Raw genomic sequence first — 223959 nt, 5'->3', positions numbered from 1 at the left:
GCCCTCGTGTATGAAATGTGCTATACAAATAAAGTTGCCTTGCATTGACTTTTCTTCCTTTTTGTTTGTACTTTTAATTATTACTATTTCTTTATTATTATTATTATTATTATTATTATTATTATTATTATTGTTGTTGTTGTTGTTGTATTTTTTTGTATTTATTTATTTTTTCTTCTCTTTGTTGGTTTTGTATTACTAATAGATAATTTGAACAAAGACATACTGAAAACCTGTACCTGTAAATCTGCAGAGAATGCACAGTGGTCCTCACTGAAAATAGATGACAGTTGAATACACATGTTTGTATCTGATGGGTCCATGAAAAGATGTGGTTAAATAAATGAATAGAAGGAAATTGTATGCTTGTAATACAAGGTACACTGTCACTAGGTGGCAGTGTAGTGATGGATATTTGATGCAGTGTCTTTTATTTTGTGAAAACCATCTCATCCAATGACCCTTCAAATATTTCCCCAGGTCTGGATAGTCTCTTCTTTTTATTGCATCTAAGATTTAAGTACCATTATTTTCTAAATGTCAACATTACATAATTGGATTCCTAATAAAGTGCTGTGTTTTTAAACATACCAATTTTGTAAAACCGTGATTGCTTTGTTATGACAGATAACAGAAACAAACAAAGAGAAGATGTGGAAAGCTGCATGACTCTCAATTGTTCAGATGGTCCTCTCTCTCAGTCCACACCCATTTATTTACTTTTGTTCATATTTACAGCCACTGAGGGGAAATTCTTAATCTGTCAGAGTGATAGAGAGGGTACACAGTGTTTATCAGCACTAACATCAGATTACTCTCTAATGATAATTGTTTAACTTCTATGACTCAGACTCAATACTGAAGAAAACACAGTTTTCAGGGCAATACAACGAGGCTTGTTTTTGTTGTGCAATGGAAAGTACTTTTACTCAAGTACTTAAGAAAGTACAATGTTGAGGCACTTGTAGTATTTCGGTTTTATGTCAATTTATGATTCTACTCAAACATAATTCAGTAAGAAGTGTTGTACTTTTTATTCCAGTTACATATTTGGCAACTACAGTTTGATTGCAGATTTTGCATATCAATTGTTACAAGCTTCAAATGTATTGTTCAAAATACAACTAACAGGATATAGAATACTACCAACATATTAAAAGCAAAACATGTGGGGCTATTTTATTGTATTGAGTAATTAATTGTAATTTACTTTGATAATACTGATGTCGTTTACTGAGAGGAGGACTTTTATTTATAATGGTGTATTTTTTAATACTACTGAAGTGAAAAATCTTAATTCTACCTTTCATTAATTCCCCCCAGTATTCAGGTTGAAGAAAACAAGTTGTTATTCAGACAAAATGTCCCTTTCCAGTCTAATGACTCACTTAAAACTGGCACAAAATTAATACAGAGAAAATAAGTAGGTCAACAAATTTGAGTTTTCGCTATAAACTTAGTCACACCTCTCTGTGCATTTACATCCAATCCATCCACATGTTTCTTATTATCCACAGCTGGGAAAGACAGACTGCAGCCCAAATCCAATCAGTATAAACATCAGGATATGATATAAAAAAGAAACATAATCTTGAATTCCTTTACGGCAAGGTTCTTTAAAGAGAATTTACCATAAAAAACACATATATAAATCTAAATTCACACATTGACAGCAGCAGATAACTGTTCCCACATTGCGCCTGCTTTGCATATTTTTTTATGGGGAAAATGATTTTAAGATTTAAATTTCAAACAAAGTCTTAATAAATTCCAGGTTGTGGATTCGACATAACTTGACCAGACATTATCTGTGTTGGCAAGCTGTAGGAAATCCAGCCCAGATGTTAGAGACACTTGGTTGCTTTATTTTCATAAATCACTATCAATCAATAGACAGATAAAAATCAATCTCACACATGGCAAAGGAATGTATCAGTTACAGAGGATTTAAGGAATTGGCTATGGATAATTCCCTTGATTATGAATGTGAGCATGTGTATGTGCATTTGTGTATGAGTGGAAAAAAGACAAGGAATGATACTAAAATACTACTACTACTAAAAAATACACAGTGTATGTTTATTGCTCTCAGAATAAAAACAGAGTGTAAGTGGAATAATATTGTTCAGGTAGGATTGTACCTTCAGGCAGGCAAACTGAGTGTGGTGTTATAACAGGCTGGTTGGTGCTGGAGCAATGAAGTTGCTGGGTTCACTCCAGTTCGGTTGGAAAGGGGAGACTTATGCAAATAACAGACATGACCGACGACATTGGCTCCTCTGCCCAAAGTGGAGGGAGATGAAGTGATCTGCCAGGAAGCCCAGGCAGCAGAGTTGGACTGATGGTCAGATGTTTGTTCTAGCTTGTATGGAAAAAAGCACAGTGTTTACATGATCTGAGACAGAGAGTGGGCTGAGCCAACTCACCGGGGGAATTCAAAACACTGAATCCCAAAAGGGCACCCTGAGGTGAAAAAAAACTGCTGTCCATAAATGGGTAAAGCAAGGAGTGAGGGTACTGTTGAGAACACAAGAGTAGCTCGCTGTGCACTGCTGATGTGAACATATTCTATTCATCTGGCCGGGGGCAGATCAACCCTGTTAACTTATATGAACTGCAGTTATCAGTTTTGTTCATCCTGCAGCCCCTGCATCAGGATAGCTTGTTGTGGCTAAGCAGTGAATCTCTGAGGTCTAAGTTCGGCTGTGCTGCAAAGATTCGGCAGTGATAATAAATCGATATGGCCTGGTGTGCAGACAGGAGTCTCTCGAGAGTGTAAACATTTCTCTAATACTATTTGTAGGCTGATTAAGTGCTGAATGGATTGTGAAAGGATCCTTATTCCTGTTTTTTATCCTGCCAACAGCTGCCAAATGTCAAATGAGCTCACTGCTGCATTAGCACAGAGAGAGAAGGAGGGGACAAACTGGCTTGGTAGAGTCATACAAAGCATGTTTGGATAGATAGACGAACAGATATACCATCTTTATATGCAAGATTAACAGACCTCTATACTGTCCAGCTGAAACATAGTGCAGCCTCTTTCCAGAGTTACAGAGAAGTTGAACATTCTGCAAACAGAAGCACTTAAAGATGTTCTGCTTTTATGATGTATTGTTTTTACAGACTTAACAATGTGCTTGCAAGCCAGTGCTGTTTGAAAGAGGGCTGTTTTCCTCTACCTTTACTCTTTTTTTCCCCCTAACCTGATGCTTCCCACAGTCCCCACGCCAAACAAATGGTTTCCTTTGTCAAAATAAAAAGCCAGCTGAGAAATTTCTCAAGTTTCCTGCAGTCAAAGTCGCAGACCGGTGACAGAGACAAAAAAAAGCACAAGGGTCATGTTTCTTTGCGGTCGAAAAACAAGACAACATCAATTGTCTAACAAGGGTTTAAAGTGGATAAATATCTGAACAAGCTGGCATTGTGTGCTATCAGTCATATCTCATATCCTGTGGCGGGACTGACATTTACACCCCCAGTCTGAAAAACTGAAGCCTCATTATCTAAACTCCCTGCCTAGCGGATGCCTCATTTGGCTCATGTGACTGTGTTTTCTCTTTTTTTCTGACTATATGTACGCATGATGAATTAGACCAGAAGCAAAACCCTGGATAAACAGACAGTCTGCACACAGTGAGATTGCCTCACCAGTCCCAGCACTTGTTAAGGATTAGGACTGTCTGCATTAAAGTCAAAAACACAGGAGAAATGCCTCTCCCCCGGCATTGCATTTGAATGAAGCAGCCTTGGACAAATCGGACATTCCTGACTTTCATTACTTCGAGGCTGCAGTAAACCATGCAGCTTACAGCAAAATGAAATACAGTATGTCTTCAAAAATCTGCGCAACAAACTTTTGGCCCCGACGCAGCAGCTGATATTTGGCCTCAAATGCATATTGTGACGGGTCTCATCTGTCACTCACATGTTTGTTGACCCATGCACAGGAAGCTTTGGGAGTGCCTGCCAAAGCAACTGTGACACACATGAGAATTCACGGGCGTGATGCTGCAGTATTGAGTGATGATGCATCCCAAATGGTCTTCATCAAGGGATGTGATTACAGTGACGATACTCTGGAATGTAATAAGAGGAAAACACAAAGACACAAAGCTTTCACATTGTTTATGCCGATTAGCAACTGTCACGAGTAATTCAATATGAGTTTTGAAGTAGAAATATTATGACATTTCCTCACGCCTCATTCTTATCTATGTCCACCTCCCATTCAGCCAACAAATAAATCCAGACAATCCCCCTTTCCCCCTCTTTGTTTTTTAATACACCTGCTTCTCTCTCTAAGCTTCTCGCTCCTCATTTCTTTCACAGACTCTCTTTCCACAAAACAGCTCCATCAGTCCCTGCTCCCTCCTCTTCTCCCTCCTCCTTTACCTCTCCTCCTCTCACTGTCACTGCGCTTCTCAAACTGAGGTGGGTCTTTTTTACACTCTCCCGCACCTCTCTTGTACTCTTTTACTGTCAGGACGTGATGAGGTTAACAGCACTGTGCGTATGTGGGACTCTGTTGGCCTTCTTCAGCCTCTTTTGGACCACAGCAGACTCTGAGGAAGGAGACCTCCTGGGGGATCATGCATTTGGGCCCTGTGCTGCAACTCTGAGACCTGAGGGGCCGTGCAGAGAAGGGCAGGATGGGAGCACATGCCCATATCAATTCAGTCTGCCCCCACTGACTTTTCACTTGCCAAAGGAGCTCAGAGAGCTGGAGAAGATAGTGGAGGATCTGCAGACGCTGAAGGACAATGTGGATCAGCTGAGGAAGATGTGCGCAGATTGTACAGTAAGCCAAACTGAGAGAGAGTGTGGGAGGCAGAGAGAAAGCGACTCTTATGATGTTAATGAAGAAACAGATAGATATAAGGATGAAAGAGACTGGCTGAATGAGAGAAACCCTGAGAGACTGAAAAATGTCAGTCAGGGGTGTGGGGCAGACAGGGTTAAAGCAGAAAAGACTACAGAGAGAGATGCTGACATTGACTCTGAAAAAAGAAAAGAGTTGGAAGAGAAAGAGAGAAAGAAATGGGGCACAGAAAGAGGGAGTGATAAAAAAGTCATAAAAGATAATGAGAAAGAAGTGGCAGAAAAAGATGGAAAAACTCAAACTGATGGGGCAAAAGGAAAGGACAAACCAGGACAGCCAAAGGTGCAAACGTCCAGTGAAAATGAAAGAGTAGTGGATATGGGCAGGAAAAAAGTTGTTGACAAATTTAACAGAGAGACAGTGACAGACATAAGTGAAGAAAAAGATGGACAGGGGAATTCAAAAGCTAGTCGGGAAGGTATGTTGGAGAAAGGTAAAGAGAAGACAATAACAAGTAATGTAAAAAACAAAGAGAAAATAGAAGACAGTGACCATTACGTGTGGCGAGATGAGACAAAGGAAACAGGCGAAAGGACCCAAAGTGAAGAGGACAGGGGCAGTGATGGAATAAAGATGTCTGAGGGCCACAATGAGCATACAAATAAGGAGCGAGAGCAGGACAGGGAGGAGAGGAGAAAGGAAATGGAAAAGGGAATAAAAGTGGAGCAAAATAATGAGAAACCAAAACAGACTGAAAGCATTGGGCGTGCAGAAAAAGAGAGGACTATAAAAGAGGGGGCAGTGGAGGGGGACAGAGAAATAGGAAAGGAGATCAAAACAGAAGGAGAAAAAACAGTCCAAAATTTACAGAGAGATGGTGATGGAGAATTAGAGTCAAGCAAGTCAACCGAGGGGACAGACTTTGTTTCCATCAGTCCGACTGACTCTATCATTAGTGCAGCTCCGAGGCATGACTCCATGGACTTGAATGAAGCTATAACCATTGCGTCATCTCTTCCACCTCCTCCTCTGTCAAGCTCCCCTCCACATCTGATCACAGATGTCGATCAAGGCAAGAAAATAACTGCGGATGGACCAGACCAAAGCACAAGCTTTAGAGCAGGTGATATTTCTGAACAGCCAAGTGGTGCAGAAGCAGGCTCAAGGAGCAGAAGCAGGCCAACAACAGCAGCTAAAATAAGCATAGTGGGTGGCCCTGGACAGCCAAGACTCAGTACCTCTACAACCAGTACAACGCTTGAATCAGACTACCGGGGCTGGGTTAGATCAACTACAACAACTACATCTACCCCAACTCCTCATCACAATTTATACACAACTACATTACCAGGAGTCTCAGACCGCAGCCGTTGGGCAGCTAAAAGAAACATCAGCTCAAGCGCTAAGACTGGTGTTAAGCCTTTACCAGGCCCAACACCAAAACCTGGTGGAAGACTTAAACCTGAAACAGAGCAAAGGCTAAAAAATCCAAAGAATGATCGTAAACCTGACCAAACCCATTTGCAAGATAAATCAACTAAATCTGACCAAAAGAAGAAGCCCGCTAACCGAAAACTAACAACTGATCCGAAATCTAAAACTGGCAAAGACCCTGTGCAGGTTCAAAGTCAGAAACCTCACCATACACCTCCATCTGATAACTTACCCACTGATGAAAATCTGAAAAACATTCAAATACCAAAATATGACCATGAACATACAGCTGATAGAAGCCCAATACCTCCTAAAAAATCAAAATCTCCTCCAAAGTCTTTGCCTCCTGTCCACAGACCCACATCTGAGAGACCTGAGACTGACAATATAACTGGTTCTCTCAAACACCCTTTGACTGATCAAGATTCTCCAAATGTAGTTCAGATGGTTGACCATAACTTAAAACCAGACAAGAAACTGGGTCATCCAATAATAAATGACAAACCTGACCAAAAAAAGAAACCTCACAAAGAGCCAGTAAGTGAACAAAACCCCAAACCAGATCAAGGGTCTACATCAAACCAATATTTCTCACCTGTTCAAGATCCTGAAAGAAGAGACACAACAAGCCTCACACCAAATCCTAACCAAAAGCCTTTGTCAAAATCAGCAGGGGGTTCAGATGAAGATCATTTGCCTTTGCCTGGAACTACAACTATCAAAGACTCAACACCTGGAAAAACACCTGATCGTACTCCAATCAAACCCTTCAATCAGAGGCCTAAACCCATCCAGAAAGTCCCCAAAATTAACCAAAAGCCTAAACCTGACCAATCTAAACCAAAACCAAACCAAAAAAATCCCAAACTTACAACTGGCCAAAGAATCAATACAAACTTAAAGCCAAAACCTGATCAAACACAAACCAATCATGGGCTTAAAAGATCTCAGCCTGACCAAATGCCCAACCTTGATGCCAAAACCTTGCCTAAAGAAAACAAAAGTTCCAAACAGAAGCCCCCTCCAAGACAAAGGACACCAACCAGACCTACAGTCAAGCCAGGAGAAACACCTGCTGAAAGGTTAAAACCAGCAGCGCAACCAAAGCCAAGTCCACAGACCAAAACTGATTCAGATTCTCCAAAAGTCAGTGGGGCTTTTACAGACGGCTTCCAAAACCCTCAAACTGACCTTCCACCGGCATCAGGCCGTAAAGTGACTCACTCAGACACAGAATTAAAACCCGAGAACCAAGATCTCAAGATTAAAACTATCACCATAGGTCCACAGACCTCCAACAGCCTGAAGACTGGAACCTTCCCTCGCCTTCAGACTCACACTGAAGGATTCACGATGAGTTCAAACAGCAGGATCACGTCTGATCTGAGGCCAAAAACAGCCAGTCAACCACTATCCATCCAAATGACAACAAGACAAAACAAAATCATGCATGGGATCTTTCCAAGTGTTGTCACTAGCACCAGTCCAGGATCTACAAAGCCAAATCAAGCTTCAAAACCTGATACACGCCATAAAGCTCACAAGGTGCAGGAATCAGCACCTAGACCAACTCCAGATCCAGACAAAACGATGATTCCAGTCCCTACCCCCACACCTCAAACTACTTCCACAATCACCTCTGATCTCAGGTCAACAACCACGACCACCTCCGCCCTGAAGCCCCCAGCTGCTGAGTCCACCACCCCCAGTGCACGAGAGCTTCGTGTGAAGATCAACCAGGTGGCTGCTTTCTTCAATAACAGCCTGAATCCAAATAAAAGACCACCAGACAGGCGTCCAACAGGCGTCCCAGAGGACAGCAGCAGATCTGATAGGACAGACGGCAAACGACCAACACTGATACAGTCCAAAGGCAAGAGAGACAATTTCTTACTCAATCGATCATTCTTTTACTTTGCACTCAGAACTTTGTGCAGGGGCTGTATTTTATAGACAGAGTTTGCATGCAATTAAACAAGCACGTGTAGCTGGGTTAATATTTGTTTTGTATCAACCTGTCAGTTCAAAGAATGTTTTTAACATTTATCATCACTACAAACTTCTTTTCAATTTACAACCAAGCTCATAAAAATCTTTGATCTGTTGCTGAGATTACATCACAATAATAAGGCACAGAGAAAACTGTAGAACTGTTGTGCATTAGTATTTTAGTGATTATAACTGCATTTTTTTTAAAAGCATGCACTAAAAGGATTTGAAGCAAGAGGACCACACTGTGAGCACTGATAGTCCTCCTAGTCTATAAATTGTAATATAATTGTGTGGTCTGACAACATCTTTGTCCCATATATCATAGCTCAAAGGGGGATTTGGGACTTCTGCAAAAAGCATGTGGCTGTATGGGTGTTGTCATTAACAATGAAACCACAACTATGTGTTGTCTACAGCTACAAAGCATCTTTCAGTGGAGAGCTGCTTATTCTTAAAGACTTATTTGGCCTTTGATTATTCGTATAAATGTTTAATTTGATCACCGGGTTTTATATGATTCATAGAAATGCAACACCTTTAAGGTACTGATCATGTTGCACGTGGCAGAGGTAATAAGGTAGTGAGAGGTAATAATTTGTTCACCTCTTATCTTACAACTAAAATAGCCTCTACATTTTTGTTTTAAAAACAAAATAAATTACCAGAAATGCAAAGTTATTTTGTTTATTTAATCATATAGATAATGTGCAATGTTTTTTCTCTCAAACTGATTTTCATTGAAATGCTATGTAGCCTATATCACCTCTCTGGAGGTCCCCCATTAAAGGCTGCCAACACACTAAATCTTTTATGGTGGAAAAGTAGTTTGGTCCTGGCATGTTGCACTAATGACCTCATTTCACAGCTTCACACAGCTGCAAGATGATAATTTCACCTGCCAGTTCAAGTCTTTACCTTAACTGCACTCTAAATGATGGAGGACAAATTTGAAATAAATGTGCACAATATTACTAATCATAGGCATTTCTAGCCCATTTTTGGGGGTGCTAAAGCCCCTCTAAATTGAATCCCAGCACCCCTAAAATTTTCTTAATTATTTTTCATTTGTTCTTCCCTGTAGTTACCATGGTCAGGAGAGACTGCTCCGACCACCAGCTCAGAGGGGCGACAAAAAGTGGAGTATACCTGGTGACCCCTGACCTCCGCGGCAGAAGCTTCCCAGTCTTCTGCGACATGGAGCAGCATGGTGGAGGGTGGACGCTCCTGCAGCGCCGTCAAGACGGCAGCGTGAGCTTCAATCGTTCATGGGCGGAGTACCGATCAGGCTTTGGGGAGCAAAACGGAGGAGAGTTTTGGCTGGGGAACAATATGATCCACCTGCTAACCCGGGACAGGGACATGATGCTGCGGGTGGAACTGGAGGACTTTGATGGGGTAGTGGAGTTTGCAGAGTACGAGGTCTTCCGGGTGGCGAATGAACGGATGCGCTACAGACTGACAGTAGGGGGGTACTCAGGTACCGCAGGTGATGCTCTGCGCTTCAGCAAAACTTACGACCACAACAACAGGAGCTTCACCACCCCGGACAGGGACCATGACAGATATCCATCTGGCAACTGTGGGGCCTACTACAGCTCTGGTTGGTGGTTCGATGCCTGCATGGCTGCAAATCTGAACGGGAGATACTATGTTGGAAAGTACAAAGGAGTCCGGGATGGGATTTTCTGGGGAACATGGCATAACATATCCACAGAGTATTACCCTACCAATGACAGGCAGTCTTTTAAAGCTGTCAGAATGATGATCAGACCAAAAGGCTTTACCACATGAGCTGGGACTCTGACAGGGCATGATGGAATTTAAAACACATGGGTCAAACTACTACATTCAGAAATAAGCTACTAAAATGCTCCTAAACTCCAGTATACCATCCACACACAACTATTGTAAACTATTATCACATAGCTGATGGCCTGTGGTGTTTGATTCTGCAATACTATTTTGTTTATAAAACAACCTGAGGATGTACATAGTTATTCAGTTAATGTCCTGATTGCACACTATCATTTTTCAATAACCCTTTTAAAGTGATATTTCTGAAGGTTTTCCAGTAGAATTTGCCTCGGGACAAAAGAGGGAAATTTCTTGGAAAAGTCTCATTGAAGACAGTTTAAATATGATTGGTATGTAACGACAAAGACAGAGACTATTTTATTAGCTAAAGGACTGGAAAGCCAGGTGATGGTTGACTAAGACTGTTTGGGATGTTTCATAATTGTGGTTATTTTTATCAAGATAAATAAAACTGATGGATATATGTGTTTTGGACTTGTTTCTCTTTCTCTTCTCTCTGTTTTACAATATTATATTATTTTATATCATATCATATTATATCATATCATATCATATCATATCATATCATATCATATCATAACACATTATATCATATCCTATCATATTATATTTTGGGGGGTTGAAATTATCTACAGAGTAAAGCGCAGGTCAGGCTCAAATTACAGATTTCTGTTTATCTCTGCTTACTATGAATCAAAATGAAATAGGTCCCATGAAATGAAGGAAACAAAATCACAGACATTAAAACTCTTCACCTCCTGGTGAAACTTTAAGACTATTAACAACTCGGATTCCCAGTAGCCTTTTCGGAAACAATGACATCAGCTGCAGCAATCTCCCGATTGGTCGCCCTGCTTAGTTTACACAACATTGTATATCCGGTCTGTCAAGTTACGCAGACTCAGACGGAAGTTTAGGGCTTAGCCTAAAAATAAGAAACAACTTTAGCTGCATTATCTGAGGTACACATTTACACATTTAAACTTTGCACAACGAGGATAATATATGGAAAGATAAAAAGAAGTCGGTGAGCTTCTTGTTGCTTTGTGGTTTCCTAACAGGTACATCATGGTGATCATGGTGGCAACTGCTTAACTAAACATAGACCAGAACTACAGATAATTAAAATTAAAAGTTGTAAAGCTTATCAGGACAACAGTATATTTACTGTAGGACAACATCATCGTGGTGCAAAATGTTGAAAAATAATAAATTAGAGGACCAAAACTATTTCAATTTCCATTTAAATCTACCTTACATTTACACATGATGTGATTTTATAAGAAAACAGAATAAATGCAACATAAGTGATAAATAAATAACTACATGAAATTAATGAACATCTAAATAAAAAAGATTAATACAATTAATAAAATGAAAGAATGATAGGACGATGAATAAATAAGGAACTATAGTAGTGTAGGAGTAGTAATAGTTTGGTAAATAATATTAAGAAATAAATATTAAAATCAAATGTGTACCACATTTTATAAGCTGGTTATTCCTTAAGTTATTTCATTAAAAGTTTTGCAACACTCAAGGGAAATGTGCATGTAGTAAGTCGTTTAATAATTTGTTTTACATGTTGTTCCTTAAGTCTTACAGTTTGTTTAGTGTTGTTTATTTTTGAATGACCTTTTATTACCTTTTATCTTTATCGTAATATGAAATATAAAATTAAACTAGTCTTACCTTATTTTTTATTTTGAGTTTGTGTAGAAAACATCAAGTTGTTGTTATAGCTTTCGCTTTTAATGTGAAAAGTCATCCTGGATGCAGTGGCCTAACTCTGCTGCTTTACAGCGTTTTGACAGTGCATGCTGACTGAACGAAAGCTTGTGTAGTTCAGTCATTAGTATGTTACATTATTGTAACAACAGTAGTTTGTATCGTGGATAAGCTGGGTTACCGAATAGAGATGTTTTGGGTCTCAGCAAGTCGGCGGGGATGTGTCCAGCTTCTCCGCCATATGACACTCACAGCACCCTGCTGCCCTTTGCATTCTTCAAGGTTCTTCTCCATCTCTGCTCACTCCAAGTCTCAAACACATGAAGAGGTTAACCCGCCTCTAAAGAAATGGACTCTTAAGGTGAGCCCCTTCAGCACAGTACGCGCACTGCTCGGCTGCAGCATTTCCGTCCGCCCACTGGACCCACATACCTTCCCTGAAGCTGACCGAGCCTTCGTCACTGTGCACGGGACAGTCACCCCAGAGGAGGAGGAAGGTGGCCTGAATCGTCTACATGTGCGTTACGATGAGCAGAGCAAAGAGCTGCTCATCTCAGCCGAAAAAGTTCACAGCAGTTTGTCGATTGATGTGACTGCACCTATCAAAAGCAGTGAGTGTCTCCTTAGCTATGAGGATTTCAGGGTGTTTTGTGTTTTTCCTTTGGTGACCCATGCAGTGGCGTGTCCAGAGGGGTGGCTAAGGGTGGCACTAGCACCCTTGAAATCCAATTAGCCACCCCAAATCCTAAACTATGATTGGCTGTTTGCCCTGTCAGAGGTAGGGTTTCTGTTAAAATCTATAATTTGTGATGAGTTAAACTGCTGACAGTAGATTTATTTAGTGCCCTCAAATGTGACTTTGAAAAAAACATCTTTTGTAAGTCCTTAAAGAATTAATCTTACAAGATTTGTGCCACTTTTTTTTTTTTTAAGTTATATATTTGGGCTTTTTGCCTTTATTTGATAGGACAGCTGAAGAGAGACAGGAAATGAGGGGAGAGAGTGGAGGAAGACATGCAGGAAATAGTCACGGCCGGGAATCGAATTGGCGATCCCTGCGACCAGGACTGCAGCCTCTGTATGTGGGGCGCTTGGACCGCTAGGCCACCAGCACCAGATTTATGCCACTTTGTCATGTTTTTTTTTTTTTTTTTAAGTCAAAAGGAATATAAAAACTGTTAAATACTTTAATGAAAGTAGGTTGTGAAGACAGAAGGGTAAATGTGATTTATTTGTAAATGCACTGGCCAACCCTGCCTATGTGAGAGCCTCAGTTGGGCCATTTCTGGACACGCCCCTGGCCCCATGATATATTTTTTTGTCATTGTTAGATGTCTCAATCACTGCTCAAGGAAAAGGCAACGTGCAAGTGAGGAACATGGAGTGTGATATCTGCAAGGTCCAAACAGAGAAGGGTACCTGTCTGCTGCACTCAATCAGGGTGAGTGGTGGCATAACAACGCAAACAATTCCTTATTGCACAAAAAAGTAATATTATATATGCATATAAGAACCTGAACTGATTCCTATGGGTAATTAAAGCACTATTGCACAAGTAGGAGTGTTGTACTGAATATCAGCATGCTCCCATTTGTCATTCAACCAGTGAAATAAGAGTAAGTTGATAGTTGTTTTTTTGACCTGTGTGATTTCTTAATACAAGCTCGATGTAGAAATAAAACTTGTGCTGTAATCTTGTCAGCATTTTTCAGAACACCTATGATGGTGTAGCACATAGTGTACTTTACATCAGCACTAATTGAATGCATCCTGTCCAATTAGATCACGTGGCTGAAACTGACTGCTGCAAATATGTCAGTGTTTCTTTTGAAGTTTAACTTGTTACTCAGCATCATCAACACATCCTTGCATTCAAATATGTTACACTTTTAAAGTCACCATCAGTCGAAAACTATAACTTAAAGTGTTTGTGGTTGTAAAATTACACGTCACTAGACCACTGTGTTTAAAATGTGCTCATCTAAGCAGCAGTATTAATGGAAAGAGCTTTGTTCCGCACTGATGTTTCTCACCTGTGTTTTTTTGTTGAATCACAGAGTCACCATGTTGAGATCAGGTCACAGGGAGGACAAGTTACAGGTACAGGGACCATCCATGGCAATGTGGACATCAGCACTTCAGGAGACAGTGTAAGCACAGACAACGTCACACTTACACTAATCTGTCACTAGAGGGCAGCAGCAGCCTGAATAAAAACTTCACTAAACATGTTTACAGCATTTAGGTTTATAACAAACCTTTATTAGGGAGACAGAGATGAAGAACTGTAAATAGTGATCGCCTGGTGGCAGTCTTGCACATTAATAAGTTGCATGTTTACAGGCTGTAGATGTCAAGAAGCTCCAGGGCACCAGAATGAATGTTTCAACAGAGCGTGGTGCTCTGAAGGTGAAGAACATCTATGCAGAGTCCAGCTGTGTGTCCTCCTACTCTGGTAGAGTAGAACTGGGTCATGTACACGGTGAGCAGTCAGCTCCATCTATTCTTCATTTACTGAACCCTCTCGTGTCCTAATTTAATTTGTTTGTGTGATTGTGCACTTCTACATGCTAACAGAGGAGGCAGGGATTGCATAACGAACCTTACAGTTAAAATAGATTTTAGTATCAAACCTGAAGTACTGCAACCTGCATTTAAAACTCATTTAACTTATCAAACTGCATCTTACACCATCTAATTTTATTTATTTAAGCATCTAAATATCTTTACTTTAAATGTTTGTGTGGGTTTTATTGCTACAGAGAACCTGAAATATTAAATAGAAGCTAGTGGTGTTACATATTTTTATAACACTTAGTCCAGAATGACATGATGTTTGTAGAATTTAGGATTAAATGGCTTATTCAAGAATACTTCAGTAAGAAGACAAATTGATTGGTTAACAACTAAAGAACCTGAGCCACATCGATCTGCATATAAAAATAACTTCACTTCTTATCAATCTAGACGATGCAGCCAATACGTCATATCCCAAAAGGTCCCAAACGTACAACTTATTCTTACACCACATTATGTAAACTTGTTAAAATGTGGCTTCGGTATGTGAAGAATCTGAGGCGCTGATCCAAAAAGAGCCCATTAAACTATGATGTGGCTTCAATTATGATGTCGTCTGTTTTTGTTTGATTTGGGGGTTTCTACAAAATGAGTCTGTTGTAGTCTGTCTAATTCTTGGAATCAAGATAAGATCACAAAAACAACTAGAACTGTTATGTTGGGTGTGAAAACGCGTCATCCAAGTAGAATTTTAATTCAATCTGGACCCGGGGGAGCCTCCTAGCACAGGTACCTGGAAACCGTTACCTTGTTGACTTCAGCAGTTTAATGAAAAACACCCTGTGACAGAGACTTCTCTGCCACAGTTTACACAGATTTAAACTTTTGAAAATATTGTATTTATTAACTTGTGACAAAATCTATCTGGTATCTGGTTGTTGTGAATAACACTGGAATGTTGTTGTTCTCACTGTTTAAGGTTACGCCACTGTGAAGAATGTGTCTGGAGATACAGTTGTAGGTAAGATAGCTGACCCTGATTGCACAATGCACCACTATACGTATGGTTTCAGTCAGTGTCTGGTCACAGCTAAACACCTGAGGCTTTCTTTGCTTTTGCAGATGGTTCAAATTCTGCCCTGAAGGTTTCCTCACACAGCGGGGGCATTGATGTCTATGTAGGAGAAGGTGGCAGTGCCGAACTCCACAGTCAGGAAGGTATAAACACTGTGTATATAGGAACAATATTCACCTTATCAATCACAGTTTGTTTTCTAAAGCTGTCAATATTGACTCATGTTTTGTCTCATTTTCCTCTTGTTGATTCAAACAGGAGCCGTGCGTGTGCGTGTGCCCTCCTCATTGAAAGCTGGGCTGGAGCTCTGCGGGGCGTCAGTGGATATGAGCCCAGAGGTTGTTTTGCACAGAGTACAAAACAACACAACTGACGGCCAAACCACAGTCACTGGTGAGCCCTTATATTTTATTGCATCACACTCCTTGGCACAGTTCATTTACTGAATCCACAAGCAAGTACATCAACAAGGAACATACTGTTTCCTGACATTAGTCACGGGTTTCTCTCATTTGACCTGCTCTGTGTCTCCCAGGCTACATAAATACTGAGTCCCCAGTGGAGCAGAGGGTTAGAGCGCAGGCAGACAGAGGCACCATCACACTGAAGACACAAAGCTGGTTTGAGTCCCTGAAGCTGGGGAACTGAGATATGCTGCATCACTTACAGGGACTTATGTTTACTGCTCCTCAGAACTGGATGAACTTGAATATTATACTTCTGATTGGGGCATTGTGTTAAATTATATTTAAAAAGTATTTAATGTGTTATAAAAGCCTGTGTATACAATGAGTTGGGAAAAACAAAGTGTCTAACTACACGCTAGTGTTGATTTGTTCAGAACTGTCTTTGGTTTCGAATGTAAATGATAAACTTCCTGTTCAATTTTTCGAGTATAAATAAAGAAAATGATTGTGAGGTGATACATATTTATATTTATGATTCTGTCTATTTTGTAAATACTATAAAAGTTGATGAAAATGTCATACAAATGCCTTTACCTCTGTGCTGTCTGTGCTGACTCAGTTGCAGTTACAATTAATCTGTCTGAATGTGTTGAGTCTGACCTGGTTCTAATTAATGTAAGATACAAATATTATCTTTGACTCAAAGAACCAGTTATTGATTAAGTTTGATAAAATTGTCTCCTATGTACCCATAGCATTAGCAAGCTAGACAACAACATAAAACAAATCCACACACTTGAGAACTTAAAACCAGGTGAAACACTTTCACTAAGTATTTCTAAACAATTATTGCTACACAAATTGCACTTGAAGTATGCTGTATTAAGAAAACACATGTATCCACATTTAATGAGCAGACAGATATATACTCCTATATATACTCCTAATGAAAGAAATGAACGCTTAGCACTTTCACATTACATACACAAACTAGTGTTATTCATATGGTGTGGACACTTTAAAATAATCACAAGTTTCAAACCTCCAAAATACGAATGTTGAAATGATGAGTGATACCTTAAACTTCTGATGTATCAACTGAACTTTATACCCCCATGAATATTCAATATTAAATCATAATATAAACAGGCACAAAAGACAATTATGCTTTAGAGCTGTAGATGTCCAAGCAGTGTTATTGCTAATCAACTTTAACCATAAATAGCTTGACACCATCCTCTTAGAGTACAAATTTTTAATCCTACAGTCTGGATTTGAAGACAGAGACAGAATCTCTGTTTGAGCACCATCCAATGAAACAGTCTCAAGCACGAGGGGCACCAGTCAAGCTTGGTTTGTACATCAGGTGCCCCATGTAGGAGGCTATAGTCCTCCTGGATGCACTAGTCGTAGGCTCAAGGACCATAGCCTCGATCCCTTAGTGGATGTCTGCCTCACTCTCTCCTACCAACATGTCCTGTCTCTCTCTCTTCAGCTGTCTCACCTAATGAGGGGAGAAAAAAACAAATGAAACAAACTCAAACACTTAGCTTTTTATAAACAGCCACTTAGTTGTTTCATCAGACTTGAAATTACTGACTGTATAAAATATGTTGAGCATCACAAAATGCAACCACAGATCTAAAAGAGTTGGGATGCTGTTTAAAATGTTAATAAAAACAGATAATAATAGTTAGTTTGTTAATTATTTAAAAACCTATATTCAATTGGAAATATGTCAAGACAACTTATTGAATTTTTAAGCTAAATTTAATTTTGCTGTTTAATGAAAAATAGATGCACATGTTTAAAAAAAAAGTTGGAAAACTGTCCTGTGGTCTGCTGAGTCAAATCTTTTTTCGGAAACTACATCCTCCACTGTAAAGAGGAGAGGGTCTACCTGGCTTGGTCAGCACACAGTTCAAAAGCCAGCCCCCATGATGGTTCCGGGATACATAAGTTCCTATTGCATGGGGAGCTTCCACATCTGCATTATTGCTGAACAATATTTACAGGTACTGGAGCAGTTACTTTGCATACATCTTTGAACGTGCTGATCTTGTCATTGCTGAGTGCTACTCCACCTTTTCCCAGGTGTCTTGATACTGGATGAACCATTTTGCCCATGTGGTACTAAAACCAGTATGAAGGATCGTCACTGCTGTGCTCCCAGTACTCCACACGTGTCTTGAGCTTCATGGCAGCCACCCTAAAGGACCAAACAAACCCTGATCATAACAAAAATAACAGTGCAGAGCTCAAACTTTAGAGTGTTTTCTGAGCTTGAGTCTTACTTAGAGATGCTGCTGCAGCATGCCATGGTGATGGAGCAAAGTGGGGGACAGATCCTCTCCAAGTGTCGAGGTGAGCGATCCGTGAGAAGGACACAGGAACTCATATCAAGCTCTCGCAGGTATTGAGATCCACTCGTCAGATACTGAACTGCCATGTCTGTCATCTGGGGCAGAGCAAAGGGAAACAGAAAACCGGACCATAAATGGATGGGGGAAACACAATTAGCTTTAGCCAGGGAGAATTTGAGGGCTGAAGGCGAGTGTGTTTGTGTGTGCTTGTGTTTACCTTTGGGCAACCTGACATCCTCAGTGTGATGAGGCCTCTGCAGTAAAATGAAATTGCTCTGATGGCTGAGTCTGATAGAGCTACACAGTGAGACACATCCACGTACTCCAGATCTCTTATGTTCTTACACAACTTCTGCTCTCAAAAAGTAGAAGAAATGACAACTGCTCAGAGAATGAAAAACAGAAAGAGGAAAACTGGGGACCATATCTACAAAATGACAGGGGTAATATATTTTGGTTAGTTGTTACAACAAATGAGTCAGCAACTGCAAAATGTTGGTCTTTTGGTCTTTGCTTTACTAGCAAGCAGCTTGAGCAAGAGACCACCCAAAAGGTTTTGTGTAAAAGTGTCACATCTGGCCATGTGTGGTACCTCAATGCCAGCGTCTGTGATGCAGACACACTCGGCAAGAACTAATTTCTTTAAGCAAACTTCTTGGAGAGATGCCAGCCCCTAAAAGCACAAATACCTGGTTACAGAATTCACCACCAGAGATGAGTTATCTTCTCAGAAATCTGGGAGCAGTACCTGATCCTGGATGTTGCAACCGCTGACGTCAAGAGAGCAGATAGAACTGCCACTCAGCCACTCCAGACTCCTGTTCGTCAGTCTGTCACAGTAACTCAGGTTAAGATGGTACAGTTTACACAACCTGAAAACACAAGACAAATAGCTGCTCATGACAAAATTTAAGAAACCTTCACCTCAAATGAGGCGTAATATTGTGGAATGAAACGCTTATTTTATTCATTCTTGTGTAAACAAAGACACATTTAATTCCCCTTGTATGAAAAATATTTCCTTTGGACCAATAATCAGCACCACAAGAGTTGTTTTTTGTTCCACAGCAGATGTGTGTCCAAGGGGGCTGGCATAAGCCCCCACTAAAATCTGATTGGACTCCCCCGGTGCCGCGCTTTGATTGGCTATTTGCTTTCTCAGAGGCGGGACAAATGCAATATCTGGCAACAGGGAGCAAGTGGCTTTTTTGAATTTAAATGTAGCACATTACCTTTTCTTTCAGCACTATAAGTCATTACTTTGGACATAAGTCTTCTTCTTGAGATCTTAAAGAATTCAGCTAAGAAGATTTATACATAACCTCTGTGCTGTGTCACAATTTCAAGTTAAAAACTACACACATAGTTAAACAGTCTGCATCATAATTGGATGTAGTAGTAAATGTGGATGAATTAGTGGAGACAAAAAGGGTACAACATTGCTTTTCAGTTTGTGTGTGTGAACACATACTTCATGCCACTTTTGGATAAAATGATGCCCCAGTTGGGCTAACCCAGCCAAAGAGGTCTGGACCTGCCCCTGTCCATAGGTACAGCAAAAGCCTGATATTTACTTCTTTACTTTTAAACCAGAAGTCTGTGTTTTCCATGGGATTTTTGAGAGGGAGGTAATTTTGTTGATTTTGTGCATGGTTTCATATTTTGTCGTGTTTATTGTATATTTGTATTTTTGTGCAAAAGCAAAAAGCAGGTCAGAAACTATACTAAACATGTTTATGTGGGTGAGTGTATCGTTTAAACCTTTGTGCAATCCTCCTGACAGATATATCAGAGATGTTTCTGCAGTGGCTGACGTTCAGCTCTCTTAGTTTATTGGTTGAGCAACCGTCCACCAAGCATTTGATCCCACCATCACTCACTCTGAAACACAGTTAACTTGTTATGCAGTTAAAAAGCATATTCTTAATCTAAAGCAGAAACAAACACACACACACACACACACACACACACACACACACACACACACACACACACACACACACACACACACACACACACCTGTTACACAGTGAGATGTTCAGGTGCTGCAGATTTTTGAGATCAGCCACAGATCTGAGGCTGGCATCAGTCAATATGGGACAATTTGCAGCGTGCATCCTACGGAGGCCCGGTGAGCTGCTGCACAGAACCTTAAGACCGACGTCTGTTATTTGATTGTTACCTGTAGCACACAAAAACTGACGTAGAAATACTTATCTTTTTTGTATATGTGGCAATGTATTCAGCAGCATACTAAATGATCTCACCCTCTGTGCAAAAGGTTTTCAATTTGGCTACTTCAGCGATGGCTTTGAAGGTAATGTCGGAAAGATGTGGAGCATCCAGCAGGGAAATGGCAGACAGACAGCGACATCTGGCAATCAAAGCCTGTTGAAGAGGAGCAAGAATTAAAAATGTCCGAGGAGCAAAGGCATGTGGCTATTTGGACCTAATATGAAGTGACGAGCTCTTTTATAATTGATAACATATTTTCTATGTGGTTGTTAAACATTCCAGAACAATGGATGTTGTTCCTGAATGAAACCTGTGATGTGTTAGAAATGATCAAACTTACCAAGAAACAGCTATCTGACAGAGTGATCATGTCATCGATCACAATCTCCCTGAGCGAAGGACATCCATCTGAAATGTATTTGAACCCGCTAAACGTCATCTGAGGGATCAAAAGGAAAATGTGTGTGGACAGTGGAATCTGAATCATCTTTCCTGGATGCATTTTTCCTTGGCGCCTCACATTTTCAGGGCCCGGTTAAGTGAAACCATACATCTGGAACCAAACAGAGACCCATTCCCAGAAGAGAGAGCGTTTTATGTTGGGGTGCATGTGTGTCATGTTATGGAGTGTGCACATGGTGAGTGGGAGGGAGCTGACAGTATAAACCCAGCCCTCAACTTGGCCACAGCTGCATTTTTCTCCCCCCTCTGTTTCAGATCATCATTCACTCGCTCTGACTGAGGGCAAACGGTCACAAGAAGAAGAGGAGACACGTGTGAGCAGAGAGGAGGGACCGGATTTATCCAAGGCACACTGAGAACTTAACTTCCAAAGGCTAAAACCAAGTACTCTCTACATGTAAAGCTGGGCAGAGTGACTTGAAATCCAACTGAAAGGAGCATACGAACTGACCTGAGTGCAGCCGGAGAGGTTGAGGTGGATGAGATTGTGACAGCCCTTTCCTGTGCTCAGGTGTGTAAAGCCATTATCTGTGAATCTGTAGCAGTAAGCCAGACTCAGGTACTGAAGGTTGAGACAGTTCCTGTTTGAAACCAATGGTTAGATTTGTTTGCAGAAGAGACACAGTAGTACTTGTGTATGAGTTCTGCTGGTGATAGTTGTTTTGTTGTTGTCAATATGAAAAAAGTTTTACTTTGATTAAATTTCAAATATTTTTAAAACTATTTGAAATACTTCCCCTTTGAGAAAAGAAGATATAGTGACTTTAAACTGGTTAACCTGCAAATCTATCATCAATGCAATTATTCAACCAAGATGTTTTACTATGAGAGCAACATCTGTTTCCTTTCAATCATTAAGTTGGCACTGACCTCGCTCAGAGATATTACATAAAAACAAGCTGTGGTAGATAAATCCAATAACTAAATGTCAGGATGCTGGTACATGCATTATACAGGAATCTCTTTGTTTGATTCTGGGATGTAAGTGAGCTGGACCAAAGTTTTGAGCAATACAGCTACATGTTTACCTGGACAGTGCTTTCAGAGTTTTGTTTGTTATAAGTGTGCAGGAAATGTTCAGGTAGAGCAGGCAGGGACAGCCCTCCACAAGTGTCTGAACCATCTTGTCCTGTTAAAGGGCAGAGGTATAAATGTTAACTTAGGTTCTTCCGGTAAAGCAGCAATGACCAGGATGTTTGGCATATTGTAACCAACTAAAATGACCCAGTCTCCTTAAAATGGAATCAATTCATGTGAAAAAGAAACAAAATGAAGCAGCCTTAAAAAATTTGACAAGATGCTGATCAAATAAAATGTTGCTTACATACTATGAAACCACAATAAATATGATGTCATAATCTGAGCACTGAGAGACACTTTCACAGACAAAGTGTAATCACATCTTAAGGATGCTTTACGATATAATTTTCATTGATTTGATTTAGGACAGAGCTTTTTAAATACGTACCATTTATTCTGCATACTTAAGAAAATGAGTGAGATGAGAAAGATGCCTTTGAAGATAATAAAAATATATTTTTTGAAAGTTCACTTACTGTAGCATTTACACACTCTGACACATTAAGCTCCTGGAGGTTTCTGCATTCACCTACAAACAGTAATCAGAGTACAAGAGTAAAGAGCAGAGAAAATGCTAGCTGTTGATCATTTGGGTAATTCTTTTCTACAGTCTTATTGTATTTATTCTGTGGTATGATCAAATATTATTTAGGATTATGTAAGTACCAGTATGAGAGTCATGGTATTCTGTCCTCTATCAAAGCTGTGTATACATTCCCAGACGGCTCCTGACTCTTACATAACGTGCTTCCTCTCACTTTCTCCAGAGGGTGAGCAGCAGCTGTGTTCCATCAACAATAACATTGTTGCACTTTGACCCAGCGCTGCTGTCTTTGTGAGGCTTTCATCACAAACTGCTGCTTTACCTCCAGCCCTTCTTACTGAAAGGACAATAACTGCAGGGCTCAGGATGCGTTTGACCTCCACTCTCCTCTTGACCTGCCTGCTCCTCCTGCTCACATTAAGTGAGACGAAGAAACCCGGGAAGGGCCGGGGCCTCCGAGGAGCAAGACACAAACTCACACGGGACAGGTATGCAGTAACTCTAGTGGTGTGATATGTCCAAAACACTTTTCACCAACTTTCAATATCACTTATAAACATGAATTATTTTGTTGTGTTTGAATACAGGGTGAGAAGTACTGGGATTCAGAGCAGATCTCGTTCCTCCAGACTTGTAGCACCTGACTGCTCAGAGCTCACAGAGTTGGGAGAAGTCTTTGTGGACTGCCAGAACCGCCGCCTAAACTTCATCCCTCCCGCTCAGACCTGGTCCCAACAGCCAAAACACCTGCTTTTTGCCCGCAACCGGATCAAAGTCCTGCGTGACGGGGCCTTTTCAGGATATGAGGGTCTAACAAGTCTGGACCTGCAGCAGAACCACATCACTTTGATAGAAGAAGGGGCCTTCCAGGGCCTGACAGAACTTACAACCCTGCTGCTGCAGAACAACCGCCTGGGGACCCTCAGCGAGGAGGCCCTCATACCCATGTCCAACCTGGGCTACCTACGTCTGCATGGTAATCCCTGGAGCTGTCTCTGTCCGATGGACAGTCTCATTCGCACCCTGCAGGTCCCAAGCAACCGGAATTTTGGGCCACATGCTAGGTGAGTCATTGCTCAGATTCCTCAGTAGTACAAGTCATTACACTTATCTGATCACACCATGACTTAATTGTATTTCCTCCTCCAGGTGTGCAGAGCCCCTCAGACTCAAAGGCATAAAATTGAAGCAGGTTGACCCTGAAATGCTCTGTAAGGAGGCAGACCCAGCTGGAGACCCTCAGGGCGATGAAACAGAGCCCTTATTTTCTTTAGACCCCATTCCCATTCGCATCAAACCAGACGCCACCATAGCCTGTCACACCTACCTTTTCCCCCAAGTACGGATGGACTGCAGTAACCGAGGCAAGCTCTCTATCAGATTTTAATATGATGAACCAGTTTGAGTAATTGGACCCTGATTTTTGTTGCTTTTGTAAACTCAGCACACATTTCTTATGTAACAGAGAGGTTAGGGAGAACACGTCTGAAACTTTTTGTTGGAGCACTCATATGTTCATGATTAAACGTTACTGTTGCATGACTGGGATGATTGAACTCCCACTCCTGAAAGGATTTTCAGGGCCAGACGCAGAACTGGCAAAGACACACATCTGGCTTGGCAGGTGTTTTCTATTTAATGCAATGTTGTTCACTCCCTTCACCTTTGACTGATTCTAGCTTATAGTCATTTGTCTTTTTAGGAACAACTTTGAAAGAGTTAGACCATTAAATCAGAGGTACACTGCAAAAATGCAAAAGAGTTTGAATATGCCTAAAATAGACAGAGCTAAGTAATGAGTCATTCCCTTCTGTAGCTTGGATTTAGAATCAAATTCATGTTATGAATCAAGGCAAAGCATAAACTGTCTCTAGGCCAACGTTTCAGCTATAAGTAGACTTTCAGGACTTAGAAAGCAAACAGCCTTTTCCATGGTATAGTGTGGATAAAGCCCCCATAAGTCTTATGAACTGAACACGTAGATCATGCACAATGATGATTGTTGTCATCCTTTAAAAACTTCTCTTCTCTTCTGTTTGAAGGTCTGACCGAGGTGCCAACAGGTATTCCAGACAATGTCGTTCACATCGATCTCTCCCATAATTCAATCAGCCATCTCAAGGCCAAAAATTTTCATGGAGCAAAAAGCCTCAGGACCCTCAACATGAGTCATAACTCTATGGAGAACATTGACAAAGGTAGTGTACTTTAAATGCTGTATGTACTTTATGTTTCCTGTAATATCCAGGCTGAGAGCCCATAGAAACACTTATTCTAGCTTTGTGTACAGCCAAAAGGTCCAGAATATGTTACTAAACTGATGCTGGCTTCTATTTCCCATTTATTTAGTTTTGACATTGGGAGTTCTGCCATCTTTGTGTTTACATAGCTTTATTTATTGTGAGGAAAGCTGAGAGGGTTACAATGTGCTCAAGTGATTCACACAGACTTTTGTAGCTTGCAGATTCCTACCATTATTTGTTTACACTGCAGTCTTTTTATAGTCATACTGAGAGAACACTTTTTTCCCCATCTCACAGCGTCCTTATCAGGGCTCCTGCACCTTCGGGAGCTGGACCTATCCAACAACAGCATGCATTTTATCCAATACGGGGTTCTTGAGGACCTTTACTTCCTGTCACAGCTTAAACTTGAGGGGAACCCCTGGGTGTGTGACTATAGGTGGGTTCCTCTGCTCACATGTTTATAATCATTTGTTAAAACAACTGCAAGTGCTTGTTAAAAACTGAGATCTTTGATTTTTTTCCCCAGCATTCACTACATGGTGTACTGGATGCGTCTGCACCCTGCGGTGAGGCACTCTGGCCTGCTGTGTCGCTCCCCTCCTCAGCACACCGGGATGCCTGTGCAGGAATATGTGGACTGGTACAACACAGATTGTCCCAAAGACAGACAGCGCAGCAGAGCAGACGAAACTGACCCCGAGCTGTGGAACACACCAATGGAGGTGCAGGGAGAGCTGGAGGAGGAGCTGGAGCCGAACCACCTCAGAGCTCCAAAGAAATATGAGATCTACAGGCTGGCATAACTCAAATGGACTCAAGTTTGACTTTCTCTTTTTCTCCCGTTCTTTATTTCTTTTTAATGTCATAAAACAGTCTGTATCAGACGTAGTAACCATGCTTTGTCATTGTCCGTTTTTTTACTAAAACATCAATAACTTAAACAGTTTTGACTAGTTCAAGTAAACAAACAGCCAGGAAAAGAATCAATGAAATGTGCAATACTCACTGATACATTTCAAGCTGTTCCACTTTAGAGACGTGCAGCCACGCAAGTTGAGATGGATCACAAACAGACGATATTTCTGCAAGGTCTGCTGCACTGTGCTGTCTGTTATCCAGTGTTTCTCTACAGAGAAGTTGATCTAACAGAGACACACAAGAGATAACATTTATATTCATGCTTCAAGTATGACTTTAAACACCACTGTGAATTGTATAAAAGGGGCACAGACCTGACTCCACAATGTGCCTGACTGTATCAGAGATTTCCATGTGCAGCAGACCTCAGCACAGGTGAGCCAGTCTCGAAATTGGAGGTATTGAAAGATCTGCAGAAGAACAATCATGTGACATATTTGACCATTTGGGACAGTGGACAATGTCTGCCTGACAAAAATCAAAGTACTTGTAGTCATTTGGGCAGTGATGGACAAAGTACACGTCTTCATTACTTAAGTCAAAGTATAGATACTCCTGGTCAAATATTACTCCAATACAAGTGAAAGTGGCTCTTTCAGATTATTACTTGAGTTAAAGTCCTGGAGTACTTGCTTTTAAAAACATTTAAGTATTCAAAGTACTTCTTAAAAAATCTCAAAACACTGTATTTTCACAATACATAAATGCAGTCAAGAATTCATAGGAGTACATTCTGTTACATCATGTTTATTTAGAGAACATTACTTGAAATCTCTAAAAACTATACCATGGAATAAAAACAAACACTAAGTTACTCCAAGCACAGACAACTTAGTTTGAAATGTTCCTCTGGAATGAAACAAATGTTACATAGCAACACTCTTTCTCAGGTTGGACAGTGAATGTTTGTATGTTTGGGCAGAGTGGGAAACAGGGAGAACATTTCAAACGATACGTATCATTCTTCATTTCAAAAACCTCTAACACGGGTTGAAGATATGGACATGGGTGCTCATTTTACTGTCTTGGGGATCAGATTTCAGAAAAGAGAAGGAAATTCATGAGCTGACTTCAAAGCAAAAGTAGCGAGTAACTAGAGCACTGATAGAAATGTAGAGGAGTAAAAAGTAAAATAATAGTCTTCTGAATGTAGCTGAGTAAAAGTAATAAGTTTCCCCAAAAAATAATACTCAAGTAAAGTACAGATAATCAAAAAAATGTACTTAAGTACTGTACTCAAGTAGATTTACTCTGTTACTGTCCACCACTGCATTTAGGGTTTATTAAAGCTCAGAGTTTTTAGATTGTAATGAAACAGACTGAAAAGAATTCTGACGTCTTTATCTGAGCTAACTATCAGCAACAACACTGATGTTTTCTATACACATACTTTTATTGCTCAAAACTGCTACTGTGAAAATAATAAAATCATGTAAGTACAACCCTCTTTTCTCAAATGTAAACTAACCCCAGATCTAAACAATTAATCAACTGTGGTCACACAAGCAGCCAATTTGGAAATGTTTGGGAACAGACAGGCCCCAGAATCAGAATGGATGGTTTTCATTGGCATCCCACCCGATGCCACTCTGCAAGGCAGTGTGATGTCGGTGTACAAGAAGCCTCTTTTTTTCACCAAACATAGTCATGCCGTAGCTCTATTTATCTGGAGAGGTGTCAGACTAAAACACAAGACCAAACAAATCCAAAAGGGCGCTCACTTTGCCAACAAGTTTGAGTCCAAAACAATAAGAGGCAACGAATAATAAGTTCAAGCAGAGTCAAACAAATCCCATGTTTACTGAAGTTTTAAGAACCTTTGTAACATACACAGCCACTGGTGTTAATGTACTCGTATACTTTTATAGGACCTGCAAAAGTTTAATTATTTTCTTGGAAAATCCCAACACTTCAGTATATCTTGAATGACAGTTTTCCCATACACATTCCCCCCTCTGCAATAATGGTCAAGAGGTAGACCACAATGAGCAGCCCCTGAGATCCATCAACAGACCTCAGAGAGGCTGAAGGCATGTTTACACTTAAAGTTATGTAACCTGCATGAGCTCATCACTGATTGCTTACAGAACAGAGAATAATATCTGTCTCTGTCTGTGAACTAATGAGGCTCATAGAGTTCACAGGAAATCATGAAGAGAGTGGCTGAGTGATAAAAGAGCGCTGTGTAGCTTAAGGACGATACCTTTAGTAAGAGGCTGCTGGAGAGCATGAACAGTCCATCATATCCTCCGTTAGACTTCAGGTCAAGTCCTGTTTCCATCCTCTGAAAGATCCATACAAATGCAAGTGTGGAAAATTGTAAAAAAAAATGTATATAAGAGTTAACCTGTTCTACTTTTCAAAATAAAACTATACCTTAAGGTTCTCTTTTGTCCACTTTGAGTCCTTTGCAAAGTTATGCCATGCAGCCACAATGCGCAGAAGGCGGCCAGCATTTACAACGCTCTCAAGTTTGGTGATGGAAGCTAAATTTAAAAGAACTTATAAACTTATTTCAAAGGTCCAGCACTGTTGAACTGATCACGTTTTTACATTTCTGCATTGAACTATCGTGGCAAAATCTATGATAACAAAGACATACTGTGCTGAATCTTAACACAAATCCAGATCATTAAAATAGGGTTAATTCCCAGAGTGAGTGGAAGATGAAGGGGAAAGAATGAGTCACGTGTGGGTGAACACAGAGGGGAAAAAATGAATTTCAGGAGAAACTTGCTGTTTGGATGCATTTCATAACCACACTGCATGTTTTCTCTGGCTCTACTGCAGACACACAGCTCACATAGCTTCCCATGAGTTGAGCCAAACTCTTCATTATTTATGTTTCAGTCAAACTAACAGAAATAATCACTTACCAGCCTGTGTCTTCTTGTGCAGTTTTACCCAATTTGACCATTTAGTGAGCACTGCCTGTTGACGTTTCCTTTCATAATGCTTCTTTCTAAGGTCCATCTTCTGATCCAGCTCTACAGTGCCTCTCTTACTCTGCTGGTGAACCTCTTCCAGCTCATTATTAATTCAGGGAATGGTTTGTTGGCATGCAGTGAGACACTTGCATTAACTCAGCAGAAAAGGAGACACTAACATTGAAATATTGCATTTTTATCTCAAAGTTCTACGAGGGATGATCTAAATGAAGCAGGATTCCTGACAGGATAGAGTGAGACAGAAAGGACATGATACTGAAGTCTGCAGTGAAACTGCACAGATGAAAGGTAATCTGTGAAACAGGATATCCTTTGAACTCAGCAGCATGTGAACATCCAGAACTTTCATTCACATGGGTCAAATTTCAGCTTAGAGTTACAGCTCAGTCACTTTCTTTTTGCATCATAAAAGTTTAAACATTTCAACTAGTGAGGCTGTAAATGATGGTTAATGTGTGACATTTTTATCTTTCAGTTTATACGGGTTATATCTTGAAATGATCAAGAGAAGTGTATCTACAAAGACACATGCAAAGAATGTCTGCCAGAATCTGTATTTCTGGATACTTCTTATTAAGTTTCAAGCCATTTAAATAAATAAATGCTCCACCTGTGTTCATCTAATCAATTGAGCTTTCTCACAGCACCACCTGTCCACAATCACCTCATTCTGATCAGTGTCGTGTCCTTCCTTACCTACCCTCCCCTTGTCCTTCCTTGCCTTCAAACTGTGTGGACAATGAAAAGACAGAGCATGACTGATTGATATCTGGAAGAGTAGTTTTGATCAACAGACTGTTGCTGTCACAGGCGGACGCCTCACTACCATGGCTCTTCTATCTAGGTAAATGAAATACAAGTTTTTGGCTACATTTGGGTGTTGCTGCTGTGTATTTTTGATTTGATGTGATTTGAAAGTGTTTATTTTGAACATGTCAAAAAATAAATACAAATAAACAAAAAGACATACCCCAAAAAAGAAAAATGCAAATGTCAGAAACAATGCAAAAAAAAAATCAAAACAAAGCTGTTTCATCACTAATATGAATTCTGTATGTCTGACTTGCTTGTTTTTCAGGGTTTCATGGATTTGCACTGTACTGTTATTGAGCTACATTTGTTTTCCTCCACAAAAAGGTAAGACTTTTACTTTTGTTTCAGACACTGTTTGAAAACTGAGAATAAAATTAATCTTTTACTTCTTGATACAGGCTACAGTTTTGCACATGGTTACTCTCCCCATAATGATGCATACAGAAGCCATGTAGACATGTATGATCCCCTAAACTCATACCACGACTCTGGTCACACGTATGGGAGCGATCCAGTCTACTATGAAGACAGTGAGGATGCTAGTTTTGTTGCTAGCTCTGTTACTAGCCTAAGTGAAGAAATGGTGCACAGTAGGCCAGACTCAGACCACGAGGCAGAGCTGTTGAAGGCAGACCCCTCTGCTCCCTCTGTGCTGAAGTCTGACCATGAAGCTTCAGGTTCTCAGCACCCGTTTGGTCTTTTGCTGAAAGAGCACACTCAAAGGAAAACTGCGGAAGGCGTCAGTTTCCCAACAATGATGGATTTAAAAAAGTTTATAGACCGGATGAAAAGCTCCTTCTTAAAACCAGGCAGTGACGTTGGTAGACACTTCCAAACAGCTCGGGATGTTATGAAAAACAAGATATCTTCTGATGCTCAGATTACTGAAGAAGTGCCTGACTCCTTGAATACACCTGATTCTGCAGAAGACGTCAAAGAGCAGGATGAGGCAGATGGAGATGAAGTTTGGAGTGACTCTAATAACATGCAGTTTGAAGAAAGTGAAGAAGGTCCAGACTACCAAATGCAAGGTGAAAGCCTCTCTCTTCATGATCCTGTTGACCCCGCTGCAAGTTTCATTACTAACGGAGCTTATTATAACCAGGGACAAGACATGGACTCTGCTTTCTATCAGCACTACCTGTTAGCAGAGCATGCTTCAAATGAAAATGAACAGCCTGACCATGTTGGGGATACTTTTATAGATGCTCCTCAGTCACAAAATTATGAAGTTTGGACAACACACTCTGAGTTCCCTGAACAAATCCCCTCTGACTCATTCTTTGGAGAGGATTTTTCTTTCCCTCACTCACCAGATTATAGCTACCATTCAAGCAAAACAACAAATATGCAATCTATTACTGCTGAGAATAATATCCAACCACCAAAATACACACCATATGATACAGGCAATGTAGAAGAGCATTATTATCCATCAGCTGGTAGGGAATTTAGTCAAGATTTCCAAAAGGATGAAGCAGCCAGTGTGACTGATACCACCGTCATGCCTGCACCAAAGCCTGAATCTTTAAATTCATATGGCAAGAGTGTATATGTTAATGCACCAAGAGGTCAACTACCCATCCCAGAGTATGAACCAAAACAAAGGGAAATACCAGCCCCAACATTTCCATCATATCAACCAGCTGTTGGCCAGGAGTCTGTTGCTTTTGTTTCATTGAGTTCTGAAAACCCCTCTTCAGAGAGTATAAGTGGTCGTGTGGGTGCTCTAACAAGCAGCCCACATTATATTGCTGTGAAACCTCCCAGCCATTATCTTGATGGTAATCACAGAGAGCACCCAGTCCAAACATTCATCTCACCTGCAAAGGTTGAAAAGGAGGAGAAATTAAACCCCACCGTTCAGAATTTAATCTCTGCCACCCAGAATCAAAAAACAATCACGGACAATTTCCTGCCTTCAAATTCTGTTGGCTCCGACTCCAAGGTCAGGATCTCATCTCAGGTTGGAACTGGTTATTCAAGTTTCAACTCGTTTATAAACTTGGCTCCAGCATCAGAGACAACCTTTTCAAGACCAGCTGGCCACAAAGTCATGTCCAGAAACTTGGGTCTCCAAAATGAATTGTCTGGTGGACACTTTAGGTTCCTATCTGGGGATGTATTTGGTGCTAAAAGACACCTGGGTTCATTCCCAACCCCAGAAAAACAAGGCTTTTCTGTGAATGGAGGCTATACGAGTGCAGTCAGAGCTGGCCACTTTCAGACCTTCATTCAACCAAATGAAGTTTGGAAGCATCCATCTTTTGTAAGAAAGGAGCGCAAAACAAACAAGGCCTTCCAGTATCTGAGACCCCTGTCTGCCTCCAGTGTTTCTGATTCTACTGTAAGGGGTCTCTTTTGGAGGACAGGTGTCAACACCCAGAGGCTTCCTCCACAGACGGGTGCTGTTATGTCACCCCTTTCTTCACACTCATACACTGTGAAATCAGAAAATAACTATTCAAGAGGCAAATTATCTCAGTCAAAGACTTATTATGACCCAAATCAGCTGAATGAAAGCCGGTATTCACAACAAGGGAATCCATGGCAACAAAAACACAAGGGAGCTGCAGTCTTTGGGGTGTAAGGATTTGAAGACCTGTGATGGATAGTCAACATTATTCAAGAGAAAGGAAAGGGTATGTGACAATTTTTCAATATTTTACTCATGAATGTAACTATTGTGCTTGTGATACATTTTAATGATTACCACACTTCTCAGATTGTAATCTTTCAATAAATTCCTAATCTATTGTTAATTTATGTTGTTGGTATTCTGATATGACTGCTGAAAATATAATTTGTAGTGATTCCTTCTTTCCTCTTAGTGGTTAAGCATTTTATTTTTATTTTAACAGAGATGAAAAATTAATTTGAAAACCTCTGTCTTGTTTTGTTCCCAGTGGGATCGCTTGTCGTCACCTGGAAGGAAAATTAAGTTGCTAAAATTCAACCCACATCTGTCTAATCAGTAAAGGCACTGAATGTTTTACAGCTTTCTGTCTCTTGTCATATTTGTGCCACATATTAGCATCTTACCATCAGTAATGTGTTACAGCTAGCATTCTTTATGTGGTTCCAAATGTCGTGTTCAGTGAAGGCAAACATTGCAGGCAGTAAAAAGCTATTGGCTCATCAGTTTCTCAGAACTGTTTGTAGTATAACTGTCAGGAGAAGTGTTTTAAACCTTTTAAATAAATTATTGATCTATTAGTCACACCCTCATGTGTTGACTGTGATTGCTGCAGAGCTGCCTGAAGAAAGAGCTTGATAAACATTTTGGGTAACAGTAGTAAGCATTCTGGAAAAGACACAAAGGACAAATTAAAAAGAGACATTAGAAAGATTTCAATTGTGAGATTAATGGTGTGTATAGCCTGCTATTGAACCAACCTCAACTATGATGATGTATGTACAGCGTCCTTTCGTTACAGAGACCAGAGACCCAGGCCACGGTCACGGATGTCTGTGGTTGTTGCAGTGCACAAATATGGCCTGAGAATAGAATAATTTATTAACTCAGTCTTAGTTTCTATTGGAAGAAATAATAGGCTAGATGTAAACCATATTTAGAAATGACTGAATTATTCTATTTTAAATCTGCATGACTTGAATTTAAACTACTCATGTTCTTTCAGTTAACAATGACCATACAGTATACTTTTCCCAATCAAGATGTTTAGCTAAAATGAATAAAGATTGTAGCTGATAGTGGTACTAAGGAAGAAGGAAGACAGTGCCCTAGGGATAGTTTGGGTGCTTGTTTTGAAAGTAAAATATAATAGACTGTGGCTAAAAATAAATATTACTATGGAACAAACTACACTGCAAAAACTCAACATCACAAGTAAAATTGTCTAATTTTGTCAAAATGTCTTATCCCACTGGATTTAAGATAAATTTACTTTACAATAACATTTGAGCAAGATAGAGGGACTTGTTTTAAGACGATGCATATTAAATATCTTAAGTCCAACAATCTGAAATGATCTTGTTTTGAGTTGTAATTGAGAAGAAACAAGGTTTATTTTACATTTCATACATTTTTCAAGCTGAGATCTTATTTGTAGAAGACGGATGATCTTGATTTAAGACAAACCCTTTAATTGATTTAAGTAAATGCATTTTATTGGAAAATCTATCAGAAAAAAGCTCCATTGATGAAAGAAAGAAAGAAAAGTTGTTTTTTTAAGGGTGGGTTACAGTTTGCAGGCACTGTTTCTTCTAAATCAGATAAAAAATATACATCCTCAAACTACATGCACACAATGAAACGCCTCCTTTTGAGCATAGCTGGCTTATCCTAAAAAACAACATGACTGAATATTAGTATATACAGCTCACTATGAGAAGACATATCTCAAAATGCTCAAATTAAACGTTGTAACCTTATTTCAAGTACAAGATTGTCTTAAACCTAGAGAAGTGTCATTATAATACAACTCAAATTAAGGTGAATATATCTCAAATGAAGAAGTTGACATGAAATGTATTAGTGCAAAAATCTTTTTTGAGTTAAAAAATACTAATTGTAGCATTCCTGGCTTATTCTGGGACACTAAGCTTTAAAATACTGGTAAAATATTGATTAAAACAAGTTATCCCTGCTAATTCTAAGATCACAGTTTTCTAAATATTACGTCTTATTTAAGAAATCTTACCAAGCAAATTTTCACTTGTTCTATTGGCAGATTTTTTTTGCTTATTTCAAGGTAAAAGTACCTTGAAATTAGTTTTTTTTTCTTGTTTTTGGAGGGGCATTTTTTCCAGTGTACATGATGTTCTAGTTTGGGTGAAAAATAGTGGTTACTCTGACAGCAGGAGATCATAAAGCAATTCTAAACCCCATGTGTAAGAAATAGTATGCACAATTCCCATTGAGACTGTTTAACTCCATTTGACTGACTCAGTTATTCATCAGCTGTGGGGTGTGTGGATGACTAATACTGCTTTTTTAAATTTGTTTTACAATGACTTGTAATCTTCACAAGATGGTCACTGTCTTTAGAAGTTGAAAACCTGAGAAAGGGAGCCATCATGTGTTGGACTCGGGGTAAGACAAAAACAGGTGGCCTGTCACTAATTATTAAGTTGCTTAACTAATCTACCTCAATGCGTTTGCTAGTCTCACAGTCTATGGTTAGTCTACCTGAGGTAACAAAGCGAGTACAAAGGTACAAAGGAAGTGTAATGTTGGACAACTAATGTGCTGCAGCGACATGTAAAGGTTTGTTCAGTGTAAAGAATCAACAGTATGGCGCATGTGGCTCATCATGGGTAAATGGAGCCTCACTATTTTCTGATTGTTTTAAATGTCAAAACAATAATTTATTGGGATGTGGTTTATTTTGTAGATAACAAGAAACTAATAACTCAGCGGAAGTTTTGATCGCCCACCCCGTCTGCCACGTTGCCAGGTAGGGCAGCTTTCTGTATTGAAACTAATTCAGTTATAAGTAGGGTTGCAAAATTCCAGGAATTTTCAAAGTTGGGAACTTTCCATGGGAATTAATGGGAATAAATGGGAATAAACCAAGAATGTACTAAATTGAAGGTTGGCTCTTAATATGGAACTTAAATATAGTTTGGAAAATATATTTTAGCACAATCCTGACTGAAACAACCAGATTTCATGCAAGTACAGTTGAATATCTATGCTATTCCTCAATCACATGCACATAGCACACTGCTTCCTGCAGGGCTATTGAGACCACACCCCCTACATGCACTGTGCATTCCTCATCACATGCACAGATGATTTCTAGAATCCTGAAGAGGCTAGGCTTGAGAAGCTTGGGGGAAGATGCTTTTTTATTTCACATGTTGAATGGGACTTTGACTTTTTGAATGGGTTGGGTCGGGGGCATGAGTAATATTTAACTCAACATTCATGTTTTTGTTCTTCAATGAAATAATTGATTGTTCGATAAAATATTTAACACTTGATAAAGTTCTACTCACAAATAAATCTGTTTTAATTGTGTTATTTTGGATGGATGTCTGCTTATAACAAAACAAATATTTATGCTTGGATATGACACCTTGCCATTAAATTACCCTTAATTCCCAGTTAATTCCTATAAATTCCCATGGAAAGTTTCCAATTTGGAATATTTCCAAAATTCCCCAGCATAATTTACCATGGAAATTTAACGGAAACTTTCCACCCCTTTGCAACCCTAGTTATAGGTCAGTAATAGGATTATGATCAAGCTTTTTTTAACCTTAAATTTATACAAACCAGAGATGGTTTTATCTCATGTTGTGACACAATGAGGACATTTTATTAAATAATTCTAACAACTATGTTTACCGACGACTGGAGGCAATACGACTGCATATACCTCGTCTAGATTATGTTCTTCATAGATCTAAAGATCAACACTTGAGCTACATTTTGGGATACCCAGGAGGGTTTAAGCTCTTATTTGGGTTACTTGTTCCGGTCCAACCTGGCAACACGAGCTTCCCGGAACAAGGGAACTAGATCATTGTTGACAACTGTGGCTTGTCTGCAAACTTCTTCAGTTTACAGAACAATGCGTTCACTGAAATTGCTGTGGATGTGTTTAGTGGTGATGTCGATTGGTTATCCTCAGTACTAGCTGACTCAGCCGCCAGGTTAGCTAGCTGCAGAGTTAACAGATTTGAGTCGTAACATTTCAGAGCATCTGGTGGTGCGCGTTAGCTAGCTAGCAGGGCTTAGCTAAAGAGATTGCACCAGCATGGGTGATGGAAGTATTACTCCCAGGATCGGCAACATGAGGGCTTTGCTTGGAATAGTTGCCGGAGCTGGAGCCTCCTATGGGATATACAAACTCATCAGCATGGGAGGCATGAAAAGAAACAAGAAAAGTGTCCCCAACGAAAGTCCTGGTATCAGGAGCAGCTCGCCCAGTGAAGTGACCCTGCAGCCGGGCAGCCTGCTGGCCAAAGTGTCTGGACTGGACGTGGTCTGTCCCCGACCTGCGGATGTAACATCTGGTAAAATCCACTCAGCTCGTATAGCTTACAATACTCATTTTAACGACATATTTACCTTTGGGATTGTTCATGCAAACTGGATGTCTGCAGGCATTTCCTTAGAATCTATTTCTTTCCAGAGGATCCACAGTCCTCCCTTAATGTGCTCACAATTCTCAATAACTTGAAATAAGACAGAGTTTTAAACTATAAACAGTGACTGAAGCAGGGCAAAGTGTGTTTTAGGTGCAAGCACACCTTGAATGCTGTGTAGTGTTGTGAGATTTGTAATCTGCTACACAGGTGACATCATCCATCAGTCCCCTGACAACCTGGACCCACAACACCTGAAGATGCTGCTGTCATGTCTGCAGTCCAGCACTAATCCATCTGACAGATCCAAGATCCTTGTTACATTAGGAAATGCTGCTGCCTTCACTGTGAATCAGGTACAGTAAGGCAGTGTTTTTCAACCTTTTTTTGAGCCAAGGCACATTTCTGACATTAAAAAAAACTGGAGTCACACCACCAACCAAAATTGTCACAAAATTACACATTTAGTCTCTCAGTTTATTAATCTAATTATCTGAGAGAGGGACTTTGGCTACTTCTTTAACTGTGTCAGGGCGAAGCATCTTATTTACAATAGCTTTTGCAGGTAATATTAATGTCTCTGCCACAATGTATCGCTTTTTTGATTTGGCTACGAGTTCAGCTACTAAGTAGCTAGCTTTGAGAGCTCTCACAGACACCGTTTCCTCATAAAAGTTGCCTCTTCCACCACCCATATTACACTCTTCATCCAGGTAAGAATTCTGTCCAGGGCCCAGTTTGGACTTTTAATTTTTCCTTTTTGAATATTTATCCATCACTGTTGTACGCCTACGTCTTGTCACATACCCCTCTTGCGCGCATCATTAATTCTATTGTCTTAAATTAACAAGGTCATTAGTGTGCTTTATTGCCACCCAGTTGGTGGGTAGCACAGGTCAGTATATGGACGAGAACTGAATTACTCTGCCAGTCACTACACTGCAGGCACAGACACACTACATGGCAAATTATCTGGAGTATATGAATAATATATTTTTTGGACTAATTAAGTGAAATTGGAAAATGTCCCACGGCACACCTGACGATCTGTCACGGCACACTAGTGTTCCACAGCACAGTGGTTGAAAATCACTGCAGTAAGGTGTACTCTCTTTAAAAAAAATCTGCAAAGGATGTTATAACTGGTTGTTTTGGTGTAGATTGTTTGTTTTTAGTCATATGCTTTTATGTTTTCTTGTGAAATAGAATGCATTTAGCAGTGCATTATAAATATGTATATGTTTTGTTTTACAGAATCTAATCCGGGAATATGAAGGGATTCACATTATTGCTGGTTGCCTCTCTGACTCTGAGCCAGAGGTCAGAGTTCAGACTCTAAATGCTTTAAATAATCTGTGTATGAACATCCAAAACCAAGAACAAATAAAGGTATGTTTTCAAAAGATATACTGCTAATACCATGAACTACTTTCCGGAGTATTATCCTTTATGTTTTACATTTTTCACTCAGGTATAATATAAAAAAATAACCTTGTCTTGCAGGTGTATGTGCCACAGGTGGTGGAGCTGATTGAGGTGTCACCAGTGAATTCTGACCTTCAGCTTGGTGCTCTCAGGCTGCTGACAAACCTCTCAGTCACAGATAAACACCAGCACTTACTGAAGGATTCAGTTACACTTTTACTCTCTCTGCTTGTTGTTAGCAATGAAGCTTTGCAGGTTGGTATCTTCCAAGGTTCCATCTGGTTAATCCTCTTTAAATATTTCCAAATCAGTTGTAATTAGCCCTGAGTGCTGTTTTTGTTTAACTTTTAAATATTGATGATGTGTGCCATGATTCTCAAAACCCAAAGCTCTCTGTTAGTTTTTATTTTGAGGTCACATTTCAATTTGATGGTGATGTCAGTGATATATTACATTTCATACTAATTTACCACTATAATCACATATAAGCCTAGTATGCTTTCCATCAATTCATTTCACAGTGTCAAGACCTATTATAAACTTTAAGAGGGGGTATATTGTTGTCACACAGGTGACTTCTCTGAGGCTGCACTTATTTTCTCAGCCATATCTAACTCCAGCTTTAACCATGATATCGTCAAAAAAAGTTAAATGTGATCATTTTCCTCTTAGAATCAAAAACCACTCACCTTGAGTATGAAGTGTTCGGCCATTGTGAAACGTTTAAAAAGTTGTAGGTCATGCTTGAAGCTGAGTAATAAAGCTGTGAATGAGTGTGAATGGCTAAAGCACTTCTGATATCTGTGTTTTAGGTCCAGGCTCTGAAAGTTCTGGTGAATTTGTCATCTAATCCAGATATGATGGATGACATTGTTCAAGCTCAGGTAAGAAACAGAGTTGATGGTATCTGTTATCCCATCATCATTGTGTGAGGTCACATTACTAATGCTGTTTACATCCTATGATACAATAAATAGCAAGTCAGTGATGTCTTAAGTGGCTATTAGTGACACTCTTTTGGCCAGGGTCCAAGTTTCATTACCACTCCTTATGTTGTGTTTTTTCTGCTTTTCACTCAAGGCCCCAGCCTCTGTTGTGCTGCTGTTTGATGCTCGGACAGCCTCTGCAGTGCTTCTGCGACTGCTGACCTTTGCAGGGAACTTAAAGGCCTGGAGGCCGTCTGCCCAGGTGGCTGATGAACTGAGGCGGAAGCAGGATTGCCTCTTCAGGGTCATGTTAGACGAGTCCTCCCAGCTTCACAGCAGACTGGTTCAACTCCTTTCTCACCCTGATGGGGAGATTCAAGCCCAGGTGGCTCGTATCTTGACGTAGACCTCACATTCTGCACTCTTGAACCATGCACAGCTTTAGCTTTTACACACCTCACCAAAGCCACACATATTTTCACTTTGATTCTAAATCTGTTGACATTAATATCATAAAAGAGCAGGCTGCTTTGCCTCCCGTGGATTGTACAGTGTTTTCTCCTGCACTCTCTTTAAGTGTTCCGCCGATCAAATCTGTTGCCACTCACAGCTAAGTTATTTATTTTGCCTCACAAACCGCCCTTCCCTGATGTCTAATTTCTTTCACTACATTTAATTTATTAGCAATGAATTACAAGAAGCAGGAAGAAACCATTTGTGTCCATGTTTTCTTCCTGCCAACAAGAGCTTTCTTCTCATTGCCAGAGACTATTTTCCTTCAAAGCTCCAGAGTGCCCTTCCTTCTGAGAACTTGACCTGCTTTTCTGAAGGTGTATTCCAGGTGAAATTTCTTAATCCAAACCCACTGCCAAACGTTTTCTAAGAGAATGTGTCTGAATGACCTTTGCAGCATGAGATGAACCGCTCTGGGATTCATAGCGACGCTAAGACGGAGAGCTGAAGAGATTTTGTGCTGCATACCTGAGCATGCCTTGGAGACATAGATGAATGGATTTATTGCTGCTCCAGTCCTCACTAAATGATCATTTGGCTTGTTGGATTTTAAAGATCTTAATTGAATGACAGAGGGATGAATTGTCAAATTTTTCCCTCATAAGAGTCCACATCATGACTTAAGAGCCAAAGTAAGGTTAAGATGCAGGATGTTTGACCCGTGATGTTTCTAAGTAGAAGGAAGAGCTTGGAGTTAAACACTGCTTCATCTACTATGGTGGGAACCTGCGAAGGATACAGCCTGGGTTAACTTTAGAAAGATGAACTACCCGCAGATGTGAAAGCCCAGTGTTTATGTATTGTTGCATTGCATCTCTCAGCTGCAAATCCTGCAGGAAGGAGAAGGAGGAAGTCGCAGGGGAGAGGATGTCTGGACTGCTGTATCCATGTGAACAACCATGCATTGTGCAGATATTTAACTTGAAAAGAATTGGAAGATGTGTTTCTTTCGACTGTATTGAAATATTTTCATTTGTAAAGTGGCTATTCCAACACTGATTGAATGTTATATGAAAGGCGTCTGTTTATTTGGGCCCTTAATGTAGCAGTACAGATGTTGGAGGACTGGAGCTGTGAACCTGACTGCTGACATTTTAACAAAATATTTAAAGAGAGATGGTTGTAAAGGGGAATATATCGCATGAAAAATGATGAAAATCTCAGATTATGATTTTTATGCAAGGATTTTATAGCATGAGCCAGACCAGGTGTGAAAAAATGCTGCACATTTTTACGTTTTGACTTTGTTAAACCCAAATCCTACAGATTTCTCAGGCTACATGGTTTACCAGATCAGAAACAGCAGGAGGCTGATTTACTTGTGACCTAGATTATTGTATTTATTCAATGACGTTAGTCAGCGTTTTGCCTACAAATGAAGAATATGTTTGTTCTGTGTGGTTCAATAAACACACAAAATGACTCATTTTGGATATTTATGTTTTATTTCTTCTGTTGCACTCAAAAGACTGAAACAAATCCTTTAGCTGCTGTTAGATGGTAGGCTCTGTCTGCCTTTAGGTTGTCTGTGAATACATTTGATTTTTCCTGTCAATGTAATGTATGACAGGACTCCCATACACATGATATGAATTCAAGCAAGCAACTGGATGTGTTTTCTCAGATGTAACTAATTCTCAGGTTTTAAATCCTTCCTTTAACTATAAATTAGAGGCCAAAATACATCTCCATTCATCAATGATGTCATGAATTTTCACCGCATCACAAGTCATTTGTTAAACCTGCAAGCTGAACATGAGGGCACAAACAGTTCATTGGGTTCATGAGCCACAGAGTTTATTTACTTATTCCCATGAGATGTGAGACTTGGGATTTTTCCAGGTGAAAAAAAAAACTTGAATTATCGTCAAACTTGTGTAAATGAGAGAACCCATTAAATTTGTAAAGGTTTTCTATAACATCTGATCATTTAAGAAAAATTGAAGGAGCACAATCTGAGATATGTGATATATCATTCCTCTGCGTGGGTCCATTTCTCATAATAACTGGTTCCTACTGTCGTGTCTTAACAGCTCGTGGTGTGCAGATGCAGAATGAACTCCCTGACACTGGCTTGCTCGTATTGCAATATGTTTAATTACAACAAATAGCATCAGTATCAGTAACAAGCATCGCGACTGCTGGGAAGACGACTAGGCCAAATGAAAGTCGCCTATCCTCTGTCTCCACAGTCTGTCTTATAAAGGGTGAAGGCGTCGTCACAACACACACATACTTTATATGGACATCTCAATACCAGTATAACATTGTTGTTTTGGACTCCATCTCTGAAGACCTTGAAATGACCATGTCAGATGACCATTGGTCAAAGATGCCAACTGTCACAGTCAATCACATTCATTGGCAAGGTGAAGGTAATCTTCTTATAGACCTTCCTGAAGCCTCCTGGAGCCATTCTACACATTCCTGAAACTTCCTGAAGTTATTTTAAACTGCATAGACCAACAACATATACTTAATCTCATGTGGTTAAATATCAGATACTTCACTACATTTCCCACACTACAACGCGTTACATGACAGGTAAAAACTCAATTATTTCAAACGTAACATCTCAAGCTTTTTATTCATTAATTTTTTTTAATCACACACTTCTCCTAAAAATGAAAATAGATATTTTTATTGGTCGTTGCCAACTCTACTAACTTTGAAAACCAGCTTCTGCTCAAACTAAACAAGAAGTGTAGTGAGTAATGTTCAAAGGAAGAAACCACAACATAGGAACTTGAATTAAAACATACAGTGGGGCAGGACAATTTTCTTTGTAGCAGCTGCCATGTGGTTCATTTGACACAATTTTTTTTGGAGAGGAAGAGAGTATTCTGATGTGTTGAAATGTTTTATGTTGTTAATAAACTTTAATTGTAAAGAGTTCCCTTAATTAAACAACAACAACTTTGAAATTAAAATCTTTGTGTCCTTATTGTACTCCACAGGAGAGATGTTAAAATAAAAGTAACTAAGTAACTTTTACTTAAAGTACATTTTAAACCAGCTACTTTTTACTTTTACTTTGAGTACATTTTAAACAGGTACTTTTACTTGTACTTAAGTAAAATTTCAACAAAGTAACAGTACTTGTACTTGAGTAAAATATTTCAGTACTCTTTACACCTCTGGTCGTTGGAGCTCAGCCTCAGCAACAAAATATTAATGTGTGTCCCTCCACATCATGCTGCCTGACTGACCTTCATGAGTACAATTGATGGAGTGCTCCTTTAGGTATTTCTGATCCATCTTGCTCTTACATAACCTCTATTCAATATCATATTTCTGCATTTGTTCTTCTATAAGGAGAAATGATGAAGCATTCTAAGACTATCTAGTTAGACTGATATGTATTACTACATGTCTCATTTCTGTAATGAGGGCGTAAATGATGACTATTAACGACATCATGCTGTAAAACGAGGCTGATTTCGCACTGATGATGCGTTCAGGTCTTTTGTCTCCTCCCTCACTCTCTCACAGGCCCACACACTGCCTCATCTCCTCCTCCCCCTCCCCCTTCTGAACAGGCTGGATGACCATCGCTGGATCCTCCGAAGCAGCAGCAGAGTCACACCGAGGATCAGTGCGTGCAGGCGGGCAGCCGAGCAGCAGCCAGTGGACGGATCAGGATCAGCATTTCGGATTAGTCGCTTCACAGCTATGCACATCCATAACGTACAGTAAGAAGTCAGCGGAGCTTTTCACACACTTTAAAGGCGTCGAGGATGAACGGGACTGCAGGATCGAGCACTGGGTCGGCTTCTTGCCGTTTCGCCCACTATTTTGTTGTGTGTGGGGTGGACACGGAAACGGGCCTGGAGCCAGACGAGGGAGCAGGTACATATCCTTTAATTTGACAGAAAAAAAAAAAAATCAACATTATAAAATACAGACACCTCCATGATGTGTCAATGTCATGCTCCATGTAAAATCATGTTCCGTTGAATGAAGGCCTGTTTGTGTGTGGTCTTGCGGAGTGACATCCATTGTCATATGTTTTGATTGGACGTCACATTTATTTTCCTCTCCTTTGTTGACAACATAATATCACAATGATGCGTCAAAAACCCAAGTGTTAGCAAATAGAGGGATTTTTTTTAAATGAGCCTTGTCTGAATTTGTAAGTGCGTTTTTTTCCTTGTATGTTTTTTTTAACATACATTTACATATTGCTATATTGCTTTAGTAAGGTAGCCTTATAACAAAAAAATTAAATACAAACGAATGATCATTTATCTCCTCATGTGACTGAATTTAAATGAATAATAATACTATATGACCCCATCGTCTTGTTCCTTTGTGTAGGCCCTGCTTGAAGAAAACACATTGCACTTCCTTTCATTGTAGTTTGACAGCACTGAGAGTATGGCTTTGTTGTTGTTGGGGGTTTTTTTTCCCACAAGTCATCCAGTCATGCACCAATATGAGGAAACACAGCAGAGAAAGGGTTTAACAGAGGGAGGACAACAATATTCTGTCCTCCCCAAAAGAACTGGAGCACAGATGGAGCATCCAGGCAGGCGGTGGTGGTGGTTCATGGATAACACAGGAGCTCCCAGATTAGGCTATTCTGTGAATCTGACAGCAGTGATAATCTTTGAGATTGATGGTGCAGCTCTCGTGTCATTTTACTGCTCTGAAACACAGATCGACCCTTTGCCCAGAGTTTTAAACATCCCTGATCCATTTTCTCATACAAAAGCCAGAAGAAAAGGAGTGCTGGGATGTTGGCGGTTGCCACGGCGATAACAGCTGCAGTGATGCTGCTCATGATGGTTTATGTGTGGAGGTTAGAAAAAGAGGTATCAGGTGGTGCAAGCTTCCTCCGCACCGTTGTGTTGACATGCTGCTGGGTGAGGTGAGGACAGATTTCGCCCAGGGGTGCTTTGTGACGTGTGCACGTGTTTTTGCTCTGCGTAACTTGCCTCAGTCTTTGTGAGAAACGGGCGCAGAAGCAGATGTGCCGAATACTGATAACTTCAATATAAATGTTTAAGTTGTGAAGTCCCACCCTGTATTCCTCTAATGTTCTTTGTAGAAATGGCACATGTAGAGCAGATCCTAAGGGAGCTGAAATTGGACCCTGCCTCGTGTTTTTTTTCTCTGTGATCTGATTGTCTTTCAGTAAATAGCTAACCAGACTGTATCATGTTGGAAGGCGAAGCTGGGCTGCAGATTATTTGGTGCTCTCTCTAACCCAAGGGGACTCTGATAGCTGGCTCCCTGCAGCGATGATAGCGCTGCCACTGGCTAGTATATCCAAGCTCCAGCAATCTGCTTATGTAACAGCAGGTTGTCTCTGCAGCAGGGGGCTGTGCTCCTTTCAAGGGATTTTATCCTCTACATTCATATTCCTTAAACTGCAGTATAGAGCCTGAGATGTGTATTCTTCCTTATGCACATACAGCTCTATAAGTGTTTGGATGTGTGAGCTGATGCAGAGTCTCTGTGTGTGCGTGTAATTAGTGAATGCCTACAGAGAAACAATCTGCTCTTGTTGGCTTCTCAATAGATGCTACTGTGTTTTCTGCAGCCTAATCAAATTTCACATGACGTTGCCTGTTGGCACGCTGGCAGGCTGGGGCTTCACCACCCGTTCAGGCCCGGTGGCTGTCACAGGGAGATGACATCAGCGGAGGGCAAGAACTCCCTGACTGAACATTTGAGTGCTGCTTTGTAATGCTGAACAGACTGCACTGAGATGTGTTGCACGTGTCCTAATAACAAAAGAAATTCCAGACTGTCTTATGTTATTTTTAGGCTCGCCACACTTACTTTTATCCTTTATTTTAGGCCCAGTACCTTGTCTGTGTTTCAGGCTGAGGTAAAGAGAAAATGTGTCTTTTTTTTAATTTGTCTGGAGTAGACAGGAAAAGACAAAGTGGTTTGAATTGTCTGAACCTAAAAGGAAGAACTCCTCAGGCAGTGCTGGCAGACATTTGGTGCCATTTTAATCTATCTCCACTCTTTGTATCTGCCCTTAAAAAATCACGTACTGCTGTGATGAATGTGACAGAGGGGCACTTCAGTGGGGAGAATTTGACAGATGCCTTCATTGAGGAGTACTTAATCATCCCCGATAAAGTGTCCCTGTTTTAGAGGGAGCCATTCAGGGCTGTAAATCTTTTGTGATTAATGTTTTGACCAGGGAATTAACATGGAATTCAAAATGCCCTCAAAAACCTCTGACAAAATTGACATTATAGTGGCTTGGAAAATTACTTTTGGGAACAAAAATGTTTTTTTTTTACCCTCGGACGTCTTATTAGTCACACAAACTGAATCCATTTTGGGGTTTTATCTGCTGGTTGGACACACCATTTAGTTTCAAAAGTGTCACCTTTGGTTTTGAGACATTGTGATGGACAGTTGTCTCTATTTTTGACATGGTACGGACCAAATCATTTTTTTTTGGTGTGAATTTAATTTATTTTGAAATAATCTGTACGAAAAAAATTAACTAATGTGTTTGTTAATGTGATTGGAGTAGGATACATGCTGATTACAGCCGATCTGAAACAGGCATTTAAGCCCTCATCCTCTCACTGAAACAAACCTCCCTCTTCTTCTGTTCTCACAACAAAGACACTGTGCACACTCTGTGGTGAGAACTCGTGTCAGGAGGAGTGCAGCTTCTAATTGGGTTAGCTGATGAAACATAAAGTGACGTAGCTTTGACAAGCCCTGCCATGATGGTGATCTTCAAGGCCACGGCGGAAGTTGCTTCCATGGCAACTAGGTGTCTTTTAGCGAGGCCGTTTTCTGCCTTTCAGTGCTGACACCAATTTGTATCTGCAGCAAAGAACATTGACTACCCCTCTTTCCTCTATTAGCTTGTGTCTCTCACTTAGCAGCATGACTCGGTTTAACTTGAAGTGGTGCTCTTTCCTCGCTGTGCCTGCAGCGCAGCGTCCTCTCGGTGCGTCATCTTGTAGGCAGGTGAGGTGGATGCTCTTGAATGCTGAATGAGAATACCAGAAAGAATTTATCTAGGCTATGTTCCCAGGGCTTTATGTTCCCTGGCTCTAACTGGTGGTAATATGACTCATTACAGAGACCTTTTGAAGGGTTGTTATGTTCTCAGCAGTGTGTGCTTCTTGGCCTAATATGTTAGAAGTACTCTGATACAGACTGTAGCCTCATGACGTTATAATCCTAAAAAACTACGCTAGCAGTTTTGATGTTAATATAGCCTACTTGAAAAAATGTGTAATTTATGGCATTTTTACAGTTCAAACTCCATATGACACACCTGTAAATTTGCATATCTTGGCATTTATGCTGCTAAAAATAGCACTAACCCATCTTTGAAACTATAGGTGGACATAGGACCCTGGGAACACGGGATGTCAAAGTTTGCTGAGTTGATTTTGTACTCGCCATGATGATGTCAGCTCAATCTGGGCATCAAGTCTGACTCTTTTCAAGGGCATCCCTCACAATGGGAGTGAATAATGAAAGTCCCTCATTGACTGCCGACAGTCGACAGCCAACTAAACACACACACACACACGCACGCACGCACGCACGCACGCACGCACGCACGCACGCACGCACACACGCACGCACACACACACACACACACACTGAATCATGCAAATACACTTTATTTATATGTATCTATCTCAGCAGCTTCCCACCCTCCACTCACACATGCAGCATTCAGTATGTAACAGGAGCTGGAAGCTGACACAGGCTGCAGAGACTCAGAGGACAAACCTGAGCCTGACAGAGCCATGCATCAAATCCCTGCATTGTGAAATCAGGAATGTAAAGTATAAAGACTTTCTTGCATCCACTGCAAATTCAGTCCTTTCATATACAGGTAACTGCTGTAAAGGAATCATTCATCCTTTATCCTCTTGATGGATGAAGAAGCAGCAGCGTATTTTCATCCTGTGCACTCTCCACATGTGTAAAAAGAGTTTCCTGCTGCAGTGTGTCAGGGATGAGGCGTGCTATGCTGCGTTTCCAGTCTATCTGTATGGTAATGAGTTTAGTTGCATAACCCTTGGAAGGGTTTTTCCTTCTGTCTCTGCAGAATGGCTCTCACTGCCAACAGCAGATGAACAAGGTTGTTCTGTCTGAGCTTTCTCATAAATCAAAGCTGCTGTCATTACAAAGCATCTTATGTTCAGTCCTTTTTGCTTTGTTATGAATTCTGACTTAGCAGTGATGAAGGGCAAAGATCACTCTGTACTAATACAGTAAACCATGTCTTTATTTCTTTGCTGTGTGTTTGTCTGTCTTTCAGGGGAAGGCTTTGAGCAGAGCCCCATTCGACGATCCTTCAAGTCAAAGGTTCTGGTGCACTACCCTGAAAACACAGACAGAAACCCCTTAAATAAAGATGCTGTCAACATGGTGAGACTTTGAATAACATACCCAACAGAACTGCTCCTGTATGATGTTTTTATTTTCTCACAGTGATGGAAATGATAATGAAGGACAGGATGTGCCTTATTTACACTGTAGCTGTTCACAAATCACAAAGGAGCACAATAACAAAATCAGCCTGAGAAAAACACACGTTTGACTAATTTGTTGTTGCTTGTTGACAGAATATAGTCCTTTCTCTCTTTGTCTGGTATAAATGCAGAACATTTTATTATTCTCTGCTGGAAATGCAGGTCATGATGATGGAAGCATCAGCCTCAAGATTTGTATTAGAAGTGCAAAACAGATTTCAAGATCATTCCTGCCTTTCACATTTTTTAAAAAGACTCCCAGAAGTCTTTATAATAATCATTTATTTACGATATCACTAATAAGCTTCAGTCATTAAACTTGTTTTAGATATCACACAACAACTTTCCAATCCAATCCAATCCATTCCATTTTATTTATATAGCACATTTTAAAAACAAAAAGGTTACCAAAGTGCTACACAACAAATACCAACAGTAGAAATAAATAATAGTAAAATTTAGAGTACAGTACATTAAAATACAAACAGAGACCAACATAAACTCTTATGCTGTATTAAAAGCCAAGGAGTAAAAATTAGTTTTAAGACATGATTTAAAAGTATCCAGGGTGGGGGCCATTTTGACTTTGGTTGGTAGCTCATTCCACAGTTTAGGAGCTACCACTGAAAAAGCTCGGTCACCCCTTGTCTTTTGTCGGCTTTTTGGAACGACGAGACGCATCTGATCAGCAGACCTCAGTGCTCTGGAGGGGGCGTAGATGTTTATGAGATCAGAGATGTACTGAGGTGCTAGACCATGTAGTGACTTAAAAACAAACATTAAAATCTCAAAATTAATTCTAAAATGGACAGGGAGCCAGTGGAGGGAGGCGAGAACGGGGCTGATATGCTCATGTTTGCAGGTTCCTGTTAAAAGGCAAGCAGCCGCGTTTTGGACTACGTGAGCGAGGGCGGCCTGGTTAATGCCAGTGTAAAGTGCATTACAGTACAGTAGTCCAAACGGGTCGAGATAAAAGAATGGATCAAGCACTCAAAATCATTAAAAGATACAACAGATTTAATTTTGGATAAAAGCCTCAGATGATAAAAACTGGTTTTAACTACTGAGTTTATTTGTTTATCAAAGTTTTTCCAGTAGCCACTAAACACTGAATGCCCACTTTTCATCAGGGACTCTGTATATACCTACCCAGTTATTCCTTCTTTCTTCTTACAGATGTTAAATTTGTGCACATTACTGTCAAAAATAGGTCATTTTGGAATGGATAGATTTGAAAGAACAATGAACAGCAAGAATACATTTCATCATTCATTTGAATAAAGTACTGCAAAGTCATTTGGAGTTTTATAAATTTAATACTGGCTTTTATGGCTGCTTTTACAGTGCTTCCTATGGTTAGTACAAACTCAAATTTTGGAAAACATGACTGTAGGTTAAACATTCCAAGTTTTTTGTGCCACTTGGCACTCATTAAAGTCATCACTAAGAGATACATTTTAATTGGCTTTTTGTTTTATCCCTCTGTTTTGATTGCTCTTGCTTTCTTCCTCCCTCACTGTTCCTCCCCAGCTCTGCATGCCGAAGGGTCTCTCCTTCCGCACGCAGGCCGACCGACTCGATACTCAGTTTCACTCCTTCAGCATGTCCTTCGACGACGGCACACGTTCCTACGGCTTTGTCCACACCTTCTACGAGGAGGTTACCAGTGCTCCGATCATCACGGCGATGCAGACTCTCTACCAGATGCACCACGTGGAGCACCATTCTGCTTCATCAGCCTCCTCTCCCTCCACTTCTTCGTCCTCCTCCTCACCTTCCACCTCCAGCATGGACTCGCTTATGAGCAGCTCGGATGAGTCAGACGCAGAGTCTCTGGCTGGGGTGTCTTCCTGCCTCGGATGTGCGGGCTCTTTCGATCCAGCCCGAGACACTCTGTACGTGTCTAAAGCTCTCTGCCTCCTCACGCCACTCCCCTTCCTTCAAGCTGCTCGGCAGTTTCTGTCTCAGCTGCACCAGGCAGTGACCTCCCACACAGCCCCACCACTTCCACTGGAGAGCTACATCCATAATATCTTGTACGAGGTGCCCCTACCTCCCCCGGGCAGGTCACTTAGGTTCCATGGGGTGCAGGGACCCATATTGTGCCAGCGGCCTGGGCCTGGTGAGCTTCCTCTGGGGGAGTATCCTCTGGGAGAGGCCTTCTCTCTGCTGGGTGTGGAAAATATGGTGCAACTACTCACCTGTGCACTTCTGGAGACACAAGTGTTGCTTTACTCTCAAGGTAAGCCCATGATAAAGCTGTATTTAACCAAACTCTCAGCTTTTTTTTGACAGAGTTATGCAGCTCCAGGGGCGATTCTAGGATCGGATGTTTAGGGGTGCTGAGCCGGGCAAGATACATTTCACTGTTTTGTACATTTTAATTCAATTTCATTCCCACATTTGTGAAAGAAAAGTAAAACACTTTTTGGGAAAGTCTGTGACTAAACCATCAAATCTGATAAAGATTATTTAAATGCTGAGCCACAGCAAAAGAGAAATAGATTGGAATCATGAAAGAAGCATATGATAACCCTAATTTCTGGGGAAAGACAACTTATTTTGATACAGCAGCTCCTCCACATATACATAAACAGTATGTATGTTTCTGGAGTAAACTAGCCCCCTATAGTGTGACCAAAAATACCAAACATTGACATTGGAGTTATTTTTTGGACTTTCATTTGAAATGCAATGCACAACATGTACAACGCAGTGGAGCTGCTGTATTTTTGTTGTAAAATATTACATTTCAACCAAGCACTGCATGGATTTGAAACTTTTGTAGCTTGTTAAAAAGGACATACAGTAAAAAAAAAAAAAAATCTCTCAAATTTTAGGGGTGCTGGGATTTAATTTAGAGGGGCTTCAGCACCCCTAAAAATGGGCTAGAAACGCCTATGTGCAGCTCCCATGGCAAAGCAGTGGCTTTAAATGAGATATGGTCCATTGTATAAACTGTCATAGAAAAGTATTAAACATCCTTAGTTGTCAATGTGTGCTGTTCCCTGAGGCATGAAAACAAGAGCATGAATTACATAGATCTGTAAGAAATGATGCAACAGCTTCATGAACACCATTAAAGGTAATGTAATGTGCCTGTGGCAACAATTTCTACCCATGGTAATTACAGGTGATTCATTCATGCTGATGTCTCCTTCTCTCTCTCTCTCTCTCTCTCTCTCTCTCTCTCTCTCTCTCTCTCTCTCTCTCTCTCTCTATCTGTCTCTCTCTCTCTCTTTTTCTCTCTCTCTCGCTCTCTCTTCAGATTACCAGCGTTTGATGACAGTGGCAGAAGGCGTTACCACACTGCTGTTCCCGTTCCAGTGGCAACACATCTACCTGCCCATTGTTTCTGCACCTCTTCATCACCTCTTGGACGCTCCCGTGCCGTTCCTGATGGGAATCCAGCGCAGAGTCGGAGCTCAGCGTTCCTCTCTCCACCTACCACACGAGGTACAGCAGTACACAAACATCTCACGTGTATTTGTGTCTGTTGTCTCTTCAGAAAACATGCCAGTTCTAATATCTGGATGCAGATATAAACATACACATTAAAGGATATAAAAATGGATTAAATAAAATGAACTCTGTTAAAAGCTCTCCCAGCTATTTGCTGATCCGCTCTGTGCTGCATGCGTGACAGTTCGCCCTCTGCCTGCGGCCTGCCGAGACGATATTTCCTCAAACCGCTGCTCACCCCCTCCCCCTTCCTTTACGAATCTAGTCCTGAACCCGAGATCACTTTATTCTGCATGAATATCTCTTTGAAGCCTCTTTGAAGTTGCATTGCCCCAGAAAGGATGCAGTTGAAAGAGACCTTGGGGAATGAAAGCAAAAATGCAGAATGTGAAGGACGCAGAAAATGGGACTTGCTGAATAATTAAATCAAATTAAGGATTGGCGCTTGTTTCTTGAGTCTTGCAGTGTAGTGCGGGTAATTTGCGAGGAATACTTTAAACACATTAGAAATTAAGTTGGAGTGTTTTTTTGAATCTGAAAGGAGGACAGATAAGTTCAGATGTATCAAAAACACTACTTTTAATTATGCAGGGAAGACTTTTAAAGTATATGATGTCCTATGTGATTGAAAGAGATGCTTTAACTACTCAGAAGTGGATGCATTAACTAGGAAGATGAAGGTGCACAGAGTGAGAGGATGTCTGCAATTGTCCGTTCTCCAACTCGTCTCCCAGCTTCCCTCGAGGCTGCAAACTGACAGCCTGAGGTCACTGTTGAAGGTCTCGCTGCTGCTGACAGAGCTGTGCTGCACTGCTGCTTACAGTAGCGCTATTTTTAAATAGTTCTTACAGTTCTGGTTCCTAAGCTGCTTCATGGGCACAGGTCTCAGATTCTGTGTGAAAGCCTGATATGCAGCTTTCCACAGTGTCTCCTGTTGCGGAGATAATAGTAATCGTGTAATCCCTCACATGCAGATATCCTCAGAGGGCATATCATGATGAAACACCAAGAATCTATTAATGAAATGAGAGTCTTCATCTGTAATCTTAATTGGATGTTAAAGCTCAGACACTCTGTCTTCACGTGATGAATGAGTCTGTGCATTAAGATGGGTTAAAGCTGTTATGATTATCTGATGGAGAAAGCAGCTGAAAAGTGTTTCTTGTTCTTACACAGGCCAACCTCTGCTTTGTGGACATTGACAACCACTGTGTCGAGGCCCCTGAGGACCTCCCCGTGTTTCCAGATCAGGCAGAGCTCATCCAGGAGCTGAGTGAGGTGCTGCTGCGCTTTGGACTGCCTCCGCAGGGTGGTGCAGTCACTAAGCCCACAGCCACAACCGCCTCCCCCCGCCTGAGCAGCCTAGTGCTAGAGGATCTGATGGAGGACAGGAGGAACGGGAACTTGGGAGGCGAGGAGCTGGCCGTGCTGGAGAGGCTGCAGGCTCTGGCGCGGAGGTGTGGAGGAGACAAGACGTCAGATGGAGGAAAGACTCTAGGTCATGTGTTTGAGGAGGAGGAGGAAGAGTTGAAGGATGCAAAACTGAACATTCAGCTGAGGGAAGTGTTCGCTGGACGTTTTGCTGCCACGTTTGGCAGGTATGAAGAGTTTGTCATCCACAGCGCTCTTGATTTGGACTCCTGGTTGAGTAACAGAGAGGGAACCTTCAGCTTCGACAAGGTAATTCAGTAAAGGTCAATACACAGATTGATCAAACCATAGGTCATGAAATGTAAGGATTTTTTGTTGTTGTTTCTCCGGATATTTTTGAAAGGAGCATAAAATCCCGGTCCATGTATAACATGTTTGTGGTTTTCACTCCTTCAGGGTTCCTTCCTCTCAGTCCAGCCTGCGGCCCATCTGCACTTCCTGTCCCATTTCCTGGAGACGTCCATGTTTTCCTCTTTTGTGGATGGGAAGGTGATTTCACGCTGGGCAGACAGAGAGCCGATGCAGCAGCTGTTTGATAACCGTTTGGAGAGAGAACGACTGTACGACACAGATGAAGAAGACCCCCGTAACTGGTGCTACAGGAAGTGCACCTCGCTCTTTGAGTCAGGTACAGTGGATCATTATGTGGCCATTGATCAAAGAGGATGTTGTGCTACATACAGAATATGTTGCTTACACATAAAGGACTTGGAACACAAGGAAAAAAATGTGTTAGAAGAACAGAAATGTGCTTTAAGTTGAGCTTTCTCCACACAATTCTTGATACAATTTTGCTTATTTCCTTAGATGTAAATTTAAACATAAGAATTTGCTAAGCCTTAGTGAACAGCTTCTAAGAGCATAAGTAAATTCAACTGATCATTTTAATGAAAACCTGATACAAACCAAGAGTAGCATTAGGATGCTTAATCTGTTTCTTTTTAGGATTTAGATTTAGACAGAAAAGAGATTCATCCCTCTGTTGGCAGATTGAGCAGCACAATATGATTGAAGTGGTTGCCAGATTTTCATGAGGGAATCCTCAAATCTGTCACCATCTGTTCTTCTGTTTGGGTTTATTTAGCATGTTGCTCATGTTGCTCATGTTGCTCGGCTTTCCTGCAAACATTATCTTTCTCTCTCTTTTGTGAAAAGCCCCAAAGATGCTGCTTAAGCTCTGCTCGGGATCTTGTCCACCAGCACAATTATTATTCAAAAAGTAACTTGTGCATATATTTTTAAAGTAGAAATTAAAGTCAAATACTCTGATTTATAATTGAAATATATAAGGAAGGGAATGTTATACGATAAAGAGAAAGGGGGGGAAAGGAGGGTAGAGTTGGGGAATTAAAGAGGGATGGACTGAATATTGTGGTAGGGAATGAGTAAGATAGAAATAAGCTGAAAACAGGCTTTTGTGTCCTGTGAAAATGGTTTCAAGTCCACTAAGCTTGCAGCAGCGAGTGCACTGATTGCATCTCATTCTACTCTTCCATTGTACACATTTAGCCTCAGATACAAAGAGGTTGCTGTAGCAGTCTGTGGATGGTCATATTGCTGCTTTCCTGGAAAAGAAACTTACGATAACCAGCAGCTCTCCAAAACATAACAAGATGGTCACGCAAGAGGCAACAGTGTCAAGCAACAAGTCCTACCTGCATATTTCTTTATCATCGTGACTCACCTGGGATAATCTAAGCTACAGTTAATCTGAACCAGTGCTGTGTTTGTCTCTGCAGCTCAGGCCATTGAGCGAAGGATGCTGAAGGCGGACCACACAGCCATACACCCCCACCTGCTGGACATGAAGATCGGTCAGGGTCGTCACCAGCCAGGCTATTTCCCCAAGCTGCAGGCTGATGTGCTGGCGCAGGGACAAAACTCCAACAAGTGAGTCTTTGTTTCCTGCTGGTTATCAGTAACAATGCATTACAGTTGTGATGCCCAATCATGGGTACTTAGACATACAAGGAGTAGTTAGGACAAATGGTTGAAACTGTCTGTAAACTTTACAAACAGTATGACTTTTAAGCCAGAAGGATTGGTTAAACTCAGTTAAAACTGTTACCTGAGTTGGTTAATTGTGCACCCTTTAAACAGAGGAGAAGACCTTGCCACATCAGCCCAATGTCTGCCTCAGCTGTCCTGTCAATTTACAGTTGGATTAAATACACAAATGGTTCAACTGATTACTTCATAGTAGTGTTGTACTACTCGAGACCGGTCTTGGTCTCAAGGCTGCTTATTTCAGGTCTCAGTCTCGTCTCGTCTCGTAATCGAAAGCATTTTTACTCAATCTTGTCTCAGTCTCGGACTGGGCAGACTTCATATTTCATATCAAGACCGGTCGAGACCACCACTGATGCACTGTGTCCCTCTCATTACTGTGATAAGAGAAAAAAATTAACTTAAGGAGTCAAAAGAAAGGCTACAAAGACAAAACCAAACCTTGTTTGTTGCTGTCAATAGTATTCAAAGCAAACTTAAATAAAATAAACAGAAGTCTTTTATTTTGTTAACTCTCACAATGATTTTTCATTGATATATATGGTCTTGGTCTTGTCTTGGTCTTGGTCTTGTTTTGGTCTTGTCTTGGTCTTGTCTTGGTCTTGTCTTGGTCTTGACTAGGTCTCGATCCCTAAATGTCTTGCTCTTGTCTTGGTCTCGATGCACTCAGGTCTTGGACATGTCTCGGTCTCGGTTAATGTGGTCTTGACTACAGCACTACTTCATAGTAATAGATATGTCATTGAAATAGTAAACTTTGAGTGATTGATATATTATTGGAAGTATTGGCATAAATACATTTTAAAAATATGTGAATATTTATCCAAAAACAATAGGAAAGCTGAAAAAGATCGTTTGCTAAGAAATCAATTAATGATCTAAATTGGAATAATTTGGTATAACCAGAAAAAGAGGATGATTAATGGCTTTGGGTTAAAAGTTCCTAAAAGCCCCTGCCACATAAAAATGAAACAGTATTAAGGTCTTTTGGGTCAGATAAGTAGTCCACTGTTTCATTTTTAACCATCCACTTTTTTAAGTACAAAATAATAACACTTTATTAGAATAATCATAATACATTTTGTTTATAGGAACCTTTCATAACACTGAACGTCAACTTACAAGGCAGAGTTAACAATGTTAAAAAAATAGATCCATAAAATTAACAAACAGGAAACAGTGCATTAAAACATTGTGTTCTGAGATGGAGTTTGGATGATGCAGTGAGCTGAATGGAAGAAGAAGACCTGAGGGTGTGGGTGGGTGTGCTGATGTGCAGGAGTTCAGAGAGGCTCAGAAGAGCAAGGTTGGCCTTAAAGGTGAGGGATGGCATCTCGAAGTCAATGCGGTTATTGACCGGGAGCCGGTGAAGCTGCTGAAGGACAGGAGTACGATATAATCAATGCAGGATGTAACCAGGGTGTGATAAAGAATAATGGTACTGCTGGGTGTGAGGGCTCAAGAAGGTGATGAATGTTATGTGGATGGAAATGTGAGGACAGAGGGACAGTATTGATGTGAGCTTGAAATGATTGCATGCTGTTAAGGATGACATCAAGACTGTCAGGTTTTATGGTGGATTTGGTGCCAATGAGGAGAGCTTTGGTTTGGTTTTGTAACAGATTTTGCAACATGAAGTGCTGTGGATAAAATGAGAATAGCTACAAATGTATATCCCTGTATATCACTCTCTACTTCAATAACTGCCAAAATATATGAAGACATGTTTGAAATATAGAGACACATGTCAAGTTTTCCATGTTATCTGTGTGAACAGGTGGTCAAGTCGAGTTACAGCTTCACGCAGGAGCAACCCCAAGAGATCAACAACGACTGAACACTCAGGAGCGGACAATGAACAGAGACAGGTACTCTCTCTCACTTTCTCTCGCTCTCTTCTCTTATTCACACATACACACCCACAACTGGATTTAGAAAGCCTGAGTCTGATTTATTCCCTCAAACCTATTTCGCAGAAGCACACATTTGCAAGAAAAAACCTCCGCCAGTCTAAGCTGCTTGACATGTCGCCACAAGCTGTCACTCAGACTCACCGAGAGTTCGTCGACGGGCTTCTGAGCGAGTGTCGTCTCAAGGTAAGAGCTCTGTCTGTGCCATGATGGAGGCACTGCTTTCATTGATTTCTTGAAATAACTTCAGTGTCACAACATGTTCCCTGGCCTTTCAGACTAAACGGATGCTGATGGAAAGGATGGGAAAGGAGAGTGTGGAACTGGGTCAGGGAGAAGCAAACATCACAGGCCTACAGGAGAACACACTCATCCACGGCCTATGTGACCTGCTAGAGAGAACCTGGGGCCATGGGCTGCAGCTGAAACAGGTCAGGCGCACACTCACACATAACGCAACATGCCTTATCTGCTAAAATGACCTAAAAAAACATCTGAATCTGTGTTTCCTCATGCAAAAACAATCACATCATGTTTATAAGACAGCAACATGACTAATATTGACAAGTATGTTTATTTCAAACAGGGGAAGTCCGCTCTTTGGTCTCATTTGCTTCATTATCAGGCGGCCCAGGGGAAAACAGAGACACCAACTGAGTCTCCAGGTCAGAGCACAACCAGGATGTTTTGTGTTTTTTGCATAAATATCCTACAAAAGGGTTGAATAATCATCTGTGTTAAACTCACTGTCTGTCCAGGGTGTAACGGTTCAGACCAGAGAACGTTTGATGATGGCACTCTGATCCTGAGAGGAACGCTAACACAGGATATGAGGTAAAGACAACATTTAAATACAGTTTCACAGCACATCAATTTTGTGCAGTTTTCATGTGTTCATAAAAGGGGAGGAGAGGAAATTTTAAGTTATATCTTGTTTTTCACTTCTTGCTTCATCAATGACGTATTGCTCTTCCAGGTTCATCCAAACCATGAGTGAGGGTCTGTCTGAGGTGGGTCAGGCTCGGGCTTGGATCCACCTGGCTCTGGAGAAGAAAATGCTTTCTCAACATCTTAAAGAGTTGCTGACAAACCAGGAGCTGCTCAGGTCAGAATTGACTGACAATTTACATAAACACAAATAGAAACATATCTAGTCTTTATGGATTTCACCCAAAAAGGTCCCATGATTTTGACTAACTTCATTTATTTTCCTCTGGTCCCCTGACAGACAGTTGTATAAACCTCATTCATTCCTGCTCTGTGAAGAAGAAAGGGAGCAGTTTCTGTTCCATCTGCTCTCTCTCAACACTGTGGACTACCTCTGCTTCACACGCGTCTTCACCTCCATCAGTGAGTCCCATAAACTTTAACAAGAGAACAGTGGAATTTACTGGAGAGTCTATAACTTTCAAGGACAATGAAAGTTTGCTGCGGGTTGTGTTTTACCTAAATGCACCCTGTATCCCATGGATTCACAAGAAACCTCAAACAAAAGGCACAATTTACCCAATTCAGCTGCCGAGTTTTGTGAGAGGACCACAATTCTACTCTTTGTTTCTTGTGTCTCTCCAGGTGTTCCATACCGTGTTGTCATAATACCCATGAAGAAGCTGAGTATTGCAATGGCAACAGTAAACCCTTGGGTGTGTGTGTCAGGAGAAATGGGTGATTCAGGAGTTAGACAGATCCCGAAGAATACACAAGAGATTTTTTTCCAGGTTTGTATGTGATCCTCAGTAGAAAGGTCATCATCACGTCTGACAGAGTCAAATACACGGCTGTACTTACTTACTTTGTTCCTACTTTTAATTTCAGTGTAAGAATCTGGGCAGGCTGAGCACTCTGCAGCTGGGACAGGAGAACTCCGGCCTGCTGGCCAAGTGTCTGATAGACTGTGTGATGGTGTACAATGAGATCACAGGACACACCTACAAGTAAGATTCCTACTTCAATTAGCCTCTCATCTCTTAAAGGTGACATATCATGCAAAATCGACTTTTTAATGGTTCTCTACCTGAAATATGTTTCCCTGGCATGTCTACAAACCCCCCGAGAATGAAAAAAATCCATTCTGCCCCTGTTCTGATTTCTACACCTTTTTGTAAATGTTTGTGAAATGAGCCGTTTCAGACTTCCGTGTTTTTGTTACGTCACAACAATATCCGGTCTGTCACGGAGTCAGAGCTCGGAGCTTGTTCAGCCCATAGACTGTATAAAATACAACTCAACCCCCCCTCCGTTTTTCATTACCTGCACAAATGTGTGCTAACAAGGAGCTTAGGAGGGAGGCATGCTAGTTGTAGGCTGTCTTAATAAACAGAAAGGTCGGTTTTACTCCCCATATCTGCAGATTTGAAGATATAGTGGATGATTTTTATTTATCATGGATAAGTGCTAGCGCTAGTTAGCATAGCTACATAGCTACATGTTGTAGCTGTAGCTGTAGCTGTAGCTGTGTACCAAGACACACGTCTACATACTGACAAATAAAACAAGTAACACAGAATCTGTGACCAATCCTTCAGAAAGGTCCTGCTGCCTTTCTGGCAGAGGTCGGTTTTACTCCCCACATCTGCAGATTTGAAGATCTAGGAGATGATTTTTATTTGTCATGGAAAAGTGCTAGCGCTAGTTAGCATAGCCACATAGCTACATGTTAGTAGCTGTGTACCAAGACACACGTCGAAGTACTGATAAATAAAACAACAAGAAACACTAAATCTGGGACCAATGGTTCAGAAAGATCCTGCTGCAGGCGCCTCTCCATCAGGATCAGATTCTGGATCAAATTCAGAGGGTTGAAGTAACGCGATCTGTGAGCAGCCGTGTATATTCAGCCAACATGTAAACATTAGATCAACATGCTGGAGAGCCGAGGCCACATCCACTTCCTGAGGGGGCGTGGTCAGAGAGAAAACAGAGTGATCTGAGGAGGGCTGAAGAAGAGGGCTTTTCAGGCATGCCAAAATCTGATTTCAAAGTGTTTTTTTTGAGCATAAACTTTAAAGACATGTTTTGGGGACCTCTTAGACCAATTTATATTGATGAAAAAAGCGTGATATGTCACCTTTAACACTCATTACTGCAGCTCCACACAATAAAGTGGCTAAAAATGCAAGGTGATAGAGATACAATATAATAGCAGAGAGTGCGATACAATACGGCAGAATACAATGAAATACAGAGAAACATGATACCATATGATTTGATAGAATAGGTCATAAATAGGCCATACTCCGTCTGACTCCAATTGCACTGTCACTTTTTATTGTTTATATTTTCTTACCACTTTGTCAGTTTATATCGTTTTGATTTTGATTTTGATTTTGTTTCCTTTAATGTAAATTTGTGTATGTATATAAATATATTTGTGTAGTGTCCTTGAATGCCGAGAAAGGCGCCTTTAAATAAAATGTATTATTATTATCATTATTATTATTATTATTATTATTATTATTATTATTATTATTATTATTATTATTATTATTATTATTATTATTTTTAAATGATGTGGTTAAGTACAATGCAGTGCAATATGATTATTGAGATGGATATGATGCGATACGATGCAATGTGATGCAATGGAATGCATTCTACACGCTACACTTTACTAATCCAGTAGTTTACTTTGTCTGAAATACTGCACCCATTTAGCCGTCTGTATTTTCTACACGTTAGAACAAATTCATAGAAACAAGTAAAAGAGTCAACAATTATAATGTACACAAATGATGATGATACAATGACATATAAAATAAATGATTGCATTCACACTGTGATGGATTATCTATCTAGAGCAGGGGTTCCCAAACTTTTCAGCCTGCGTCCTCCAAAATATTCGCTCGAAGTGATTTAATGTGGCTTCATTTAGCTGGTCTGCAGAAAATCAGCCTACCTACGTATATGAGCATGTGTTTCCTGTGCTGTTATGAATTAACCTACTGCTACTGATGCTTTTGATTATTAACTGTTCACTAAACCTAAACTTAGGAGTCATCTGGCAACAAAGAAAGATAGACAACTCATTACATTTAAATTTTTCAAGGTTTTATTTCAAATTTAGCTATTTTGGCTACTATTTTTGTGGCTATTTTTTACTAAAATGGGTTAAATGTACTATTTTTAGATAACTTAAAAAAATTCTGAAGGACATGTCAAAACCCACCAATTGTGTCTCGCGACCCACCAGGGGGTCCCGACCCACACTTTGGGAACCCCTGATCTAGAGCATAATTCCGCTCTTTGCAGTTTTATTACATATTAGAATGTCATGTCAAAAATCTTCCGCATAGCACTGAGAACAGATCAGAAGATCCATATATTGCTGCCTTCTTTTGTTTTCTGTTCTCTTGACTAAATTTAATCTCACATTTTTTTAAGTGGACATACTGAAAAACTGTCTTCTTTCCCCTCAGGTTCCCATGCGGCCGGTGGTTGGGGAAAGGCGTGGGTGATGGCAGCCTGGAGAGAGTTCTCATTGGTCAGCTGGTGTCACCTGGTGCTGAGGAGGATTCTGGACGATGGACAGGGACGCCTCCAGAGCTGGCCTCTCCTTCACAGAGTATGCGGACAGTGTTGGGATCACTTGGCAGCAGAAGCAGTACGTCCTGACAAAGCACACATTCTTTAGTACAATGGATGACCTACTTGTTAGTGTTCTCACTACAATAACAGATTCAGCTCCTGTATCACCTTTTCCTCTCAGCCAGAGTCCACTTCCCGTTGTGTTTGGTATTATCTTATCCTCATGTTTCTCTTTGTGACTGTTTTTGTCATTCATCCTTTTAGGAATGCTGTCTGTTGAGGTACACGAGGACATGAGAGAGGCGGCAAATAACCTTGTTAAACACTTCCACAAACCTGAACAAGAGGTATGTCATATAATTGTGTCCCACTAATTTAGCTCCTGCATTCATTGAACCTGTGGGCTCACTAAGCTGAAGCAGTTCATGCAAAAAGAGAGCGTCTCTGCAGCGACGTGTCGGACTGTCAACCTCTTGCCTCTGTTATTTATATCCCCAACACGGCTCATTACCCCTGCTTTGTCTCATTTTTGTATCAGACCAGCCTCTCTCATCCCAGCAGCAAGTTAAAAGCGCTGAAGAGACTTGATGGATCACTTTAGTTTATCTATAATAGCCCTTCATGCTTTGTAATAACATCCTCAGTACACAGGCTTTAATGTACAAGCATTTGGTTTGTACTGTTTGCTTCCTCCCATTAGATGAAAGAACAGCCCTTTAGATCGTGAAGTAAACATTTCACTCTCTGCTTGGAGGGATTTTGAAAATTGCAGTGCCTTGTATCACTTATATCTGCGGTTTTACAGAGGTTTAAAGATGAGCCTCATGCTAACAGAGACTGTGATAACTGTTCTCATTTCTTTGACTCAGAGAGGAAACCTGACGGTCCTGTTGTGTGGTGAAGGAGGTCTGGTGCTCTCTTTGGAGAAGTTTCTTCTACACGGGTTCAAATCTAACCGTCTCTTCCAGAGGAACGTGTTTGTTTGGGACTTTGTGGGTAAGTACTGTGAATTTTAACGCATTAAAAGGGAGTTTTTCCTTCTCTCAAATGTTTTTGCTCCATCTAGTGGCCATGAAGTTATAATTTATATTACATGATTGAAAATGCATGGTTGTGTATTACTCTCTCCATCCCGAGTCTTTCATGCCCTAGTTTCTCTTCTTGGCTGTTTATATGAAAAAGTGTTAGTATGAAGTTACAGACAGTTATGTGATCTACTCTTGCCTTAGAAAAAGCAGTGGTTTCCATAGAGACAGCTGATCAGATGGGTGACCTGCATGGATCAACACTGACAAAGGGTCCACCTGTTGACTCACTGTGCCACTACGTCAATGCAATCAATGCCTCGCCACGAAACATTGGAAAAGAGGGAAAGTTCCAGCTGTTTGTCTGCCTGGGAATCAGGTGAGCAGTCAGAATTTTAAACCCATTACGCGTACATTAATGAACAGAAAGATGTGTCAGGGGTTTTAATTCATCAATAGCTTTATTAGTGGCCTGATATGCTGTAATAAATGATTATGTTGAGCAAAACTAGGACAGATGTTTTAAAATATTGGAATTTGAGATCTTTAAACATCTACGTCATCATATTATTTCCTTTAGAGGTCATACAGTTTCCTTCCTAAGGCTCTGATGAATAATCCAACACCATGACAAGACTGCTGCTTTTCACACTGAACCATTTACACAACATACAGCACAGGGAGGAAGAGTAGCCCAAAAACAAACTCGTCATTTTTGTTCAATAAGTCATAATTTTACTGCTGTCCTTCACTTAAAGCCCTGCTTAATGGTGACTGTGACATATCTTTGTGTATTCAAAGGAAATAGTTTTACATCAGTGAAAACAGAGAACAACACATTTGTTTAAAGATAACAGCACGCTGCTTGTTGGTATTAAGTCCATGAATCTTAGTTTCTTGATCAAAGCTGTCACAAGTGTAAACAATTATGTCTTTTGAGGATGAAACCACCTTCAGTTCAATGCTTAACCTTATCATGCATTTTTTACACATTAACAACCACCAACCTGTGTCTCCTGATAGGGACCGGCTTCTCTCTCAGTGGCTCCCCCTGCTGGCGGCGTTCCCTCTGACAGCGCGGACATACGAGGAAGGGGCTCTGATGAGGGACCGTGCTGCTGTTCACTCGCTCTCTCGCATCCTGCACACACTCAATGAGTTCACCATCACCTTGGAGACTGCACTAGTAAAAGGAGTTGACCTCTGACCCTGAAAGATACTCATGGAGCTGTATCACCTGCTGGATCCCCTGCTGCAGGATTTCTGATGGGTTCAAACGTTCATCATTTCATTGGCGGGGAAAGGACATATACTCAGACTCTTAAAAATGTTGACTTTATTTAAAAAAGGAGAGTGGACTAGTCGAAGCCACTGGCAACTGGAGCTCCAAACATTTTGCCTTGTTCATTGATGTACATGTCTGATATTCTGTATTTGCTTCAGGAAATAGTCTGATTTTTCCTATGCTTGTTTACACTGTGAAATTCTGTTTCCCTGAGGAGAAATAGAGAGTCATTCATAACCTCACATCTACAGTAGAAATTTTCACAGCTCACACCATTTACTGTACCCAACCTTACAACCACTGTAACTCTCCTTCAACTGCTGTATTGCTTGCACTTGAAATTTGAACTAAGCACATGCATGGCCAAAATCTGTTTGTTTTATGTCTTAATGTGATGTGATTTATCAGGACTCAGGCCTTATTATATAGAAGCATTTTTCTGGACATAGTTCATTTAATATCTTAGTAAATATACCCTGGAAAGTTACCCCACCCCCTCTCTTACTATGTTAAAATGGTATATTATTATGCTCTTGCCTGTTTCTCTTTGTTTATTTCAGTTTGAGGTCACACACTGCAGAGTTGTGCTCATGAAATCATCACACTGAAACCAAACTATTGTCCTAATTGTGTCAGCTCAAATAGTCTCTGCCACTTTGATAGGAAGCTTTTCTCCCTCTTTATCATTGTAAATAAGTTTCTTCATTATATATTTGATAGAAGGGTGCCCATTTGTTATTATGGTGTGATGAATTCGTGGCATATTTTTCGTCTGTGTAAAACAAAAGATTTCATTAATCATGCTCCATTGAATATACGTACAGTAGTCATGCTTTCCGTTTATGACTGTTCGGTTGTCTTCTGACATAGAGCACAGGTTGTTCAAACCCCTAGGTATTACGTTGATGTTGCATTTAATTTAACAGTTAAAGAAGTATAAATATGCTGTCTCCTGCACTGCCCTGCAAGCACTATGTAACCAACAAAGACCAAGCCTCTATTATCATTTAAGTACAAATTAGAGGAAGCAATAATGAATTGTTATTTATGAAATATGTGATAAAAGAATAAAGTTAATACAAGATGGACATTTTTGGTATTTTTCATGTTGCTGTGCTGATCATTTAAAACTGTGATGAAACCTGAGATAATGATGAGGACTGGATTGTAATCAATCAATCAATCAAGCTTTATTTATATAGCACCTTTCATACAAATCAAACCCAAAGTGCTTTACAGCAATTGAAAGACAAGAAAGAAGCAGAAATAAAACAGTTGCAAGACATATAGGGGTAAAATAATGATAATATTAATATTAATAATAATATTAATAATAATAATAATAATAATAATAATAATAATAATAATAATAATAACAATAACAATGATAATAATATAAATAATTATTTAATTAAATTAATTAAATTACCTGAAATAAACTAGAGACTAATGCGCACCAAAAATAAATGTGTATAAGCATCAAAATTAAGATTACAAATAGTTAAAGTAAATAGATTATAAAAGGGTAAGGATAAGAGTTGAAAATAAAACTAAGGCTGAAGATATCAATAAAACTGAGTAGATAAATAAAATAAATAAATAAAAGAATGAATGCATAAAAATAGAATAAGATAGCCTAAGTTGAAATTACTAAAATAATAAAGCAACATTTAAATCAATATTACAGTAAAAGCTAAGTAATAAAATTGTTAAACCCTACATAAAAGCCAGACTGAATAATTACGTTTTTTGTTTACATTTAAAAGTCTCAATATCTCTGGCAGGCTGTTCCACAGTTTACAATATTGTTAGACTTATTTTATTTTGATCTGTATTCCTCTAGCCAATGGGTTTATTCCCACTATCAATTTGCATGTACTTTTAACTGACATTAGAGCACACACAAAATGTAAACTCTGCTACAAGTTAACAAAAATAGTGTTCTATTATGTGTCAGCAGCATTTGTTAGCTACAGTATAAAAAACAAGAACCAAATGGGTGCTCGCCCTGAGCCAGCCACTGGATGGAGTCCCTGTCTCACCCACCTTTTATTTACCCCTAATCTGGTCAGTAGTTGTCACGCAATTCAAATCAACAAAGCGTATATCCCTGCGAGACGCCGAGCCTCCTAAAAACCGTAGGCCTCCAGACGGGCCATCTGGCGTCCTGTAGTAAAACGACAGGCCCCGCCCCTTTGCTTACACTCTCCAATGTGCCATAGCAACCGGGGCCGAGCCCCCTGTTCCCGCGCAATGTTCCCATCCTTATAAGGCCAGTAGAATGCAGACGCACGGATACGTCATACGTCGTTTATGTAAATGGTTTGATTGAAGAAAAAGAAAAAAGCCTTCTGCCCTACTCTGAAATGGAGGTGTGGATACAACGCATGCGCACTCTGTCCACAACTATCCAGTCCCGTCCACAAGCGCAGACATCAACAAGGGAACGGGTTACTGATGCGGGTTGATTTTCATAATAGTCACATCGTAACGACGCGCTCACAGGACTATTACTTTGTTTCAAGCTCGCGCAATTTGCAACAAGGTAATGTATGCAGTCGGTATTTATTTGTTTGGTTCAGTCTTTGTAGCTTTAAAGGTAGTAAAGTCTTAGTTTGGCGTTTCAGACGTGTAAATCAAAACAAGCTTCGAGTTATCTCAGAACAATTGCTCTTTTAAGGCCTGCAGCAGGAGAGACCGGGTGGTCAAGCTGATGTGTAGTTTAACTCATAAACTGTAAAAAGAACATGGTCGAAGTGTGCAGAAAGCGAAATAAGCACGTATTTGTTAAATACTATCAATGTGGGATTCATGCGCCAGCGTGATGAGCAAAAGATGGGTGTTGATATTGTTTGTTCAAGGCTGTCGGTGGAAGTCACACCGCTTTCGGTCTCAAAATGCAATAAAAGCCTGTCGTAATATAAGCTAGGGTCGAAAACACTGTCAAGTAAGCAGCTTTAATGGCCACAGATTGTGTTTGTGATGCGCCCCTGCAGTCTACTACACGTTTACTCCTGCTAAATAAGCCAAGTTGAATCTCTCACGCCCACCCGGAGCAGAGATGCGTCTCAGCACGCGGCCGCTGATGTCAACAAAACAGCTGCCACAAACACAAAGTATATCTTAACGTGTAAAGAAGCTCACGCTGTTATAAAAATACAGTTTAATCTACAGAAAGGTTATAAACACCGACTCTTAAAGCAGCGTATCTTTGAACTTCGTGCACATGTAGTTGGAGGAGGACTGTTGCAGTGACGCGGCTGTGGAATAACAAAGAGTAAAGATCAAATTACACGATTGTCTGAGTACGGTCTTCTCTTAACATTCATGACGCGAAATTGTGCTTTCCATACACGTTTTTATTAACTTATTTCAATGCGTAAAGTTAAGAAAAGAGGAGAAAGTCTGGTTTCGTCGAGCAGAGGACAGTCATCATAAAATGGGTGCGCATGAAGCAGGTCGTGTGGCATGCCATGCTTCCTCGCTGGAGTGGGCGGTGAAATTGGCGACTTGCACTTTTCTCTCGATAAAAACAAGTGCATTTCTCGATGTCGGCTTTAATTTTGAAAACGATCATGTTGTTTTGGCATGTTTGGACTGGTTTTTGGATATTTGATACAGTTTACTTCTAATATTACAATTTTTGCGGAAAATCGCATCACACCCCCTTCTCCACACTGCCTCCGCCTTTGAAGTGTGTTGCCATGTTGAGTTGCGTCACGTACTGTATTCTGCTGCAGAGATCGTCTGTGCTTTACAGATGAGACACTCGATGCTGAGAATGAACTCGACCTTGTAAACGCACTCCAGAATACTTGCACCTTGCTGATACAAGTTTTTATGTAGCATCAGTAAAGTGACATATTTAATTGTGGGTATTGATGATTTATCAGATCAGTTTGACCCCTCATTGGTCAAATCTGTATAGTTTTAATATACATTATTACCCTATTTCATATTTTCACACATTTTCAACACAATTTGAGGAATTTTAATACGTAATATACTGCTGGGATCAAGACCCACATTGATTAACAGCACTACTAAATCCCTATATGAATATGTTTTTGGCTAAAAAAAAAAGGGGTGTGGGGTTCAGTTACACTTTAAATGTCTGTTATTAATGTGTGACCTCTAAGTGGGCAGTGGAATAGTGGCTGCTGTCGTTGAGTTTTAATCACAACAAAGCAATTTGGTTAAACTGAGTTTTAACTTAAAGTGGCTTTGTTTGTGAGTTTCCTCATCTGTGCTCATTGTAACAATGTTGGTACATCAAATCTGACTATTGTTATGCTTATTGTATTCATTACTAATCTATATGGAATAGTAGACCTATACCAATCCAACATGTGCACATGTATGACAATTTTGATTAAGATAAGATAAGATATTACTTTATTGATCCCCGGGGGGGTTCAGTTGTTACAGCATTTGTATTTATAATGTGCAGTTATTATGTCAAGTTGTTTTAGTTCTAAAAATGAGGTAGGCTTGATTCAAAATTATTTTTACAATCTGCTGTCATCTATATACCTATACAAATTTTACAGCCTGGAGAAAGTCACCTGGCTCCAATAGTATAGTCCACACAACCACGGTGACTGACCTGGTACCTGGTACTACTAGCAGAGTGAGAGCTCTTTCATTTTCCCCTGCTCTGTCTGAGCTCTCTGTGGCACTGCACTGTCAGAAGACCCCCAGGACTGATGGCAGGAAAAAAAAAATCCAGTCTGGGGGGCGCGGCTCGCAGTTTTGCCGCAGTTCAGATCCACATGTGCTGTGCAGATTAAATTTTGCCTAGCAACATAAATCATAATTCCTTGGCTCAATCGGGGCTCGTATTTCATTTCGGGTTACAACTCCCCGATATGTTTATATTCCTGCATTTCTCCGGCGACGAATTCTCCAATTTTGGGAGTTTGTTTGATATAATCCATCCTATAGCCCACTGCCTGGAGGATCAGGCTGTGAGTGCTTATATTTTGAGTTTCCAAAATGAAGCGTGCATCCTGTGAGCGCAGCATGGTGACATGATCTGTCTGACACGCTGTCTGACTGTTGACCTACTTCCCTCATGTGGGTCAAAGCGGAGGGATGCTCCGACAAAATCGCTTTTCCTGCATGCTTTTAGTGCTCCCCATGCGTGACAAAACACCAGTTTTATTTTCTGATTACACATTTGGCCAGACAGAAATGGTATAATAAGATATCAAATGTGCACATGAGCTGGAATGTACGGCTGCAGGGAGGTACTGCAGTAAGCGCATCACGCACACTGATGAGAGGCTGAGATGATAATATTTGACCCATGTTAACATTTGACACATGTTTTGCACGCAGATGTTTGGCTTTCATAAGCCAAAAATGTACAGGAGTTTGGATGGCTGCTGCATCTGCCGCGCAAAGTCGTCAAGCTCTCGTTTCACGGACAGCAAGCGCTATGAGAAAGACTTCAGGAGCTGTTTCGGGTAAGATGCACAGATGAACACGTGGGTTTTGATGGAGACATTTTTCCCCGTGTCAATTCCTCACAAAGTGTGATTGTCTTACAGGATGAGTGAAACACGATCAGGAGAAATCTGTAACGCCTGTGTACTCCTGGTGAAACGATGGAAAAAGCTTCCTGTGGGAACCAAGAAGAACTGGAACCATGTGAGTTTGGACAGTATTGCTATTATTGATGACTTAACATTCACAAATTCTGTTAGTTTTGCTGACTCATTGTGGTCTTCTCTCTTCTCCTTCCCTTAGGTTGTTGATGCTCGGGGAGGTCCTAGCCTTAAGATAACCTCCAGGCCCAAGAAGATCAAGTCCATCTCTAAGAAAGCACGGCCGAGCCAGATCAGCAGGCTGCAGAAAGAGTTGAAAAGAAACAGTGAGTTCTGTTTTTGGCATTCACACACACAAATTACATCACTCATTGGCTGCTAAGGCCTAACCATCTCTTGTTCTGCTCATCAGACTCAGACGCCCACAGCACCACCTCCAGTGCCTCTCCGGCTCAGTCTCCTAGTTACAGCAACCTGTCAGACGATGGCTCAGACACCGAGCTCAGCCGGGGATCAAGCCGCTCCCCTGTCTTCTCATTTCTCGACCTAACTTACTGGAAGAGGTAAGCCTGACTCTGGAGCACTCCGTTGATTCAACAGCTCATTAGCTCAGATTTAATGCCACACGTGTCTTGGTTTTGGGGTCACACATATACAGTATACAGTAATACTGCACTATATGGACATCAGAAAGCATGTTCTGTCCAAGTGGCACGTGTTTGGCTCTGAAACGTAAAGGCAAGAGATCATTTTTTTATTACTCAGACCTTTATCATTTTCACTATAGCTTACAGTTTGGTGACATCCTCCACCATCCTACAATCAGGCTGGGTTATCAAAAACATTCCCGTGACTGTGCAGGGTTTTCAGTGTTGGGTAATACAATTTCGGAGCTGAGACTAATATCCCATCAGTAGGCCTGAATGAATAAGCCTTGAAATTACTTGAAAAAGACCCATGGCTTCTCAATTACAAAATAAACATAAAAGCTGCTAATTATAATCAGAGAAAAAAGCCAAATGTTTGACTTTTTAAAAAAGAAAAACACTAAAATAATCAGTTATCACATATTTGTGCAACAGTCTCCTTTAATGGATGAATCAGTTAAGTGTTGCAGCTCTGATATGCGTCACACCAGCTGAATGAATAGGTGGTAGTGTTAACCCTCCTGTTATGTTGCAGGTCAAATTTACCCTTTTAAAAGTCTATTTTAGACAATATATGCCTTCCAAATCAGCTAAATGCAGAATACAAATCTGGGCAGCATGCGACAGAAGAGGTGTCATGTTAATTTATCAACATCACTTCATAAAGATAAAGAATTCTAAATGTGAAGTAAAATAAATGTAATGCAAAACTATTATAGTTATATGTAGGGCTTTCCAATGTACATTAAAAAAAAGTTTTAACATTAATTTTAATGAAAAACGAGTGAGTTATCCTCATTGAACCATGATCTGTGAGAATTAAAGAACACCATTGCACAAAATATTCATGTAAATGGTTAGTAATGGAGTTAAAAATTAGATTTAAAAAATGTTTATTGAGATTTTTTGGGGGTTCAGACACTTTTGGATAATTGAATATGCCCCAGGTCAAATTGACCCAGGAACATTATTGCTGATCTAGGGAAACAGAAATAACAGGAGGCTTAAGATAGATGATTTTTTACAGTACTTGTTGAAATACATGACTCACATCGTGCCATTATTTGTTAATGCTAAAAAGCTACTAAAAGTAATATAAATCACTCACCTGATTTATAGTGCCACTTCAAGGTTTTTTTGCACATTTTAGCTCTCAATTAAAAATCCTGCTTATATGTCATCACTGCCTCAAAGAGAGCCAACACTTGTATTTGTGTAAAAAGGTTTTAGACTAAACTTGATAAGGGCAGAAAAACAATCAAAGCAAAAATCATCGAAAAGGTTTTCAGGATTTAAAAATACTGGAATTAAATTTCATTTACTGTACTGTCTGACAGGATTGGTGGTTCACCTTTTATTTTTAATTAACCTCGGCAGCATTCAGTCTCCTCTTTCAACACTTTATTCTCATACTCACCTGTAAGTGTAGTTGAGATGAGAAGACAGATTTAGATAAAGTTGCACTGTCATAGCTTGGTAATGTTTTGGACGAATGACTTAAACTTGTAGGAAAAAAGTCGTCTAACTTTCTTGACTTGTCCTGTCACTTTAACCAAAATAAATACTTTATTTTTCAGGCAAAAAGTGTGCTGTGGAATCATTTACAAAGGTCGCTTTGGAGAAGTGCTAATCGACCCTCATTTGTTCAAACCATGCTGCCGCAAAAAACAACGGCAGCAGCAGCAACGAGAAGAGGAGGAGGAAGAGGATGATGAGGAGGACGAGGAGGAGGAAGAGGTGGAGGTAGAGGAGGGCCCGGGGGGCGTGGATGTGAGCGGGCAGAAAGCCCAGACGGAAGAGGAAGTGAAGGAGACTCTGATGTGTGAGCAAGAGCCTGCTCAGCTATGCGTTTCCGTGACAACACCTCCAACCAGGAGTGGGGCGTTGGTGGAAGGATGGTGAAGGAGAAACCCTCCTCTGTTGCACACATCTCTGAAGAAATCTTGGGGTGCTGTTTTCTTGTTTTTTCTAAAGCACTTACAGAAAGAAGTGGCCTCAGATTGCCTTCAGTCACAAAGCAGCTGGAAATCCTTTGGTCTTCTCCATAAAATGTCAAAGGTTTGTTTTTTAATTTCATTAATAACTTATGGACTGTTTTGTTCCTTTTGTCTTTCTTTTATATTTAATATTCTCAACCATCCTGTCAAAAAGCCCATCATCAAACGTGGTGTTATAGATTTGCTTTAGATCAAATGCTGGAGCTCTAGTTTGCTGGTACATTTAAGAGATTTTATTCCAAAACGCAATAGATCCACTCAGCGACAGAAAAAAAAGGTGCTACTTGAAATTCATCACTCAACGTTTCAAACATACAGCTAAATCATCAATGATGCGGATATTTATAAGCGTACAGTATATGATGAAATGACTAATATACAGAGATGAGATTAGTTTTGCTTTCTTTGTAAAGAGTAGATATCTGCTTTTTGAAATGGTGGACATGTCGTTTTGGAATGAATGATGCTTTACATTGACTGAGCGCAGACCTGTACAGTAGCCCCTGTGTTTGAGTTTTTTCACACTGACATCAACTCCTATCAAAGACTTTGTGTTTGTAGACTGGATTAGTGTCTCTGTATCCAATACGTGTGTGGGTCCCGGTTAAATAAGGCCTATTCACAGCTTCAACAGCAAATACACCAGCCTTAATTATGTGTTACAGACAGTGCTAGTGTTATTTCTGGATTGGTATTAAGGAACAAAAGGGACAGTAGCGATATTTATTGTGGCCTCAGCAACACATAGTGCATTTTGCATGAATGGTAAGCCCACTCATCCAAAAGACCTGATGATCTGATGCATGAGTCTACTAAATTTGCATGGCCTTATATAAACTGTAAATTTTACTCTTATTTTTTTTGTTGATCCATTTCTCTAAAGTTTTAACTTATTTTTATATGTAAAAAAAAAAGAAAAAGCAAAAGTGAAAAAGTGTCTTTGCATAACAATACTACACAATACAACAGCAAAACACAAAATCGGTCTATTGTCATTCAGCAATACAAATATCAGTGATTTCATCATTCCTCGGTCAGTATATGGTTAAAAAAACTTTATACAAGCTAAAATTCTATGCCATTGCCTCTTGTATACCACAAATGTGTTGTGATATATAGCCTAATATTACTTTATTTATCAGATTAAAGCCAAAGCACATTGAAATTCACCCAATGTCAAATCAATGCAGGTTTTCTATGGACGTTTGTGCTCGTCCGAGGTCATTTGTATATATGTTTACTGTATTCTAAATGAACACTAATATGAACTTTCATACATGTGATGTTGTAGCTGGGAGCAGAGGGTGTGTTGTGTACATAAGGGGGAGGGTGGGCCATTTGGCTCTTATATGGGTTCCATTATTTATTTCATATTTATTTGTATCACTGCATCTCCACTTAGAAGTGTAATGCTCTGAATTATTTTCATCTCTAGCCTATATGTAGTATGTTTTTTTTGTACATCAGAAATCGAATGTAATTCTCACGCAGGCTTTGTTTAACATTGCGTTGAATTACTGGTTGTCAATATTTGTGAAATGTTATTAAGTATTTATTTGCTCATCAGTTGAGTTGCGTGCAACCTAACTTATTCTGTACCATCACTTTGGCTTTGTATCATGTAGACTGAAACGAATGATAGATTGCAACCAAACTGTACTTTTCCCTTTTAGCCTGTAGCTCAATGCGTTACCTAACTCTAGACTTGCATGTACTGTTGCTATGCATTTACTTAGCTTACAAGTTAGACAAAGCGGTTTTGTATTTTTTATACATCATGTACTTTTTTACTTGTCCCTTAATAAAGTAATTTTGTGAGTTTTCTTGAAATATGGAGGTACTGTTTTTTTATATATATATAACTACAGTGAATGAAATAAACTAGAGTGAATGATTCCTGGAGAAACTTTGAGGTTTGAGAGATGGTTCTGTGTTGCTGCTCCCATCACTGCAGCTACTGCTACCACTGCAACCCCTGTCACTTGTAATTTGCTGCTACAATTTTTTTTAAATCTCTAGAGCCCCACTTAAAGGTGAAACTGTAGACTTGGTAAGCATCTAAGTCTATATAACTTAACTGAAATTGGCCACCATGGAATCTTTTCAGGGGTTAAATAAAAGGTGAGGCTGTTGATGCCATGCTTGAATATGTCACACACATACTCATGGAGAACTTGTTCACCAAATTTTATATTACTATAATATTATGTTGCAAGAAAAACAAATATTAATAGATCGGAATAAAGTAATGGATAGTGGCAAAGGCTGTAATCACACTCAGGTCTGAGAGTGGGCTATGACAAACAAGGTGTATGCAGTACAGAGTGAGCAAAATGGGTGCTGCCCTAAGATGATGCTTTGTGGATTTAAAACTATAGTTTTATGTTATCATAAAACTGATGCTGGTTACCTTTGAAAAGTTTATCTAATTACAATATATCAAAATAAGATTTCTTTGTTAGCTAACTTAATACATTTGATATATATTTGCATAATTTCCCTGTCTTAGTATCTGGCTAAATAAGACACCAGGGCATGGGCATGTGATGAAGACTTCAGTTTACTTCATTTCATAAGTCTTTTTTTTAATCTTGTACAAGCGGTGAATGCAAGGACATGTTATTTGAAATCAACCTCAAAACAGGAGCGACCCCAGAAAGGATTTAAAACCATATCAGCTTGTGAAACAGCAGTGCTAATCCCACATTAACAAGCTGCCTCAGAGTGTTAATTTTTTTAGTACAATATGATAGTTTTGAAAGCCTGGTTCACACTCCTGAGGTAGAGCCCAGAGCAAGGCTAAGAGAGGCCCCAGGCGTGATTTTGACCACTGATGTTCAGCTGTGAGGAAGCAGTGCACACGATCACACCACTGTGCTGACTTGAAGTGTTCACTTGCTCAAATTGAACAATTTTCCACTATTAATGGTAATGATATCTTCGTTTCAAACCCAGAAAAACAACTCAGTGACAATTTCTAGTTACACCCAACAATTTATGAGTTAGTTTGAACACTAATATATAATTATTGGGATATCAATTTCTAAACCTTCTCCCTTTGACATCCCATCCGAAATTTTCACATTTAAAAAATACTCAAGTAAGAAAAGTGATCTCATACGTCTCATAAATGAGCTGTAACATTTGAAGTTAGAAACAAGTTTGTAGTAGAAATGGTACAGAAGAAGATCAGAAACAAAAACGACAAAATCATAATAACACTAGAATGAACCATTTCCGGAGAAATTGCAGCGTGAGGTCTGGTTCTGTGAGTTTCTGCCACTGTAGCCCCATGTGCAGCGTTATGTGCCCCCTGAAAGCTCATGCTGCTGTTTTCACAATCCTTGAGCGCCACCTACAGGATGAAAGTGTATCCGCTGCTAAAAACGTTCCCTAATTTCTTTGTTTGTTTCATACGCCGTTATAAATGACTCGATATCGTTGTAAGAAGGCTGCCCCTCATTGATCTCTCGAGAATAAATACAAACTTGCCACTCGACACAGAGAGCCAGTGTGTGGGGCTGTGTCATGCTGTGATCTGTCATGCACACGCTCAATTAGATAATGTTTACCAAGTTTCTTTTCAGAAAATTGTAACTGTAATATGGAAATAATCTGATGTTTTTTGGCAGCACAAAAGTAATCATTAATATTATTAAATCCTCTCTTAAGACACATCTTTTCTCCCTGGCTTTTAATCAAGGTTGAGTGGACATCTGGCATAATCTTAATTAAATTGGAATTTATTTGATTCTATCTTATTTTATTATATATTTGCACTGTGTTTACCTATTTTAGTATTGTATTTTAGTATTGTATTGTATGTTATGTTTGTCATTTGTGCTGCTTTTGATCTGTGCAGCACTTTGGTCAACCCCAGTTATTTTAAATGTGCTCTATAAATAAAGTTTGAGTTGAGTTGGGTTGAGTTAATTATATTATTATTATTGTTATTATTGTTATTATTGTTATTATTATTATTATTATTATTATTATTATTATTATTATTGTTATTATTATTATTGTTGTTGTTGTTGTTGTTGTTATTATTTTTATAAGTTGATCAAAGAAGCAGGTCTAGACTAGTAAAATAAGTCTACATTCATAGGATTTTTCAAATTCATAAATCAAATACTAAGGATTACAGTATTTCTCAATTGATAAAACACTAAAGCCTATTGTCTGAACCAAATTCTTTAGTGTCTGAACCCATGTATTGAATCAGTCACTCTTTTGGCTAAACCATAAGCACTTTTCACTTGTTAGACACAACTTGCAAACTCCCTCTCACTCACAAAAACACATGTTGCACTGTGATGCACTTGTGTTGCATAATAGTAAGCACAGGTAGCAAAAGTTCAACACATTTAAAACACAGGTGTCACAACTTAAACACAAGGACTCAAAATGTATCACACTTGTGGCTAATGATGTGAGGAAACCAATATAAGCCTGTTCAGAGAGCACTGGTTGTTGAGGATTGTTCAATGGACAGAAATAATCTGAGGCAGAGGAGGCGTGTGTGTAAGAGGTGGGCGAGGAGGAAAAGGAGGGGAGAGAAGACAAAGAACAGTAACTTCTGATGAAATCCGAGCTACTGTGATAGACCATATTCTTCTCATTTATATTTGTTTTTACTTTACTTTTACTGGATAGAGGTGCTCAATTCACAGAGGATTTAATTTATTTTTTTGCAAAATTAATTTTGCCTACTGTGAACAATAAACATTATTTCTACAGCTTCATGCCCAGAGCATTGTGTTTTAAAAATGTTATGTATATGTAATGACTGCTCAGTATTGTTTTTAATTTTGATTGACTTGGGGTATGATCTGACAACATTGTTTGGTTTTGCAGGAAGAGTCAGAGGTTTGGTGAATGTAGTTTGAAAATTGGGTTTTGTGCTTATAGTGTTGAGAAAAGCGTGGATGTCAAGAAGTGTGTTTTAGCAATTGAGAAATACTGTAATAGCCTATAGGAGTTTTCAGTGGTTCACAGCCTAAACCGATCTAAACGCACGTGTGCTTTACTTGTGTTTTTTAAATTCTCGTCATAACTATTTAAATATATCTTTGAAAATTGCTTCATGAAATTCATTTTTGATCCACTTTTGATCAAAAACAACCCCCAAAAATGCAGAGGCGGCTTAGAAATACCGGAAACTGTGGTCCCATGACCGGAAGTAAAAAAAATACACGGAAGTACTTTGTTTTTATTTCCCTGACAGCTGTGCTGTCAGTTGAATCTCTATTCTGCAAATGTCTTTCACTGACTTATGAAAGGCCGATGCATAAACCAGACTTGAGGGAGCTCATGTGAGTTTAGTTTCTTCGATTGTCGCCTTAGCCAGTGTGCTAACGGTACCATCTGTGGCTGCTCGAGCCCTCTGCAGTCGAGCCTGCTAATTGATAACTGAGGTGAGCTCATTATAAACATACTGTTATTTATACTATAAAGAAACATGATAGTTAGAATTGACTGACTTTTCAGGATGGTAAATCCATTTGTATGTTATAATATTTTAGCTTTTAATCCGTTAGATAATTGACTGTATCCATCAATGTCAAGCTCGAGCCTTCCTTTGGTTCCTTGTTTTGCTTGCGTATGTTGAGGATTCATTTTAAGTTCTTCGTTAGACTGATTTTAATGTTTTTATTTTACAGCTTCACTCTATTGATCTCAATCATGGGGGAGCCCACAGCATCTGGGGTGTTCTGTAACAGGATGCTGAGCATGGTCAACTCTGAGGATGTGAACGCCATCATTCAGGCTCAGAGACACATGTAAGTGTCATGTGCCTTTTTAAAGCTTGATGTCTATTTTGCTTATACTTTTTTTCTGTTAAATTGGCACCTAAATATATTAAACTGTAACTAATTGTGAAAACAGGCTCGACCGTTTTGAGAAAACCAATGAAATGCTGATCAACTTCAACGGGCTGTCTAATGTGAGGCTGCAGCAGATGAATGAGCGTTTCCTGCTCCACACACGCACCCTTGTGGAGATGAAGAAAGACCTGGACAGTGTTTTTAGAAGGATAAGGTGGGTCACTAATCTTAAAGTTCATACATGCATGCAGACACACAATCTCTGATATTTGATCTCCTCTGTGTCTTCAGGACGCTTAAGGGGAAGATTGCTAAGCAGTACCCGGAAGCTTTCAGCAGTGAGTTAGCATTTTCTTACTGCTCATCATCATTGTACATCAGCCTACTTCTCCATGATGAAAATAAATCAAATTATTTCTGTTTCCTAGCAGTTATCCATGAGTCACCCGTCCTGGAGGACGATGAGGATGAGTTCGACCCTGTTCCCCCGAGTATTGCCACAACAGTTACAACAGCCAATTCAGAGCAGAGCACAGAGTCCTGTGACACAAGTCCAGATGTGATTTCACCCACTGTGAGCAGATGCTCCGAAGATCTCTCTCAAGAGCCACCTGACACACCCACCTATGATGTCCTCGAGACAGCTGTCCTGCAGGATGAGGGTCCAGACTCTGTCCCTGCGGAATAGAGAGTGCAGGTCTTAGTTTTATATTTGAGTTTGCATTGATGTCTACCACTCTTCACTTACACATACAGTTATACAATTTTCAGTTGGGAAGACCATCAAAAGCTTGGAACTATCTATGAGGGACTTTTGTTGGTACGCTTATTTGTCATGCACAGCACTAAAATAATGCAGATAATACTTGAACTTGTATGATATCGCACTGTAGATGTATATGTATGATTCTGTTGGTGACAGCTATCAGCCTTTATGTGACTTCACTCATACTTATGTGCTTGTTTGCCATCCGATCTAATCTCATGATTTATTTCATGTAAGACACAAAAGGTCAAGCTTTACACCTGAATGATATCATGAAGGATTTTTAAAAGTCACTGCTATCAGCATTCTTTCCTATGGAGAATCCATAGTAATGAATTCATGTTATCATCAGTATTTAATTTAATGTTTCATTGGTCACTTTCAAGAAATGATTTCTTTGTTTGCCTCACAAGGAAACCAGGGATTATGTTAATTATGTCGGTGATTAGCATTACTGGAGTTGTCAGGGATTTATCAGACTAATTAAGGACATATTAGCAGGTCAGAGGCTCTTTGATACAAAACCTGGAAAGCTACAGCATGTGAGAAGGAGATGCCCTTTCAAAATGTAATTTTGGTGCAAAAGGGAAAATTCAGCCTAAATTGGTTTAATTTGGAATCTCAGTTTTGTATGGATTGGAACCATGTTCTTAAAAAGATTATAATCAGGTGATCAAATAAATGTGGAAGCTGATCCATAGTGGGAAACTTTTAATTGCTGCTGTCCACAATTACTGTAATAAAAAACATACACACGATTTTCCCAATGAAGATTTCAGAAGTGAGGTTGTGTCTTGTAATATGTTTTTGGCTCAATATATGAAGAATAGCATAAATGTACTATGTCCTTTGATTTCAAAAAGCACATGAGTCACTACTACATCCAAACAATTTTAACATTTGCTATTAAAGCAAACGTACTTAGTGCATGTGGCAGATAGCCCTACTGCTTTACCCAGTTGGTTATCTAGTCTTTTATTGAAGAAAACAAAAAGGTTGCACATTCGTTTACACAGAGCTACAACACTGCTTTAGGGCCTAATCATCACTCTGGAACATTAAAGCTCCTATGAGGAACTTTTTGTTTGTGGATTTGGGAAATTCTGCCTCATACATTTTTTGTTGTAATGTTTTCTGATAAAAGAAATCGCATCATGCTTTCAGCTAACAGGGAGATCCGTCACCCACTGTGAGTATTTACAATGTTTGTTCAATATGTTGTAAATCAGTCATCTGATAACTATCCTGCCAGAGTGCTTACAATAGCCTATTACAATATATAAATAGAATTTTAAAATGTGTCATTGATGGTATTTTCTGCTTTTGTAGGTGAGAAAGAGGCATTACTATAATTTTAATTATGTTTCATAACCAGTTAAATCTGCTGTTGGTACTCAGAGTAAACATCTGTTCAGAGAGAGGGACTTCGGATGTCAACACTATCCCTCCCAACCAGATTTCCTCTTAGCCCCCCAACACAGATGGCGTGCGCAATCATGATAGTGCCGGACTCATAACCAATTGGAGGACGTAGTAGGGGCTGCCCATTAACCAATCAGGACAGAGGAGTGGAGATGAGCTATGATTGGTCCATCATAAAGGGAACAAGGGGAATAATAACATTGCTTGATACAAAAGCATTGGAAAACGCAGAGATTTCGCAATAGTCTCTAATTTCTCCACTTACCGATGAGTACCGATGAGTATTATGACCTTTTCTCCAAACCCAGCAGAAAAAAAGTTAAAATTTTTACACCATTCCTACTAACAGCAGCTTTAAGTCAGACCGTCAGTCAGTCACATCACTGGGGCTTTACAATCAAGGATCAAGTATATCTGTGTTATCCCGGAGGGGCAAATAGTTTTGCAGCCAGTGGTAGGCCAGCCACACAACCATCCCACATAATGGGATCATAAGAAAATTAATGGGAAGTAAGAAAACATACTAAATTACAGGACAAAAGCAACAAAAAGAGCAAAACTGTTAACTGTCCGCCCTATCTAAAAGAGTTCCTGGTTCAATATTCAGCTTCATATTCCCTCAGACATACGCAACATCCCTTCTTCATTGTCCCTAGAATTCATAAAGAAATTGGTTGCAGGTCATTCAAATTCAAAGCCCCATCCAACTGGAATAATCTACCCCCTTCTCTTAAATCCATCACCTCCATCCACTGCTTTAAATTAAATTTGTTTTATCATTTAAAAACAAGCTGTTCCTGTTTCTGATGTGTGTTAATGTGCTTTTTGATGCCTTTGTCTTTTGTTGATGCTGTCTATTTTCAAGGTTTTGTTTAATGATAGGGTGCTGGGTGGGTCCAGGAGTGAGTAAGGGTGAGGGAGAGCTATCTGTGTTTGTGTATTTGTGTTTGTTGTGATTTACTGTTTTGTGTGTATTAATCAGTAGTGGACAAAGTACATGGCTTCATTACTTAAGTCAAAGTATAGATATTCCAGGTAAAATATTACTCCAATAGAAGTGAAAGTTGTTCAGTCAGATTATTACTTGAGTTAAAGTCCTGGAGTACTTCCCTTTAAAAATAATTAAGTATTCAAAGTACTTTTTAAAATATCTCAAAACTTTGTATATTTACAACACATAAGTGCAGTCAAGAATACATAGGAGTACATACTGTTACATAATGTTTTTTTAGGAACCATTACTTGAAATGTTGAAAAACTATACCATGGAATAAAAACAGCAACTAAGTTACTCCAAGCACAGACAACTTAGTTTGAAATGTTCATCTGGAATGAAACAAATGTTACGTGGCTCAACATGCTTTGCTCCACATTCATGTCCGTGGAGACGCACGATATACAGGTACGACTAAACCACTGAGACAAACAGAACTACACAAACATATTTTACTGTCTTAGGGATCAGATTTCAGAAAAGAGAAAAAAATTCATGAGCTGACTTCAAAGCAAAAGCAGTGAGTTATAAGAGCATTGGTAGAAATGTAGTGGAGTCAAAAGTACAATAATTGTCTACTGAATGTAGTGGAGTAAAAGTAATACTCAAATAAAGTACAGATACTCAAAAAAAGTACTTAAAGCTGCTGTGAGGAACTTTTGATTCATATCAATTTTGGCGCCCCATTGTTGACAAAGTGATACCTCTTATCTCTTGTTCTGTACATGCAAAAGAAGTGTTTTCAACAAAAACCTCACCCTGCTGTCTTTTAACAGCCAGATGTATCACTCAATGTGATTATTTGCCATGAAAACAGCCTAAAAAGGGTGTTTCTAAAGCCAAATGTCAATCATGTGGTCTGACACCTACCCCCCTGAGTGGTTTAAGGCATTAAAAATGACAACAGAGAAGGTATCAGCGTTGTTGTTTATGGTTTTGTTTGCTTTTGAAGATCATATAGAGGCATCAGTGTTGGTTTCAGTCTGTTTCTCAGCTGGTGAAAAAACTCCTCATAGTGCCTTTAAGTACAGTACTCAAGTAAATTTACTCTGTTACTGTCCACCACTGGTATCAATTTGTGTTTTGTTGGGACCCCTTTGAAAACGAGATGCTGCATCTCAAGGGGCTATCCTATAATAAATAAATTACAAATAAATTACAAATTACAAAAAAACAATATGCTGTTTAAACAACATGTTTCAGTCTGGTGAAGGCACTTGGTTATGTACTGTATTTAGTGTCAGCCACCACCAGAGAGCGCTAAGTCAAAATCAGGCAGGTTTTCAGAGACAATAAGATTGAATGACGCGGAAGATAGTCCACAGCACACCTACAACATATCGCTAATTTCTCGACTTGTACCTGTGACAACCTATGGTGTAAACAAGCAGTTTTACTGTCGATTGAGCTTTCAGTGTTTTATCTTCCAGTCCGCTCAGTCCCGTCGCCTGTATTCATGTTTTAACGGAACGGAGGTTAGTTCGACGTCAGCACACGACTAAACCGTGATGCACAGGACTCAGTGTTACATGTAGCTCCACGGAGGGCAACGAAGCGGCTGCTTTTAAACATTAACTCTATGAAGAAATCACCAGCTAACACAACGCTGCTCCTACAATGAGGAGGCTGTCGAAGAAAAGGGCTCTGACTCTCGTGAAGGAGCTGGACGCTTTCGCCAAAGTCCCTGAGAGCTATGTGGAGTCATCAGCCAGCGGAGGGACAGGTACGCAGACTTCGAATCACCCTCCACTTCTGCCAAAGGGAGTACATTTAATGTTACAGTGACTCATTTTGATACTCTCTTTATCAGTGTCTTTACTGGCATTCACCGTCATGGCTGTCCTTGCCTTCCTGGAGTTCTTTGTGTACAGAGACACATGGATGAAGTATGAGTATGAGGTGGATAAAGACTTCATCAGGTAGGAGTAACTCAAATAAATGAGTGATTACAGTGCTTTAAATACAGTGGTGGTCAATGACAAAGTAAATTTACTTGAGTACTGTACTTAAGTAAATTTTTTGAGTATCTGTACTTTGCTTGAGTATTATTTTTGGGTAAACTTATTACTTTTACTTCACTACATTTAGAGGACAATTATCATACTTTTTACTCCACTACATTTCTATCAGTACTCTAGTTACTCACTACTTTGATCAAATAATGAGAAAATACAGCAACAATGATGATGGGTGAATTTCATGTTTTATTGTTAACCCTCCTCTTACCCTCAAATTAACTTACATCTTTTATTCAGCAATTTAAACCTCCAGAAACTGATTGTTACCCAGGTTTATATGTCAGGTACTTAATGTTTCTTTGTTGACTATCTAAATATCCCTTTAAATAAAACATATTTGAAGCATAAACACAATTTAAAGCATTTAGAAGGACTTTATTAGTAAAACAGAACATTAAACTGCTGTGAAATTGTCAGGCTCTCATCGGCTCTGCCTTGTTTCAATATTATCAAAACATATGCAGTGGTGGATAGTAACAAAGTAAATTTACTTGAGTACTGTACTTAAGTACATTTTTGGAGTATCTGTACTTTACTTGAGTATTATTTTTTGGGGAAACTTAGGTCTTTCACTCCACTACATTCAGAAGACAATTACTGTGCTTTTTTTACTCCACTACATTTCCATCAATGCTCTTATAACTCACTACTTTTGCTTTGAAGTCAGATCATTAATTTCCTTCTCTTTTCTGATATCTGATCCCTAAGACAGTAAACTGTGTTTGTGTAGTTCTGTTTGTCTCAGTGGTTTAGTTATACATATCCTGCATCTCCTTGGTGGAGCAAACACAGAGCAACTTTCACTCAGATCAGGCAGTTCATTTAGAGGTGGTAATGATGGCTATAATTCTCCACCTGAGCACCCATGTCGATATATCTTCAGCCTGTGTTAGAAGTTTTTGAAATGAAGAATGACATGTATCGTTTGAAATGTTCTCCCTGTTTCCCACTCTAACCAAACAAACAAACATTCACTGTCCAACCTGAGAAAGCGTGTTGAGCTACGTAACATTTGTTTCATTCCAGATAAAAAAATCTAACTAAGTTGTCTGTGCTTGGAGTAACTTAGTGTCTGTTTTTATTCCATGGTATAGTTTTTAGAGATTTCAAGTAATGTTCTCTAAATAAACATAATATAACAGAATGTACTGCTATGTATTCTTGACTGCACAACGTTTTGAGATTTTTTAAGAAGTACTTTGAATACTTAAGTATTTTTAAAAGCAAGTACTACAGTACTTTAACTCAAGTAATAATCTGACAGAAACTTTCACTTGTGTTGGAGTAATATTTGACCTGGAGGATCTATACTTTGACTTAAGTAATGAAGCTGTGTACTTTGTCCACCACTGTTTAAATATGTATCTGTGTGTCCTCAGTGCATCTGTTCTTTCCTCACAGCAAACTGAAGATAAATGTGGACATCACAGTGGCGATGAGATGCAAGTGTAAGTACAGAAATGCCCGTGTCATTGGACTTAGTTTGAGAAAGGCGTTATGGATGTTTTCAACTTTTCCGTATGGTCAATGCAGACATAGGTGCAGATGTTCTGGATGTAGCAGAAACTATGGTAGTCTCTGAGGGCTTGACATATGAACCAGTGAGTATGAGAACCTTCAACTATTTGCTTCTGCATACTATACAGAGAAAACAAATATGAATTAATTTCTATTTTCTATTTTCAATGCTGCTCAACTTACATTTTTGTGTCACATTTTCAGGTCAATTTTGAGCTCACACCACAGCAAAGATTATGGCAGATGTAAGATTTTAACTTGTATTACATTTACCCCTCATAACATATTTTCATGAACACTCCCTCTGTGCATTTATCGGGCATTCAACGTTATTTGCCATGTTTGGTTTAATGTAAGTGACATCTATTTGAAGACACTACAGCCTTTGGTTTTGATGTAATGCAAACAATTCGAGTATTATTTGTCTTTTGGTGCTTGTCTTCTTACAAGCACCAAAATCTATTTCCAAAGCCTTAACAGTAAAAAAAAACAAAAACGTAGGAATACTGGAGCCTGAGTACATGTTAATGATTTTAACATATTATAATTGTCTAAATTTAAAGTTGTTGTTAGAGCTTATGAAGTGTTTTTCTCGCACTCAAACTGAGTTTATTACTTTAACTTTTCACTCTTCACTCTCAGGACACTGCTGCACATCCAGGATCGTCTGAGGGTGGAGCACGCTCTCCAGGATGTACTATTCAAAGCTGCAATAAAAGGATCTCCTCCTGAACCCCCTCCAAAGTACAGTATCCTCCAGAGGCAGTTAAACGTGATCACAAAGATAAATAGGGAGATGTTCTAGCCCACTTATATGCAGATAAAATATTTCCCTCCGTGTTGCTCTGCAGTGAGGACGACCCATCTTCCCATAGTGCCTGCAGAATACATGGACATCTTTATGTGAACAAGGTGGCTGGAAATTTCCACATTACTGTTGGCAAGTATGTTTAACAAAAGATCCAGAACACCTGAACATTTTAGAACATCATTATACAATACCATTGCAGCGAGACACACAGAAAACAACCTTTTATATCCCTACACAGATCCATCCCACACCCAAGAGGCCATGCTCATCTATCTGCACTTGTCAGCGATGATTGTAAGTGCATTTTCTTGTTCTTCTACTTTATTTCTTCATGATACTTGGCAAACATGGCGATTATCTTTGCACTTTTCATAAAAAATGTATCATGATGATGATAAGTAATGATTGTATGCTCATGCCTCTGTGTTAGCATATAACTTCTCGCACCGAATTGACCACCTCTCCTTCGGAGAAGCGATTCCTGGAATCATCAACCCTCTGGACGGGATTGAGAAAGTCACTCCTGTTTGTATGTCTCTATTGTTCAACATGAATAATTTTTTCAAAATTTATTTTTTGTCTTTTTGTTTTCAATGCCCTGATATTTTTGTAGCATTTAAATATTGTATCAGATCAAATAGACAACTGATCATCCTGTGTTGTTCATATCTTCAGCCAGCCACATGTTTCAGTACTTTGTCACCATCGTGCCCACCAAACTGAACACCTACAAGCTCTCTGCAGACACACACCAGTTCTCTGTCACTGAGCAGGTATGTTAAGTGTTTGCTGAAGTGTGTGTTTGTGTAGTGAGTCATGCATCAGTGTGGTGAGTTTGTTTGTGTTCCTCTTGTTTGTTTTGCAGGAGCGAGTGATAAACCATGCTATAGGCAGCCATGGAATCGCAGGAATCTTCATGAAATACGACATCAGCTCACTGGTGATCAAAGTCACCGAGCAGCACATGCCTCTCTGGAAGTTTCTTGTCAGACTCTGTGGGATCATCGGGGGCATTTTCTCTACCACAGGTAAAAGAAAACGTGTCTCATGAAAACACAATATAGCTAACATGCTTGAGTTCGTAATTTATGAATGTAATAATAATAATAATACATTTTATTTATAACGCACTTTTCATTTCAAGAAATCTCAAAGTGCTACAGGCACACAGTAAAAAGGAGGGAACAAACTTGAACATTTAAACTTTAAAAAGAGCACTTAAAATAAGTTAAAAGCCTCTTTAAAGAGGAAGGACTGTAACTACGGTGGTAAAACATAGTGACAATATTCATCACAGAAATAATCTGTTTAGCCTTACTTACTGTTGGGCACATTTTTATTATTGAACATTAAAGTAGTTGTGGGCCAAAACACACAAAAAAAAAACCACTTCCTTGTATTTCTTCAGCCAGCTTTTGTTAGAAAGAACAACCAACTTTCCAAGGAAAAAAGGATAAGAAATAATGCCGTTTCATATCAAAAGCTTGTTTTGATCAGTTTGTAGAGCAAGATCGCTCAAAATTGAAGTCAGAACAGTTTTGGTGCTACAGTTAGTTTTGAAGCTTGATTGATTTTCCTCCAGGATATAATTTTCTTCAACAAAGGAGTATAACTGCCCTGAAAATAACTTTGTAAATGAAGTGGGTTGTTGTCTTTAGCTGGTAAGTACATTAACCACCCAGGCTGGCTTTCTGTGGTTTTACCGCTGCTGTAAGAAAAATGTATTTATAACAATCAGGACAAAACTTTGAACGCAGGGGAACATCTGCCGGAAAAATGATATAGGTACAAAGTTATCACAGGTAGGAGTCTTTGAAAGCTGTTGTTGACAGACATCTCCTGAGCGCCCCGAGTGATGCGGTGCAAAGAGGGTGAGGGTGACAGATACAAGTGATTAGTCTGAGTGCACTGACACTCGCCCTTAGCCAAACATTCTTATATGTGTTTTTGTGTTGAGCAGTCCAGAGGCATTACAGAGATTTACACCAAACTGTCTGAGGTGAACCAGCCACCCAGTCCATCTGTAAAGTCTTGTATGCATTAAGAGGGAAATGTAAATAAGTAAACTAACATACAACATGAACAACATCAACCCCTGACTATTCTTGATTTAACATCTGCTGTTCAAAAAAATCATAGATACTCCTCACAGATTTATTTTACTTCCATAAATTTGAGGAGTGATGAGGTCGTACCTTAAACCCCTAGTCAGAGCTTGCAGGTGGATACTTGGAAGGTGGTGGTGCTGAAAGTATGACCACAGTAGGATAGTTATGGCATTAGACAGAGCAGAGGGAGAGACCAAGAATACTGCAGATTAAAAAGATCCCCCAAATTATGAGGACACGTTTGTTAGGAGATTGTTAGAATGGTGCTTGTTAATTATAGCAGTGCAGCTCGAGACAGACAGACAGACAGACAGACAGACAGACAGACAGACAGACAGACAGACGGTGCTGTATTTATTTTGCTGGGCCAATATCAATAATCAGATTATTCAACCCTTTTTTTTTTATTTCAACTGAAGCCTCCTGAGCTTCAGCAACCAGTCAAACTTCTTTCCTGTCTCGTAGGCATGCTTCACGGTGCGTTGGGGTTTTTGGTTGATGTCATTTGCTGTCGTTTCCAGATGGGATCCTACAAACCTCTTAAGGTAAACCAGTAAAAAAAAGTTAAACTCAAAGATGCTTTGCAGTTTGGATAAAAACGTTTGTCATTAATTTGTTTTTGTGTTCTCAGGAAGCTCCTGAGAATCAGCAGACAGAGAGTGAACCATGTGTTCCTACAGTAAACTACCCTGAACAATGAACTCATCTGTTTACCATCCTGGCCTGACACACCACACAGCGGTGATATACTGAAGAAATGTTTACAAGTTGTTTTTATCAGATTATAAACAATCTTTACTGTAAATATGAGTACAATTTTTTAAACTGTCAGAAGATGAGTGTATGATTCATGACTGTGAAGGAATCAATTCAGCAACCTGTGACTTGCAAAGTTACACCAGGACCACCATTAGAACTTTTCTCAGGGTTTTGCATTAGATTGACATCTCTGACTTATTTCTTTTATTTTTATGATTCTTTCATGTTGTTTTATCTCAAAACTATCAGCTTTACAACATTCAACAAGATTCAAGACTCCCGATCACAGAAAACAAAAATCCCTGTGTGAGTGAGCTGGGCTTTAAGGGGTTTAAATTGTTCCACAAGTGTTCTTATGTGTAAACAACTGTCTCATAAATGAGGCTGGTTTGTTAAATATCTGGGTTTGGGTTTTGGGCTCATCTTTATGAATTCATGTCTGTGGTAAAGCTTTGATAAAAACTGTTTTCATAATTGATTGGTATCTATTGTTCATTTTTTGATTGATTTACAGTTATGTCTGCAGATTTCTTTCTTTGTCCAACCATCAAATTTAAATCCTCCAGAATAACCAGTTCAAGTGATATGAAACAGAAAACACTACCTTTTTAAGTAAAAGAATCTCTAAAAATATTTTACACCATGTCAAGAGTTTATTTGACAGTATTTCAGAATATCTTTCAGTAAACAAGTTTTTTATTTTTTAGCAAAATGTTATATATCAGTACTGTCGCATTTCATAAAAATAGTTGTTCACGTCTTTGAAACTACAGTATCAATGATACAGTAAACCATATTTGTAGGAATACAGCTGTACAAGGTGAATAGTACACAATTAACACTACACAGTTATACTTGATCTCAATGGGGATTCATGAACGTGCCATCCTTCACAGGTTCAAATAAAGCCGTTTTTTTGTTCTTGTATACAAAATCACTCACAGCAGGCAGGGGGACAGCCTGGACGGAGACAGGGAGCTGGATAACAAACTCTTTCACTTTCTCTGAACTTTGACATTTGTACAAACAGGTTACACGTTTCTACAGCCTACTGTCATGTTCTGCTGCTCCTCACTAACATGATTGATAACATGAGCCACAGCTGAGAAACATCCAGAGCACCTTTTACTGAAAACCTTCAAAATTAGTCTTAAAGGTTTGAGTACAGTCCTAGTCTAGAGGCTTTTTTTTTTTTACAAGCAGGCCTTCACAACTTCAGCTCGAGCTGTATCCAGTGACGCTGTATTTTCAATCACTCATCTGGTCCTCCTGAACTCAAAAGCACTGGTGATTTATTTTATTAAGAGCATCTTGTTTAGAGAGATGGGTGATATCAAAATGTAGCAATGCAGGATAATTGTGAATTCTTCATAACGGATGTGTCTCTCAGTTCACTAACAGCGCACTCTGACTCTGCCAAGTATCAAAATTTGTGATCAAACAAACATTTTACTGCATTTGTGTTTCACAGATCATCTAAACTCCAGGGTTTAGATTGAATGAGCAATGGTACTGCCTTCAACAACTTAAACTGAACTTTTCTTTACACAACAGACAAATAAAGCTGAAATGAGACTCTTCTGAAATAAGGGTTCACTGCTCCACACTCCCAAAGGAGGATGTAATGCTACAGGCTACATCTGATCCCCTTCAACACAAGGGGACGAAGGGCAATCATTGACATTGATAAGCTGAGAGTGCATCGAGATAACTGTAAATACTGCTTGGTGTTAAGTCAGGAAAAAAACAGTTGCTGATATGTGTGCATGGTCTCTAACATCTACGTTGCATTCAGTTCCCAAAACAAATCAAACAGCTCTGCATTAGTTTGAGTAAGGCACTCCGCCCCACCTCATAACCATCGGCCTCCTCACCCTCACACCGATGCCCCTCTCCCACAGTGATGTGGTACACGTAGCACAGTAAAAGGCATAGAAATGGGGAATATAGACCAGACAAAAGTCTTCAGTTAAGCAGTAAATGAATACAACACATCTTATAATTCTGCACAATGTCTGCATGGTTGTGATCGAGTGGTGTACATAACTCAGAGAAGTACAATGAGTTCTTACTAAGCCGACTGTTTTCAGTCACTTAAAAGTTCAATTTGATGAAAAAAAAGATTTTCTTTGTCTCACACGAGTACCAAGCTCCACAGAGGAAGTCCTCTCTATGTTCTACCTCTGAAAGACGTGAGTCCCTGTGTAATAACATGGTGGTTTATATCCATGCACTCAACCACTACCTCCGGTAGTGGCCTGGGTTTGGTGACTTGCACAGTCTCTGATATGTAGTTATAGACGAGGCCATTGAAATAGTCATCCTAAAATACTGTCCTGTGTTTACTCTTCTCTTTACAATGTTTCTAACTACAACACGGCCTCAAAAACACAAACAGGTCTGTTTTTGAGATAACCAAATGTACATATTTGTCACATCTTTACATTTACAGTATATGACATATAGGTAAGCATGTGAGCGCTAACGTATGTTGGGTTAACCAGGCTGTCACTTGGGTCAGTGCCATGTCCTCCAGGAGTTTCAGACTCTGCCTCCCCTCAGACAGATTTATTGTCTCACTCTTTCTGCTGCACGGAGAAAATGGAGCAAAAGTAAATCTCTTGGATGAACATATGTCTCTCTCCTGCGAGAAACCTTGTTCCATCTGAGGTTATGCTGCGCTAACCAATCTGAGCCAGTCACGGTTGAGCAGTTAAAGGTACATGATGAAAGCACAGCTCTACTCAGTCACAGACATCACTGCTCCATCTGTGATCACGACACCGTCACATGAGGGTCCAACATGCCAACATTGAGTTTATGATACAATAGCTGTGAAAGTTCCTCTGTTTTTTAAGGTGGTGGGTGTAATAATTATCTCATCAGCACAAATGAAACATAAAATATGATCTTTGAAGGAGACGGGGAGAAAAGTGGAGAGAATGAAAGGGTGGAGGAGATTTTAGGAGCCTGACAGTGTATTCCGGTCCAGACCAGCAAGATCCATTCTACCTGCTCACTGTGGAGGTCCAGGACCTCAGGGTGCCGGGCAGTTTGTCGGACCCAGGGACATTCCAGGGTCCAGGGGAGGCTGCAGCACTCCTTGCATGAGGATCTTCCACGGTTTTGGGGGGGCAGCAGAGCCCACTGTGGACAATGGATCTCTCTTCCTCTCTGGGGTACAGACCTCTGGACACCAGCCTCTCCTGGAGGCCGACCTGTCCGTCTCCACTGCCCGGAGGGGCTCCATTAACACTCACATACTGGTCCCAGGGCCAGACTGTGGTCATGGTCTGACTGTGCAGACCCTTCCTCTCACAGCAGGGGGAGCAAGTGTCCCTCTGCCTCTCTCTTCTTTCCACAGACCTCCCCAGGATGGCTTTGGGAGGCAAAGCCCGAGCCTGTCTATCTCCTGGTCCACAGTCCACCTCTCCAGACCCTTGAGGGGCTCCCTGCCCCCTAATGATGCTCTTCTGCTGGGTGGACCTGCCACCTGTAGCCCCTCTGATGGAGTCGGGGTCTGTCTGCTGTGGAGCTTGGTCTGCCATGCACACTGTGGCCTCTAGAGGGAGCTGATGAGGGGAGTCTGGGGCTGAGGCTGGATGGGATGAGAGCGATGAAATCGGGTGGGGTTCTAGGGTCACTTCCTGCAGGGCAGAGTGGGCTGTAGAAAGGGAATCCCAGGGGCCGTTACAGCCTGTAAGGGAAGAAGAAAACACGCTCAGGGGGGCTGAAGAGAAGGCAGGGTGGCACAAATCAGCATGCCCATGCATACGAAATGAAAGTAGGATGTAGTCCAACCCTTATATAGTATCAGGCAAACCTGCAATCCAACCATGTCGGCCTTTGTGCCTAAAAGTTACTCGTAAAGATACATTCAAGTGCTTGAAAAAATGAACATATTGGATATTGTGTGACAGACTGATCCTGAGCAGATTGATTTCACACAGTCTACTTCACAGGCCTCTTCAGGATGATTGTTTCATCTGGAGGGTCACTTCTAACCATATTGCTCTCTTCCAACAACACACACACAAGCAAACACACATCAATACACATGGCTGCTATTTTCTCATGCGTAAAGTCATGATCGTGCTTACACACATGCTTGCCAAAAGCACAGCTACACTGCACGGACATTAATCATTAGCATGAAGAGAGAGACATGCAGCTCTTTCACAAACCGTGTCTTTTGAGTGGCCCATTAGGAAGAAATAGGGGGAGCTTAGTGTGTCACCTTTCATGCACATGGAGAGGTTGGAAGGAACCATTCCTGAGGGAAGGCAAGTAAAAAGCCTATACCAATCATTAGAATTAAAGCAGAAAGGTTAAAACACACACACACACAGAAGTTAGACAAAGCTGTTACTCTTTTTGTTAGACCAAAGCTGTACTTCACAGAAAGACAAGATTAAACTAGATGACAGATACAAGACTGAAGTTCAAGGAGTAAAAAAGCAGAAGATATTAATGCATGTTAATATGTTCCTAAGTTAAATATTGAAGTACTTGCAGTAAAAAGCAAGTTATTCTGGTTGAAAACAATGAAGCTGATCATACATTTGTGGATCTCTAGTGTTACAGACATAAAGTGTTCAGGTCAGAAACTAAAAAAAGACAGAGTGGAAAGGGTGAGACATTTAGAGACTGTATTGCAAACCCACCATATTCGGGCACCTGTCCTGTGCCTCGCTTCAGCAGCAGCCTGACCCGCCGGCCTCCTGCTTTGATGAGTTCAATGGCCCGGGCGTGAGTCATGTCCCGAGTGCTGTCTCCATTAATCTCTATGATTTGATCCCCTACCTGGTAGAGACATACACACACACACATACACAGGAAAGGGTTGATGTCTGTCAGCATCTGTTTATCCACACAAAGTTGACACAACCATATACTCTCTGAAGTGAGAAGGCCTGTTTGGGTAACAGGGGAATAAGTGCCATTAAAAGCCTTGTACAAGTGCACCTCAGAAGAAGCTGAGGCTGAGCAGGGGGGTTACTAAGTCACTGCTTCACATGCACTTATACCTACTCACTGCACTGCTTTCCTAACTGAACCATCATATCGGCCACAGAAAAGAGGGGGTGGAGACTAAAATAAATAAAGGTATGAATAACATAAAAGGAGTAATAGATGATAGGCAGAACAGAGAGGTCCATGCTATCAGATGATATCTGGCATGTTGCTGAAATATCTTTCTCCTAACAGCAGCTCTTCTGGTAAAGACACTTTTACAGGTTTGTCATAATGTTCATCATCTCATCTGTGTCATCTCACCCTCATTCTTCCGTTACGGATGGCGGGACCATCCTCGGCAAGCCTCAACACAAACAGGTCCATCTTGTACTCTCTACCACCGCGGATACTGAAGCCAAAACCCTTCGCACTTTTCTCCAGCTCCACCGTGAAATAATCATAGTCCTGCAAGAGAAATATAGAACTCTTAGAAAAATCCAACATACCCATTTATGTATCAGGAAGAAAAGGCTCCAAACTCCATCTACACAGTGTGAAGTTGAGCCAACAGTTCTTGATAAAGCTGTACCTGTAGTCTGAAGTCTGCAGGGATCCCCAGAGGGAACTGTGCAGCTGCAGTGTGCTGCCTGAAGTCCAGCAGGCCAGGTGGGTGTCTGTAGTCCAGCGTCGGGGGCTGTCTGTAATCTGAGACCGGTGGGTGACGGTAGTCTACTGGAGGTTGCCTGTAATCAGTGAATGGAGGATGGCGGTAGTCAGGTTTGACGTCCTGTCTGGCTTTGACCTCTGACCTGTAAGGAATGGTTAAAGAGGTTTATCTCATGAGGAATATAAAGCGTATGTCCACGTCTTCTCTAGTCAGCTCCGACAGTGTCTCTAAAGTAATGGATGAGTTTCCTGCCGTATGTTGGAGGAGCAGTTGTGTGGTTTAGGAGGCTCACAGAAGAAAACATAAACATAAACTTATTTGTTGAAACTTTTAGAATGATCCCACCTGTACAATAGGGATTATTCCACAGCTCTGGTAAAGCTACTGTCAGTGTCCTCATCTGAGACTCGCATGGACATACACACATTAAAGCATCAATGCATGCACTCACACTCTGATAGATTTGACATGGAACAAGGCTGATCGCTGGGTTCCTGCATTATAAAAGAGACACCTTAAGGTAAATTATTCACTGACTGTAGGAGGTGAGTGGCATTACGCAACAAAGTAGAAACCAGTCTGGGATTAGAGTCTGACTGGAAGGAAAGGTTTTGTCCAGAATGTACTTGCGGGCCGGGAGAGGAGGACTCATTTTCATCTACACACTAAGTTTACCATCTATGGCCTTTGAAAGCGTTTGCTCTGTCTTCTCCCAGTCATCCTCCTTTTAGCCACAAAATTTCACTACACTGAAGGAATGCTACAAATAGCCCACACTGAGTCCAAACAAGAAATCCCTCTCAGGGCTGGTTTACCTGCCATCATGGAGGTAGAGCTGAGGAGGGAGGCCAGAGTGCTGGGTGACCGGGCTCTGCTGGGTTCCAGCTGATGCAGACTGGGAGGCTGCTGGTGCAGGAAGGCCGGTCGCTGTTTGGCTTGTCTGGGCTGGTATTTGGCCGGCCTGAATGGATGCTTGACCTGCCTGAGCGACCGTTTGGCCAGGCTGGATGCCTCCTTGGCCAGGCTGGGCTACAGGGCTTGGCTGGGTCTGGGGGCTGTGTTTCTGGGTCATTGGGCTCTGCTTCTCTGAGCTTGGGCCGGATTGAGAACCTGTGATGGACAGAAGGTGAGACGAAAAACATCAAACTGGAGATATAGCTTTAAAACAAACAGCATTAAAAATAGAAAAAAGGAAAGCGGTTCTGTTCTGAAATGCAGAAGAGGAAACAGCTGAATCATTTGTTAAATGACTGAACACTTTTTGATGTTTGACATTATTCAAAAAACTCTAAAATGTCTAAATATTTTGGATAATAAGCGTCAAAATAATATTAGACCCTCAAAAGGAGTAAAACTTTAGAGCATTTAAGGATTAATTTCAAAATCTAACAAGAAGCTTCCCAAAATCCACATAACACGATGCAGCACTTACCCTCCTCTGGTATGATGTGCAGTGTGACTGTAAGCCCAGCATCTTTAATGAGCTTGACAATGTCTGCATGCGGCATACTGATGATGGACTGTCCGTTCACAGCCAGGATCCTGTCGCCCACCTTCAGCTTCCCACAGCGGTCTGCAGGGCTGCCCTCGATGATTCGTCCTATTTTATGAGGCACAGCTGGAAACATGCAATAACAAGGTTGTTGTCAAAGGCGATTCTGGAGAAAGATGTCAAAACAGAACTGATAAAGCCAAGTAAAGAGAGAATAACATTCACAATTCTTTTACAACATGAGCCAGCAGCACATTCAGCATTTTTTTTTTAATTGCAGCTGAGAAGTTCATACGTACCATTTCAACATCAAACATCAAAACTTGCAAACAATCATAATTTTCCAGAACTATATCACTTCTTTGTGATGGTAACAACCAAAAGAAATATTTGTTTGTTTTTTTCATTGGAGTAAACAAGAGAAAGTGTGAATTTTGGCATAAAATGTTTTAGAAAGGGGCGCCATTGGCCAATCGGTCTCAGAGCGCCCCATATAGGGGCTATAGCCCTCGTTGCAGAGGTCTCAGGTTCGTTACCAGCCTCGACCATTTACTGCATGTGCTCCCCCAATCTCGGCCCCCCACATTTCCTGTCTCTCTTCAGCTGTCCTATCCATTAAAGGCAAAAATGCCCAAAAATATAACTTAAAAAAAAAGAAATACATAAACAATACATTTTAAAATCATAAAGAAATCTTTTTGATTGTGTAAGATGTTCCCAAATCTGCCTTTGTGTACATAAATAAAACTTCAGCTTGCGAAAAGACCACACCACTGAAGAACCCAGCTCCCTTTTAGTTTAGAAAGATTATTTTAATACTCCTGTGGCGTGAAATTAAGAACAAAATAAAAAGAAAAGCTTAAAAAAGAAAACACTTTTAGTTTGACCCCAGCTGATGAAAGTTCTGAATCTATTGGATTGGATCAGAAAACACAATCAGTATTAATTGTTCAGGGACTTAGAGTCCAATGTTTACTAGGGGAGCAGATAATAGATGCCATAATTCTGACCATGTTTGTTTAGTGGGCATGCTGCACGAATACAACTACCTAACTAAAAACATCGGATACCCTACAAAAACACTTTCAATCATTATTAGAATTAAAGTCAAACTAAAAATAGAAGCAGAAACTCATGGACACCACAGGGCAGTCACCCCCCTCAGGAATGTTGGTCATTAGACGACCTTTAGGGCAGGAGACAGAGCAACTCACTGATGACGGTGGCGTTTTCTGGTCTGTTCAGGGAGCTGATGATGACGAAGCCAAAGCCCTCGTTCTCCTTGCGGTGAATAACCACATCACTGGTTTGCAGGGCGGTTCCCTCGGGAGGAGAAGTGGCAGAAGGGATGGCGAGAGCAGCAGGGCCTGCAGCCGAGGCTGCGTCGCTACGTGGTGAGCTGTGCTGTGTCGACACCGAACCAGGGCTGCGACCGTTCACAGGACACAGATCACCTGGAGGAAAAGAGGCAAGACAAGAGAGGGGAATAACTTACTATAACATGCAACCAATCAACTCTCAGTTACTCTTCATCTTGTTAAAGCTTGTTTTAGCATTAAGATGTGGATTTTGAAGCCTGTATTACATGCAACAGTGCTTCTACAGCACCCGCAAGGATTCTCTGTCAAAGACAAATTTAGCCTCTGTTTGTTCTCTTGTGTATGTATTTGCCCCTCCAATTGCACTGCATTTCATCACAAACCACAGAGCCCTCTGCAGTGTTTTTAATGAACAAAGCATAAATGAACACAAAACAACATTTTTCTCCACTCAATAATTGAAGTGGCGCGTCTTTAAATCACTTCAAAGGAAACATTTTTTCAGTGTTTAAGTGACTCCGAAACATACTGAGTGGTCTCTGAACTCCTCCACCTTCCTGTTTTTATTATAACTGTGTGTGCAGCCAACTCAGGCAGGCTATTGCTTTTGGCTGTTGCATTTATTTTAATGTGTGTATTGTAAAAAAAAAACGTTTTCTCCACTCCATCAAACCCATTGGCCTCTCAGACAGTCTGCTTTCTCTCATGGGATTGATGATTGTATGATCTACAGTACATTCAATGAAACGAGACATGGGTGAGAAGTACAGGCTGAATCTGCACACAGATTGTAGGCTTCTGTGTATTCTCCAAACAGACTTTTTTTCATTTGATGCCAGAAAAATGTGCAGCATGTCCCCCTGTTTTTCAGATAAGTGTGAAGAAAACAATCAAACAAAGCAGAACAACAAAACATGTCCTCACCGGGCATTTGCACTCTCCGTCTCACAGTCAAGCTGACTTGACCGTTGCGAGCAGCGGCGTGCATCAAGTCTATTACGTATTTGTGTGGTTTCCCAGCAACCACATTTTTATCCACAGAAATGAGCTCGTCCCCTGGTCGAAGCCGCCCATCGCGCTCAGCAGGAGTGTTCTCTATTATGGCTCCAATAACAATCTGTTCAAAGACAATCAATATTAGCAGCATAGATGACGATGGGGAGGATCAAAGTGTCTCAGCTTGTTTTGGGTTTACATGCTGTTTACACACAGTCAAGTTAGCAAGGCGTTACTACAGTATGGGCGGTACTGAGCAGTTAGAGGGTCAGGGCAGTGTTAGAAAGCCAGAGTGCACATGTTTGTGTGTGTGTGTGTGTGTGTGTGTGTGTGTGTGTGTGTGTGTGTGTGTGTGTGTGTGTGTGCGTGTGTGTGTGTGTGTGTGTGTGTGTGTGTGTGTGTGTGTGTGGGGGGGGGGGGGGAGGGGGTTCTGTTGGCTGAGTGTGTGACTGGATGGATTGTGAGATGGGGTTAAGTGCAGGTCAGACGAGCTTGCTTTGCATGAGGTTAAATGTGTATGTGGTCCAGCCCGTCCCATACGAGCCTTGTCACGGGCGTCCGGACTCACAGCCTGCACGGCCTCGTCTCCCCCCAGGATGCGGAAGCCAAACCCGGTCTTCTCCCTCAGCAGATGCACCTCCACCTCTTCATACTCTGGACCTGAGGAAAAGACGCAGATAATAAAGATATACTATTCAGCTTGTTCTCCTCTTTCTCTGATTTCAAATCACCACGCTGTGTGCATTTGATAGCAACTCAGTCCTAAAAAATCTAAGGAGCAAGTTTCAGTACTCACGTCGGCTCTCGTAGATGGCCCTTGACTTTTCATACAGATCGTAAGGGTCGGGTTTATTGAGATCGAAGCCTTCAGTGGAGTCAGGCACAGATGTGCGGTGCTGGGGCTGGTTTGGGAAGGGTGTACCAGGCGACAAAACTGAGCCAGACAAGGTTGCTTGGGGGCTGCCATGTGGATCCCACTGGTCAGGCAACTACAAGGAAAACAAAAACAACAGATATTTAATTTCAGCTATCTATTACCATTTTATGACAGTGCAACAAATTAGTGTATTCAAACTGTTTGATAATGTTCCCGACTTCAAATTATCTTTTCTCATTCTCTTTTCTGTGTGGTAATTTGGAGGACTTCTGCTACCAATGTAATGGCTGTAAAGAGCTAGCTAGAGTAATGCTTAAAAGAAAAAGAAAAGATAAAGATTAAAGAAAAGTTAAGACAAGCTTTCCATTCAAACATCTGTACACAACAGAACTGGCATGCTAATAAATCTGTAGCCTGCAGCTGCAATGCCGCTTAACCTATAAATCATCTGCAAACGTCACCAGTCAACTACATAATCACCATATACACCTCCATACATCGGAGGGGTTGGCTATAACTCAGTATGCTGCTTTAACAGGAAGGAAAAGACAGATTAATAGACATCCTTAATCCTCAGCATCACAGCCTCGTTCAAAGTGAACTGGTTATGGTTTCTCACAAAAACGTATGTCCATTTTTACAGCTTTTTTCTTGACGTGTCATTCTGATTGGTTGATCTGTTTCTGACCTCTGAGGCAAGTGACGTGACTGATGTTACATTTAATAACCACAATGACCTCCGATTCATTTTACACCAAGCTCTTCATAGTTTTAAATAACAAGTGCATTTACAAGCTACCAACACTCTCCAACGATTGTCTAATTTGTGTCTCTATGCTACATTCCCCCACTGCTCCTGACTGGTGTGCTATTTAAACATTTGCTTAACCCTAGAAGAACCCCCACATAAATATTTAAAGTCATAAAAAGACAAACTATGTTTCTGACATGTTTTTTTTCTACAGTAAGTACAAGAAACTACATTTACTCCTCCATGAACTTTCACTGCCATCGTATTTGTCCACAATTGGTTTTAAATGTATCTCAAAACTAGAGGGGACTGATGTACCGAGACGAAAAACCGAATTCAGCCAAATGGTAGCATCTGTTAGAGGCACACAGTCCTGGAACAAACTACCAGTGCACATTTGGGAGCTTGAGAACTATGGTATCTTTAAAAAAACAGTTAAACATTGGTTAAAACAAAACAGTCGTGTACTCATGACTACCTTCCATCCTGTTTTTATAACGTCACAAACGTTGTATGTAAAATCTGTTTGTAAGTCAGTTCCTGTAGTGTCCTGTTAACTGTTTTGTGACATCCTGTAGTTTTAAAACTTGTTGTTTTATGTTTTATGTGAGTACCTGCCTTAGGACTACGGATGAAATTTAGCTATTGTGCTAACTCTGGCATATTTACATTGAGGCATACTGTTGAAATGTTGATTAATGTGCATTGTCCTAATCAAATAAACTCAAATTAAATTAAAAACTCAACTTCATGAATATAAAAGCGTCAAACTTTGAAATGAATTTGTCTCAGTGAAGCTAAAGCATCCAAGTGAGTCACATTCTGGGTAGTTCAAGATATCAAAAATGTTTTTCTCTCTACATTTTAACACAATATTCTTGAATCAACACTTTGAATAGACGTAATGTCAGCATCTTAAAGGTTGGTCATCTTATCATCATCTTATCAATGAAAGTTTGCAGTGTGAAAAAAAACAAACACACAGAAGGAACAATAAGAACAGGACACAGACAGTGCCAGTCCACACATGACAGACAATGCTGGCAAGGACTAGTGTTGGATTTTGTGCTGTGGTGTTTCCCTCCTGTTTGCTTGGTGTAGTAACACATAACACAACATCTTTTATGGTTAGTTTGAGATATATGTCTTACACATGTGTGATGTGCAGAAAAATAAGCATCATTAAAATCAGACAACAATGTTAAACTGCAGCAACTATTGTGCCCGTGAAAGAGAAAAATACAATTGGGAGAAACATTTGCCAAAGTGGGTAAACAGATTATGAGCTTGCAGAAAAGTATGCAGATAACAGCCTAATACTCATATCCATGAAGCATCTCTGAGGACAATGTTTTCAATTCATATTAATATGAATGAGGTGGAGTTGAACCAACAAAAGTAAAAATGTTCAGGATTACTTAGACGATGGACTTGTAATAAAGCAAATCTGTATTATTAAGTCAGTAATATAATAAAGAAGATAGCTATTTGGCCAGGGGCGGTTATGATAATGAACAAAAATCAATATTCACAATTTAAACCAGAAAAGAGATGAGATTCATCCTGTCTGAATAAATCTCACGGGTGACTGCTGATTGTACAAGCAGCAGCAGCAGGTGCAGTTTAAGTATGACTCTAAAGAGCTCTTCCCCAGCTGGTGAGGTGTGACTTCTGATGTGAGCAAACCAATGAGCAGGTCAGGACACGCTGGCTCATTTCACAATAAAGCAAAAGTCAAGCTCCGGCGACAAACACTGATCCTGCACACTTTTGTCTTCCCTCTCTGCTTCAACAAACAAATCTGCTCCAGAAACACCTCCCCCCACCGTTTTTCCCCAGGTTGAACACACACAAACACACAAGCAGAGACACTGTTGGATTTGATCACTGTACCTGTTTCGAGGCCTTCCATGGAGAGATGTGACCTGAGGAAGAAGAAGGAAAAATCCCAGTAAACAGATCATCTGTGACAAAATACAGACAACTACAACAACAGAGGCGCAAGAAACTACAGAAGAACCTTTGTGCAAAGGTTTTTGTGAATGAGATATTAGTCACAAGTGTTAAATCAACTTCTCTAACCTTGTGAAAAAACAGTTTTCTGATTTCATATTCCTCTGTTTTGACTTTGTTTGTGTAACTCTTCCTAAATGAGTTTGGTTGTTGCATTTGTTTTCAACATAATTACATCATTAGCTGCAGGCAAAGCAGAGACCTCCTCCCCCAACACACACACACACACATACGCACATGCACACACACACACACACACACACACACACACACACACACACACACACACACACACACACACACACACACACACACACACACACACACACACACGCGCTTTCTCTGTAAGTCATGTTTTATCTGCATGTAGGAAGCAGGGAGCACCCTCTATCACAACAACAGTGTCATCAGCAGAGCTCCCCCGTGACTCCACTGAATCAAAGGCACACAGCACGTTTATGCTGCGGAGACCTAAATACATACATTTAACATGATGGGATAACGTGCAGAGGCTGCCTTGTTTAAACATGCAGTCTAAATCTTTACACATGTGGACAGAAACATATAAACACACTCATAAAGCACTGTGGACCCCTGCAGCATGCATGATGAATCCTTGAACAGATGAGGGGGGGGGGGGGGGGGGGGGGTTTGTAAAATATTCTTTTGAGAATCTTGACATTAAATATTTATTCAGTTTATGAGATTTCCTGAGAAATGTCAAAGAGCACGGGTGGGTTTTATTTATGGCATTACCATGCAACCATTTTTTTCCCAGGCCTAAGCACTCAGCAGCAGAGCAGAGAGGCAAAGCTTTCTTTAAAAAACACTAAACATGGATGCTGTCTTAAGAGAAAAAGACTCAACAGACCCCTTCCAGTCAATGTGGAGACCATATAAGAATTGAAATTCCTTTTTTACATTCAACCTTTTTTTTGCTCAATTATAGAACCATTTCTGCAATAGAAATATTTTACCATAGCAAAATGTCACTGCTATGTCAGTAAGCTTGAAGGACAACTCCAGATGCCAAAGAAAGATAAATAAAAGCCCCTCCATCCAAAGATGCTATAATCATGAAGGGAGGTTTGAGGAGAGCTGTCTGTGGTGCTGAAATGATTCAGCACAGCAGCAGCAGCAGCGGCAGCAGAGGGAAGGCTCTGTGGGAGGCTGGGACTAATAACCATGTTCTGCAGGGAATACAGGCCTTTAGGGAAGCCTTTAAGGAATTCTAATAACTCATTCTCAGGAAACTTTTCTTTATGGCCACTGAGGGAAACGAGAAGACCTATAAGGCAATTGTCCACTCATATTAAAGAGAAGCATCATCCTCACAGATGCATTTAAGCCTCATTTAAATGCAAATACAATTCATCAGCACATGTGCCGGATGTGTGGAAGATGAATGCTGATGAATAACTAATGGGTGACTAGTAGAGAGGCTCTCTCACCAGTCAGAGGACAGCCAGTCTGGCAGGCCAGCCTCTCAGACTAGCCCGCTGAGTTCTGGATGGCCTTCAGATCAGCCTGATTGGCTTGTATAGCCTGACACCCTTTTCTCCACAGCCATAATCTGCATGGTGATTGGAGGAGCAAAATGTCTCTGGTCTGTGGTTGGCTCTGCTTCAAAATGGGGATGTCAAGGGACGGAGCTGTGAACACGACCAGAACTCAGTGGAACTCTGGCACAGTGCCCACGCTACCACAGTCAGACACAGAGTCTCACACACACAAACACACATGCAGGGGAAGCCTAACACGGTGTCTGTGTTACACAAAGAAGTGATACTCCCAGTCACACATCTGAAATCATGTTGGGAAGCTAAATTACTCTGATTTCTTGCACCAGACTCCTTCTTTCTTGAGCACAAACGTGTTTCAATTTTACTGACATTTTGCACAACTGAGTCATTGCAAAGGACCTTGTCCTCTCTTTCACCCCGCACAGACTAATACACACAAACATACACACACACAGAGTCACAGAGGGCATGTCAGGCTGATAGTCCCTGTGGGGCTGTTGTCTTGAGTTGTTTAATAGAAACTGTTAAGGTTGGAGAAGATGCATCTTTGGCAGAAGGGGGTGCTTTGGCACATTTAACTCACCATTTCAAACTATATCTATGGCAAAGTGTTAGTATGGGTGTAAATATGAGGACACATCTGTGTATAGGGTGATGATGTATATCTCTGTGTATGGGCTGTCTCATGCACATATTGAAATTCAGCGTCTTTTTAAATGGAGCACATCACAATGGAACACCAGTGTGTCTTTGCAAAGGTTAACCACCAGGTGGCAGATGCTGGCTCTGCATGCTCATATGCTCCTCTGCTCAGCACCACATTTTGTCTCAGCTGCTCACGTACACATCCATGCATGCTGATGCTGACGTGTAGTAACATACACATTATCCAGAATCCTGCTGAAAACACCTGAGACACGTGCCAACATAGATTAAATACTATTTGATGGCTTTCATGTATTCATTGAGTTTCATTCACTAAACAACATATAGAATATAATCAATTCACAAGGACTAGGCAACAGTCCTTCAATAAATCAACTTTATTCGTCTCTAACAGACCATAGGACAGGTGACGGGACTGATTAAAAATCTGCAAACCCTCCCAGTCCCACCAGAGAGTCTGATGTATCAAACTTTATTATTTCATTATATTTTGATTGCTTTTCAGGTCTGCAATAATAACTTCTGTCACATTTCCATTAATTCAACCTGGGATGAATAAGAGACAGATCGTTTCCTTACCTAATTAATTACAATCTGTAAAAAGGAGCAGTGCAAAAGAGATCATGGATATAATTCCTCCTTATTGTTCCGTTAACATCTCAAACAGTGCGTATGCTCTACCCTTGGAATTTTATCCTAAGAAAAACTACGTATCTAATGACTGTATCAACTCAATAAACTGCTATGTAACCTGCATATCAGAGGAAAACAGCAGAAGAAGAAGAGCGAGGATTCCTTTGTTCAACAATGCTGTATGGTTAACAGTTCTTAAGTTTAGTGAGTGTGGATATAATCAACTTAAGATAATTATAAATTCAAATTTGGATCCCCTGACCAAAACACATTTCAGAAAATCCGTATGAGAGCACATGCCATAAAAATAAAGCTTTCACTGTGTAATTTTATTTCCTGGCAAATGGCCAATCTTGCAAGAGAAAAAAGAAGGGAAGATGGCCATACTTCATGTCGTTTGGTTTTCTAACATGTTTTTTTTACTCTAGGAGGTAGGTAAAGGGATAAATGTTGTGTCAAAAGATGTGTGGAAGAGCACATTGCAAAGCAGGGTGTGACTATTTTTCAGTGATTTCACATTTTCTGGAACAACGCTACCTTTGAAATCTGCATTTCAATGTACAGTCATCTCAAGAATCTGTCAATAATAAATGTTTGCTTCACATTTTTAAGTAAGTGAAGAAGAAAACATTTTGCTTTTGTAAACTCAGAAAATAGAAAAACAGTTCCCCAGACAGACACCAAAATGGGATGGTGGGTGTTCAACCACACACAGAGACAGTCAACATACTTAAATAATTCAAAATCACAAATAGACTGTTAGAAATTTTTTAAAAGTTTTTTTCATCAATATTTTCTTTCTATTTCAGTTTTCCTCAACCCATGTAATGTATTTGAGAGTGCAGAGTATGCTGTTTGTTTCTTTTGAGCATCATTATAAAGAGTGAAAAGTGGCCCCAGCTGGAAGTAAGCATCAGCAGTGTTGCCCACAAAGCTGTACCACCCATAATGACAGAGTGAACTTCATCACTCATTCCAACTTGCTGCAGCTTTTTAAGCTCATCTTCTCTTCTTAATTTTTCTTATCCTTCAAAACTTCAGTTTGCCCCCCCCCCCGGGTGGTTCTACAGTCTGTTACAGTGGAAACATCACTGACATGTAGGTGATGAAGCCTCATTTGTAAAACACTGACAACACATGGTGTGACACACTCAACACTTACTCTGACATCTGCTCACACTATTTTTGATCTTAAATATTTCTGAATACTCTCTCTGCATGACTCAGCGCGTATGAAACACATCAGAAACGTTTCCTTCATTTCAATATTTTACTGTGTTTTTTAGTGTTTGATGTTTACTCTCTTGTAATGATATCATTCCCCAAGGGGTACATTAAAGTGTCCTTTGTGCAACACCTAAAAAAAATCATTGGTTTTGGAAATAAGCCTTAATTATTTCACTTTAAGGAACACAGATGTTTTTTTTTAGCAGTGAGTAATATAAGAATCTGCCAAGTTTTGCACCAAGCTGAATTCTTCATCCAGCCTGCAAAGTATTTTAATATTCCAAATATAAAGTCTCCTCCAGAGACTGGAGTAAAATCCAAATAAGGCCCACTGTGGTTTGAAAGTGTTCAAAAATAGAACATGTCTCAAAATGATCGTAATCAAAATCTCTTTTGCTCTTCCAGCTCTTACTTTCAACTCTACTTGACTCCCTCAAAGCTGCAACTGGGATCAGATACAGAAGCAAATGTATAGTTATCTGGGAAGGTGCTGTTGCACTGGACTCTTCAGTATATCTGCTTAAAATATTTTGGTCCCTAAAGGGCAAAACAAATGCAACTTGTGGTTTAGACTGTATTGTACTTTCGTCAGCTATTCCAAAGATGAAAACATCAAGGAAGATTTCTTGATTTTGACTGTAAAGGAAAAAATGTTCAAAATATCTCAAGTAGTCATTAAATCATAGTTCATAATTGATTGATCAAAATAACTTGACAAATATGAACTCTCCTTTACCATCAATCACTGACATGTGTATTTCACATAGGCTATCTGTAGTTTTGTTGGCACAGAGTTTTTGTAGTCTTTTAGGATGCACTCATCAACGCAAAAAAAAAAGAAAATGGATGGAATAAGTTACTCACCAGTTCCTCCTCTCTGTATGAGGAGTGTGGCCTCAGCTCCCACAGGACACTCTTTGAGCATCTCTACTACTCGCCCATGTCCTGCTGCAGCCACTGGCTGCTGGTTCACCTCCAGGATGAGGTCTCCTTCAATCAGCCCTGATGATCCCTGTGAGCCTGGATCCAGCACCTGCATTACAACATATCCAATGTCAGATACATTCTATTTGTGTTACTTTCTAATCACAACACAAACTTTTCAAACCCGATCGTTTACTGGTGGCTTCTATGTTTGTCAAAAACTCTTAACACTTAGTCATGGATTTGAGCTGTTGTCAAAATGTTTGTAGGACCAGTCAACTGAGTTGTGCTCTATCCCCTTACCTTAAGATATTGACATGCAGATTGTTCTCTCTAAAAATGTAATAAAAAAGATTTAAAAAAAACCACAGGCCTGCTGCAAACACCTTCCTAAACTGTTGGATTTAATCATTTCTTTAAAACAATAAGACTTGAAAGCTGAACTTTATACAAAGACAGATGTTTAGTTTTCTGTGGAGCAGATATTTTACTGAGCAAATCCAACAGGGATTAAAAATAACATTTGTCCTGTTGCCACTCATCTCCTCTGTTTTATCCATTTCTCACAGTCAGGTTCACACGTGGGCTGGTTTCAATTTACTTTCTATTGTTATTTCTATTGCTTTTTTGTTCATTTATTTATATCATTGTTCATTCATTTGGATTATTTGTACCTTTATTAGATAGGACAGCTTCGGAGAGACATGAAATTAGGGGAGAAAGAGGAGGCAACATGCACCAAATCATGTCGGGACCTGGACCTGTCGTTCCTACGACCCATATGATGAGGACTATAGCCTATGTACATGGGGCGCCTGCTCTATCAACTGACTAGACCAGCGTTAATTGATGTTAGGACATCCACGTTCATTAATGAATATAAAGTAGATCACAAATGCATCACTGGCTCAGCTTATAAAAACATTCCTGAACTCTTCTATTTCTGAATGGGTTTGTCATAATACCTGTTTCACTCGCTGACCAGTGGGACTGTCTGCAATGGTGAACCCAAATCCTTCCGACCCTTTTACCATAGTAACTGTAAGAAGCTCTGCTGCTTGTGCTGTTGCCCCGGCAACCCCTGAGGGTGCCATGGACACGTCATCGTGAGGTGTAATTGCTGATGCTGAACCAGGTGTGGTGGGCGGCAGGGAAGAGCCGTCTAGGTGTGTGTCTCCAGGGTGTGAGGCCAAAGCCTGAGAGGGCAGCTGGGAGCTTAACGACAGGTACTCCAGGTAAGGGTCATAACTGGTGCGGCCGTTCACCACCAGGGGGCGATGCTCTAGACCAATGGGTGTCATGGAGCTACTTGCTGCACCACTTGGGTCCTCGGGGTCAAAGGGCAGAGGATAGCCTCGGCAGAGCACAAGGGTGACACTCTGACCAATCGGTACGGACTGGAAAAGCTTGACGACATCGGCGTGTGTGGTCCCGAGCACACAGATGTCGTTAATGTAGACGATGACATCGCCTGAGGAGGAAGAAGGTGACAGCTTCAGTCACAGGTCACATTACTCAGACATAGTGACCTGGTCTCAGTAGTTCATGTGTAAAAAAACCGTGCTGCAAAAATATTCTTTTCACCATTTGTTGCCAAAAAATCTCAGAGGTCAAGAGTTTGACAAACGTGGAGCAAAACAGCATCCACAAAGACAATCATAAATAATAAAAGGGTTGTTTTAAGTCACAGCTAATATCAGGACTAAGTCTTGAAACACCTGTATTAGTCTGTATGTGACTATGCTATCAAATTTTGTCAGAACTTCTACTTGTATTCATGTTCGCCCTCCCCGGTTTGTCCATGACATTTTTCCTAAAAACTTGTTATCACAACGAGGTGAAACTACTTACAAATGCGACACTTTATACTCTGTGATCTCTGCTGTAGTTTGAACGTGCGGAAAGTTATGGATTTAAGCTTTAAAGTCACAGCCCCATGACAAATGCAGCTGCCTCAAATCCTCTATTTCACACTTCTGAAGGCACTCTCTGTCACACATGCAGACACACACACAGGCCTAAGAGCATGTGCACGTACATAAACACATGTCGCACATGTCACATGCACAATCATACACAATCCCTCAGAGCAATGCCGCACAGCTCAAATAGGCCAGCTAATCTCAGGCAGGGAGTGCCTGTGTGTCACACTGTGACCGTGTGCATGTGTGAGTGTGAATGTGTGTGTGCGCATGCATGTGTGTGAGCAGCTCCGGCAATGTCACAGAGCAGAGAGGAGCAAGCCAGGAATCGGAACAGAGAGAGAGAGAGGGGGGGAAAGGATGACGGACCAGGACAGAGGCATAAAGAGAGAGAGAAACTAGAGAGGAAGAAAAAGAAAAAGGATGAAAATATACTGAGGCTGAAAGCAGAGGAGAAGTGTCAGATGACATGGTTAGATAAGGAAGCATAATAAAGGGTGAGCCAGAGAGACAAAGAGAGAGATGGAGATAGAATAGGAAGAGATGGATTCCAGATAAAAGAGAAAGTGATAGGCAGAAGGAGAGACATAAAAGCAGAGAGGAGGAAGGAAGATTCCCAGCTCTGAAATGAGCTCTGAATGAGCTGTTTAGACACCAACCGTGCATAGGCATGGGGCCAGCTCGCAGGTTCAAACAGAGTGGACAGTGAGCATCATACTGTAGGTCCTCCACTGAGCCTATGAATATTTAACTCAATGGCCCATACTTATACCAGCTCTTTAAGGTTAGGCCTCAACTAATGTTCGTTTATTCAGAATATTAAAATGGATCTTTGTAACAACCAATAGCTGACTTATGGGAGACTCATTACATGCTTGGGTCTTTATGTCAAAAGTGCACGCTCATTAGTTACTGACTTTTTTACCTTTTGAACCACAACACCTCTGACACATAAAGAGATGCCTTTTATCAATACCTACTGTCATATTGTAAATTATTTATGCTTGATGTATTTTAAAAGGCAGTTATCTTACACTCTTCTGTTTCCATTTTTTTAAGACATACTTTCCACAGAATTTCCATCTTGATTTATTTTCTTTCAGAGGGTTTATCCAAACTTGCCTTGGTACCCACATGGCTGTACCATGTAGGTATATAGCTGGACTAATTGGATGTTTCTATTATAAGAACTTTTACTTTTGTTAGCCCCTCAGACTCTGGGCCATAATTTACAGCATGGAGGTTGATTGGAAGAGTCTCTTTTGAAACTGAACAGTCAAATCCAGTAGTAATCGATATCTGTGGTAATTAACAAACACAGTATCCAACTCCATACAGTTTCTTATCATATTTGTGTGTTTATCTTCCCTCTAAAAACGGATATAATGCTGAGATTTTTGTTCTTTTCATACCATAATTTACGAACAAAGTAGTTTGGTTATTCTGCAATGACTCCAAGAAGCCCCTGGCACCTTTAGAGGCACAGTATATTTATCCATGGGTTGGAGACAATTTGAACTCTTGCTTTCAACCAAAATGGCTAATCTAAAAAATTGAATGGTGGATTTGGATTTCACAAGTGAAAACACATTTTTGCTGGAACCCCCTTTTTTAATCACTATGTAGGTCATGTGAGAATAGCGTACTGCTTGTGTAGAGGTAACTTCTAAAATTGTCTCATCATTGTTATTATATTTAAAAGCACAAACACAAATATGGGACAATTTGGCACTGGTGAACCTGTGTGTGCCTTTTTTCTCATAAAACATTGACCATGCTTGCTTGTGTAGTACTAGCCCACCAGCGATACTGCTGTAATAGGAAAAATGAACCTCCTAATGAAGTAGGTGTTGTGTGGGTTGGTGTGAGTTACAGCCAATCAAATAAGTCCCTCTTAATGGCATTAAAAGCAGAACATCAAAGTGCACTGACAGAAAGTACAGAGAGTGTGCTTGGAAGAATCCGACGTCCTTGTCTGGGACACACAGTGCTACAGGCACAAAAATAGGGCACCCCCAATATGCCACCAAGGGCCAATGACATCCTCTTGTAAGACGAATTGTTTTCTGCTGGGATACAGAAATCCTCTACCAATAAGTTATTCATTTTTAATAAGTGCTTTAACAGTTCCCCGACTCAGACTTTAATTATGTTAACATCATTGACACCATTTATTTATTCTATCCACTGTGCTTAAAGTGCACTTGTGAAAGACCTTTAACCATTTAAAATGTAACCATTTAACCACACTTTATCCAGACCTTTAACCACACTGAACACTCAAAGAGCAAAACACAAAACGCAGGCAATGAAGTTGGAACACAGGAGAAAAGAGGCTTGGGCCCTCAGGAGGCAATGAACCAAGTTTAAGTTGCAATAAATAGATTTTCCTTTCTGTACAGGAAATCAATGTTTTCAACTTATATCATATGGAATCATTGAATTTTGAATTGATCCATATTTTTAATCGCTACATCCTTGCTGTGTATAGGCAGAGGTACAAATATTCATTTAGATTTCGATATCACACTCCACAAAATGTACTCCATACTAGTGCTTGACTGTTCTGTCCTGACTTTTGGTATAAGAGTTGTTACCCGACGGGCAGGTAAACAATCTGCTTGAATGAAATTGAAACTCTGCCAGTAAAGGTCCCCGCTTTGGGTTTGCTGTAGCAGGAAATTATGGTCCATACTGTTGAGGTGTCAGAAAAATGAGACTGTGCTTTAGTGTTTTGGTAAATATTGCATTACAGCACTGACATTTTAAAGTTTGTTGACCCTCAATTTATTTCTCAACCAGTCATCATAATCTCTGATTGTAAAACAGTTACCTGTGTCCATCTTTCCATCCTGAGCCGCTGGTCCCTCTGGTATTACACTTTTCACTTGCAGGAACTCATCTGGCTCATCACCACCTATGATCGTGAAGCCAAATCCCATGTTGCTCTTCTGCAGGGCTGTTGACAGGAAGGTGCCCTTCAACTGGGTGGGGTCCCTTGTAAACAATGGCTTCTCTGCAGAGGGAGAAGATGGAGACATTGAAATGTTTTCGCTTTATTCATATTTGGAGACACATGCCTCTGATGTAACACTGCTTCTCTTATAACAGTTTGAGCACAACCTTCAAATGATTTTACTTTATTTCTCTCTTAGTAAAAAAAACATGAATCAATAAAAAAAACCCACTCATGAGGACAAATGAGCCTCAATGTCTGATAAGATAACTCATTGTAGATGTTCAGTTCTCACTCAGGTAAAGCAGTACACTATGTACTGATCTAGTTTGTACTTCTATGTGTGCCTGGATTAGCCCAATAGTTGCCTCAAGGCGAGCATGTTCTGTATCCCACGCTCTGACAGTTATCTCTATTCAACTCTGTGCATCGTGACACTGTGCATCTGCCCTGTCAGATACTCATAAAAACAGCTCATTATACTGAATGAGATGAACTAAGCAAACAATAATAAACGAGATGAATAGATCTGCCATATGGATCAGGACTATATATCGGCCCCTTGTTACCGATATCCGATCTAGCTTTTTGAGTCTGATCTGGCCAATATCTGATACCAGGATCGGATCGGTGCATCCCTAAACAAGACCACATGCCGTTCTGCAGTTCTGCATGTTTATACAGTGCAACCCTTTAAGTGCATCATCATGTACTGCACAATCTGCAGTATTCAATAAATACCTCTGTATATAGTGGGTAGGGGTAGAGCTGAGAGTCCCTGGCTCTGCATCTGCCTCTGCTGCTCCAGACGTCTCTTGGCCTCTAGAACTGGGTTCTCAAACTGAGTTCTCCGGTTGATGTGACTGAAAAAACATTCATTTCAAACAATGGATTAAGGAGTATGACAGGGGCTGAATCCACAGTCCTGCCCCCCAGCTTTCTCTTCAAGTGTCAGCTGTTGCATCAGTATATCAGTGAGAGTCCCTTTAGCTCTCCACCAATAAATGTTTGTAATGATGGGTAGCTGCTGCGGCCCACACGGGTCATATTTATGCGAGCTGTCCAATGCCAACTTGCAGCAACCAGAAATAAAGTTCAAGTGCTTTAGGCACAGATGTAGTTCTCAAAACAGTAAAATAAAAAAGGAGAAAAATACCAGTGAATATTGGATTAATATTTCTACTGAATCTGAGCAACATAATGCAGGCATAACATCTAAACAAGCCAATAAAATAAAACAAGAATGACACTCCTGATTCACAGTTGCTGCAAAATGAACACATCTCTGAACATGTTAAAAGTTATTTTGTTGGTTCACTTTGTCTAGGATCTACCTACACCATGTACTGCAGATTCATTTAAATCATAGCAAAACATTCCAATGTATGCTTCTCCTACGTCCTTCATTTAATATGATTTACCTCTCAGCTGCCAATATTTAACTACAATCAAATGTTTAAAAAAGGTGTAGGACATATGAAAAACTCATTTAGAAGTGTTTCACCTCAGGTAAACTTCCTTTCTAACATACTTCCAAATTAAACAGCGTCAAAAAGAAACATGATTTATAATTTTAAACAAGGCATCGTAAACCACAGAACTGCGTTTCTTTGCTTTACAACAGAACAACTGAGCTAACCAAGTCAGCTGGGAGACTTACTCGACATAGTAGCTGCCGTAGATGGGGTCATCTATCTTCTCCCAGCCATAGGGCAGCTCTGAGAGGAAGGAGAAAACAGACAAGGGAAATGAAGTCAGTTTATTCTGAGAGCAGAGGAGAGAATGTACACACTAAATTGAGCCGGTGAGGGGAGACAACGTGAATCTCAGATGCTCCCAAAGTGCTCCTTTAATAGACAGACAGCGCTTCGATCTGCAGCGACGGCTTCTTCATGGAGACAGGAATCACAACAAAGACATCGAGACGAAGCAGGACGCGAAAGAAAGAGCATTCAAATCATCCTTGTCACCTTGCCTTCTCTCTTTTTTTCTTTTCATTTTTAAAATGTGCAGAAATACTCCACAGCCTTCCTTTACTACATGTTTGTTTCTAAGTCCTTCACCCACATGCAGTCATTTTTGTCCTTGATACTGTTGTGTTAATTGTTTCCTCCCTGCATATTCTCTAGTTTTTTCTTTCTATTCCAATTCATCCTGCACTTCACTGATTAAGCTCTCCTTCTCCATTGCAAAAAAAATGGGTAAAGGCACTGCTAAATTTCTCGTACTCAATGTCATTTTCCTCTATTTTACTTCTCCTACCTTTCCACTGAAACACATACTCACACTTATACACTATATATACGGCACTGTAATGAGTTCCCTGTGCTTGTGTATGCAAAATTCCAATTTTGCAGCTATGACATCCACCTTTCACTGAGAAAAAAATGGACCTCTCACTATACGACTCAGATAACATACAAAAAGACGCACAACCCATCTGTACAAGCTGTTCCCCTCCCACTCAAACATATACTGGGAATACAGTGAAATACATTCCTGATTAACATTCAACAGCAGGCGTTCTTGAAAGGTTGATCGTCCTCCTTCATACTAATTCATCCTCATGTCTTGTATTAAAGACTCTAATTCATGAAATTCATGACTACGTCTGGAGGCGGGAACTTTCCACAGGGAAATAAAGCATAGCAAGAGAACTAGTGTCACACAGATTCACTTACATTGTGTCACTTGGTTTGATCTTGAGCTTTATAAATTCATCCAATATAGAGTTCATACATTGACAACATGTAAACACAAAGACCCAAAAAAGTGAAAACATAGGAGGAAAAAAAAAGAGAACTAAGGAAAAAGGAGTGTGCACAAAGATGTGATATTTGATTTGTATGGACAGGTGTGTAGCTGCAGGTACAACAGAGTTAAGATAAGTTAAGGTGCCACATTTCAGTTTCAACCTCTAGTATCTACAAATCAAAAAAAAAAATCTCCAAGAGACACTAAGACAGAGGACAACTTCACAGGGCTGAGCATCAAACATCAAATCAAAATCTGATTTTAGCACTGAGTATAAAATATGCAAACTGTGTCTTAGACACTGTGTCCTAACAGCATGCGAGCAAGGGAGCAAGCATCATTGACATCAGCTAGATTACATTATTTACTATTTGAGTGTTCTATATGGCCATAAGCAATGATTCATGGAGCAATGAAATGAAATTTTCTGTTTTGACTCAAATGCCCTGTTTCTGTTTTCATTCCTGTTTCTCATGTAGACATGGTCAAGGAGTACTTAATAATGAGGTTCAGATGAGGATGTGCTTTTATGATCCCTCCTCCTTTCACCACAAGAACCCAAACAAAGTGGTAGCTGGCTGGAAGAACACTGCAGAGCTGGCAGTCTCTAGTAAATGTTTGTTGATTTTAGAGCTTGTTAGCATGTTTAACAAATGAAAAAGTAGAGCATTAATAATATCTATATATTTGATTGAAGTGTATTACATAAAGTGCATTACATATATAACAGCAGTAATGCTATTTACTCCAAGTTAAGAAAATAAACAGTTCATCAATGTTTTTTTAAGGTTATGAATTTTTAGCTCATCATCATCTGGTCATCGTGGAAAAAAAATATTGTTGACGAGCTTTTGTCTGCATTATTTAATTTCTAAGATTAGTTGTTTGGCTCCTTGTGTCTAGACCAGGGGTGTCAAACACACGGCTCGCGGGCCAAAAACCGGCCCGCCAGAGGTTCAAACCTGGCCCACAGGATGACTTTTGAAATTACAGAGAAGATATTAATTGCAATTTTTCAATAAAGGTAACTCCTATTTCAAATTTGTCCTACAATCAAACGGCTGACTTTTTTTTCCTCAAAGTGAGGAAATAATCCGGTGGAAATTTATAGACTTTTTGTACCGGCTGGGGGGGTCCATAAAGGTCAACTTTACCTTGTTCTTTTTTATAATCTCTGTTCTTTTGCAGTAAACATTACACACTCTGTGTCGGGTGACTGGGTAACCTGTGTGTTTGGTGTGTTCGCAGCAGGTTTCAGGGCTTACAGAGTAATATATTTGGCCCCACTATGAGACTCATCATGGCAAAAACTACAACAGCTGTTTTTTTTAAAAGATAGTTCATGAAATGTAAAAAATTTCAGAATGTACTTGTACTTTTTTACACTAAAACAAAGGGAAACATTTGGAGTGTTTGTTATTTATAGGTTATTATGTTATGCTTTTACTGGTCCAGCCCACTTGAGATCAAATTGGGCAGAATGTGGCCCCTGAACTGAAATGAGTTTGACACCCCTGGTCCAGATTATATCCCAAATCGAGAATGTTGAATTTTGTTTCTTAAATTGGCCTTTTTTCCCCTTTAACAAAAAAAAAAAGAAAGAAAATAACTGTTTTTGACAATGGTTAAAGAATCATTGAGCAAACTTGATGCTTATTTACTGTTGTAATATAATGTGTTATCTTTTCCAGGCACAATTTTGCCTTGAGTAAAACTTGTAAGACATCAAACTTTTATATCTCACATAAAACTTTAATATTCAAACAGCTTGATGCAATTTTTGAAGTTTCACATTTACGCATTTACATCTGACCTGCTGTGTTTTACTATGGGTTACCCAGATGTCGGAATTTGATGAATCAGAAGTCCTTTACTAGTTATTATTGATCAGGCAGAGTTAACAGGAAACTACAGACTCATAAAATAATATAATTCCAACTTGAAAATATTAGCCAGCCCAAAACAATACTTGAGCCTCTCAAGTTTATTTGAGATTAAGACACCCAATTTTGTACACACAGACAAACACAAACACCAACAAATTCCCTGCTCTATTATTTTTTACAATAATTCAGTCTATGTGACGCTGATACCATAGCATCACCATAGCATCATCGCCTCACATTGTAATGTAATTATCACCAGATTTTGTTATCTTGAAATCAATAATCCGTGTGTAAATGTATGGGTGTACAACACATGTGTGTGTCTGTGTTTGTCTGTGTGTATGTGCATGTGTCCTGGCTGCTGAGCATGCTGACTGTGCAGTTCAAGGTGAGAAGGGTGCACACTGCAATTATCTCAGCTCTGCTTTACTGTTTGCTTAAACCGCTAGCACCGCAGCGCCATTACCTCACACGACCCTTCTGAGCCTCGCGGCGGAAAGTCAGATGGATTCACACTTCAAACCATCTTAAATTCCCTCCCACCCTGTCCATGAGCCACCTTTAAAGTCAGCCTAACTCATCCAGTAGACGCTTGCCCTCCCCCTGAAGTGAAAGGGAGACAGTTACCATGGAAACCACCAGTGCAAGTCTTTTTTCTCGCCAGAGCTGAGGGCTCTTTCTTGTCTGTATTTCCTGCCTCTGGAATTCGGGATCAGTGTATTTGTGTGTGCTTTTATGCAACCAAACAAGTCTCTGTTTGTGTTTATGTATGTGTGTATGTGCATGTCTGTGTTTGTGTCTGTGTGTGTGTGTGTATGTGTTTGTGTGTGTGTGTACTAGATGGCTGAAATGTGTTTGCATGTGTGAATTGAATCTTTGACGACAAGCCAAACACCTCATCATGCATGTAGTATGAGCACACACTTGTGTGTAGGGGTTGTTGTTCATGTGAATCTCTAGTCAAGCTTGACGTAAGTCTAAGTGAGATTTGTCTGCATTAGATGACTCACCTTTTCTCTAACACAAAGACCAACAAGCAGCCATGAACAGATACAATAACCTCATGTGACCCACAGAAAAAAGGAGAATTCACCATGAACTGAAGACTTGAAAAAACAACCTGAAGTGTATTCAAGGCTTCACCTCATTTGATTCCTTTTAATTTACCATCATACTTTTCCTTGACTAACTGATCAACTGTTTGGTTTATGAAGAGTGATACAAAGTTTTTAAAAAGTACCTAACACAATTTCCCAAAGCCCAATTTACAGCCTAATTTTACAATTTGTATAAATGTCATGTTTTACTGGAACAACAGACTATACCACTTATTTTTTGAGGACAAGAAAAGCTTAAAGTTTAAACATGATAAGCTGGAACATTAGATTTTTTTGTCTTTTAAGATAAAGGTCCACAGAATACATTTAAAAAAATACTCCTTATGATAATACTTATAACTAATAGGGATGCACTGATCCAATCCTGGTATCGGATATCGGCTAGATCGGACTCAAAAAGCTAGATCAGATATCGGTGACAAGGGGCTGATATATAGTGCAGAGCCATTTGGCAGATCTATTCATCTCAGTTCTATGCTTTTCTGTGTTTACAACAGCCATGTTCGTCTCCTACGTCACCAGCACCGGACGGTTTGTGCTTTTTTGCCCGGTGGAGCATGATGGAGGATAACTACAGAGGCTCTGCAGTTTAGGATGCATGTCACGCTTCCTTTGCTAACAACTCCGGCGGAAACTTGCAACATGTGCAGCGGTAATGTTTCGATGGATGGCAGTCGCGCTTAAAAAATAGAATGGAAGCCCAAAGGAGGAAGTTTACGTCAGCTGTAGCTGACTGCAAAGAAGGAAGAAACCATCTATTAATGTATTCAAAGTGTGAGAAAACGGACAGGTTATTGGATTAATTGTTCCAGATCCTTGAAATTAAGGGATTCCAGCCTCTGGTTTAGCACTTGGAACCCAGGTACAGTTCACCATCAAGTCAGAAAAGCCTGAAGTTGCTAAAACATGATTCTATCCTCAGATTAAGGAATAGAGATTGTTAAATCAATACCAGGATTGGATAGGCTAGTATCGGTATCGGCAGATACCAAAGAATCGATATCGGTATCGGGACCTAAAAAGTAGGATCGGTGCATCCCTAATAACTAACAATGGATGAGTAACGTTTACCTTTTTAGTTTAGCATGTTAGTATTCTAACATTTGCCAACAATGAGTAACATAGAACAAGTGAAGCTGATTCCTTTTTAGAGTATTTTGTCATCTGGATGTAACGAACAGACAGGAAATTTAAATGAAGGAGCAAGAGAGAAAATGAACTTGGGAGTAAAAGGGTGTGAGAAACAGAGACAGAGGAAGGCCAGACATGAATGAGTGTAAAAACAGTGATGTAACTCAGAGGCAACATTTTAGCACAAGTCCATCACGTCTAACAGAGGAGGAACATTATTTAACTCTCCTCATGTGTAAGCAGCTCTCCATCTCCATTAATCTCTTTATCCAAAAAGGAACACTGGGGAGGCACCTCTCTGCACTTAATCATGATGGCCTCTGAATCCATTATTGTTCATATATCTTTAACTTTTACTCGTCTAATTTCATCTGCAAAATGATTGCCTGTAAATGAGTGTAAATACATTTACGTTAGCGGCACAGAGAATGAGTTCAAACTGCTACTGCAGGGGTTGAATGTGAATCAAAGTCAGAATAGGAACCAACATTTGAAGCTTGTCCTGCTTTTCTTGCTCCTTCAGAGTGGGAGAGGAGATATTGCCTTGTGTAATATAACAAAACAGCTGTCTGACAAAAAGACTACAAGCAAACCAGATCTGTGGTGACGAGCCTTTGAACTCTGGGTGTCGGCCTCAGCGTATAGTTACAATACAATGTACACAAAAGTACTTGCAACACATCAACACAAACAAGCCTCTGCTCAATTTCACCCAAAACACAGCATGGGAGCAAGGGTAAAGGGAATAGTGAATGAGGATATGAAATGCTGAAGGAAAGTCTAGCAGGAATATCACGGATGATATGATGGAAGCAAAGGGAAGGAGAAAAGAAAGTGATATGATGCACAAACAGTACTGATGAAAGGATGTCTGAATGTTTTTCTTATTCAGGTTTGATGCGGTGAAACTGTGGGAAATCCTTCGTGTGGATGAACAGTTAAAACCATTTGAACTTAACAACCTCACAAATAAACCCCTCACTTCAGAACTCTTCAAAAACTTTGGGGGCCATAAAAAAACTACTAATCACAAGACATTTGAAGAAGACTTGAGCATCTGCAACTGCGGTCAAGTTAGCCTCAATGGGGGAAGTCATTTGCATTGATATATTGGTTGCTGGGTCTTTGCTGTTTATTGATGTGAAGTGGAGAGTAGCTGGCAGAGTCATTGGTTGGAGTACGGTGCATGAAAGCTACCTGTTACAAATTGATTAAGATCCCTGTTGTGTGGCTTTGTTGGTCTGTCACTTAGAACCAGTGACGTGTACAAACACTTGATGTTTTTGGCACACAGATAGAAAAGACAGCCAGCAAGTAGAGATGTGATAGTTACTGAATGGACTTGTACTTCTATAGCGCTTTTCTAGTCTTTCTGACCACTCAAAGCGCTTCTACACTACTCGTCACATTCACCCATTCATACCCATTCACTCACTGATGGTAGATGCTGCTAATGTAAGGGACCATCAGTGTTAGATAATCCCATCCGTTCACATTCACACACCTCTGAACAACAAAGGGAGCAATTCGGGGTTCAGTGTCTTGCTCAAGGACACTTCGGCATGTGACTGCCGGAGCTGGGATTTAAACGCCAACCTTCGGATTGATAGATGACCGGCTCTACCCCCACTGAATTTAATGCTGGGTCAGACTCACACACCCATCCTTTCAGAAAAGGCAAAAAAAGGATGAGAAATAGTTCAAAAAGTTGGAACAAATCAGAAAACAAAATTCAAAACATATAGAAGAGATTCAAGACGACAGAGTGATCAGTAAATAAAACAACAACAAGGAGAGAGATAAGAGAAACATAATGTTAGGTTATATCCTTCTGTCATCCATGTGGCTGCTGAGCTGATTATACAAGAAAAACATTTACTGCCAACTAAAGCTGTCTCTGGAAGGTATTAATTTGAAGGTGCTGTGAAAGGATGTGATGTGTCATCCAGGACTTTCACAAACGTTCTGCTAACAGTCTTTGAATTTAAATCCTTTGCCAGTGGTGATCACCTCAGCTTCAACGTCTTTTTACTACTGCTTCACCAAAGATAGAAAGAGGCAGACCAAAATGGAAGTATATCTGCCTTACAGAGCAGATAAAGAGCACAGAATTGCACAAAACGGTGGATGGATAAAAGAACTGAGAGAAGTGAACAGATTTTTTATTTGCCTTTTCCTGAAATATGACGGCTGTAGTTACTTTCTTTTTCTCTGGCACAAGTATTCACCGCAAATAAGAAGTCATCTAATAATACACGTTTCACAACACAGCAGTGCCGTATCCAGAGGGGTGGCCAAGGGTGGCACTGGCACTCCTTGAAATCCAATTGGCCACCCCAGGGGCAACCCCAAAATCCTAAACTATGATTGGCTGTTTGCCTTGTCAGAGGTGGGTTTCTGTTAAAATCTATTATTTGACACGAGTTAAAAGGCCGGCAGTAGATTTCTTTATTAGTGCCCTCAAATGTGACTTTGAAGAAACTTATTTTGCAAGTCCTTAAAGAATTAAGCTTAGAAGATTTATGCCACTGTGTCATGTTTTTTTTTTTTTTAAGTCAAAGGGAATATAACAACTGTTTAATACTTTAATAAATGTAGGTTGTGAAGACAGAAAGGGTAAATGTTATTTATTTTTAAATGCACTGGCTACCCCTGCCTATGTGAGAGCCTCAGTTGGGCCACCCCGATCAAAAAGTTCTGGACACGCCCCTGCAACACAGATGTTACTATAGACTATATAACAAAACTAAGATGGGACACTGGGATAGGGTCTAATCTTTCAAATTGCTCACTGGCTAAGTCAGGCAAATTAGCACAATCTTACAAATAACCATCTCTATTCTTATTTAGCAAACAACAGCAGTACCAATTGAATTAGCAAACAAATCTCATCAAAACTATTTAAGATTATGTTGCACAGATGTAGGTTAGTGCTAAGTTTCATCATTATTGGCTGAAAACATGAATTGTTTCAAATTAGCTAGCTAGCAATCGCGTTAGCTTAGTATTGTTATTGAGCAGCTGTAACAGAAAAGCTTGTGCAGAAAGCTAGAGTTAAAAGACAACAGGTTTGTGCTCAGAGTAAGCACACTGCAACAGGCCATTATACTTTTACAAGTAATCTTTCTGTTGTTTTGAAAGAATGGTGACTAACATTAACAAACAGGGAAATTTGCAAAAGAATGTCATGAAAGTTATACATGCACTAAAATTGCTAGCAGTTTTTTCCCTTACACCTGACAAAACGTGTGTCAGAGGAAGCAAGCGAGCTAGTGCAAGCTCCAGACTCCAGCCAAAAGTTTACTGTGTTACAGACTGTCTTGTGTATAAGTTTGTGTGGGGATCTCTGTATTATAAGTGCTAGACTTGTTAGATTTACTTACTAAATATTGTCAACAATCCCATGACAATATTTAGGCCTTGTTGACTGGTCATGTAGTGAAGTCATGATTCCAGCTCTCATGTCTAAAACCACCCTGACATTTTTATAAAAGCCCCAACACAGATATTAATAAGTGAAGAGGCAGACACAGAGGCAAAGCTTCTGCATTAAATCACAAAGTAAGTCATCACAGAGCGTCACAGTTGACAGAAACTTGGCGTCTGAACATCACTGGCGAAAGGGAGTTTGATTTTTGCCAAGACAAGGCTGAAGTGCCTCTACCATGGTTGTGAGAGGGGTTTGTGAACTGACAACAGTAGTGTGTGTGTGAGTGTGTGTGTGTGTGTGTGTGTGTGTGTGTGTGTGTGTGTGTGTGTGTGTGTGTGCACGTGTGTGTGTGTTTGCGTGTGCGTGCGTGCGTGCGTGCGTGCGCGTGCGTGTGCGTGCGTGTGCGTGCGCGCGTGTGTGAGTAGAGTGAAAATCAGTTTGTGCGGAGCAGAGCAATGTTATTAGAATTCCTGTCACAGTGTGGCCCTTTGCTGGGCAGAGGAAGAGAGGGAGAGACGTGGAATGAAGGTGGGAGAAAAAAGAGAGAGAGGAGAGAGGAGAGAGAAGAGAGAGAGAGAGAGAGAGAGAGATGAGGGAAATTGAAGAGCAGAAGATTGAAAGGGGAGCGAAAGAAAGACGTGATGTAAAAGGAAGGGCGGGCATGGAGAAAGAAGAAAATTGAAGAGCTGGAGAACTGAGGGAGGCAGAAAATGTGTTGCTTCAGATCCTGCCCTGTTGAATCTCATCACAATCCAAATCACTGACCACAGCCTGCCACAGAAGCAGCAATGTTGGATCAACTGATTGCTTTATCTATGATCACAGAGAATCACCACAGGAACTGTTTCATTTACAAGACTGACATCATCACTGAACTGTAATCATCTGCTGTTCCTTATCACGAGTCAATGAATTTCATTTGTGGTAATCATTTTTATAATGATAAGTTTCTTTCTTGTCATGTTCTGCCAAATGAAAATCAAGATAACCAATCGATGCTGCCAGCAAGTCTAGCAATTTTTGTGTATTCTGGGCTTGCAATTAGCCATCTTTCTGTCCATAAACTCTTAAAAACAAGGTCACTCCATCCCTGGAACATCATCCTACTGCTGTTCTGACTAAATCACTTCAAATGGAACACTATAAAAGGATCACTAAACTAATCTTAGGTGCCACAACAATATGAAAAGTAAAACAAATATTTTCAGCTATACTAAAAAACTTTTTCTCTTTTATTTGTTATTGTTTTATTTTACATTAAAATGTTCAGCCCTTACTTACTGGTAAGTGTAACAATCTTAGAGAGCATAATCAAATCTTTGATTCATCACTTCACTGCTCTTGCAGCACAGCTTCTTTTTAAGGAGAACAAATGAAGCTTTGGAACCATCAGTAGAGCACTGATTTGTTTTATACAGACGAAGACTAATGTTTCAGCATTAAGTACTACATCATCAGGGTACAAAGAGGCAGCGAAAATTTCTAAAATGTTTGAACACAGCTTGTACAGTTTTTCACACATAAACTTAACCTGGATGTATCAGAGCAGGGGTTCCCAAACTTTTCAGCCCGCAAACCCAAAAATATAGGTATTAAAGACCCGGGACCCCCAGAATATAGGTGCAAAAGACTCGCGACCCCCAAAATATAAGTGTTAAAGACTAGCGACCCCCACAAAATAAGTGCCAAAGACTTGCGACCCCAAAAATTTAAGTGTTAAAGACTAGCGACCCCCAAAATATAGGTGTTAAAGACTCGCGACCCCCAGAATATAGGTCTTAAAGACTTGCGACCCCCAAAACAAAGGTGTTAATGACTTGTGACCCCCAAAATATAGGTGTTAAAGACTTGCGACCCCCAAAACATAGGTGTTAAAGACTCGCGACCCCCACAAAATAAGTGCCAAAGACTCGCAACCCCCAAAATATAGGTGTTAAAGACTCGCGACCCCCACTAAATAAGTGCCAAAGACTTGCGACCCCCAAAATATAGGTGTTAAAGACTCGTGACCCCCACAAAATAAGTGCCAAAGACTAGCGACCCCCAACATATTGTTGCCAAAGACTTGCGATCCCCACTGTCCCTAAAAGTTATTTAATGTGGCTTCATTTAGATGGTCTGTAGAAAGTTAGCGTAACTATATGTGGCTGTGTTTCCTGTGCTGTTATGACCTACTGTTACTGATGCTTTTGATAATTAACTTTGGGTAGTTTTGGTCTACTAACCCTAAACTTAGAGTCATCTGGCAAAAAGAAGGGCAGAAAACTCATTACATTTTCTATTTTCAAGGTTTTATTTCAAGTTCAGGTACTATTTTTGTAGATATGTTTTACTATAAATGGATAAAATTTACTATTTTTAGATACCTTTAAAAAAACAAACATCCTGGAAGACATCTCATGACCCCCCATTTGTGTATCGCGACCCCCCAGGGGATCCTGACCCACACTTGGGTCCCCTGTATTTGTGTATTTAGTGACCCACTGGGGAAGATTCATTCAATTCAATATTATTTTGAGTGTTTCAGTGAGTGACATCATTAACAACATGCTCAGACATGTTTTTGATCTGATTTTTTAAAGTTCATAGCTAATGAAGAGATTGAACAGATCAGCAACATGGATGTTGGTGTGTGCTTGTGTAATGAAATATAAAGATGTTGTTTAGTGAATGTGCACTAAAAATTTGTTGGATAATAAAGTTAAATGGAAAGCTTGAAAAATAAATAACTTACAAGGAAAACAGTAATGTGTTGATTCAATTTAAGAAAAAAAACCAACCCCTCATTTATTACAAGCTGAAAACTAATTGCTTTGATTTAATAACTTGACCTTAGTTTCCCCTCTGAAATCCTGCTGAGAACAGCGAGAGAAGCACAATGATGAACAACTAAAACAATAATACTCACGCTCTTTTTTCAAGAAGAGAAAATCACTGAGCGTGAAACAGACAACAAACATACACAAACAGCAGACAACTGGGGTACACAAACAGCAGGAGATGCAGAGACAACACTCTCCCACAAAGCATGAACGATGAACACAGACTAATGCTTACAAAACTACTAAGTAAACAGGTTAACCCGTAGTGTCAACTCACCGTCTTCGCTGCATTCTTCTGGCGGCTTTGCTTTTTTTGCGAGCCGGGGATCCAGCCATGATGTAGTTTTGGTGTTGTGACTGCAGAGTAAAAGATGTTTGGATGAGGGCACAAGGTAAGGAAAGGAGCAAACAGAGGTCAGAGAGACGCTGACAGAAAGAATAATAGAAGGAGAAGAGTGCAGAGCAACACTCATGACTGTAGAGAGAGAGAGTGTGCGTGTGTGTGTTTATCTGTGTGTTTGTGTGTTAGCGCAGGGGCAAAAAGAAACATGGGGATTTCTGAGGTAAACTAAATGGTCATTTATCCTCTAATTAGCCTTCAGCCATTAATTAGTTAGGGTGAGAGGATAGAGCAAAAGTATTCAAGAGAGTGAGAGTGTGTGTGTATGTGTGTGTGTCTAAATTGAAGCAATAAGTTACATCAATTATTCAAACAGAGGCGGGTGCACTAAAGTTTACATACTCTGCTGTACATAAACTATGTTTATAAATAGGAAAGCTATGTGAAGTGCATTTAATTGGATTGCAGTTTTTTATTTTCAAACATTATGTTTTAACATCATCTCTAAAATTATGAAAGGTCCAAGTAACAGTGTTTTTTTTTTTTAGATTAAAATCCCATCTTCGCACTTGAAAGATCTCAAAATAATTTATGCAGGATCTTTGAGTCTTACTCTATGAAGTAGACCTCCCCCTTCTCGGTGTAGGCCATCTCCCAGTTGTCAGGGAGAGGACCCAGCTCCTCTTCATTTGCGTCTGGGACTTTAGCAGGGGATTCTGAAGGGGATTTCTGGGCCTCTTCCCCTTCTGTTGGGGGCTCAATGGATGGTGGGGGTAGAAGGGAGGCGTCAACAGCAACCTCCCCAGAGGCATCTGTGCTCTTGTCCTCATGTTCACTGGACTCTGTGGAGCAAACAGACATACACAAATCCACACACACACACACGCACGCACACACGCATACACGCACACACACGCAGACAGAGTTATTCTCACATACACTATGTGCACACATACAGACCTGGATGCACACCACACGCCATGCATGATGAGTCAGAGCCAAGCCACTGCAGAGCTACAAACCCCCAGGAGAGAGAGAGGGACAGTGAGGGAAAGAAAGAGAGATGGGCTTTGAGGACATTGAACATGAGGAGAAAACAACGTGCAGATGTCAGAAAAGGAGAAACAGGGAAAGACAGAGACTTTAGGGGTCAGAGACTGAGTCAGAAACACAAGGAAAAGTTTTAAAGAGTGAGGAGGAAAGCTGGGCGCTTCTAAGACATTGAATAAAAGTCTTGCATTAGAGAGAAAAATAATAAAAACAAACAATCCTATAATATTATTGTTGATGGTGGTGAGAAAAACAGAAAACTGACAAAACAAGCAAGTAAAAACACTGAAAGGTCAAATTAGCATATGTGCGTGTGACATCAAAAAGACAAATTTAGATCCAGAATAGTGCTTATTGAGGCTTAAAGTATTTTATATTTGAAGCAAAAAATAAAAAAGTGGTCCCAAATTATGTTTTACATTCACTAGAGCCAGCTCTATAGTGTTGTTTCTTTTTTATTTGTGAGTGCAGTGGAAAGTCATTTTTAGCACACATTGTTAGAAATCCATTAAGTAATTCAAGTTCAGTTTTCTTTGACAATCCAAAACTTGTCATTCTTTAAAGGGAAACAGCAAAATATCACAGATATTCATGTTTTTTGTTAAAAACCTACAGCATGTGCAGTACTATAATTAAGAGATTACAGTGTCATTTTTGTTACAGAGAAGTTAGAAAACAAATGACGAAGAGAATGAAGCATAACAACATGGCATGACTTGTCAACACAGACTACAAAGGCAAAAGGGGGAAGGAGGATAAAGAAGAGAGAGTAGAAAGGAGAGGACCGCAGAGATGAAGGAAAAGCAAGAGGGGTCAGAAGAAAGAGGATAGTAGAAAAGAGGAGGAGAGAGGGGAGAGTTGGGGTATAAATAGAAACAAGGACAAAGGCCAGTGGCAGGAGAGCAACGACAGCAGAAGAGATGGAGGAATGAAAGGACAGAGAGAAGGGAGTTGAGGCCAAAAAGAGACTCTGGACAGTCATAATACAGCAGACAAGGTGCCCTTGTGCATTCGATTTCCTAGTGCTTTATTAAATGTATGTAGTTAACACTCATGCAACTAAGTCTGTTAATGTCTAGAGTGACCGAGGGCACAGCTTGGAGCCAGAAATGTCATCATTTAGCAGGGGCAGGTCAACCATATAAACTGTTGAAATGAAGCTAGACAGAAGAAAAATTAAATGTATCCCTAAGGGTCAATTAAAGACAAGGTAACAATCGCTATGACAAGTGAAACATACCTCTGGTGTAACTCAATCATAACAGTGAGACAGCAATTAATAACCCAGGGAGACTGTTCGGAGCAGATATTCTCCTCATCTCATTAAAACGTCTTCACTATCATGGCACTTTAAAAAACAGATCCAGCTTAAATCTGATTTCTGCCACTAATTGATGTTTTTTTTTTTGTCGTGAAGCGTTAAAAAAGTTAATCAATTTTTTTCCTCATAGAATACCTGGTGTGATAGCCACTCCGTTGCCATTGACAACTGGGCTCTCCTCTTCCTCCTCCTCAGGAGGCTCCAGGCTGGCGCGCTGCTCCATGTTGCTGACTGACTGGTTCCTCTTCCTCTTGCCCTGGGCGCTGGGCCGGGCTCCAGGCAGCAGGGCCTCACTTACATTCAGAGGAGGTGCTGCGGGGGATGGCTCCGCTGGAGGTTTTGGTGTGCCGTAGAAGTTGTCTGATAGCAAAGAGGGACAGGGTGACATTTTGGTTAGAGGCCACTTGTATGACCAAAGGAAGATTGTGGGTGAGGGATCAGAACATGCTGGAGGGAGAGTTGGGGTTTTACAGCTTGTGGAGGCAGATAATTGCAATCCAAAATGTATGAAAGTCTATGCTGTGTGTAAATAGTTGAGTTTACTGGCCGTCAAAGGCTTAACCAGTCGTTCCTAATTTAGCTGACTCTTCCAAGCTATTACAGTGACTTTGGGCAGATGTGACACTTTATAGCTGAAGGAAGATATTAAGTGTAAAATCTTCACATCAGCTTGTTTGCATCTTCAACAGCAGAAAGTAAAACACTGCACAACTCCAAATATAACAGCTCTTTAAATTCTTCTCCAAGGACAGGCTGTATCCCTTTGTAAGATAAATTGGTGCTTTGGGACTTGAGAATACTCTGTCACTATGCTTTCTCTGCGTAATGATGCACAAAAACCTATCAAAGAATATAATAGTAGCTGTGCAGTAGGGCTACAACCACAGGGTTTTGGGAAAATATAAATCTATTGTAATTTTTGTGCAGTCTTCATTTGCATTCACAGTACAATACTGCCATTCACAACTACAAATACAGGGAATACATATCCCTATAAATATCATCCTTATATGACAGACAACATGATATTGTCCTGTTTAGAAATATGTCAGAAAAATATTTGAGAGAGACTCAAGCTAAGTGAAGATGAGGCTGATGAAGGCTGCTAGAGTTAGAAACATTCTCAAGATGTCAAAATAAGCATCTCCTGTCATACCATGGTTTTCTATAATTTCAAATTTGCAGAGTGGGCTACATATAGTTGACTTGGCAAATTTCTTTCCACGTCATATTTTCTCTTAAAGCTCAATAAAGTTCTATTTTCATTTGAAACTTAAAGCCCTTACTGTCAGGAAATATATTTTGTGATTAAATATTGAATGTGAGTGAGAGGTAGAGATGTCTCATTTCATAATCCCTCAAAGTGGAGAGGAATGGGGCTTTCACAAAGAGGAGGATATGAGGGGACATGGGCAATGGGAGGAGAACAACAGCTGAGCAAAGAGGAGGGAAGGAGGCAGTAAAAAAAGGACAAAAGGAGGATCAGCAGTAAAGAGTCCACAGACATCAGTTTACTTTCATCCCAGCAGGAGGCTGCAAGATATTAGGAGAGCCTTTATTAAAACCACCCCTTTTTCATAAGCATACTTTCCCCACAGCCTACCAACAGAATTTTCACATCAGGACTGAAACATAAATGTGCACACACAAGCACATAAGATGACACATAAGAATAAAGATACAGTACACATAAATGAAAGTGTAAGGAACTTAAAACACACTGAGACTAGTTTCTGACAGAATTCCTCCTGTTGCAACAAACTGCTTTTAAAAAATGCAACCTTCCCCTCATCCTGAAGCTCCTATTTTAGCCTAAAGGCATCTCTGCTTTATGCACAGTGCAACAACAATTTTCAGCTATGACTCATCCCATAGCTTCATACACATAGTCTTATGTGCACCTATCCTTGTACACACACTCTAACCTAATCAGTTCCCTTATGATGCCTCATGTCCATTTTTGCCCTACTATACTGCCCTCTAAATTTGTCTCCCTCTTTCTGATGTCTTACCCTTCACTTTTGTCATTTATTCTTCTCCTCTCTTCTACTTTAATGTGCATTACAAAATGAGGTGCAACACCTTATGTGATGCCAACCCAGAAGAGGCACGCGCAGCGTGCCCATGTGGGCATAAGATCTTTGTTAGGGGAACTTACACTCTAAAAAATGCAAAACACACAGATATTAAGGGGAATACCTAAAAGATAAAACAATTTCATACTCAAGTGTATCTTTACTTTACACTCTACAAATGAGTTTATACACAACCACACACACTCACACACTTAATTTGTGTGAGGGTGTTCAGCCGTACATGCTCCTAAAAACTGCTACTGGGCAAATGAACCAGCAAATCCTCCATCTGTAGATGTTACTCTGACAGTGTAGCACAGCAGATGCACAGACTTGACATGAATTGGAAATGGCATTAATCCAATTCTCTCTTTCTCTTTCTCTGTGTCTCTCTCTTCTACTCTCAAAAACACACACACACACACGAACACACACACACACACACACACACCAGCCTTTCAACAACCACCAGGAGAAACTTAAATATATGATTCAGTGCATATGCTCATTTTGTTTTCTTAAACTTTGTGTGAGAGCATCACCTGACACACTTGATCCATCAAGTAAGGAAATGTACACAGAAGCAAGAGACGGTAGAATACATTTAAAAATAGTAAAATTGCTCTGCTGAAACATATGTTCCCATTTTTGCTCCCCAAGCGCCTGTGCTTGTCTCACAGATGGAAATCTTTTTCCTGCACAGCGCTCCTAACACTCACCTTCATAGGTTCCACTCTCTAGCAGGGCTCCGCTTTGCTCCAGTTCCATAAAACGCTCCACACTCACAAAGTTGTAGTCCACCCCCGGCACCTCCCCCTCCTTAGGCTGCCTGGTGGTACCTGCAGGCATAAAGAGAGAGAGAGAGATGAGGAGAGAGGAAAAGAAAGAGTGAGGGGAAGAGGTCAACAGAGCCAATGGGGCACTTGAGAAGAAAAGGCAGGAAGGAAGGGAAAAAGCCCAGAAAAATGGCTGGATAGCAAAAGACGGCTGATTAGGGGCTACAAAGTATATCAGAGGAAGTGGGAGGAGGGAGGAAATGGAACAGAAGAGGCTGAGTGAGGAGTCATCACTTATGATAGCCAAATCCATTCACACAATTGTGTGTGAGTGACAGTGAGAGACAGAGAGAAACAGCTATAGAGGAGCAGGATAAGCATGTGCAGACAGCAAACTGCCATCATTCAGTCCCTACAAGCCAATCCAGTGCTGTTCTAATAATGAGTGAATCAATATGGCACTTTTACCAAGCATAACTCAAACTTCCTTTCACAGCACACAACTATATGCCGATTGGATTATTGTTGAAACAGCAGGAAAGAAGAGGCACCACATAGCCATGCAGCAATTAGAGCCTTCCCACATTAACGCTCTGGAGATCTCCATCAGTGCTGCAGCGTCAAGGCTCAGCTCTGTGATGGCAGCCATGGGAGTTTCAATTTTAATGAGGTGCCGTGTTTGTTTCTCTGCCAAGTGGACTTTAAGCTTAGGCCCAGTGAAGTCCTGAAGCTGGTGTTGATTCTTGCTCTCACTTGATCATTGCTGAGAACAGTCATTGGTCCAGCATGGAGAAGTGGTGCACTCTTACAGCTTTTTCCCTGGACTCGGATGGTATAGATCTAGTATTTGATTAATCAAGATCTAACATTTCTGGACCTGGAATGTTCTAATGTAGATTCAGATGACGTACAAGATTTGTGCATGAAGGGAATAGGTTACAGTAACGCTAGAACAGCACGCCATATCAATCACCTACTTTTATCATAATCAGAAGTGTAAGCAGTTACATGTGGAAAAGGCAAACTGTGAATATGTTGCAGACAGGTTTTCACTCGTATTTTCTATAGCATTTTCTCTAGTCTTCTGAATTTAACTTGTAGTGGAGTATTTTTAATTAAAAAGTAACAAATCTGAGCTCCTCCTCCACTTAGAAAACTCAGTAGAAGTTAGAAAACCTGTCCTGTGGTGTCCCTCAAGGTTCTGTCCTTGGCCCCCTGTTGTTTTCTCTTTATCTGCTCCCCTTGGGGTATCTTATAAGAACTTTTCAAGACATCTCTTATCACTTCTATGCTGACGACATTCAGCTGTACTTGCCTTATAAACCCAACAATGTCTCCAAGTTTTCTATCCTGCTTGATTGTGTGGACTGTATAAAGCGTTGGATGGCAGAGAATTACCTTCAGGTGAATTCAGATAAGACTGAAGTTCTTATCTCAGCTCCTGGCCGTGTTGTTCCTGACTTGAAGAGAAGCCTTGGGTTTTTGTACTCCTCTGTTAAACCTGCCCTATGCAATCTAGGGGTCCAGGCCCTTAGCCTAGACCAGCATGTGAATAGTTTGGTTCTCTCTTCTTTTTATCACTTAAGAAATATCGCCAAACTCAGAACTTTTGTGTCCACAGCTCAGCTGGAAGTGATTATACATGCTTTTGTGTCATCTTGCTTGGATTATTGTAATTCTCCCTTTACATGTCTTAGCAATGCATCCCTGAACCGCTTACAAGTGGTCCAAAATGCTGCTGCTAAGCTGTTGACCAAATCATCCAGTAGATTTCATGTTACACCGATCCTCATTTCTTTGCACTGGCTTCCAGTTAAATGTAGGATCCAGTTTAAAATTCTTGTTACTGTGTACAGGCGCTCAATGGTCAGGCTCCGGTCTATATCAGGGAGCTGCTGAAGCCTTATAACTCCAGCAGGACTCTGAGGTCCTCTGATCAGGGTTTACTGGTTGTGCCTCGTACCAAGTTAAAAACTAAAGGGGACTCTGCTTTCCAGGTTGTTGGTCCTAAACTCTGGAATAGTCTCCCTCTGGAACTGAGAACTGTGGACACTGTGGACAGGTTCAAAAAAAAGTTTAAGACCTATCTGTTTAGACTTTGTCTGTTTTTATGTCATGCTTTTGTATTTATTTGCAATCACTGTTTTGCCTTTTAATGTCTTTTTATTGTTGTTGTTGTAAAGCATCTTGTGACCTCTGTTCTTGAGATGTGCTCTATAAATAAATCTTACTTACTTACTTACTTACATTTTATCCTTTTATTCAGATTTAACCTATTATTCAGCCTTTCAGACGTCATCTTCAGAAAGTCAAGACTCAGAGTTGTATTTCATTATGACACAGGCCGATGTCAGTCACTGTTTAGTCTTCAGCTCATTAACGCTTGTTATCACTCATGACCACAACAGCCTCTCTCTCGTCATGTCCCCTCTTTCCCTGGCAAACACACACATACACACACACACACACGCACACACACACACACACACAAACACACACACACACACACACACACACACACACACACACACACACACACACACACACACACACACACACACACACACACACACACACACACCTGCCTCCTCCTGCCCTCCTCTCTCCAACTGTGGCTGCATGATGCTTTGTACTGCTGTAGCACAACTTGGTGAAGATACAGCAGTCCCAAACTAACACTTCTGCAGCAGCAACTTCTTCGTGCTCCAAAACTTTGTCGCATTTCGATCTGAACTCTTAATGATGAAGTTCAAGTGAGAGCTGATTGAGGGGAGGGGCAAAGCACACACTCTGCTTTGATGGAAGAAAGAAAGGGTGCACTCCATTCATCATACAGGACAAAAAAAGCGAAACATGACAACATTAATTGTTTAATCTTGGAGATCATATTTTAATGATCGTGGGAAGCCAGAATCATAATTGAAATTAGATGAATTGCCTGGCTCTAGTTTTTACCCACACATAAACACTTAGATGTACATGGAACACTTTGTAAACGCGGGGTTAGTCATCCTAAAGAGTGCAGGATCCTCTATGTTTCCCAGAGTGTGATATCTTAATCAGTAGATCTCTATTGATTGTCTGTCACCACTTTGCTCCTGTCGTGCATCTGCTGAACATTTTCCACAGAACTGACTTCATCACTGGGATCTGAGTTGGCAGCTCACGATCACCTAATCAGTAAGGAAGAGATACCAGGCCAAACACACACAGTTTGACCAACACTGCTTTGCTACATGGGTGTGTCTATGTGTACTAGTCTTTTTTAGTGTGTGTCTGTGTGTGCATGTGTGTTTCTTTGTGACTATTAATGGTGGCAAAGTACCCACTGTGCAGTAACAGTAATCCCATCTTTGAGCTGATCACAGCCCAGCTGGATATCTGAAATCCACAACACAACAGGTATAAGTGAGAGTGTGTGAGTGTGCATCTGAGTGTGTCACAATCCATACTGTTTGATATTTAATACAGCTCTGATCAACACTCAGATAAAATTTGATTCATTTGTTAATGGCTACAACATTCCTTTGGGGATACACAATCCATACAACATGACCATACTGTTGATTTAATTGCTTCACAGTTCACACTGCTGTCAGACAGATGTTACCAGGAGACTATGTGTAATGTCCCATGTGACAGCCATGTGATGGTTTGCTTTTTCTTTTTTTCTCCTAGTCTATTCTGTTACAGCTGATGATGGTTGTGTGAATGACAGCAAAGCATTAGATTTTACAAAAGATGGTTTGTACAGAAAAAGCAGCACGTGACAGTCGATTACAGATACTGTTTATAGGCAGCCTTGTTTTTGCTTACACATTGTCAACCACCACCACCAAAAATAAAACAGAATCAGTATATCAGCTGTAACATGTAGGGATGCACCGATCCTACTTTTTAGTTCTCAATACCGATATCGATACCTGGGCTTTGGTATCTGCCGATACCGATACTAGCCAATCCGATCCTGGTATTGATTTAACAATCTCTATTCCTTAATCTGAGGATAGAATCATGTTTTGGCAACTTCAGGCTTTTCTGACTTGATGGTGAACTGTACCTGGGTTCCAAGTGCTAAACCAGAGGCTGGAATCCCTTCATTTCAAGGATCCGGAACAATTAATCCAATAACCTGCCTGCTTTTTCACACTTTGAATCCATTAATAGAAGGTTTCTTACTTCTTTGCAGTAGGCTACAGCTGACGTAAACTTCTTCCTTTGGGCTCCCATTATATTTTTCAGCGCGACTGCCATCCGATGAAACATTACCGCTGCACATGTTGCAAGTTTCCGGCAGAGTTGCTAGCAAAAGAAGCATGCACCTAAACTGCAGAGCCTCTGTAGTTATCCTCCATCATGCTCTGAGAACTGAGATTAATAGATCTGCCATATGGATTGGCACTATATATGGACCCCTTGTCACTGATATCCGATCTAGCTTTTTTAGCCCGATCTAGCCGATATCCGATGCCATGATCGGATAGGTGCATCCCTAGTAACATGAAGTTTGCTCTTGCTTTCTTTACAGCTGAAATGTTAATTCAACCAGTCATTTTGGTGATTGACCACCGATTAGCAACTCTTTTGATATCTTTCACTCATTATAGTCATCACAGTGAGAGCGCTGGTTTGGCCTTGTGGTTAAATCACACGCGCCCATGTAGAAAGGCTGCAACCCTTGAGGCAGGCGGCCTGGGTTTGATTCAAACCTTCACCCCTTTACGGTACAACATTCCCCTTTCTCTCTTCCAGTTTTCTGCTCTATCAACTGTCCCATCCTCCAGGATCTCTCAATAGTGATGATTTGCTGTGTTACTTTTTATATCTCACATTAAACTTAACACCTTTGTTTTATTTGGGGTTTTTTTCATGGTCAGAAAAAATGAGAAAATTGCAGAACTCAGTTTGGGCAACAAATCATTACCTACTGTTTTACAATTGATTTCATCTAAAATAATATATAACCCCAGTAAATATACTGTATATATCTTGTATACTTACATTGTAATTGTTGGATTCAAGTAAATCATGTGACTGTCTATACCTAAGTACATGTCCATTCTTTAGTTTCTTGGTAGAAATGTAAATTAATGTATAATTAACAGCAGTTGTTACCAGTTTTTTAAATTATTTCTTAACCCTGTGATATATTTTTACATGCTTTGGTTTGTGTGTTGATATACTGGATTACATTATATCATAAAGAGTAATATATATCTTCCTCACCCCCTGAGTTGACTCATCACTTCTGTGACTCAGCCTTTACAAAAATTCAACGTTATAAGCCTCACAAAGACTGTGTATATGGAGGGCTTTTGTATCTCTTATATCCACTTAAAGACATACCAATGTTAAGAAGCCTCACAGACCAGCACAATGGAGCCCACTCCATGAGTAATGCAGAATATTAAACTAAAAAATGTATCTTGAAGAGGACCATCCATCGAACATGTAGTGCTGCTCTGAATTCTGCAGCAGCTCAGTCAGCCAGGCGGGGCTGGTCGCCTTCCACTGAGTACAGCTATTGATCTGTAAGATCAGAATGAAATTATTCTGCTGCCCACACCGGAGTAGGCAGAGCTTGCTGGAATACTGATGACCTGCCAATGGCCTTCTCCCACAGCTTCCTTCACTGGACACAGCAACAGAGCAGAGAGAGAGCGAAAGGGAGAGAGCACATCTTGTTGGCTCTGGGCTAGGAATATCGATCAACTATCTGCCAAGGTAGGGAGAAAGTCTGATTGTTCCTTTTTCGGTCTTTCGTTCCTTCTCACATGTTTTTTTCAGAGCAGCCCAGGACATTTTCTCCACAGCTCTCTGCTCGTGCTCCTCCTTAACCTTAACAACAAACACTAAATAAGTGTGAAGTTGACTCTTTAATTGAGACAAACACTGTCCCCAAAAAGTCCATACCCTGTTCCTGCGGCCACTTTTCGCTTTCTGTATCTATCTTTAGCCTTACCATTGTCCTCTTTCTTATGCTGAAAACTCCCAGGTAGAGAGCTAAAATGATAAAAATGCAATCCATAATTTATAGTACCAAGTGAATGAGGGCTGAAATATCTTCAGCTCACTTCAGTTCAGGAGTTTCTTTTTATGTATTTTGTACATTGCCTCAAAAATTCCAGCTTTAATAAATGAGCAGAACAAAGCAGGACAAGCAGCCAAGGTGCTTAAATCAAAAAAAGGAAGCAGACCATAGTAAGACAAGGCGGCTTCCCTGAGCTAAAAGCAGTGGTGCTGTTGGCTATTGGTTGGATGTCATGCTCTTGCTTATAAAGGATAAAGCCAACTGTGAGCCAAAATGATCTTTGCATTGCAATCAGCCAGCGTAGCCAAACCTCTCTGAGATGAAGCTGCAAGTATAAGCACCACAGAGATTTATGGCTTTAATGACTTAAATCTATAATAGCCCAGAAAAGCTGCAGAACTAACACTTTAGGGGTGAAGACATCCTCTGCCTCAAACCATGACTACTGAGCACCACAGAATATTTTTATATTGGTAGGAGTGAGCGAGAGAGTGAAAAGGAAAAGAGGTTACGTAGAAACATAACAGGGAAATTCCATTTGGAGGCAAAGCTAAAATAGCTGGAATAACTCAGCTGAGTGTCAGATGATAAGAGGACAAAGACATTTGCTAAATAATACAGTGGCAGCAGAGCAGCAAGCAGAGAAACAAACAGAGAATGACAGAAAGAAAGGAGACAGTGAGAGATGGAAACGCATGATAGGTGACCCTCACTGTGCATCCAGTAGCAGCAGCAGCAACCTGTGAGTCAGTTTAAGAGTGTGCACGTGTATTCATGTGCATGTTTGTATAATTAGACAGGAAGTCACCAAGTGGGAGAAGCAGAGCGGGGGAGATTCAGATCTAAAAATAGACTATCGATGGCATGATTATCATAATAAAGGGTGGGGGAAGGTGGTCAAATGATATGCTCTCAGCATGAGCATGTGTGGGATCGAGGGGGGTTCTTCAATGTTATTAACTGATACTTAAAGATGTAGGCACACAGTTAAAGGTATAATTTTATAGTTATAGGAGATTCAACTTTATTTTTCAATCCAACACAGCTTCTTGTTACAGAACATGATAAGTGGCATTTAAACCTGAGGAACTAAGCACCCAACCTGTATGAGAAAAACTAGATACACAAGGTCCCATCTGAACACTAAGCTTTGTGATTCAGTGTGTGCTCGCATACAATATATGTATTACATTTGTCTTTCAAACCCCTTCAGGTTTCACTGTATCATCCATCAGAGCCATCAGGTTGCTATGGGAATTGGAGTGAATTTGTTACAGATACAGAGCCAACATTTCATCGTACAGTAAATATAACTATGCTCTAAAAGCCCAACACTCCTTCTTACAGTCACCTGGATATAATGTGGAAAAAAAATCCAACATGTAGGCTTAGACTGGATAGCACACCTGTCCTTAGTGTGCATCCAAACTCCCTTAAAAAGCTGCATATGGTGGAAAATGGACAGGTCTAGTTTCATAATGCATGTCCTGTTGTAGTTTGACCAACATCTTTAACCACGGTTGATGCTTTAGGTGGTTCTTCACAGGTACGTGTGCACGCTGCAGGGCTGAGCACAAACCTTTCCTAGATCTAAATACAAATTCTGAGTTTTTAAAACATGCTGCAGATTTCAACTAAAATATATTAAAATAAAAATGTATGCAATGATGTAAAAGAGAATTAAAATTTTGCTCTCCAGTCTAATTTTCATAAAAAAAAGAAAGTCATAAAATGTTATCTCATTCTGGAGCTACCCATGGGGGAATATGAAGGCAGAAATTGGATTTTAAGACACACTCCTGCAATCTTGCAGACAGAAAAATACTGAGAATACACTGTCCTCAAAACCCTTAACTTGTTTACCCAGAATCCTTTTCAGAACAGAGCATGCAGAGCACGACAGCTAGACAGCGGAGAATGTGAGGACTGTCTGTGTTTGTTTCTGCTGCACATGCTCTGCTTCATTATTCATTTAATTATCCTATCTATCTATCTATCTATCTATCTATCTATCTATCTATCTATCTATCTATCTATCTATCTATCTATCTATCTATCTATCTATCTATCTATCTATCTATCTATCTATCCATCCATCCATCCATCCATCCATCCATCCATCCATCCATCCATCCATCCATCCTCTTGTCCTCTCAATTTACCCTCCTCAAGTATCCTTTCTTTCCCTCCTTCCTCTTATTTCCAGTTTACCTCACTGTCCCTGAACCCATTTTCTCTTGTTGCCTCTCTCTGTCCTCATTACTTACTTTAAAAAATCTGCTCTCTCCTCTCTTTTTGTCACTCCTTCATTCTCTGTCTTGCACATCTTATTCACTCTCATGGTTCACCCCACCACCCTATTTTCCTTCTCTCTTTTCATAAAATGGAATGTGACAGTCTATAAGAGGCATGATGGAGCGAGTGAGTACTCGTACACACACACACACGCAACCTTATTTACACTACAAAGCCCAACTACAGATACAACGATGCAACACTTTGACGGGAGCATCTGCTACCCAAACAACATGTCAGTGCCTGGCAACACAGCCTCACCATGGTAACAAGAGGCAACATCTTTATTAGCTGTTTTGAAATAATACTTATGTCAGATATGACACTGGGCTGTTTTGCAGACACAGTCATTTCCTTATTTACAGTCTTGGAGGACCTCAGCTTGCACTGCAGAGCTGCAGGTCTGTACTTCTTGCTTCTATGCACTTCATCAATCAATTAGTGTCACAGCCCGGCCACTCAGAGTCACACCTGGTTTTCTCAGAGTAATTCAGCCGGTGTTCAAGCCGACAGGTTTCACTGTGATGGGGGCTGCGGGGCGGGAGAACTGAAGGACTTGGATGTCACCTCTCCAGTGTACTGTAAATCTCTCTGGGGACAGGAGGACGCTTTGCCCCCACAGAATCAGTTCAGTGCCAGTCAGCAGTGACAAAGTGTGTGGGACGCATGTGAAATTGGGCTTCTTGCTCACTTACAGTTACAGCAGGCTAACAGCTGCTTCACATGATAAGCAGAGAAACTGTTGGCCATGCCATTGTTTTCTACGGACAGAGAGGTGCAGCCTATGTTGATGTATCACATTGCATGAAAATGCCAAAGTGCTACACTTACAGTTTATATTATTTCATATAATTGACCACTGCAGCTTCTGACCTTTCAAAACACTACCAATGAGAAAACATCTGTGTGTGATGTAACCATGAGCACATGCCAGCAGGGGAAGTATGGCAGAAAAAAAAAGGTATCTTGCGTATTTTAGAGCTTGACACGCAACTCCCTGCACTCCTTTATGTATCAGAACCACCGTAAGCCGAGCCTCTAAAAGTAGCACTTAGCTCTGCCCCCTTGTACCTTCATGAGCACAAGGGCCTTTTTTAATATGTGAAGGCAGCTTAGGAGTTACAGCCGGTCGTGGTTATACACATTTTCAAGTGAACTGACAATAAGATCATATTTCAAAGCTTTATAGGCTGATTGAGTTGTGATGAAGAACTGGAGCAGACATCTGGACATTTAATAAAACACAGCCAGTTATCTCAATGACTGTTAGCATGACAGTATAACAAGTAATAAAAACAACATTATCTTTGATTGTTAAAGGAACACCTAGTTTGGGGAAACACTGTCTTATTTGCTTTATTGCTAAAAACTAAATGAGTAAATCAATACTTAACATATGTGAATGGTAGATATGAGGAGAGAGCTGTTGTTTGGGTTAGCTTAGCACAAGAACAGAACACAGGGAGGCAGATCATTTGATCTTATCCAGAGAAATCAGCACATATGTTGCTGATTATTTGCATCAATTGAGGTAAAAAAAAAAAAAAGGAGGCCTTTTTTGGCTGTCTCAAAGATCATTGCTTTACTACTTGCAGTTGCCAGGCAACCAGAAGATATTCAAGGAAGTTTCTGGTCTTTACTAACATATAGCCCATAAAACAGCTACAAAGATTTTGTTTTTAGTGTTTTTGTATAGGTTAAACAAACAACTATAACATGTTTATGGATGGTATTAAATGGTTGTGGTATGTGGATTCACTTGACAAAAAGAGCACAGATGGCAGGTTTTAAGTTTGAATGCTATGCTTCATTAACTGGCTTTTGCTTCATTTGTTACAAGACAGACGTAAGATGTTAGCATTGATATTATAGAGCCAGTAACGTTGAAATGTATAAACTTCTATATTTAAATAGTACAGTTCTAAGTTTGCAAATTAGTGTTGGGCAACTTCAAGTCACTAAGAGGGAGGCTCTAGCTGTTGTTTGTACATATATGCACCAAGTAGGATCTGAATGGATCATGTTCAAAGCCTCCATAGTGGAGAGATTGCTTGAGGCTGTGGCTTGAAGTGCGTTGGTGCCTGTCATGGCAGTAACCTTAGAACCCTGTGGTGGACACCAACAGTGAGGGAAGCCATCAGGCTGAGGAAGGAGGCCTTTTAGGCTTGGCTCCCCCAGGGTTCTCTGGAAGGCGCCTGGTGTAGATGAGATTCACCCTGAGATGCTTAAGGCTCTTGACATCGTTGGGTTGTCTTGGCTGACACACCTCTTCAATGTCGGGTCAGTACCTGTGGAGTGGCAGACCGCTGTGGTTGGTGGTTCTCATTTTTAAACAGGGGGCCGGAGAGTGTGCTCCAATTACCGAGGTATCACTACTACTTCTACTAACACTACTCAGCCTACCAGGAAAAGCCAAGTCTAGGGTTCTGGAAAGGAAGCTCAGGCCTGTGATCATGTCCCTTGGGGAGCCTTGTTGAGGTTACTGCTGGAATATGGGGTTCCTGTACCGTAACTGCGAGCCATCAGGTCCCTGAATGACCAAACTAAGAGCTGTGTCCGCAGACTTGGCACAAAGTGAGACATGCTCATGTGTTGGCTTCTGCTAAGGTGTCCGATTGTTTCCAAATTCTGTTTGTAATTTTGATGGACTGAATTGTAAGACTCCTCCCTTTGGAGGTGTTCCAGGTGTGTACACCTTGAAGGGGGGTTCGGTTGAGACCCAGAGAGGGATTACATATCCAATCTGGATCCCCTAGGAGGTGCTGGAAAACGTTGCTTGGGAGAGGGATGTCTGGGTCGACCTGCTTGGACCGCAGCCACTGAGACCCAATTTTGGATAAGCGGATGAAAATGGATGGATGGATGGAGTACGGTTTTTCTGGAAATTTCTTGATTAAAATGGTGCATTTATAAATTTGCACCTTAGTGTTGGTCTTTGGGTCAAACTTCAGTACTCTGAATGAATTATATTGGATGTACCAAGCACTGTTAGCTGAAATAAAAAATGTACCAATGTTTTAATTCTAAAAGAGCTAATTACTTGATTATGGTAGAAAATTAATGAACTAAATGTATATTTAAATGTGACTATTTGACTATTTGAACAGTTCCACACATCTACAGATTTTCAATTGTGAAAGTGTTAAGTTCCTTTTGCAGTATTGAACGAATTATGAGCTTGAGGTCACACATAAAGCAAAGGTGATGTCAACTTGGACATTGTTCTGACATTTTTTTAAATGAAGCATGAGTAAAAAACTCTAAAAGACAGGACTTTATGGAGAAAGGCACCACTCAATAGAACCGTGTGATCCCAATCAATTCAGGTTGGAAACAGCTGCATCAGCTCTTCAGCTTCTTCAATGAAGCAGCTGTCTGCCAGGTTCACCATCAGATGTAAAGACAACTGTGCTGCTCAGAGGATCAGCGTCTGGCAGAGCTGATGCCGGGGTGACATTGAGAAATGATCTCTGTACTGAGGTGTGTCCTGTGGTGATGAAAATTAACACTGATAGGCTGAGCAGACCCTTTGCAGAGCTGGCTGGTGCAGGAGGACAGTGGGGGTCACAATAATGCACACGCAGTGCTGGCGTGTATTGTGTGGTTTGCAGTGTGTGCAGATGTGTACATGTGTTTGTGTGGAGATGTATAGACTGACCAAAAAGAACAGTCTAAGGTGTCAGCATTCAGCGACCATTACAGAACAACACCCTACTCATCAATGCACATAACTCTGACCTCAGAGGTAGAACAGACAGGAAAGTAAGGCAAGGAGGTGGGGAGGTAACTGGAGCACAAATATAAAGAGCTCCAGAAGAGCCCCTTTTTGTGATTAGCAGTGGAACAAGATCATCATAGCAAGAAGATATAAAATAGATGAGATGACACCTGTCCAGAGCTTAACAGGCGAAGCACTTTGCAAACATAACCAATTCATTAATCATGTTCAATATTTGCTATTTCCATTCAATGAAATTCATATCATTCCCATGCAGTTTCTTTCATCTGTGGAAAAACATTAATCCAGTGTGCCAATCAAACTGCAGGGAGCAGAGAGCCACATCAAAGCATGTCAGCCAGCCCTTTAACACGAGCAAGCCAGCAGGCAAATCACCCCTTTAAGGAGAGAGTCCCTGGGGGATAATGTAGCTCTCTCTCTCTATCATACCCACACAGACAGTTTAAGGGCAAGCTCACACACACTGGAAAGAGATATGTGTGTAACACGAACATTCCTTTTAATTAGCCTATTAAATCTCAACAAACAAATAGAATAATCAGAGTATCTGTTTACAAGAAATCACATACATGTACTTTCACATACTGGATGGGTTCACAAAGACGAAGCTACAACAGATCTGCTCCAGAAACAACATCACTCCTCTGTCAACTGCTTTAAATTATTTATCGTAAAGACAAACATCCTCAAATAACTGTAATCCCTTCCGTCACTCTCCATCATCATCCTCATCAGTCAATTTTTGAATTAGAGTTAAGGCCCACCTACATCAGCACTTCAACACCTGCAACATGCCAGACTACAAACATGGTTAAACCTTCAATTTTAGAATTCCTTTTTTTTCTTCTGCTAGTAATTAAAAACAATCACACAGATGGAGGTGGAAAATTTGGAAGCTTTCTGCAGTGCCAACTCACTCACTGATGACTGTGAGGAAATAGGTAAAACCTACAGTATAAGGCTGACGAACATAAAGTTAACAACTATAATTGTGTTCCTTTGCTTGGTTCCTTTTTAACTCTTGAAAGCATAACTAAATTCTATAAACAAGCTGAAAAAAACAAAGAATTGAAGACGTTTTTTATAAGAGGGTAGCATTGTTGGTCCCCAAACAATATCCCAGCAGCCCTTTAATGAACAAACCATTATGGAAATGTAAAAAAACAAATCTGCTCACTGAGGAATATTCATAAAAGTATGAAGTGAACATGCACTAATGTTAAAACAACATCAATGATATTTGCCAATCTGTGCACACTAGAATGCAAATGTTGTGTGCACAAAGTACACTGACCAGATCAAAGTAGGCAACAAATCCGTCAAGGTCTCTAAGGACCCTGTAGAACCCCTATACTATACGATACTATACTATACTATACTATACTATACTATACTATACTATATACTATACTATACTATACTATACTATACTATACTATACTATACTATATACTATACTATACTATATACTATACTATACTATATTATACTATACTATACTATACTATACTATACTATATTATACTATACTATACTATACTATACTATACTATACTATACTATATTATATTATACTATACTATACTATATTATACTATACTATACTATACTATACTATATACTATACTATACTATACTATACTATACTATATACTATACTATACTATATACTATACTATACTATATTATACTATACTATACTATACTATACTATACTATACTATACTATACTATACTATACTATATTATACTATACTATACTATACTATATTATACTATACTATACTATACTATACTATACTATACCATGCTATACTATACTATACTATACCATGCTATACTATACTATACTATACTATACTATATTATACTATACTATACTATACTATACCATGCTATACTATACTATACTATACTATAAACTACTATACTATACTATACTATACTATACTATATTATACTATACTATACTATACTATACTATACTATACTATACTATACCATGCTATACTATACTATACTATACTATACTATATTATACTATACTATACTATACCATGCTATACTATACTATACTATACTATACTATAAACTACTATACTATACTATACTATACTATACTATACCATGCTATACTATACTATACTATACTATACGATACTATACTATACTATACTATACTATACTATATTATACTATACTATACTATACTATACTATACTATACCATGCTATACTATACTATACTATACTATACTAAAACTATACTATACTATACTATACTATACTATACTATACAATAATATACTATACTATACTATACTATACTATACTATACTATACTATACTATACGATAATATACTATACTATACTATACTATACTATATTATACTATACTATACTATACTATACTATACTATACTATACTATACCATGCTATACTATACTATACTATACCATGCTATACTATACTATACTATACTATATTATACTATACTATACTATACTATACCATGCTATACTATACTATACTATACTATACTATAAACTACTATACTATACTATACTATACTATACTATACTATACTATACTATATTATACTATACTATGCTATACTATACTATACTATACTATACTATACTATACCATGCTATACTATACTATACTATACTATATTATACTATACTATACTATACTATACCATGCTATACTATACTATACTATACTATACTATAAACTACTATACTATACTATACTATACTATACCATGCTATACTATACTATACTATACTATACTATACTATACTATACCATGCTATACTATACTATACTATACTATACTATAAACTACTATACTATACTATACTATACTATACTATACTCTACTATATAATATACTATACTATATACTATACTATACTATATACTATACTATACTATACTATACCATGCTATACTATATACTATACTATACTCTACTATATACTATACTATACTATACTATATACTATACTCTACTATATACTATACTATACACTACTATACTATAAACAATACTATATTATACAATACACTATACTATGCTATACTATACTATATACTATACTATACTATACCATGCTATACTATATACTATACTATACTATACTATACTATACTATATACTATACTATACACTACTATACTATATACTATAATATACACTACTATACTATATACAATACTATAATATACTATACAATATACTATGCTACACTATACTATATACTATACTATACACTACTATACTATATACAATACTATACCATGCTAAATTATACTATACTATACTATACTATACTATACTATACTATACTATACTATACTATATACTATACCATACTATAATATAATATACTATATACTTTACTATATACTATACAATACTATGTTCAATACTATACTATACTATACTATACTATACTATTTACACTACTTTACTACATACTATATACTACACTATACACTACTATACTATATACAATACTATAATATACTATACTATACTATACTATACACTATACTTTACACCATACAATACCATACTGTACTATACTATACTATATACACTACTATACTACATACTATACACTATACACTGTATAATATGCTATACTATACTATATTATATTATACTATACTATACTATACTATACTATACTATACTATACTATACTATTATACCATACTATACCATACCATACTATACTATACTTTACGATAATATAATATGCTATACTATACTATGCTATACTATACTATAATATACTATATATACATACTATACTATACTATACTATACTATACTATACTATACTATACTATAGTACAACACTTAAAATTTGTAGGATATCTTTTTAAAGATTAGATGACAAGTAAAAACTATTTAATATTCATCTACATACAGTATTAACCTGGTGATACAAATAAAACTCAGGTTGTGATATTGTTTGAGATAGAAAACCTCACATTGACAGTGTTCTTTTTTACTGATTATTGGTATGTTGAATAAGTCATGTGGTCAAGCTGTTTTGTAGACAAGCTTTTTGAGATCAGAAAACTAAAAACATTCTCAACACTGAAGGCACAAATGCATAAAAATGCATAAATAATGCATTCAGAAGGCTGTGCACTAAAATGTCTTGCATGCATCAAGGTTGAAAGGTGCAATTTTCATTAGATTTCCTCACATCACCATGAGAGCTATCTACATTACAGCTATCATTATCAGTGGCGTTGATCAGCTCTGTCACCATCCTCAGCATCTTGGTCATGTTCCTCATGAACATCTTAATCTGCTCCTCCTCTGCAGTCTCCAAAGGAGGATTCCCTGTCGGAGGCTGAGAGGCTGCAGGGCAAAACGCGTCAAGAGCAGTGAATGTGAAGTGACAGAAGCTGCATGTATTTATAGGCTATCTGAGTAAAGGAACGTGCTGCTCACTGTTGAATCTATTTATAGAGCCTTTTACTGATGCCTCTGAGTAGAGTAGTGGGGAGGAGATGGTTCTCCCGGGAATAACTTACGAGGTTCCCTTATATCTCCCTCTACCCCCATTCAGGGCACGTCTGCCCTTCTACTCTCCAAGTCTTTGCTCTCCTCGACCCTTCATCCTGTTTTCCATCTCTCTTTCCTTCTCAATTTCCATCCTCTGTCCTTCTGCATCTTCTCGTCCCATCTGTTTCTTGATGATCTCTTCTTCACCACCTCTACTCCTGTCTTCCCCTCTTTTTCCATCTCCTTGTAGAGCCTTTGCTCATTACCAGATCCATTACCTTCCCTCCTCTTTCTCTCTCTGTATACCGACCCCCCTTGTCTCTGCTTCTCCCTTCATGTTTTCCTGATCTTCTCACTCCTTTAGCCTCATTTCATAGCCCTGCTTCAGTCACATCAAAAGATGCAGTCTTACTGTTTGTATGCAGTGAGCAGAATCATCTAAGACTCTTCTCTTAATTCCTCAATGGCAGATGCTCCGGCAGAAGCTCAGACTCATCTTCTGAAGTGGTCAAGTGATCCCTGTGAGTTATGTGAAATGGTGCAAGAAAAATGCTAGTCTCAAAGGCTTGAGAAGTTAGACGGACTATAAAACAGAGGCAGTCAAACTATCAAATGTGATACCTATCTGAAGTTGCATTCAACTCACATCCACCCAAAAATCCCTCGTGATGCCTTTTTGTTTCATCTGCTTTACACTGCAACTGCTGATTCAATCTTGCGAAATCTGATTAATCCCATGTCTTTTAGTATCAGTTCTAAATTGGTGTTAGTCCCTGTCTTTAAGAGACTGTTTATGTGTGTTTTTCTTTTAATTTGTAGTCGAGCTAGTGTCTGGCATGTGTGCTTGTTGAAGAGTAAATGCATTTGATAAAGAAACCAGCTGATAGTTGAACACACACACACACACACAGCCAGCATCCTGGAGGCATCAATACAAAATGTGAATAAAGTTATTAACAATAATCAAATTATCACTTTTAATTCATGATTTTAGGTAGAGAATGGCCAATCCTTGAGCCAAGCGATGTAACAGGATGCAGGAGTTGATGTCATCATGTGAGCCTTCTGGCTGTATGAAAAAACACACAATAACACACACACACAGACACACACAGACACACACAGAGACACACACACAGACACACACTTCCTCCCACGTCCTTCAGTGTGACAGCATGTTGTGATGCAGAGTGGCGTCTGCTTGTCAAGCTGACAGACTCGCACTGACAGCATGGTCAGAGCGCTGCAGACAAGGGAAAAAAACACTGATTTTACAACGCTCCAAACCACAACAACAAACAGCCTGCTGGGCACGAGCAGCGCAGCACTGAGCAGCCTCGTCCCTGTTTTTTAGCCGTCTGATGCTGTGTCACTCTGATGGTTGAGCAACGCTTGCCTTTGTGTGTCTCTGAATGCTAGGAAGTCATGCAGAGAATGTTTTTGTAGCATCCTCAGCCAACTGTACAGCATTTTGTGCGACATAGTTGGCCTGCTGACCAAAGGCAAATTAAAACTGGGACATCACATTGAGATGAATTTGGGGAATCACTGTAACATCACATGTATTTTAATGGATATAAGTATAGCACTTAAAGCTGCTGTGCAGAAGGTCTATGGGTTTGAATTCCTATAATCTACATCATTGTATCAGCTTTGTTAAGTGATGGACAGTTAATTATGGGGATGTCATTACTGCTCACACATCACACAGAGTGACTGTCTTTCCAATCTCATAAAAGCCTGACGGCAGCCATTACTAAGCAATAATGAAAAACTATGGGTCATGCTACCAACAGGGCCTGTGTCTTTATTTGCATTGACAGGGCTAAAGTGTGCAAGGACCTGAAGTGTTGAACTTCAGTTATTTCTTGTCACCTCAGCCATCACCCTGTCAATCTTCCTTCAGTGCACTATTCTGCAGCAAACAAGCTGCCAAAGGAAAGAAAAAGAGAGGGGAGAGGGAGAGTTAGCTGTTTTGGCTTAAAGTTAAAAGGGAGAGAAAATATGATTGAGTGACTAAAAGAAAGAAAACAGGCAGAGAAGAGGGGGGAGTCATGGGGGACATAAGAGAGGCAAGAGTGAAAGCAAAGAGATGAAGACGACAGGAGTGAGTGAGGGAGGGAGGGAGGGAGGGAGGGAGAAGAGAAAAAAGAAGGAGAGAGAGGCTCAGGAACTGTGCAGCTGTGGGAGAGTATTAAACAATCACTTCTGTGTCAGCGGCTCAACACACTGAGGACATCTAGTATAGTAGAAGTAAACAGCCGACAGAAAAACAACCCTAACTATTGCAACATCCAAGGTTCACTTTTGTAAGAGTCTGGATCAGAATCTGTCCGTCCACTGACGGCGAGAAGGCAAGCTCATTCAACCCAACCACCTTTGCTTGCTAAACAATCCGACAGCATGACTTGTGTATATATAGAGGAGGCTGAAAAATGACGTGTACAAAACCCTTCCACAAGCATCAAATCACAGAGCACTGATCCACATGCATGCAGTCCTCTCATACATGCATGAAGTCACATGTATTTCATGTCTTCAGTCTCCAGAGAAGCTGATTCATGAGCTGCTGGCTGTATTGACAGCAGGCGGATGCTGCTGGTACCCCCTCGATGTCAATAACGTTAATGACATAGTCCCACAACAGGCAGCATGGACACAAATTGGCAACATGGTGTAAAAAATCAACACACACACACATCTACATAAAAGCAACAGAATGATGTTTCTTTGTGAACATTCGAGGGTAAATTCCTCACACACAGTTAAAGACACATCTTCTTAATGTATACCAGAGGGTGACGAGTAATTATCTTTGCATATCTGTGTGCGTTGTGCATGTCTAGTGTGTGCTGAAGGGGGTAGGGCGTCAAGGCAACACAAGCCTCGAGACAAGAGGCTGGTTGCCATGGAAACTCAGCAGCCGGACGATTGAGGGAAAAGAGGGAGCGATAGACGTGAGAGACTGAAAGAAAGAGCATGTGAGAAGACAGAAATGCAGGGGGCAAAGTCCTGAGGGGAAAGGAGGGAAATCTAAAACAGAAGAAAAAGAGAAGGATGGGATGATATAAAAGACAGAGAGAACAGCAAAACACAATGAAAAAGACAATTACAGACCCACAGTGAGGCAGAAGGGATGAAGAGATCAGACAGGAGTGAAAAAAAATGGAAGGAGTGGTAGAAGCCAATAGGAGCAATAGAGGCGGGGTGATGTGAACTCACAGGGAACGGTGCGGAGGTAGAGGTTGTCTCTGATGATCTGCTGGTGGTCGTGGTCCACTGAGCCCTTGGAGAAGCGCAGGTTGAGGTAGTGCCGCAAATCCTTGTCAACCACCCCCCCTGAACAGAAACACAGGAGGAGGGAGATGAGTGTCTTCTCTTATTTGATACTAAACACACAAGCCTGGAAAGTTGCATTTTGTTAGAGCGGTATGGAAAAATCATGCGTCTCTTGTTTTAAAATATTCAAGACTGGATCCAGAACAAACCACAGGGATGTCGATAGCTTTTCAGTTAAGTGAGTCGTCAAAACCCACAGCTAGTGAAAGGTCCTAATTAAAACTTGTGTTTCTTAAGAAACTAAAATATTTATGATAAACAGATACATAATTAAGTATGTTCAAAATATTCCTTAAATTGAAAGAACAATTTAATGTTTTAATACAACAATAGCTTTATGTTTGTTGTTTTCTTAATTTGCATTTTTATTTGTATTTCTTTGATTCTTTTTTGGGCTTTTGCTTTTATTTCAATTGGATAGCAAAATAATTATTATCACTCCTCCCTCATTAAAAAACGCAAAATAGAACAGCCAAAAACTGTACGATGTTAACATTTTAAAGCTAAAAACATAGACAGAGAAGGAATTCTGTGTAAGATTTTCTAAGATTAATTAATAAAAGCAGAATTTATGGATCCAGAGTTAGATTTTTTTCAATTTGGCCACAAAATTACAATTGTAATGTATAAACCAGCATGGTCCCTTCTTTTAATATAATCTAATCCTGTCACTGTAATGATCATCTGACAAGCATCTTTTTTCCTGGTTACCTTGGTGACCAGTAATGCCCCATCAAGTTATATGATTGGTTGGCTGGAGCAGGACATGCACATTCATCAACCTAAGACAAATGACTGACCCTCCAAGAGGTTATAGCTCTTGGTGGGTGAAAAGAGGTTATAGCTTTATTAATAACCTTAAAGATTCTGTGCTTTAGAGAAATCATTTGGGTTTGAGCCCGTGCAGCTGCACCCCCAATTCACAATATACTGTTCTGCACAGGAAGGGGAGGTGCATCCCTGTGACACAAGAGTAGTGAGTTTACCATGTCCTTTTAGATTTTAATGAACTCGCAACATAAGTGCAATCATGAAACAACTGAAAGGATTTCTAAAAGCAACCCAGCTCTTGAGGTCCACTCAAGAATTGCTCAAATTTACAAAACTTTTAAATTCTAGTCCAGATCCCAAACTTCCCTTAGTCTGGCTGAAAAAAAAGATGCACATTACAACTACAGTATTTCAGCTCCAAGGTACCCTGCAGAAATTGATAAACCTTTCATTGGGAAGATTAATTGTAAGCCCTAGTGCAAACATTACACCGCTTCATCAGAGAGGAGCAACAAGCTGATACAGAATGATACTTTTTAAAACTCACATCTCTGAAAAGAGAGGAAAATGAAAGGGGGGGGGGGTATGTGATATAAGTTTAAGAAAAAATACAAGCATTTGTGGTTGAATATGAAGCAAAATGGCTTCATTAAATAGCAAGCAAGAACTGGCTTTCACACCAAAGCACAACAGCAGAGGCTACTACACACACATGGATGTACACAAACACACACATAGACACAGAGATCATTGTAATTGTGTAAACCAGTGATTCCCTTGGGACTAAACATGCAGTGTCAGCAGGTTGGGTGAAAAAGGCCCACGGAGGACAGTAGCTCAAACCACCTCATCTATGCCCTCTCTGTCTCCGCTACACAAACCGTCTTTTTCTTCCCCTCTAAATAAAACACAGTACAATAAATGACAAACGTAACATAGGAAGAAGACGTTTCGCTGGCCAATATATCTGTGCTGCACACACACACTGTAAGATAATGTCCATGAATAGTTTCTCCTCCCTCCATCCCAAAGCACCAAGCAAAGACGCCCGAGAGGATGAGAGGAGGAGAACTTATTCTCCACACAACATTCAGTATGCAAGACTATCACATCTGACAGCAGGAGGTATGAGGTTACAAGCCATGCATTTACAAATGAAAAACATGTCTTCTCACTCATGCATACTCTAGCGACCTCCTGCTGAATTGCCTTGACAGGTTTCGGCCTACCAGTTGAGATTAATGCAGCTCACACCCGTCAAAGAGAAAATACAGCATACTGTCGGACAGGAAAATCTTAACATGGACCCACATGGACTGTTAGGATAACTAAATGTATGTTGCAGTACGTGACTCTGCATTGATTCATCTTTTTGGAATACCATCTTATGTAAACTGACACCATTTTAGTGAGGCTCTGAAGCACACTGAATTGCTTCACAAACAGCAAAGCTAGAAGAGAGGAGACGAGAGGAGAGAGCCGGAAAACAAAGGAAGACAGGATGAAATCTTGATCTACATTATTAGGGCTGTCGCAGTTTCAAATGGGTACACAACACATCATGCAGCTATGTATCTGGGCATAAGCCATATATTTTACATGCAAAGACACCAATGCACATATATTTATATATGCACACCACCACACACAGCTGTATGAACAGAGAGGGATGAAGACAGACAGTGACGTTAAAGGAAGTGCAGACCAGACACCTCATCAGCAGCCAGCCAAGATGTTGACGAAAGACATCTTTTTTCCACAGGTATACATCCACAGACAGCCCGTCCTCCCAGGCGTCCTCTAGCCTTGTAACCAACCACCGCACATCTTCTGCCGCCTCGGTAAAACCTCAGTGTCCTCCCTCCTGCCTCTGCTACTCCACCGCTGCTCCAGCACACACACACACATGCACACACATACACACAAGCACACACACGCAAACAGCACCTGGCTGCAGCCAATTTTAATCCCAATGAAAAGGACCAGCACGAGGGGGAAGGGAGATGCAGGGAGACACCGGGAGATGAAGAGAGAAAACGACCGTCAGGAGAAAAGAGAGGAGAAGATGATGTGCCAGTGGGAAGCCGGGCTTCTAACAACCAGCCATCGGATTGGCTGAGAAGCTTCCACAGTCCTGCAGCAGCCTCTATCTGTTCCTGCTGTTACTGCATTGTGGTGTTGATGTATTTCTATGGTTAGTGTTTGTGTATGAGAGAGAGAGAGAGAGAGAGAGAGAGAGAGAGAGAGAGAGAGAGAAAGAGAGAGAAAATAAATGTTTATCTGTTTGAAATCATTAATAGTTGTGTGTCTGTATTTCTGAGTGTGAATGCACCCAGATGCTCCCTGACAACCTCAGATACTCTGTGTCTTATCCAACAGATGCTCTCCCTGTTTGACCTTGTGTAGACGTCACAGACTAAAGAGAAATACAGTGAAAGGCAGCAGCATATGTCACACTGAGAGGTTATACACACTCAGAAGTACACAGAGGGCTGATGAGCTCACAGCTGCAGATACCAGTAAAGATGCCTTGAGCGATGTCTTGGGCAAGGTTCGGTCTAAACACAAGGAATAAACAAACACCAACACAGAAACACATGACCATGATATGATTACTCAGCTCAGGACTCAGCTGCGTGTGGAGGAGGATCTCGAAAAAGCAAATTTAGCAAGTACAGATTTAAACTTGATTCTGTAAACATCACTGTCAGCTTGTTTTGTCGCTGGTTGTTCCAATAGAGTGGGAAATATTCTGAGGGAGGTGAATTTATATATAGATTGAAAAAAAATGCAGCACTCCAATGGGGAAAAAGATGTTAACAATAAGGCATATAAATCAAAGACTCATCAAGGCACACAGCAGTAAAACTCTGAAGTTCTCCTGATTAAAGACCCCCCCACCCCCCATCTGTTTGTCTCCTTCGAACTTTATTTATTTATTTATTTATTTATTTATTTATTTATTTATTTATTTATTTATGTATTTATGTATTTATGTATTTATGTATTTATGTATTTATTTATGTATTTATTTATTTATTATTTTTTGTTTATTTTTTATATTTTTGTATTTATTTTTATAGATTTGTATTTATTTTTCACAAATTTGTATTTATTTTTTATTATTAATTAATGTTATTATATTTAGTTTTATTAATATATTACTATTAGAACTGTTATTAACATTATTACTATACAGATATTTTTGGGGGGAGATATGTCATGTTTTTTTGTTTTTTCTCTATGCTCAATGAAAAATTGAAAAAGGAAATTATGGCTTTTTTTAATTATTATTTTTGTACTTCAATACTTAGGATCTACAGTATTCCGTTGTAATAGTCAGTCACTATACATGTCTTTGCTTTTGTGACCTCTGATGTTGATCTGTCATTGTAAATTTGCCATATTTCTCAATAAAAATACATATATATATAATTAAAAAAAAGGAACACAGCAGTTACTGAAGCCTCCGAGCAGTTTAGCATTATGTTAGTAGTTCATGCAGGTCACATGTTCTCCTCCCCATCCACTGACCATCAGCTGACCCCCCCAAAAAACTGCTGTCTCTCTCTCATTAACAGCGAGCTCCGCGTTAACCAACACACTGGAATGGTAAAGTGTCTCTAACATGAGCTTTTCAGTTAAATGTTTATAATGTCTTGTACTGTGTCTGCTTAAGTTCTGCTGGTTGAGTGAACTGTGTTCAGCATGCTAGTTGTATTCTGTGAGTATTTTCAAGATCAATAGCTGTCTAACCACTTGGTCAAGAAATGATTTGCAGTGCATTACAGTGAGCATCAGCCCACATCAGATGAACATGTTAAACCAGGCAAAGCTTTCCATTTTCCCGAAGACATCCTAAGACTCAATAAGTACACAATGCAATCTAATGCCTTTGTCGCTTGGCAACACAACAGAAGCTGATATGTTTGCACAGCGATTGACTTAATAAAGAGACTACAGCAATACGATTAAGCAAAAACATTTTTAGTAAACCATTGCATCCTAATTAGACACTGTGACTTTTATCTCAGTGCATTTAAATGACTAAAACAATCAAGCCACACTAAACCACCATACTATATTTGACTTTGTGGGGAAATATTGAACCTCAATTTGTAGATCAGAGCCAATACCACACTCCAACACCTGTCACTTATCTTGATAAGCTGTCTCCCTCAAAACAACTCGTAGCCTGAGGCTGAACTTACCAGCATGCAAAACATGTACTGAAGATGAGAGGCACATATTTTTCAATCATAACAGAAACATGGTTCACCTGTCTCCCTGCTCTTCTATCCTTCTTAACATCACAAATATATTTAATTCTTGACAAACAATAAAGTGTAGTTTTTCTATCATTTGACAATTGATTTACCAATCAGTTGTTCGCTTGATTCAATGGTGTAAGGTGTAACCACTAAAGTAAACAATTAAGTCCCACGTTTGTACTTCTTTATATGAATCAAAGTAGCAAACAGTTGTAGGTCCTAATACTTTCAGATTCTTAAGAGAAAATGTACAAAAAACAGTGTTACCAGAAATTTCCAGCTCCCTAATCATTCCACTTAAAACAGCTTCCACCTCAGGTTTTTTGAGTCAAAGAAGTACGAGTATCCTAGAGAAAACTCCTTATTGCCATCTTTTTCACTATCAAGGCAAGCAACATGAGTAATCAAAACTGGCTATCCAACAAAAGCTCAATGCAAAATAAAAAGGGATGTTTCATTTACTGTTTTGCTCGCAGCCAGTTACGTCAGTTAAATAGAAAACCATGCCATCACACTATTTTCTTACACTGATGCAAGCTGAGCCACATTCACTTAAGACACAGTTAATAAAAATAGCTTAGCAATTTATACTACAGTAAAGGCTAATGAATCCTGGTTCAGGATCCTGGTTCAGAATTCATTAGAAATAGAGGCATGATAAACACAGGTTTGAACAGCCATGTGTTTAGTGTATTATCAAAGTAACTGTGAACATGATCCATATTTGTTCTGGTGACAGTTTGAAACTAGTAGCAATTAACAGACAGTTAAAAATGTTTTGACTTACACTGTAATATTTATGATAAAGCATTCATACATGCACAGCTTGTACTTTCTACTCTGTATTTGAGGTTAAAATGGCCTGAATATCGACCTGAAATATGCAGAACTATATTGATAAGAAGTGTATTCATTACAAAAGCAGCTGTGAGGAATTTTCATTTTGTATGTATTTTGAGGGCACATGTGGATTGAAGGGCATGCTGGGTGTTAGAAAGTCAAAGATACTTGTTTTGGGTACCTTTGTTTTACCTTTAAAACACTGCTGTTTGTGAAATGCAATAAATTGATGCAATGTTTTATTTATTGTAAGATATACATGCAACTGTAATTTAACAATGGTGTCACAAGGAGGACCCACATGCAGACAACAAGGCATTTAATAAACAAAACGGCAAAATGTACAAACAAAAACTTAATCAACCAAAATCAAATATCCATCAAAGATAATCCAATAAAACACTAGAGGAAGATACACCAAAAACAACCGAGGATAATCCATAAAAAGCACTGGAAGGAAGACACAGGGCACACAGGAGAGGACACAGTGAACCAACAAAGAAGGGAGGAAACACAGAGACCAGTAAGTAGACAAAGGGTAATCAAGCACAGGTGTGCATGAGACAGGTGAAACTAATCAAGGTCGAGCACACAATCACAGAAGAGGGAAACCTCAGGAAGTCAAGTTAGATTTGACACGCTGGGAAAAATACTACAAAATAAAACAGGAAACATGACATGACCGCAAGGGCAAAGAATGACAATACAACACAAGAAATGACAACTGAATAAAAGCTCTGGTAAAACTAAAACAAGATTAATTCATATAAGAAAAGGGAGAGAAACAAGACATGAAACACAAGTAAGATCTACAAAACAGAACAAGAAATCAAAGCCAGAAACAGCACAAAGAAAATACCCAATGAAACAAAAGCAACTCATGACAAATGGTGAAACTTTGATTTAGTAGGCTATTGTTTACACATCTCCTTTTGCTTCTTAACTCAGAGATTGGGCTTCCAATCATTAAATCCTTCCAGTGTTTATTATTTTTATAATAATAAGCTAACAAGTGAGATGATGCTCAGTTGCAAAGCCAACATGTATGTTGTATGATACACTAGGAAGTTATGTTCACTATAACTTCCATGGGCTACAAGACATGTCTCAGAGTTATTTAGTGAAATCAGAAAACCAAATCTATCCTAAAGTCACCCCTGAAGTGTCTGTCCTAACAACACAGTGCCCACACTGGCTGTGCAAAATAGGATGAAATCCTAAGGTATAGCAGTAAATATGTGGAATCGATTGCTTTATAGATGCTAGATCTAAAAAATATTAAATTGCATTATTTTCCTGCTCTATTATCATCCCGTGGCCAGAATTAAATTAGAAACATATTAGCATGTCCTAACTGAACAGGGTTTATTTCAGTGCCAGGCAGATATTTTATTTTAAAGGTTTGTTGGCTTATACTTATAGCATGCAAGTATTAAAATGCATCCCTAATTTTGATGAGATTAGAAAGCCAACATAAAGAAAGTTGTTGAATTTAGGACAGTAAACATGCTAAGATGCAGTTATGCACACCAGGGCTTGGGGAGGAGCAGATACATGTAAACTAACAGGGGCCATTTTGTTGGATTAGGAAAGGCATAATTAGTTTTGACATGCAACTCTCCCAAGAAGCTGGGAGAGGAGGCAAGCATGGTCGTGCCACATTGATTCTCTGAGTTCCCCTCTTCACAAAGTTTAACTGCTAAACCCTTAAGTGTATACAATCCGGCAGTCACGCTTCAGGGACACATGCTGGCATGCAAACTCAAATTTCTAGTGTATGCGCACACTAATAAAACACAAACATGCAGGGCAACATGTCCACACTAACATGCAAATGATCAGAAAAGGACAAGAGGGACAGCGAAACACAGAATGCTGCAACATCATGTTGAAGTTCAATAGACACTCAATTTGTTCTGCACACAATCCCTTTCCTTCTCACACGCTCCCCCCTCTGACCAAACCAGAAAAAAAAAACATACCAACGGCCCAAAAAGCACACACAACCTAACTGTGTAAATAGAGAGGCTCTCTGGCCGCTCAAAGTCTTGTATCTTACGTGAAGCTGTGTCTTAACCTAGTGCTTTTCACAAGAAACAAAATACACACAGAGAGACTTCGCTATCTATAGCTTCCTTGCACTCCCACATGGGGTCACACAGGGCACAGAGAAGCATGAAACTGCAGGGCAAAAGTCAGCATACTGTACACAGATGCACCCCTGGAACACAGAAATAAAAAGAGGAATATATTGCGCTTGCACCCTCATCCATATTCTGCTCAAGCTACACATGAACAACATCTCTCACCTCTTTTATGACCTTCTGAACAAACACAGTGACTTCAGCAAATACCAACAAGGTCAACCACTGGACACATAGCTGAACATTGAATATCAAATATCATGCACATTTGTAATGCTGAATATCATAATAGGACTGGGCCATATTCTTATTGTTGCAGATAACCTGGAGGGAAATGTGGAACATAAAAATACATTGACCTATCACAGCTAAAAATGCAATTAAATAAAAACAGGTGTGACTCATAACATTACTAATGACCAAACTTCACTGAGTGTAAATCAAATATATCAGTTGTGCAAGTGTTTTAGTGACCGTTCAAAATTTCAAGTGATTAAGATTTAAAGTGAGCAAGCTGTTGTCTACTTATCAAACAAAAAAAATCTTTAAAAACGTGCAAAAAGTAAACAGTATAACATTGGGGCTTATCAATTAGGGATGTTTTTCTAAATAAACTTTTTTTTTCAGAAGGCTAGCTTAAACAGAAAACTACCACAACTGTTCATTTCTGCTAGCTTCATCAATTGTGTAATAGGTTACCAACACGAACTAGGCTAATTCAGAATTAATTAAAAACAATCAAACTCTAAGAAATTAATAATGCATACCTTTATGCTAATTTTTGATAGAGTTAGTATACTCTTCCATCTAGCCTTGACCAGACCCATTCAGATTTTAAAGGTAAAAACTGTTGACATACCTCGTATTAGGGATAGACCGATTATTGGCCAGGCAGATTATCGGTGCCAAAATTTGGCATTTTGACACATATAGGCATCAGCCTTTTTAAAAATCAGACGGCTGATAAGAGATCAATTTAAAACTGGGATATTTTGGCATAGATGACACAGTCTGCAGAAACCGTATAGCTTGTGTTCCATTTCTCCCTGCAGTTTCTCATTGCAGGAGACGAGCTGAGCAGCATCCGTTGTGGCCCCTAAAATTACTAGTGATTTAAAACTCATACAACCACACTGAAATACCCCAATAAAACAAAGATAAGTGAAAGATTAACATTTCAGTTATATTGACATTTTGGAAAACTTTATTTACTGTAGAAAACTTTAGAGAGTTATTTATTTGTTTAAGTTTTCATTGAACTTTATAAGACATGCTGCTGAGCCTGGGAGCAAAGATGTCTATTGTCTAAGATAAAAAAAAAAAATGTAACATGTTGCAAATCTGAAAAGCTGTTTAATAAACATATGCTTAAGGCATTTAAATAAAGTTAAATGTTGGAGTTTGTATTATTCAACATTTTGACACCAATATTTCCCCTTTTACTGCAAATGAATATTGGCTCCAAAAATCGGTTATCAGCCTCCTTGACTACTAATAATCGGTATCGGCCCTGAAAAAAACATATCGGTCTATCACTACCACGTATACAGATTGTGACGCCTAACTTTCAATATCAGGGAAATATACTTTTTCTTTTTAGACTACAAAAAAAAGACAAACTCAGCTTGAGAAACCCCCCTTATGGCATGGAGCCAACTGTGGGGGCCCACTGGGAACACTAACCCAAAGTATGTGAGATTTTTGAATGTTTAAATGCAAATTGTTCAGTTCGTTCAGAACAAAAGTCTACGGTTTATGTTAACATTCAACTTACAAAAATATAAATGACAAAATTCCACATGTTTACACTGGATCATTTCACACAATGAAATTCACACAATCAATGACCAAACAAGGAATAGCCTGAAGCATAAGGTTCATGTCTGCCTCATCCCTTTGATCAATAATTTAATAATAATAATAATAATAATACAAACAGAAAGTCTGGTGTGTCTTTAAGTTATATATAAGATTTCTTTATACCTGGACTTGACTCATATACCTTGTTCTCTCAAGAAATATTTCCTCTGCATTTCTTTCTGCCCACTTGTTTAATTTTTCAGTTCTTTTCTTGTTTCTCCTCTCTGTTGCTCCTTTGTAACATTTGACATTCAAGCTGCAAAATTCCTCTGTTTGTCTCTTCATTCACCTCTCCAGTGGTCCTGTTAAGACTATCCCAATCTGACCCTGTCTGTTTTTTCTGGCTCTCCAGTCCCAATTAGATACAGGTAGTTGAGCTGGTCTCAAAAGGCTTGCTCGGCTCATGTTTGTATCTCTTAAAACGGAGAGTGCAGGTGTGTGTGTGTGCATGCGTGTGTGCGTGCGTGCGTGCATGCGTGCGTGCGTGCGTGCGTGCATGCGTGCATGCGTGTGTGCGTGCGTGTGTCGGAATTGTACCATACCGAGTATGTACAGATTTTGTAGATGTGGGCGTATCGAGAAGGCTATTTAGTTGTGAATGAAGTATCTGTTTCCAGTACTCCTCATGGCATTATTACAGCAGGCAGCAGGGTCTATTATTAATAGTAAATGACAGAGCCTCTCTTCTAAAGGTCTTTGTATTGATCCCCCCGTCCTCAGACTAGTCTTAATGATGATGCTCCTCCTTTTCTTTCTCAACAGCGCCGTAATCAAGGCCAGACACACATTTACAGCCTCTGAGCAACCATAAAGTGAAACAAGCCAACATTACAAATGACACTTCAGAACAAAAAGGGGGGGTTATAGAAATTGCCAGCCCTAATATTCCTTGTACCATCTTCCTCCTCCCACAGTGAGCAACTGACTTCCTCTTCTCCGCTCACCTCACGCATCCATGCTGATGAGATAAATACTGATGGACATGAGGGGATGTGTGTTTTTGTGCTTGCAGTGGCTCCTGTTTAAAATACAGTTATATGGAAATGTTTGTCACTCCTGATTGCACTCTCAAGTTTAAGCTGTGCACCTCACACTATCAGGAACAACAAGAGGGATGCATCTTAATGAGAACAGACTGAGACATGCAGGAGAAAAGGAGGGAGGACATCTAAAGGAGGAAATCTGTTGAAGAAAGGTAAAGGTTTGTGCAGACAGAGGGAGATAGGACAGAGCGATGGAGGCAACGGAGAGTAAAGAGAAAGTCATTGGTTTGGGGGCACAGTGGTCAATAACCTGAGGGGTTCAAACCAGCAAGGGTGTATACCCAGTCAGCTCAAAAACCATTAATTGCTGGTGTGTCTGAGAGAAGGCCACCCTCTGAGCTTTGTAATGAATCCTGCTCCATCCAGTGCTCCATTTGGCTGCTTTGGTCTGATAGTCTAACAAAGTCTGACACTATCACTACAGGGGCCATTCATGCCTTCAGATCCCAGCCAAAATGAATTCAGCTAAACTGTACTGACCTGACTGCTCCCTTATTTTCCTCATAACATATAAGGATACACTTTATGAACAGATATTTTAACAACCAGAACACAAATGAGAGTTTCTGCATTGTGTCAATAAATTACCAGTCAGATAAGTTGGGGAAAAAATGCTCATAACTGACTACTTTGCGGTTATTTGTGACTGCCATCACTTACATAGCTCCCAGTGTTTTTATTATTGCCAGAGAAGCCCCAAAACATCCTGTAAATCTCATTATTATATAACCTACTGTATATTTAAAAATGCTGAAAATATAAGTTCTTATTTACAATTTGTATTGTAAACACTGCACTGGAATAGTATAGCTGTCCTTTGTTAATATGTATTGCAGCTGTTGTATTGCTGGTGGTAAACGCCTGCTTCTTGGATTAAACACTAGCATTTGTGCCAGTTTCTACCAGGCTCATAGTTTCTAGATATAACAACCTTTCTTTGAAAACAAACTTAAGATAATAAGTGCTGGATGAAAGGGATGGATCTCCAGAATTATAAAACATTATATTTCACAAATATTTCGTTAGTTTTAATTACTGTAGTTTTGGCTGTATTTTTCAGAACACATTTATATGTGTCAGACATTACGTTAAAGATTATTTAATCCTGAATCTAGATACATGCATTTGATATTTTTTTCCGTTGCCTTATTTTTGGTGACGTGTATCGAAAACAGCATGTAGAATTTTCATTGGAAATACTAACAAAGACAACAGTTTATTCAATTCATGATTATGCATAAAAAAATCATATTTCTGCAAACAGCTTAATTGTATTTTAGGGAAAAACATCTTTAAAATTGTATATTTCAATATCTGACTCCACTGTGCTGAAAAATATGTGTAATTTGAGTCATGCTTTCATTTGGTTTGTTGGTAATTGAACTCAACAGTTAAACAAACCCAGTGCCCCTTCGGTAGCTCCATGCCAACATTTAAGAATGCAAATTGCCAGGGTAGTGACTCTATCTATTAACCAATAACAAGCAATTTGGCAGAATCTGTCGTATGCTGGTCGAGGGTAAGTTCAGTAAGATGCAATTTTTGTTATCATTGTGTAGCTCGCTTCTTCTTGGGAAAGAAGAACTCTGAACTCTGAAAAAAATCGCACCGGTGTAAAGATGCACTCTGTATTTGAAGATCTCTCAGAGATTTAAAAAAAATGTAAACTGTCTTCCTGCATGGCGATGTCTATTATGATCAGCAATGTCTACAATGTGGAGTTTCTGTGCAGCTGTGTCGCTCTTTTTGTTCCGTTTCTTTTCACTATCGGGACTTTGCACTCCTACTAGCTAGAGCAGAGGTTCTCAAACTTTTTGGAGCCAGGGACCCCTTACAGGTGAGAAAAATGTCCAAGGCCCCCTCATAATTGTAACACAGATTAAGCACATTAGTGATGTGTCATGATCAAAATCTGCAGCCCTGAGAGCTTTGTAGTGAATCAGAAGAGCCGGCTCGCATCGAGAGAGAGCCGGCTCCCAGTTTTTTCCTTTCGCTGCTTAGCTCTCACAGTGCTCAGCCCCAGCTCTGCTCACAGCAGAACTTTGTTTTGATTGGTCAGCATGGCGGCCATGCGGCCAATCACATGTGAGGATATAGGATACAGGTGATGGAGGGGAGGCTGTGTATCCTGGCTACATCTGTTCCTTCAGAGAGAGTCTTCTTGAAGACCAGGCAAATACTCACTGGGAGGAGAAATCGGATCAGCCCATCCAAGCTGAGGCATCGGATTTTTCTCAATGCCAACCTGAGGACGTTAATAATGTTTGCTCCAGTTTGGTTCTGGTTCTGTTTACCTGAGTTGGTTATGGTTCTGTTTGCTTGAGTTTGGTTCTAGTTCGGTTCTGGTTCGATTCTGGTTCGGTTCTGGTATGGTTCTGGTTCTGTTCTGGTTCGATTCTGGTTCAAGTCTGGTACGTTCTGGTTCGGCTCTGTTACATTCCGGTATGGTTCTAGTTTGGTTCTGGTTCGTTGTTGCTTCAGTTCTGGTTCGGTTCTGGTTCGGTTCCGGTTCGGTTCTGGGTCAGTTCTGGTACGGTTCTGGTTCGGGTCTGGTTCGGTTCTGGTTCGGTTCTGGTTCGGTACTGGTTCAAGTCTGGTTCGGTTCTGGTTCGGTTCTGTTTCGGTTCGGTTCCAGTTCGGTTCTGGTTCAGTTCTGGTATGGTTTTGGTTCGGGTCTGGTTTGGTTCTGGTTCGGTTCTGTTTCAAGTCTGGTTCGGTTCTGGTTCGGTTCTGGTTCGGTTCTGGTTCGGTTCTGGTTCGGTACTGGTTCAAGTCTGGTTCGGTTCTGGTTCGGTTCTGGTACGGTTCTGTTTCGGTTCGGTTCCGGTTCGGTTCTGGTTCAGTTCTGGTATGGTTCTGGTTCGGGTCTGGTTCGGTTCTGATCCGGTTCGGTTCTGGTTCGGTTCTGGTAAGGTTTTGGTTCGGGTCTGGTTTGGTTCTGGTTCGGTTCTGTTTCAAGTCTGGTTCGGTTCTGGTTCAGTTCCGGTTCGGTTCTGGTTCAGTTCTGGTATGGTTCTGGTTCGGGTCTGGTTCGGTTCTGATCCGGTTCGGTTCTGGTTCGGTTCTGGTTCGGTTCTGATCCGGTTCTGGTTCGATTCGGTTCTGTTCTGGTTCAGTTCTGGTAGGGTTCTGATTCGATTCTGGTTTGGTTCTGGTTCAGTTCTGGTTCGTTTCTGGTTCGGTTCTGGTTCGGTTCTGGTTTGGTTCTGGTTTGGTTCTGGTTTGGTTCTGGTTGAGTTTGATTCTGGTGCTGTTTGCATTAGTTTGGTTCTGGTTCTGTATGCTTAAGTTTAGTTCTGGTTCTAAACCTAACCCTAATCCTAACCCTAACCCTTATCCTAACCCTAACCCTAACCCTAACCCTAATCCTAACCCTAACCCTAACCCTAATCCTAACCCTAACCCTAACCCTAACCCTAATCCTAACCCTAACCCTAACCCTAATCCTAACCCTAACCCTAATCCTAACCCTAACCCTAATCCTAACCCTAACCCTAACCCTAACCCTAAACCTAACCCTAATCCTAACCCTAACCCTAACCCTAATCCTAACCCTAACCCTAATCCTAACCCTAACCCTAATCCTAACCCTAACCCTAACCCTAATCCTAACCCTAACCCTAATCACAGTCCTAACCCTAACCCTAACTCTAACCCTAATACTAACCCTAACCCTAATCCTAACCCAACCCTAACCCTAATCCTAACCCTAACCCTAATCCTAACCCTAACCCTAATCCTAACCCTAACCCTAACCCTAATCCTAACCCTAACCCTAACCCTAATCCTAACCCTAACCCTAACCCTAATCCTAACCCTCACCCTAATCCTAACCCTAACCCTAACCCTAATCCTAACCCTAACCATAACCCTAATCCTAACCCTAACCCTAATCCTAACCCTAATCCTAACCCTAACCCTAACCCTAACCCTAACCCTAATCACAGTCCTAACCCTAACCCTAACCCTAACTCTAACCCTAATCCTAACCCTAATCCTAACCCTAACCCTAATCCTAACCCTAACCCTAACCCTAATCCTAACCTTAACCCTAACCCTAACCCTAACCCTAACCCTAATCCTAACCCTAACCCTAACCCTAACCCTAACCCTAATCCCAACCGTAACCCTAACCCTAATCCTAACCCTAACCCTAACCCTAACCCGAATCCCAACCGTAACCCTAACCCTAACCCTAATCCTAACCCTAACCCTAATCCTAACCCTAATCCTAACCCTAACCCTAATCCTAACCCTAACCCTAATCATAATCCTAACCCTAACCCTTACTCTAACCCTAATCACAACCCTAACCCTAATCACAACCCTAACCCTAATCATAAACCTAAACACAACCCTAATCAAACCCTAACCCTAACCCTATCCCTAATCACAACCCTAACCCTAATCACAACCCTAATCACAATCCTAGCCCTAATCCTAACCCTAACCCTAATCCTAACCCTAACCCTAATCCTAACCTTAACCCTAACCCTAATCCTAACCCTAACCCTAATCCTAACCTTAACCCTAACCCTAATCCTAACTCTAACCCTAATCCTAACCCTAACCTTAATCACAATCCTAACCCTATCCCTAACCCTAACTCTAACCCTAATCCTAACCCTAACCCCAATCCTAACCCTTACTCTAACCCTAATCACAACCCTAACCCTAATCAAAACCCTCACCCTAATCACAACCCTAACCCTAATCATAAACCTAAACACAACCCTAATCAAAACCCTAACCCTAACCCTATCCCTAATCACAACCCTAACCCTAATCACAACCCTTATCACAACCCTAACCCTAATCACAACCCTAACCCTAACTCCAATCACACCCCAACCCTAACCCTTATCACAACCCTAACCCTAACTCCAATCACACCCCAACCCTAACCCTTATCACAACCCTAACCCTAATCACAACCCTAACCCTAACTCCAATCACAACCCTAACCCTAACCCTAATCACAACCCTATCCCTAATCATAACCTCAACCCTATTCCTAACCCTAATCACAACCCTAACCCTAATCACAACCCTAACCCTAACTCCAATCACAACCCTAACCCTAATCACAACCCTAATCACAACCCTAACCCTAATCATAACCTCAACCCTATTCCTAACCCTAATCACAACCCTAACCCTAATCATAACCCTAGGATCAGGGTACGAATGTTTTTTAACAGAATAAATACACACAATTGGGTAATTATAAGGCTTCTCATAAAAACACAGTACGTAAAAGTTTTTAACATAAACCATTATTTTTTGCAAAATTAAGGTAAAATATACGGCTACAAAAGATCCTAAATTAAGAGCCGTTTGGGAGTCGAAAGAGCCGGCTCTTCTTTGGGGGCTGAGTCAAAAGAGCTGGCTCTCTGAAAAGAGCCGAACTTCCCATCACTAAAGCACATGCTTACTACCATTTGCACTCTTAGTTTCCCTTGGAACTATTTGTATTGTAAAACATATCAATGTAAATCCTTCAGACCTGTACCATAGTGATAAACAGATAACACTTCAATTTGAATCAAGTAAATACAACTTGTATACTTTAAAACAGAGGGTCATTTCATTCCTTGTGGACTCAACATGACAGCATTTATACTTTTCAAGTAATTGATCTTCAACCCTTTAAAAAAATTAACAGTAACAAGACTCACATATCCCTTTGAGTCACCAAATGGTATCATAACAATGGTGAGAAAAGATGTGAAAAAAGTTGTGCAGTGTCTTTTCCAGCACAGCGTGCACTCAACTTTCAATGAATGGGGATGTGTTTTGTTAATAGAGTCAGGTCAAACACAGCCATGTTGGAATAATTTTCCAGGACTATATGTGATTTTCCAGGACATTTGACTTTTTCTCCCATTTTCCAGGTGTTTTCCAGTACTGGAAAACTGGTCAACTGTTTTCCAGGTTTTCCAGGACGCGTGGGAACCCTGGTTGATGTTATTATTGTTGTTATTATTATTATATTTGCATTTCAATTTGTATGCCTTAATCGTGTGCATTTGTACAAAGAGAGCACAGTTTACCAAGACAAATTCCTTGTGTGTTCAAACATACCTGGCCAATAAAGCTGATTCTGATTCTGATTCTGAAATACACAGATGAGAGTCACTTCAGGGCCTCTGCAGGCGGCTAATCAGTTAGCTACTGCCCTCTACTGGTAGGAAGTATAAACTACAGGGTGCAAATGATCTTGAATGCAAATGCAGCACTCATACACATCTCCTGTGATTTATTCCAGCAAGACAGAAAGCTGCCTACTGCTGCCGTAACATGATGATATCAGCATTACGGTTTAGGTTCATATCTAAACAGTCTAGACATCTTCTCATTTCCAAAAAAAACCTATTGTAAGAGGTACAGTGATGAGGTGAATTCAGGTTAAATACAGAATATTTTGCTTTCCTCGAAAAACATGGAAATAGAAGTTGGCATATAGATAAAAGGAAACTGAGAATTAGAGGATTTTTAAATATTTGAGGGCTTTATGAATAAAAAAGGCTTTAACTTAATATTGTCTCATTGTCCAACATGATTTGTGCATTCATAGTGAATAATACTGTGTATATGAGTTGGCTCCAATTCAAGATATGCAGCTCAGGAATGATGGTGAGCCTCTTTACAAAGTCAGAACATTGTATAGCTGTCCACCGGTTTCAGCACTACAGCTGGCTCCAGCTTTTATAATCCTTCTCATTTAGATCTGAAGCCCACAGCAAAGCTATCAGATTAGCGCTGCAGGCTAATCTACACTATGTCAATGAATGAAAACCATCAGCTGCCTTCTGTGCTGCCATGCCTGACTGAAAAAGATATGACTCTATGAATCTATGGAGCCATGAAGAAGGGAGGGTAACATACAAAAAAAAGTTAGCGCCATTATGGGGGCAGACCCTATGCACTATGTGTAAATGTGTTTTGTGTGTTAGTGTGTGAAACACAAAAATACACAATCCCAAACATACAGGCAGAATAACTCTTAGTTCACATCAGTGCTACAGTCGTGATGCTGCCAGATGTCCCAGCTGTCTCCATCTCTGGAGGTAAGAAATGGTTGTGTCTCACAGTTACAGCAGCCTCACTGAACCCCACACCCAGCAGGGTGATGGAGGCCAGAGGGAGGACGCAGGCATGCTGCCAGGACCTCACAAAGGAGGGGAATATAACGCAATACATTAACCAAAGTGCTCTACTTAATTTAGGATTTGTTTCCTTACTAAAGTGCATCTGTCTCAAGGCACTTTATACCTGTAATCCACTATAATATCTTGTTTTGCTTTTCATCTAGTTACATTTTGTCAATTGGGAATTCCCTCCCTAAGCATATGATGGTGTTATAAATTAACATTCAACCATGCACAGCATTATTCCCACAGTAGCAACTGTTTATAGAAGAGGCTCCAGCTCAGCAAAAGACATCAGTAAAGAGCATTTATAGATTAAATGCATCAGTGACATACATTTAGTAGGGATGCACCGATTCTGGTATCAGATATCGGCTAGATCGGACTCAAAAAGCTAGATCGGATATCGGTGACAAAGGGCCGATATGTAGTGCTGATCCATATGGCAGATCTATTCATCTCAGTTCTATGCTTTTCTGTGTTTACAACAGCCATGTGAGTCTCCTATGTCATCAGCGCCCGGGGTCTGTGCATTTTTGCCCGGCAGAGCATGATGGAGGATAACTACAGAGGCTCTGCAGTTTAGGTGCATGTCACGCTTCTTTTGCTAACAACTCCGCAGGAAACTTGCAACATGTGCAGTGCTTATGCTTTGATGGATGGCAGTCGTGCTGAAAAATATAATGGAAGCCCAAAGGAAGAAGTTTACGTCAGCTGTAGCTGACTGCAAAGAAGCAAGAAACCTTCTATTAATGGATTCAAAGTGTGAAAAAACAGATAGGTTATTGGATTTAATTGTTCCGGATCCTGGAAATTAAGGGATTCCAGCCTCTGGTTTAGCACTTGGAACTCAGGTACAGTTCACCATCAAGTCAGAAAAGCCTGAAGTTGCCAAAACATGACTCTATCCTCAGATTAAGGAATAGAGATTGTTAAATCAATACCAGGATCGGATCGGCTAGTATCGGTATCGGCAGATATCAAAGCCCAGGTGTCGATATCGGTATCGGGACCTAAAAAGTAGGATCGGTGCATCCCTAACATTTAGTATTACATCATACTATAAACAGACAGGGATGATGTATCTGTATGAAGCCATTTTTAGTTTGACATTTTAAGTACATCCATTTCTACTGTGAAAAAAAACCCATTGACTTAAATTGAGCATTTTCTAATGTCTTGTTGTACAAGTAAAGAATCAGCTACGAGGCTATTTGCTTCACTAAACAAACCTGAGAGATCTGCTTTGAATCATTTCTTTAACCAACAACATCTCCAAAGTGTTCCTCAGCAAAAGTCAGATTTATTGTGTATCAGGGAACATTTCTTCTTTTCCTTTTGAAGTGACTAAACTGTTCCACAATAGTACATATCCACAAGCAGCACATGAGCACTTGATAACATGAACCTTCTTTCATCATTCTCTATCAATGACTTGGAGCCCAAATACTCCACCATGTGGTCAGAAGTGTAAATATAAATAACCACACATTTAAAAAAAAAAGGAGTCTCCACTGATTTCCCCTGTAAAAATATGTTTTAGAATTAAAAACAAATGGTGTGTGCTGTTCATGCTTGGCTTGGTATTATGTGATGTGTTATGTAACCTTCTACACAAAGTCAAATCCATTAGAATATTCATATTTGCTGCACAGACCCAAAAACACATCTAGCCAGATAAATAGCATGTGGTTATGGTGTATATGTATTTAATGGACAATTATTTGATTGTTTTGTCTTGTATCTTGTCATGTGTCTTTATCACAAAAGCTGATAAAATGCTTAAATGTCACTCATAAAGACATGTCAATGACACATACACACACATACACACACAATTACTCACAGTCCCACCCACAAACACTATGAATAATCATAAGAATATGGTATTTCATCTCAGCCACATGAACTGCCTTGATGGCACTATCCTCTTTGTGTGAAAAACAAAATAAAAGCCTGTTTCTTTTAAATATGTCACATGCAGCATCATATAGTCACGTTGCCATGGTGACCCACTACTATCAAAGTGTCTGTTATTAAGGAAAACTACTTTAACCCGTCTCATTTCTTTGTCAATCAGTCCCTTTCTGAGGCTAGATCTTTCTGTTCAATCATCTGCCATTTCAGAACATCACACACACCAAGTCACCTCATTATATGTTTCTATTACTGAAGGATGGAAGGAGGGAAGTGACTGTATCTGATGGTTGGTAGAAATAACTCTGGCTCTGTAAGGACTTAAGGATATCAAGAGTGTTCTCTCTGCTTCTATCTCCATTTGACAAACACATGTAGCAGTACAGATTGTCCTACGCAGTGTGTCCACACTAAGGAGAATTATATTGACCTAATTCACTTAACTGGACCACTTAGATATCTGGTCGTTGGCTGGCTTAGCTGGAGTTTGATCCTCTGAGCTGAGCTCCAGCAGCTTCTAGCCTCAATATCATCCAAAATCATCCTCCGCCTCTGACAGAACTCATCTCTTGGTGAGTTATTTATACCAACTGAGCGGACAGGATGTTATGCACTGATTCTTCAAGCTTCTCATCAACAAAGCGACATGAGAGGAGAGGAAGGTTGCCCTTTTCTCCCTCTGCTCCATCTGTCCCTCAATACTGTACTCACATTAAGAGGACTGACAGGACTTGGACAGCTGAGTCAGAAAACTTAACAACTTTAAACAATCCTTTCACGCACAGCTTTTCCAAACATTAAAATGCAAATTGTACACCAATTTCGTCATGCTGCTACAGGGCTGTACCTCTACTTTTCAATGACACAGGCACTTTTAAAAGGTCCTACATGGCAATGAATCTTTGATTTGCATGGACCCTCTCAGAACAGCAGTTATCCAATCACAGTTTAACAACCATGACGGGGCGTGAGGCGCTTCTCAAGCTTTGAATTTTCCACATTTTAAAGTTTGTACGTACAATTCACCATATTCACAGAGTAACCATTTTACTCTTGTGTCACGCTCAAGGTGGGGAGCTCAAATTATGTTATAATGTTGTGTTCCATGTTGCAAGTAATACAAATGCTGGCTATCTGACAGTTTTCATTTCACCAGTTTTTTATTGATCAGCTTCTCAACATAAAACTATAAATAAAAATCAGGATGGACATTTAAAAGTAAATCTAAATATTTGATAAGGCTATCAGGCTTGAGCTTACACAAGAGCTAACACTAGGCTTCAACCAATTTCCCTCTGATAGTGATTTAAAGGGAAAGGCATACATTTCTCATATTACTGTAAGCTACAGCAGAGGAAGGACATCAACCTGTCATCTAGGATGGCTATTCTTTTGATTCAGCTTACCAAAATCAAGATAACACAAAGGCTGTTTTCGAAACGGCCTACTATTCTAGCAGTACGTACTGATTTGGCCAAAATTCAGTATGTAGTAAGTAGTATGTGAACAAGAGCAAAATCTGCAGGATGTCAAAACTCCCCGGATGTCTACTGATTCAGGAAAATTTCACAGTATGCATCGGACCAGTCTGCCTCGCGTACTGTTTCCCATAATGCACAGCGCTCGTTCTGCTTTTTCTTTTCTCTTCTTTTTTTGACAGGGGGAACTCCGTTTTTAGGTGCTGTGAAAATGATTACATTCCATATAAACTCCTTCCTTACTTTTTAAATCATAAGTGGATGCTATATCTTTGCCATAGAATATTATGTTATATTACATTATTATTGTTTACTACAACTCACGGTCAAATTACATTCCCATATTTATTTTTATTTATTGCTTAATCTGTCATTACCAACCATAATCACACCATGTCAACCTGTCACTACTGAATCATTTCTAATACTGCCTGTAATTACTGCTATTTAATCTACATTCCATTTGTAACCTTGTATATATCTAAATTGTATTCTATCTTTATTTGTCTATTTTATTTTTACTTATTTTAAGTTTCTTATTTCATTGCTGTAACAACTGAATTTCCCTCCAGGGGATCAATAAAGTAACATCTTATCTTATCTTATCTTAAAGAAGCAGTTTCCCAGCGTACTGCAACACAGATCGAACAGAACAGTCATACTACATACTAAATTCGAACGCAGTATGTAGTAGGCAGTACCTACTGAATACTACATTAGTAGGTAGTATGTAGCAGGCCGTTTCGAAAACAGCCAAAGACTTACCTCCCAGCTAACATTAGCAGAAGTGCCTGAGCCCCTTGCTAACAATTGATATACATTTCCTCTCATATTGTGTAACACTGTATGTGTGGTCAATATTCTGTACCTCCTTTTTTGGAGGATGGTGTCTTGTTTTAACCTTTCCAACGATATAAATCCATACATTTTCAGTAACAGGAGTTTATCTGCAATAACACGAGCCATTAATGTTAGCAAACCCCTCTAAATAGCCATGTAGGACAACTTCCAATAGCAGTGGGCCTCTTTTCAGCATTAGTATATTATTTTGCAAGTTTACAGGTTAAGCTAGAAACACAAGAGCTAAGCCAGGAAATAGGAATAAAGATAGCAGCTCTGTTCTGCACTTTATTTGGATTGAGGAGGCTTACACTCCAGCAACTCCCGCCAAACCTTGTGTTAGATAACGTTACATTTGCCAAACTCATCAATAATTCCTCCTCCTCAAATCCTTTAGAAAGTAGGGCAACATTATAAGCATGAATATGACCACTGTCCTGCTTGTTTAAGTATGTTTCTTTGATTTTAAACCCACAAAATAGTTGTTTGTTTTTCAAAGTGAGTAGGATTTGAATAATATTTAGCTCTACCTTTATTGTTTTAGTATATCATAAGCAGCCAACACCTGCTCTATTAATACATGTTTTTAGTTTATTTCACTCATTGTAAGACATGGTTTATTAAAAGTCAGCTAGAGACAGTCTTGGTCAATTTACAGGATTTCATTGTCAGTATTAGCTTACTTTGGCTAGCTACAGCTGATCATCTGTGCTAGTTTCAGCCGTCATTTTAGCCTGGAGCATAGACTGTTACAAGATAGAAATAGAAGCCTGCTTTTGTTTACTCTCATCTGAAATCAATGACCTGTTTAAAGAATCCCTACACATATTCATTGTCAATCTGCTACCATCATTGTGTGCCATGCTTAAATGATAATTTGACAGGTGTTAAAGCACTTACCAAGAAAATGCGAGGATTACATTTAATGTGGACTAAGACTCCAATTCAAGGAAACATTTAATAATGTAGACAAAGTGTTCAAATGAATCTGCCTGATCTCTTCCAAACTGTTTCATTTGGGTAAAAAACAGCTCGCAGGTTTGCCCTATATCTGTTAAGTCCGAGTGCAGCTGCACAGTGTGACACAGGCTGGCTGCGCTCCACTTACATGTTTGAGGGCATGTTAACATTTGAACTCGTGTTGTTTTCCTCAGAAAGCAGCGCCACCTATTGTTCTCACAAACCCAAGTGGATGAGGTATCCTTACCTCTTCATCATCCACACTACTCTCTAAGGAGCAAAAACTAAATTTGGGATTATTTGGAACAGGTAATATCAGCAAACCTCCAGTCTGCATTTTGTATCTGGAGCCAACAGAAGCTGTGGGTAGGGAAAACTGTGTTAATATTCTATTTATTCTTTTAAAATCAGAGCAACATTTGCTGTTGATTTAGTCGAGGATGGCAGCCCTAATATATTCAGAATTAAAAAAATTAAGTTAAAAATAGCTGACATTAAAATTATTTATATCACTGTATTTGGGCCATAGCTCTTGATGACAACAGATTAAGACTAATTAAAGGCAACTTAAAAGAGAACTGTGTTTTTAGAGGTAGGAACATGTTCTCTTTTTATAACTATACTTTTCCTTCAATTGTGTGTTTCTCTTTTAATAACCACAAAAGAAAAACATACAAAAAGTAATAGTCAGCAGATAAATGTTATGAAATAACAAAGAAACGAAGAAACGATCACAGCACAATGTCGTATAAATTGAAATCTGAAGCTTCTTTTTTAGTCAAGGAGAAGGGAAAGACAAAAAAAAGGTTGCAACTGTAACGTTTTTCTTGTGTACTTGGGTCAGCACAACAAAGAGAGTTCATAATTAAAGAAAGAAGACCTTTGATAAATCTATTTATTTTGTTTTTTAAAATTAAGAATCTGACAGGAAAAAGATGAAAAAAACACAAGATGGTGTCTTCTCTGTTCCTAAAATGAGTTTTTTCACACCTTCACCATACTCTTCTCTTAAGACTCCACCTCTCTTTCTCACTTACATATCCACCCGCATGCACGTGAGCTTGCGCAAGCACGCACACACACACACACACACACACACTCACATCCATTCACACTTAGCTCCTCTCCATACTGTTCTAACACCTCTTGCTGGTTATGATCTTCATGGCACTTTTATAAATCTGCCTCACTGAGCAGAGCTGCTTGTTGCTCTTCACTTGAGCTCTCTACTGACAAAAGATGTTCATCAGATAATGACGTATATGGGCACAGCCAGTTATTTATTTGCAAAACAAACCCATGACAATATATATCTTTAAAGAACAAATGTATTTGGAAGTTTTCTAATCTGTAAGTTTAAGAAAATAATCTATGTGCACATAAGATAAATTAATGTGGCAGTGGGCCTGTAGTGTCTCAGTAATACATGAGAATGACAGTGAGGCAGCTTTCACAACACTGGGACCCTGAGCTGAACAAGCTAAATGGAAAATAGCCATGATTCATTTTATTAGTTACACGTGTTTCACTACTATGACATGTCAAAATGTCTCCTGTGAGAAAGCTTCAGTGGGATTTGACGTGCATTATGTTGAAATCATTGTGTTTTGTTTTGTTTTTCTGGTGAAGTTTGGTGTTGTTATGTTGTTATGGAGCCATTAGCTGGGATTTATTTACAGCACACCCATTTACATGACAGAAAAGTGAGACCCTTGAAGATTTCAGATACACATGCACACAGCAGGAGAGTAAATGGCAGCTCTCTGGAGAGGTTACTTCCCTGGCTATACGTTCACATTTAAGCCATTTATTTGCAAGACAAAACAAGATGCCTTGTTTCGTGAGGCCTTGATTGAGCAACTGATTCATTCATTTATTAACTTGCTCTTCAGTCCTCCCTGTTCATGAACACTATAAAAAGTCGACCTGATATACTTTCACTACAACTAACACCTGCATGTTCAGAAGTGCAAGAAAATGCCAGCACAGGACTCGTGAGAATGAAACTGTGGCTCAGTCTATTAACTGGAAAATGATAGCAGCAAAACCACAAACAAAACAGGTTTACTCCAGTGAGAAATGTGTGATATCCACATAAAGCAGAGTCCTGTTCTATGGATTTGGAAATGCTAGGTTTTCTGAAATAAGTGATGAGTGTAGATGTGTGAGAGGAGGTCAGGGCAGGACTCGCTTAGACTGAAAGCTGGTTTCTACCTGACTGAAAATAGTCTGTTAAAATGTGTGAGTGTGTGTGCATGATCACATTGGCCGGGACAGGACATCCATCTCTGATATGTGGCTTTGTGTGTGTGTGTGTGTGTGTGTGTGTGTGTGTGTGTGTGTGTGTGTGTGTGTGTGTGTGTGTGTGTGTGTGTGTGCGCGCGCGCGCGCGTGTGTGTGCGAGCATGCGCGTATACGGCCTCTATGTGTGCAGAGCGACTGGACGGCTTCTATCTGATCCCTCGGCGGGTCGTGAGTGTGTCAGCAGCAGCGACTGTCTGCATGCACACAGCCATAAATATACACTCCAGTCTGCACTGCATGGAAGTCAAACAGTAATATGACAGCGGAGAGAGAGAGAACAAAAACTATAGAGCAAAGGGGAAAACAAGCTGTGCACAAACTGCAGAATGCTAGAGTATGTTGTTAGCAAAGACCACATTGTGAGGTGGGTAGTTCAATAAACAGACAGACTCATGTTTAAATGGATAAGAGATGGGGGGAGGCAGAGAATGGACCTGTCTGAAATACATGCACATTAGCATTTAACCCCTCACACATCACAAGACTGTGCTCTCACTCTGTCAGCAGCTATAACTCAATAATCAATCACATTGATGTAATCCATGGAAACTCTGAGAGCAGGCAGTCAGGGCCAAGAGTGTGAAGATAAATCCTCTGTGAGCAAACTCGGCAAAGTCCAAAAATAAGAAAATGTGATTCCTGCTCTACTCAAGTCCCAGAAAACAAGCTGCTGTAATGCTCATTTCATGGCTGAGGACGCAGCCACTTATTAGGACTTAAAGCAAAGCCTCAGAGGGTGTGATGATAACCATCTCCTCCGCTGTTCCTTCAATCCAATGTTCTACTCGTATACAGACCCTGTGTGCTTTTACGCTGGCTGACAGAAGCAGGTCACTCAGTCAACACTGTTGCAGTAAATCCACCGCTGTGCTCAGAAACATTCAAACAAGCCTGGAAGCTTCAGAGGCCACAGAAATTACACAAAACACTGCACCGGCTCACAATAACAAAACACTCAGAGGCTCCTCAGAGCATGACTGCAAAAAGACATGCACGATTATTTTCCAGTCCTAAACTCATGACCATTTTACAAACACAAGTTCAGTGTGTGCATGTGTGTGTGTGTGTGTGTGTGTGTGTGTGTGTGTGTGTGTGTACATGTGTGTGGAATTAAGGAGGAGGGATTCGAATCATGTAGACATCAAGGCTGATCAATGTGAACAAGAGCTGAGCAGTAATTGGACTACAGAGGTGTAATTTTTTTCACCAGTGTGTAATTACACTGTAATAACAGTCTGCACTGGCAGCCAGCAGACTGTGTGTGTGTGTGTGTGTGTGTGTGTGTGTGTGTGTGTGTGTGTGTGTGTGTGTGTGTGTGTGTGTGTGTGCGCGCATGCACGCGCTCTGCTCAATCTCTACAGCAGCAAAGAGAAAAACATTTGATCCACGGCACAGGCCTAATGGAGAATCGAGCCCTGTCCTCGAACAGAATAAGGAGAAAACCGCAGGCTGTGGCATGACGCCTAAACGGACACACCCCCTCCAGGCTGTGGCATCGAACCAGCGACACTGCGATAAACAAACGGCGGCTGATCCCGGCTGCAAAATAACCATTACAGTTACTGGTCCTGTGTGGACTGACACCATCATTACGGAACGTAATCACAAATCAGCAGCAGTCAAGCCTGAGTACGAGGTTTGTGGTGTGTCCACTCAGACACATGTACTCTGCCTGTAGCGCAGACTGACATATGACTGTATAATTGACATCGTAATCAAACCAGCTACACACACACACACACCATGACACACACACACACACACACCATGACACACACACCATGACACACACACCATGACACACACACACACACACACACACACAAACACACACTCCTCCCCTCCTCTTGAAACCCTGGCCGCTCTCGTGCACGTCGTATCTCTCACCTTGTTTGACACATTTGAGGCGGACCGGGTCTTTGCAGTGTTTAATCACGGCCAGCACGTCACGGATGGTGAGCCCGGCCACAGGCATGTTGTTGACCTCCAGCAGAAGCTCATCCTGGGCCAGTTTGCCGCTCTGGATAAGTCCCTTCCCCTGCTTCACCTCGCCGAAGTAGGGGAACTGGCCGATCTCCGCGCCCCCCTTCAGCTCGAACCCCAGCTCCCCGTCCTTTCCACGGGTTATCACCGCTTCGTGGACTTTGTTGGTCCAGTGGTTTTTCTTCTTGAGGCTCTTAGACATCGTTAGGGCGAGTTAATCACCGCTGGCTGGCCCATAGAAAAGCCTCCTTACCGTCTCATCCCTGCCTTTGTGCGACCGGCTGCAGTTTCACAGCGCCCGTGGCTCCAACATCAGCGGTGCACGCCACGCGCAGTGTCCGCTCGATGAGCCGCGTAGTCGGGCAGAGAGCTGCAGTACAGCTCGGCGGCGGCGGATGAAATAATTATTACTCTGTCAGACACACAGACGCAAGAGACAGATACTGGCGGATGACCCGGATGTGAAGCCTGAAGGAGGGGAGAGATGAATGGTTCTGGTTCGGCGTTAAAGGATGGAGAGGAGGGGAAATAACACAGGAGGCGCTTCACTCCCGCTACACTGCCAGGGGCGCTTCCTCAGGCTCACTGTGATCCCACACATGACATGTACGAGAAACACTACATAATGCACACACCTTATCCCATCATGATTTAGCTGCAGTCATCATACATGAATGAAATAACTATTAGGTGGTCTATTTTTAGCTTTGGGTCCAGGCATCAAACATGAAATAGCCATAGAGATATTTCATTTATTGTCACCAAATACTTTATGGAAGTTTATTTTCTGATAGTTTGCAACATATACAGACATGTAAAGTTAGTCTGAACTGAACTTTACACACTCATGGTCGGGATTGATTTAGTTTGTGAACATTTATTGACTGCATTTTTGTGTTTTTCAATGGTTTATCGCTCCGTCTATCAAGTTAAGACATAAAGCCAAAGTGCCATGAGGCAATGTTACTGCTTTTAATATAAACAACATTTGATTTAAAATGTACCTTTAAAACCTCTGAAAACCTCTCTAAAACTGCAACCTGAAAATCAATCAAGAATATTTCCATTGGGAAATTCTGCAAAACATAGGCTGATGGATGCCATGGCAACTTTGGTGATGTGTAGGTAAAGGTTATTGCTGCTAATTAAAACTGGTAAATGCATTGTTCAACTAAAACACTTGAGGGTAAAGAAAATATTCTGATATTGTTGACCTCTGGATTAAATGGGTGAAATTCACCAAATGCACAAGACGGTTGGTTATTCTCTCTGACATCAATTCAGGGTGGGGCACTCAAATACTGTTCATACTGCTGTGTACCAGGTTTTGAAATCATACAAACAGAGAATATTACTCATTTTAAATAAGTTCACCACTCCTTGATGAATCATAAACGTTCTAATGGTCTAGAAAATAAATCTAGCACTTTCAAAGGAAATACATATATTGTTAACTTATTCCAACAACTACAATACAACAGGTAACGTTAGTGCCACACCATGTTTTATCTTCCATTAATTTTGACAAACACACATTACCATTAGCCAGCTAGCATAACCTCATATATATACCATACCCTATGTTTTATATCTGACTACCAAATGTTAGCTAGAAAGTGGTTAAATGTTTGTGTTCGCTAGCTGTAAGGCATTAGTTATCAAATATGTTGCTTTAATTCCCAGGTATTTTATGTATTCAACCTCAAGATTTCCACTATTCAAATTGAAAATGAACAAAAGCCATGAAGTCTCTGTGCAACACATCAGTTCATGCTTTGTACTGGAAATATCTTAAATTGCAGCATCCTCATCAAACAAATAAATTCAATTAATTACACGTAGTATATTATCAGTTGCAGATAAATGTGGAAACCATAAAATGAAAGCTTATTCAACTTGCAGCATGGAACTACAAATCAAGAATCAAGAAAGCTTTATGCCAAGTGAGCTCGCACAAGGAATTTGACGTGGTTAATGGAAAACTTGTACTTGACAACAAGACAGTAAGGGCAATAAATATAGAAACCCAAATCTAATCTAAAAATTCTAAATAAGAATAAAAATGCTATCTGCACAAATTAAGGTATAGAAGTATAGAATGCAGAGTTTACTAACAGCATTCAAGCTCCACACCATATACAGGTAAATTAAAAAAAAAAAAAAAAAACGTCTAAATATGTTGAATTTTTCATGGTTGGACAAAATACAGAGCAATGTCCAGCTCTTTAAGGGTTGAAGAAATGGGGTGAAATGGTGTCCATCTTTGCCCATGGGCCCCTATTATGAGTTAATCCAGCCCTGCATGTGCTTCTACTCTCTGGGTCTTTTACTGTGTCATGCACCATAAAACATAAAGCACTATCAGCACTATCACTTTCTATTTGAGCACTGTTCTAAAATGACGCAAAAAGCCCCTGAGACTCTCGTGGCTAACTCACCTTTCTCCTCTGTGGTCACAGATAAAAGGTGCATTATAAATGTTCCTCAGTTTATTTCAACATTTTAAAGATTAACTCTTTGGAGCATGTCAAGAAAAGAATGCTTTGACACACATTTGAAATGTGCAAAACATGCTCATGCGGTTTTATATTCTACCTGTTTCAGATGACCACTATTACATAATTGCTCTGATGACATAAATCCATCAGAAGATGACAGATCTGTTTGTTGTCATTACTTTTTCATGAGGGCATGGCTTTCTAAAGCCGGGTGAAGTAAAGTTTCATTCAACATTTAAAGCATAAGTCAAGAGTAGCTTCACCACTTCTACTGAGGATGACAGTCCCTCTTCCTGCCACTCTAAGCCTCTGTGTGTGTGTGTGTGTGTGTGTGTGTGTGTGTGTGTGTGTGTGTGTGTGTGCGCGTGTGTGTGAGTGAGTGAGTGTTTTAAGGTCACGTGTGTTTCTGTAATGTAAGTATCCTCCCTACAAAACAACTTTACTGTACACAGCCCTCAGTGCATTTCTTAGAAGTAAATAATCCATGAAGTGCGCTGGATTCACTTTGACTGTCACTTTATTTACTTCAGTGTCTCAGCATTGAGGTCACACTGCATGTTCTGGTAACAGCTGAAGCTTCTGACACTAATTCAAAGCAGATTAAGATGAAGCATACTGGATGTTTATTAAAGACTAACAAACATGGTGCAGAAAGATAACTGGTAAAATCCAGAAAAACTAGCTGGATTAAGAGATTATAGGTCTTGCTTTTACCTCTGGTGGTGGATGTCAGATATGCAGCTTCTAGGGGCCTGCAGTCTGGGCAGAAATGCAGTTCAGGGTTGAGGAAGTATGTACTTTGTAGAGCTAAGACTGCAGATTTTCGCTCTAACACCAGCTCATTTAAGGCTACCTGTGCACTGATGCTTGAAATCAACTGATGCTGCCTACAACAGAGCAAAATTCTGGCAGCTTGTGTCTTTTTTTTTGTACATAAATTGTATTTTTGTTGTGAACATGACATAAAATTTTGTGTCCCGTGCTTATCTTTCTATATCTGGATCAGACCACTCTTGCTATTTTGGACCATCTTTGTGAAATGAAGTGTGATAGAAGAACAAACAAAAAAGCCATCAGCTGTCGGAGCTTTGAGCTGGAGCAGCTAAATTTGGAGTCACTTCAAGCGTCTCATTGCCTCTGAGTTTTTCTCTGACAGTGTAGAGTACAGCAGTCGCTCTCTGGGTCTGTGTGGACTCTTACACATGGACAAGAGGTGTGCTTACACAAGATCCTAACGGCACTGTAGTGAAGACTTTTGGTTGGGGTTTAATTTTGTGTTTGATAGGGAGAAATATTGAAAACAGTGCACTCTATAGTCAGTCTGCAATAACAACATGTGATTTTTCTCCATATATCCTTCTCACATTGGGTGTAAATATCTCTGTGAGTGTTTGTGCACACTCGGTGGAGCAGAAAGATGAAAGAAAAGAATATTACTTTATATCATCGTTATAGACAGAAAGTAATGAGCCTCCTAAAGCAGACTGCCAACAACAGAAGGCAAAAATACAATAACACGAGGCAGTCTGCGCGCTCAGAGGGGGAATTTCAATAGAGCTTATATGGATTTAGCTCGCTGCCTCCCTCATTGACTCTCTGCTTTGTGCGTTTGCTGTAAGCGAAGAAATGCACACTAAGTTGTTTTTATTGCTCGGCAGAGACGGAAGAGAGTAGAGTCACCTTCACACAGACACAACAGGGTGAGCGCACTTATCCCATATTTATCATCTTTATTTTATCCACTGAAGAGGGAGAGCTTGTGATGGGATAAAGCAGATAAACACATTAACCATCATCTAATGACCACTGAGACAGCACTTGTGTTTGGACAACATTTTGAATTTTAAAATTAAACAGACAGCACACAGGCATCTGAGAGAGAGAGAGGGAGAGAGCCAGGAATGTGCTGTACTGAAGCAGCAGTTTAGAATCAGTTTCAAACATGCGCCCACACACTCACTCACACACAGAGAGAGAGAGAGAGAGAGAAGAGAGGGAGAGAGAGGGAGAGAGAGAGAGAGAGAGAGAGAGAGAGAGACAGACAGACAGACAGACAGACAGAGAGAGAGAGAGAGAGAGAGAGAGAGAGAGAGAGAGAGAGAGAGAGAGAGAGAGAGAGAGAGAGAGAGAGAGAGAGAGAGAGAGAATTAGTTAATTAGACTGAATGGCTTTAGGGAATTGGCTACAAAGTCATGTTGGTTTTTTCTCCAGCACACTATGAAATTTAATTATGTAGTGAAACTTGTGATGCTGTGAACACCTGTATAAAGCAAAATGTGACTCAATATACACACTTCTTCTCCAACAGTTACTGATATTTATGCATAGTCAGGGATTATTAAATATTGTATTCAAGAGAATTGAAATGAAGATGAGGTTTGAGTTAGAATAAGAAACACTGATGGCACTACTTTGTCCACCAGAGAAAAGTCTGTCTTGCAGCCGTTATGTGTCCTCATTAAATATCTCAGTTGATAACGAATCACAGAAGAAAATATCAATAACTAGCTTTTTCAAAACCAATGACATACTAATGATAACATTTTCTTCAATGTCAAATGAGTTTGAGATTTACATGCTTGCATTTGGAAAACTTTGGGGGGGGTTGTGTTCCAGCTCATTGCTGTGGTTTTGCTGTACTATTTGTTTTTCATCCTTTTTCAAATCTTGTGCAGTCAGCAAAAAAAATCTCTCCTCCTATAAACTAAACCAAACTCCTGTATGCTACCTGCAACACCAAACTTTAGACAGCCAATGATATAAATTCAAACTGAAGGCAGGATGTTTATTTTGCCCTATATTTGGACGTGTAAATATTTTCTTTTTCCTGTGAGAAAATTTCAGTTAATGTAGCTTCTGGCTCCTTCTGTGAAGACAGCAGTACATTTTACCACCTCCTGATCTTGTCCTTTACATTTGTCCTGTGGAAACTGTTTCTGCAGCACACTGCTAGACTCCTCATCTGACACCTTCCCAATGGCAGCATACAGACATTAAAAATAACTTTAAAAATGATTGCTTGCATAACTTATCGTCTTGTTTGCTTTAGTAGGTCTTATAAGAACTCTAGTATTATTTTCATTCTGTCTAATAACCTGCAATGCTCTACCTACTCACAGGAGCTTGAAGATAAAAGCAGTTATATGTCCATGGTTTTTTTTTTTGGTTTTTTTGGGGGGGGGGTTTTTAACAGCTGGTTATGATACCTCCTTAGTCATGATGCTGAGAGTAAGATGGGAAGATTGATACCACTGTCATATAGCCTGTTCAAATTTTACAAGATTCTTTCATATGTTTACAAATGGATGTAATAATATGGATCAATATATTCCTATACAAGTTTTTATTAGCTGACAACATCAATATTGATCTGTTTAAGCCTTTAATCCTGATCTACACTGGCACATTATTATGAAATAAAAAAACTTGCACTCTACATTCTGTTTCTTCTTCTCTCCTCAGAAGTTTACCCTTTTAAGTGATAAATATGGAGTCATTTCATCTCCACATCCAAGAGCAGATGTTAAGTTCAATGTAGTGTTCAAAGAGTTGCTTTAAGATGAGATATACGGTTTGGATTGACTCTGTGGTCAGCTGCAGTCTGCAGTGATGTGCTGTTTGATCGCTGTCATTAACATCATCATCCTCTTCTCTTTCCAAAGCTGCACCTTCAATTTGAAGAGAGCTTTCTATTCACACTGTTTGATCTCCCCGGGAGGGCTTGGGGATTAGCTAAATGACTCTGCAGTTAGCTTTTAAATCACACAATGCCTCTTAAAATAGTGTCCCTCAGCTAATGCCTCATCATTGTGCTTGAGCAGCGATAGCAGAGCAAAGTCTGCAAGAAAGAAGTGGCACTGCTGTGACCTGTGTTAGCGTCTTTCATCTTTGCATTTATGAAATTCATAAAATTACTGTAACTGCACATTTGTGCCCATCAATATCTCTAAACTGGTTCCTTTACCAGTTGACCCACTTCTCAATACTTTGGGCCACAATGCCTGCTTTAAATGATTACAGTCTAACATAATATATATTCTTGAGGATACTTCAGTCTGCACATTTTCAGGAACTATCTTTGTAAATCACACAAATACTGATTTCTTAAACTGTCCTCAGGTTTTCCCCTGTAAACATCAAGCACCTGCTGCCAGTCCTGGTCTTCAACTGCAGTTACTACATTGGGCCACTGGAGGGAACTGCTCATTGCTGGACTGTGCTGGCAGAGCATGTAAAGCTTCATAATGTAGTTCAAGAAGAGGTATAAAGAAATGATTTTCACGAGGTACAAGGAGGAAGACAAGTGTGATAATCACGAGGGGTTTACTTTTGATTGTCGATGTAAATATGAAGATTTGACGAATGGGAGTGCACTAGTATAATGCCAGATAATAGTGAATGAAGGGATAGGATTAGATAATTCCTACTCCTTTTCGCACATGTAAAGTACATTGTTTCACTGCTTGCTAATGGAACTGATTGATTTTGTTTATTTTGTATAACTTTCTTTTTTTCTTGTATGTTTGTATAACTATTTCTTCTTTTCTACTTGTATGTTATTTTTCTATTTTACTTTTACATGTTCGAAATAAAGACATCAAATCAAATCAAATCAAATATACTGACCTGCAGTTTGTTGATATTTAAGTCCCCTTATCTCGAGATTATATTAAAGTTTAACAGTGAAAAATGATTTCATGTGCATAATTTGAGACTATAAGGTTGTATCAATATACAACTGCTGAATAAAGGTAGTTTCTCAGTGCTCAACTTAAATCTTTTAAGAGATCAAAACCAGTTATTATAGAACTAAAACCTGCACACAATATGGGAAAACAACACTTTCAGGACACATACTGAAAGACTAAGACTTTTTTATTTGCCACTGCCTTCCTATCTTAGATTATTTTAACCCACTTTAAATTAAAATTTTAATGTAATTTTTAATATATTCTACTTTTCCTTTTCTTTTCTGTTTTATCATATTTGTCATTTTAATTGTGTTATTTTAATGTTTTAATGTAAAGCACATTGAGTTGCCCTCGTGTATGAAATGCGCTATACAAATAAAGCTGCCTTGCCTTGCCTTGAAAATAAAATGTGCACTTCTCTGTGAAGGTGGAGACCTCTAGTGACCAGCAGATGAACCCTTTATATGAGGTAATTGCAAACTCATAGATGGGAGAACAGGGTAACTGTAAGCACAAATATATTCAAGAAACATTTATTTTATTTAGAAATATATACGCTGTAAATACTTTCAAAATAATGTATTGGATATGTAACTGAGAATATATGTCTCAGCACATCCCTAGAGTGGACCTTAATGTGACTGCAAGCCATCTATGGATATATAATAAATGACCTGATCAGTGTTCTACATGATGTAAATAGGAGTATGAGGCAGTCTAACTTTTTTTATGATGGTCGTTTTACAAAATAAACTGAAAAAAAAAAAAAAAAGACATCTTAGTTTTGTTTTTTAGTTCTGGACCTGGACTGATTTGTCGTGTCAAGCTTTGGTATTTGACCTGTTGTTGAAATTAAACTTATCATTATGTAGATTCAATTATATTTATCTTACTTAATAAACTAAGTTTGTAGGAATCAAAGTATCAGACAGTCAAATGAGAACAATCTAACAGGTGAGGTAGGTGTAAACAATCTTTGCAACCGAACAAGAATGGTCTAAAACCTGACAGATATTCTTATTTTACCAATCAAATAATCAACTGATGAAAACAGTTAATCTATTGAAGGTCAAAACAAGGTCTAAATATCCTGCTCTGTCCAACCAAGTTTAAAAACCTCATATTATAACAACTACCTTTATACAGGACAAACTTCACATAATGTCACACTGGTGAAGCTGGAGCCAGAAAGCACTAGCCTTATATTAACATATATAGACTGTTTAATTACTGCTTCTTTGTCATCTTTCTAGCATTGACCCTTTAAAATGTTTCACCTACAGTCAAATGTTGTCCTGTCTGTACACACAAAGAGTGTAACGTGGATTAAAGAAACACAGGAGAAAAAGTTGTGTATTGCATAAGTTGCCATGGTTTCACCACAGCAGCTCTTTTATTAGCAAAATCATGGAGATTAGTCCACTAATGTGCCCATCCAATGAAAACAGAGGGTTGGGGTTTCAGGGGGGATATGTAACTTGAAACCATCCCAGATCATGAACAGCGCACCTGTCTGTCTGTCTGTCTGTCTGTCTGTTTGTCTGTCTGTTTGTCTGTCTGTAATTTATCACAGATCTACATGTGGTCCTACTGTCTGCTACAAGGCCAACATTGGCATCCTCTGTTCAAAGCTTCTCTTTAGTTCTTGATTCAATCAGAAATGTTACAGTTTGGAGCCGTGCACCAACAATGTGCACTGATTAATTAGAGAGTAGCTTCTTTTTGGTCACTTAGAAAAATACAACTTTGAAAGAGGATGGCAAGTAGAGGAATAAGGTCCCTTTGTTTTATATTCTCTCACTCACTTACACTTACACCCACACACACACACACACATACACTCACACACTTTGACTTTTGGCCTCAATCAAAACAAAGCTCTCACTCGCAGTGCATACATACACCACACAATCAAAGGTTAACACACAGCTCACACAGTATGTCAGAGTCAGAGTGAATTGGTCTACAGAGTGACTTGGTCTTTCTTGGTTTTTCCAACAAGGCAAAAAAAAAAAATGATACCACAATGAAATAATCTGAACATAAGAGATAACATGGACTCAGGGGACTTTGGAGGAGTTCAACAGCAACATCTACATGAGCCTAACATCTACTTCAACAAAAAGGAAACACTGCAACTAAGGCATGCAAGGCACAAGCACCTACAAACAAAAAGACAAAAAGTGTTCAATTATGGACAAAAAAAAAGAAGGCCCCCCTTTTATATAAAAATTTAAAATAATGATATTAAGGTAAAACAAGCACATTTTAAAAACTGTGAAAAATCCCAGGCCAGAGACAGTTGTACAAATACTTTACACAAAATGTTTTTTTCTACACACCGTCTTTAAAACTTTTAGAGATGAACATAAGTTAATAAGAGGTTAAAAGTGACATTCTCAGCAGGGTGCACAAAGTTCCCTCCAGTCTCAGTCCCCTTGAACAAAGTCACTTGGAAAGCCGGCCATCGATTTGCCTGAACAGAAACACAACAAGACAAGAAACTGTGATTACTGGGGAAAATGTGCAACGAGACACACTTATCTATTCAGGACCAGTCCATCACTGAAGCCACAGCTGTTACCTTTAGAAAAGGCCGCAGTCCTTCAGGTTGTTCTTGATGATGACGTCGGTCACAGCATCAAACACAAACTGCACGTTCTTGGTGTCGGTGGCACAGGTGAAGTGGGTGTAGATCTCCTTGGTGTCCTTTCTCTTGTTCAGGTCCTCAAACTGGCACTGAATGAAGGCTGCTGCCTCCTCGTAGGTGTTGGAGCCTGTAGGAGGAAGAGAGCAGGGCAAAGAGGACACATTTAGGAGGAAGAAAAAACTGCAAAAGAAACCCTATTCAATGTCAACATTAAAACTGTACGAGTACTAAGATATGAAACGTCTGAGTCTACACCAATTATTTGTGAGTCAACCAACCATAAGCAAACAGCTAGATTTGAGTCACTTGCCACATTATATCAAGGAGTGTTTCTAATGTTTTGTCCACTTGATTCACATTCATGACACGTTTCTGCTGGGAAGTTGTGAAGTCCGTTGAAGAGTATCTTTTAGGGAGGTTTCATAACTGAGACTTGAAAGAGTCCATTGAGCTCTCTATTAATTTGGTGCTAAAATGTCTTCAAAATCTGATTACAAAACGAGTTGTCAGATATAAGTAACGTATTTAATATGAGGTTCTAGTAAAACTGTTCAAGGTTTTGGCATCAACCTATTTTTCTTGGCATTAGCCTGTTATCCATCCAGTCATAGATTTATCTATTGTGACATTTAAGGCAAAGGTTTCACAGTAACCCAAGATCGTGATGCGTGTTGATTTTGACATTACTTGTAATGAGGAACAAACCATGTATTGCAGACCTGCTGCATGTAGTGCAGTCTTTGTTTTAACCAACAGATGGCACCTTTTCACCTGCTTAACACCAACATTACCAGCAAAGCCACCAAACTGTAAATGTTTACAAAATATCTTTAAAATACTTAAATAAAAACCTTTCACTACATCTTTGTTATTACATGTCTCTGCCAACCATTCAGGTTACAGTTTACATTCATCATTGTTTGTGACAGAGTCAAAGAGTGAGGTAATATTGTCTTATCCGGAATGAGATTGGTATTAGATAAAACAATGGAAACCCCCTCCCTCCAAACACACAATAATTTAGCATTAGCACAAAATCATTCCCTTTCTTATTAGCAGGTAGTCATCATGACACTATAACGTCCATGTACAGCCTACTCATAAACCGAAACATCCAACATGATTCATTGGTCACCCCTTTAGGTCAGAAAATCCACAATACCAGATAAGTCTGGAAGAATTAGATCTCTGTTATTTGAACTAGAAATATGTGAAAGAAGACAGTGACCTAAAATAAGTAAGTGGTAAAAGAAGGTCCACAGTAAATAAGAGAGGTTGTACCACAATTTACAAGAGGACCATCAAACCAGAGAACATCTGTCTCTCTCACTCTATCTTTAACTCTGTCTGTTTCTCTGCAGGGCATGTGATTGTCAGTAGACTGGCAACGTCTGTCACCTCTGTGCACACATTCAAAAAAACTTTCTCTAGGGCGCAGGCTTAGAAGCAGGGCTTTCCCTGGTTTAAAAACGAGGCTGAGGGGGTAACTTCCTTACTGTGTGCACACATGTGCATGTGTACCAAGCGTACCAACTCACCCAAACACTTCTTACAAACTATGTGTTGTCGGGATTCCAGTAGTGGTTCAATCAAATAAAAGAGAGTATCTGTAAAGGCTCGTAAAAGGACCGTCTCAAGTCCGTTATCTTTATTATACTCAAATTAAAATCATGTATTTGGGGGGAAGGGGAAGAGTATTTTTATGGACCAATCTGTCATGAAACTGTCTTTTGTAAAGGGAGATTGGTTCAATACTTCATTTCTGGTACATCCTGGATGTCTGCCAAATTTCCCCCTCTAGAAGATTTGAAGTGCCATCACCCACGTTAGTCTGATGATGCTTATGACACGTAAAGAGGGCATTTGTGGAGTTTTTCCCATTATAAACATGTGCCTTTTTATAATACCACTCCTAGATCTGGACCACACTTACTGATATGTCAAGTTGTTTTCATGATTTGGCTGGAGCCTGTGATCATGAACTCTTAGATCAGTGTCTCTCACTGCCTCAGCGACCATTCATGGCAATACATAGTTTTTACTTTGTTTTTATCCTTTATTATCAATATGTATTCTTCTACTATACTTGTTCATGTTGGAGAATTTAAATAACATGCTGTGACAAAGCCGTGGGGGGGCTGAATGTTTATTGAATTAGTAATTAAACCTTCTACACTCCAACAGGTAAAAAGCTACAGACGGACAAAGTGAATGTGAATACGGACATGAGCGCAGACGTGAAATGAAAACCGGACATTTGATCCTGGAGTCTGGAGTTGCTCTGGATAACTAAAAGGTGTATGAATTGAACTGCAGTCTGGAGTCCATCTTTACAGGGATAAACAGTGACAGCTGTCTCGTATGAAGTTCCTTTGCAGACTGAATGTGTATTCAGAGATGAGCGTATCAAATTTAAATTTGACTACAACTGTCAGTAGGGACAGTAGTGCATAAACAAGATGTTCTCAGAAGAAAACTTTCTGATTTGGCAATTCTTTTTGCGCTGCACTGCACTGATTTTGACACGCCTCCACCACATTGGTGTGATGCTGTAATTGCAGTTAAAGAGACAACCATGAAGTGCTGTCCAGGTAACCAGTTATAACGCCATTTTGGAAGGACATTCACAAGCACATCAATCATATCTGTGGAATTAACATCCCTTTTAGTTGTGACTCAGTCTATATGGGTGACTTTTTCTGCAATGGATGGAATATAAGTGATAAGAAATTAGCACAAATTCTTTCCGCAACAAGCAAAAATGCTGTCACAAGGAAATGGTTGAAACCTGATCCCCCAACTATTGATGACTGGATTGAAATAATATACCAAATTTATATTCTGGAAAGGCTTTCATTCTCCCTCAAGGTTCAAAAGTAAAGATTTTACAGAATCTGGTCCAAATGGACAGAATATGTTAAACCTGTGAGGCCAGATTTCATCTGACTGAATGTAGTGAAGGAGTGAAGTTATGGTTAATTTCTTTTGTATTTTTGGCTTGCTCTTTATTTGACTTTTGCAATCTCTTCCATCTATACCCTTAAAATGTAATCTTCCCATGTTCTGTTGTATGTCTTAAGTTGCCTAAGAAAACAATAATTGAAGAGCTAAATTGCTGCAGAACTATCAAGTACGTTTCATCTACTATACATGTTACATTACATGGGACTCGCTCTTCTGATTGGCTCATTTTGAAAGTCCCTCGAGTTAACTCTGAACTGGGTCGATCAGCATTTTCCATTGATGCCACTAAATCATGGAATACAACAGACTTTAAAGCTGACCATCCCCTCTTTTGCAGAATTTAAGACTTTGATCTCAGACAACTGTGTCTCAAATTATATCTGTTTTAATTAATATATTATTTTGTGAATGATTGTGTGTTTGTTTGCTGTTTCTAATGTGCCTGTGATCTCGACGACATTGGAAATGAGGGAAATCTCAATGTCTTTCGAGAATAAATAAAGGTTTTTAATTTAATTTAATTGAACATTCTGCTGTAGAATAACTACTGACTGTTAAGTGATTGCTCGTCCTCAATAAGGAAAGAATAATAAAAAAAGAAAAGTGTGTGAGGGTGTATATTGTATTTAACATGAGTGTACTACATGCATTCACCTACACACTTTGTTTTGGATTGTCAGTTAACTAACTGGTAGTTTGACCTGCAGGCTACAGAGCAGCTTTACTGTACAACCTCCCTCTGTATGATCCAACAATGGAGAGATTTGTTACTGAGGGATAAATGAAGGGAAAGTTTAGACTCTTACATAAGTTTGAATCACATGGAGGTCTGATGGTGGGGGAGAAACACATTCTTGATGACAATTTTCCCAGAAGCAAAACTAGGTTGACATCAAAGGTAAGGGATTTTGTTTTTATTTATATGGCATAGATTTTTTTCTTTCAGTTTAAATTTAGATAAATATGATACTTGTCTGAAATGTATCATTAATTACTGAAGGTCTGACAAGAACATAATGTTATTAGAATGAAGCAGCCCACACAGTTCACGAGGAGAGCAGAAAGGAGAAGAAAGAAATATCTGTGTGTGGTCTGTGGAGACTGGCGCGCCTTTTAAGTGCTGACAGACCAAGTGTTAAAAGAATGGACAACTGAGTGAGAAAAAGTGTGTTCCTACTTTATAAACACACAACACACTTATTGCCCTAATTACCCTGGTTGACCATTTTTAAGTCACTCTATGTGTATATGTCTCTCTCACCTGCGTATTCAGGATAGCAGATTGTGAGCGGGCTCTTTTTGATCTTTTCCTCAAACAGGTCTTTCTTGTTGAGGAAGAGGATGATGGAAGTGTCTGTGAACCACTTGTTGTTGCAGATGGAGTCAAACAGCTTCATGCTCTCGTGCATGCGATTCTGAAAGAGAGAGGAAAACATAACAATAACTCTGCAGCTAGCCAAGGTAAATGGATACATAAATACTAGGAGGATTGAAAGTGGGGCAGGATTTTACCATCTCTTCATCCTCAGCCAGGACCAGGTCATAGTCACTCAGAGCCACACAGAAGATGATGGCAGTGACTCCCTCAAAACAATGGATCCACTTCTTTCTCTCTGATCGCTGACCACCTACATCAAACATTCTGCAGAGAAATCACAGACACGCACTGTTAAATAAAATACCACACGAACACATTTTCACTCACAAATTAAAGAATTCAATATTCACTTTTGTTCATGGACTTAAACAACAACTCGGCCCATCACATCTACATTTTTCTGAACTTCTTTTCCATAAATTTAACTAACTATTTCAGTAGGAAAATGTCCTTCATATTCCTCATCCCGCCTACAAAACATGGATTGGTAAACTGTCATTGAAGCCCTCTGAAAGAGCCAATGAGAGGAAAACCACACCTATTTGAATGACTGAACAAATCTGAGCTGCTGTGGGCAGAGATTTAGGTCTGTGGACAGACTAAAAGAGAGCACCACTAATCATTATGTAAATACAGTTAAATGACTGAACACACTGTGCTGCTTATACTCACTTGAAGTGCAGATCCTTGAAAGTGAAGTGTGTCTCCACAATACCAGTAGTTTTAACTCTGGTCCTGAGCACGTCCTGTTGGGTTGGCACATAAGCACCGTTGGATATCCTGTCCAGGTCATTCAGGTAGCTTTAGGAAAAGAAAAGTCATTCATAGATGGAAACAGAAGAACAATCATGCCAAGTACTAAATAACAAGACAGAAGTTAATATTGTTCCTGTGTTTGTGTAACAAACTCACTATGCAGCAGAGTCGTTCAGCTGGTACTCCCGGGAGCGGCTGAAACAGGCCTGAACTCCTCCGTCCTTCCACAGCCGCTGGATGACCCCAGCTAGTTCTCCTGTCATGAAACCCTCTTCTGCTGAACCTGCCAGGACGAACAGCTGCCGTGCATCATCCTACAGAGACAGAGCCCTCTGATTAAAGTCATAACCCAAAATTCTTTTACATAAATAGCTTTCAGTTTTGCTGTTGAGGTGTGTGAGAGTTCAAGTTGTAGGGCTGTGCACAAAAATTGAGAATCTTTAAGCAAATAAAGACTACAAAATGTCAAAAGAAACAGATTTAGGAGCAGTATTTAATACATTCTCTGGATCAAGATTGTTTTTTCTGTTAGCACTGTTGCATCATCAGACCAATCACTCACAAAATCACAGCTAGAGCTCTCTGCCCCTTACAAACATCAAGATGTGGACTCAATAGGCCTAATTCACCAACCGTGCGTACGCACGAATATGTGCTTAAACTGTGCGTACTAACGTTTGAAACACTAATCTGGGATTCATCAATAAATTCTTACTTGAATATATTCTTACACTGCGAAAAAAAATAGAACTTCCTCAGACCATGCGTACGCACAAATGATGAAGATAAACTCTCAGAAAATGTAAACACACTGGTTTAACTAAATGCATGACATATTTAAACTACTTTCAGTAAAAGAAAAAAGCCTTTAGTAGAATTCAATAATAAAAACGGTGATTTGACTAAATGTCTTAAATAACCATGAAATTGACACCTTTTCACCCTCATCATACTTAGAATATTGAATCTTAAATTAAATAATCAGTTTGAAATTAAAAATATGATGACAATGTACACATTGAAAAAATGTTGATCACTTCCACCAACAGTGCCATGAATTATTGCATCTGTTGCCAAAACCAGTTGATTAGTTGGAGCCTATTTAAGCCTTAATACATTTGTTATTTTTATGTGCTTGAAGACATTCATTTTACACAACAGCACTGTGGGGATGCGTTTGGAGCGTAAGACAGGGGTTACCAAACTTTTCATCCCACGACCCCCAAAATACAAGAGCCAAAGACTCGTGACCCCAACTGTCCCTCAAAGTGTTTTAATGTGACTTCATTTAAGCTGGTCTGCAGAAAATTAACCTACCTATGTGAGAATGTCATACAGGTATCTTTTTGCCAGATGACTGTCATATAGTCATCTGACAAAAAGAATGGCAGAAAACTCATCACATTTTCTATTTTCAAGGTTTTATTTCAAGGTTATATTTCAAGGCAACTATTTTTTTTACTATAATGGGTTAAATGTTCTATTTTAGATAAAAAACAAGAAACACTAAATCTGTGACCAATCCTTCAGGAAGGTCCTGCTACAGGCGCCTCTCCGTCAGGATCAGATTCTGGATCAGATTCTGGATCAGATTCAGAGGATTGAAGTAACGTGATCTCTGAGCAGCCGTGTATATTCAGCCAACATGTAAACATTAGATCAACGTGCTGGAGAGCCGAGGGCACATCCACTTCCTGAGGGGGCGTGGTCAGAGAGAAAACAGAGTGTTCTGAGGAGGACTGAAGAAGCGGGCTTTTCAGGCAGACCAAAATCTGATTTCAAAGTGTTTTTTTGAGCATAAACTTTAAAGACATGTTTTGGGGACCTCTTAGACCAATATATATTGATGAAAAAAGCGTGATATGTCACCTTTAAGTCTCTATCCTGTTTATGCTGAAATGTTGTTGTGTCTTTAGGTCACCGCAGATATGGCCTTAAAACCTGGCTTATGAATCAATATTTTAATCCTGAAAACCCCCTAAGAGGTGCGCTATAACAACATCCATGCCCACACGCGTGCCGTAGTAGAGCAAACATTTGGGCTGCTGAAGGCTCGTTGGGCACAGCTGGGCTTTTTTTTGCGTCCACTTTAATATCAAACCATTTTTTCTTAACCTGAGCCACGGTGAAAACCTCAGGAGACACAGCAGTAACAGTCTCAGTAGTAGTAAACCAGGTTTCATTTTTTTTCTCATGGTGACTCCTGCTGATACGCTTCGGAAAAGTGATGGTTTTCTTGCCTCAACCTCCACAACAATCAACTCTACCTCTCTTGTCTTGATGCACTGAACAGATGTGCTTATGTGGATGAATTGGGGCGTGGCAGTATGCTGATTGCAGGTTGTGGGCACACGCCTGTCAATTTAGAATTATTCTGATTCACTGATATACACAAGGTGGTGAGAACAAAATTGTCGAACGGTGATTTCGCATATGCGTGGATTTTATGTGCAGAGTAAGAACATTTCTACACATTTATTAGTGAATGAGGCCCGCTGTGAGCACCATAATTATAACTAAAAAGAGAAGTAAGTTGTTGTACGGATCCTTTCAGTCACAAAGCTTTACATAAAACTACATTTCAAAACCTGCATGGAATTTGGTGTAGGTCAGTGATCAAACCATGAGATGTATAAGAGCATAAAATCAACATTAGAAAAGCTATGGGTGTGAAATCGGTCCCCATATCAGAGTGGGTCAGTCATTTCTGAGGCATTGAGTAAGCCTTTTGTTATGCCTGGACAAAAACAGATTTACAAACTGGAAAAGAAACCTATTAGGGAAAAGAATTATAACGAAATACCCAGCAGTGTGCAATGAATTGTAGAAATAATACACCACATGAATATGCACAAAGTTTACAGCACTCATCTAAAACACTAGTGGTGCTAATTATTACTGTAAATATCATCCTTGCTGATAGGCAGCCCAATTAAGCACGAAAAACAACTTCAGAATGTCCGGATCCAGATCAGGGTAATCCCACAAACTAAATAACCAAAGTACAGTTCTCATGTCAACAAGCCTCTGCTGTAAAGAGACGTTTAAAAGTGACACGAAACGTTAACCTGATCTTTACCTGCTGCACAGGAGGAAGTGAGAGGGGAAATGAAGAGGTGGCATATGACTAAGTGGCTCTTGTCCTTAAATAACTGAGCGTTGTACGTGAACAGAGACCCAACCTGTAGTCTTAATCTGTGATGTACAGAGAACAGTGGAAACGCCCGCTTTGTTTTTCTTCACTCACCGCTCTGGCTGCATCTGCAAAGTCGATCTTGAGGCGTCCCATGGCTCTGATGATGGCGATGATGGACTGGATAGTGTTGCTGTAGACCACGGCCTTGTACTGCTTACACTCCTCCTCTGAGTAGCCCGCTTCATGGATGATCCTGACCCACAAAGAGAAGATTTAAGCACTTATTACACTTTACATTAATAATCAGGATGGATTTAAAGTTGTGGGTTTTAAGTAAACACTACAGTCATCATGTTCAAGTTTCTGGTACTAAACAATTATTTTTTATGAGTGTTGTCATTTCAAATGAAGGATCTGAAATGGCTTAAAATCATGTAAGAGACCCAAACTTTGATTGTTTTCATTTATATGAAGTTTTTGAGTCATATTTAAACATTTGTTTCTAATTAAAATAAGAAAGACTAAATTAGAAGGCCCTAATGAAGGGACATTTTATTAGTGTAGGAGGAGGTGTGGGTGTGTTTCTGGGCAATGGTGTGAAATGATGATGTGTCTGCTGTAGTCATACCCCACAATAGATTCAAAAACAATCACATATTTATGACTAGAAATCTAACAATGAAATACTTCACTGTTAAAGGATTAAAAATATGATCAGCTTTTTAACATGAAAACTTGCCAGTAATGACAAGATGATGAGGATTCTGTGTCTGATATCCCATCTGGTGTTTACATCGTCAAGTGTTTCATTTGCTCTCTTTGGTATCTGACGTCAGTACAACTTTGAGAAGTAGATTCTTCTCTGAACAAACAGTGTTTGAGGTTGAACAGCCACGAGGGGTGTGTTTTTAAACGTGACAATGAACATTCTTACTTACTTCATCTGTTTAACAATGGTACTTTTCCCGGATTCTCCAGCACCTGAAACAAACAGAAGATTTATAGTTAGTATTTTTAACAGACATGCAAGGAAGTACGGGAAAATTCACAGCAACTTCAAAAACCAGAACTCAGAAATTACAGTCTACATTAGAGGTGTGATAAAATATCGATACAGCAATATATCGCATAACTTTGACCTCCGATATATTATTGATATGTCAACTCTTAATATTGTTTTTTTGTAAAAATAAAAATACATATTTTAGCCGAGTTGGAACTAAAATACGACTTCAGTATTTCAAAAACAATAAAGTGGAAAAGTTGTTTTCAATCAAATAGTTTTGACTTAATTTGTCCTTTCAATTTTGAGTAATATTGTGTGATTTGCATATACACCATCTCTATTTTATTTTATTAGTTAATTGTGTAGAATATCGCAATATATCACAATATTGTGATACATAATATTGTGATATAGCATGATACTGTTGTGTCGTATCGTGACCCAAGTATTGTGATGCGTATCGTGAGGTTCTTGCCAATACTCACCCCTAGTCTACATTCAGATCTAACTTCTTTTTAATGTCTTATTTTCTGAAAGAAACTCTACTTACTAATTTTTATGGTATCCAAATACTTTACGGATTATTCAGCTTCAAGTCTGATACAATTGAAAAGGCCTTTGTTGTTATTTATTAATGCACTGTATGAGTTATATTCAGACTACAAAATGTCCAAATCAGATATGCAAAAAAAATTTTGTATACACCACCAACAATCATCAGTTTGATTTCAGAGAGGTGTAAAGACAAATATTACATTCAAGGAGCTTGACTCAAAAAAAATGTCCCCACATAAAAATAGGGGGGGGATACTGAATTGGTAACAACAATAATCACAAAAGTGTGCATACATGTGATGGTTGACAAGGAGTTAACTAAGTGTTGTGGTTAAGAAATATCCTTTAACGCAGTCATTGAATTACTGCCTCGCTGTTTGTGTCTTCACTAAGGTCACACCGACTCTGAATAAGCCTGCTGCAGCAAAATTAGACTGAAAAAATCCTTCACAAATATTCAAACACAAAGAAAAGAAAACTGCATTATATCAAGTAAACTCACTGCCCTGCAGTTAAAACACAACAGACATGCACAAATGTGTGTTAGGAGCCATCTTCAGTGTCACAAACGAAAAAGATCGATCTTTAATAATCAAAAAGTTCACTTCAACATGCAGTGTTGCAGAAGCTGCCCTGTGACATAATACAGTGAGGAAGTGAGTAAGGTCTAATTGAGCCAGGTCACAGTGCAATTGGATTAATCAACAAGATCCTCCTGTCAATGAGATTATACACAGCTTAAACATTGCTGGGTTAGACACTCAAGCTGCTCAAACAGTCCCTGTACATTTCAGGCCGTCAGATGAATCTTGTGTGTTTGATTTCATTTGTGTGAGTCTAACATACAACACAGAGTCTGTGCAGCCCTCAAGTTAAAGGTTTAGAAATATAACAAAGATAAGGGGCTGTGGTGCAATCTGATATACACATGAAATAACCAAAGATGCACTTTGTGCATAATCTTCAGGTCCCCAGCTCCCTCTGAGATACAGGCATGTTTTCAGCTGAGCACACAACATTTTAATTACCCTACCTGTGCAGGGACTCTCAGCTCCCCAGTGAGAAGAACTGTTCGCCAATTCACTGTCCCATATGATAAACAGCCGAGCACACCAGAAACAAAGCTAGTCATAATGAAAATCACACAACACACACATCCATGGGCTAGAGGGATTTTAACAAAAAGTGAAGGACATCACTCAGGTTGGTCACTTAGCTCAGATGTTTGATGGTGGTACACTGGCTGGAGCAGGGAGAACACATTTCCCTCAGGCCGTTTGAGATAGCTCAGAGAGCAGCAAACACCGTGCCTGCTTCTCTACTGCACTGCTTTTTATGCTACTGTACATGAAAATGCTGTTACACAGCAACAAAAGATCAATCTTTGTGATTTGGATTTGTTTTTGTTCGAGTGCAGTCTACATCTAAGGCAGTCCACCCACTCGAATCACTCTTCTCAAGAGCATGTCATTTGCAGATTACTGCATTAATGCAAACACCCCCGGTGGGACGCTGACAGAATACAAACTGCAGAACGCATGTTACATGAAGCTACATATCTTCACCAAGCTCTGAAAGACACAGTATAAAAGACACTCAATGTCAGCAACATGGAGGCATAATGCATCCATGTGTGGAAAGCCATATGGTAATTTCCCCATCAAGCAACAAATCCACAAACCAATCCCAGACATAATGCAGGTGCTTGTGGGAACCGTGACAGAGGACAAAACACAAACATGAAAATTCAAATCAGGTCCTTCTCAAATGACGCAAAAACATACAAGAGGCAGCTGGTGCAGCTGAGCAGCATTCAGTGTCTGTGATTGTGGTGAAATCACGTGTTTTAAAGCAAACCTGTGATTTCTGGGATGACACAGACCATAATCTGTGCAAAGATTATTATACACATGCCGAATACTGCTGCTTTTTTGAAACAGCTAGAAGAGTATATGATGAGGGCAAACATCCAGTTAGCATGCGCTGGCTGTCTCTGTTGTGTGTATACAGACCACAGATGATTATTGCGGTCAGCAAAGCTGACTGGGTTGCTATGCAACCCCCTGCCTGTCTTACCCTGACTGAGGCAGCCAGCAGTGGTCATCATCATCTTCATCATCTTCATCATCATCATCAACCAGTGAGAGGAAGACTTAAGACATGGAGAAACAGTCTTCCCTAAAAAATGAACCAGGCTGATAAGCTACATTACAGATCAATTAGACGAGTTAAAGAATATGTTTGGCTGCTCCGGCTGACGACAAATATGAAGCACAGGCCTCTACCTGCTTATCCACAGTATTCAAATGACCATATCAATATCCTAACCTCAGACAGGGTGTCTGTAGACAGGGTGACTTTACAGGTCTCCAGTTAACTGGGACAACCAGACACGACTCTACATTCATTACTACATTAGTTGATATCACTGCAGGCCAACCCTGTACATGCTGTATGTACATGTACACATACAACATGTACAGGGTTGGCCTGCAGTGATATCAACTAATGCACATGTTGTATGTTACATGTTGTATGTTGTATGTATGTTACATGTTGTTTGTAGACATGAATTTAAACCCGATGATAAAAACTAGCGGCAGATGTGTTGACTGAAGGTTAGCTCCAGTCAGCCGGCCTGAAGTTAACTGTGTGTAGTGTTTGATGAATGGCTGCGCATCGGGAAGATAACCAGTTAATTGCCTGTATTTAAAATCTAGTAATTAGAGTATTGTGTAGCACTATAACTACGTTACAGACCTGTTGAGAGTTTCCCGTTCAGACATTGTGTTAGCTCAACCCGGGCTAGCGGTGTTCCGCTAACCTAGCTGAGCAGCTACATGTAAGGCTAAATTAGCTCAGTGACTTAAAGCTTGGACACAGCGGGTGTGGACTGAACTAATCAAATGTTTACTGACAACTACAGCAGTGACTGGACAGAGCTGAACTCAGCCAGAAGTGAAAAAAATAAATAAAGCAGAACCAACTTTAAGCTAACTGCAGCAGCAGCACCGACCGTTAATGTGTTAAACTCTCCCACTCAGTAGTTTCTACAAAGTTTACACCGTCGAGTTACTCAACGTCAAGGCAGACTAATACAACTCCAAATTAAGCTAATTAAGATTTTTGTGTATGTATATGTATTTGTTGAGGCTTGCTGTAAGTTTACAGAAGACGGTGGGCATTAGGTGGGTCCCTCTCCAGTAAATAGACCAAGACCTCCGTCCCTCTCTCCGTCCATGTTTCTCTCACCCAGCAGCAGCAGCTTCACCTCCCGGGCAGCCTTTTCTCCGTCGTCCCTCAGATTCCTGTCGATCATCTTGCTCCGCTCCTGCGCCGCCTTGTCGTCCGTGCTCAGGGTACATCCCATCTTCTTTTAGGGCTTTCCACACAATAAGTTAAAATGCAGACTAAAAAACAACTCCTAAACTAGGACAGCAACGACATGCAAAGGCTATCGAGCTAGCATCCAGTGAAGAGGAGGAGGAGGAGGCAGTGTGTCTCTCCAACACTTCGGATTCAAACACGCCCAAACTTCTGATTTTACTGCCAGTATGTCTAAAATGTAAGTTTACCACAAAGCACAACTTTCAAGATGGCCGGCTCTTCTGCTACCGTTTTAACTCTCCGAATGAACGCAGCCTGTATCATTCAACAGAAAGAAGGGAGTCTACGGCAGCATCTGCGTCGATCGAAGGAGTATGAAACTGTTCGCTTCCTGTTCTTCTTTACGCATATCTGAGAACTGCGCATGCGTGTCGCAGCAACAAGCTACTTTCAAAAAATTTAAGTTTCTTAGTTCTTGCACGAGCTATCTGTCAGCTGGAGTTACAGTGTGATAGCAACATTGAGTCAATAGATGGATAACATAAAAAAGAGCTAAGCACGATGAAAGATATGACATTATCTGAAAAGTAAAACAGACAGTATTTGAGAGGATTATGAAACAGTGAAAATGATGTCATTTTATCAAATTATTTGTTGGCTAGATCAGGGGTTCCCAAAGTGGGGGTCGGGACCCCCTGGGGGGTCGCGAGATACAAATGGGGGGGCGTGAGATGTTTCCCAGAATGTTTTTTTTTCAATGGCTATGTTTACATGAGACTTTTAATTCCTCTTTAATTCACAATAAAAATGAATTAATGACCATGTAAACACATAATTCCGAATGAAAATGACCATTCCGAATTAAACTTAAATCTGAAGTAAGTGTCTGGTTTATTTTGATTTTAAATCCGAATCCTGTATACGTTCATTCCGCTTTAATTTAATTCTGGTCGTTCTGCGTGAAGCAGTATGTTTGTGTCGCGCTGCTTATTCAAAACTGTAATCAAAATCAAAGTGAAAGTTGTACTTATTGTGTGGTCTTCCATGTTGTAACCAAAAGTAAAAAAAGCAGGAACTGGAGTCTGTTTTCTTCCGGTAAACGTAAATATGTCACGCCCTCCCCTGTCCAATCAGAACCCTTCCTAACCCCCAGACCTTAAGGGGAATTGAATAAAGACGATTAAACGTGTTTTCCATGTAAACCTCAATTTGGAATTACTATTTCCATGTAAACACGGGGGTCGCAAATCTTTGGCAACTATATTTTGGGGATCCCAAGTCTTTGGCACCTATACTTTGGGGGTCACAAGTCTTTAGCAACTATATTTTGGCGATCACAAGTCTTTGGCACCTATACTCTGGGGGTTGCGGGCTGAAAAGTTTGGGAACCCCTGGTGTAGACCATCAATCATTTGGCCTATTTCAATTTCAAATGTATAGTTAATGATTTTAGAGTCAACAAGTTTGACTTATTAAACGGAAGCCCAAAGCAGACATGCGTTTTAAGTTTGTCTTGTGAACAATGGGTTAATTTTACGCATTTTTCCAGATGTTCATAATTTGTATCCTTAGTATTTGAACAAACAAACAGCAAACATCAAAATGGGCTTGAATTAACTGATTCGGACAGTGGCAGGTTGGCTGGTTTGTCCCTCCAGTTAATTGTTTTTATTCCGTTTCTAACAAATCATCTTATTATCCCAAGAAAAAAAAAATGTATTCCAAGATTAAGGAGGTCAACTTATGAGTTATAATGGAAAAATCAGTTTTTAACTTAAGATAGGGATCTTGAGAAAACAACCAGGCTTTGTTATGTCACAATTTTATCATATGTAATTCACATTAAGAATATGTTTAAATAATATCTCAAAATGTCACTTTGATTTTACAAATAATCGATACTCTTAATATTTTTTTAAATAAATACCCTTTTGAATTTAAAACATCAATTTATTTTTCCTTTTAACTTTTAAATTAGTATGACACCTCCTATATCAAAACAATGACAATTTTCACTTCAAATATTATAATTTTTGAATTTATGAGTCAAATTAGGTTTTAATGGTATAAGGCCTTCATTTCCATTATTTTGTTTGATATTATACAATATTCCATTGATTTATTTGTCAGCTATTATTTCAAGTATGTGTCTCACTACTCAATGCTTCCTTGGAATATTTTTGTTGCGGACATCTTCATATCTATGGGATTGTCCCGTCGTGATGTTCAACATTTCCGTTACAAATGTTAGTGTTTGAGTGCGCCATATGAGTGGGTGTGAGAGAGCTTGGTGGGAAGCGTACTTCATCTCACTGTCAGTGCTGATTTGCATTGCAATCCTTTGTTGTGAGCTGCTAATGCTCAGTAACATGTTTGCATGTGTTGCATAAACAGACATGCACTGCTCAAACAGAGAGACCTCCAAATTTGGTGGGGAAAGCTATTGAGAGTCTAACTATTGTGTATATATCTGGTTTGTCTCCTTGCCACTAACCAGTTTATATTTATATAAATACTGGTAACCTTTTAAACTTTTGAGCATTGTGTACCAACTAGTGCCCACCGTATATGATATTATTGATATATAATATTTGTTATACTCTTCCCCACTTTTTACAGCATCTACTCTACAACAGTTACCCTTAAAATGAAAGTATTTTGAATGTGATGTCTTCAAAAAGGAATGAAATACACATCACATTTCACAGCTAAAAGCACAGTTTTCCCTCTTCGCTCATTTTCAGTATACTTTATGAACATTTCTGACACATTTTTTAATCTGAAAAGTCCTAAATTGGTGGGCTGGGACTGACCCCATTGGACAGTTCATAAGGATACTTCTTTGAGACACGACACATGGCCTATGGGTATCTAAGGCCCGGGTGGGCAGGGACTCACTGGTTAACATCGATTGGAACAGGTTTCCAAGCAGCCTTAGCATGGAGCAACAGTCTCTTCACTCAGAGAACAAAGGTTACAACTTTAACCAGATGTTCTATAACATATTCAGACTACCTCTCCACCAAGTTTTGTATTTCATATGTGATGGGACATGACACACAGCGCTCCAGCAGGATGGTGCCCTGCCACAAGGCCCAGGAGGTTTCTGCATCCCTTGTAAAGTGTGCCTTTACCCTCTGGTGCTGGAGAACAAATTCCCTCATAGAAATGCTAGATGACCTCCATAACCTAAGAGACCGTCTGGATTTTGGCAGTGGTAGACACAAGTATTTAATCTTGAAGTAAACAACACTGAAACCGCCTTTTTGAATGTCTCTGTCCATCAAATGGAGATCCTCAGAGCCCTGACCGGACATAGCGCTGGTCCCTGTTGAGCATCCCCACAACCCTCTGAGTGGAAAGAAGGGCTTGCAATCCCATTGACTGTCTCAAGTTGAAGCTGAGAGCACCTACCCCAAGAAAGCCAGAGTGAGACACCCTTGCCTCCTCTGGCAGGAATCTGTAGAAGCTCTCATGCACGGACAGAGCCTGCAACTCGCCCGCTCTCTTAGCTGATCTCACTGCAAAGAGGAATACTCCCTTGGCTGACAATCATTTCCAGCGCATTGATTCCAGGTGCTCAGTGGGCTCCTGTTGGGCCCTCAACTGTGTGGTGCACTGCTCTGGGTGCCTTAAAAACTGTGAGATAAGGGCAAAGCAGACTGAGTGGGGCTCTGTGCCAATCTACCAAGCGGCCAACCTTGTAATATGGCGTCAGGTGTAACACTGTCTGGTGCCCTTTTACTGCTTACGTAGCTGTTTACCCCCCAGGGTTACCAGTCTGCCTTCAAAACATCCTTAATTTGAAGAAGACCCAGCAATCCTGAGAAGGACCAAACACCAAATCTTTACCTACTAACAGGTTAGTTGATTACATGCTGCTGTCCTCTCCGTTTGCCTACACACCTACTGAGTGGAGATCAATGAATCAGTGAGTCCTTGAGCACCTTAGCCTTTAATACCTTTATATGGGCCACACAATGATGTGTCTTAAAAATGTATCCATGTCAACTGCCCCTGTGGGGGTCAGTCCCCCCACGTATGGTGCATGTAACTGAGGGAAGAGATAATCTTGATACCGTAGAGAATTATTAGATATTTTTTTATATACATTTTTATTCCATACATAAATAAACATAAACACAATAAATAAAAGAAAGAAGACTACAACAAACAAAAACAGAAGGACAGAGGTTGGGGGCATCAATAAATACTTAAAGCATGCTTGAAGTTCATGTAAAGTGTAAATTCAGTTTGATACGGCTGATTATGAAAATAACCATAACAGTCATAGAACTAATATCATATTTACTCTGGTAAGGAGTTCAAGTAGGATCTAACGATATTCCACAATTTATTTAATCCCTGATTGAGATGTATAAATGTGGCAGCAGCTCGTTTCATCCCGATAAGGTCTACAAACTCTTCTAACCAGCTGCACACACTAAAACAGGTTGGAGTTAGAATGTTCCATTTCAAAAACAATTCTCTGTTTAGCAGCTAGACAACCCAATGTTACAAACTTCATCTGTGTCACACATAGCCCCTCTGTTTTGTCACCCAATATACATAATGAAAAACATCGTGGAACAACAACATGAAGGATCTCTGTGAGAGCATTTGTCACAGCTGACCAGAAGGAGTTCAGTGCAGGGCATTCCCATAGACAATGTATGGGTGCCTCTTTTACCACAGCCATGCCAGCATCTGTCTGGATACCATAGAGAAATTAAGTGTAAGGATGCTCTCTTTGAGTGGGCTTAAAAAAAGTATTGCTTTTGTCAAAAATAAGTTGAACTATTCCTCATAATCCAGACAGTAATAAAGTCCAGAAATTAACACACCTGCAACATAATTGAATGAAAGCACACATAGCAGAATTCACCCTTAAGAAGAGATTTATAAAACACTGTTTTTGAATAGTGGTTGTTCTGATGAGAAATGCCTACTCGGCTGTCCTTTAGGAGCATCCTCATCAGGTAAAGAGAGGACACTTTGATGCTCACACACGAGAGCTACAGCCTGTGGTTAACCTTGTCCATGACCACATCCAGGAATTCAAATAGCCAGCGGATGGCTTTGTGATTCAGCATACAGAGCTCTTTGCCTGAAGAACCAAAAATCAGCCAGACAGAAATTACAGGAACATATATTTTAGATAATTTGATTGTAAATGAGAAGTTCAAATGATTAAAAATCAATATACATGATTGTGTTTATATATGAGGGTCACGCAATCATATGAATAGACTGTGGACCAGTCATATTGATGATCATGTGTGGTGCAAATATTGAGGAATATGTATTTCAAAATCAGTCTATTGTCATGTACTCTTGTAATGATCAGACTTAATGCCACCTCAAATGAACCATCACATATGGTTTTATATATAAAAGGGATGGGAAAAGGTTGAGGTTGGAATTCATCTCCTCACTTTACATATGATTTCCATTGCAGATGGTCACTGCATCATGCAAACTAGGGCCATCATTTTTTTTTTCCAATCCTCTCAGGGAACATGGAAAGATTTTCCTGAGCATGTACATCACATGAGCTGAGAGGGGCCGACAGGTCATCCGTACTAAACCCTTTATCCTTTTTCTTATAATCAACAAATGACACAGAGCAACCAAGTTTTCAGGGGAGGATGTTGTTATTTATTCTGAGAAGAGATAGGTGTTTTTTACAGTTACTATGACAATTTCATGCCCTCCCCAAGCAACAGGAAATCTTTTGACTACTTCAAGTGATGGAGCCTCATGAGTGTGAAATGAAAGAGCAGCTTGCTAAATGCTCATTATGTTCCACGGAAATCAGAGCCTCCAAGTGGGACCAATTACTGTGTGCACGTGCAAATGTGTATATATGTGTGTGTGTGTGTGTTTGTGGTAGTCTGTTACTAAATATTTCTTTAAACTGCACCGAAAAAACATTAATTTGATCAAATATAAACTTAAGTTTCCTCTTTTCTGAGGTTCCAAACACCATATCAAACTCATCATCAACACACTGGCTCATTTGTCTCAAACGTATTGAAAACTTCACCGTAAAGGCTTGAAACATCACCTGGGTTGAGGTCAAAATCAGGCTGACCTAAGAAAATACTTAAGAACTACTCCCCTCGCACATGTACAAATTATAACATAACAGGCATCTTTGTGAGAATCGAGTCATCAGCTGATGAAGAAAGTTTCAGTCAACAAAGCTGAGTCTTGAGTTAAGATTTTTGTCAGACTTTTATTTTTATTTTTTTAATCTAACCTGTATTTAACCAGATAAAAGTCCCATTGAGATCGAGACCTCTTTCACAAGGGTGGCCTGGCCAAGAGAGGCAGCAACACACAACGTCATAGTAAACAAAACAGACAGATAACCACGACAACTAACATTAAAATATAAAATACAAGCAATTTGATAAAATAAAGTGCAGAAGATATTTTACAGTAACCATTTAAGAACACAGGCGCTGCTCAAAGGATTTCCTTTGTCGTTTTCTTAAGATAGAGCTGAAAGCTTCCAATGAAACAAATGCTGACAGTTTCAGTTCAGGTTAAAATTGAAACATCAAAAGTATCAACTCTCCACCATCATTTGCCAAATTTTATTTTCCAAATTGCAATCAATCATGACATATAGTTACTTTCAGAGCTAAATTCGTTAGGTCACAGGACCTTTGGGCTGAAAGGTTCAAGTTGTCCTCAGTCTTTTGGTAAGTCCCTTTGGTCTTTAAGGGGATGTAGGTTGGTCAGACCACTCCACTTTATAATTTTGGTTCTGATTAGTGTCAGTATTGGAGTAAAAACTCAGACATTTACAAGGAAAGTTTGTCTATCCTTCATTTTGACATTTAGTCTCTAAGAATATTTTGATCTTAATTGATATGACTGCTGTGTGTTGTGAGCACTCCACATTCCCCACACATCTGTGGAGTTGCTGGACAGAGGAAGGTCAGATGTTAGTCCTCCAGATGGCAGCAGAGTCATGAAGAAACCAATCATCAGGGGAGCAAGAGTTCAGGGAGAGACTCTCAGAGCAATGAGAGTTAGGAAAGTAAGGGTTTATTTTTTGTTATTTTACCTTTATTTAACCAGATGAGACCCATTGAGATCAAGACCTCATTTACAAGGGCAACCTGGCCAAGAGGTCAGCAGCACACGTCAGAATAAATAGCACAACTCAACAGTATGTACAGACAGTATGTAGAAGCAATCAATAATTTAAAAGTGCAACTTATTTTCAAATAAAGTGCAATTTGTGATTACAAAACAGCATTTAAAAACACAGGCACTGTTCTGTGGTCTGTCTTTCATTTAAGATGGACCCAAAGGCGTCCAGTGAGATAAGATCTGACTGATTCAAGTCCTTCTGGAGCGTATTCCAAGCAGTAGGAGCAGCAAAACTGAACGCTCTCTTACCGAACTCAGTCAGAACATGGGGAACACACATTTGTAAAGTGTCGCAGGAGCTTAAGACAAAGGTATCTTGGGCTTGAGTTTCTTTGGTCAGTAGCCCAACTTTGGAAAAGTGCAGAACTAAATTACAGGTAAACTTTTGTTGTCTTTGCTTAATCGGTCACTGATAGTCAAGAAGTTTCGGATTTTGGGTCTAAAATACGATACAATACAATATGATATGATACAATATAACAAAATATGGTATGATACTTATAATACGATACATTATGATCAATACGATACGATACAAAACGATTCGATACGATACACTACGATAAGTTACGATATGATACGATACAATACGGTTCATTATGATATGAAAAGATAGGAAAGAAATATGATACAATGCCATGCTGTGTGACTTGTTACAAAGTGCAACAATCCTCTTTTTTTCCAACAGTGATTTTGTTTTGGACTTTTATCCTTTAAACATGTACATAGATCTTTGACAGTAGTATGAATTAATAAACATAGATACGATTTAACCTATTAACACAGTAGCTAAATCCAGTGACAACCAGAAATTACACTTTAATCACATTACTTATTTTGCACTTTTCTACATTATACACAACACCATAAGGCTATAGCCCAAGCCCAACAACTTCAAAAATCCTAGTTGTAAATTTGAGGAAGTTGGCTCCAAAATGAGTTTTTAAAACATGTGTTATACAGCTATGCATTCTGTTACCATTCATTTAAAAGTAAAGTTATCAGCCTTGATATTCTACTACCAGTAGGTTATAGTAACATGGCAAAGAATCCATTAAAAAAACTCCTTGACATTTTTAAGGTATTTCCAGAATACTGAAATACTTGTTAACAATGTGGATTAAAAAGCATTCTGACCACTGAATAATAAAAAGGTGTATATGTTCCATCCAGAGATCCACCACTAATATATATAAAATATAAACTTTAGCCATAAATGAGTTTTGTTTAATTGAACATTTATCTATATCTATTTATTTTTTTGTGCTCATATTTTCTATAAGAAAAAACAAATAAAAAGTTCATGCCATGTCGTACAGAAGGAAAACAAGGAAATCTTCTTGTGCATAGCAGCAGAGGGGACTTTTTTTCAATCTATATGATCAGAGGAGTTTTGGAGAATTCTGGAAATATGATCAGGACAGCAATAAGTGATATTCAAAAATCAGGATTTTCAAAATTTGGTCATGTGGCGCCGGTTTGGTTTGGTTGGTGGAGCACCTCATGTGCAGACTCTGTGGCACTGGTTGTAGGATCGATTACCAGTCTATTCCGTTTACGAGATTACCATATAGTAACGGGTTCTTATGCTATTATTACCAAATTACGTCGACTATCCCCTTCCTAGTGACGCCGATGAGAGACCATGAGCCAGTTCTAATGACCACCTGTTCTGTCAAGCCTTAGCTGAAGATATACTAAGCATAAGTGAATTATGTTCGTGTTATATTTGTTACACTTGACACCAACGTATATACGCAACATGAATATTGAATGCATCGTAAAACTAGATTGACATACACTACTACATGTGACTGAAGCATATACTCCATCATTATCACATTACCCAGGTATAGTATTACATTTACTGAATGGGTTCACATCCTGCAAGGGCGAAAACCTGCCGGCTGTTTTAGCAGGAAATTCTCTTACAGCCCAACCCACTGGCAGCCTTCACCGTGAACCTCTTCAGAAAGCATCTTTCTCTGATTCACAACATTTAATACAGGTTGAACACAAATGCCATTACAACATGATCATCACACCTCCTTTAAATAATTATATCTGGCTGTACTACCACATGATAACATACTCATAGCATAAAAACATATACTTTTAAATGTGAAAGTATGAAAACGTGACCCACACATTGAACATGATGAAATGCCAATATAGTCCTTGATTGTAAGTCCATAGTTCTGTCTTCACCCCGTGGGTTTTCCTCTTCACCTCAAACGACACTCAGTTTTGCACAACAATGCATGGGACACACTGACTGGGGATAAGTAATATACTGTAGTTTAGAGTCCAAACCCTGAACAAAGAGATTAGTTATAGCCAGTGTTTGAAGAATCATCAGAGGAAGATTAAAATGTCATGATTTGTTCCAGGCCTTGAGAGGACTTGTGGTAAATGTTATCAATGTTAGTCTATTAGCACATGATGAGGTCCATAATCCTGTGATCGAAGAAAAACTTGCAGTGTGATATTAAACTCTTTTCTCTCCTATTTCTTTTTCCATTGTGGATTCCATCACTTTTTTGACAGCTAAATGCAACAGAAAATTCCAGAAAATTCCAGAAAATTCCAGAAAATTCTAGAAAATTCTAGAAAATGGGGGGCTGTCTTGTCGGGTACGTGACTTAGCGGGCTGCAATTGTTTGCGACTACTCTTCTATTCAAACAGCTGCTCTGGCTCGGACTCGATGACCTCATTTCCCTGCAGCCTAAGGCCTTACTTCACAGAGAAGAGGAGAGAGCTTCATTGTAAGCTGTTTTTTTTTTTTGCATTACTTACACACATAGAGCGCTGGATGAAAACTTTTGACTGAAGATGTTCTTTGAGAGTGTGAGGACATTAAGATGTATAGCATGTTTTTAGGAACTACACTGACTGTTGAACTAACATAGGCAAAAACAGAGACTGTTAAAAACTATGCTTGTTAACGGCAAAAAGAGCTGATAAGAGACCAGACTTCTTGTGAAAGAGAAGTGTTTATGTGTGCAACGGGTGATGGCTTTTATCACTCAAAGAGCTGTGCAATAACACACATAACATGCCCTCCAGTGGTGCATCCTTTATTCCAGTTGTCCTTCTTTCAACTCTCAACACTTTAACTTTAGCCATTGATACATTTTTAAACACAGGTCAGCTGGAGGGTCACTGCATAAAAAGAAAAGAAAACATGTTCAGACATACACAGTAAACAGACAGACATAAGCAGCTTCAAATCACTTCAAATTAGTGAAAAACATTTTGATTACTAGAAAAAATGCCTCAATTGACCATTTTCATGTTGCAACCATTCTTGACAAGAGATCTGACAAGCATAGAAATCGCCTTCAAGCATTTCAGCATAGTACAACCATGCACAATTATGTAGTGCACACAACCAAGTTGACCCTACACCACAGTGGCCAGCGCAGATGTCTAAACCAGGCATTATACCTAAGCTGGTCAGGGAAGGAGCTCTAAATCTTTTAGCTTCAAAGTAAAACAGCTGATCAATTTAATATAAAGTCAGTGCTGTTTGCATCATTAAACAGGTAACCTAGCTAGAAAGTGGTCAGTGCAATTTTTAGTTGTGGTCAGACAGTAGTTAATAGGTTATCAAATACATTACTAACTTCAAATATGATAAGATTTACAAAATATACAAATTTTTCAGTAGCTATCAGGAATTGGTGGCATTCAATTCTTTGTCAGATTTCATACATTTGTTCAGCTTGCAGCACAATTTTACAGCATTATAACAGCATTTGAGCTTCCAAGCATTAGCTTAATAGCTGTCATGCAAGGCTAAAAAATAGCTAGGATTTTTCTTAACCAATAAGAAACAAAGTGGTGTTCATTTTCTTATTTAAATGTATTGGACTCTATAGGGGGAAAATGTATACAGCCTTAACAAGTGTTGTGCTTAACATGTAAAACTCTTCTTGAACTAGTCTGTTTTATCATATGTCATTTCAAATGTTTTTCCCATAGTGTAAGGTTTGTTCAATAATACATCATCTTTGTATTTCTGAAAACACTGGTTTGTTGTTTTAAATAATTGTTATTGTTGCAATCAATAAATCCTGTCAGAGTGTCTTGGAAATTGGAAAAAGGAGTAGCTAGTAGACAGGAAACCAGAGATGCACAAAAGCCACACACACACAAACATGCACACACACACACACACACACACACACAAACACACACATGTGGCAGCGACACAAAGTCAAAGCCTGATATTGATTTGTGTTTATGACAAATGGCCCAACAGTTGGAGTGAAGCTCGTTATTATGGACGCACTAATTCAGTTTTCTGAGATAATAAATCACAGTGAATGCTCTGAGTACAAGATGTGCAGAAGTCTTAAAAACAGTTTACATCAAATCCAAGCAAATCAAAGACCAATGTTACTGTGATCAGATTTGATAAGACCATAACCAGCACAATAAAGACCATAACCAGCACAATAAATCATCTCGTATTTCCTCATATCAAATCATGTTTATATGTTGAACTCATCCCTGTTTGATGGCACGCTTCTTGTTTCGTTTGTAATGTTGTTTCATGAAGAGGGTCTATCATTCTTTGTGGTAATTCCATCAAAGTAAGGTCACCCACCAGCTGGGGCAAACTGCATCAGGCGTTTGGTTAAAAGGTTAAAACAACAGAGTTTCAAAGGTTAAAGTCCTGCAGCAAATCGAATAACAGTCCGGTCCTTTTCTTTTGCCCACTTTTAAAACGGTGCGTTATTGTTTCATTTTATGCCACAGCCACTCAAAATTCTCCCCACATACTTGCCTACAGCTCTGGAACACAGGGGAATATAATGGGTTTGTGTTGTAGAGGCCAGAGCTTTCCATGGTCCTGAAACAAACATCTCTCTTCGTATCTCCGTCTCTGTCTCTTGTTTATTCAGAATTAGCGACCCTAGCTTAAGGGATGCAACACAACAACCATTAATAGCCTCCATAACCCCTCCCTGCTCTGTTTGCCCATCTCTTTTACTGTCTCTCTAACACACACATACATACACACACACACACACACACACACACACACACACACACACACATGCATACATACATACACACACACACACACACACACACACACACACACACACACACACACACACACACACTCACTCACACACACACACACACACACACACACACACACACACACACACACACACACACACACACACACACACACACACACACACGTACTGGTTCTTGTCAGAGGAGGAGCGACATCCACGTAGGATTGCTCTCAGCTCCTCTCTCTGTTCCAGTGTGTCGACAGAGGTGAGAGTAACATGGAATCATGTCATTCCCAGCAGACAGGGTAAGAAAACATTTCTCTGTGATTTCTACCAAACTTCTGCAGGTAAGGATACTTTTTTACAACTTCAAAGTACAGCTGCTGCGAAGAGATTTTAAATAATGAACTCATCTGTAGAGTAAAGTATATTTCTGCACCTATAAAAAGAGAACACACTTTTTTCTTCATTTGGTTTGGAATTTCTGTAAACAAGTAAAATCATATTTAAGTGTAGAGCAGTAAAAAAAAATGTTTGAGTCAAATATTAAAATATGGCTCAATATAAAGACATACATAAATATCATAGGGTCATTGAGATGAAAATGTTTTAGCATGAACTAACAGACACACCAGAAGGAAAATCCAGAAATAGGATGCGACACAGTAATCAATATATTGATTGAAATTCCAACTTTCCCATGCATTAACTTCCTGAGGAAGTTTCTGTTACACTATAGTTTCTGTTATAGGAAAGTCGATCCAGGTTTTATTGTTCCCCTAAGGCTGTTTTAGAAATGCTAATCTTCATTTCCATCCCGAGCTGAGAGATTTTAATCAGACACCAGACTCAGACTCTGGTTGTGGATTCCCCAGTCTCCCTGCTCCAGAGGAATCCCCCTGTTTACTCTGGGTTTGTGTTTGAGACGGAAATTAGATAACAGACGGCTCCTCCCTTGAAAACTGAGGGCCTACAAGCTGAAATCAATTTACATTTTTTAATCTTTGCTCATTAACCCTCCTACTCCTGTGTCCTGACATGGACTGCCTCTGATTGAAGATGTCTTTCTATGAAACCAGTTTTGGGAATTATCATCTTTTTCCCCTTTGTGTTCTATCCCCTCTGCACTTAGTAATTTCAGCCTTACTTTTAGGTGGCTCCCTCTGAGTCAACAGAGTTCTTATTTGTCCTCTGTACTCTTTTAATCTTTGGCTCTTTTACAGAGCTTCACTGGGCATTTGGCTTTTTTTCTCTTCTCTTTGCTACACTGCTGTGTGAGGCCAAAGCTCAGGTTGATGTGAAATTTCCCACTCCTCAGATTCAGGACACTCTTGTCTAACAGTCTGCTTCAAAATACTGCATTGAAAAACAATTTTAAAATATCAAAATGTTATGAATAAAACCAAAACCGTTCTGACTAAAACTAAGTGTCTATCTGCACTGTTCTATGTTATTATCTCAAATGCATACATGTTGTATATTCATGTATTTTACAGTTGCTGGTTAAATTAAAATCCTGCTTGTACAAATATTGAATATACTTGACACATTTCCAGTCAGGAGCATGTGTACATGTCCTGAAATAAACAATGGAATACATTTAAGGGCTCAAGATCGATATTTCAAAGATTAAAATCTACACCACTTTGATCACTGCAGTTGTTAAATCCTCCCTTTGCAGAAAGAGCATACTCTGTTTACTCAGTCTGCAACAAGCCCCCTCATTTCACCCTCTCACCTGCCTGTAAATCTGCAATTGGCTTTTGTACCGTCCATGATTCTAAAGTCCGACTGTTAAAAGCTCAGCTCACTCAGCCTGACGAGTACTAGAGTACTATATCCTTGGAGCATATTACCGGTACAGCTGTTGCAGGCAGCATCTGCTCTATCTAATTACTATGTTTCTGTGCCTGTCAAAGAAATATTGTTAGCCTCCGTGACTCTCTCCAGTAGCCCTGCATAACAATTAGGGAAGTCCAGTAATGTAGGTCTTATTAGTGTGAATGTAGGGAAGAAGTGAGGGCGGGCTCACGAGTAGTTATCTCCCACTCTATTACAAATGAATCTGCATCACATGGGAGCATCTTCTGGCAAGCTTATTAGACAGCTTGTTAAAATTTATAAGGTACAAATATGCTTGGCAGAGTAATAAGACAACGAAAATGCAGTATCTTTAGCATCAAGAAAGTTCGAAGTGCCACTCAAAGGTCCAGATTAATAAGAAACAAAACGCAGCAATAAAAAAAAAAAACAATGTGAGGAAAGAAATTTAACTGAATCAATTGAATATATTTTTCTGAGTAACATTTTGTCACTCGTCAAAACAGTTAAAAGTTAGTTTTATTCATATTTTTGTAATCCTCCTTTTGGCCCCAAGAGGCTGAAGTGCATCACTTTCTCATGTCCCTAGCAGGTCCAAAGGAATCGCTGTTATTTTCTCTGATGAGTTTTACTCCTCTTTGCTCTCTAAATACAACTGTATGCTGTGTGTGTTTGTAAGTGTGATGCCCTTTTGGTTCAAGATCAGCACTAATCTGCTTTTAATAAAAAGGAAATTAAAAGTAAAGGAAAATACTCATGAAGAAAAGTTCACCTGGTATAACCTGTTTTCACATGGACTCACATCTGCGACACAAAGTTTCCATTGTTTATTTATTTCTAAAGTTCACCCTATGTTACCCTCCTCAGCTCTGATGAGTTGGTTACTAACTCACACAAAACATGGCTAAATCCCCTATTACTGGACAAAATGTTGGGACATTGGATCTATGGTCTGTTAGATTATTTGCCAAGTGTAGAATAGTAGTCACATATTATGAGGAGCTTTGAGTCATCAATATAATTTTAGTAAGAATTTGTTGTTTTTCTGTAATCTGAGCTTGTCGGATCATATTGAGTTTAAGAGGCCCGAGAACGGAGCCTAGGGGGACTCCAAATGTCATTTTTGAACACTCAGATATGGAATTACTGTCAACACACAGTAGTCTCAGTCCTTCAAAGAGGGTTTTAAATCAGTTTAGTATTGTGCCAGAAAGTCCCACCCCATATTCCAGTCTGTCCAGTAATATGCTGTGGTTTACTGAATGCAGCACTGAGATCTAATAATGTCAAGACTGGAACTTTTTTTTCTGTCTGTGTTTAAGTGGATGTCAATCAGGACAAAAGCAGTCTTTGTACTGTGCTCAAATTCTCACTGGAAAACAGAAAAACAACAGTTCAGGGACAAAAGGTTGAAGAGATGCTGGAAAACAGCTTTCACAATGTCTACTGAAAAACAGCTCAGGTCTATCATTGTCCATCACTTGGTAAGTTTCAGTTCAGCTTCAGAACCTGTGAATATCTCCTGGTCCGATAGTAGAGAGTGGCTCACTTTTTAGAAGATTTTGAAACATTTTTGCCTCAGTTGATAAAAATTTTGACATAATTCTAGAACCCTCTCCTAGGTCTGATGTCAGAACACCACAAGTGGTAACTTTTTGTCACAAAATCCAATGTTGTGCAGTTAAAACCATTTTTTTGATTATGTCTTTGAGCGAGTGGGGAGGATCTTCAATGGTACACATCTTCCTCAAAGGTTGCAACATTGACAGACTCAAATTTAGCTATGCAAATTGGAACTGATCTAGTTGACGCAAGGACAACAGAAACCCTATACCTAACGACTAACTAACTAACTAACTAACTAACTAACTAACTAACTAACTTACAGCTTGTAATATTCTGACCCATGAAAATAAAACAGATGCCAAATTCACTGGATGACTTTGTGCATAGAACCCTGCAGTGTATGTCGACACAGGAGGGTTTGTCAATCTGTCAAAAGAGGTAAATAAGGTGCATGCATTGAGAAATGGTGTCAGAGAAAGGGGACTGTGGTGCATCCTTCAGTTTCAAATTTTAATTCCTATGTCTCCCAAAGTTTCTCTGCCTAAATAATCATGACAACACTGGGATTTCTGGCTAACTACTTTTTTTTTCACCCATTCTGCCAGTATAACATTTCGCACCATTGCATGAAAAAAGTTATTTCTATGTATTTCCACAGGTTGGCGCTATGATTGTAGTAGAAATATCAACATATAGGCGTGTTCAGGGATGGACCTTGATCAAGTGTATGAAAGTCCGAATAAGATCAAACTTTGCATGAAGGACTTGAAGTAACTTCCTGTTTCATGTTGAGACATCAACATGAAACAGGAAGTTATTTCAAGGGAGACGTATTAACATGTCTCAAGGGACACACTCTAATGAAAACTCACAGCATGCACAACAACGTGGCTTCAACTCTGAAGGCTGTCCTGATCACATATGTAGTGAACAGGTTGAACAGAGAAAGAGAGGTACAACATTAGCATCATAACAGCGATAACAATTGCAAGACTGGTATTAATAGTTCAGTACGACAACTCACGTTCACTTAAGATAAAGTTTATTGCAGCATACAGTATTGTGTTTGGCGTATGGGTTCCGAACCTCATTACTCAGCATACATTATTTAAATGCATACATTTAGGAGCAATGAGATAGGACTAACCCCCCTCGGAGCCCGCAGGTGGATGCCGGGGAGGAGGTGGGTACAAAGTTTGCACACAGCACTGAGCAGGACAGCAGGAGCACTTGCAAAGCAGAGGCAGAGACAGAGACGGGGAGACATGCAGCTTAAATAGACCGCCAAATGAGGATGTTGAGATCAGCTGATAGGGAGGATGATGACGTGTCAGTATGACTGAGCGCAGCTCGAGTTGTCTGCCTGAACTAGCTTGCAGGCGGCGCTCCATTTGTGGCAGTTGGAGTCTGACATGTCAAGGCAGCAGGCCATCTGCAGCAAAATTAAGAGAGACTTCGGAGACAAGGGAGTCCAGGAAGTACCAGAAAAATGTATGGTTGGTAGTTTTAATGGGACATGAAGATTTAAAGTTAGTGACATGCAGACAGAGAGAGGAAGAGAGGGAAGGATAGGAGCTCAGTGTGCCAGTTGTTTCATAGAGCTAGACATCAGTCATCAAAACAAGCACAGGACCATGAAAATCCCTGCTTCTGAGTTTGTGCCCAGTATGAAAGAGAAGAGACATATCATGGAAATAAAAAGAGGCAGGTCTCTCTTTTATACTCATCTTTGTGATACACAATGTGCTTAGTTTGTCAATGTGGCATAACAGGAGGTCATAACAACATCTTTTAGGCCTTTTTCTGCTTGTTTGCTAATCTCAAAACCAAACTTATCTGCAGTCACCTGCACTTCTGTTTGACTGGGATATAATAACAGTTCAAACCTGTTTTTTCAGTGGAAATGTCAGAATTGAGTGTGTTATGTGTAAATAAATAAATAATGTCCACCATATATACAGTACATGGCCTGCACTAATCTGCAAGTTAAGCACCAAGATTGCCCAAGTAGGTGTAAATAATTTTGATGGCACATCTTTTCAGAAGCTGACCATAGACACTAGGTTGATTCCCACATGTTTCTGAGCCCAACTATTATCTGGAAACCTCCTTTAAGGATTTCTACACTGAGACCATAACCTGAGGGGATAGACAACGCTGCTGCCCCTAGAAAGTGAATCCAAAACAGTCAGAGCTACCCTTGGTGACTGGCTGCAGGTCATATATCTCATACTGCACGCCTTCTCATTTATGACAAATGAGACATGAGTTGGTCTAGGGAATTAAAATAAAGGTCATACAATTTTTTCTGTCTTCTTCTGCATTCTGTCATTGCATTTAATTCGCATCATGCTGATTTATGTTGAGTGTTTTTTGAGAAGTTTAGTTTTAATTTGTTTTGATTAGTTGTTGTTAAAAAGCTGGGACATGATGGCATGATTGACAGCTCTGGTCACAAATGTAGGCTCCTATACTATATTCTTTACCAGATTGGCAGAGTAGAGGATGATCAACAAGAGAAAACATAACAAACACTAGCCCAAGGTGCATTGAATTTTCCATAGCCATTAGTGTCTGCTTCCAATCAACACAAGAATCTCTTCTGCTGCAGATCGTACCATGATTATATATACTCTAAATGTGACATCTACAAAGACAGATCTTGCTAAAATATAGCAATTCATCTTGTAGAGACCTGTTTTCGTCTAAATGTAAGGTGAGTTAAATGTGAACGGATCAGGCTTCACAACATGTCCTTATGTTGTCTTTAATCTAACCCTGATTTTTACATTAGCCCTTTTACAGATCCTTAAAATGTCCTAAGAGCTGAAACCCCGGGGTCACTGACAGTGAAGACAAGAACTGAGAGCTACAGCTAAACTAAACTAACTATAACACACACAATCAGAGTGAGAGAGACGCCGGGTTTCTCTCATCTGTGACAGAAAATGCCCAGAATTGGTCTTTGATGAGTGAGCGATAGAGTTACAGATGCTTTAACGAAGTCTGATCTGGCTGTAAGAGCAGGAAGGAAACATCTTTCAGGTACAGTTTGATGTTATCATGTGTCTTAATGGAGTCACTTACAGGACTTCAGCAGTATGCAACAAGCCTCATGGTCTCAACTAAGTGTCTTTACATTGATTTTCTGATCACAATACATCACTAAATCACATTGTTGTGTATACTGTACCTCTAATACCGATGTCACGTGTATTTAACATAAGGGTAACTGTAGTGATGCTTTGCCTCAGGCTGATTGTGGTTTTTGCTTTCTTTTTCACTGGCACTGGGCCATTTAAACATACCCCAAATCAAAAAAAAGAAAGGATCCGCTTATGGAAACCCTGTGATTTTTAGTAGACTTCGGTCTAATGCACCACAATCACCCTGATTTATTTACAATATATTTTAAAACAGTGCCACAGGGCGCCTGTACAGAGTCTCCGAAGTTCTGCAAAGGTGATAATATAAAATAAACAATCTCCTTTGAAGGGTTTTAGGGGATTCATAGTTCCAGAGCCAATATATGCTATGCTGCTTTTACTTAATCAAGAAAGCTTAAATTTGTCTGCAGATAAATCATCTTTGGACTCAGGGAATCCTGCCTTGGTATTTCTGTAAATGCATGGTGTTAATTAATACTTTTCAGGTATCTATCAAACAGCACACATGCAACAAACAGACCAACACACTTCTACTTATCCACTTGTACAATGCACAAAAATTCTCAAATGAAATTCACATTTTCAAGTACCAATTTCATTTCAAGGAGGAAGGATGTTGTGGATCCAAATCCTCTATCTCTGGAGGATCAGGATAAAATATTAACATAATAGAGTTGTCTTTTGTACGTAGATTGGATACTCTAGAGGGGAGTTTTAGGAGTATGAAGACCCAATAGGAAATGTAAATTCACTCTCAACAGTTGAAGGTGGCCAACTTCAACCTGTCAGGTCAGACTCAGAAGGACCAAAGACAAGTGTAAAAGAGAGGGAAAAACATAATCACATACACAAATAACTTAATGATGAAACTCTAAACCACAAAGTGAGAGAGAAAATGGTTTAAATCACTCTGAATAATCAACATCTGATAGCCTTTGGGTATCACAATATTTTTTATGGAAATATACCATAATAGATTATCAGTATAAAGTATCAGTGGTTGTGCAGATTTCAAGCCTATTAACTCCACTTCAACTTTTTTCAATGTGTTGTTCCTGATATGAGCGTGTGGGACAACACTGCATCCTTTTTAAACACAGCTGCTGTATCCCTTATTTGCACATCTGTTCATCATTTCACCTGAGCCAAGCCGTCAGCTCCAAAACACTCCAACACCTGGCAAATGTTTGCAGAATGACAATAACACTCTCATATTTTTTGTAACTGTTTCGAGAGATAAATGCACTCCAAAAGAGAGATGGACTGGCTACACATAACTGCAAATTAGTTTTAAGGTGTCTAATCAATTCATAACCTTTGTGTTTACCAGGAACTGTGTGGATATGATAGGAGTCTGAAGCATCTGTGATATGGATTTCCTAAACCAGACATTATGGAGACTCTAAATTCATCCTACACTACCAATACCAGCAGCGATAGTAACACCAGCCTCTTCTCTCGAAGTATGTACTCAACAGTGGAGATTGTTCTCATCATCCTGGTGGCGGGATCTCTAAGTCTGATCACCGTCATCGGAAACATCCTCGTCATGCTCTCCATAAAGGTTTGATTTTATTTCTTTTGCATGTGTAACCCTGTGCAGGAGCTGATCTAATCAAAATGAGAAAGTGCACATCACAAGGCACAAAAAAGATTAGCATCTGACAGCCTGCACCATGTTGTTTCTCTAAAGGTAAACAGGAACCTGCAGACAGTCAATAACTACTTCCTGTTCAGCCTGGCATGTGCAGACCTCATCATTGGCATCTGCTCCATGAACCTTTACACTGTCTACATTGTGATTGGCTACTGGCCCCTGGGAGCAGTGGTGTGTGACTTGTGGTTGGCTGTTGATTATGTTGTCAGTAACGCCTCCGTCATGAACCTACTCATCATCAGCTTTGACCGTTACTTTTGCGTCACCAAACCGCTCAGCTACCCTGCGCGCCGCAGCACCAAGATGGCAGGCCTGATGATAGCAGCTGCCTGGGTCTTGTCCTTCATCCTGTGGGCTCCAGCTATTTTGTTCTGGCAGTTCATCGTGGGCGGAAGAACTGTGCCACCAGATCAATGCTACATCCAGTTCTTTTCCAACACAGCGGTGACATTTGGAACAGCCATAGCAGCTTTTTACCTACCTGTAGCCATCATGATCCACCTCTACTGGCGCATCTCCAAGGCCAGCCGCAGCCGCATGAGGAGGAACAGCAGGAAGGCCTCAAGTACCAGTCTGGGGGAAGGCCCCGAGCCCAGCCAGGAGGATGGGATCGAAAGCCATAACAATTGTATCCCGACAAAAGATGCTCAGGAGGAAGCAGAGAATGAAAAGGAGGAAGAAATGTTGCAGCAGCAGCAGAACGGAAGCGGGCCCTGCACAGAGGACAGACCAGACCAGGTGGACTCCACTACAGACAGCACCATTGAGTCAACATCGAAGGACACTGCTGAGAGTGCATCAGAAGTTGGCAGGAAAAACCTAACTCAAACACAGACACCTTCTCCGGACAACTCAGCTGCTGACAGGCAAACTGTGGTTGCAAGGACACTGTTAAAGGTAATGTTTGTCATACCATGGTTTGTTGAATAGTTCATTCTGATTGGCTGGAGGCTTTCAAGAAATTCCTGACACTGTCTAAGTAGTTGCTGTCAAAGGGTCAGTTCACTGTTCCAACACAATGGCTACCTGCCTGTGACTAGTGTGACTCATAGCCTCAGTTAACAATATCTGCACATTTTTAACAAGCTAACATTAAAATAGAAAGATGAAGAACATATATGACAACTCTGATAACTGGGATGCAGATGAGAAAACAGAAACTGAGAAAAGAGAAATGTTTACAACACTATGCATAGTTACATTTCTCATCTTCTGAACATCACAGGATTGCACCTGTAACACACTAGCTAGTAGCAACAGGAGGTACACTGCCACTCAAAACTAACAATACGCTCAGCCGCCATTAGACGGGGTTACAGCTTTCGTCAATGGTTAATACCATAACGCTATAATGCTCTACTACCTGGATGTAAATGAGCAAGAATGACAGAAAACATCTCATTGCAAAAGTTGTGTGCAGGCTGTTTCTAGTTAACTGGACTGAAACTATGCGTAGCAAGCCCAGACATATGGACATTAACCTTCTGGGAGGACAAATAACTGGTGGTGCTAGCTCTGCTAATATTAGCTACACTCCGCAATTTACATTGTTCACCCCCAAACTCTGTGGTCCCATGTGAAGCTGTGTTAAGTAAATTTTGCACAATTTTGACTGCTTTCTGAGTTTTTTCTCACCTTAGGACTAGTCTGTCAGTCAAAAATTATAATACCTGTTTTGGATGGTTTATCGTGAAACAGTCATGTTACAGTCCTGACAGTCAGAATGAATCCTTTATAACTCTTACTTTTCCCCTAAATCTTCTCTGTTCTTTGAGTTAAGCACCAAATAGCAAACATTAGCATGCTAACACACAAAACTATGATAAGAATATGAAAATGACAAACATAGCACCTGCTATGGAATATCTAATGAAGCTAATGCTATAATGTTGTTTGAAACACCTGAGTTTGCACACAATCGTGCATAAGTAAGCCTCAAACAGCCAAAGCATGGCTGGAATATGTAAACCAGATCAACAGGTAACTTTTTAACTCATCTAATACAGAGTTAAGATACATTGAATGTTAGAGTTCATTACAACAGTGGCAAGAAACACAACTCATGGTGAAACCTAACATTGCTTGAGTCTTTTAGATATATAGCATTAACTTCACTTAACAGTTAGCTAACAAGCTAACAAAATAACTTTATGTGTAGGTATATAAAGTTGCTAGAAAAAACATTTCTTTCATTTGCCAGGTAACGAAGCAGAATGCGGTGGCGAGGTGGAAAAAGAAGGGCATTTCCTCCAGGGAGAAGAAGGTGACGCGTACCATCATGGCTATTCTGGTAGCTTTTGTTGTCACATGGACGCCGTACAACGTGATGGTCCTGATCAACACCTTCTGTTCGGTCTGCATCCCAAACTCTCTCTGGACCATCGGCTACTGGCTTTGCTATATCAACAGCACCATCAACCCAGCCTGCTACGCCCTCTGCAACGTCACCTTTAAGAACACCTTTAAGCACCTACTGCTGTGCCAGTATAAGAACATACGCACAGCACGATGAGGGGGAAAACGCTGACTCATGTTTTTGATGGAGTAAAATAACGTGATTAATACTGTTAACTGAAACAACAGAAATACTGACGTTAACATGTTGCTGTATTATAGACTAGGGGTGCTCTTGTTGTGCATTTCTTTTGGAAAGGTACAAATTACTCCCACTTCCATTACAGTGAAACCATGTTTACATTTATAATTACATCACATATATACTACACTGATTTTAAAAACATATAGCATTGTATTATAACTCTTGAGACAATGCCTTCATTGTGGGGATTTACTCTGGCAGGATGTTTTCCTCCTCACTCCTTATAAATGAATTTGTGCAATACATCGCTTGATATGCAACCTATTTTTACCCAAACAGTGTAATAGTGATTAATGTGATGGTTTTGTGACCAAAACAGTGATTTCAAATCTAGTATAACAGTTCAAGACTAGTAAAAAAATAAAAAGAAGACAATATTCTTAAAAAATGTATTATTGACTTAGAGATGAGTGTTATGACCAAAATTGAGCTGAAAAAAAATCTAATTGAGATGAAAAAATAGATACAATTGTATTATTAGCTGTTAACAGATGTTGGTGTGTGTGTCAGTGTGCATGTGTATCTGCTGTATGATGAGAGAGAGTATGAGAGAGTGAGAGAGAGAGTTGTGCATGTACCCTCTCTGGTAAGATTTATTCAGTCATATGAAGAAAAAGACGTCTGTAATCCATGTTGTTGTAAAATGAGCCCAGATGTGATGGTTGTCCAAATCTTCCCTTCTTTGTCCATGCATTTAAACATGTTTTCTGTAAATAAAGGCAATAATAACAGAAAACTTGGTTTGGATTGGCCAGTTTTCTCTGCCAGTCTGCAACCAGTTTTTTTTTAAAAATAGCTTCAAGCCAGAGTATGTAGATAATAGAATAAATACACAGAGGCATATTTCACCATAACAGTAGTATTTAGCTGGGCCTGTTCCTCCAGCTCCTCCTGGTCTGAGACTGAAATTCTGATAGAAATGAGCAACACAGAACGACTTGGAGGCCATGACAGATATCACACCCCTCTGGACTGAATGTCACACACCATGGCTG

At 39.8% G+C, this 223959-nt stretch overlaps 13 protein-coding genes and 1 long non-coding RNA gene across 21 annotated transcripts; 10 read left to right on the top strand and 4 right to left on the bottom strand.

Annotated features, from left to right (window-relative positions):
- Positions 1 to 9122: 9122 nt before the first annotated feature.
- On the top strand, positions 9123 to 10531 carry LOC117814461 (fibroleukin-like). Its single transcript, XM_034685809.1, has one exon. It carries the CDS (start codon positions 9335 to 9337, stop codon positions 10037 to 10039), a length of 705 nt encoding a protein of 234 aa, XP_034541700.1. The 5' UTR covers positions 9123 to 9334; the 3' UTR covers positions 10040 to 10531.
- Positions 10532 to 11826: 1295 nt separating this feature from the next.
- fam185a (family with sequence similarity 185 member A) lies at positions 11827 to 16316 on the top strand. Its single transcript, XM_034685807.1, has 8 exons — positions 11827 to 12402; positions 13123 to 13232; positions 13849 to 13941; positions 14135 to 14273; positions 15288 to 15329; positions 15431 to 15526; positions 15642 to 15776; positions 15919 to 16316. Exons 1-8 carry the CDS (start codon positions 11982 to 11984, stop codon positions 16029 to 16031), a joined length of 1149 nt encoding a protein of 382 aa, XP_034541698.1. The 5' UTR covers positions 11827 to 11981; the 3' UTR covers positions 16032 to 16316.
- A 714-nt stretch (positions 16317 to 17030) lies between these two features.
- Positions 17031 to 29062, bottom strand: fbxl13 (F-box and leucine-rich repeat protein 13). Its single transcript, XM_034685799.1, has 18 exons — positions 28515 to 29062; positions 28015 to 28124; positions 27842 to 27922; positions 25953 to 26048; positions 25727 to 25862; positions 22407 to 22459; positions 21879 to 21979; positions 21302 to 21431; positions 20729 to 20827; positions 20421 to 20541; positions 20173 to 20335; positions 19915 to 20034; positions 18902 to 19025; positions 18746 to 18826; positions 18371 to 18505; positions 18085 to 18248; positions 17875 to 17999; positions 17031 to 17294 (listed from the first exon to the last, which is right to left on the bottom strand). The coding sequence occupies exons 1-17, from the start codon at positions 28609 to 28611 to the stop codon at positions 17924 to 17926; spliced, it is 1887 nt and encodes a 628-aa protein (XP_034541690.1). The 5' UTR covers positions 28612 to 29062; the 3' UTR covers positions 17031 to 17294; positions 17875 to 17923.
- LOC117814457 (leucine-rich repeat-containing protein 17-like) lies at positions 21106 to 25617 on the top strand. The gene is made up of 7 exons (XM_034685803.1): positions 21106 to 21361; positions 22698 to 22962; positions 23062 to 23538; positions 23624 to 23838; positions 24517 to 24672; positions 25015 to 25156; positions 25247 to 25617. Exons 2-7 carry the CDS (start codon positions 22841 to 22843, stop codon positions 25521 to 25523), a joined length of 1389 nt encoding a protein of 462 aa, XP_034541694.1. The 5' UTR covers positions 21106 to 21361; positions 22698 to 22840; the 3' UTR covers positions 25524 to 25617.
- A 193-nt stretch (positions 29063 to 29255) lies between the features above and the next one.
- LOC117814453 lies at positions 29256 to 32615 on the top strand. The gene is made up of 4 exons (XM_034685798.1): positions 29256 to 29430; positions 29665 to 29723; positions 29798 to 32041; positions 32306 to 32615. Exons 1-3 carry the CDS (start codon positions 29414 to 29416, stop codon positions 31987 to 31989), a joined length of 2268 nt encoding a protein of 755 aa, XP_034541689.1. The 5' UTR covers positions 29256 to 29413; the 3' UTR covers positions 31990 to 32041; positions 32306 to 32615.
- Positions 32616 to 35836: 3221 nt separating this feature from the next.
- On the top strand, positions 35837 to 40749 carry armc10 (armadillo repeat containing 10). The gene is made up of 6 exons (XM_034685808.1): positions 35837 to 36386; positions 36669 to 36814; positions 37713 to 37847; positions 37962 to 38138; positions 38696 to 38767; positions 38964 to 40749. Exons 1-6 carry the CDS (start codon positions 36128 to 36130, stop codon positions 39213 to 39215), a joined length of 1041 nt encoding a protein of 346 aa, XP_034541699.1. The 5' UTR covers positions 35837 to 36127; the 3' UTR covers positions 39216 to 40749.
- Positions 40750 to 42806: 2057 nt separating this feature from the next.
- On the top strand, positions 42807 to 64534 carry LOC117814451 (DENN domain-containing protein 5B-like). Its single transcript, XM_034685796.1, has 21 exons — positions 42807 to 43171; positions 47589 to 47698; positions 49333 to 50044; positions 51071 to 51258; positions 52441 to 52944; positions 53092 to 53323; positions 54435 to 54585; positions 56480 to 56570; positions 56679 to 56798; positions 56891 to 57043; positions 57199 to 57277; positions 57371 to 57446; positions 57589 to 57717; positions 57841 to 57962; positions 58185 to 58330; positions 58428 to 58546; positions 61028 to 61212; positions 61401 to 61483; positions 62006 to 62132; positions 62366 to 62540; positions 63185 to 64534. The coding sequence occupies exons 1-21, from the start codon at positions 43060 to 43062 to the stop codon at positions 63366 to 63368; spliced, it is 3798 nt and encodes a 1265-aa protein (XP_034541687.1). The 5' UTR covers positions 42807 to 43059; the 3' UTR covers positions 63369 to 64534.
- Positions 64535 to 65740: 1206 nt separating this feature from the next.
- Positions 65741 to 73469, top strand: LOC117813799 (SIN3-HDAC complex-associated factor-like). The gene is made up of 6 exons (XM_034684834.1): positions 65741 to 65991; positions 68787 to 68914; positions 68999 to 69098; positions 69198 to 69321; positions 69408 to 69558; positions 71220 to 73469. Exons 2-6 carry the CDS (start codon positions 68787 to 68789, stop codon positions 71542 to 71544), a joined length of 828 nt encoding a protein of 275 aa, XP_034540725.1. The 5' UTR covers positions 65741 to 65991; the 3' UTR covers positions 71545 to 73469.
- On the bottom strand, positions 69100 to 69663 carry LOC117813801. Its single transcript, XR_004631453.1, has 2 exons — positions 69386 to 69663; positions 69100 to 69296 (listed from the first exon to the last, which is right to left on the bottom strand). It is a non-coding gene; the product is annotated as an uncharacterized LOC117813801 (long non-coding RNA).
- A 3342-nt stretch (positions 73470 to 76811) lies between the features above and the next one.
- On the top strand, positions 76812 to 79334 carry kxd1 (KxDL motif containing 1). Of its 2 annotated transcripts, none has more exons than XM_034686527.1 (5): positions 76812 to 77056; positions 77303 to 77422; positions 77529 to 77681; positions 77759 to 77805; positions 77899 to 79334. In XM_034686527.1, the coding sequence occupies exons 2-5, from the start codon at positions 77325 to 77327 to the stop codon at positions 78153 to 78155; spliced, it is 555 nt and encodes a 184-aa protein (XP_034542418.1). In that variant the 5' UTR covers positions 76812 to 77056; positions 77303 to 77324; the 3' UTR covers positions 78156 to 79334. The 2 variants fall into 2 exon arrangements, with proteins under 2 accessions (XP_034542418.1, XP_034542417.1); XM_034686526.1 differs by having other exon boundaries at positions 76813 to 77056; positions 77896 to 79334.
- Positions 79335 to 81908: 2574 nt separating this feature from the next.
- Positions 81909 to 88341, top strand: LOC117814305 (endoplasmic reticulum-Golgi intermediate compartment protein 2-like). The gene is made up of 13 exons (XM_034685559.1): positions 81909 to 82372; positions 82460 to 82568; positions 84069 to 84115; positions 84201 to 84268; positions 84390 to 84430; positions 84828 to 84929; positions 85037 to 85129; positions 85235 to 85290; positions 85427 to 85525; positions 85672 to 85769; positions 85862 to 86024; positions 87570 to 87649; positions 87736 to 88341. Exons 1-13 carry the CDS (start codon positions 82267 to 82269, stop codon positions 87802 to 87804), a joined length of 1131 nt encoding a protein of 376 aa, XP_034541450.1. The 5' UTR covers positions 81909 to 82266; the 3' UTR covers positions 87805 to 88341.
- Positions 88342 to 88494: 153 nt separating this feature from the next.
- Positions 88495 to 177452, bottom strand: LOC117814304 (membrane-associated guanylate kinase, WW and PDZ domain-containing protein 2-like). 5 transcript variants are annotated; one of them, XR_004631552.1, is made up of 23 exons: positions 176894 to 177452; positions 149311 to 149427; positions 129432 to 129551; positions 126773 to 126997; positions 124880 to 125108; positions 124204 to 124283; positions 112446 to 112503; positions 111527 to 111648; positions 110663 to 110845; positions 106873 to 107378; positions 105848 to 106016; positions 100815 to 100846; positions 98090 to 98282; positions 97862 to 97953; positions 97222 to 97414; positions 96193 to 96432; positions 94919 to 95104; positions 94302 to 94596; positions 93409 to 93628; positions 93141 to 93284; positions 92528 to 92666; positions 92048 to 92159; positions 88495 to 91560 (listed from the first exon to the last, which is right to left on the bottom strand). XR_004631552.1 is itself a non-coding variant. In XM_034685558.1 (22 exons), the coding sequence occupies exons 1-22, from the start codon at positions 177189 to 177191 to the stop codon at positions 90872 to 90874; spliced, it is 4530 nt and encodes a 1509-aa protein (XP_034541449.1). In that variant the 5' UTR covers positions 177192 to 177386; the 3' UTR covers positions 88495 to 90871. The 5 variants fall into 5 exon arrangements, 2 of the variants coding, with proteins under 2 accessions (XP_034541449.1, XP_034541448.1); XR_004631550.1 differs by having other exon boundaries at positions 92048 to 92666; positions 97838 to 97953; XR_004631551.1 differs by having other exon boundaries at positions 92048 to 92666; positions 176894 to 177369.
- An 8075-nt stretch (positions 177453 to 185527) lies between these two features.
- Positions 185528 to 200609, bottom strand: LOC117814120 (guanine nucleotide-binding protein G(i) subunit alpha-1). Of its 3 annotated transcripts, none has more exons than XM_034685248.1 (9): positions 199876 to 200609; positions 196001 to 196043; positions 195174 to 195315; positions 192083 to 192240; positions 191843 to 191971; positions 191305 to 191434; positions 191054 to 191207; positions 186763 to 186955; positions 185528 to 186654 (listed from the first exon to the last, which is right to left on the bottom strand). In XM_034685248.1, exons 1-8 carry the CDS (start codon positions 199991 to 199993, stop codon positions 186765 to 186767), a joined length of 1065 nt encoding a protein of 354 aa, XP_034541139.1. In that variant the 5' UTR covers positions 199994 to 200609; the 3' UTR covers positions 185528 to 186654; positions 186763 to 186764. The 3 variants fall into 3 exon arrangements, with proteins under 3 accessions (XP_034541139.1, XP_034541140.1, XP_034541141.1); XM_034685249.1 differs by lacking the exon at positions 199876 to 200609 and adding an exon at positions 199793 to 199823; XM_034685250.1 differs by lacking the exon at positions 199876 to 200609 and adding an exon at positions 199384 to 199660.
- A 19492-nt stretch (positions 200610 to 220101) lies between these two features.
- On the top strand, positions 220102 to 223677 carry LOC117814656 (muscarinic acetylcholine receptor M2-like). Its single transcript, XM_034686119.1, has 3 exons — positions 220102 to 220272; positions 220402 to 221262; positions 222566 to 223677. Exons 1-3 carry the CDS (start codon positions 220102 to 220104, stop codon positions 222875 to 222877), a joined length of 1344 nt encoding a protein of 447 aa, XP_034542010.1. The 3' UTR covers positions 222878 to 223677.
- The last annotated feature ends 282 nt before the right edge of the window (positions 223678 to 223959 follow it).

The sequence above is a fragment of the Notolabrus celidotus genome, chromosome 6 (genome assembly GCF_009762535.1).
Source record: "Notolabrus celidotus isolate fNotCel1 chromosome 6, fNotCel1.pri, whole genome shotgun sequence".
Taxonomy (NCBI): Eukaryota; Metazoa; Chordata; class Actinopteri; order Labriformes; family Labridae; genus Notolabrus; species Notolabrus celidotus.
Note: the sequence above shows the minus strand (reverse complement) of the source record. Positions and strands in the feature narration are given on the sequence as shown.

Coding starts and splice junctions, on each gene's coding strand:
- LOC117814461 (XM_034685809.1), top strand. CDS start 9,335: ATGGTCAGGAGAGACTGCTCCGACCACCAGCTCAGAGGGGCGACAAAA.
- fam185a (XM_034685807.1), top strand. CDS start 11,982: ATGTTTTGGGTCTCAGCAAGTCGGCGGGGATGTGTCCAGCTTCTCCGC. Junction 15,527..15,641: donor CGAACTCCACAGTCAGGAAG/GTATAAACACTG, acceptor TGATTCAAACAG/GAGCCGTGCGTGTGCGTGTG. Junction 15,777..15,918: donor CGGCCAAACCACAGTCACTG/GTGAGCCCTTAT, acceptor TGTGTCTCCCAG/GCTACATAAATACTGAGTCC.
- LOC117814457 (XM_034685803.1), top strand. CDS start 22,841: ATGCGTTTGACCTCCACTCTCCTCTTGACCTGCCTGCTCCTCCTGCTC. Junction 23,539..23,623: donor AATTTTGGGCCACATGCTAG/GTGAGTCATTGC, acceptor TTCCTCCTCCAG/GTGTGCAGAGCCCCTCAGAC. Junction 24,673..25,014: donor TATGGAGAACATTGACAAAG/GTAGTGTACTTT, acceptor CCCATCTCACAG/CGTCCTTATCAGGGCTCCTG.
- fbxl13 (XM_034685799.1), bottom strand. CDS start 28,611: ATGGACCTTAGAAAGAAGCATTATGAAAGGAAACGTCAACAGGCAGTG. Junction 20,828..21,301: donor ACCTCTCCGGCTGCACTCAG/GTCAGTTCGTAT, acceptor TTGATCCCTCAG/ATGACGTTTAGCGGGTTCAA. Junction 18,827..18,901: donor GTTGCAACATCCAGGATCAG/GTACTGCTCCCA, acceptor TTGTGCTTTTAG/GGGCTGGCATCTCTCCAAGA.
- LOC117814453 (XM_034685798.1), top strand. Junction 29,724..29,797: donor TTGTTTTCCTCCACAAAAAG/GTAAGACTTTTA, acceptor TTCTTGATACAG/GCTACAGTTTTGCACATGGT.
- armc10 (XM_034685808.1), top strand. CDS start 36,128: ATGGGTGATGGAAGTATTACTCCCAGGATCGGCAACATGAGGGCTTTG. Junction 36,387..36,668: donor ACCTGCGGATGTAACATCTG/GTAAAATCCACT, acceptor TCTGCTACACAG/GTGACATCATCCATCAGTCC. Junction 38,139..38,695: donor TTAGCAATGAAGCTTTGCAG/GTTGGTATCTTC, acceptor TCTGTGTTTTAG/GTCCAGGCTCTGAAAGTTCT.
- LOC117814451 (XM_034685796.1), top strand. CDS start 43,060: ATGAACGGGACTGCAGGATCGAGCACTGGGTCGGCTTCTTGCCGTTTC. Junction 57,718..57,840: donor ACAAACCAGGAGCTGCTCAG/GTCAGAATTGAC, acceptor GTCCCCTGACAG/ACAGTTGTATAAACCTCATT. Junction 58,331..58,427: donor CACAAGAGATTTTTTTCCAG/GTTTGTATGTGA, acceptor TTTTAATTTCAG/TGTAAGAATCTGGGCAGGCT.
- LOC117813799 (XM_034684834.1), top strand. CDS start 68,787: ATGTTTGGCTTTCATAAGCCAAAAATGTACAGGAGTTTGGATGGCTGC. Junction 68,915..68,998: donor GACTTCAGGAGCTGTTTCGG/GTAAGATGCACA, acceptor ATTGTCTTACAG/GATGAGTGAAACACGATCAG. Junction 69,099..69,197: donor CCAAGAAGAACTGGAACCAT/GTGAGTTTGGAC, acceptor TCCTTCCCTTAG/GTTGTTGATGCTCGGGGAGG.
- kxd1 (XM_034686526.1), top strand. CDS start 77,325: ATGGGGGAGCCCACAGCATCTGGGGTGTTCTGTAACAGGATGCTGAGC. Junction 77,682..77,758: donor AGTGTTTTTAGAAGGATAAG/GTGGGTCACTAA, acceptor CTGTGTCTTCAG/GACGCTTAAGGGGAAGATTG. Junction 77,806..77,895: donor GTACCCGGAAGCTTTCAGCA/GTGAGTTAGCAT, acceptor TCTGTTTCCTAG/CAGTTATCCATGAGTCACCC.
- LOC117814305 (XM_034685559.1), top strand. CDS start 82,267: ATGAGGAGGCTGTCGAAGAAAAGGGCTCTGACTCTCGTGAAGGAGCTG. Junction 84,431..84,827: donor CAGCAAAGATTATGGCAGAT/GTAAGATTTTAA, acceptor CTTCACTCTCAG/GACACTGCTGCACATCCAGG. Junction 87,650..87,735: donor GATCCTACAAACCTCTTAAG/GTAAACCAGTAA, acceptor TTGTGTTCTCAG/GAAGCTCCTGAGAATCAGCA.
- LOC117814304 (XM_034685557.1), bottom strand. CDS start 177,191: ATGTCTAAGAGCCTCAAGAAGAAAAACCACTGGACCAACAAAGTCCAC. Junction 129,552..149,310: donor CTACCTCCGCACCGTTCCCT/GTGAGTTCACAT, acceptor TTATGCCTGCAG/GTACCACCAGGCAGCCTAAG. Junction 100,847..105,847: donor CATACAGAGAGGAGGAACTG/GTGAGTAACTTA, acceptor CTTCTTCCTCAG/GTCACATCTCTCCATGGAAG.
- LOC117814120 (XM_034685248.1), bottom strand. CDS start 199,993: ATGGGATGTACCCTGAGCACGGACGACAAGGCGGCGCAGGAGCGGAGC. Junction 195,316..196,000: donor ACCATTGTTAAACAGATGAA/GTAAGTAAGAAT, acceptor TTTGTGGGTCAG/GATCATCCATGAAGCGGGCT. Junction 191,435..191,842: donor TTCAAGGATCTGCACTTCAA/GTGAGTATAAGC, acceptor ATTTCTCTGCAG/AATGTTTGATGTAGGTGGTC.
- LOC117814656 (XM_034686119.1), top strand. CDS start 220,102: ATGGAGACTCTAAATTCATCCTACACTACCAATACCAGCAGCGATAGT. Junction 220,273..220,401: donor TCGTCATGCTCTCCATAAAG/GTTTGATTTTAT, acceptor GTTTCTCTAAAG/GTAAACAGGAACCTGCAGAC. Junction 221,263..222,565: donor TTGCAAGGACACTGTTAAAG/GTAATGTTTGTC, acceptor TTCATTTGCCAG/GTAACGAAGCAGAATGCGGT.